The sequence below is a fragment of the Phasianus colchicus genome, chromosome 5, assembly GCF_987193195.1.
Source record: "Phasianus colchicus chromosome 5, bPhaCol1.hap1.1, whole genome shotgun sequence".
NCBI lineage: Eukaryota > Metazoa > Chordata > Aves > Galliformes > Phasianidae > Phasianus > Phasianus colchicus.
In genome coordinates this window covers 33,031,469-33,275,362 of record NC_143440.1, presented here as the reverse complement: position 1 = coordinate 33,275,362, position 243,894 = coordinate 33,031,469, and the positions used below count along the sequence as shown (strand labels likewise).

Sequence of the window (243,894 nt, the reverse complement as noted above, 5' to 3'; positions counted from 1 at the left end):
CTTCCAAGTATGTGTACTTTCACTAAGTAAATATGGGTACTTTCAAAAATGATGCCTCAGTTTAGTAACAGATGCTTCTTAAAATATTTAGAATTCTAAAGTGCAAAGAAGCCGTCAGTAGCATTCTGATTTGTGTATAAATATTTATTTATCACACGTTCTGGCCAATGTACTGCCCTTGATTTTTGTGCAAAACTTACAGTAACTTCAATGGAAAATCTGAGCTCACGACTAGAGAAAAATGTGGCAAATTCAGCAGCCCAGCTGCTTTTATATTCCAGAACAGCAAGCAGTGCCTCTAATGAAGGAGATGGGTAAATATGGGAATTTATGTCACTTTTAGCTTTCTGTTGCTGGGCAAGCAGCTCAAATTAGACCAGATTATGGGCTACCACAATTCTCTTCAGATACTTTTACCTGGATTCCTACCAATTGGAATAGAATAGTGATATAAACATAAGAAACCAATGGCCAGTACTTAATGTTCTAGAAATACTTGCTAGAAATCCTGTGAGACTGATATAACATTTCTATGAGGAAGTGTCCCTCTGAAATCTATAGTGCAGCTTAATCTCTTTAAATGTAGTTTCTAGCATTTCAAAAATGTCTTCTCATTTTTATCATTTACTTATGATTCTCTATGTGTGTCAGAAACCAGATATGAGTAACAGAAACGCCGCATCTAGTAGAAATTCCCTACTAGTAAAAAACAGGAAAAAAAAAATAGTAGACAACCCCTTAGGAAGATTTGGAGAATTGTAAAATATGAGATGAAAAAACTCTTAGTTATTACAGTATCATAAAAAGCATAAAAAATCAACAAAATTTCAGATGGTCCTTTCAAAATATGACATAGATTGCCTTTAACAGAGTTTCTACAGCAGTATCTAGAATTCTGTTACTAGCTACTACTAAAGATGTTCAGGATATGCTTTTCTCCACAGCTGTGTATAATATCAAGCCTTTTATTTTGCTTTTTCCTGATTACTGAACTCTATGCTATTAATCATAAAAAAGTTCACTGTAGCACAGGATGGCATTTTGACTAGAGAAAAGAGTAAACAGTCCTTTACAACACAGACTCAATATTTCTAACCAGTAAAGTTTTTAATCTTACTGAGTGCCTGTACTATATACATCCTCAGTAAACAACTCAGATCCTTTTTTGCTAGTACTCTAATCAAAGAAGTTTTAAGACACCTTAGATTTACAATAATAATAATGAAAAAGAAATATATACATATGCCTTGATGTGTTTTCAGAAGCAATGCTATCAGTTCAGCACTGCAAGTGGTATTCTGTCCAACCTACAAATCCTACAGCACCAACTCCTCCTTCTTTTGAAAAAAATTAATGAGAAATAAATCTGCTTGATGGAAGAACACAAGAAGTTTATCACTGAAATGAGATTCTAAAAGCAAATCGTTTCCTTTCTGCTAGTGCTAGCATGAAAAATGTTATGAAAAGTTGATCCTACTTGGAGAATCATTGGGAACGTAGACATTCAATCATATATCCTTTCTCACAGTATAGAAAAAACATATAGCAGAGAAAACTGAAGCATGTCTAATATGTAACGTAACAGTTAAGCAATAGAGAACAACTGTAAGATGCTGAGAGCTATCTCCAGTTGTCTTTGAATTTTCTGTAGGTTATCTTTCTAGAACTTTTCATCTTTGCCTTTATATTTTTTAGGTTTTTGGTAGACATTTTCAGTAACGCAGCAGGATTTTAAGAAAGGATAAAATGAGAATAAAACATAATACTTACTGAAAACAGCAAATCATTTTGGTGTAATAGTGAAAAATAAAATAACTCTTGCTAGAAAATACTGTATTATAAACAGCAATTTACATAACAAAAAAAATTAGCTTATTGTCAAATAGATTATTCCTCTGCAAATTGCACTGGCATCAGACACACTGTTAAATGCCTGAGGAAATTTTTACGATGCTATTTTCAGTACCCAAGGACTGCTAATATTGAGACATAGAGGATAAAGCATACTATTGAATTAGCTATGGCAAACAAAGCTGACAGGATACTACTTCATAGTTGATCTCAATGTCATGAAAAAAAATCCTAAATCAGTCTTAAAAACTGTCCTCAAACTGACAGACACCTGAGGTGTATAGAAGGCTTAGCAGATTTCTACTCAGTTTAATAGGATTTCATTGTCACAAACTGGATCCTATTCAGAAATGAAATAAAAACTGAGGATATCAGCTGAGTTTCTGTAGCTCAGCAAACAATGTTTTCAAACAAACACAAAGCATTAAAATATATATTGTTTAAGGAAAGAAAAAAAAGCACAGATAACACAAATTTGCACATGAAGAAAGTAGCGTTTCTCTTGAATTCAGTAGAAATTTAGGTAGTCCAATGCATTAGCAGTATACATGGGAAACAGCATGGCTATAGACTTTTTTTTTTTCCACATTGGTGACCAAATAATGTTCTGCATTCCTCACATTCTAGTGCCACATAAAGTGAAGCAGCAAGAGGCAAAGCTTGGTAGCCACTATTTCCATATGCTTTTAAGTACCCTAAATACCCAAACCAGTTGCAGTGAAGGACATGCTCCACTGTTTACATCACGGCTGGTCGTCTTCTCGCATGCTCATGCACTGCTTCTCATACCACTCCTTCAAGTATGTGGACCCAAACTCAACAGTTCCTCAGACTCATACATGGGCCCTTAGACTGCTTTCACATAACATTCTTGTCAAGACACACTTCCCCTCTACAAACTTCCAATGTAAAAGCTTCAATCACTTTCTACATGCCATATTCTTCATTACTCATGCATCTCATGTACATGTACAGCCCCAAAATTTATTTTCCTCATAGTCCACCATAGCTAGACAATCAGAGAATTGTGAAGCTTTTTGGGACATGTACACAAGGCACCATTCTGTACGCAATGGAGGCACATATGTGACAAACAACTCTGTGACTCTCTGTGAAGTCATATATGGGGTTTCACAGGTCCATAAAAATTAGGATCAGTTATACTGAAGGAATTCCAGTGAAGAGGAAGAATTTCAGCTGCACATATAAATTATATCAGGTACATACAAGAATCAAGTCATACATCAGCAGATCCTGGAAGAAGACAGGAACTCAGATAGTGAAGCATACAAATGTGGAACAGCATTTCAAAACTTGTGATGGTTTGTGGCAGAAAATGTTCACGTTAGAATAACAGTTTTTGAACAAGGAAATGATTGATTCTACTTGTAATTTTGTTGATATAAAGGTGATTAACACATTAATGGACTTTGAAGATTCAGTTTTTAAAAGGATGCTAAAAAAAATGCTGTGTAAAGCTGCTTGACAGACTTCTACATAGAGACACAATTAGTATGCTCGACCTGGAGAACATATGTATATGTACATAGGTATAGGAGAGCAAAGTCACTTCTGTAATTTCCATTTTCTTTGTAACTGCCTCTCAGCCATCAGACCATAAAAGCTGAGCTATTAAGTTCAGACTTGCATTTAAAAAAATCCACAAAACCTTGTGCTAGGAACATGAACCATGACCTCTCTAGTTATTTAGGACACCTAGACATTTGGGACATTATTACCAGGGGCCTTTAGAAAAACCAAATCTATAGCCTATTTGATATGAGTCATCCAACTGTACTTACCTAAGCATTACTCAAGTGAGGTAGTGTTGCCAGAAATAAGCCAAAAAAACTAAGCATTAAATCCAGCATCACAATTCACATCACAGTCACAAGCCTAAAGGTCTTATTAACTTCAATTAACTTTCTTTTGTATCTGTTTCCCATTTGCCTCATCACCTTTTCTTGTTGGCTATAGGAATAATAGTGAGAGATCAAAGACAAGTGAAAACTCAATTGCTTAGTGAGAGTAGCTAGAAAAATGGAAAAAAAAAAAAAGTTTATTTTTTTTTCTAGATGATTTTTTTTCCCTATACATAAAGATTTGACTTCCTAAAGCATTGCAAGGATAGCACGGCAAGAGTGTAAAACCATTAATGTTTTAAAATTAACCATAGCTGTCTTCCTAGACAGAAAATGGACCGTGATCAGGTAGTACTGCAGTTCCAGCGAATTTAGAATTGCATACTTTATTTGCCTTAGAAAAAAATCCTTTTAACCTTCTTCTGTTTATTTTTCCCTTCTTTTAAATCACATAGAACTTCCTCACAGCTGAATCCATGCAGTTTTATAAGCTCTCCTGAAAGAAGTTCACTAGTATCATATGGAGACCTTCATTTTTTCTCTTTACAATATGCTTTGGTTTTGCGCATGGTCTTAAAACAAACAAACAAAAAACCTAGAACTATGTTTCTATGGGGTTATTATTGCTATCTATCAGCTCATTGCAACAAAATTAATTATTGGCAATGTTTATGCCACCAAATATACTTCAGAGATCAATGGCTTGAACTTGCCTGGAAACATGATGGAAAATGACTAATATAATAATGAACAACATGAACTATTATTCCTAACACTTGGAAAAATTACTCTAGCTCAAATTCTCAAAAGTACTTGGAGAATTTTAGTGACAGAATTTCAACCTTAGATTTTTTCCCCGGACTTGTAGAAACCTTTTTACTAATGGGTTAATGCTATAATTCCCCTACAACTGTGAATTTATACCAGCACTAGACTTCTGATAAAAATAATAGAGCCAGATAAGCAAAATGGCCATTATTGCTCTTCTAAAAATTCCATGGAGCCCACATATTACCTTAGATTCCCAATTAATCAGACATTAATACTCTTTCTTCTACTTATCCCTCAAATTTAGCTTTCTGTATTCATCTTTCCCCCATTTCACTAAAATCAATATTTTTGAAAACACTTTATTTTTCTCCAAACATTATGCTTAAAAATATATTTTTCAAATGACTGTGACTTCTTAAAAAAAAACAAACACACTTTCTCTCTTTAAAAATATTTAATTTTATTTATGTAGCAAAAAATTCTGAAAGAAAACCTCTGTTCCAACATGCAAAGTGTTATATTCTAATAGCTAGTCTAATTTCTCTGCATACTGAATGGTATATAGCTTCAACACTATTTTGGTTGCACAAAAAGTATACAATAAAAGTGCAATATAAATAAAATAGTTTATTACAAATATTTTAAGAGCTCTACAATACACAAACATTTTATGAAGTATTCTCTTTCAATACAAAACAATTCACATGGTAAGAAAAAATCTCAGTATATAACCACGTTATTCTTAAGATACAGAACCAGTTGTTCTTAAGATACTGAACTAGCCTGTCATATAAAAATCATAGTATTTCATTCGCTCTGAAAGTGGAAGTGCACACACTCAAAAATATGGTAAGAACTCTCTTCATCCTTCACTTCTTTTATATCAAGTGCTACAATGGCTATTCCACAGCAAGACCTAGAGAAATAACGTCAAGACAAAAGAAAGTATACCTACAGAACTTACAGTTCTGTTAATTTAGATGTAGGATTAAAAACTTCAGGATTAAAATATTCAGAATCTGCACAACAAAGCAAAATGTACCAAAAGTTTAGGCTAGATGTTAGGAAGAAATTCTTTACATGGAAGGTGGTGAGGCACTGGAGCAGGTTGCCCAGAGAGCTGTGGATGCCCCATCCCAGGTGTTCAAGGTCAGGTTGGATAGGGATTGGGCAGCCTGAGCTGGTGGACGGCATCTCTGCCCATGGCAGGGTGATGGAACTGGATGATCTTTAAGTCCCTTCTAACCTAAGTCATTCTGTGATTTTATAATTACTCTTCAGAGAAAAAAAAAAAAAAAGAGAAACTTCATTTTTTCTCCTCGATGATTACAGCTCCACTGCACTTACATTTTTTGACAGACTCACATGAACAACAGGTAAAGCTCTCTACTTAACAGAAGTATAACCACAGATTTTATTCACAAAACCAAAATTACTTAATTTGAGTGAAAAATTATTTTTAGTCTCTTATACTTAATGTAACAAGAACATGATTTCCCAACAAAACTACTTGCCTGGTTTATAAGGTTTATAACACCTAGGAGAACATTTCTTTTGTTGGTGCAATATGCACAACAGAAGGAACAAATAACTGCACATGTATTATCCTTGATAATTTTTTGCTTTCTTTGCTTGCAGAAAAATAATTCACTATTGCATGAAAAAAATACAAAAAAGGGATTCTGCAAAAAGTGCAAATAATGAAGTATTAAAAGGGATTGATTAAAAACCCTGCTATTTTAGCATACCTATTCATTTTACCACTAATAAGGAAAGGACATAATTTCTCACACATAGATCTCCAAGAACAGTACAGATGTGGAATTAGGTTTTTTTCCCTCTATTAACTATTTTATAATTCTAGTCAACAGTTTCTCCTTGTTAAATATTATTTTCCACTTCTTCAGCTTGTTCTTTTTTTCTGCATCTTGTTCATCCAAAATTAACTTTTACTCTTTTTGAAAAAAAGCATGGACTAAAATACAGCAAATGTACACAACATTTTAATGCTTGCAATGTACAGAGAGCCAGAAGAAAGCAGCAGGACCATTTTTTCTGTATTCCAGAAATTGCCTTTTTATCTTTACTTTTTGATCATTCTCATTGAACAGTTACAGAGCACTGCGGATTGCCATGACACCATCAATACATTTGAAGAAAACAAATGTGAAGTAGCTTTCTTATTGCTTTGTTTTGTTTTTACCATCTTCTCATATTTACCAGATAATATAATCAAGTGGGCAGTTCTGAAAAGAGCAAATAACGTCATCAGGTCATCTTCACAACATAAAAAGATAATCCTGTTCAGTTAGTTGTTCAGTTTAACATAATCCTTTTAATAATCATGCAATCAAAAATATTAATGTATAACTTCAGGGAACAGTATCCAGTTTGAGTGAAAACAATGTTTCTGATTGTTGCTGACTGGAACCCAACTTTAACCTCTCTTTAAAGTGAGTAAGGTGATGTCTTTTCAAATGTGGAGACTGTCGGAAACTTCTACCACAAATTGAACATTCAAATGGCTTCTGTCCAGCATGCATGAAGTAATGTCTTTCAAGCTTAGAAAATGATTTAAATGTCTTAAAGCAGAGACTGCACTGGTATAGTTTTCTTCTTTCCACACTCTCAGAAAAATCATGCCAGTAACTGTAACAGCTTTGCTCCGTTTCCATCAATTTACTACACAAATAAGGCTCTGTGTTTCTACTGCCAGTGTCAAGAACAAAGGCCTCTGACTCAATTTCAACTTTGATTTCAGCTGCTTGATTTGACTGAGTCAGCTCAAATTCTTGAAAGCCAGGTGCCTGTGGAGGTGCTTGAGAATAATCTGAATAACTCACAGGCTGAGAAGACTCAAATTCAATGTGATCTTCCTGATGATTGAAGAATTTGTTCAGATTTTCAAATTCTACATGGCAAACAGGGCTTTTATAGTTATTTTCAGTATGGGTGAGCTGATGTCTTTTTAAGTGAGCTGACTGTCTAAATGTCTTCCCACAAACATTACAGCCAAAGGGCTTCTGTCCTGTGTGTATAAGGTAATGTCTTTGAAGCTTGGATGAAGATGGAAATATTTTTTCACATCTGTCACATTTACACACTTTGTGTCTGTTATGTATATTTTTAGGAGCTGAAAAAGCATAGTGAAGTATTTCGGAATTATCAAGGAAGCCATCATCTGATGAACCATAAAAAGTATCATCCCTATTGTGCACTCCATCATTGATGCTTAACATGCTTTCACCAGTAAGCGCACCTTCTAAATTAATTCCTACCTTGAGAGGTTCTAGGTGCTCTTGCCAATGTAATGGCATAGCAAACCTTCTTTTCATCCAATTGACAGCCTTGCACAGGTCAAGCTTGCTACAGCAGTCCCTGAAAGATTTAGTGGAAACATTTTTATCAGATTGCTGCTCTCTAACTGCAACCAGGTCAGGACTCCTAAAGTGACCTGATTTCATTTTTTCTCTGCCAGTCAAAGAAAAATCTGATAGCTTTCCTCCAGTGTGCTTCAGCTTCATCAGGATCTTGCTTTTCATGCTGACTGTGCGACTGCACGATGTTGTGCAACTTGAGCTTTTCTCATCTCTTAGATAACATTTATGCAAATTTAGGACTTCCTCTGTTTCAAAACACTGCTCACACACTGGACACTGAAATGGTACAACATAAATCAAATAAACATCATGTGGGTCATTCTCCTGCAATTTGAATGTGTCAGCGTTCTCAAAACGATCCATCTTTCCTTCCGACAGTTTCTGTAGTCTGAGATGTTTAGTTTTTCCTTTGTATATGATATTGGAGACAGCCTTATTTCTGGCATGGAGTTGTTTGTGCTTCATGAGTTTGCTCTGTATTTTAAATCCCTTCTGACAAAAGCAGCACTGAAAAGGCCTTTCTTCAGTATGCATGAGCTGATGGATTTTCAAATGTGTTGACTGTCTAAAAGATTTGCCACATGAAGAACACTTAAAAGGTTTCTGGCCAGTGTGAATAAGGAAGTGTCGTTCTAGCTTAGATCTCGATGGAAATGTCTTGTTACACAGTTCACACGGGTGAGTTTTCTTTCTCCTTCTGGTACCATGTAGACAATCTGCCTTCTGACACTGATGCAGCATCCACTTCTCTTCAGTTGTAAAAGACTTCCAGCACACAGAACATCGAAATATGCCACAAGTGACCCCATCCTGCTCAGAACTCACAGATTTTTCTTCTTGCCTGATACAATTCTGATAGTTTTCATTATGAAGCTGCTGATGCTTCAACAAAGTAATTACATTTTTGAAGTTTCTATGACAAAAATTACACTTAAAAGGCAGATTATGGGTCAACTGATGCCTCTCCAGATGGACCAACTGCCTAAATGTTTTATAGCACACATGACATTCAAATGGCTTTTGACCAGTATGTATCAGATAATGTCTTGCCAATTTTGATGGAGTTTCAAACTGCTTATAGCATATGTCACAAGTATATGGCTTTTTCTTGGGTATCCTGTTAGCTGTTACACAATGCTGAATTCTTAACATTGTTAAAAAGTTACACCTTGCCTACTTTTAATTTCATCAGGTGAGTATTTCAAGCGAAATCATCAATTGTGCACTAAAGCGGCAGGCTGTAGAAGCTGTTAAGTTTTCTTAACAGAGATACCACAGGTCCCTAAAGTAAGAGAAACAGAACAGTATTTTAGCCTATACTAATACAAGATTATTTGCCCTCTTCCCTTTTCTTCCCTCCCCCACCCCCCCCCCCCCCATGGTAGATCAAAAACATCCAGATAACAATATTTCTGATTTAATTTAGTTTAAAACGCTTCCCTGATTACAGAGTATTCACTTGTTATTTTACATAATATTGAAATCTTTTCTACTTTTCAGAAGAAGCAAGTTTAAGTAACCAATGCTGTAAAACAGATATTTAATCCTGCCTGTTACTTTTAAATTATGTGTAGTTTAGCTACATTATAATATTTAGGTTATTTACAAATAAAGAATATATTAAAAAAAAAAATCAACAAAACTTATTACAATAAATTTCTTCCCTACAACAGGAATTCTAAAGCCCTCATATGGAATTCATAATGATAAAAAGAGGTGAGAGCTAGGGATTCTTGGCCTTAAAATATCAAAATTAAGGGAATGCAATGTTTGTAGGAAGTGAAAATAAACAATACATTGAAACAAAGCACAGTTACAATTTACATTTGTATGTTTTCTCAACTGTATACAGAACAAACAGTAATCATTTTTGCTTTATCTTAGAATGGCACACACAAGAGCCAGCCACAAAGCATAGCAGAATGTAACTGTTAACTACCATCAGAACGAGGATGGAACACAGACTGTTTACTATACCACAACCAAGCTAGCACATCTGAGTTGTAATACTTAACCATTCATATGCTCTTATGTCAGTGTAAACATAAACATTATCTTAAATCATTGTAGTGAATGACTTAGAATAAACTGAAGTCATGAACCAGTCTGTTTTATTCTCCTGGAATTTTCAAGTCAGAGCACACTTCAGCAATATGCTGTGTCTCTGCTGAAGCACAATGACTTGAAAATAAGAAACTTCTCATGCTCTCAATTACTGGTATTTTTAATAAAATATTCATAGGAACATCTCAAGCAACTATTTAGCCCAAGCCCTCCATTTATATCAGAGACAACTTCCAAAGAGATTTAAAGCACTTCCACTTCTCACCAAGCTTTCCTTGTGCTCAGCTGAACCTTTCTTTACTACGAAGTTACTTCCTTTGTCCTTCATCCAATGAGCATGGAAAACAATTAGAAGTTGTTTCTTGATACTACTCTGTGTATTTTTTTTCTTTTTTTTTTTTTTGTAATAGAAAAGTCCTTTCCCCTCCCCCCCTCCAAAAAAAAAAAAAAAAGCAGCATTTCTTTTAGGTTCACTTTATAAAAACAAAACAAAACAAAAAGAACTGATAGGTGTTTTTAATCATTGCTGGACTAATTCTTCATTGATCACATCCTAAATTGTAGCATCTAAGACAGTAGAAGTATTCCAGACCACAACAGTAAGAATAATAGCATGAAAATACTCCCGCAGAATTATCTATATCCCCTTATATAAATGGGAAAGGGATGTAAGGAACAAACTTCAAAACAGCAGCTTAAGAAGGCATGTAATGACTTTATGGTATATAATACATTTTCACCAACTATAATTCATGGGATTTTGATACTATAACTCACAAGTTGTTTATTCTTTCTACATGCCACCAGAACTAATTTATTCAGTGTTTCTAAAAGCTCTGCCTCCTTCCAAGGAGACAATGTCCTTCATTTTTAAGAATTCAGAAATACATGAGAAGTTCATTTTAAGTAATTTCAAAGAATAAAAGCCTACTGCAATGTAAAGCAAATTACGATGAGATTTAAAACATATGCACAATAAAATACCTAAAAAACCAAGGTTTTTCTTATGTTCAACAGAAAGAAACCTGTTCATCTTGTAGGATCTTTCCATCTCTCACAGGCATTATACTTAATGAAATAATGTTTGGATGTGCACCTTAGATGCAGGTGTTATTGTACCAAGGAGTTATCTAATCTCGGTTGTTGAAGATAAGACTTAACACTATGGAGCAAATGAAAAAGTCAACTTTTCCTTTCCTATTTGCTTCCTATATAATTTTAACAGCTACTCAGTTTCAGCCTTTTGAAGATGCAAAACAGTGCTCTTAGGAGACTCCCTTTTCCTCCTAGTTGTCACATCAGATGAAGGTAAGGAGTTTAGAGTAAATGTATGACACCAAATGCTTTCTAGTTTGTGCTTCAGTGAATGCAGAGACAGGTAGGCTGAGAAAAGTAGTATGCTTCTCAGCTGTGCTGGAACTTCCTGTACAGCTATGGTTCAAGGCAGCCACCATTAGAATTGAAGGAAAGCCTCCTGAGAAAGAACTGTAAAGACTGACAAATTTTAGCTAACATGCTGTCATATAGATCTAATTTACACATGAGGAAAGGACTCAAACAGTACGGTGACATGCAAAGAAAAAAGTCCAAGCGAAAGACAGCTGTGGCATATTACACAAGGGATTTTGTATTTAGCTTATAAATGTATTAAAGATTCTATCTGATGAATGAGGAAAGTGTTCTGTAGTAAAAGTTGTCAAAAGCAGACTAGAGCTGGTCATTTGCCACTGAAAGACTTTAGGCTCAAATGAGGCAGTGCAGAAGGAGAGAAATGATAACTGCAGCTCTGTGTGGCCAAAATACATTTTTCAAATTGTATTTACTAAGTATAGATTTCTCCATATCTATTTCATTGTGAACTGTGCCTTCCATATCTAAAGAATAAACACACTGCTGCTAAAGCTGAAAGAACAAAAGACAAGTTTGGAATATTCTTTTCTGCAAGCCCTGGAAATACACAGGCTTGTCCTAATTAGAAAAAGTACTTTCCTATGTGATACAAATTTAGTTTACAGATTTTGTTTGTAGACTAGGCCCAGTTTAATATTAAATTGACACTACTTTTTATCTTGGCTGCAAGATCATGCAGAAAAATAACATAAAGATGCAAACCACTGAAGGTCCACAGAGTACTCCCTCCTATGTCTAAATATTACTTAAATACATATTATTATTTATTTTTCAGATGACAGCAAGCTGATAATCAGAGAAGGTCTAAAGGGAAAAAAAAAAATACAAAAACAAAAAAACTGGATTCACACTTCAATAAGAAGACAAACAAGATTTTCTGGAAAATGAACACCTTACTAGGCAACAGTTACATAGACGAGACCTGGGAGCAGTTAGAACAGATGCCGAGTATGACAACAGCATACTGTTATACTAGGATATATAAACAGAAACAGAGCTTGAATGGCACATAAATCTCCCATTTAGAATTCAACAACTGGAATACTCTATCCTGTTTTGAACAATGCCCTTCAAATTTAATCAAGTATATGAACTTACTGGAATGAGACTAGATAAGAGGATCAATAAAGATCAGAGCTAATATGCATACTATTTTGAAAAATATTAAAATAATTGGGAATGTTTATTTTAAGGGAGAGGAGACCTGATTAAAAAGAAAAGCAAGACAAACACGCTAAAAAAAAAGTCTGCTCTGAAAAGAAAAATTGTTCCTCAAGCCATATAAAGCTGTGACTAGAAACGGATTCAAATTACAGGAGAGGATTCAAGTACATTATTCTTACAGTAATACAATCTTTCTTGATAACTAATTTGTTGGAGGTAGAAAAGTCCCCCCACACACCAGTAAATTCTTCAAAAAGAGGCTTCACAAAGGCTTCTCAGATTCCCTCACTCTGCTTTGATGCATGGGAATAAACACAAAATGAGTGTTCTAACCTGTTTTCCTGTGATTAATTTAATTCAAAACATAAGAGTTGAAAATTCAGTGTTTCCAAATTTGCCACTAACAGATTATTATGCCTTGTTAGTTTATCCTCAGGCCTCAAGAAATATGAATGTATATACTTCTCCAGATAGCTGCAAAAAGAGTAATGCCAATAAACACATTAAGCAAGATAAAGTGCTTCTTGTATCATTAACTAACTGCAAAACAGACCATTGAAAATCTAGGTGCTTATCTATGAAACACAGTATCCAACAGAAGTACAACTCCACCTACTATAACAAACACATTACACCTCACTTCCTCACCTGTCTTTCTCTGGGGACAAGGTTGGCATGCTGCACCAAGGGAAAAGCTTACCAGAAACGTGATCTTTAACAGAGAAATCAGCATCAAGCTCCTCGAGGCTAGTGCATCTCATCTGCCTCTGTTTTCCATCTATTTTTTAAAGCATTAGCTGAAACAAAAGCACGTAGATGAGGAGTAGCAGTACTAGTTTAACCACAGGACAAAGTTTTGCTGAAGAGACTTGTGACCTGAAACTGACCTACCCCAAACGTTGTGACAATTTCGCCCCTTCCTTCAAACAAAACCCTCTTAAATACAGTTAAAGCAACTAACGAAGCGGCTCCAACACACAGCAAATCGGCACACAACCGCCGGCAGCTTTTCCACATCAGCAAGCGGGGTCCCTGCAGGGCCTCGGCGGCCCGACTCAGCGCTACCCGCGGCCGCCCGAGCGGGCACAGCCCGAGCCGGCACAGCCCGAGCCCAGCACCGGCAGTGCCCGGGGGCCGTGCCGCGCCGCATCGCGCCGCGCTGCCGCTACCGGGCGAGGGTAGATGGGGAAAAACCTTACAGAAACATCCACCACAAGTACATCACCTCCAGCCCACTCGTGGCTGCCGTCGCGTAAACGCTTCCGCCCGGATGGCGCTCGGACGCCGGGAAGCCCGGAAACGTGGGCAGGAGCTTTAAGTTCCCATGCGCGATGCGGTCTCGCCGTCTCCTGCCCGGCAGCTGCCTGCCGCGGGCATCGGGGAACCGGGGAGCGGCTGGTCTGAACGAAACGTGGGTACCTCGGTTCGCGAGATACCCTCATCCTGCGTCTGTAACCTTCGCTGATGTGACACCTCTGATGGGTTGGAACTAAATCTCCAAGGTCTGTTTCTGACTGAAACCATTCCGTGATTCTGTGGAATTACACTGTCACGCAACCAAGTGGACAAACGTGCCAAAGCTTGTAGCCTAGGAGGTTGGGAAGTAACACTGTCTAAAAAGATCTCTAATAGCTTGTGCACACACCAGTAATAATTTTTTTTTCAGAGCCTCTCTTCTGCAAGAGAGGGGCCATGGAAATGGAGTAGCTCAAGGGCAGAAGAAGTTGGCTGCAATGCAATGGCAAGGCCATCAGCTGCTGCCTGGCTGTGGCTGTCCTCAGGTCTTCCAGGCAAAGGCCAAAAATTGCCAGAAAAAGGCAAAAACTCTTTATTTCAGAAAGGAACATGCAGATGGTATAGCAGAGAATAAGAGATTTGCCATAAAAGTCAGTTAATAATTAATAAAATGCAAGGATGTGGATGAGGCTGATGGTGTGCTCAGACTGCTGATTATTATGCTGATGGCCACTGTTCTGCTCTACTTCCCTCTGCCTGTTTTCTCCATCCTTCTGTCTAAACTGTATGTAACCTCTTTGGGACAGAGCATTCCAAATTACAGACACATATTTACCTTCATAGCAAATAGGGTGGGGTCCCACATTTCCACTTGCATTGTTCCCACACATGTAGCACCAAATGGTGACTGCACAGCATCTCTTTGCAAAAGAGAGAATGGACATTTTTGTACAGTGCCTAGCATAAGTGGGTCCTGGGCTATGGCAGAGTTTTAAAATAATAGAATAATGTTAAAAGGGCATCCAGAATGGTTCTGATATGGTGTGACAAAAGGTTCCACATGGTAAGCATTTGTGTTTGGTGTTGTCTTGCTGTGATACAATACTGAGCAGGATTCAAGAAATAACTGGATATTTATCTTGAAAGCAGCAATATCCACCAGATAAATAAGTAAAAAAAATAAATAAATGAGGCAGATTGGAAATGATGTAAAGATTCGTGTTTCAGGACAAAATAAAATAAAAATAAAAATAAAAATAAAAAATAAAAATCCACTCAGACTAATGGCATTGTGAAGAGTCTTTCCATCTGGATCAGTGACTTCTCGTGTGATTTTCAGTTTCTTTAGGCAAACTGTAGGTAAAAGAATACAAGGTGTTGGAAATGTAATCTATAGAGACAGACCATTTATCTTGTGTGGTGTGGCAGTTCAGTCCTAGTAATATTTACTCTTCTCACGTTTAACAACCAGAGGACTTCCCCCTTCTCCGCGTGGTAAAGGCGTGGTCAACAAACATAGCAGACAAGCTTGCATCCATAGAGGGTCATGGCCCCTAGCACTGACTTTGTTGTGAATAGCAGCCAGGTAGTTCTTTTCACAGTCTCAGATTTGGGCTGTATACAAAACCTATATATATACATAAGTGTTTGTCAATGAAAATAATATGATTCTGATCCAGGGGCATACAGCTTACATAGCACAAGCCACTGCATTATACTGCCAGATGAGTAAATGATATTAAAGCATAGAATTTGATTATTATTCCCTCTTTGGGTAGAAGACATGCCAAATCACCTCTACCTCACTGTTGCTGAAAACAGATGTCTTGTTGCTAAAAAATATATACTAATAATACTAATCGGTTACTCATGGATTCTATATACAGTAATGAAAAAGAAGATGACAGCATTTACAGGCTTAAGCATGAGGTACTTTTGCAGGCCCAGTGTTTGATAAATAAATAAAGCAGCGACATACTAAAGTAGTTTGTGTGATTGTTATCTAATTTGGCATTCAAGAATTTAAGTAGATCTGACTCTGGTGATAGCTGTAGTGTCACATGGAAGATTTTTCTATTACTCTTCTATTTTTCCAAAGAAAATAAAAAATAAAAAAATAAAACTTTCCAAACTGGAAAAACTGGACAATACTATAGTTTTGCTATCTAGAACTGAATTTGAGATTTTGGAATGCTGAATTGTCCCTTCCCTTCTGAAAGAAAGCTATTTCTTAGTTGCAACAGCAAAAAAAAGTTATGTAATCCTTTTATCTTACTATAAATGCATATTTCTTGATTTCTTATAAAATGTACAATGTTTAGAAAAGGAATTAGCATCTCAAGTTTACGGTTAATAAAAAATGATTGATTGCTTCCTCTGTTGATGTACACTGTAGTATATTGATATGAAAATAATTTTCAATTCTCTTTAATTTTTAGATTTTACCTTAAAGTATTGTAAAGATGCCTCTGCAAACTGACAGTTGGTAATTCAATTATGTGAGTTGCAGGGACAGTCTGTGAGTTAACTGCAACACATTATCATTCATATTTTGTCTGCTTTTTAGAGGTGTTCCGTACTTTAAACACATGTGCTGTATATGCAATGTGTTACAGTTATTTCCCTGGTGTTATTTTCATTGAATTTTAGATTAAATAGGCACATAACACGGTATATAACTTGCTAATGTGTCAATTAATGCCACCTCAGGGCTGAAATAAATTGCAAAGACTTTTAAAACTGTGACTACACATTTTGTGCTAGTCTTAGCTTTCTTCCTTCCTCTCTTTTCCTATTTTCTGCTTTTTTTTTTTTTTCTTCCCCCCCCCAACCAAATAGTCCATCTTAGATTCCTCTAGTGCATAACAATGAATTGCCTTGAGGGGAAATAGTTGTTTAATGAATCTCAGAATTATGTATTCTACACGTGCAAGTATCATATTGTATTTGATTAAGCACTGTGTATGGCAAAAGCTCTAAAGATTCTTTGTACATTAAAAAAAGGCAAATTTTAATGACATTTTCAAGAAAAGTAAACTTTATTCATCCAGACTTGTAAACAGCTAGAGCATCATATCGAAATATCAGTTTTAAAAGAATATGATGAAATTAAAAAAAAACAAAAACAAAAACAGCAATTTAGTTCTGTGATATGTAAGTGTAATTCTATGATAAGATATAATTTTGTCTAAATACAGTCATTTCTAACAGCTTTTTTTGCCGTGTCTAAAAATAGATTTTACTTTATCTAGCAGTATATTTCAATTCAAATTTCATATCTACTATGTTATATTTAAAACCAGTATAAAACTGTTAATTTGGATAGTCATTTGTTGGGTAAAACCTCCCAGTTTGCTAGCTCACATCCCTCATCTCTAGGATTCCTTAAGCATCACTGCTTTGAAGTGAATTGTAGGCTCTATCAATTACATCTGTTTAAATGGACAAATTTAATTACTACAGAAGAGCAATTGATTTTCAAATTACCACTGATTGCATAGTGGATATCTCAGTGGGAAGACAGGTACATGCAGGCTCTCAAATGGAATCAATGTATTAATTAATCTACAGATTGACATACTCCATAGAAAGTTTCCTTTCTCTTCACTTCCTTCCTGTAAGTATGTTTGTTTCCATTTAAAAGCAATCTTTTGATGATCTAGAAGTGAAAAATTAAGATGTAAAGTTGCATATGCTCTGTATAATATTTAAATTTTTGATTCTGACTTAGCTTTATGACTTACTAAGAAAGCAATAAATATTATAAACACCTTCCTGGGGTCTGTTTGGTAACTTCAACACAAAGAATTTTTTCTGGTTTATGACTCAGAGACAAAGCACTTAGTAGCAAAAAATATCTAATTTTTGAGAGGAATGAATGATTAACTGAGAACATACCACCATAGCTACCTACTAATCAGTGACAGTCAGAGATGATGGTCAATTTAGAACAGATTTGCTGCTGTTCACTGCAGTCTTGCAGTCTCTATGTTGCTATCTGGGAAGACCATAGGGTTTCTCTCAGTTCTGCTCTATGTGTGCTGAGCTGTGTCTTCATTTATGTTTTTAGCATCTTTGCTTTAACATCACAATACAACTTCAGAAACTTTTTCAGCATGTACAGTAATCACAGTAAAGAACAACAGGTCTTTAGTATTTATGACATCTACAAGCATTTTGAAAATGACACTGCTTAAGAAAGTTAAAAAAAAAAAAAAAAAAAAAAGATGAGATGATTATGGTTGTGGCGATTTTTCAACAGGTTCATTGCAAGAACTGAGAGAGGAGAGATGTGAGAGAAAATGTGTACTGCCACATAACTTGCTTGACTGCTTCAGCATCATAGTTGGCACCATTTATAACACTGGGAACTTCATATTTTAATCTTAATGTTTATGAAATACATAGGGCAAACAGCATCAGTTAATCCTGGTTTATTTTACTCACATGCGTTGTTAACTACTTTCCTGTAGTATGACCAGCGTGTGACAAGAGTTAATGGGTGAGATTCAATTGTTTTTAAATTCAGTCACACCCTTTTAACTTGAAGTATGAGAGTTGTGTCAGCTCTTCCATTGTAAACTCTTGTTTGCCAGAGTTTATTTCACAACCAAAAAAAAAAAAGCACTTCTGCCATCGTCTTGCTACCCAAGATCTCCGTCTAAGGAATAGTTGAATTATGCATAGTTAGAACGATAGTTTAAGTGTATTTCCATACATTGCAACAAAGTTAATAAATGTTGAAACATAATAGACAAACCAAGGGTTTCTTAGTATTCCTTCCTTTATGACCACTTCTCTTTTCCTTCTACTTGTCTTTTACACTTAGCTGGCAGAACTTTTCAGGTATCATTGTCTCCAAGAAAATTAATTTACTTGCTGCAAAGAATAATCAGGTGAAAAGAAACATTACCTGTTATTAACTATTCCCAGGTATAGAATCATAGATTCCTTTAAAATATGAAGAGTTTATGTAATTCATATTGCATTAGTTTGCATGCTAACGATCATAAAATTATAATGATAACTATCAGGAAACCTTTTAGTGTATTTCAAGTTCATAATATCAGGCCCTTACTCTTCATTTTCTTATATGTTAGGAAGTTACCAAAACTAATGAAAAGGTTACATTAGGGGAACAAGTCATGGGCTGCTTAAGGAAATCAGCTTTTTAGCAGAAAATTCTGGTCCACTAAAATTGTGTTTTTGTAAGCTATCTCCTGTCAAAGTAAACCCCCACCATTACCTGAACAAATAAATAGCTTAGGCACTGATAGGAAATGTGGAAAATCTCAGTTCTCATCAGTGCTTTTAATCTGGTGAAACTTTAGTTTGAACCGTTGTGTATGTGTGTGTGTGTAGGTGTATTTGCCTCCATAGGATAAATTAGCCAGCCCACATTCACCTTAGGAAAATGAATAAAAACAAATGTTAGTCTGAATTCAGTTTATCAGTTTTGATCAGAAATACAAGTAGGAGTAAAGTGATGGATTTGCAGTGTATGTTTGAGCTTCGGGATAGATCCTTTAGAAATGAAAAAGTTAAACCTTCCCTCTATCTAAAATATAGTTGTCTCATGCTTCAGTTTCAGTTAAAGTGGCTTAAGCATACCATGTCTTTAGACAAGTTCACCTTCAAATACGGATAGTATGATGAAAACAGCAACCTGAGATTTTGAAAACCTCTGGCTTCAGTTACTGATGATGATACAGTGAGAAATACAGAGAATTTAGGAAATCACTTGGGATTAATATTCCAATAGAGAACGTGAAAGATTAGTTTGAAATTAAAGGCACTTTTCTTATCTCTAATATAATTGAAGCAAGGAAAACAGTTGGTGAACGTCACTCACTTTTTAGACATGTCACAGCTGTCCACATGCTTGCCACATCTCCCTGTTCAATTTTTAGAGTTTTTAATATGAATATCAATCTTCCTTTTCATAAATGTAACCTATAAATGCCAGGAATCCCTTAGGAGTTTTCTCAGACTTTATTTAATGCCCCACAAGAAGGGATGTAAAAGGGACCTTTCTTTTATAAAGTGATCTTATAATTCTGTTCAATATCCATCATTTTCAAGACCAAGTAATCATATTTAATGGATCCTAAATTACTTTCTGTCAGGCAAGGGTTCCCTTGATAATGTTAACCAGTTCAGAGGACTGGCACTTAGAGGGTTGAAACTATGAGTATGTTGGTTTTTTTTGTTGTTTGTTTGTTTTGTTTGTTTTAATTTTTTTTTCCATTTTTGTTTGTTTTTTTTTTTTTTTTAATTGCAAGCAGCTTACAGATACTTTGACTGGGGTGGCATTCACTAGCACTTCAACAGGTAAGGGTCAATGTTCCCATTTTGATCCGTATTTTCATGGGTTTTAGCCTGGCAATAAACATTCCAATTGTTTTCCATCAAAAAGAAGTCTCTAAAGTGACTTGCAAAAGACTTCTATCCTTTTCTGTTTGTCTTATATATTTTTCTCTCATTTTTCTCACATCAGTATGTGTATTAAGCTTGGATTTCTTGACGCAGAAAGAGGTTTTTGGGAAGCAGTAGAATCAGGATCCTCTGTCAGGGTAGGGGAGCAAGAGCCAAGGATGACCCAAGGTAGATGTGTAATCTCAATGGCACTGACTAAGGGGCAGTCCCACAGTACCCAAAGAAGAGCAGAGCAAGTCTGGTGATTGTTATGAGGGCCAGCTGTCAGTTCAGGGATTGACAGACAAATCTGCGGTGTTGAGACAGGTCCAAGTCCTAGCTGGACTTGTCCAAGTCAAATCAGTGGGTTGAATAAATGGTACATTGTCAGGCATGGAATCCTTGACAGGGAAACTGATCCAAGAGCAAGGACACTGGTTTGAATGCAGCTTCTGACAAGGAGAAGAAACCACCCCTCTTCTTCCAGCTATTTCTCACACTACTCTGCTCTCAGCAGCTTGAATCCAGCTAGTGCAGCTGCACTGTATTCTGTGCTAACTAAAGCATAGACAGCCAAATCTCTTGCAGCCAAATCCCATAAGTCTGCACTCAGTACTGATAAACGTCTACAGTTTCTTCCTACCTCAGCCTTTGCTACTTTTTTTCATATTAATCAGCTTTTTATGGTGAAACTCTTAAGAGTAAAGATGAGGAGAGCAGCATCTAGTCTTTCATTTTAAGTTAAGGTTTGTGTAGAGGAAAGTTGAGCTGTGTGAGAGCTGGCTGGGAAGCATTGTGCTCTAAGTAGTGTCTAGAATTTTATGCAGAGAGGTTTCACTAATTCAAAAGTTACAGCATTGATATTTTAATGATGACAATCTTTTTCCAATTATTCAGTGGACATTTAAGTTGAACAAATACTTAATAAAAGCCAGTTAAAACCCTCAGACAGCCAGTATCAAAATTCTTTCCATCTTACTTGTTTATCTTTCAAGAGGAGATAAGATGGAGATTTCAGGTTTTTGAAAATATGGACTACAAAGGCTTTGAATAATATGTATATGATCTGCTGTGGAGTGAAATGGGAAATTATTTGTTATAACTACTGTACAGTTAACACCAGCAGTAATGAGGAATGGATCTGCTCTGCAATGCTGGAATTCAGGAGCAAAAATAGGATACACTGAAAACCTAGTGCTACCAATATATTTTTTAAAGAGTGTCTTATGGGCTCTAAAGAGTTGGGTAATGCTTCTCAGTTTGTTGACACAAAAAATTCTATTTTTACTATGGATCAATCCTTTAAAAACTGATCTTGTTCCATTATTTACTCCCAAGACTGAGGTAAATACCTTTCAATCTGATGGAAATATTCATCTTCCACACAGAAATGGAGTAGTACAAAGGAAAATATGACTTTCAGACTTCCCCTGTATTTTCTTTTTGAAACGTGGAGAAAGCAAATCTTTCCCTGATCAAAATAAGCTTTAAAATAAAATTAGTTATTACTTCTGAAGCGTTGAAACGCTGGTGACATCCAGTGGCAAATAATATCTACGAATGAACATTCCTGCTATCCAGAGAAAGTGCTTCTGTTGTTTCTCCTGGAGAGGAAGAAATCAATTTAATGTGAAGAATTTTTCAGTACTTCTGCATTCAAAACTTCTCTGTATAAATTAAATAATAAACAAAACATCCAATAAAGAAAAAAGGAATTTGAGCCGCAAACAGCAAAGATTTCCTTGGAGACAAGAGAAACAAGGCAGTGAGCAAAAATTTGTGTAAGAAATAACTCAAAAATCTTCTCTTAAGTAAATGTGCTCAGTCACATTTTTTCCATGAAGATTTACAAGTCTTCTCCAAGTGATGATTTAGTGTATAGGCCTTGGATGGGAAAGGCACTCATATCTGTTTTGTCTGATTTGGAAAGATTAAAACTCAATAAATTAAATAGGGAAAAGATTATTTTTACTTCCATATATTAGACTAGTGCCCTCACTAGAAGGAAAATGACTTCCCAAATGAAAAGGAGAACAAGTGACAAAAATTGCTACAGAAAGGGGAATAAATTCTTACAGCTATGTTCTGCTGTACCTTCTTCTGCCCTGCATTTTCCAGTTTTTGGTACTTGAAGCTCAGTCCATTTCATACACATTTGCTAGAATAGAATCAATATGCAACTCTAATCTGAGCTATAACTAGCTGTTACACTGAGCCAAAAAAAAATTTGTACACTGAGCTGCTTAACTAAATAAATGATTTAGTTAAGTAAGTCAATGGTGCTGAAAAGTAAGTCTTCATTAATGGACATCACTGAAAGAGCAAAGAAAGCAGAATGAATCATCAGTCCATTGCCTTTAATAATAAGGTTAAAGAAAAAAGTACTGAATTATTAAGGACAGTGTGAATAGAAAAGAAAAAGAGCAAACATCATCAAGAGTATCAGTATGCAGAATGATGAGGAAATGGATACTTTGGCTGTTCTGAAGAGTTTTGTTTTTCTTTTCATTTTTTAACTCTGAGAACTGTCAATCACAGAATCACAGAATCGTAGGGATTGGAAGGGACCTCCAGAGATCATCGAGTCCAACCCCCCTGCCAAAGCAGGTTCCCTACACCAGGTCGCACAGGTAGGCGTCCAGGCGGGTCTTGAATATCTCCAGAGAAGGAGACTCCACAACCTCCCTGGGCAGCCTGTTCCAGTGATTCATTCATTTAGTCCTTGATTCTCCACCTAGCAAAATCACAGACATCTTCCCTCATTTTCAAATAAATCAATGATTCATGTGATTTACATATAAAAGTAGATTTGTGACTGAATCTGGAGGAGGCCCCTGAAGTAGTATTAAATTCAAGCCCCATTCCTGCTGAGGTTAATAGCAAGAATCAGACAGACTCTAATGAGGACAGAAAGAACCTCCAGGATTTTGATGTTAGGACAAGAGATTATTCCCTTTACAGAGAAATAAAGAGTGAATACACAGAATTTAATTACATAAAATAAGGTATATTTTAGTAGTATGCTTTTGAATCTACTTTCAAAATAATTGTACAAAGCCAATTTGCTCAGATACTTTTCCTCAGGAAAAGTTAGACCAATTTTATTCAACTATTCATATATATATTTTTTCTCTATACATAATCTTACACTGTACTTAAATAGGAAAATTTTCTTTTATGCTGGACTGGATTTTCTCACACAGTTGATCTGATTCAGCTCTCTGGGTATAGAATCCTTAAGTAATTATACATTTGGATTTAAATTTGCAGCTCTTCAAAAGAATATTGTAAAGAGCTAAGGTAAGTAATTGTTCATGACAACTGTACATAAAGATTTTCTCAGAATCAACCGGTCATCTACGTGCTTTTTACATGCCATTAAAACATGATGAGTAGGTATGCTAGGGATTCTATATTTTAATTTGATAAGTTGTTAACTTTTATTTTGTCTGAATTGGACATTCTAATAGTAAGGATAACCTCACTGTCTGTATTATAGTCTTTGATTATTATTATCACTAAATTCTAAGACATAAAAATCTTCATTTTCTGGCTCAGTGAAGAAAATTTTCCTAACTCTGTGTTCTAAGATATCTAAACACCTGCTTTGCGTGTTATAGGGAGCATCCAGTCCCCAGTAACAAGTCCTGTACAAAAACATCCAATGCACTTACATCCACAAATCAAGAATTTAGTTTCACCCAAATCAGATGAGGAAACTGAAAACTATATTAAACAGAATGATCAGAATCTCAATTACTTATGTTGGCAGCTCTGTATTTCCCCTCTAAAAACACTTTTGACAAAGGGTCATTACAAGCAATGTATTATTGGGAATATATGATATTCTAATTAAATAAATTGCAGTGAAAGATGGTAGAATTTATGCATTTGGAAGACATTTTACTTCATCTAGTAAAACATGATTTCAGTTGTAACATTATAGAACTTTTTCTGTTTTTCTTTTGGCAAATCCTTCTGTTATGGAAATAATCATTTGTCTGTGGCTCCTAACTGAAAGGCATCAAGACTTCTCCCTACGACTATGACAGTCACTAAATCAGTATTTTAGGAGAAGCTTTCCAGCTTTTCTACTAATTCTGAAAATGGACAATGTTTTAAACTTTCTCTAATAGTCTGTTGTGGACTGCAGGGAGCAACGATGAGTCAAAAGTTACTCAGGTTACTCAGAGGCTGTTGCTGATCAGCACTGAAGGTAGTAGTCAGCTATCTTCAAAATATTGTTGAAAGAAATCATCTTTATCCTTATAGTAAGTTGATGTTTTTGTAGAAAGCCAAGAAAAACGTTTAAAGGAAGTTGTATGTCCAGTGATAGAAGCCTTGCTGTGCTCAGTCTCTGATCTTTTGAAATCTTCAATTATCCTGTGGGCTGTGAGACCAAGTGAAAGTTATCTGAATAGTAGCCTGGTCTAGTGTGGTTGGTGACCTTGCCCACAGCAGTGGAGTTGAAATTAGATGATCTTTGAGGTCCTTTTCAACCTAGGCCATTCCATGGTTCTATGCTTCTATGAACAAACAGCAGGTTCGACTTTTAGAATTAATATACTTTAGGGGTAATCTCATTCATACACATCAGACACTATATTATATGAAAGGTAATTTTTATGGGGAGATGATAGAGGGGCTACAGCAACTTTTCTACCACCTCAGAGACAGCTCATCCAAAATTAAAACTGCGTGGTTATCAGACTCATCATTTCACCCAAAGGAAAGCTGATAGCTTCATCTAATAAGTTCTCTGATGAGCATTCTCCTCCTGGAACCTGACACATGGCTTTTGGCAGTTACAACTGAATCAAAACTTGGGCATGCAGGAGCCTCAATTAGCTCTTCTCACTAAGTATTTCATTATTTGTAAAAGCGTGAACTTCCCGGGGCCTGTGCTCAATGGTATTATTTCTTCTATAACGTTTGATTTAAAAAAAAATAAACAAAAAAACAGAACAACCATATTTGCTAAAACTTACCAGAATTACTTGATCTAGTTGGCTCTGCACTGTAGTGTTTTTCACTTACAGTCTGTGATAATAATGAACCGCGGTATCATATGGATTCAGCTTTTTTCATTTTAATTAGGTGTCCATCAAATGCAAGCAAAGCATAACAGATATTCATGACAAAAAGGCAATAATCTAAGACTTTGAAGTGTTTTAGCAATTCCAAATGCTCTCTAGAAAACAGGTATGCGTAATTGAGGCTTGATTTATCACCTCTGTAGTACTGTCAGGGAAAAAACATTCTAGAAAACAGCTAGCAAGGCGGTGAATGTGTGTGTGCATGTGCATGTTGAAGCTGTACATTGTAAAAAGCCCTCTGATTCCTCTAAGGGAAAGCTGATGTATAGCAAACCATATGCAGACAGACAAAAATTGGACAACAGACACTAGATTGTTATTGGACAAATTCCTATAGAGTTGTTAGTCTTGCAATGCATGACTTGATTTAAGAAAACATAGTGTAGAAATTAAGATTTTCAAGACCAGCAGTAGCTTGAGATGTGAATAAACTTCTAGTTAGGAAGACAAAACTCTCCACTGTGAGACTAGTGGCTGTGCTGCCTGTGACTCTTCCTGATGTTCTCACTGCAGACTTGAAATTAATGCTGTACTTTAAATATATGAGATTGCTTAAATCACATCAAACCCTCCTCAGGAGAATGTTAAACAAACAGAGAACCTGTTAACATAACATTTATCAGCACACACACTGGCAGAAACAGTCTCAGATTTTGAATAACTTCTCATTTTTCAGAAGACAAAGTGTATGGACAGATGACTTGATTGAGTGATAAGAGGTGAGATACTGTAAATGCCAGGTTAATAACAACACATACATGCTCCAGTAAAAATCCACAATGTGATCAGTTTGGCATTCATTATTCATAAATATTTTATAGTATTTACATTTAGTCACTATGTAAAACAACAGTAGCTAAGCCACGACTGTTCCAGACAAAGCTGAAAGAGTTTGGAGCTATTCCATCAACCAATATCACAGTAATTTCCATCTTTTCAATCTGTCTCAAATGGAATAAAACTGTCCAGTCACGCTGTGCAACAATATTTTCTCAAATGCATATCAACTCTTTTGGAGACCTCTTAATTTATATTCCACATATTAAAGTGTTTTTCCAGAGGGAGGATGTTGGAAGGAGCTAAAGGGGAAGGAAAAGAATCTTGTCCAAATATTTTGCAATTGACTCAATATACAGTTAAATGCTGCATCCCTGACAGTTTTTGTGGCTATATTTCAAGCCCTGATTCCAAAATGTATGCTGCTACAATCCCTGCGGAAGACCCCACTGGTTGGTAACTCTTACTCCACCTTTGATCAAGTCTCGTGCACTCACTCCAAGCTGTCAGACAGCCTTCATTTTCTTTAATAACCCATGCAGATCAGGCCTGGTGGGTCAGCTGCAATGCAGAAATAACATTTTTTATTTTTTATTTTTTGCACAGTATAGTATACTAATTTAAATCTCTCACCTGTCACAATTTTGCTCTTTGTAAGACAGCTTCATTTATGTCTCCACTTTAGCCACTGGGAGTACAGGCTGTACAATTTCTTAAAAAAATACTGTTAAGTAGCAACATATAGTCTGCCAAAACATGATTTGTGAAGCTCTCCCTTCAATCTTGTTAATAAGACATTCCAAGCCCTCCTAATGATTTATGTGTTGCTCACAACGTAAAGGAAGTAAAAAACCCAGGCAATCCATAAGTGTTCTAGAACTGTGTGAAGCTCTGAGGAAATAATAGATAGTAGCTATTTTGTTATGTCTTCTGGGGCTATATACCAAACCTACCTAGAGTTCAGAGTACAATTCTGTCTTTCTAATAGTTGAACTAGTTGACAGGAGTTGGACTTGATGATCCTTGTCGATCCCTACAAACTACAAATATTTTGTTCCATTCCTGAAATCAGACATCACTGATCTGCAAGGCTAACCTGTAATTGCCTTCAAATGCTTCCGGATCATTTAAATTGCAGTTCTACAGAGAAAGGAAGATGGAAGTGTGAAATAAAGAGTCTATGGGCCTGATTCATGAAAAAGCTACAGACCATTTACATAGGAAAGAAATGCAAGAAAATCCTTTACAGTGTGCCTATGTGATTTATTAAATTTCATTTTCCCGTGTAAGTGGTTAACTGCACTTGAAAGGTGTTGAATCCAGAGATAAGACAAAAAAGGCAAAAATAAATGAGGTAGAGCATTGTAGCTTGCTCAAGATTTGTGCTTAGCAGGCAAACAAAAAAGCAACTTTGGTAAATATACAAAAGATTTTTGAGGTTCAATAGACTACTTTTGAAACGGTCATTGAAGATGAGTGCATGTGTGCTTGGAGTTCACCTATATTGGAACAAGGAGTACAGCTACATTGGAGCATGAAAAATGATGATGTGCTATGGATCTTTGTTTGCTTGCTAGTTTTTAAAGTAGTAGTAGTTGTTGTTAGAGTAACATCAGTATATTAAAACCTTGAAGTAGCAAAATTGCAGTTCTGAGCTTCATAGTCAAAGGAAGATTCACAAAGGCTAAAGATGCAATCTTACTAAAAATATTCTCTCCGTCTGTTCTTGTGTCTAGCTGTTCTTTGTCTTATGCTAGATGGTTTCACCGAAGGTAGAGATTTCCCCTCTTGCTGCTCCTTTAGCAATGGCCTGTAGAAAGACAATGGGAGCTCTTGCTTATTTTGCTCTGCCTCTCCACTCCAACCAGAACTATATAAGCCTTAACTGCGGCCCTCCAAAATGCTTGGTGACTATGCCTTAAAGATCAGTTTTCAAGATCAGAGACCAACGTTGCTCAGGAGTTCTAAGTTCTAAGCAGAGCTTTCTCTAAATAAAAACATATAATAACAGATTCAATAATGGAACCAGGAACATGTTCTGAATACTCAAAGTTGGACCTGGCAGCTAGATGTGACTTGCTAACATTTAAATTAGGAATTTTCTTACACATGTTAAGCTCAAAATTGTTCATCATACAAGGTAAGACATTCTCACTAACACATGGTAGGCTCCAAGAACAGGTTTGAAAGGACAATATCGGACTTCTTCAAATTATATGCATACTAGAATTTCTTTTAAATATTCATTGGTGAAAGAAAGTTCAGTTGGCTAAGAAAAATGCAGATGATTGGCTAAAGAAAGCATAGAAAAGAAGGGAAAGTTTAAGGGGAAAATAAGAATTTTTTAATTTGATAAATAGATAAGTATGCAGTTTGAAGGATTTCTTTAATTTGAAGACAGGAAGTTTTTGTAGGAAAGCAGGAAGTCATTGGAGAAGGAGAAAGAAAGAATGGAAAAATCTCTCAGCATCTCTAAAAATATTGCTGAAATCTAAAATTCTATGAGCTGGCAAGGCACAATACAGAAAAAAAGTATAGAGAAGAACAAAGAACCTGTATCAGTACATATTAACATGGATTGTGCTAGAAACCAAATGAAGAGTCCAAGCTGAATGGACTCTGGATGGGTCTGAAGTTTATACAGCACATGAAGACAATAAAATCAGGATGTGTCCTGGGACATGCTGTAGAGATAGAAAATGTATAAAAAAACATGAGAAAATGAACTAAGCTATGTAGGATGATCTGGCATGGAAGTAGAATGAATTTCTACATATATCAAACAAATGGTTTGGTTGTATTTATGATTTACAGGATGAAAAAAGGAGCTTTTTTTTATCCTTGTTTTGCTTAGCAACAGCAAAAAGAAGTACTCAGCTGGGACTGTCAATTGCTCAGCTCATTAAAATATTAAGAGGGAACGCATTTTAGCAGAGCTCTGAGCCTGCAAAGCTGCCAAAATCATCTTCCTAATACCCACAAAAAGACTACTGAGAGCTCTTTGCCTTTTTCTTTTCCATTTCACCCCTTATTGCCACCAGCCTTGGAACAGGCTGCTTCCCATAGTTAGTTTTTACTAGCTACAGTTCCTATGTCTGAAGGTGTTCAGGGCACCCTGCCCCAGGGCCCATAAGTGGTACATTTTAGGAGAAGGTTTCCTGCTGTAGCTACAGTGGCTTTGTGTCACAAGGCTTGATCAGAATTAAGTGGCATGGTGTTAACAATCAAAAAGGTCAGTGCAGTGAAAAGGTAATAGAGAAGTGTAACAGCAAAGCAACTAACACAGATGAGGTGGCATTACAACAGAGAAGTGCTCACCCACCTCCAAGGATCTAGGCTCACAAAAGAAACTCCACAAGGGAGGGATCTCCAACCAGAGACCACTCCTCAAAGGCATTCAGCCCTTAAATGTGGTCTAAGAGAGGTGCAGTCAGGTTCCACCCCTTCCAGTTGCACACGAGAATTGCCTTCACCTGTGCTCCCAAGGCTGACTGGGTTCTTTCTGCAGGTGCTCAATCAGCAGTTCAGGCTGTGACTCTACAGTTACCATACATACAGCAAGGAGAAATACCAAGGTCACGACCTGAGATCCTTCTTTTGTTTTCAGCCCTTTTGATTTTCAGAATGAGGTGCAATGGCCTACACCTGATAAACAGCAGAAATGGATGGCAAAACAGGATTTGCAGTAATATAACCTGTTTCCGACTCTTTCTAGGTTATTTGTTTGTGTGCTGAGCACTGCAAAATTCTGTCAGCTCCTGAATCAAGGAGCTTAATGCAGGAGATAAGACAGGCAGGGCAAATCTAGTCAGTCTCTGCTGCCTGCACTTCTTGGGACTCTAATTCTTCAGCAGAAAGGGCAGTCTTGAAATAAATGTCTGCAATGGGCTTCTGTTGTACCCTGTTGATGCTATTTTGACTATGTGTTCAGGCCTGGAGATTCCATGGGCACATACTCTGGCTTCTCAGTGACCTACGACACTCTACTGTGGATTGCGTACCTGCCAGATCCCTCTAGAAATTTTCCCACTGCAAATCCCAATGGTCCTTAGTGCACCTGGGTGCACATACTCCAGACCTGGGCCTTCAGTGCACTGTTGGTGTAAGACATTTCTGGCAGTCTGCTTCTTTCAGATGCTTCACAAGTGCCAAGTCAGAATACGCTCATTCTGCAGAAAGAAAACAGTTGTTTATTTTATCTTATTTGAATGGTGGTGTGGATCTTAATTCAGCAAAGTCATAAAGTATGTTGGTAAATTGTGAGTGTGTGTAGGTGGGTGTGTTGGTGGGTGTAGGGAGCATATGGAAGAGAGCGCAGCATGGGAAGGCAACCAGCAGAATGTTTAAGAATAAATAAAACAAAGCAGATTTGTCTCTTAGTGCATTTTAGCTCTTTGGGCAATGCTTCAGCCCTTCTCCTAACTGTAAACTGCCCTAATGTTTTTTTTCATTGTACTCGGACCTGTAGATGTGCTACAGATATAATTCTTGTATTTCTGCCTCTAGGACACAGAAGCTAACAAAAAACATGAAGATGCAATCACACACACACACAAAAAGCTTGCAATTTGGAAAAAGAGGTAAAGACTGGTGTTCGCTTGTTCAATACATATTCCCCTTCATGTGGATCACGATGCTCAGCGCAGCATCAGGACAGCAAAATGCAGAAACTTCGGGGTAGACCACTGCTCTCATAGAGTTCATTTCCCCGCCGTGCACAAAGAGCGTTCACACAGCCAATGAGGCCGGTGGCGACGTCCCGCTTCGCGGCCTCACTTCCACCTCCGCCCTGGAGGCAGGGAAGCAGCCCTGCGCCTTGCTGCCGGCAGGGGGCAGCATTGCCCGACACATCTTGCGCGGCCGCCGAGAGGGGCTGGGCGGAAAGGGGACGGGTAGCTCGCCGCGTTGAGCGGCGCGTAGCTCGGCCGCCTGCAGGCAGCCGTCTTGGCTCGGGAGGCTGATCGGGGTAGGCTGCCGGCCGCGCAGCGCTCCTAGGGAAGAAGAGCGTTTCACCTAGCCTGGGAGCCATCTGACAGGCTGCGCTGGGCTCCAGTGTGCTGTCTGAGCAGCCTGGCGCTGTGTGCCGCACCTTGACAAGTATACAGAGAAGAAGTTGCAAGGAGTTGTGTTTTTCTTCTTTCACTTTTCTTTTCCCTTTCCCTTTTCTTCTCCTTTTTTCTCTCCTTTTCTCTGCTTTACTTTTCTCTCCTTTACTCTCCTTATCTTTTCTCTCATCTACCTTTCCCCCCCCCCCCCCTTTTTTTTTTTTTTCTTCTTCTTTTTTATCTTTTCCTGTATGTTGATCTTACAGTTTATTTACAAGGTCTGTTTTGTTAAATTTTGGAAATCTCTATTCAAGCTAGCGAGTAATGAAATGTTTCCATCCCAAGAAGCACTATGTCAAAGGTGCTTACATGACTGGGGAGTGTACACTCAACTTCAGATGAAAATGAGAATGGTGTTCCCAGCCACATGGGTGTGTTTGAAACATGTAAGCAGAATGCTCGGGCTCCTTAAAGGCAGTGGGTAATCTTTCACTGCTGGGTCTCCTTGCTGAGAGATGTGCAGAAACTATGTAGAAGTGTGATCCAGGAAGCTCCCTGATGGTTGCAGCGTGTATTTATAAATATATATATACACTGGTGCCCAGGGGGGCTCAGAGTGACACCGTGTGTCAGCTGTCCTATCCTTGTGCTTTTCATCCTGGCGTGGATGTTACAGTCCTTAGAAATGGCCACAAAGATACTGTATGGGGCTTTCCTCTTTCTGGATGTGCCCTAAACAGCACATCAATATACTGGGGAAAAAGAGGAGAAAAGAACACCAAAAGGAAGAAATGGGAATATAGAAAGGAAGAAACAAGGACAGAAAGGGGAGAAAAGAGACCTATCGTGGTAGAAGAGTTGTCTAAAGACCAAAGGGGAACATCCAGTGTCAGTAGAGAATAAGTAATTTTCTCACTTCCCCTGCACTTTGTACTTTCTACTACCCCCAAACCTCCCCCTTTCTGTAAAGCAATAATCTCAGTAATATCCAAAACAGAGTTTTCTGGTTTTTGAAGATCCAAATGAAAACAAGAAAATGTGCCCCAAACATCAAAGGGTATGCATATGCTACCTACTGCTGCATAATGCAGGGACACACAAGTCCAGATATGTAGAGGAGGGTAGCTCGTCTGCTTCTGTGCAGGCAACACCTGGCTGTGCTGTGCTTCACGCTTCTCCATCACTCAGTGTGGGCAAGAGCATCTCCCTTCCATTCTGAGGTCTTCTACAAAGACCAGAAAGCAAATAAGAACTCTCACAGTATTTTATTTTAAGAAGTCTGTGTTCCTCACAGCTGAGTCAGGACTTATCAGCCTTATCAACTGAGGGCTTAATGAGCACTCAATGTGTTCTCCTTTCTGGTAACATACAATGCCTGCAGCATACCTTATTGTACACCTAGCACTGCTTACCAGAAAACCTTCACAACAATCCAACCCATTTCTTATTTTACAGAGAGGAAAAGATCATAAATAAATAACTTACAATCATTGCAAAGTTCAGTGTCAGCACTGCATTTCAGCAAGTCACGCCTTAGCTCACACCAATTGGCTCTACTTACATTACAGAGATAAGGCCTTTTTTCTTTACTGGAAAAAAGACATCTCAAAGAATCAGAAAAAAAAAAAAATCTTTTTAATAGAATTTGGCTTCTTTTAAGAACCATAAATTACAACAAAATGAGCAACAGAAAAGTTTCCAAGATCCAAGGCTATCTGTAATTTCCCATAATAAGAGAATCTGAACAGAAAATCTGAGCTTCTCATAAAGAAAGAAACATTTTGACATAATTCCGTTATGCAAAAACCTCCTGCAACAAACCCCTCAAATAACATACACGCATCCCAAACAACAATAAAAGCAAACATGAAATATTTTTGTTTTCGTTCAAATAGTTGTAGGGTGGAGTTGGAAGCCTGCAGCCAGCTCTTTTTGTGTCTTGAAATCGCTTTGTGACACACATGAAAAAGTTTGGCCACCCCTGATATATATGCATATTAGAGTGTGCACTCAGGGTTTGAAATACAGTGAATGAAATTGCTCACAGCACATTAGGAATGCTCAGCAACATGCAATTTTAGGGCGCACTTTATGCTGTAAGACACACTGTGCTGTTAGCAATATTTTTTCTTTCACTAAGCACACATTATTTGAGTTTTCTAGTTGAGCATACACCTAAAAGAATCTTTACTTTTTTAAGAGAGGACCATAAATTATTATCAAAGACTAGGGTATGAAATCAGCTGTTATTTGAACACACTCTGTTTCTTCTGTAAGTCCTATATCATCCTTGCATCAATATTCTTAACAGCATGAATTCAGAGGATATAAAACCTGTAAGTCCAATTAAAGAGACATTACATACAATATGGACAGTGATAGTGTTTGTTTTTAAAACAAAATTCTGTCCCTTCACATATTTTTTGTGTGACCTTCTTTCATTTCCATAGTTTATTTTCTTTTCAAAGACTCAAAGCTGACTGCTTTTCATCCATTTCTTTTTGCAATAAAAAACAGTGGCACCTTCTTCCCCTCCACTGCACTCCCTCTCACTCCACCCCCTGCAGGGGGTTGATCCACCTGTCCTCTAAGAGGGAGAAGAGCCAGCTTTGGGGAGCACTTGTCAGATAAGAAATTGAGCAGTGATGTGGCTGTGTGTGAGTGTGTGCATGAGATAAATAAATAAATAAATAAATAAATAAATAAATAAATAAATCAAAATACAGAGCTGAAAAAATAATTCGCTGTATGTAGCATAGAAGAAAAATCATGATGAAGTCCTAAGTTAACTCACGTAATGCTTTCAGGAATCAGAAAAATGACACTGTCAAAACACAACATTAGTTTTCAGAAGCCTTCAGGCAAAATTTTATTTATTTAAAGTTAGCTCCTATTTTAATAACAAAAAAGTGGCAGTGTATTCTACATCAAAGAAAAAACTTTTCCTAATGTTTCCATTCCCCTTGTGAAGTACTTGAGCTGAAGAAGCGGAGCTGTCTCTCTCTAAATAATTATGTGAGTGGCAGGATCTCAACCTGAGAAAGCTTTGTCTGCACTGGGGATTGCAGCATAAAGAGAATCACATTTGCCTTGCCTAATCTGTGTGGCGATATGAGATATTCTGAATTTTGGTATTTAAATAGTTTTAAACGACATCCATAGCAGTGGAAAGCAAATCCTCAGTCAGAATCTCGGTGCCCTGTGTTGCTTTGGTGGAGGAGGCACACAAATGAGAAGTGCAGCCAGGGCTCTGGGTCTCAAATTGGACCATGTTCCTTGTGGTCACTCCAGGCACCTGGAGAAGTGTCCCCTAACAGTACCATGGCACACTGGGTGTGATTCCTCTTGCATACTCCTCCATTTGGGGCATCTTGGCATTCAGAAGCCAGACCAGAGTGCTCTCTTAGAGCAATCAGATGTTTACCTTGAGTATACCTTATTGAAAGAATTAGAGCTATATTTAAAAATACACTTCTGGGTCTCTTTCCTAGAAATTCTGTTTATTTCTCTTCATTTGTCAAACACTGCTTACACCTAGTAGCAGTGATTAGGCAGCCCAGAGTCCTCGTCTTCAAAGACATCGTATAAATAAAGAATAATCCCACTAGGTCTCTAGACCTTTTGCTTGCCTTTTAGCTTCTCTTCCCTGCTGGTTCTTAATAACACCACTCTTTTGACACTGACTCTTGTCTGCATTTCCTTTCTATTATTTTGTATCACTTAACACCTCCTGCTTTGAACCTGTACAAACCCAGCTCCAGTGCTATGTGAATTTAGTTCAGTTACAAAAAGCCTCTCTGCATTTGCATGTATCTGGGTCTTGCTGCAGTGCATGGATCAGCGTGGGAGAAGGGCTGAACTTTGCAAAGAGAGGGAGAGAGAACTCTTACAGCTGAGAAATGTATTTCTTTCTTCTGAACTCCTATTCTTCTATAAGCAACAAAATAAAGTCAAGGCAGCAACAATTAAAACATGAGACTCACAGAAGCTGAAGTCGTGCTTGCCTAAGCTTGCACCCCTAATGCGACATCATGACTTCTGTGTCAGAGGAACAATGTCTTCCTTGTAGAGTGGGGATTTGGCAGTAAAAGGATGTACTGGAGAAGTTACGATTATTTAGAATTGGCAACAGTTGTCCATAGCAGGAACCCAGCAGAGAGTTTTTTTCCCTCCTGTCTTGGCAAAATTTGAAGTGGAACAAATCTTGCAAGCAATGGAAAGCAACAAGGCTAACTACCTGGTGACTTTGAAGCCTGAATCTCTGTTACAACTGTGCTCCTTCCAAAGCAAACCTCCCTGCCCAGTGGAGGTAGGGAGCAGCAGAGTTCCCCTTCGAGCAGCAAACCCCAACATGTCCACCCAGAGGGGAAGCCTGCAGTGTGTGGCTCCCCCGCTTACAGCCCAACATGCCGACGCTGTGAGGAGAGGCCTGCGGTACATGGCTGCCCCACTGATGGCCCACACAGACATCGAGTCGTGGGCTTGTACAACATGTTGAGACCACCAGAGGAATCATGCTGTGAAATGCATCGTTAGTGTTACAGGGTGGATTATAGACTGCTCCTGTGATCTGAGAGTGCTGCAGGCGGTGTGCTAGGAGAAAAGCTTTCCAGATTGCGCTCATGCAAATCGGTATCTGTGATCACATTCATTATGGCTCCCACTACAACATTATTTTCACACTCTCGTGTGCTGTTCACTCAGTCTAAACTTTTTTGTTACTGCAGGTTGTATGACTACAACTTAGCATCTCTTTGCCAACACCTTTACAAGAGTGAGAAAACATTATTTCAAAGATACAAATATGGTAACAGAGGCACATGAAAAGTAATGGGAGTGCTTAAAGTTAACCAGAAGAGGGTGGCATGACCCTAACCTACATTTCCTGCCTCTAGAGTCTCCTAACAGGTTACTGAATCAGAGTGTCTGTCATTTAGTTCAGCTTAGTTTTTTGTTCTCAAAAAATATTTTCTTCTGAATGGGAGATCTATGTAATTTAGAGAAGAGCTGGAATTGCTGTAAGATGGGAGAAGTAGAAGTGAAATATGACCACATTATTGAGCACATACTGTTTTTACTGGACAGTAGGTCTTTTCAGATTGATTAAACTGTAAAACTATTTCAAAATGACTTAGGATTAAAAATACAATCACAAAACAGCAATATAATAGGAAATTCACAATAAGCAGATGTATCCAAGAGATGGTTTTCAAACATTTTGCATGAAAAAGGAAGTGAAAGGAATGATGAGACAGTGCTGCCAGGACATAACCTTTGAGAAGATCCTCAGGACAACCTAACTAACTGTTTGGAAGTAAAAGGAAAAAGCAGACAGTGCTTTAAAAAATGAGAAAGGCAAAACCTAGCCATGAATTAATCCAACAAAAGTCAAAGCCAAAAAATTGTGAGCAGTGAGTCATCAGTAAAAGGGCACTTGCGTGTAACATACGGGTTCAGTTCACAGGTACCCAATCTGTTTTTTAAAATTAAAATTTAAAATATGTCAAAAATATTCAGTGTTCAGCTGAAAGTTGAAAAAAAGACTTTCAAGATTTCAAGTCTGAATTTTGAATGTTTGGCTAATACATCAACACAGGCTGGCTTGCCAAAAATATTAAAATACAACTAAGGAGATCATAAATTAGTAAATTGTCAAGTATTCTTAATACGCGTTCCTAATGCCAGACATTTATAATAGTAAAAGAAGGTTACTTAAATAATAAGTGTCAACTACTACTCAGAGAGCTCAGGATAGTTTTACTTTAATGCACAGGATAAACTTTGCTTCAGCAAAGCCATTTGGAAAGAAGTAACAATGCTTTAACTTGGAAACATGAGAAGTGCCTATATTTTAGGATTTCAGTATTCACTTAGAGAACTATTATACCGTGCAGTACAAACCTTTTATTAAATCACTGCATTCATTTATATGAAATAAAAGTTTTATTCAATCACTGTATTTTGATAGACTAGACTACTGAATGTAGACAGGAGATAATGGATTGAGCATAACGTCCTTGAAGGTGAGTAGCTGCTTCAGCTCACCTCTTTAATACTCAGGAGATATCCTGCTTCCATTGCCCATTGGACTTTTGAGAGCCAAGGGGAAAGATGCACCAGTGCTTACTGGTGTAACAAATCAGCTTCTGAATCACCTAACTATAAAACTGGCAGAGAAAAAATTAAATGATCTCTGCTTAAAATATCTCAATGTCATTTTTAAATCTCTTTAGGAAGATCAGCCCTGGTGACTTTATAGCAGCTTAGCCATGTGCATTGTAAAGGCTCACTGGTACTGTAGCCATCACTGGGTTTTGAAATGAGTAAAACACAAAGTTATTAAATCAGTTTTGGTCTTGCAGTCTCATTTGACCACTTCATTTTAGTATTAAGTATTAAGCAATTAAAGAATTCGATACACAGATTTCTAAAAGAGGCAGGAGACAGAACTTCACTGGCATAGAGATCTGTAAGAAGGCGTGGATTTCTTTTTGGGGAAAGAAAAAAGTGATTGCCATACTCTTAACACTTGTTACATCAGAGAAAGAAGAAATTAAATTAATGGGTTACTTTTTAAAAACATCTTCCCAGCAATTATTTAGCTGTTTTGAGTTCTGAGTTCTCGAATGATCAGCAAACCTTTTTTGTGTCATAATACACACAGAACATATTTTCCTGCAAGCCCAAATGTTAGAATCTGTGTGCTTATATATAAACTTCGAAACTAGTGTCATAGAAGAATATATATAGTCAAAATTAAAATATGCTGATGTAAACACTCACCAAAGCTTGTCCTTCAAATGAATAAAGCAAACAAACAAAAAAAGTAAACAAAATCCAAAGCAAAACAAAAACCGAAACAATTGCATCTATAAATTTTAAGTATTTGTTGTTTTTCCCTCTTTTCATGAAAACTAGCATTTGTGTATTATTTATGTGCCCATGTGCCTGTCTCCCATCCGTCTATCTTCAGCTAGCACATTTGTTACAAAGAAGCTGAAGAAGACCTGTGAAACAACTTATTCACAGTAGGATCCAGTAATTATGATGCATCTGCAGCATAAGGCAGATAAAATGGCGTTAAGACATTTCTTTCTATTATAAAAGTCTTAGGTTCCTATATGGAACAGCATTTTATCCACTTACCTTGCATATCAGTGTTGAAGAAATTGCCTTCTTCACATTGTTCACACATAAAGCTCAGCAAACTCATCTTATAGTTTTAGTTACTCAGACACTTAGAAGATGTATGAAGTATTTCAAGGAGAAAGTCTTCAGATAGTTCGTTTTTATCTGTTCACAAAATAAACCCATTAAACCCACTGAAGATTTTCTAGTCTCAAAAACAAACAAACAAACCAAAATCAACAACCTTTCTGTTGAAGAAGAAAATATTATACTGTTTTATAAACCAATGCACTATGTTATCATTTCTCAATATCAGGAAAAAAGAAGGGTAGTTTGAATCATGAATCTTTAAGGAAAACTTGCAGGAAAAGTGAGTTTCTGTGACTCTGGGCTGTGGACATACTTCAGTGAAAGAAAATATTGATATTTCCAGGGAGAAGTAAGAAAATGATTGAGCCTTCTAAAAGAATAGAATTCAAATAAAACAGGCACATCCAGGTATTGGCAAAATATTTTTTTGACTGTGGGGAAGAGCAAAGATCAAATGTGTGTGTTTTAGTGTGGCCTAAAAATGATGCTGAATGCTAACAAACCAATATATTGTTAACAGATTCTTCCTTTTCCTGTTATTAAATTTAATTTAATGCATCCATATATACAAACACTGGTGTATAAAAAGCTTTCTGCCTTCTCTCTTCTAAAAATATTTGAATAAGTATGACAAATGTAATTCTTACAAAAGAGGATGGCAGTTCTACTGTATTTCTTGATGTAATAATGGTAAAGGAAAATGGCATTTAACAGTCTATTTTCAGGTAATAATCAGCATGATATGGTGGACATGCAAAGCAGTGCAAAATTTTCTTATCTTTAGACACTGGTTTTGTATCAGCTCCAAGTGACTATCTGGTAATGGGGAAGAAAGTGCGGCTGCAGTGCTACTCTATATAAACATCCTGCCATTCATCTGACTTTGGTGGAGTTATCTCAGATACATGCTGGCACAGAAAAAGGGTAAATGTCATACTGGTCATGTAGCTCCATTACTCACACGAGAAAAGAAGCAATGAAGACAGATGTAGAACACTGGCAAAAGTTTCTTTCTTGAAGGCTTAATTGTATAGCTTTTGCCTTAAAATAAGATTTCTCTACAGTTGTACTGCCTCAAGCTATATCCAAAAGGCTTCCCCTCCTATACCAATCCTACGTCATAAGTACAGTATCAATGCAAGGAAATCAATAGGAGCCTTACCTATGAGTCTGAGACTGTTTTAATGAAAGCAGAGTAAAACTCCTGTTGATTTTCCAGGGAAAAACAAAGCCCTGGGGAATACTGGTAGCTCTTCATTAAGAGCTTTCTCCCAGATATACAGCATGAAGGCACTATCACCTCAGATACAGGGATGGCAAGTCCTACAGTTTAACCATCACCTCCATCACACATTTTGGTAACACATTTGTCCTGAATATCCCTGTGAATAATACTTCCACAGTCCAGGAAAGGGTTAATAACCGGCCACAAATAACTTATTTGTGAGTTCACTTGAAGTCAGTAAATTCAACATAAAATTGAAAGGGAACAAAGTCTTTAAAACAGTGTTGGATCTAAGGTTCTGAAGTTATAATCAGTTCATTGTAACCAGGCCTCAATATATCAAACTAAAGAACTGATGTGATCAGAGCAACTGTCATTTCCCAAGATCCACCTGTTATTGCCAGAATGTATCTAAAAATAAGTTAAAAAAAAGCACAATATTTTGAAAAAGAAACCTTTATTGTTCATACAAAGCTGACTCTGTCACATATCATGAGGCATCATTAACAAGCTAAATATGACTTCGCTTAAATCAAACAACGTAGCTTAATGAAAGTATCTAACACAGTCGTGATCAATTCTTTGTTCTTTCTTGGATGAATGTGTGGTTTGATATCAGCTCATTTCTTTTAAGATGTTAGCTTAGCCAGCATGTTATATGAATAACTTCTTTGCCAGGTAAATCCACTACAGGCACTAAAATCAGAGCTGGGGTCTTCTTGCCCAAGCACTTTTCAAGGTTTTCTTGTAGCCCTAAAACAGAAAAAAAAAATTCATGAATCCTCTGTCTTAGTTACTATTGTGTGTCATCTCTTAAAAATAATTCCTGAATATATTTTTGAAAACTATCACAAAGTAAAAATTAACAAAAGTGAAATGCAACACTGAATTTTCAATTTATACAGGAAGAAGAATCACCATCTCCAACCTCCAAGTCAACTAATTTGCGATCAACTGTACATGATTCTATTTAAGGCCAGGATTCATCAAAATAGCTAAAAGCATGACCAGCTTTGAGTGCTCTGTCAGTGACATATACAGCAAGCTTCAAATGAAGTGCAGGCAGTAAAAATAACTGAAGGCCAGCTGAAATACAGTTCTTTGTAATTTCTGGTATTTGGATGATGAATGCGTGGTTGTCTGTAAGTGAGTTTCTGCTCTCAAGTCTCACCCTGTTGTGTCAATTTACCAATGTAAAATGGGCCATTTTAAAACATTGTAAACATGATTTCTGTTTGAAATCAATGGAAGCATTTTGTGTCGAAGACAAAAGAAAGTGTAGGATGACAGCATACATATCTGCAGCTACTAAAAATACAGTACCCAGCTACAAAGAGCTTATTCAAGACTGTTTTGTGACAGAAATCTGTAAATTCTATGTCCACTAGCGGAATGATGGTAGAGACAAACTAATCAGGAGAATAAAGGAAGAAAACTAAAGAATGGAAAATTAAAAGTCAGTACTAAGACATTTCTGGACATGCTGCAACCTCAATGGACATGGTAGGAATCCAGCCACACACAGTCTGTAAAGCAGACTACAGAAACCCTTCCAAATGGCTCTGCAAAAGATAGTTTCAGAATGACATGGTATGACCTGCATAGTTTTTGGTTTTGTTATTTCTGTCTGTAGCTTCTGTGATTACTGCAGTTCTTTACAACACTAAGCATTCTTGGCTAGAGAGAGTGTAAAGAGGGCAGAACTTGAAGACTGTCAAACTGTGGTAGTTGTTTCTTTTTTTTTGGCATGACTTCCTGTGTAACTGTGAATAGGCAGTTCAGTCAAAGTGTTACCTCATATAGGATAAAACAGGAATTTTGCCATTGTATTCATGGGTGCCAAAACTGTTCTCTCTTGTTACCTGGCAGCAGTATAATAAATTAATGTAATAAAAGCAACACTGCCTGTGAAATATTGCAAAGATGGTACCAGCCTTCTGAATTCTGCTGGCTTTCCTGTATGAACAACATTGACATTAAAGACAAAAACGGATGGGGTGAGTCAAAGATCAACAGTCAGCTCAAAGGCCAAAGGACTTCATGTTATGTGTAAAAAGTGACTCTGTCTATGCATCTCAGATATTCAGTGACTTGCTAATTAGCCATCAGCTACTATTCTCATTCTAAAAATTCAATTTCAATAAACTTTATAGCTATGCTAGCTCAGAAGGCATTAAATGGAAGTGGGTAAAGGAAATTAACTTCAAAAATCACCAATTCTGCCCTACTAAAGTAGCATTTCCTCTTTTTCTTCAATTAATATTGTGAAAATATAATTTCATTCTTTTACTTTTTACAGCCTTAAAAGTTGTGTAACAATGCTAAGAGCTACCGTAACAAAACCAGGTATTACTTTCAAAGGAAGAATTTGAAATTTAACTGTATCCTTTTGCTTTTTGAGGCAGCCAAAATAATTCTAAATATTTACATTTGAATATAACCTAATGATCTTGCTTAGCAATCAGAAAGACACAACTTCCTCACTTTTCTATTGCAGGTGCAAACTACTGCAGCAAAGGCTACACATATAATTTAAATGTAGCTGGAAATCCGGGACACGTGTCTCTAAATGTTTTATTATACTTCTAAATCAAATGGTATGATATGAAAATATTCTGCCGTAGACATACATCATTTTACATTTGAAAACTATAAGTAGAAGTCTGTTTCTGCAAATTTCCCCTGGAAAAAGGATATGAGGTCTTCCAAAAAAGTAAAATTGTATTGTAAGGACCCCGCAAAAGATAATGCACAGTAGGTAAATCTGTGTCAGACTGTGTAATGATGGCTGACACAGTACAAAAATGGACAGCTGTACATTTAACCTCCTATAAATACTATATGTAAATAAATCTTCCAATACTAATTGTATATTTTAATGATGTGACACAATGCTTTATTAAAACTTGCAAATTATGCTTTTAGATAAGTAAGAATCTCAGTCAACAGTGTGAGCGCTTTCTGATACTTCTGATGCATTCAAACTCTTTGTTCAAATGCACATTGGAGTTCAAAAATTTCCTTGCTTTATGTGCAAAGAAATGTTTCCTTAGGGAAATGTTTCCTTAGTTGCATGCTGAACTTGTAAAAGGTGATCTTAAAAGTGAAGACGTGTAAAGGGCAGAGGATTATAATGTGTTTACTGGAGCTCGAACAGGAGTTATGTGACATAATCATCTCAAATTTACTTAGTCTGCCCTCATGCAGAATGTTTATTAACATAAAAACAAAAGCAGCTGGTTAGTGAGCAGCAATCACGTGGTATATAATGTGCATGTTCTCATTTTCTGTTACAGAATTCAATATTATTACTACACGACATTTTCCTAAAGCAGGTGAGCTTCCTCCTGTAAGGTGAATTGCCCCCTATTTCAAACTGAACAGCAAAAGTCAATGGCACAACTTCCATACCAAGTTTCTTTTCATCGACTATGCACTCTTCTATTAACGTAGGCACATCTGAAGGATATGGGTATGACCATAAGCTAAAACATATGAAAATAATTAAAAATTCTTCCCTCCCTCAACAGATATTCTGGCATTATCTAATTCAGCCATTTAAGATAGTGATCATTACAATGATGATTTCAAACTGGCTTAGCATCCCTTCCATGTAACATGGCATATAACATCATAAGCTATTGTTTTGGAAGGTGCTTTTTCACACCAAGTATATAAAACAATGTTCTGGGAGTCCCTATAAGGTTAATTCCAGGAAGACCAGGAAGACTGTTTTCACATCTGTGCTGTCATTGGCTTCAGTAGGATTTGAACCAGTACGAGGTTAGACCACAGACTCCACTTAGGTGTTTACAGAACCAGATCCCTATTATTGCTGACATATGCTTGTTTCAACAGATATTTGCAGGTGAGGAACAATCTGATAGCTCAAATTGAAAAGGAAAATGGTAACAAAAAGGAAGATCACATTTAGCCCAGTACACAAAAAAATCACTTTCATATTAGAACTACTATCTTTCCTTCACATTTTAACCAAAAGATATTCTTACGTTGCTTAGAGCAGGTTTTTAAATCCCTGAGCTAATAAAGCTCAGTTGCTTCAGCTGCACAGGTCTGACATGAAGCACGTACTTTGAAAAGATGCGTCACAGGGGATCAGGTTCCTAACAGTTGACTAAGAGTTCCAGTCCCAAAAGATGTGTCCCTGGTGTGCAGAACACTTAACCCTTCGACCAGTACCAACATGACTATTCACAAATTATTGATGTCCCTAAATCCCTGGCAGATTGCAGACAGTTCTTGTCTCCCTTGAAGTCAAAGCATATGGTCACTAATGAGATGGATTAAAAAATACATGTACACATCCAAGGCTTTGCCACATGCATGTGAAGACACAAAAATGGAAGAAGGTGATTGAACTGGACTGAACACTGTTAAATCCATTATTAGCCTCTTGTTATGGATCATTTCCATTGATCTATATACAGTTTCACAGCACAGTTTAATTAAAGCTGTCTGGAACAAGCCTCTGCCTTAAATGATCAGGCAGAGCTATGAAAGGATGAAACACAAGGAACTGGAGACCACTGCTCCTCGCTCCCCTCCCCCCCCTCTCCTCCCCCCTTACTATTCTTAAGCATCCAGCTGATTGTCTTTCTGGGTTACAACAATAGCAAGGGAAGAAAATTTGTTTTTCAAAAAAATATTCTGTATGTACTGCTGTTTACGAGGTTTAGTGTCACAGAAATCAGTTCAGGATTTTTCTCGCAGTTTTACTTAAAAATAATATTGAATATAAAATGATGTACTTGAATGTAAGATTTTAAAACTAGTGCAATTGGCTTGCTTGATTTTCCTTGTCCAAACTAAAATCTAGTCTAGTAAATAAAATCATTGTTGCAATGTAATAGTGAATTGCTCTGCAAAATATGATTTTGTGCTATTTTTTTTTGTTGTTGTTGCAACTGTGAAGATTGCTCTGCCCACAGCAAAAATTGAGGTGACATGTTGTAAATAATTCTGATTACATTTTGACAACTAAGCTTGTGAACTTGATCTACCAGGAGCCTACCAGTTCCAAGGAAAACTGGCCAAAGATACGTTATTCTGTGCTTTTATAAACACCTTCCAAAATTACTGAATTTGAAGTCTGTGAGAAACATTCACATGAAGAAAAAGAGGAAAAGTATGCACTTACCATGTAACATAAGAAGCTCGTTCATCACATTTTGATTTTGAAAAGAGAGAAGTCTAGACACAACATAACAAATCTTCACAACACAAACTCAATATTGAATGTTATGTAGCAGAGAACACAAATTCTGTTAGTTTGCTTTGCATAGTTTCATAGACCGGCTCAGGTAATCACTGGTTTAAATCAGTTTCAAAACCTGACTGAAATTCAGACTGGTCATTTGTGTCATATATTATGGCATATATTATGACTTCCCCTGCAACTTGAAGCATCTGTTTAATTATTATTCAGAAATACATTCCAGGCCAGAGTGTTTAAAGTGCATCATCAGTATTGCATTAAGGAGCTTATAGTGTCTCTAGAACTGCTCCTAATCTAGTCTGCCAATACGTGTCACAGAACTCCCCTATTTACCAGCGCTTAACAAAACTCAGTAATACGCTGATCATCATTACAAGTATGGAAATCATCATTATCCTAACGTTATAAATATGTGAAGACAGACTGTAACTCATGCAAAACCAGAAGGACAAAGGAAAATAATATAATAGCCAGGACAAATAACCAGGACTGGTTTGCTTCCAAAGCAAGTTTCATTTTCACTCTCCTAAGTTTAATTACAGGGACAGGCTGTGAAACTTATTTAATAATATCTGTTTAAAAAAAATAAAAAGTAGCTGACATAATTTGAATATTTAAGAAAAACAAATGCATTGGTTTAGGCTTATTTCTAAAGTTTACATACTTTAAAAGTAAATAAATGAAATTACAGAGGCAGTTGCAGGACTGCATTTGGAACTCAGGAATCCAGATATACCTGTCAGGTCAGATGTTAAAACAGTCACTCAGGTTTGCATAGTCTGCATTTGCAAACATTTTCTTTCATAAAAATGCAACTTCAAGAATTTTTCCCACTTTTATGGACCCTTCTTGCTATGAGAAGCCTATTGGCTTCTTGCTTCTCTCATCAAATTAGTTTTAGTTGTAAAATTAAAATGCCTTTTCCACGTAATCACAGAACTGATGAAAATGGATTTGAAACACCAAATACAGCATTCAGCTTGTTCCTAATACCAAAGAATCCTTATAGATAGCAACCCTGTTTGTTAAGAATATGTTTGTTAGCACCCATACTGATAGGACGCAGTGCCTTTTTGGTCATAAAATACCATGTGTTGTAGGCAGAAGTACTTACAAAACAGGGTAGCACTCCAAACAGCACACAACTCACTGAATGCGACCTCATACAAAAATCTGCTATAAAGGGAAGACCACCTTTTTTTTTTAATAATTGACTGCTAGCACTGTTTGTGCAGTGTATTTCTTAATCCATTGAAATCTATCCCAAACCTTAAAAAAAAACCAAAAAAACAACCCAACCCAGTTCTAACATCTTTACATGGGCAATGGTGAAACCAGAATACAAATTGATGTACATTTAGATAGATGCCTGCATCAGGGCCCAAGTAGACTTCCTGAATCAGAGAAAGAGGAGGAAAATGAGCTACTTTCCTTCATGCCTCATCAAGAACTTTGCTCTCAGAATTTGTGTGGAAAAGTTGCGAGTATGCAGGCAGCAGTTTGGCTGACTCAAGACAGATAAGTGACTGATTTCTTTTGGCCCAAACTAGACAGCACTGGGGATACCTGTGCTCCACACTACCAAAATGTGCAAAATGAAGAGGGACAGACAGCTCCATACAACCTGCTCTATAGGAATCCAACCACTGCCTGTTCCATCTCAGTCTCACTGAACTCTCTGCTGTTCCTCTGTGCCTAGATGGGAATGTATGGGAAGGAAGAGTGCTCACTCATCTTCACAGAGTGTGTTATCATTTACAGAAATCTTAATTTTCTAGAGCAGAGTCATTAGGCTGAATAACTATGGAAGTTTTTTTAGACTGTAGCTAATGTGTTTTTTTTTAGAATCTGAAAGAAAATTAGTAGACAAAAAAGTTATCTTCAGTGCTTGTTTGATTATGGACCTGTCAACCTTGGCAATGTCTCTCTTTTATCAAGTTGCCACAATATCTTGTTTTGTTTTCAAGACAAACTTTGATTAAGGACCAATTTCAGAAAACTTATTCTGGGTGCTAATTAGTGCTTTCTGGACTCTGAAAGATTTAGCTTATGATCCTTTCTGCTTACTAAACCTTATAATTCAAGTTGAACCAACCCCTTTCTACTCTTCTGAAAGCTTCTGTTTAACTCAGCTAAGAACAAACCTCTGTTCTCTGCTTCCCTAATATGAAATTCTATTTTCTGTCCTTGCCTAAATGAGATTAAAAATAATACTTCACAACTATGAAGAGCTTTCAAACTAATGAACTTGAGACACATCCTCAGAGTTTCAATATGGAGTTGGAAGCCTTTGCTTCTAAATGACATCTTCAGTGTTGCCCAAGTCTTAGGAAAACCAGGTAAACATCTATTTCACTTCCTGTTTCCCATACACTGTTCTGGGTGTGGAGTCATTCTTTAAGAGAAGGGCCCTGGCACCCCACTTCCTACTCTCAGACAATCCTTTTGCCTTTCTGCTGATGTCATACTAAGCAAAAGACCAGCCACTAGCTCAACAATGTTAAAAAGGTAATTTGGGGATACCAGGTAGCAGACTAAAGCTGAGTTTATAACATGATATTGTTAAAACAAGGAACTACGTAATAAAATAAAGGAAATGAAAATGCCATCAAATTACTACACAGAAACAACCAGACAAAAAGCCCAGCCCAAACAAACCTGATATAGAACCTGCAGAGGTGGGTACTTGGCTACACTGTATATTTGAAATCAGACTAGACAAAATATAAAACTACATACTATAGAGAATAAACCCGTGAAGGATTACAGAAAATTACCTAAAATGATCCACCTATGTTTTCTAGCAGACAGCCTGTAAAGGAGAAGAACTGAAGGTAGAGGAGATAAGATGTTTAAATTGAGTTCACAAATACTACCTCTGTAAACTATCCTTGGACACAGTTTCTGCCAAACTTCCTTCCAAGTTTCTAAACTTCAGCTTAGTTTGAAGGCTGGCATGAGCTTCTCCTAAAGCTGTATGGTGTGACAGATGCACCACAAATGCCAAGGAGTTAAGCAAATCCAGAAAACATAATCATCAAATGCATATTTATACTGATATTTCTAACAATTGCAATTTCATATCAAGTGCAGCCCTTTTGTTAATTATATGCCACTTAACTGTCTATAGATATATAGAATTTACCTTCCAAAGTACACTGTACCAATCAAATTAGATATGTTATCATGCACATCAATGGCAAGCCAGAGAAAGAAATGTGACTCTTTTAAAGATAAACAAATGTTGCTGAGCTCTTCTGTGCATTAGTTCTGGCTATTTCTCAGTAAAAAGAATAAAGATTTAGCTTCCATAATAATTCTTTCAAGCTGCCAGCTACAGTTTAGAAAACAGCAGAGCGTGAAAACTCATTGCTTTGTGTTTTCCAGCATTCTGTTTTTAGCAATGTCCTATATGCAGGTTGAGAATCAGCCTATACAAGGTTATAAATGTGGGTTTTTGTTTAAAATGTCATTAACCTTCAGCACTAAATAAAGAAACACTTAAACATGCCTTTCCAGTACCCACAGTGAGGTCTAAATATAATTTCAAAAAGAACAGAGGACTGAACTTTCCGAGTGCAATCACTAGGGAAGAACTTCTGTTTTTTCTCTAGAACCATGACGGAGTGCAAAGATCACAAGCCTGTTTTTTTTCTGTGTGCTATCTTTCAACCCTGTAAGAACCCAATCTCTTTAAGGGGTGGATGGTTATTGAACTTGTATGCTAGCTGTATTCAGAATCTCTAGGGAGGATAGGCTATAATGACACCAAGTAGGGATGAGTTATGACTGGAGACAGATTATTACAAACATATAAAACAGTAAGGACTCATTTTTCAAGTGGCATCTCAGAATGCACTTCACAGTATGTGGAAGCATTTGTTTGCTCAGATAGTAATCTGAATGTGCCTACGTGAACAGATAAAACTGCAGGATTCACTAGAGGCTCATGTACACATTTTTTTCCAATGCAATATCGGAAAAATGTGCACTTTCTTAATTTTTTTTTTTTTTTTTCAGATTAATTGAAAACTTGGTGTGAAAATGATCAACTGCAACAGCACCTGTGCAGTAACTATGAAACTTGCTTTTTCACTTTTAGGTCACATTACAGCTACTGCCTTCTGCCCCATAGTTCAGGAGCATGAGATGGCACAGATTTGCAAGCTGTAGGACAGTTGGTGGCTGTGCCCTCCAGGTGAGGCTGGGAACACGGCGGGGCAGTGTGTGTAGGAAGCTCAACTATGCCTGCTGGGAATTCAAGAACTTTTAACTCCAGGGCCTGTCAATCTGGCACCTTTCACAAGTGTTAAATTCACTGAAGTATATTTTTTAAGAAGCTGTCATGGGACATACTGAAGCAAATATGTCCTTTGGTGGTTACACATGGACTCAGTTGTAACAGTGTTTGTTAAGGGGTTTGACATCCCTGAATGATATGCTTGGTACAGCTTCCACATTTGATCACTTATTCAAGTCCACTAGTCTCTAAAACTGGTGGGTTTAAGAAATATCTGACTGCACATGGTACATATAAGTTGCTCCACCACAAAGAGATGCTTATGTAATGGCTGGACATTACATACATCTACTGGTGGGCGAGATACACTCCATAAATAACAAAAAACATTTCTAAAACATTCTAAAATCTGTAGATTGGGTACAAAGGAGATAATATGGTACTCATTTTATGATAAATTATGCCATGATCATTTAAAATAAAATTGTTGGAATAAGCATTTTCAGTTTCTAGGCCAGATTCTCAGACCTTGTAAATTGTAACTATGCTAATATACACCTGCCAAGGAGCGTGCACAGTAGATCGCATATTTATATATAGTATCACGTGCAGACTACTGAGATTATTTCTAGATGTTTATTGTTGGAGAGAGTTCTAAAACTTTAAATCAATCTGCCACATTAACGTAAACAACTTGTTGTAACAAAACTAGATAGAAGTGCACAGAACATGTTAAATACATTATTAGGTCGATGAAGATCATTCTTATTGATCCAGGTCTGGCTTCACAGCACAGTTTAATCAAAGCTGCCTGGAAGAGGTAACAAAGAGTGGTCATGGCATTCACCGTCTTTCATCCCAAGGTCACTGATTTAATCTTAGAGTCTAGAAATAACTAAAAATTCATTACTGTTGCATCTGACAACTTATGTGATATTGACTGGAGCAAGCTAAAAAGAAGGGTATGCTAAAGCTAAAAAAGAAGGTATTTAGACCAGGAGCAAAATCTGGCAGCCAATCCAGCCAGGATATTCTGCTGCTGGAAGTTGCTGTTGGCCCATCCAGCAGTTTGCAGGCACCTGATAGTCACCCAGACACCCGCCCTGGATCTGGCAGATTTATATTAATTGGATTTTTATCCCATGTGGCAGAGACCCAAGATATCAGTACCTTCTTATTCCCCACAGTCAAGAAAGAAAATGAGAGAGATGAAAGTCTTTTGTTCCTCTTCATGGCCTCCAAAGATGACAAATAAATCTCACTTGCTAGTGCTTCCTGTGTAATATGAGCTCATAGTTTGTTTACAGATTTGGGAACAGGAGACTAGGAGAGTCATGCAGTTGTGTCAACTGGTAGCAAAATGAAAGAAAAAAGTCTGAAATTTGGCCATATAGCAATGTGAGCTGCAAGTAATTTTTGTTCTAACTCAAAGTTATTAACAGCATTATTTATAAAAGCCTTCCTTAAGACTTATGTGCCATTTTATCTGGCACTAAATAAACACTAAATAACAAACAAGGTCTACCACAAAGAGTTTAGTACTATCATAAAAAAAACAAAAAACAAAAAACAAAAAACAAAAAACAAAAACAAAAAAAACAGAGCTTAAAAAGGAAAGTGCAGCAGGTAGGAATCTGAGGCATAGAAAAATGTGCCAAAATTGCGCATTCTTTGTTAACGTAATTTTTGGAAAAATAAACAGTTGACCCCAAATTCTGACCCACCACACTCTTCTTCCTCTTGAGAGCACAGCACAGCCAGCACATTTAGTAGCAGCAATAAAACAAAGACCAGGAACTGTCAGGGTTGCTGCTGGATCGCTGAAAGATAAAATTGCACCCTAGTACAGCACTACTGCCTATACATGTTTCACCTGCTTTGGAGTTTGAACACTTTCACATTTCAGAAGCCTCTCTCATTATTTCGCCAACAGTATCCACTGGTGTTGTTCACAGAATATCTGGAAGTCACTAAGATCTTGTTGCCAGAGTAGTCTATCATGTTATAAGCTTGACTGTCTTATGAATGCTTGATAAATATTATTATAATTATACAAAATGCATTGCCTCTTTATAGCCACGTGGGTGATGGGTAAAGTACATAGTATAGTCTCTCAGTGAATGGAAAAGCTGTACAGGTCTAGCCTATAGCTGAAGGGTTCCTTGTTCCAGCAGGTGGGCCAGCATTATAGCTGACAATCTATCAGCAGTGCTGAATGGCTCTTCTGTCTGAACACTGGCTCCTACAAAAGCAATTTTAGGTTCTGGAGCTGTAAGCCACATCTCTACCAAAAGCAATGTCAGCTCAGTCAGATTAATTAAATTGGAAATTCTCAGAAGGAAAACGGATGCAATGTTTTAATCACTCATAAGAAACACGAAGTGTGAGTGATGGAAAGGTGACCTTTATCTTTCCCATGGAAAGGAGGCCAACCCATAAGGCACAGGGAAATATGCTCTTATTTTATCCTTGAGCCTGCTGCTGTTTTAAAAATGTGATCTGTGGTAGATGATTTGGTTTTAACAATGTTGCTGTATTGCTGTACTGCCAGAGGGAAATAAATTGTTCAAGAAAAGATGTCAGTTTTAAAGTAAAGCAAAGATGCCCACATAGCCCTCCCTTTGGTCAACACTGATACTTTATGCCACAGGCCTTAACTTGTCAGGGGACATCTTGCCTTCTGCACTACAGAATATGATAGTGAGAAAGACAGACTATAGAAAGTCATCAGAATCTGCTCACAGAGGGCTGATATTCTCCTAGAAAGAATATAATCACTGTAAAGGTCTTATTGGGATCTTCCACATTACATTAGGTAAACAAATTATGCAATTACCAGAAAGATCAAATAGAATGAGGCACATATTTTTTTTCCTATTGTAGAAGGTGTATGTGGGTAGATAAGGAAGACAATGGAACATGCTTGGCCAACTGAAATTTTGCCAGATCACCTTGTGGGGCAAAGCAAACTTACTTACAAGCTGCCACAAGAAGACATCATTAGGGTCATTAAAGTCATAAAGATCATGGTAAGACAAGGTAAAACATGAAGATGCTAAAGGCTTGTTATTATGATGATGAATAATAATCAATCAGATTTCACTTTTGACTTACCAAGAGCAATGAGGAAAACTAACTGGATCTTATCATATACAGTCAGAACTCTATATAACCACGCTCCTGCAATTGTTTCTGTTTGCATTTTCAGCAACCAATTGAGGCAAATGTTTCAAATGCTACCTGTATTAATGTAATCAGATCTAATGTTCTAATGTTCTAATCAAAAGTTCTAATGAAAAATAACATGAAGTATTTAAGCCATAACCTACTTGCTCAAAACATAAAACTTGGTTATTTATTCCTCCAGAATCCTAGCTTTTTCTCAGGGGAAATTTGGAAGTTTTAAGTTCATTGATCCTCAGCTTTGCCCCTCTTCTCTCCTCTGACCTTTTAGGTATTTTCTGGCTACTGTGGCATTTCTGATATGACTAGTTTGTAAATTATAAATCTTATTATACCTTCATTTTTTTTTTTCAAACCACTTGCTACAATCCTACTCACAGTTTCATTTTTGAGACCAAATGAAGATTTACAGTATGCAGAACTGGGTAAAAATTCTGTTGTAATCAGCACAATATATTTTATACTCCATCACAATCATTTTTTCTGGCTCCATGTCAATATAACTTTTTCTGCTTTTTACAATGGTTTACAACTTAAATAATTTAATACAACAGTTGTTATATTTTTTATTGCAAGCTTATAAAACTTGTACCATAAGTCTCTTTCATGCAATATATTAAAAAAAAAAAAAAAAAAAGACAGAAGAGAAAGGGAACTGCTGATTACTAAAACTGTAATTCAGTCTTGAAATTCTAAATGTGTAATAAGGTGCTTCTGATTCACTTGCATACAGTAGATCTTGTCAGAATTTCTCAGTTGAACTACTTCTTCATATTTAGTTCTCCTCACCTGTTGTTTTAATCTTGATATATGAAAAATAATGATTTCACATTTCGGACAGTGTACTGATGGTCCAGGGCATAGCAAAAATTATCCAGGGAGGGGAATGCCATTGCCAACTCTGCTCCTGAGTAGCTGGAAGTCCTGAGGCAAGTTCTTTTGGCCTCAATGATGCATATAGAGCTACTCTTTACTGAATTTTGCAACGGCTGCCAGTGGTGTAAAGACAGGCAGTTATCTCCTTAGACCTTAGATGGGACTTTTGTGTCTGTATGTTGAATTTAAGGTTCCTAAAGTCAATCCCCAAATTTTAGACTTTCATCTTTTAGACTAGAAATAGCACCGTAGGATCACAGAATTGTAAGGGTTGGAAAGGACCATGGCATCATCTAGTCCAACTCCACAACCTCTCTAAACAGCTTATCCCACTGCTCTGTTACCCTCAAAGTAAAGAAGTTTTTTTTCTCATGTTTATAAGGAACTTCCTGTGTCCCATTTTGTGCCCTCTGCCCCTTTCCATATTGCTGGGACCACAGGAAAAAGCCTGGCTCCATCCTCCTGACACCCTGTCTTTAGATATTCACAAGCATTGATAGATCTACTCTCTGTCTTCTCCAGTCCAGGTCTCTCAGCCTTTTCTCATAAAGGAAATGTTCCAGGTACCTAATCATCTTTGTGGTCCTCCATTAAATTCTCTGTTAAATTCTTGAACTAGGGATCCCAGAACTGGACACAGTATTCCAGATGTGGCCTCATGAGGCAGAGTAGAAGGGGAGGACAACCTCCCTTGACCTGCTTTTAATGCACCCCAGGATACCATTAGCCTTCTTGGCCACAAGGGCACACTTCTGGCTCATGGCCAACCTGTTGTCCACCAGGAAACCCAAGCTCTCCTCTGCAGAGCCTCTCTTCAGCAGGTCAGCTGCTAACCTTAAGTAATGCATGTGCTTATTCTTCCCAGGACTCTGCACTTCATTGAATTATAGAATGGACTGAGTTGGAAGGGGCCTCAAGGATCATCAAGTTCCTAACCCCCTGTCCCAGGTGGATTAATATCAATATGTTTACTTCTGATAGTATAAATTTGTCAGAAGTAAATCTTACTTGAAAATTACACATGTATTCCTATTTCCAGAGCAATCATTCATATTTTTGAAACTTAGGATAAAAACTATGAGATATAGTATAGATTCTTCCAGTGCAGTAAACCATTTCTTCACAAAATGGATTATTATTGGATGCCTTAATTCTTGTACCTTACAAAAGTCAAATATTTCAATTTCTAGGGCTAGGCTTAATAATCTCCAGAACGTATTTCTAATGGCTTGGCAAAAATAAACTAGATAATTCCTGTAAATCACTTAACTGCATGACCTTAATACTACTAATACAAAGGCTTTTTACTTTGCCTAAATGATTAAGATTTTATAGTAGAAATCAGCTTGAGACTTCTAAGAGATCAACATAACAAGCTGAGAAATAAACAACTATTTGTCCAAAAGATTGATAGAAGAGTAGACATATCAAAATTAGTTTCTGAATTGTGAACCTGCTATGATTTCCTCTCTACTTACAAGGATCACTCACTTTGAAGAATGAAATGAAAGATCGCAGGGGTCTTCTTTTTTTTCAAGACTCCAATTGTGCAATGCCAAAATGATTAATAAATGAGTAATAAAAACAATAAAAACAATGTTGGACACCTAGATTAAGCAGCAAGATTTTTTTTAAAATAAAATATACAGTAAAAACAAAACAAAAAAACAACTTGGAAGACAATTTATGTTTATGCACTTGAGAAACTCCAAGAGTATTATCTAGAGGACAGCAACTCTATTTATTTTGACATCTACCTTTTTTCTTCTCATTACATATCTTAGATATTATGTTTACCTTTGTAATTTTATAGAAAACTAGATGAAGACAGCTCTCTATATAATGGATTTCAAGAAATATGTTAATCTCCTCCACTCTAGAGGTGGTTGCATGCTTACTCTTTTAAACAACATTTAGTAACTGATCACAAATGCCCTGCATGTACTGTTAAAATTTCTACTTATTGCCCATTTACCAGTCAGAATCCTGTTTCCAACAGAATGATACAATCTGTGGATTTGCTTCTCTAATGCTTTACTCTCAATGTTTCAGGGTTCAATAAGGTTGGGTGTATTAGTAAGAAACTCCACAATAACAGTCAGAAAAGTCAAGATCATGAAACATCTGAAGAATGAGCTAGTTCCCGTATGGAAATGTCTAAATGTCATCCATTACTATTGTTGCTTTTCCATATAGCAGATACTGAAATCTGTACGCTGTACTGGTTCAGTAAATTTTTCTCTTAACAAGTTAATAAAACAGTGATCCCCACATAGTCTTTCCATCAAAATTTCATAGCAAAAAATGAGAATATTAAATGCACTAAGATAGGGAAGATCTGCTCCATTTGCTCTGTAATGATAATCTTTTACAAAAGAGGATTTTTATTATTAATTCTTCGCCTTCTAGGGATATTCTAATTTCCTGGAATGTAAAAATGCCTTAAGCACAGCAATTTGCTGAACTAGACTGAATTTCAGGATGTTTCAAATGAGCTGATAAACAATGGTATAATTAGCAATTATTAGATCAAGACTGTACAGAACAGATAGACAAGTGAACAGGCCAATTGACAAGCAAGTTGTGGATATTGTTTTTAAAACTGTAAGACGGTATTATGCTTTGATGTGCATCATAACTTTTCTTTTAAAGAATTAAATACCCTGCTGCTTATTCTTTCTTTAGAAATGCAGATTATTCTATCAACAAAATCCTTGGGGTCATAATCATTGAACACATCCTTCTGTGTATGAATAATGAGGAGTTTACAGGCTGAATATAACTTATGCACTAAAAGTGATTAGACTGATTTTTTTTTTCAATTAAATAGTTACAAACCTATTGCATAAGCATGCTAAAATGAAGACTTAGTGTATTTCTTAAGCACTCAGCTTTGCAGCTCCTGAATGAAATATATTATTTTACCTTAGAAAATAAAGAATGCAATCAGATACACTACAGAAAAAGAGAAGTACAAGAATAATGTATTTTATATTATCACTATATTTTCACCTGGATATCACTTTACATCTTTCACTATATATCTATCACCTGGATATTTGTTATTTATATATAATTTTGTCAAGCTGTCAGATAGTGGCTGGGAAGTGTGGCAGCTAGATGACAGAGACAAGGCTAAGGGGCTGCTTGAGATGCAGAATAAAGTCACTAGTTGAGATTTTCCTCTGAAAGAGTCAGACATGGAACAGTCAATAGGCTGTTATCTATAGAGACAGGTTCAGATTTCAACACTGTCCTGCCAGAATGGATAGCCATTGAAATGAATGCTTTAATTATTATTTTAATTCTGACTTGATCACATTCAGGAGGAATACTTCACAAGAATATATATTGATTCACTGATATTAATCACGAGTCTTATGATTTTTAAAATATGAAAGTTCAAACTAAAAAAATCCTTGGTGTGCGCCAAGAACATGTTCTTTTATAAATTTAGGATGGAGCTATTTGCATGTAATTTAACAGTTTAAAAGCTAGACATCTAAAACAAAACAGCTCTCTGTTCCAAAAGATTATTAATCCCACTGCAAAATGCATCATAGGATGAACGGTTCTTGAAGATGTCTCCCAGCACAAAGAATCTAGACCATGAGGTTAAACAAAACAGTCAACTTCTAGGCAGTCAGAAAAAAATAATCTTACCCTAGGTGTCCAGACAACTGTGAATTGCATCACACTCACATAATAGCAACAATAAATTTTAATGGACGTTTGGTTAATTGAGTTATTATTGCAGACAACTTCACTGCATAGTCCCTCACATTAAATGATCAGCTAATCCTTGCTATTCAAAACTATTCCTGAATGGCTTTCCAGCCTTAGCACACCAGCTTCAAATGGAAATATAATCAATGTTCATGAAGAACAATGTAACACTTTTAATTTCAGAATGATTTAGGCACACTTTATTCAGAGATATAGTGCTATGTATTTGTCTAGTAAACTTTAGGCATACTTTATGGAGAGATATAGTGCTATCTATTTATCTGGTAAGCTTTTCCTTATCACTTCCATTGCTCAGAAGAATTTAGTTTTAAAAATATGCAGAATACAGAAGTTTGCAATTCAGTATTTCTAGCCTAAGAGAAATTTTAAAGCAAATAGATCAGCTGCTTAAAAGCAGCTATAATTAGAAAAGAAACTATATATACTGGAAGCTTCTTACCCAGATCTACTACTTTGCAGTCTCCTTTTACAGTTTACCTTTGCAAAGTTTACTCTTGCAACTCCAAGAGCATTTCAAAACCCTTATATAAAGTGATTGTCTTTGCATTTATTGTTGCTGTAGGGCTAAATTTAGACTTCAGACCAAGCTTAATTTTAAGTGTTAAAAACAAAGAAGCTTTTCTTTGACATCCTAATTAAAATAAAGGAAGCTATTTAAATCTGCCCAAGGACATGCACACCAGTGGTTGTCTTAGTGGCAACACTTGCAACATGTACATAAGGAAGTCAAATGGATGAATCACATACTCAGCTGTGCATCAAGCACATCACATCCATACCAGTAAGTAAGCTATATGCACATGCTTACACTCCTGAAGAATCAAATTTACCTTAGACTAATACAATAAATACCAATACAAGAAATAAATTAAAAAAAAAAAACAAAAAACAAAAATAAACAAAAAACAACATCAACAAAAAACCCCAAACTAAACAAAGAAACAAAGCAATCACACACACACAAAAACCCCAAACCAACAACAACAAACAAACAAACAAACAAACGTCAAAGAACCTTCAAACCCAAATAGTTTAGAACAGAATTAAAGGAAATAATTCCGACTCCACTCTAAATTTGGAAAATTTGGAAAATTTTCAGGCACTACACTAACTCATCAACACTGTAAATTTTACCTACAGTTACATAACAATATTAACTGAACATATTCCCCTACTTTAATAAACTGAATCAATGCCAGCCAGTTGGCAGTTTTTGTTTTTATTTCTGATTTTACTGAAGACTGATTATTCATCAATTAATAAGAGGTCTTTCAATCCTGACAGTTTTCTTTCACCTTTGAATCAATCAAATGCCTTCTAGATTAAGTCAGCCAGGCAGAACAGAGCTAAGTTATGCTGTCTCAAAATAACTCAAGGAAAGGAATCACTACTTTTAAAGGAAATCCATGAAAACTTTGCAGGGTCCAATATGAACACCTTATTTGTTATAAGCATCATGAAAATAAATTATCAGTTGCTTATATACACATAAAATGATGTTTTTATCCAGGCAACGAAAAATGCCTCAATACTGAATATTATGTGACTTCTAAATAATTGGATATTATCATATGGTGGGAATTAAATGGTTTTATGAAGAACTATTTTGAGATTGAGTAGCTCTTCAATTTTTCTTGGAGTACTAGTCAAATTTGCATGCTATCTTCACCTAATGCCAATGAATCAGTGCCAAAACCCTACACAACTGTTAGCTTTAGTCTATCATATTATGAAAAAAGACACAGAGAAAATATTCTGAGATTGCGAAAGATACAGTTTGACATATGTTTATACTATACTACATCTGACATGTCTGTACTTGAAAAGATAATGGGAATATGACTTTGATATTAGTTCTGATAATAAGAAATAAGCGTATGCAACTAACTCTTGATAATTCTACATTGGTATGTTAATGCTATTATGAATTCTATTCTTACTTTTGTTCCAGAATTATGAATTCTACAGCCTATATGATTACAAAATTAGTCTTAAATATACCATGTTTGAAAAGTCTGGCCTAAAGCTATGGCATTCTTCATTCTTAGTCTTTGATCTTTATTACAATCAAGGAAACCATTTTAACTGGCAAGGCTTAATTCTTTCATGCTAAGGGTAGAGTACATTCCTTTATTTATATATCTGTTTATTTACTTAATTGGAACTGAAGTTCCAGTTATCCAGGTTAGTATCTACCACTTCAAAGATTGTTTTACACATATTTTGTAAGCCAAGATTTTTTGTTGCTCAACAGTATGTCAGCTCAGTGGAATGAAATATTTTCTAAAGCAAACACATTGTTAGAAAATAAACCAAAAGACTGAAACCAAATTGTCAAAAGAAAATGAAATATATGCCCTGCCTGATCTATGGCACCACAAATAAAAAAGCAATAGTAATTTCACCTTTGCAGGACGAGTAGATGTGTTTCATTTTTGTATCAATTATTTTTATGTTTACTGTTCTATTCCTAGTACTACCAAGGCATATTTTTAGAGGTGATATGATGGAAAGTGATTTGGTGCAGATATAATTCATTAATGCTTTTAATTTCTTCACTTTCAAACAGAAGGCAAGATCTAAGAAATTTAACACTACTTAAAATTTGACATTATATATTAGATTTTTCTATTCTTAATTTATCTTTTCAATTTTACACCATGTTCATGTTTCTAAACTTTCATAAGCATATCTTGTCTTAAATCCTGCACATAACTTCTCCCCTGCTGCACATAATATCTCCTGCGAGGAATAAGCATAGAACCATAGAGTGGTCTGGTTTGGAAGGAGCCTCAAAGATCATCAACTTTTAAACCCCTGCCACAGGCAAGGTTGCCAGACATTATATCAAGTACTGGATTAGATTGCCCAGGACTCCAGCCACCCTGATGTTAAACATCTCCAGGGATGGGGGATCCACAACCTCTCTAGGCAACAACCTGTTCCAGCACTTCACCACTCAGTAAAAAACTTCCCCCTGACATCAAACCAAAATCTCCCCTCCTTTAGTTTAAAACCATTGCCCCTTTTCCTATCACTATCTACCCATGTAAAAAGTTGATTTCCCTCAAATTTATAACCTCCCTTTCAATATTGGAAGGCCACAATGGGGTCTCCCACCCTTCTCTTTTCCAGGCTGAAGAAGCCCACTTTCTTCAGTCTATCTCGGACACAGTAATCCAGCTGGGGCCTCATGAAGGTAAAGCAGAGATGAACAATCACCTCCCTGTCCCTGCTGGCCAACCCTCTTCTGATGCAGCCCAGGATAAGATCAGCTCTCCAGGCTGCAAGTACACACTGCTGGCTGTTAGGTTTTTCATCAACCAGGGCCCTGAGTTCTTTTCAGCGGGGCTACTGCTTTCAAGGAGTTCTTCTCTCAGTTTGTATACATATTGGACACATCTTTTGAGTTGATAAACTTGAATAATAAGCCGTATTCTTTTTGAAACCACTGAAGTTAAATCAAGTACAACTCAGAATTCTCTAAAGATTATAAGCAGATGAAATAGAATGGAGGAATACAGACCTATAAAAAATAACTTGTTCAAGAAAGCATTTGTTCTCTCGATTGATTTTATGTGAACCGGTGTCAATATGTTGTGTAAGAGACTATTTTCTGACTGTATGACACTTCCCAATCTGGATTTTACTACTTACAGTGGTTCCATCGTTTACAACCATTATGGAGGAAAAAAAAAAAAAAAACAAAAACAGATTCCAACAAACAAAAAAATATTTCTTTCTCAAGCTCTTTTAAAAGCATTGATAATGGTTGTTTTTTTTTTCATTTTGCCACCAAGTCTCTTTCTTGTCTTCTATGTCTCAGTGAACTCTAATCTTTCACTGCCATAACATACTTAGGAGAAAAATAGGAGGAAATAGGAGGAAAATACTCACTGTATTCAGGAAGAAAATTAAAGAAAGAAAATCAGAGAAGAAACAGGAAGTAACCAGAGCAAAGATCACAAATTTAAATATCAGAAGCAAACCATGTTTTTCATCTAAAATTCTAATTGCTAATCTACAAACTATCACTAAATTTCCTACTTAACAAAATGAACTCTCACTAACCTTAAAAGCTATCTATAATTTTAATAGCAAAAAAGAATGTTCTAAGTCCAAAACATAGTAATTTCAATAAAAAAAATCTATCCTCCTCTTAACTATTACTCTGTGGTCACAATGTAAATGACTGTCTGTTTCACTGAATAACAGTGAACAGTTATCAAAAGATAAAATACTACTTATATAATGAGAATGGAAGAGTAGCAAACCCACCAAAAAAGAGAAATGTCAGAATAATGGTGACAAAAACCAAACTTATTTCTCTTCAGAACAATCAGTGCATCTTTTCTTCATAAAAGGAATTGAAAGAAAAAAGACCCAAGAGGGTAAAAAAGGTCTGACCTGAAGAAAATCCTGACTCCACTAAAGTCAAAGGGTTTTCTACCACTGAATTAAGTAAAACCACAATTTCATGAACTGTGTATGTTTAATTTAAATCTGTTTACATCATCTTCCTATTATGCCTTTTTGCACTTTGGAATCTTCACTCCTGTGCAGGATAGTAGGCTGGAGAAAATATTTGGCAAGAATTCAGTAGACAAAAGTTCAATTTCTGTTACAGGCTTACTAAGAAAACCTAAAATAGTCACTACCTTTGTCTCCTGTCTCCAGGCTCCTTTTTCTACAAAACACAGTTGGACAGCGCTAAACTCTTTTCTCAGTTACCCTGCAATTAAAAGATAGAATTGTGCTACATCTAGATATATCTCTTTATTTTACTAAAAACATTGTCTACTAAATTCCATGATAGACCAATGTAATATCCCTGAAGGCACAAGAAGAAAAATGTAATGAGAATATATAGGAAAGAAAAATCAGCTGATAATGGTTGATAATAGCGGCAGCTATTAAAAAGATTTCATCTTTAAACAAATAACAAGAAAATAGTTGAGAAACCGAAGTGAAAGTTCAAAATACAATTCATATGCTTAATAAGAAAAAGTCAGAACAGTGGAATTTCTACTTCCAGGTAATTCTTTGCTACAGTGAATTTCACATTACTTTGGAAATGTCACTAATGCTGCATTTAATGAAATTTCAACAAGCTCTGCATGGACAGAACACTGAGCAAGATGACAGCCTTTCTGTAATCACTAACAGTTTGAACTTACTCCAGGAGTTATAATTTTTTTGGTCCACAGCCTACAGAATGGCTGTAAACTATCTGGCCTTTCATTTCAGCTTCAATCTTGCAATACAATCTGTGTGAAATGTTCCCTATGGCTACAAGTTTGACTCACTTCAGTAGAAGGTCATGATTATGCTTTTAGGGACAACAAAAGGTTTCCGTAAATTTTAGATAAATTTTATTTCTTTACTATTCATTATTTGACTTTTTATGAGATTTATGAGATATAAAATCTGTGATCCATAAAGAAGGCAAGCAACAGCAATCGCAGTCAAACAGCTTTATTCACCCTAGTGAACTAGTCAACTCCAGTTCACAGCTACAGGATGAAGCTCAGGGGTTGATCAAGAAAGTTACCTCAAACACCAGATTAAGACACCCCCAGGAACTTTAAGATCGTGAAACAGATTAATGAAGCTGATGCAATTAGTTCCAAACATGCAGAAAAATTTAGCCTGTAGGAGGAGATGAAGATTCATATCTGGTCAAAGAACATTTTTCAAATGAGCTAATATGGAACTGTCACTTTGCAAACAGAACACTACTAGTCAAACAAGAAACTACGGCTGCAGGAACACCAGCAGCTGTTTGGCAAAATATTGCCTAATGATTACAGCATACCTGCAAGTCTGTTTTTTTTTCAGTAAAGGTGATCAGTGTGGGGGAAGTACTGTTCCATGAGGATTTTATTAAGAGTTCTGAAGTTGCAAAAAGATGTAAAGTTGTGAAGTTTTTCAAAAGAGTTCTAAATGATCAGAAGGTACTTGTTACAAATTGGTACAAATTGGTACAAATTACCAGACTTGCAGTTTACCTTGCAATTATATGAAAATTATGCAGTTTTTTCATTCTGGTGTAACTTAGCCTTTGCAAGAAAAATTATGCATCTCTTGTGAGAGTCCTCTGAGATTAACAGATTTCAGAATAATGGAGGAAAAGCAGTTTGTCAAATACAAGATCCAAGAGTGTAAGGCCAACATTTGTTTTCTGTTACTTGAAATAGTGGATCCAAATAGGATATTAGAAAATGAACTTGCAGAATCCAGAGCAGAGACTGTCAGTGCCAGTGTCTATTTTAAGAAGACAAAGACACTTCAAACGCTACACACTGCAAAGTAAGAAGAAGCCAAGATGAGTTTGCAGAGCTGCAATCAGATGCGTTTTGCTTGAAAACTGAATGACATAAAACATGTTCAAGACAGACTTCATAACACTGAAAACTTAAAATGGACTCCAAAAGCCACTGAGCTTGAATCCCAGCTTAGGAGAAAATATTTGAAATTTCTTAAAAATTCAGAATGAAAGTGTCAACAGCCTGCTTAGACAACTAATGAACACATGAAAAACAGAAAACGTGAAACGGTTCAGCAAGAAAAAGGTAAAAAGAAAAGAAAACTCTAAACTATCTATAAACCATAGCTAAAACAGTATGGGCTGAAATGTAAAGAATGCAGGCTGTATTGCTCTACTGATATGATTTTGTGTTTCTGTGGTCTTTTTATGTTGCCAGATTGTTATTGGAGCTATTTGAATGATACAGAAAAATTTCAACAGAAATCAGCAACAGAACCCATAAATAATATTAGAAAGAATACGGACAATGGCAAAGGACAGGCCTCTGAAATTCCAGAGAGAGAGGACTTTGATATGCAACTTTCATTTCTAAACTTACATTGCCTATTTTAACCCAATGAACATTGGGAGTGAGAGAAAACAACTGTCATCTAAGTGTTTTCTTAAACATTTAAATATTAAAATCTCATAGCACCCGAATGACATCCTCTTCTATGTAATCATTTAATCATGACAGACGGTCTGATGCAAGCAAACTCAGAAGTAAGAAGAGGAATTAAATTGAAAGGGGCCAGAATCATCCTTCATTCCTTTCTAGCAACAGTCAGCACCCACAATGACAGGAAAAATGGCCAAAAATTAGAGGTGGCTGAGATGGTATGATCAGGCTCCCATTTAATTATCTGCTTGCTCCTACAGCCCTTTTCACCCATCACATTCCCTCAACATCCTCTCTTAATTTTCTTCACTTTTGACTATGACCATCTACTTTCAGGAAACAAAGTTTTTCCTTTCCAAATACTGTAGGAATTAAATATATGAGTGGGGGAAGGAAAAGAATTCTGTGGTTTAAAATTTTTAAATGCTTTCTGTATTCTAAGATAATATTAGGATCAATTGACTGACAAGTGGAAAATTTTCTTGGCAGAGATGGGAGCCAGAGGAAATTAATGTTCACCTGTATATACAATGGTGCATACATATGTACTTTAACTGTAAAATGTTCCTACCCTTTCATGTCTAGTCTAATATTCCAAGCAGGGATAAATCAAACTGACTTGTAAAACGATAAGGAGAGGAAACAGAATTTTATATAAAATTTTTTGCATTTTAAAAAATATCTATTTTTACATTGATTTTTCCAGTATTATTAAAAATGAAAATTTTATTGGTAAAAATAACAGAAATGTTTTAGTGCATATTTTACCTTTATTAATAACCATATATTGGAATTGTATATTTTAGGTTTGTAAATGTTATTTTACTGTAATGTTCTAAAGAACCTACAGCATGTGACAAACTTTCATTAGAAAAACCAGACAAGTGAAAGTGAAGAATTCGCTGTAGAATGTCTTAAGTTTCTAAAAGAAAGAAAATGATAAATCAAGTCTAAATTAACTTTCTCCTGAGGATCTACACTCACTGTACTTTATCTCTGCATCTTGTTGGATACTTAAGCATCAGCTTTCATTTTATTTGCATGGAAAAGTTTGAAATATCTTTATTTACATTTTGCAAGAAAATTTCAAGTGTTTAAGAAAATAACAAGAAAAAAACAAAGAAAATATGAATATTTATAAAAACACATCATAAAGACATAAACAGCACAGAAAAATGAATAAGCTATTCTGCTTTTAAACACAGAAAGTATCTAAGGCATGGTAGATGATCTTTTTTTAATACTAATAATTGGTTGTTCAAAAAACATTCATTTTGCAATAAGTGTTTCTAAGGCTAAGTTGCATATATAATTTGTGTTTATGGAGACAATACAAAAATTTCAGTTTTCAATTAATTTTCTAATTTCCACTTATAACTTAAGGTATTTGTCACAATCCTCTGGCTACTAGATACTTAGTTTTTCAGTCATGTTAAAATTCGGCTGTAGGATTCTTATTGTTTCAACTGTCTTTATATGGGGCCACTTTTAGCAATATAATTTTAGACAAGCTTCAGTTCAGAAAAGTGCACACAGATTTAATTACTATATGGGTGGATGAGGTATGTACAATCATACTCATCTAGTGCCATGATTACTAGATCAATTTTCTTAAACACACTAATTTATAACTCTTTAAAATAACTGTTTCAAACTGGTCAATTTGCAATGTGTGTGCATATACACGTGAAGAATTTATAATGCTGTTCATGTTACTGCCATATAGTGCCCCTTCTTCCCAATTGACACAATGCCAGTATAATCCAATAAGTGATAATAAGGTATTTCCTGCAGCTTCCCCTTATTCTCTTAAGGTTTCAATTTCATTTGTTATTTTGAAGGGTTTTCTGAAAAATAACAATTCATGGCTATTTTGTATTCTAAAGAAGTGATTGATATTTACACTACAAACCACATTATTTACGGGTGTTGTGCAGTAAATAAAACATAATCATTTATAATCATACCATCTTTCCATTCTTAATTGATGACATGAGGTTTACTATAAGAATCATTTAAACAACAATATTAATTTTCAGTTGATTTTATTCAAAGAGTAAAAGGCTAAATTAGTACTGCTATAGTTCAATTTTGTATACCAGTAAGTGAATGTACAGAAGCTGTTCAATGTTCTATTTTTAAACTGCAAGGTGATGAGTCAGCAAGAATCCTGAAAATACAGTGTTAATTTCCTCTTTCTCACTCTACTATTTTGGCAAAATTTTAAATTAATCATATATGTGAAATCAATGTGAAAGAAGGCTATTTGCAGGGCAGAGCCCTAAATACACGAATATTAAGTTTTGTGAAAGACTGCTTTTGTAAGGACAGAAAAGAGAAAATCTTATGAAAAACTTTAATAAATCAAAGAAAATCTAAATTCAGTAATTGTTCTCAGTGCTTTATGTAGGAGACCATGATTTTTCTAAGCAATTTGGCTGCACAAATATCAGCTGAAGGTATGGAATCAAAGCCAGAGATAGAGGGGACAACAATGACCTGTTTTCAAAGTCTACTTAGTCAAAGAAACTGAACATTTCAAATGGCTTTGAGATGTTCTGCTTACAAAACAGCCCATCATTACAAAGTAATAACTAAGAAATTATTTTGTATGATGAGAGGTGACATTACTTTTGTATCCATTCAACAAATTAAAACCAAACTTAAGACCTCATCATGCAAGGCATGATTCATAATAATCACTAACTTGCATATTGCATCAGAAGTGCTTCAAAAAAATCCTCCATTTTGCTTAAGAATCATGATCTAAAGCAAAGCTGAACTACTTACCTCCTTCATAAAAGATAAACCACTCAGGCTGTTGACCATAATCCCTATTTGAAATGGATTCCAGATGTCTCCATGCAATGGAAAGAACTCAATAGTTCACATGAGACGTATAACTATTTCATTATATCAAGAGTCTAAAGAATGATATTTTCTATTAAAGTACTTATTTTCCTCCTTTTAATAAAAAAACATTCTTTCTAAAATATCAACAACAACCATCAGGATGTGTTGCTTGTATATTGGTGTGAGGACTGGGTGTGCTCTATCATGTTTCTATTGTTTCTGTGCCACTATTTTTCATCTGAAGTGGAAACAGAAAAAAATATTAATGGCTCCTAATTTGATAAAATAAACACCCAGTAGAATCCAGGCTTTGAATTGTTCTATGCATAGTTTTGCTCACTACTTCTTGCTATTTATCATATTTTCTGTACAGATCAACACATTTTTAAAGCAGAAGCTTTGTCTTAATAATGCCGCTTGCTATATTCCATATTCTCGCATCTCCTTTTTCTGGGTCTAGGAAGTTTAGACTGCTGCCTCTTGGTTCTTATATCTTGTTTTGTTGCAATTGGTACACTGTACCTGCCCCAAATTTCACTCTTCCACACTGCTGAAATTCTTTCCCAATGATGTTAATAATGTAATTGCCATTAATTCCAATACATTAGGATTTCATTTTGCCTAAAGGACAAAACATCAGTATCAAATGATGTTTGGTGTTCAGATTGATTCCAATTTAACAGTCCAGGTTTTCAGTACTTTCTGAAACTTGGGCTTGTTTTATGTGTCTTGGTGTGTGATACATGAGAACAGGGATCATTCTTCAGAATTACTAGAGACTGTAATCTCTCAGTATGATCACTCTGGTTCAAAAGGGCCAAGGTCTTGCTCTAGTTCCATAGCTACTCCTGGCTAGTGAATAATACTCTTCCACTAATGCCTGGACAGGTTTTATCTGTGTGCCAGAAAACAAAACCAAGTTTTCCTATGTTTTACTTTCCTATGGAAAGTATATGTAAGTCTTACCATCTAACAGAAGATGTCTGCTTTTTTCTCCTAAATGTCATAGTGGGAGGAACTGACTGGATATATTTTAATTAAGATTAAGATAACTAATTGAGGGTTTCAAGCCAACTCAATGCTAAAAATATACCATTTTTTTATACCAAATATTCTTTAATATGACATCAGTGTACCCTGGAACTGTTAAAGTCTCCTTAGTATAATTACTGACTTTGAATAGGGTTGTGCTGAAAATTCTGGAATGCTTTTCAGCCTGTCTGTAGTATATTCATTGAAAAGTGAAACATAACACAAGGAAAATTGTCAAAGAGCATTGTATGCAATCTGCTTAGAATAACTCCCACCTAACACCAAACACCAGAATATTCCTTCCAATTAATACCCGTCAAAGACATTTTTTAAGAAATATCATATGGTAAACTTTATGCAGAGCAAGTATTACAGCATTAATCTCCATAGCCAGGAAGTATTATACAACATGTTTCCTATCAAAAGGATATCTTAATGTGCTTAAAAATTTTGCAAAACTCATACACATTTTCAACCAAGTTAAGCCAAAAATGATAAGCAGTGCTTTTAATGAAAGCATTGTTAAACAGCTGAGGTTTGTGCATCTGAATTTTTAAAGGTATTAGATGAAAAGTTCAAGTGGTTTGCATACAATGATGGTTAATGACAATAACCAACAAAAAAAGATGTTTGAGTTTAGAAGAAAAGTAAACTTTAAAAGGCCTAATCTAAAGATAGAGATCCTGATTATTTATGTTACTGTTATAGTTTGAGTGACCAAAATACCTGATTAAATCACAGCAGGTAAGCTATGCTACATGTTATGAAAGAAAATAATTCCAATCACATTCTATGAAGTTAATGCAAAGAAAAAATAGAGTAATCAGCTAAATTAGAACATATTTATCTTCATGTATATAATTGTAGAAAATGCCCTAGGCTGACTTCAATTATTCATGCTCACTATAGAAATGACAAGATCCCTTGACAATTCTAAAATGATATAGTTATACCCAATAGAAGAGCAATCTCAAAACAGATTTGACCTCATAGCACCTTCTAAAACAAGGCATGCATTTCAATGAACAATTCTTCAGTGCTCTACTTACCTGGTCTTACTAGAATGCTTCCTGTAAACAGCACCTGACTTTCAAAGTTGCTTAGCATCTGCAACTTCAGCCAAGAGCTTCAGGAAAAACAAAGCTGTATAATTTTACCATTTTCTATGAAGATAGCAAGCCACTGAATGCTTCTGTGCCACAAACAAAATCCTGTTTGTATATTTCAAATATACATCCACAGCATCAGTGTATGGAAGTGATATTCTTGAGAGTAAAACAAGTGAGATGCTGTTTCAACCCAACACAATAGCTTGTATAACGAATCATCATATACTGAATAGAATAATACACCAGGAAAATAGATCTAATAATATATATTTTTTGGAGTTCTTTTTTTCAGATCTCTCAATTATCCAGTGCTCTGGAGACAACTTTACATTTTAGTTCTTCATAAGGGAAAATACTTTTAAAAAGAGATTTGCTTGTTTTGTTTTTAATTCCTTTGCTTTTACTTTTTAAATAAAGATATATAATAATGCTCAAATGACAGTTAAGGAAGTAAGATATAAAATAAAGATTTCAATCAGCTTCATTAATAAAATTTTCAGAAAAAAATTGCAAAGGCAATATTGTGGCAATTATTTTCAGGTGTGAATATCTTTCTTTTTTCCAACCTAAGAAAACAACATTTTTTAAGATTTCAGTGAGACATAATAGTCTCATCAGTCACATCATTTAGGTTGTGGGCCAAAACCACAAACAGAGTCTATTCATAGTTACACTACATATTGCCTCTTTTGAAGAATTTCTATGAAGCAGAAGAGTACAATACAGGATAGAAAAGATTATTTCTTCTTACATATTATTTTTATTATATTTATGGAATAATAATCCAATTTTAGGTATTCCGCCAGAAAGTAATGAAAGAAATATACATGAGATCATGTAACAATCTAATTTTCATTAGCATCTGCCAATATCTTAAGAACCTTACGAACCTAAATGTCTATATACTATGACAAATGTTTGCAAGAGCAATAAATCTACTCCTCATTGAGTCACTAGCTTGCAAAAATATTCTTAATCAAAATTCTCCAGTCATAAAGCATACAACTTTATACCAGACAATTCCATCATTGCCCTGAGAGACAGCACACAAGAAATTACACTATGCAATAGACAAAGTTTACTCAAACTTGTACTGCTTTAGTTTTTATGTTTTTCTGCACACTTTGAATTTACACTACTAATATGAAAATGTTGAAGAGATAACAGGGCAAAAATTAAAAATACTTTTAAATAAAGAAAAAGCCTCCAAAATCACCTGATAAAGATGAAGCTGTTCTTGCTTATTAGTAACTCACAGAGCTCAAAACAATGTGAAAATATAAGCTTTTGGTCTGTAAAAATGAAAATAATCTGAATTTAAGGACAAATATGGACGTTTCTGTCAAGGAATCTGATAATAAGAATCTCACTATTATGCTTTTTATTGCTACTTAATGATAAAAACTAGTAAAGTGTTTTGTATTTTTCAGAAAAAGAACACATATCTGGTAGGAATGAATTCATGGAATGCATTGCACTTGTATGCAGAGCTTGTCTTTAAGTTTATCTACATAAATGTATTGAGTCTCCTTAGTGCCATATTTTCTTTATCAAAAGGTATTATCATCTACTAATCTGTTTCAGTGAGGGGAAAAAAAATAGAAAAAGAGAGCAAAGAAAAAGAAAACAAGAAGAGAGACATTACTGATTCCTTTGCTGAATAACTCAAAAACACATCAACATAATGTGAAAACATGGTAGAGAGCACAGAATAAGCTATACATGTATCTTAGATTTCAGTAGCAGAAATTCAGAAAGAACTGCGAGATTGTACGCAGGTAGCTTTAAACCAACTGCATTGCTATAGCTCTGTATCAAAGTGTTTATTCCAACATTGAGTGAATCAGTTAAAGAACTTATTTCAATATACAGCTATGCAATACATAACCTTCAGATGTCACATGCTTTGAGTAAGAAGAAGGTCTAATTTTGGTACCTGCCCTAGGCACCAAGTAATTAGAAAATGAATTTCTTATTCTAAAAGAAAAAAGGCCACTGCTCTGAAATAGGAACTATGTACTTTAAACTGCGTCCAGGTATAATACACTTTCCTATGAAAATTCATTCAAGAAGCAGTATTATTTTAAAAAAATAATCTGCAGGTCTTTGATAACAAACAAAAAATTATTTCCCCATAATTTTATATGAGATGTTCCCAGTGAAGTGTAGTAGGTATAGTAACAACATAGCCTTGAAAACAGATACAAAAACTTTCAGCCTTTTAGCAGTAATTTAATATATTAGGTCCTTCAGCTGGATATTTTGGATAGCAATAACAAGATTACAAAGCCACCTCTGTAGCCCAAGACCAAATTTAACTGCTTTTACCCTTTTAAAATGTCATTTCAAACACACTCATGAATCACGTCAGTGTTTCCTAATTGCTTATATATATTATAGTCTGATTCATTTCCCCAAGGACTAATTTAACTGTTTTTTTTTTTTTTTTCTCTATTTTTTGAGTAGCAACATAGTTCTGCTGCTAGAAGTATTATACTTGTAATATTCTTTGTTCTCTTAACAGGAAACGCAAAGAATTTACAGTGAAATTTTCCTCTTCATTCAGTTTAGCAAATTCTCAGATTTTTCTTTTAGCCTACATTAATAAGATTTGGTAGAAAAACTGGCTCAGTCTTTAGTCTTCTTCAGACAGTAGCATGATATTTCAAAAAAATTTCTGTTTGGACAAGTTATCTGTTAGCCACAATAACTACCTCATTAAGCAATGACTGCAAACATGGTCAGATTCAAATCAAATTTATTTCTAACCACAAATTGTAGCCTATCATAAATGCTCTCCTAGTTAGTACAAAATGTAGAAAAAAATTGCCTTCAGTTCTGCACAATGCATTAACTATGTAACATACCAAAATGGTTCCAAAGACTAGTAATGAAAAAAATAGTTGATTGTGAACAGCTTGCTTTGATATAGCAATATCTGCATGGCTGACTGTGGAGAAGAACTTGGTAGTGGCTTATGAATATCTGAAGGATGTTAAACAGGAAGAAAAAAGAGTATCTGTGTTTCGCAGGTGGCAAATAAACTGAAATAGGAACTAACAGGTATGATTAAAACTATGGACATTGGGATCAAAGAAAAATAAGAATAAGATTAAAGAAAGCTTTAAAAAATGGATTAAGTAGCTGAATGTTGAAACGGTGTCCTCTTATAGATTCTCAGATATTTTAAGGGAAAGGGAAAAGGTCATCATTCAGATCTGAAAAGTAGGCAATAATTTAACCCACTGAAACTATGCTGTAGGGATCACTTGTAGATTGGCAACTGGATAATCTGATAGAATATTTTAATTTTTGACGCACGTTGTTCTGAAGCTACAAGATAAATCTTGGAAGTTACTAGAATGTGGTTTTGAGCATGTTATTACTCTTAATTCCTTCTATTAATTTCAATACTGAAATTCACTCACTGAGTTACACTGGTTTACCTTATGGCCAAAAAGCAACTAGAATTTTCTTCTGGACTGAGGCAATCTATAGTGTCACTTTCCCTACCTACAGAAAAAGGAATAAACAGAGAACTGTAACATCTGTACTGAACTCCTCCCCTCATAAGCAGTCATAATTATGTTATCATCTCAAAGAAAGGCAAAAGGCAGCATCACATCTGCAATTAGATCTACGTGTGATGAGAGATGCAATACTGAAAATGCTGTTTGCATGTTCTCCACTCTTATTCTTGGAATGTCTGAGACTCCATGCTCATTTGCTTTATTCTTATTGTACTAGTAGCTAAGGGACTATTAATGAATAAAGAAAAAACACAGTAAATATACAAGAATCATTGCATCAGCGATGCTGAGATTAAGACAGTAGATAAAAAACACTGTGTTCCTCTGAAGTCATTGCTGCTACTGGAGCTGCTTGCCCATATTTTCTGGAGAATGATCAGAGAGTTAAAGCTGCAGAAACTTCTTAAAATCATTGTATCTACTCAATTACTTCTGTTCTTGATTTCCATTTGTTTTGCCCAATATACATTCTATAAATAACCTTGAAAAAACAGATTATTTTTGACTATGTAACTAGGTATATAGTTGTAAATGTCTACATCTGTGATTTCTTGGACTCTTCATAATTACACAAGCAGATTGCATATATAAATGTGATATGTAAATCTGTATAATAGCACCTTGTATTATCATTGATATCTTCCTTTGAATAAGTTTCTTTATTTGTTAAAAAATGAAATTCCTCATTCTTGTAAACTGATAATCTCAGTAAAACAAGAAAGATTGTGGTACTGCCTTGACAAATTCCTCAGAACACATTTTCAAATCTCAGAAGTCTCATAAGTACTAATTCCTGCTGTTGTTTCCAATACCTTCACTAGAAATGACATCTCCTTGTCTTTTTAATCTAGATCTGGTGTTGCAATTGCTGTGATAACCAGGACATTAAAACTGCATATGTCAAGAAATATAGTTGGATTATAAATCTATTTTTTTACTATGTCTGTTAGTAATTACCCACTAGCTGCTTGGCTTCGCTACATGTTCCTTTGGGACAAACAAGAAAATAAATATTGAACAATTAATTCAGCTTTACTTTTTTGCAAGACTAGTGCATATAGTGCATATGTCATTAAAAAATGTACTGTTATCTTCACCTGATGCACTCCCACTTCTCCATGATTTACACAACAAAATTTATGTCTATCAATACTAGAAACCACATACTTTGGAAAACATCTAGAAAAAACGTGTGTTGAAAATGCAGTATCTTAATGGAATGTTAGTTTAGAAGCAGTATGTTTGACTTGATTCAGCGCAAGGATTCCTAAATGAGTGCCTAATCACAAGGGCTTCCATTTCATCAGAAGAAACAGACCCACTTCAAGCAAGATTTTTTCCAGTCTGGTTGTACTCTAGTCAACTGGTATTATAATTATTTTTTTAAATTAAGTGTAGTATAATTGAAGCTTGATAAACACGTGAGTACAAAGAGCCTTTTAGTTCTAAGCATTTACAAACTAGAGCCACATTTTAAACTGGTTACATATTCACATTTTATTGCTGATACCAGACTGTATGTCTATTTCTGTTTGCTTTTGCCTTTTTATATTCTCCCTTCATTTTTTCTGTAGTATTAAAAAGGGATTATGTAATATGATGTTCTGGTGAATGCAGAACCTTTTCTATTCCCTAATAAATATTCAAAAATATTTTGCATACATCTTGTGAACAAGGCTTGTGAAATCATAATGGGATGACTTATGAGCATTCAACTTCCCTATACTGAAGTATAATCTAGTCAAATGGATGGTATAGCAAATCATCCTGACACATTTATATTAATGCATATTTAAATGAGAATAAGAAAGAAATAGTCAAATTTATGTTAAAGACTTCTAAAGGCTTAACAGCATCTTACTAAATACGTATGTCAGCTTAATCTAATCCTCCTACTTCTATGCGTTCTGCAGTCTCAGCATGGTGTCCATAATGCTCTCGTATGTTATCAGGGATTGCCTCTGAGAAGTTCACCATCAATACTACACTTAGTTCAATAAAACTTTACATCTGGTCTTAGGATGACAGAAAGCTATCTGTCTCAAATTTGCATCACAAACCTTTAGCTTCTTTTGACATCAATAACACTTGCTATAGCAATTTCCAATAACCTGTTACAGTAGTGGATATCTATCTATATATATATACACATATATGTACATACATATATTCTTTGTTCTCATCTTACTGTGTCAGGTACAAACAGGCTTCTCTAATTTATTTGGGCTGTTCCTAATAAATGTTCAATTTCTTTGCATCAGAAAAAGCATTAGTCTCATCAGAAGCTTATTTGAGATTATCTGTGGCAGCATTCTTTCACTCCAGCGATTTTAAGTTTTACTCTAAGAAAAAAAAGGTAACTATTTCATTTTCATGCTTTTGCTAGAAGAGATAATACTGTGATTCAACCTCTTTCAAGAATTCTTCTAGATTATTTACCAATCTTATGACATGATGGAATTCCACCTGAACTTCAGCAAGACTGGAATAGTCATTTCCTCAGCTCTATCTATAATAATTTCTATCTATTCCATTACAGGTACATCTGTCTGATGTGCTTTGCATTAAAAATATTTGAAAAGCAGTGTCTAGCATCCCCTGATAGATTATTAATATTATCATTCCCCAGCAGACAATGGATCTGATTGTAGTTGAAAACTCCAAAAGGACAGGTCTACTTGTGGGACTAGCAATGTCTAACACATGTTGAAGATCAAACATGTCAGTAATGGATCGTCATGCAGATGGTTAGCAACCAGCACTACCTGAGATGAATTAATAATTGCAACTGAAAAACTGCTCTCTCAGTATCATTTGTGTTCTGGCAGCCGTATCAAAAGAAGAATATTTTTAAAACTCCATGCATTAGGTCTCATATTTTCATGATTTATTCAGTTTCTTAGTAGAACACTTCTCTTTTTGAAAATCCTACCATTCGATCAGTAGTGCAAGTAATCTGTGGCAGTCAACTGGGCACAGAAACTAACCTTTGGAGGTAGTAGATACTATTACAAAGAGACATCTATACACTCAATATCTTAGAAAAGCCTACAAAGGCAGGCATAAGCAAATTTAGGCTACCCTCAGAATTGACAAGATGCATAATAGTTCTATTTTTTATATCAGGACTGTATCCTCTTGCGACTTGCCTGTCTCATTTTGATTCATGCACCCACAAGCTCTCCAGAAGCAGAAGAAGTTTATTTGAACTTGCCTAGGTGTATTAAATGTAAGCATCTAAATCTATTGAGGTAATGAATTAAACTTCTGTGTAATAAAATCATCATTTTTCCTCTCATGGTGCAGAATTTAGGGAGAAGGCTGAAAAGATAATGGCTATTTGTAAATTAAATTTACAACTTGAGGGCCACTTTAAAGTTGAAAAAGAACATAGAAATATACTACCACAAACTGAAAGCAAGTATGGCCATTGGAGCTTAGCAATCTCTAAACAGTTGAAATACTGTAAGAATCAAAAGGAAGGTCTGATTCAGGTATGCAGCCTGTAACAACTCTGGAATTGAACCAGACTATTTTGCTTATGGACACTGTCTAGGATAGAGATAAATGAATCTTGGAGTCTTTATAAAGTGCTTGTATAACTGAGTGTTAATGTATATTTGAGTACATTATCAATTATGAGAAATATGATTACAAATATAGTATAAAAGACAGTCAATTATATATTTCATTAATAGGCTTAATCCTTTTGAAAGGCAAGAAGGTTTCACTGTAGCCTACATGCCTATCAAGGCTCCAAGAACATGTATAAACTGTTCTTAACATATCGCTGTGTCTTAATAATACATTAAAAATTACCCTTCTGGTTCAAAATCATGTCATTTATATATGTAGCAGTCTTATATTTGATTGAAACTATCAGTAAAAGACAACAACTTTTTATATGAGAAATTATTTTCAAATTGCATATTTCTTCTTCCCATCACACAAACTTTCTGGAAATTTTTCCTAAGTAGACAAAGTTTATTTCTGAAGTCTTTGTCAATAAGTTAGTGCTATTTGTACGTTTAACGTATTCTATATACTCTAAAGATTGCAAGAATGTATTTCTTATCCATGAAGATAATGATAAAATTGCTATAATGACAGGAATTATTATGACAGTATAGAGATCTGAACACAACTAGAATGAATATACGAATATCAAAACAACTTTCTATATCTGGGCCATTAGTAGCGTAACATGAATACAATTGAATCATATATTCATGCACACTGTTTTCATGCACACAATTTACACATCATATTGAGCAATATACTTAATAAAGCAGATTAAATTTATTTGGACGTAATTATTTTATGGCCTGAGAAATATAAGAAAGAGAGCAGGCAAAATGATAATGCTAATCCCATGCCAGAAACATATTTTATCAGGTTTCTTTTTAGCTCTTAAACAAGATGTAGTAAAAACAACAACATTCTGTCAGACTATATGTTCATTTCTTGCTTCCTGGATTAAATATGCTTATGCTATGCCACATTTTTATAGCTTTCAATTCCTGTACTTTAAACCTATTAAACAATGTCAAGTTGAATTTTCTTCAAAAACTGCTGCAGGTTAAGAAAAAAAAATAGGACAGTGGAATATTTGAGCACTAACATTTATGTCAGCTAATTAATATGGATCAGTTGTGGTTTGCAAAGATTTTAAAGTGCATGCATATTTGAGACAAATATAGATGAAGGATCTGATTTAGTTCCTTCTCAGATTGATAGAAAGCTCTTACTGATTTCAATACAAGTGTGATCTACCAGTATTGTATGCCTGACAGATAAAAGAAGCTTTTGTGCTCTTGCATAATATTAGTTTTTCCAAATTGAGTACAGCCAAAAATACAGATGTACCATATAAGAAATAAATCATAGTTGCAACATTGTATTTTTTGTTCTTTATTCTTTTTACTTGATAATGGAATGTGATTTTGATAAAACTAAAACTGGGAAAAACATTAAACTTCTCCACTCAAAAAAATCTGTCTAAAACTTGCTATGAAATTAGCCTGTTTCATAAACTGGCACTCTCTTATCTTGGGACGCAACGGCATTTTTTTTTTGTTTCAGAATAATAATATTTCATTATTTAGTCTCCAAAAAGTTCTTGTTAACACAATACATTTGGTTGTTTGAACATACTTCTACATCAAGACAAAAATGGACTACTGCTCAATAATGTTTAAGCAAAAGATTCATGACCCCTATGTTTGACCCTGAGGCTGGCAGATTTCTTGGCAATTTCTTCTTTATAGAATCACAGAAGAAATCAGATAGAAAGGAAATCATTTAGTTCAACCTACTGCTGAAAGTCAGGATCAGAAAAAGCAAACTAGAGCTTCCATTTGGACTTGAATGTCTCCAAGAATGGAACCTTTCTATTTAAGAAGTATGTGTCAGTAGAACAAACATATCTTAATTGGGCTTTTCCTTGAAAGGCACTTTTAACATGTTTTCTTGTAATCAAACCTTATGTAAAAGTAAAACAAATTGCATTATGCTTAGTGTTAAGACTTGTTTTCTACCCGAAGTCTTACCTGATTGTAGCATTCCAATATCAAAGACATCCTTCTTGAAGAAAGCTCTAAATGACAAAGGACTTGCACTGCAATCTTCTGAAAGTTTCTCAACAGCTTGTCCAAACATAGAAACTAAGTCATGAAGAGGTCCATCTAAATCAAGCTGAGAAGCAGGAGGTAAAATCAAGCTCAGACGTACAGAGACTGATGCACAAGATGCAGAATTGGACTTCACAAACTCGCAATCAATTTGGAAGCCCTCTGATAACATCTTCTTTGCAAAATGTTTTCTGTGGAGTGGGTCATCAACTACTGCAGTAACATGCCATTCAATGGCAGCATCTCTAGGTAAGTTAGTTACAACAACCACAGCAAGCATCTGACATTCTGCAGCTACTTCACTATATGCTTCTGGATCTTCAACCTAGAAGATAAACAAAATATTTTGCATGTTACATAACTGCTAGAAATTAATGTTGCTCCTATTCAGATGATATATTCAAAAAAAGTATCTGCAGTACAGCTATTTCAGGTGGCTGGGTTTTTTTTGTTTTTTTTTTTGTTTTGAGCAACTATGAATTCATCTGGCAGTTAATATCTGCTCATTTTTTCCTATTTAGATACTACTATGCCTTTATCATGTAAAGAAATTCTGTTCTTAACGTATTTAACAATTAAAAAATATATATATATTTGCATATGGCAATTTCTGTCCATTTCAATGAACAAAATTTCCATTCTTTAAGGAATAGAAATAGTAGTAAGTACCGAAGCTACAGCAATGGATTAATAAAATATACGTCTTTAGTTTAAAAGTTGAAATACTAAAGATACAGCTTAGATATAGCAAAGATTCCTTTGGTCTAAGTATTGTGTCCAGTTCTGGAGTACCCAACACAAGAAGGACATGGAGTTGTTGGAGCAGGTCCAGGCGAAGGCCCACAGAGATGATCAGAGGGGTGGAGCACCTATGCTGTGATGACAGACTGAGAGAGCTGGGGCTCTTCAGCCTGGAGAAGAGAAGGCTCTGAGACGACCTTATAGTGGCCTTCCAATATCTGAAGGGGGCCTACAGGAAAGCTGGGGTAGGACTGTTTATAAGGGCAGGTAGCAACAGGACAAGGGGAAGTGGTTTTAAGCTGAAAGAGGGTAGATTTAGACTAGATACTGAGAAGAAATTCTTTACTGTGAGGGTGGTGAAACAGTAGAACAGGTTGCCCAGTAAGGTTGTGAATGTCCCCACATTTCATTCATGGTTCATGGAACCATTCAAGGCCAGGTTGAACGGGGCTTTGAGCAACCTGGTCTAGAGGGAGGTGTCCCTGCCTATAGCAGGGGGATTGGAACTAGATGATCTTAAAGGTTCCCTTCCAACACAAACCATTCTATGATTCTGTGTTTCTAAATGAACCCTCTTAATGACAAGAGCATCTTCTTAATAGTGGAATTATTTTGAAAGCACCCTAAACTGTTTTTACATCAACAAACACATCTAATTAGCTTATTCGATAAGCTAACTCTGAGAAACTGACCTCTTTTTTCTCTAATGGTATTAATGAATTGGGAGAGGCTTTCTTCTTACTTCCTTGTAAGAATTTTAGGATAAATCACATTGGAACATGTTATTAAGGTATTGGATGTGAATATAATGTTTCAAAACACTTTAAGTGCTATGCCATGAGCCAAAGGAGGAAACTGTCAATTTGCAGTCATGTCAACACAAATCAACTGTACTTAAGTACACTATATAGCATTATCTGTAAAACCTAAAATGAGTTCATAAAAGTATTATCTTGTCCCCATATTCTTGCAAAGTATTCTATCCTTTTTTTGTTTGTTTGTTTGTTTGTTTTTACCAGAATACACAGAGCAGAGGCCTCAGAATGCAGCTGAGGATTCGCCTTGCAGTGGGCTGAAGCCCAGCTGGCAGTGAAGCTTCATAGCTACTTGCTTGCTCCTCCCCACCCCAATGGCATAAGTGAAAAAACTCGGGGACTGACATAAAAGCAGCTTGATAAGTGAAGTAAAGAGGAGGAAGAAAGGAAAAAATACAAAACACTTCATGCAAAGACAATCCCTCAACACCTGTCACAGGCAGACCTACGTTCAGCCAGTCTCTAAGCAATGGGTACCTTTCCAAAACCCACCTCCTCATTGTTTTTATTACTGTATAAGGTGTCATATGATATGGATATCCCTTTGAACTCTTCAGGTCAGCTATCTTGCCTGTGCCTTCCTCAGCTTCTTGTGCACCCCCAGCCTATTTGCTGTGTGGGTAGTGTGAGGAACAGAGAAGTCCCTGATGCTGCTCAGACACTGCTCAGATGTACCTAAAGCATGTCATGCACACTGCTTTGGCCACTCATCCAGTACACAGCACTGTAAGGGCTGCTATGAACAAATTCAGCTCTATCCTGGCCAGACACACATTTATGTGTGCTGTAACCTTATAGTTAAATTCATATACTCATACTCCTATTTTATGACAATGTCTACTTATGGAAAACAACTGAATTTTATGATATATGCTCTCCAAAAGAATAAATGTACCTTTATCTGCTTTTTGAACAAATACATTCTAATTTGAAGAATTATAGGTATTTATTCTGTTCAGAAGATATTTTTTGTCTTATTTTTTCCTCCATTTTTAAGACAGACAATATATATATTGTTTTTGAGATTAGGGATTTATATCATCTTTGTGTACACAGATAATAACTTTTGTGTACACAAATAATAACAAAGATAATATCTTTGTGTACACAGATAACTTTTTTATATTTGCTTACCCTGCAGTATATATTGTTTATACTGTCCATTGCCTGATTTCTGAAAGGAACAATAATAACAAGGCAAAACTGTCATTTTACCTGAAGTTGATAAGGCCATATAACTCTCAGTACCTTCAATTCACAAAATCAATTTTCATCCGCTCGCTCTCAACTTTAAGGGGAAGAAATAATGACATGTTACATGCACTCACAAGGTTATTGACAAGCATTTTCCACAGAATATCTTTGATGCTTGACCCTTGTGAGCTGTTTACATGAAAAATGCACTTACTTCTATATTAACGATAGTGGAGTCTAATTCTATACCAAACATCTAGCAATTGCTTTAGCATTTCTGTTTTTGATATGGGAACAAAAATAGGGATAATTTGTCTCAAATTGCAGTCACTCCAGTTATAAGAAAATCTCACTGAGTACTGTTTGCTTTCAGTACTTTCATTAGGCAAGCTGGGGCTGTTATTAAGGTACCAACACATAAATGTTATATTAGCACTTAACAGGAGGAGCACACAGTATTCTCCTCTGGGAGATGAATTCTAACCTTGTCAATAAAATTCTGCTCTGAGTGCTGTAAAACAGTTTGAAAAGATGAAACACCGGAGTTTTGCACTGAGGGAAGAAAAAAAAAAAAAAAAAAAAAAAGGCATGCTCATTCAGGCTTAAAGGCCACTTTGCTGGCCCAAGGTGCTGAGGCAGTTTAGAAAAAAAGTCTAGAGAAGCTCTCTCAGGTCACATCAAGCACTAAGACAAACTTTTCTACTTCCCTGTACTTGTCTTAGGTTGTTAAATCAATTACTCACTATTTCTGCTTGCCTTCAGCTGCCATTTAGAATATGAAGAAATACATGAAAATTAAGGCCAGGAGAAAGCACATTTCCAAATTTAACAAACGAGAATTATTCTGAGTGAAAGACTGTTCATGGTGCACCTGTGCAGTACCATAGCACTCATAACCTTTAACTTTAGAATTTGCACAAAGCACAAATGATAGAGCTACTAGGGACTAACAATCTTTCATCAGCTGCTAAAAATCAAACATAAATACTACTAACAATGACCTCTCCTGACTTATTTTCAAGAAATCACTGACATTTGTGTTGTACATGAATGCTGCATTTGAGTTATCTGTCAGAAATTTACAACTGTCTTAAACAGTTGAATATTGTTACGATAGCTTCCCTTGTACGTGGGGATGAATATTTATGGGTCTGCTAAGAAATTCTAATCATATAATGCTGGAAAAATATAAGTTTGTATTAAGAGTGCAAATAAGTTACTCTTTATAATTGATTCTACACTGTCCTCAGTGAGACAGCACTTTCTGGCAGATACCTACGGTAATAGTAAGAAAAACATGGATTTCAGGTTATTGCACAAGAATAATGCTGTAGAGCATTCTATAAACGAGCATGAGTTTCAGCCTAGTCCTTCTCTCACATCTTCACAGTCTTGAAAAGAGCAAGCACAAATTGAGGTAGAGGAGGAAGCACCTTGGCTTGGCCTATTATTCTTGAAAAAGAAGTGTCAAATAATTCTTGGAAACCTCTGTGAAAATCTTATTAATGAGGTGATAAAACAAGGCCAGACAAAGTTGAAAGCAGTGATTCCTTAAAGTATGTACAACCTGAACTTTACAAATCTCTACAAATTTCATTATGCTGTAAGCGTAGCTGCTATCTAAAGGCATTTGCTCTTAAATAATTATTTCCTGGCTAAGAATTAACAGTACTCAAGTGATTTTCAATTCATGTAAGATAGTATGCCTGTAAAAGATCCTCATATCCTGCTATGAGCATTTCCACAGGAAATTTAAACATTTAAACCAAAAACAAACACTGCAAAGTAAATTTGCACTAGGAATAGTTTGTTCGTTATCAGAAAAAATAAACAGATCTAAAGGTTCAATGGCAGACTGCTGAGGTACTATGGAGAAGGATGCTTCTTCTATAGCATATATATTTACATGCTCTGATTTAAAGAAGGTTGGAGCAGGAAGTCAGCATCCTTTCACCATGAAGGAGATAGCCTCTGAAAATAAATTAATCTGTAACAATGCCTTCTTCCAGGGGTGGATGCAAACTGGATCATCTCAGAGACCAGACTATGACAGGATTCTGACCCTATGTGAATTGGTAAATCCAAGGACTTTAAAAAAAGATGTGATATGACAGTGATTTAGAGTGTGATTGTCTTATTTACCTGCAATTTTATGATAACAAATTTGACTGATACAATATTACAGTAAACACTGAAAAGGGTCCCATGCTATGTTAAGTAACATCGTGGAAAGTCTTCATGGACTGGTTAATAAAGAATCACAGCAGGTGACAGCAGTCAGAAAACCAAGTAAAACATGATGAATTGTTAACAAAGGAATAGAGATCACAGTGGACTATGTTATGCCACTGTAGAAATTCACAGTTCATTCACATCTTGTGTAAGATACACACCTCTTGATCTTTCAGATGAAAAAGGTCATACTAGATGCAAAATGTGTTCAGAGGAATACAACAAGGATGATCAAAAAGCTCTGGAAAATTTGAATGAAAATGTTCTTCAGCTTCCTTAAGTAGACTCTGACCAGGGTTTACAAAGTCATGCATGACATAAAAAGAGTAGATCGAGATAAGAACTGATTGTGCATGCTTGTCTTTCTGTAGAAGAGCTATGGATCATCAAATGACATTAGCAAGAGCATGGTTACAAAAAGTACAATAATGGATGACACTTAAGATTCCTTGACAGAGTGCCATGGTTCCAAGAGCATTATATAATACAAGGGGAACCTGAACAAACATTTAGAAGATAGAGTCAGTAGGGATTATAAAAGAGACATACTAAAAATCCTACTAAAGAATAAAATAATTTATTAAATAGTCAATAATTTATATAGATATTAATGGTTTATATAACTATTACAATAAATCTAATTAATTTAAATATGAACTGAAATAGTTTGAAGCTGGAAGAACATTAGAGTGGATATGTGCTTTTCATATTTTTACTGTTCATGTCTCCTTAGGACTACTGTTAGAAGTCAGAATACCAAGCAGAACCTTCACCATTATTACTATTCTTATATTGTTACACAATAATTTATGCAGTAATGTGTTTGATAAAGAAAAATAACTGGGCTTTCTTGGCAAGACAGGCTGAATTTACATAACTAGTCCCTTCCAACATTTCTGTAATTGTTAATATTTATCTGAGTACTCCAGATTGATTTAACAGATTAATAGTGAACATACAGTCAAACAAGAGAATACAGGTAACAGCTTTGAAAGGAAAAGTGCTTCTTCAGTCAGTTGAGCAGAGGTATTGGCATCATAGTGGAAAATTCAGAGTTTAATCTGATTATTCTTGGCCTCTTTCTGAGGGAAGAAGAAATAAAAAGCCTAATCTTCTTTTTCCTGAAGCAGAAGCACAGAGAAAACTGGAATACTGCTTTTGAGGAGCTAAACATATTATAAATTCTTGTTTATACGGATATAGCATTAGCATAGACAAGCAAATCCTAACGCACAGTGCCAGACAGTGCCAAGCATGAGGCTTGTCTGCTTTAGGCAACTGACACAGCAATGAGCCCCATTACCTCCGGAGCAACCAAGACAGTCAGCTGTGTTCTAACTCCTCTAACGAGTTTGTACTATGGACACTTACCTCAAATCTGCAAAAGTATAAGGACAATTGGCTAGAAATATAAATGGTCTAAAGGCATCACAGAACACCTACTGAAGTCCACAGTACTACAGTTAATAAATGACATCACATTCAGTAAGCTATCTAATCACAAGAAATGAGAATGGGAACTCAGTTTTCACTATATACATACATAGAACCAAAGCTGAGAAGCTAGGTTGGTAGAGATATGTCTTAGCTAACACTTATGAAAATGTCTAATGCAGAAATATAAGCCTGTTCATAACACTAGATGGAAGGTTTACAGCAGAATGTGTCAATTCATTTCCGAATTTGTAATCAACCTATATCTCCACATTAAAGTAAAACAGCTAGCTGAAATGCTGTGTGCAGAACTCTTTCCTGAGATTTGCTCAGATATAAAGGTTATTGTGCTGGCTTACAGTATGACCACATTCAAATGTTTTGTATGCCTTAGTTCTAAGTAATAAGTCACTTTATTTTCATTGTATGTGCTCAAGACAGCTACAGAATACTCTTACACTAACAAATGCCTACTTCTTTAAAACAAAGCTCCAATGCTATGACCTTAGTTAAATGAAATACACTGGACTGGAATGAGTCTAAACTAAATTACCCAGAGTGTGGTTTTAAAAGTGCTAACCTTAAAAGAGCATTTCTGTCAAGTAGTGCATTTTTTCAAAATCAAGTCAGAACTATTCAAATTCCTAGGGAAAGAAGAATACTAAATATGGCACAAACCTATATTGGAACAATTTTATAAGCATTTAACTCTTTTATTTAGTTTAATAGAAAAAGGTACAAACTTCAGTTATTAACATTAATTATGCAAATTTGTTTATTTTGACTAGCCTTCATTTGTTCCAAATCAAAAATATTCTTTTTGTTGTATGAGTAAGGTCTATCTACAGACTACCTACTTCACAGCTGAATAGGGAATCTAGCTGTAAGACAGATGAATGTGTAATTGCTATCTCTACAAAGAACTGACTCAGAGAACAAAAAGAAAGATACTGTGATGTTACTTTTAGAAGCTGAGTTTATGAAAAACTTCTATGGTATGCATTATTACACCATTATAGTGGCATGATTAATGTGCCTGTAAATAATACATTTAAAATGTCTCTTACACAGCCTGCATAAAACAGAGTGCATCAAACTCCTGAGATCCAGTTTAGGCTTGCTAGAGAGTCTCTCACAATAGGTTTATGACTTTAAAAAGTAAAGATTCCACTAGGAAAACTGAATAAGAATAAAAATGCCAGTTCCTGAAGAAAGTAGGATAGAAACAATCCTTTTCAACATCCTAATTCATCTAATAAATAGGACACTGGTCTAACAGTCCTGAATTCAAAGAATGAAAACCACTGTGTTTTATAACAATACAGCTGTTAAGACTTTTTGCAAAGCTTACAAAAATAAAGTCTGACATTTATTATTCTTTCCTGAAATAAAACAGATGCTAAGAATATACAAATGTTAAACTAGAAGGCTAAAAATGAGGTCTTGTGAACCTGAATATTTGCCTTGGAATAAACAGTGATAATATAAAAAAGAAACATGTTCTTCAGATATCTTCGTTCTCTCTACTACTAACATGTTGGACAAAGTTGACAGTAGTTTGTATCATATATAAGCTACTTTGTACAGTGTCAGCAAGAACACCAAGAGTATACTTAGTTGTTGTTACCCAACAAGGAGAATCTGGAGAAAAGAAGGTTCTATGACAGCTGCTCCAAAAGTAATGCCTCCTATTTTATGAGTTTGGACAACTATGTCAGATGCAGATGGCAGTTGAGGCTAAACTTTCCCACCAGTATTCTATCACATTTTGTTGCCATGCAGCAGATGATAGCAGAGTGGCATTCTGACAAAATGGTGCCTGCCACGGAAGTGCATATGGAGCAATGGTGTGCCATTGAATTCCTCCTTATGGAACAAATAACACCCACTTGCTGAATTTTATGGAGACTTAACAGTGGATGTGAGCAGTGAGGTGAATTTCCACAGTGGCAACAACTTTGGCTGGTGCAGATTTTTAGGGGTGCAGCATGCAGGCTCTTGTTCGTTGCTAGCAAAAAATGCATACCTGATGGTGGCAATTATGTTGATTACCATGCTTTGTAGCTGAGAATTTGCTCTATCAATTACTGTTATTGTGCTGTTTGTATCTATTGTAGTTTCCATGTAGGAGGCATTACTTTCAAAGTGACCTACATTTGTTTCAGCATCTGATAATGCATTTTGCAGATTTGTGTGTATGTGTGTGTGCAGTCTTCACCTGTCTTTCAGAAACAGAAAGGGAAAGTAGACACAGGAAAACAAATATGGATTTAGAAATACAGCAGCAATACTATTTCTGAGGGTACTTCTAATCATTTTTTCTTATTCTAGTAGACTTCAAATTAATGTGTTCTCTCCATATAATATTTCCACAAGTTGGCATTTGAAAAAAAATTAAGAGTAAATAAAATTAATTAGAAATCTAGTAAAAAGTAAATAAAGTAAGAAAAATGCTTTCTTGAAAATAATTCTATGGTAGTGACGCAAATTTAATTATTAGATATGAATTGGTCAGCAATTAATATGCTGAGCTTTTGCCAAAGGCATTTTGTGGGTGAAAAAAAGATCTTACTTTAAACTGTTTTATCAATTACGTATAAAATCTCTATAAAATCTCGCTATTAGAATTTTTCAAGGCTAAAATCTTCTGGCATGGTAGTCGAACAAATATATCAGAAGAAACTACCACAAAAATTAACTAATATAATATAACACCAGTGAGCACTCTTAGGGAAAAAGATGCACAATAAATCTCATAAATTTGATTTTAGAAGTCAAGACAGGCTTTGAGGAACACGGATGTTATATTTAAGCCTACAGAGTCAAAACTTCCATGATGCATGGTCTCTGAATAGTACTACTGTAAGTATATCTAAGTTTTATTTAAAAAACAAGCAAATGTGGGAGCCTGTGAAAAAAGGGCTTGTAAAAAATCTGATCAATAACTATATACAATCTATAGTTTACATCACTCAAACAGAATAATTTAGACAGTTGGTATTCTTTTACCCTAACCACCAACAGAGGCTTCAATAAGGGAAATACATTTTCTTCACTTCTGTGTGATAGACAAAAGGCTCAGCTGAAATTAAAGACATAACCTTAAAAGTTCTCTTTTGACTATATTTAGTATACAAAAATATCATTTGCTTATTAATTTTGCTTCTTTTTTCTATTATTGGACATGTGTTTTAAATCCTTTCACTTAGGACACTAAGAAGGCACAGTGCAAGCTCTGTGACATGATCAAAATAAAAGCAATCAGTTTCACATTTCTAGTAAGACATAGTCAGCTTTGAACAAGTCTCTAGAAGAAATAAACAACTAAAAGCCTGAACAAAGACAGTATAAAAAGTCTGTAAGAACTTTTTATTAGAAGCTTAACATTTCTGCTTTCTGGGCTTACCAAGGTAAGCTCAGAAGTTTCCTTAAAAAGTAATTATTTTAGCTTTTCAAAGTAGTTTGAAGGAAAAAATAAAACATAAATTGGCATCAGACCCTCTCTTCTCTCAGCCTGGGCAAGAACATCTCATGTTGAAGGGCACTAGGACATAAGTGAAGTTAGTTTTAACCAAGAAAGTGGCTCCAGTCAAACTGCAGACGAGCAGAAGGCATCCGAGATCACAGTCAGTACAGCAGCTAGCCCTAGTGACAAGCACCACACTGAGATCTACACCAATCTCGTCAGAAATGATAAGGCAGAGACAAATGGGCCACTCTGTACTAAGTCAGAAAAAAGCAGAAAAGGATTACAGATCTCTCTTTGGAGTATGGATGTGGCCACCAGCTCAGAAGATGGAGGGTCCTCTGCATTTAAGTCAGTGCATAGTACTGACAGAGGGACGGAGCTATAAACAGCAGTCAAGAGAGCTGGCATCCAGACACTGCACCACTATCTAGGCTTGGTCTTGTACTGAAGATGCTCTGCCCAATTCCATGTCTCTTAGAGCCATGTACACATCTCTTAAAATACATCTAGGAATGGGTACTGCCCACTTCCCTGGGTGGCCCATTCCAATGCCTAGCCACCACCAAGATTAAGAAAATCTTCCTAATATCCAATTTAAACCTCTCCTGGCACAACATGAGGCTGTTTTCTCATGCCCCATCACTTGTTACCTGAGAAAAGAGACCAAACCCTCCTCCTTGCTGTAACCTCCTTTTAGGTAGCTGTATTTTAGTCTAAGTACACTCAAAATAGGAATACCTAGGTGAAACGTAATGGCCTGTGATATGCAGGTCAGACTAAATGATCTGAAGGTGCCTTCCAGCTGTAAAAGCTTCTAAAGCTAAGAAATCTGTTTTACCCACTATTTACAGTCTACAAGGCTGCTGTGCCTTCACTCTAAATACCCACAATGAGAAGGCAACCTTCTTACTCGTTATGGCCTTTAATATCCCTTGCTGATAGTTTTAAATTTTTAAACAGCCTTACCTGTTGTGCTGCCTTTTATGTGTTCTCACACTTACAGATATAATTTTGGAAGCAAAATATCTAAACATTAAGCATAATAAAAATGAAACAGGTTAAAGCATCTCAGCAGTAGGGTGCAGCTGCAGCAAAATCCCTCCAGTTCCCCTACATTTCCTCCACAGCAGGGACTTTCTGTCAAGCTGTGAGTTAGTTCTATACAATAATACTGGCTGCTGTTACTGCAATTGCACCTTCCTATATCTCACCATTGTACTAAAAATTCACTTTGATTTTTGCTGTACTCCTCGGTAATAATAATATTTAAAGAAATTCCTGCAGAGCTAAATGCAAATTCCAGCACTGCATGCAAGATACTCAAAAGGGTAGGCAAATGTAAAATTGGTAAGAAAATAATTACACATTAAAAAGCTGTTTTATTTGCTTTAAAAATATTAACAACTTCTCAATAATCTAAAGGATCCTGAGCCAAGAGATAACCAGTTAACGACTGGAGTTAAGATTCCTTGAAATACCTCTCAAACATACATCATTCAATATATCAGTTACAATGTGGAAAGAAAGATAACTACTTAAGGAACAAAGTCGTAAATTGATAGCAATATAAACTGAAAGCAAATGAAGTCTGCCACATGAAACATGATCACAGACTGTCACTCTGAGGGTTTTATTCTTCATGTCTAGTGTCAAAAATAAGCACTTAGGAAACAGATTCCACTTGAAAATTATTTGAGAATGTGTACCCAAATGGGATGGAAAATGGGAAAAAGTTAATGATCAAAATCTGCATTAAGGATAGCTGTTTTTATGATTCAGAATTTAAATTTCAGATCTTGATTTTCTTTGAAAGACTGCTTTTCTTCTGGACTTTGAACTTGATCTGTTGAGCTAATTTTCAAATGAAGTTTCATCTTTTACTTCACATTCTAACTACAGTCATATGTTCTCCTGTAGACATATAGCATTTTTAGCAATTTTGATTAAAACCTGTAATTAAATTTTGCATTATGCTTTGAATTGTGATGCTGTTAGAGCCAGAAGAAAAACAATTTGGAAATTCTGGTGACGCTACTAAACTCCTATGAACAGCCATGGTTTAACTCATTGAGACAGCCACCTTAAAAGTAATATGATATATGGATTTGGGTCAGCAGTCCTGGCTGTGCCCATGCCCAATGACTATGGAAATTAATTATATGCCAGCCAGACATAGCATATCCACTTGTGACAAGAATTTCAGGATAACTAATTTCAGGCACCTAAAAATTATAAGCCAAGTCTGAGATATACATAACTTCTCAACAGTTACTGGAATGGCTCAAATGGAGAGCACAGTTCTCCTGATGGTGAGGATACTTACTACTGAGATATTTAATGAGATATCAACTCTTACATTCAGGTGAACCCATGTACAGGAGCATGGAAATTTTTTAATAAATGGCTTTTGTTCAACAGATTTTAATATAAATGCTAATTAAAAGTTGAAAAATTACAAATCCATATTCATGGATATGTTTTGTACATGCAATTATATATGCATACATATGTATATGGGAAGGATGAGACAGTGAATATGAAAATGAAATGAAAATATAGATGTATATGCATACATCTTCCCCACATAATTATCTGTGCAGAACATGCATAGAGATACCATGCACTACGGAACACATATCTAGAATTCCATGCAAATATACATTTGACAAATAATGACAAAACTTTACCAAAGTTATTGAATTAACTAGAAATTATAGGAAATTAGTATTTTCATCAATTAATGTGTACATTTTTACTCTTTTAGACTTCTTCACTAATTCATTTATTAAAAATAATTATACTAATAACTTTATTAATAGCTTCCTTATAAGTAACTTCATAACTAAACAAAATAACAAAAAATTAATAAATAAAATAAATATAACATACATAACTAACTAAATAAATAAAACAAAGTTAAATGAATAAAATAAAATAATAAATAAATAATGTTATTAATCGTTTCTTTGTTGTGAACTGTGCAGAAGTAACTACTTTGTCAACAGCAGGAGGTGGTCAGGATGTTTCCATGAAGTTGGTTATAAATGAGATGCATAAAGACCTACATAATATTGCCACTGAGTACTGTCTAAAAATGTTAGATTTCAAGTATTACCAGTTGAGATCATTGTGTTACATCTAAAGGATCAACAAGGCTATACACATGTATCACATCAACAGATAATGGTTTTATTTTTCATCCCAGTAGATGCATAAATACAGAGAGAAAGTTGGCATGCATGTTACTGAGTATGGACCAATTAGCATTGCTTGTTTTTGATACAGAAACATTTAAATTTGATTTCAGAATAACGCTAGTTCACTTTTAGGCTGCTGACATACTTGTTTGGAAGTGGAGTACAAAAAAGGATAAATATTTTTTGTTTTATTTTGGCATTTATAAGTAGTCACACAGCAGCAAAACTGAATTGAATATTGGCAGAAAGATTCAAACTCTATAGCCATACCACCAACATCCACCTCCAGCATTGTAGGCCAACATGACAAAATAGGAGGCGTTACTTTCAGAGCACACCTCATATTATATAATAGTAAGGAATTATTTCCACTAGAAGATGGCAAAGATTTAGGGCAGACCAGTTGTTAGTGAAAATGTCACTGAAAGTTGGGATGGTGAGCTTGCTGTTAATTTGATCCAAATCAGCTGGATTACCTTGCCCAGACAAGGACAGAAAAAGACCCTGTTGAATCTCCTGAGGTTTCTTCCTCTGTTAGGGGAATTTAAAATGCCCTACCTGAAATTAGGAATACAGCTGAACAGGGAAGTGTCCTGAGTGAAAGTAGGGCCTTAATCACTTTTCAACCAGAATGGCATCCTACCCACTCTACTGAAGCACTGACAACAGGTACTAGCCTTGAGGCTGCAATCCTGTTAATGGCTTTCACAGCCATCACATATAAGACTTTGGACAAGAGGCCCTTGTCTGAGCATAATACTAGAGGTGTATATGCCCTCCTGCTTAGCACAAAAATGACAGGCTCAAAGCAGAATTAATATTTTCAGCAAAGGAGATGAAGAATCACTCAAAAAAAAACCCCAAAAACCTCATATAAAGGGACTGCTGCAGGGGAAAATCAGTCAATCTAGATGAACTAGGCTCTTTAGCACCCTCATAACTAGACGTGTTTCTTCACTGTGTCTAACTGAAAAACAAAGTCCATATGCATATATGTATTACCTATAAATGGCAAATAAGCTAGTGTAAATCACTTCATGGAAATCAGAGAGTTACTGTGACTTTTACCAGCTGAGAATTTGACTGTATCTCTCTCTATCTGTTTACTAAAACATTCACACAAGAAAACCTCCCTTTTCTTATCTTACATCGTTCATATTTTATGTTTATGTTTATGTTCTACAACAGGTCAGATTCATGTATGATGTTTAGAACATTGGCAATCATATGCTTATATATATGCATTCAATGTCTAATGAAAGCTTTAGTAAAATCGTGCACTGCTTCATTGTTCTTTGTGTTGCCTATATTCCTTTTTAAAATTCATCAACGTTTCACTAATATTACAAATAAAGTAATCTTTTTTTTTTCTTATATAAAAGAAAAGGGTAATACTTTCACCTCCCACAGTGGGCCAGTGTCAAAAGGCAGAATATTTTCAAGGACCTCCAAAGTTCCAATGTCTGCATTTGACCCGTGTTAAGTATTCTCATTACAGTTGCTTCAAATGAATACAAAAGCTTTGTTTAATCCTAACTCAGGGGAAATGAAATACACTAGGCATGAGATGAAAGATCCAGTACCAGAGTGCTGTTTGAATGCACTGTGTGTTCTTAACATGGGCCATAAAAGAAGGCCATTTTAATATATCAAACTGTAGAATGCTTGAAATAGCATAGTAGCAAAATAAATGCTATAAACTTGATGAAACAAAAAAAGGAAAACAGGAGCATATTTTGTTTCTACTGGATTTTTGATAGGCAATCCTTTCCAAAAACATTCAGTTTTCTTTTGCTAAAATGATCGATTACATTAATTCATCCAAGAAAGATTTTTATGCAGTGCAAATTTAGCAGGGTTTTAATCTACCATTTATACCTTCATAAAATTCATTTACTTCTTAAATTATTACTATTCTGTTCAAGAAGCAGGTAACAGAAGGAGACCATTTAAACTAGTATTACCTACACTACTGTCTATAGGGCACAGAATTTATAGAACTATTTGGAAATCTAACACTTGCGTTCAACAGAAATACTAACTCATACGTATGATAAAATATACAAAAACATGTACATGAATATTACAGACTTAAAAATGAGCTCAGGATGGTGAAAAAGTACATACCCGCTCACTGAAATCTGTTTGGTTTGTTTGTTTTTCATATTCCTTTTAAGTTACACGGTAATTTTATCTATAAGTAAAGAGAATCTTAAACCTCTGTCCAATCTATTGGAGTGCTAACAAACTCTGAATTCCATGATTTGAGCATAATCTATGTTCTACTTAGGATAGGGAATGCATTAACTTTACTTAAACTCATGCTCTGTATACTCCGAATGTTATGTGCACATCTGTACAATGCAACACGGTGCTGTTTCACAGATCCATGATGCCATTCTGTATAACTGCACTGAAGACGTCATTACCCCAGAAACATAGCCACACATAGCTAGACAGCTTCTGTATTGGAGTTAACTTGTTTTTAACTAACTTGAGACTCTGCAGTCTTCTATAGACAAAGCAGAAAGACACAGGGTAGTAGGAATGGTATTTACAGGAGTGTCAAGGGAGATACAGTACAGGGGATCCAGAGGCCCTTATATGACTGCTCTATTTTTTAAAAGTCCTAGTTCAGGTTAATTTACATCTTTTACATCAGAACACTTTATATATCTGGCAAAAAGGGTTTTAATTTAGACATTTATAGCTGGCATCAAGACGCCCAGTGCTGAAATAAGCAAAGAACCCATATAACATATATATCAGATAAAATACCACAAATCTTTCTTTCATCACTTCTGCATTGTGAGCTACCAAGACATATTGTCATCAATCTGACTGGCACTCCAGAAAGAAAGTCAGTTATAGCACTCTTTGCTGGATTTGAAACAACCATGGAACCACAACCTCTCATGCCAAATGCTTACTAAAAAAAAGGAGAAAGGTACACAGGAAAAATTTTTAAGTTTGTCTTATCTTTGATCAAGAATTTACTGGAGAAAGAGGATGAAAAAAATAGATGAGGACAGAAAATAAGGGGGAGCAGACTACTGAAATAATTCAGAATGGAAAATGGAATTAATCTACAATATTATCATCTGAAAAAAGAAAAACAATGTATAAAATGAATTGCTGAAGTAAAAGGTACATTTTATAGTCCTAGAGCTATTAATAAGTGCTGCAATTACATGAAATATTACATTCCTAGGTAATTCTTTCTTCAATTGTTAACAAAAAATATTGTTTTCACTGTTTAATCAAAATTTTCCAAATCTCCCTTCACCATTTCAGTTCACGTACAAATACAGGCGATCCAAAACTTCAAGGTGGCAACAAAACATTATGTACTCAATATGTTACCGTATTTCCCTATACATTTTTCTTTTTATAGAAATCAGAGATAACTTCAGATAGTTCTGGAAAATATTTCCCAGATTTTTGTGTATAAGATCAAATCAAAACGAGAGCTGAAACTCATTTTTGTCATTCAGTCATGATTATCAAGAACTGTATTTCAAAAGCAGGAAATGGCCTCTGAATTATTCTGTGACTAAGTTCATGTGCTCTTATCTCAGAGACAATACTAAATTACTAATACTTTGTCACGGAATGTACATTTGATCAGGAACAGCCAAAACAAATACCTATTACACCAATTACCAAAAATATTACTGGCCTAGCTATACTCATTCTCTCTGGGCTTTAGCAAGATGTAAGAATAATCAAACACAGCAGTTAAACAAGCTTGAATGCCTGAAATCTTAATATATTACAGCATGTTTCTTCCTCATATAGTTAAGAATGACAAAAGTAGATATTGTGAGGCATAAAAAATTTAGTCATGGTCTTATTTATCTCAGCTAACCTAGTGGAATCTGCGGCACAGACAGATGTGCAATGCACCACTTCAAATACACCAACAAAGTACTACAGGAATGATTCTCCAAAGAAAACCCATGGGGAGTGGAAAAAGTAGGTAGGGGCTGGAGTCAGGTTTGAACTAAATATAGTGAGAGCTCTATCCAAACAGCACAACTCACTCTATTAAATCCAGTGTGTACACAAAGTAAATTAATAAAATTTTGCAGGCACACTCACTGTTATATCATTATACAATAATTATTTGGAATATTTCCATCTATCAATAATGCCATCTGTCCCACCCAATACAAATGGACTACAACCCATCTGGCTTATTTTTTCTATTGATTACTCTGCTGAATGAGTTAGCAAAACTGCTTTTAAAATTATCATATTACATGACACTGTCATTAAAAGATGTGAAGTAAAAAAAAAAAACAACACAAGATGAGACTTAATTGGGAGTCTGTCAGCTCTTCTCCAGAAAGTTTTAGCAATGCTAAATGCTTTTTTTTTTCTTCGCTCTTTTTTTTTTTTTTTGAGGGGGGCTACTTAAAATGCAAACTACTGGATTAGGCAGAAACTGTTCCTCCACACTACCACACAATTGAATTGTTACTATTTCTGACTAACAAAGCTTCATGAAGGTATCAAGAAGGTGTCAAAATGTCCCAAAGTATGCTGGTGAGAGCTTACTATTTATTAGGACTCCTAAGGAGACTGTGGATGGAGAGTGCTGGAAGCTGTTGATGGCTGGCACTTCTATTTGTTAATTCCAATTATTTTTCCTAGGTTTTTGGCTTTGGTTATTTGTTTGTATAATTGTCTTTATTCTGTTTTTACAGTGCTGTTTTATCTTTTGATTTTAACTACTGCTTCCCTTAACTTTAATTTCTACAATGAACACTACTTAATAATAATGTAAATTTTCCTATCCATCTGAATTTCAGCTGGTATGGAATTGCTTTCTTCAGAGTGTCTGGTATGATGCTATGTTTTTGTTCCAGAAGAAATATTGATAACACACCAATGTTTATACTTGCTGCTGAGCAGTGTTGTACAGAGCCAAGGCTATTCTCTGTGAAGGGCCTGAGGAGCTGAGACAGAATTGGGACAGTTGACTTAAAGTGGCCAAAGGGATATTCTATACCATATGACATCACAGGGAAGGGGTTTTGAACGGGATGGGACTTCATCTGGATCTTTTTCACTGCTCAGGGGCTGACTGAGCATAGGCTGGGGGGGGGGGATGGTGAGCAATTATTTGTGCATCACGTGTTATATATATTCATATATATTTATATCTATATAGTCTATTATTCTCCTTTTCTCTGTTTTAGTAAGTAGTTTTATCTCAATCCATGAGTTCTACTTTGTGGGTTTTTTTCTCAATTCTCTCCCTTCTCCATTCCATTGAGAAGGGGGAAGAGGAAGAGAAGGTTTGTGTGGTGCTTAGCCATCTGCTGGGTTAAGCCACAAAGCCATCCACAGAACTTAAATTCTTTCCTAGGCTCCCTTAATCTAGTTTCAGTTTCGACAATGTCCTGTTAGTTTTAACAAGGAAACCTCTCTTGTGTATACTTAAAATGTTGAGCCAAAGATTTTTTGCCAACCCAGTGATTTAATATTTCTTTTGTGTAAGTCCTTACTGGGGTTGCTTTTTTATTCTTCCTTGTTGCTCATTTTTTCTTTTCTCCACAGTGGATTCCTACTACAACCTTCCATCCCTCCACAAGACTTCTTTTTCTCTGCCCCTGAATAGTTATTCCAACAACACTGCAACTCCAACTGATGTAAGAAGAAGACAGAAGGAGAGGCAGGGGCTGTATTCCAGCTCTGTGGATATCATCCTTGATGGCTGGGCTTAGAGAGGCAATATTTGAGGCAATACTGGAGCAGTCAGGCTATGGGGAACAGTGACTGGAGAAAAGACAGTGCGTTCCCTCCTGGAGTGAGGGAAAGCGGGATGGCAGCAATGGATAGGAGCTGTACAGATAGCAAGGAATTATGTGGTAGCACATAGTCAGAGACTGGTTGAAGAAAGCAAGTAAATAGTTACTAGAAAGTCCACTCTAGTTACTGTTGCTGTTGTCTCCCTCTTTCCGTCCTTAACACTGACTAGAGCCACTCATCTGGTTATCTGTGAAAAAATATGGTTATTATGAAACATTCCGAAGTTATTTTTCTCTTCATAGATGAAAGAAGTTCCTAGGTTATTGTAATGGTCAGTTTCATGCCCACATCCGGTTCTTAAAACATGAGTGTTATATAAACGTACACAGAGAACAATTCTCACACTTCTATGTTATTTTCTGTTAGGTCCTAAACAATGTATACAATTTCTATATTATATAAATATACATAATAACATAGAATAAATCTATTATGTAGATATATATTATATAATATATTCTATTATACATATATATATAATGATTCAACTGAAATTGTGGACCAATATTATTTATGTAGAGGATATTTACCAGACATCACTATGTCACAGAATAATAATCATTTTTGATACTCCAAAAAAAGCCCTTTGACAGTTGTGATGTCTATGCTCTAGTCACTGTGTTAAATGCAATTACTTCAATCATAATACATGATAATTTCGCTATTAAACACAGAATATTTAGCAAACAGAAATGCAAAGTCTAAAATCTCTACTGAAATATAATTGAAACTATTATAATGGTTTATAATGTCTAGTTTACAAGAAGTGAGTTATGATATTCATTGTCTTGTTTTCACTAATAAAATCTTTTTTCCATGGATGACAGAGGAGCAATTTCAATTGAGACATCATTTGTTCCTATTAAGCAATCTGTAGGTTGTTATTGACTCATGCCTTTGACCACTGCTTTGAATAAAGTTCAAGAATAATAAAATACTTTTATGTTTGGCTGACTTAATTTACTTGCAGAAAACAGACTATTATTTCATTTCTATGATTCTATGATTCATGTTACTGCATCTCCTAGAACTCTCTGTAGCACTATTGGCATAAAACAAACAAACAAAAACTAAGATAAATAAGGGATGTGCTATTGATATTTTTAAACATAGATGCCTTCAGAGTAAAGTTACTGTGTTCTGGCTTCCAGAAAGAGAGTATCTTAGAAGCTCCTTCAAGTAAAACATTAAGAGGTATGGAAAGTACATTTCCTGTTTTTATTGATTCTATGGAGGCAAGGAGAAGTGTAATATGATTTAACAGTAAGCTCTACTGTTTTCCCCTATTCTCAGAGTAGAATCAGCCAAAAAGAACATTTCTCCTAATAACATGTCAGCTAGTACTTCTCCTGTAAAACAAAACCTCATTGATGAATATCTATTTAAATTAAATTAACAATTGTATGATCAGTTATATTTTCAGGAAAGGACAGTTCCCTCTGGTTCTTTGTGATAAAAGTGTTTGAAACATCTTTTTCTGTGCTTTGCTGTTTACATAACCAATTCCTAATCATAAAAGTATGCATAGCATGAGGAAAAATGCAACCACATCTATTGATAAAATGATAGAGAAATTGGAATATCCAGCTGATAATCCATCCTGTTCCCACCAATATTTTAAATTTTTCTGATTTTTAGATCCTGTTGTGGTACATATTACTCACCTCCTAAATATTTTTGTACTATTTCTGATACTGTCATTAATGAATAAAACCTAATTAGCACAGAGCAAGATTGATAAGCACCCTACAGCAATGCTTTATACATAAATCCTCTAGGATGTTTTATTTTAAACATTCCCAAAGCCTGCTAGGCAGCTAACTCTTCACAGGAGTATGTGTAGGCAGCAATCAATTTTTTAAGCTATGACTTGAGCAATCAGACAGTGACACGAGTCAGATACTATTAATAACCCAAAAGCAAGCAATCTCATGAGGTGTTTCTCAAGTAGCTAAGAAGAAACTGTCTAGTTATGTCATTAAGAGTAAGACCCAAAAGACTATATAAAGAGTAGCTGGAATGTACAATAATTACAGAGTATTTAGAAAATTCTACCTGGAAAAAGGAAAATTTTCAAAGAACAGCAAAACATTACCAATCTGCCCACAAATCTGCCCACAGACACAAATCTGTGTCTGTATATATTACAAATAAGGAAGTATGTGGGCTTCATGGTCATGGTACATGCTACTAATTAGTCACAAAACAAAAAACAGTCTCAGCTTTTCAAAAGGACCAAGCTTTACAGGATCAACTCTGACAATAATGTCTCTACCCTTAATTAGCTTAATGATGCTATGACTCCATGCAACGTCTCTAATTGCAGCCTCAAAGACATCATGAAATGGTACATCTTATAAAAAATGACAGCTAAAGATAGTATACTGTTAAGATAATATTGAAAATGCACTGATGTCACACTTGCTGTTTCCATTTAAAGCTTGCAGCATTGATCTATAAAACCTGTAAAGTTGGCAGACTCAACATCACCTTAAGAACTATGCTAATATCTCCATGGCAAGTCTGAGAACTGGGTATAAACATAATTAGTAAAAACAAAGGCTGAGGTCTTCAATAAGACACAAACTTTGGAACGTCCTTTACAGAAAAAAACCTAAGACATGATTGAATTTCAGAAGACTAATGTGGCATTCTGTGTGATGATCTTATTTAGAGGAATGTATCTTTCTGAGTTCCTTAAGTGATTCCAAACCAAATCATAAAAAATTATTACCATTTTTCAGCAGCAGTCATAAAGGTGAGGTTATTTCTACACTCTGCAAGTCAGCTACTTCTGAGAATTTTAAGTAAATAAGGACTTTAATAACTGACCTATTTCAAATATACTGTAAAATTCAAGGCATTCACCAAAAATACTAGAACATAAAAAACACCTGATAGCATGCCCTAGAGTAGAAATTGAAAGGTGTAAAACAAACAGTACATTTTACAGTAAAAACAGAAATGAAAAATCAGATCTTAGCAGACCTGTAAGAGTGCTACGGAGAAGACTGGGAATCTTTCAAATTCAATACACTTAGTCTTGGAGGAAGGTACTTAGGAGGATATTTTATTACAAAATCTATGTTAACTGTGTCAGCTTTCAAGCAAGTCTACCTTTTCCCTCAGAAAAACAAGTGCATAGCACAGACAGACCGAGCATGAACTCAAATAGAAAGAAAAGGTTTGGGAAGCACTGTCCTTTCTTCCAGGGCAATATTAACTATTAACGTATGCTATGCTTCCAAGCCACATATCTCCCAAGAAACTATAACTAAAAAATTCTATTAAGTTCCATAGCAATTATGTAGTAACTACTCTTGTTCACTCATTTATAGAGTAGCTACATTTTGTTTACAAGATTTGTTGTCATTATCTTTCTAATGCTTGCAGAGTGTTCTGTGGCTATTTAAGCAAAATGGTACGTGCATAACAGAAATGATTATGATACCACTATCAATCACTGGGGAAATTATTGTACTGTTAGAGATGATCTAGAGTCAACCAGTAAAACTGGCACGCCCCATCTTGTTATAAAAGTTCAGCTGACTAATAAATAATAATAAGCAGCGAAATGCTAAACTCAGTTGTCATGACAATATTGCTTGTAAGAAAGAATGGGGGAAAAAATCTCAACAGAACAACCAAGAAAAAGTTAAAGTAAAGTGTCCTGTTCCTACTCTACAAAAATATATGGGCAGAAGTAATTCAAATAAGGTATTGTTCACATTTTTACTAGAGGAACTGACTGCTTTTTAAGAGTTTTTTTTCCATATTGCTTTGGGAATTAAGACAAAGTTAGTGATGAATATAACTTTCTATTAAGCAATTTTCTTTCTCAATTGTGCACAACCACTTATGAGCCAGAACATAACAGCTCAATCAAACCTTATTATATTAGCTTTACTTGAACCACTCTGAAATGTACTGAGAAAATTCTGATATTATTACAAGACATAGGGAAGAAAAAGACAACTTAGAATGAGGGAAGTGGATATCACAGCTACCTTTTTACAATCTCTTAATTTCTTCTTCCATATAGAATGAGCAACAGGAATGTGTTTGCTGTCAGCTACATAGCAGATCGCTGTGATCACATGGTGTAGCGTAGTCTTCTGGCTCATAGCCTGGAGGACTTTCTCAACATGACTGAGAGCAACTGTGGCCTCATTCCACACACCACCACTAACAAGCTGCATAGTACACGGTACTAGGCCAATCTGTCCAGCACAGTAGAGAATATCTCTGACCTAGAGGAATAAATAAATAAATAAAATTATAGGAGTACATAGGAAACAAAGGAAAAAATTTTCAATTTTCCAAGAAATTTCTCTCAGCACTATTGTTCTTTGCAATCCTTTATCAGTCACTAAAAATGTAGCAAACGTCATTGTAAGGGCCAGTTTTGATAGGGCTTTATATATTTCACATGAATACAGCACCATAATAAACTTTAAACTAACAATTAATATATGGATGTATGCATCATCTCAAAATAATATCTGATGTAACTGATTGTTACAGCTTGTGTTAAGGCCCAATATGATTAAATACATTCTTGCTTTCTTTTAAGTAAGCTTCCATTTCTTTTCAATGTTCCATTTGTTTCACTGTACATTTTCAGAGTGAGAATGCACACTGTTTTTCAGAGTATTACAAAAATCATCATAAACCTCTCGAAGGTAAAAGCAAATTGCAGATTGAAAATAAGATGCAAAAGAGTGCTACTTAATTAGAGATGAGTTTGTCTTTTGAAAATTGAATTAAATGGGCGGTCAGATACGCCACAAATATATGTTAAACCAAACTGCAATGCAGTTACCTCGGGCTGATTTTCCTATATTTTCCCAGCACCACTGAACACCTGTTTTCTTGAAAGCAGGCAGAAAAGGAAATTTTTATTCTTACAATTCAGACATCTCACAGATTTATTATAAAACCTTAATGTAAACATCAGAACTTTTCATCCTCTTATTCTGTACTTCTCTACAAGGTCTATACATTTCCTGATCAGAGAAGCAATGAATATTGTTCCAAATCAGAAGAAAACTAAGCATAGAAGTGGGAAGTAAGGTGGGCGTAATCAGTTTTGAAGACTGCACAGGAAGCAATTTGCTGTAGAGAAGGGAAATGGACTGAGCAAGAAATCTTCAGAAATTTTTTTCCAGAAGTTACTGTAAAAACTGTAAAAATTCTTTACAATTAAGAATAATTAAAAAAGAAATCTGTGTCCTAGAAGACATGGCAATCAAACCATGTGACAGACCCATATGCAACTCCAAATCTGTCCTCATAACTGTCTGTGCCTCACAAAAGACTCACACATGTAACTATTGGAAGAGTATCTTATACAATTTGGCATACAAGTTCTATGATTAGCAGCTGAAGAGGGGGAGGAGGCAGAGAGGAAACATATCAACTGACACTCATCAACAATTTAAATTGGTTAAAATATCTGAAATATTATTTTGATAATTCTATATATAATCCTGAATTTTGAAAAAATATGCAAGTAATGTTTTACTTTATAGGAACAAATGGTCTTTTTTTTTTTTTTCCTAGTGCTATTTTAAAATATGTGCCATTGAACAAGGGAGTCCAGCCAGCTATCAAGTGGCATACTGACAGGATGAGAAAAAAATTCAGGAAGATATGACTCAGAGAGGCACAGGTTTGTTTTAAAATTAAGCCATTTATTTCTACCTCTGCTAAGTGAAATCCATGTATTAGTCAAAAACTCTGATACAGGTAGTTAATAGTTTACAGAAAAAAAATCACACTGGCAATATTTCTTCCTCTTTCTGTTGGGCTCCTGGTTTTCCATGCATTACCCATTTTAATTATTAGGTAGACAGAAGAGCTGTTCACCCAGTTCACTTCCTCTTTCTTGAACAGACTGTTTGAGACATAATATGAATACTAATTAATGATAAAATATCTGTCAGTGTTTTGAAATACGGACTAAGATAGCACTTTCTTAAAGTATCTTGGATAGTTCTGATACAATTAGCTACATTGATCATAAGCAAGGTCAAAAAATATCTCTGAAGGATTTGAGCAAAATTGGCACTGCTTTTGGCTCAAGTTCAGTGGGAATTTTGCAGAGTTCATTAAAAAAAATAATTAAAAAAACCTCCTCTGTTCCTAACATACTTGTTTGTATCTTAAGCTGTAATTAATAGAAAAACAGAATTCTCAACGTGCTACTATGCTATGAAAGGGTGGATTCAAGGGGGAAGAAGGGGAAAAGGGTCAAAAGGGGCCACAGGTTTTGAGCAACTGTACTTCAGGGGGACATAATTGAGAGTAAGGAGAGGGGGAGGGATGTTCTCCTCATTCCCAGAGACTTGGTCATGAAAAGCAAATATAAATAAACAATCAGCAGGGGCAAAGCAGCAAACCAGTAAAAACACTGTTTTAGCAGATTTCAAGAGGTTGTCTCCAGAGTGTTTGAAGCATTATACAGAAAATTGTTAGCAGAGTAAAAAGTATTTAAAACAGGGAAGATATCTTTTTCACAGTGCTGAACAACAGGAGATGTCACAATGTATGGTGCCAGTCCTTGTGTTGTGAAAGTGTTCAGCAAAATGCTGCTAGAATGCTGCAACAGTTTATCGTTTTGGAGCATCTTCAAAGATAACATAAGATTTTTTCAGACTATAGATTCACAGTGTATCAACTCTAGAGGACTTCCATATTCAGTACATTCAGCACAGAAACAAAACTACAGTATAATGGCTGTGTAGTCAAACACTGATGATTTAATTTTCACTATATCCCATAGACATATTTCCAGTGCTAAAAATTCATTAAATATTAGGAAAAAATAGAAATAAAAATAACTTGTACTGCTGATATGCTCACTTATACAAATTCTTTTCCAATATATCTTCAGAGGACGCAGCAGTTTATAGACAGAGGCTCATGCAATTCCATTTTTTTACCCTTTTATTTTCATTTTACCACTGCAAGTTAAATGAAAGTTGAGCCTCCATAAGCTAGCACAATAATAAGGCAGCTCACTGTTTCAGTCTGCACAACTGTAAGTAATCAAGGGAATTCAACAATCAGAAATTCAGAGTAAGAAATTCATACATACAGGAATGCTAAGCACTTATTTAAGAATTACTGCTTTTCATTTTGTACTTATGCTGCAGGAAGTAGAACAGAGAGCTAGATCACAGCAAATACGAAGGAAAGTCAGTATGACAGCAAAGAATTATTCCACTTTTTTTAGCTGTCCTTCCTACATTCAGTTCTTATGAACTTAGAAATTCACATTTAAGAAGCAAAGTGTCCATGACGCTGCAAAATGGAAAAGTTGGGATGCTGCTTGGTGCTGCTTCAAGTTGTTCTAGCACTCGGAAAATTTTTTAACAATATTGTGAGACACAACACATCTGCATTATCAGGATGGCCCCTCCACAGAATATAACTCAGGAAAAGAAACAAGGGGAAAAACAGACTTGATTGGGCATAAGGACTAATCTAAAATATTAATTAATCAGAGAATGCTATAATTATTGCTATTTGCAAAGGAAAAAAAGTAACAGGATACCTCTAGATTTGCACATTCTTGTTTTGTTTGTTTTTGTTAACAAAGGCCAATAGCAATTCCAGAAACTTTATAAAACTTTTCCTAATGGTATTATTAAAACTTGCTAGTGATTGAGTAGCACAAATATTAAAAGTGCAGAGATTTTTTAATAGAGACATTTTGACCATTCACCTATAGGTTTTTATGCCAGTGTTAATATTTGCACTATATGAACCAATACACTTTTCTTTGAAAGGGTGAAGTCAATATGCAATTAACCAAACCTTTATTCTGAAAGCAGTATGGTGTCTGAGTGACTGCTGCCCTTTAACAGGTCAGGGTACACAAAAGATTCAGTGACCCTTTGACCTAACAGTGAAATAGCCTACCATTATGCTCAGTCAATGTAAATAAGCATAACTGACAATGTGCTAATAGGCTGCCTCTGGTCATCCATGTGTACCTCTGACCTTAATGAAGACCTAAATCAATTAATACTCCAGGCAATAAAGACCTCTGGCTGATTAAGTTAGCTAGAAATCATCTTTTCTAACAGGATTAGAGCTATAAGGTGGTGAACTTTTTATTTAATATATGATAATCCTTTCTTCCTAGGGCCCTTTTATTTTAGCTAATGATGGTAAAATTGCTTTTTGCAATGTGAAATCTTTTATTCAACTACCCAATGTGAATAAAGTTTTAAAGGTACCATTTAGACAATGGTAACTGAAAGGCTCTGAGTTCATACTATGAACACAAATTACATCTGATTAAAATGCTTCCAATACATCACAGTCTCCAATATAATGCGTGTTTTTTCTTAAACTATTTAGCCTACAAATGTGTAGGCTAAAAATTCAATAAATAAGTTGGTCATACATAGTTTAGCTTTATTCAGGTTTTTTTTTTTGAGAATATGAGCTTAATATCAGCAGCCAAAAGACAAAGAATATAATCCCAAATGAAAAATCAAAAAATTGTTTTTACTATCCTTAACTAAACAGAAATTGACTCACGTGAGAATCTACTTATAACTTAAGTAAGATGCTTGTATATTGCCCTAAAAAATGCAGAACTTTTCTTTAATAAAGTAACTGCTTCTCTCAGGTTCAAAAGAGCATAACTAATCAATGGTATCTGTTACTGCTTTCTTACTGAAATTTCTGTAACATTTCTGCAGCTTTCAGAGATTTGTAACTCAGTTTTCAAATGCTGTGATAGCAGCTAGCTAATTCTCAAGCTAAGTTAGAACTTTGTATGTTTCAAAATCTATTTGATTACCTAATCTGCATAATTACAGAATATTCATCTTCTTGTATTGTCCTTCACTATTACAAATTTATATTATCAAAATGTGGTACAATTTTTTCTCTTTGAACTTTTATTTGTGCTTTCTAAGCCACAACAAACATCCACTGAGTATTTCTGTAGCAAGAACTACACTACATACTACACTTGTCTATACAATTGTGTTTTTTAACTGTAATTTAGCAAAATTAACATACACTGTCCAAGTCATATCTGACACTCACCAAATTTGTGCATTTCTTAATTAGAAACTATAGAAAAGAGAAGCACCATGTCCCGTATTATGTACAAAAATAAATAGTTTAAAAGGACTACTAAATCAACAATCCATCTGAAAAAGCCACAATATTCATTGTTGTAAGTACTAAAACAACTTTTAAAAGTTCTTCTAAATATCTCTCATTTCTACTCTGTGCTTCCCAACCATAAATACCTGCTATCCTCTAAAATCCAAATAATTAAATAATTCAAATTAAGCCTTTAAACTGCACTGGATTTAAAGCAAATCATCAAAGCAGATACTCCTGAAGGTGTGTAGCCCCTTGAAGTTTAGCAAAATGCTAAATGCACAGGCATGAGGGAGACAATCAGGTCAGAAAGTATAAGAAAGATCAAAGACCAAAGTTTCAACTTCAAAATTATTTTTTTTTTTAACTGTTCTAGATCATTATAGAAAACTGTATTATTTGTATATGTTTTTGTGGCAATGTGTTGGTTATATTCAAATCTTGATCCACGTTGAATCAATTTATTCAACTGATGGGAATAAAACCCACATATTTTTGATTTTTAGAAGGAAAAGATTCTATGAGGATTCAAACTGAAATGTTCACATAAAAACATCTCAAAAGCTGTCATTCATTTTCCAGGGGAGTGTAAAACACAGAACAGAAACAAATCTAGCTTTTTAAGTCAGTAAATGTAGCCATGAACATTAGGAAAAGTCTCAATAAGGTGGATGAAAAGCTTTGCCATCTAATATATTCATGTGAGCATGACAGCAAGGCTGAAGTCTGCTCCCAAACATTCATTTTGGTCCACATAGAATCTCCAAAACATAGAGAGGAAATGAAGAAAATGGAGGTAAAGTGTATTACATTATGTACACTATTGTATTATATATACATTATATGTATTTATACATATTTTGGTCAATGTCCTGTATTGGCACATAGGTCATATATTGTTCCTTCATGGAAAATTACAATTGGACAGTTCAAAGACTTAATTGCCAAACTGTTCTTCATGTCCAAAAGGATGGTTTTTTTTTCCAAAATAGAAAACAAGCATTCTTTGTATTGGAAAATGAGCAAGCTAATTAGAGTATTATTCTTTAATGCATTTCCTTCTTGGGACAGTGGAATTCTAGTCTTCTCAACTATTAATCTGTCACCTTTTACAAAACCTACCATTTTCTCTCAAGCTTTTGAAAAAAAATCACAAGTTCTCACACAAGCACATTAGCAAAATCTGGCAACTGTGAAAAACTGCAGAACACTCAGCTTTATGAACATACCTTATCTAAAGGATGGAGTAAAACTTCCAAACTGATTATCATTTACTCATTTCTTATTCATGTCACTGTGGATGAAGATGCCAAGCCAAACAAATGAAAAAAAGAAAAACTTAGATTACTCTACTGCACAATAATTGGGCTGGGATGGGGAAGGAGAGACTTCATAAACTCAATTAATCAAGAAAAATAAAGGTATAATCACAAGGTCCAGAAAAACAACGTGGAAAAGATTAGTGTCTAAAGATGTAAAGTGATAAAAATGACAATGTGGACATGGAATATTGAGCAACGGATATAGAATTTTAGAAAATATATATTATGTCCAATATCATTGACTGCACTTACAATTACATATGCAAAGATAAGGAAATTTAATAGTTGTAATTCATTTGGATTCTTAAAATATCTGAGTCAGCATCTTTGCAAATTATTTTTAACTCTGCTAATTAAAAATGCTGTTAAATAGCTGATAGGCTGTAAGGAGAGAGTAATGAAAATGCCAGTGTGCTGAACTGGGGTGCCGTAGGGATTGGTATCAGGCCTGACTTTATTTAACATCTTCATTAAGTCAATGGAAGAAGGCATTAACAGCATGGTAATGAAACTCATGGAAGATACTAAATTAGAATGTACACCAATAAAAATAATAAAAATGGACACAGATTTGAAATACAGGCAGAAAATAACAATATGAGATTTAGGAGAAATGAAAACATATACCAGGACATATGGCAAAAATATTTTGAATCACAGATATTCGTATAATGGAAGAAAACTTGACTGCAACAGTGCTGAGCATTGCATAAGTCTTCCTAACTAGTAACAAGTTAATTATAATATTAAAGAAGATTGTTTCTGTCTCTGTTCTCGTGAAACAGGTTAGACTTATCAGATTTACCAAATATATGTTCCAGAACAAGAAACACTAATCCTTGGATAATGGAGTAAAATTTTCTAAAAAGTCAGAAAACTGACATTATATTCTTTAGGAAAGCTATGATTTTAAAAGGAATGTTGTAAAAGATGATGTCATATCAAAGTTTCAGATGACTGCTCAGTTTTTAAGTACTTTTTTTTATTCCTAACAGTTAATCAGTAACATCAATTTTCATCTTATAGGCTAGCATAGCTGAACTCAAAGTATGAAAAACATTTTAATCAGCTAGGGTAAGGATTGTTTTCAAATAGTAAATATCTAAACCTCGCATGAGTTTAGATAAACATCCATTTGATGTTCCAAGACAGTTTATTTGTGATTTTGCTACTTATGACTATTAACCTAAATTTACTCTGATGGGGACAGGTTTATAACATCAGCATTCTTTCTTTCTCAGTTCTGTGTATGAAACAACAACAACAAAATAATTGGAATGTTCTCTCTTTGATTTCTACATTTTTCTCTGCCTATACTTAGAGGGGAATGGCTATAGAGGAATAGATAGCATATATAAGAGTGGGACTATATGGTTCTTCTATCCACGCACAATATCTAAAGGAAGATAAAACAGAGAAAGTGATGCAATATCCTTATATACTTACTTGCGCTTATACTACAAGCCTTGTCTCTACTTTTTTTCCTTAAACAGTTACGTTAGTACAATACACTGAGGGGTCCCATCATATCTTGCTCACATTAATTGCTGCTGTTACTGGAAATGTCCACTTACAGTAAACTAAATCATCATGTAAACTACAACTGCAGTGATAAAGCAGTCCAATAAGTCACACTAGAAATTTCTGGATTGAAGTTTCCTTAGGTTTATTCATATTCCCACTTACCTAGCGGAAACTTCTACCACCCTATCCACCCTCATGGTTATAAGTGTTACTACTCAAGGCTGTAACATTTTTCTGGAATACAGCATCCAAGGAGAATAAAGGTTGTAGTCATAAAATACTATGAAGAATAAGTTAGTATTTTCCCTTTCCTACCTGATGGATAACTAGGCAGAGAAAATACTCCGCACTGAAAGATAAAAACTGTTCATTTCACTACAATAATTCCCTACAAAATGCACACTGTATGAAACACACCAACACCATGATATTCCATTCTTACAGAAAATATTGCTTTCCCAGCCACCACTTGGCTTAAAATTCTTACTGAAAACATGCCTTTCATGAATGTCATTGGATACTTAAGGTAATGGTCTGTGATAACTGGGAGAAAGGAAAGAAATAGTTTCAGAAAATTAACAATTGGTTTGAAAACAGTTAATTGTATTGACAGTATTACTAAGCTAGAAGTGATAATTCTTAGTTTAGCAATTTAGTGTGGCTTCACACTTCTCCTATTCTCTGTGTATATGCAGTCTAACAGGAATTTTACTTATGTCTGTGACTATGTAATAAGCAAAATTAAAACATTAATTTGTGTCAAAGACTATTCAGTGCACAAGTCCAACTTATAATAGATATCCCCACCACCTCCAAGTGGGAAAGAAAAGTGACTTATTTGTCACAGCTATACACATATGTACAGTATATACAATAGCAACACAAATATTATATAGCATATACAAAATATATATTACATTGCTATTTATAACAGTATTTTACCTATTTATTCGTATTGTGGTGATAATACTTTATTCACTTTGAAGTACAATGGTTAAACCTTACTTAAGCACAAGAAATGATGACTTCGAAATGGTGTTAATGGTGTTACCATTGGAAAATCTTTGAACTTGTTATTTGAATTTCATAAATAACCAATGGAGTAACTCTTCAAAAACAGAGTCTGTATCAAAGAAAACTATTTAAATATATAATTTTGCTTTTAAACTTAGGAAAATTATAGGCATTTCACAGAAAGTATGACCCAACATGTCAGGACAAATGTCTAATATTTTTTTCTTCCAGTCTAACAGAAAAAGCTTCTAATCATCAATGAAACAGTATTTTAAAATTATTCAAACTGCCAAAAACAATGATGGAAACTGTCCTGTATAAAACTTGTAGACTATTTATCCAACATACAAGATTGAAATTGAATGACTTAAGTGTTCATCTATCAGTATTAAGTATGTACGGGTGTTATTCTGAGGTGTGAAGATTTTTTTTTGTTCTTTAAAGATTGCGCTTCTTTTTTTTTTTTTTTTTTTTTTTTTGTCTAAATTCAGCCAGTAAGAATTATTTGCTAAAAAGTCCAGTTAAATACAGTTAACACGCACCTTTCAATATGTTATTTCAGAGTTTGCATTAAGAAAAATGAACTTTTTCTGTGATGCATTTTGAACTTCTAATAGCAAGTCTGAGTCTTTAGAAGAGCTATGTTAGAATTAGGAAGGATGCTAACAGGGAATGAAAATGGGTAGGAAAGAATTATAGATGTAATAAAAAAAATGTGGAGAAACAGAGTAATTCCAAATAGTGCTTTTAATTGTAATTTTAATCCACAGTATCACAGATGTTAGAGTAAAGAAATGAAATTCATTGTACAACATGACTTTGTAAAAATGATGTCATGCTTTGATTTCATGCAAAATTTAGTAAAGCAACCAGCGAGCTGCATATTTCAGGACTAGGCCATGGATGTAGATAAAGATAATTGTGAGATTCAAATGACATAAGCCCTTTAAAACATAATTAGAGAATAATAAATCTTTACAGCTCAACACCTTCCCAACACAGGAAACAGAGAGTTAACCAGCATACCTAACTAAAAAAAAAAAAAAATAAAGGAGGAACAAATCTGCTATAGGGAGCTGGCTTGATAGACCTTTGAAGGTCTTCAAAAATCTCACTAATATGTTATTCTCTCAAAAATATTCCCATAATTCTGCTGTCTCCCATCATTCCTTGCCTCGAGATTCATCTGTCAACTTTGATGCATCTTTTAACGTACCCCTCCAAGCCTAAAAACCATGACTACAGACCACAGAAGAGAACTCTTTGCTTTGAAACTAGCTGATCAATCAGAAGATCATTTACCTGCAAGCATTATTTGGTGAAGCTAAAGCGGCACATCAACCAGCAGCATCTGAAGGCTGAGGCAGCAAAACGTCAACAACAAATTGTCATTGGCATTCCATTTATGAGCCTTCAAACAGCATCAGATCTTTTCCATGAGAAACCAGATCAGGTCAGACTGGAGCTGAATATTTCTTAACAAGCTAACCATCAAAAGAACTTACGTTTTGAATAAAAAGGCTATCATTTGTTGATTTGAATATCAAAGGGATCCACTGCAAACTCCCAGTCTAGAAAAACCTCCCTAAGCTACACCAGACAGGTGTTTAATAATCTATTATTAAGGCACTATTTTAGGTTACTCAGAATCATAAAAAATAGCTGTAACTGTGAAGCTGCAAATGGGACTGCACAAAGAAATGAATGCTATTAACATACTATTAACAATTCAAAAGAATGAGTTGACATACCAATCAAACTTGTTAATTGACTGTCAATGGCCTGTCCCTGAATATACAACATGACTGCATTATATATTTCAAATGCTGACAGGAAGACAGTTTCATTTGCATTAACTTCATAAACTGATCAACAACCAAACTGCCACATACATTTATAATGGGAAGCTGAATCATTTCAATATTCATGCAGCTCTGTAATTGTAAATTAGGTACTGGCAAACAATACAATACTGTACATACTCTAAAATATCCTAAATTTCTCTGACCTAGTTTATTAAAAAAAAAAAAAAAAAAAAAAAAAAGAACCATGGAAAAAAGTTGTCTCTTACAGAGATGATTATTACTTTAATTTATGGTTCATGCCTTAGGGAAAATTTGCTTGCAGCCTAGTTTGCAGCCATAGTTTATAACTCTACTGGAGATGCATAACTGGTCTGCAATATATGAGGCGCACAAAGTGATGTAAAATTTTCCTTGCTTTCTTTCTGTGAAGTGTAAATGTCATTAAAATACAGAGTAAATCTGTAAAAAAGTGAATGAAAATCTGTACTAATTCCCTGCTATGACACAAAGCAGATGTCAGCACTAAAACCACTGCAACTTTCTAATTAGATATCGAAACATGTAATTTAAGGTGGAAAGTATTGTTCTTGCACATCCTTCCTTGTGTCCTAGAATTTATTGCCCTCAAAGGTTCTGTCTATGTAAAGCATGTTGACCAAAAATATCTCATAATTACAGGCGTTCGGTTTCATTGGGATTGACAGTGATAGCAGCTGAAATGGCTGTAACAGCACTGCCATTTTAGCCAAATGGTTAGTCTGACATACTCTGACGAAAGCCACAAATCACAGTAGTTGTAAGAGCAGAAGTGTTTCTTATACTCCTACGTGTATTTATCAACACAGTAGAAGTGATCATAGGCTGATAATAACAGGAAAAATGCAAAAAAAATGCGTAACAAAAAACAGAGATGAACACTTATTTAGGATCTCCCCCTGCAATATTTAGTATATTGCACTTATTCTTACTGAAAAAATATAGCTAACAGTTAAGCCTTCTAATATTGTCATTACCAACTTTGTGTATAAGTATCTATTTATATAGTTTGATTGTATAGCATAGATATGAAAAAAGAAATTTGTTTTTATTTGTTCACGAAGTGCTGTAGGCATATTTATCAGAGTTTATACAGAAATAATAGCATTGCTTTGAGAACAGGAGAAATGAAGCTAAGTAAAAATGTCATAAATGAGGATTAAGTCATGAGGCTTTAAAAAGGTTCCACTGAAATCTAAGTAGTAATTGATCAAAAATTCTGAAGTTGTCAGGTCAAGAACATTCCATCTCTATCTGTATGACCTGGAGGGAGCATAAGCAAGTTTTAAACACCTCAACTGTAAATGCATGTTGTCTTCTTTTGCTCTCTTTTATTACTACTACTTTCATCCTATCAATACAGCAGCCACTTCCCTGACTTTAAAGTTATTGCAAGAAGAACCGTGCACTATACACAAGCATAACCATACAGATATCACATAAATGTCAAATAAATCTGCAGTCATGACAATCTTCTCCTGCATTTCCTTTCACATAAAGCGTATCAGAGGACAATTTCTGTGAGCTACTATATTTTAGACTTTATTATTTGTAGTACAGATGTAAGACTGAGAAGCAAAAAATATTCACGTTTATTGTTCTAGCAATTGCAATTGAAAAGTAGAAAGATTAACAAATGGAAATATAAATCCATTTGAAAAGCTGGAATATAGAGGAGTCACTGTGGTGATAGCAGTCCCAAATCATCCTAACTGATAATCACAAAAGATTATTTATACTACAAACTAGATATTAGCTTTGATATCTTCCCTGAAGTATAAACTGAGTAACTGTCATACTGAACATCATCTTATGTGGGTACTGCTAAGTTCTTACACTGACAATACAGGCATCATTAAAGCTGCAACACTCTTTCAGATAATCAGTGTAATATACACAGTATGTCATTAAAAGCTTTTTATTAAACCGTCAAGGTAAAGAACAGCTCATCACTAGAAGGGTGTAGTATCTATAAAACCAGCCATCATAGAAGGAGCTGGTCATTTATGTGCTAATAGTAACATACAGCTACAGTGAATTCAGCAATTTGTGCTCCAAAATTTATGAATATTGATCATAAAATATATACACATACACAGCTAAAATATATACACACAAGCACATTACTGAAAGAGAAATTGTGAAGGATATTCACATTTCAAAAAGGCACTTTATTTATTATAAGAAGCTGCAGTTTGACTTAATTGCTTCAAGATTTACATTTTAAATGATCACTTGCTAATTTACTGAAATATACATACTCAATGAAATTTTCACTATCTTTGCTGAAATCTTCCTGACTTTCAATTGCCTCTGACCAGCACAGATTATCAAGGTATAATCAAGGGGATAAAAAATGCATCACTCCTGTTCTTAAGAATGAAACTATAACAGCAGTTCAGACCAGCAGAGTAAAACAAAACTGTACCTGAGTTTAAACCATCAATAAATTACTTGTTATTCTACTACTGTAGTTTCTGAATAATTAGATTAATGTCAGAACTATATGTATAATACCAGACTAATGTCTAAATTTCATGTATAGAATTCAAATTTATTGCTGCCTTTTCAGAACTTAGGAAAAAATAATCTTACAGATTTGTTATTGTTAAAAAGAAGAAAGCTTAAACTTCACACAGTGTGAGCCACAGACAACTTAACCAAGGCTCTTCAGGCAATTCCTTAAATACAGAATAAGATCTGACAGATTGCTTCACAGGAGGGAAAAGCCCAGAAAGAAAATGTTCAGTGAATATTTAGTAATCTATCCATCTAAGAAATATCCAAAGCCTTTCCATCCCACAAGGAGAAGACTGCTTCTGAAAGACTAAGCACCACATAAAGTTATCATATTATAGATCTCTTTTTAACCTTATGTGCTCTTCATCCAAGGGCTGTAATCGATGTAATAACTCCAGAAGATACATATATTCAACAACATTTGTAGAAGTTCAGTTTTGCATGATTAAAATTCATTTACCTATCAAAACAGTTAGAACAAAGTTGAACCATAAGGAAATAAAACCAGGTTTGTCTCATTTGTATGTTTGTCACAGAAAGAATTGCAGTATTTGCAAGTCACAGTAGTTGCACATCCCTAGCATGACAAAAAGTAAATCAGTTTCCTGTAATAGAGTTGTTGTTAGTGCTAGTATATTATTTACTATACTGATCTCAACCTTCACAACAATCTCATCCTGTTCAGTTGTCATTACTATAATTACCCCCTTTCCAAAGCAGGGTGTCTGAGTTGGTTGAACTGGGACATATACAAAAAAGTAAACACAAGCCTTTGCAGCTGGTGGCTGAACATTGCCAATCTTGTGTATTGGGTATTTGACCTTGATAGGGCAGTTCTCAGGTTGCTCCAGATGAGACAAATGTCTCACTAACATTTTCAGGTTTTAATGCCCAATTTTTCACAGCAAGAATGTCATTGCAACTTCTTCCTTCAAAACATTCATGACTTTTACTGTCATGATATTAGACTATTGCAGAAGGCTTCTTTGGTCCCTAACAATCTAGGAGGGTTTCTTCCTATTATAGAGGCATTCAGTTTTTCTTTCCTATCTGGCAAAACATGGATGAACCTTAAAGATGAAAATGATTTTCAGATACATAAAATGCATGTTAAATATCAACAGAATTGAAGTCTGCTGTCTTTCTTCCACAAAATCAAGTATGCAATGCAATTTACAGTATCTAACTGATCCAACTCAAAATCTGGCAGTTAGGAAGCCAAACTGCAGTATAACTTAAACGATACTATTATTATTGTTTAAGGCTAAACATATAGATCAAAAGTCTAACACATTCCTAACAGGAATATCACTGATAAAACAGCAAAGAAACAACAACAACAACAACAACAAAATAGCAGAAAACAACTGTTGTTCCAATCTAAGATTAGTATATGACAAAAACACAGTGCAACAATCCAATTTCCAGCTTGTATCATATATCTCATAACTCATGATGCTTAAGAAGTATATTGTGCTATGTCATTTCCATAGACATTTCAAAGTACGTATAAATTTTTAGTGTTGAACAACTTAGTTTCTGTATAATATCTTAAGAATTCATACTTTATTTTCAAATGCCAAAACCTACCATATCAAGAGTAGTAAGCCACACATGAAACCAACTATTACCATATACCAAAAACACTCCACTAATAAGGTTCCTAGGTTTGTTACTCAGCTACAAATGTTGCAGAATTTTAGCCTACGGTTTCTCAAGTCTTCCTTATAGACGCTGAATAGAAGATCCTTGAAAACTTATGGATGATAAGGCTGTTTAGGCTCTCAAAGACCACACTGAATTTTGGTTCTTGGAAAATGACAATTCATAATCCACCATGAGACATTAAAGAAGGTCTGCCTTTCTGCAGTATATGTTTTTGTGTACATATGCATAAATATATATATACATCTAAGAAATTAAACATAAGCATACTATCAACACTATCTTTATATACTATGTATACTTATGCTACAGTCTTTCCATTCAAAAAATGCAGAATATAGAGACAATGGGAAGACTCTGAAGAGCTTCAGTGATCTCCACTGAATGTAAGTACAACAAGATGATCATGCGTGATGGATCAAGATACAAAATTATTAAGTTACAGAGATCACAAAATATACACAAATCAGTAGGAAAAATATGCAAATCTGGAAATCACCTTAAAAATTCAATTTTGCTGAATAGTCAAACGACGTTTTTGAAGCTCACTGCAATATAGCGGCAAGAAGCACCGCTATGATTGGTGCAGAAAAAGTAATTCAGGATGAAATACGTTAGGAACAACTACTGATTTTTGTCTGCAGGAGACATATGATACGCTTCAACAAAACCATTTCATAGCACTGCAGTTTGGAAGTTTACTCCAAGCTCAGATTGAGGAATACACTCTTAGAAGAATCAGACCATACATTTGTGAGTTAGAATTCTCCCTGAATTTTGTCACTTCAAATTTAAAAGTTAGTCATTTCCACAACTCAGTTGGACTGCACAATCTTTATTCCAATCTTTTATATATCCATTATTAGAAGTCATTCTTCATTTACATCGTTACTTATACATTTTATGCAGGAGCTCTCCTTTGCATAGCAAGATGTTCACAGGCTATAGGGTTGGTTAATTTGCTTTTCACAACTGCTTATACAGCTAAACCTTTGTTTTCTTTTCTCATCGACTACACAATATCCAGCTTTGAAATTCTGGTGGTTTTACCTTCCATTACTCATTTACATAGCATTACCACCATTCTCCTGAGAAGGCAAGGACCATTCCTCATTTCATTCAGCTGATACTCCAAACTAACAATGAATACTGCTGGTTTCCACTGGCCTCCCTAATGTATCTTGTTCACTAAGTGGAAAGAGTACAAAATTGGCAGGACCCTTGGAGAATAAGAAAAAGACATGGGTAAAAGATCCTGCTCTCCTCTACTGAGTACTTCAGAAGTGACAGGAACAGAATAGACAAGTAACAAGATACTGAATTAATCATTTTTCACACATACAGATGGGCACTATTCCACAGTTCTGTGACTCCACAGGCAGGTAAAAGAACAATTCAAGCAATATGATAATAATATACAGATGAAGAACTGATTCAATGATTTGCCCAGGTTTACAAAGGAAATCTTGTATGTGACACATACTCAGAAGCTTTTTCAGTGAGCATCACATGGTCTTTCTTCCTTTCAGGTTCTACCTTGAGCACTTATGCTCTAGATCCTTTAGTCCAGTCTGTCCGAAATATCAATAAAACAATACATATAGGTGCATAACACTGGCCCAGTAATAGTAACATGATGTGTTTTGAAACATGGCAAATAATGTTATGGCTGCTTATGATTTGACAAGAAGATTGAAAATATGTACTTTGTAGATTTTTGTTTGTTTTTCACAACTGAAGTTAATATTGTGGTTAACAATGAGATCTCAAAACAACTATATAAACATATTTTTTTCTGTTCTTGCAGCTGAGATATATAGAATTAGCTCACTGTCTTGACCTCATTGTTTAAGTATTTTCAGAAATCAGCTATAGACATAACAATTCCAAAAGGACTGTTAAGGAACTGAAATGTTTACATACTCAGCCTTTGTGTTTGATATATATTTTCATCTGCCAAAGCAGAGTTGTTTTTTTTTTGTTTGTATTTCTGAGAGCATAATATGATGACCCCACTACCTGTCTGAGTAATATTTAACCGACTTAATACTTTCTGCTACATTTTTCAACCCATCAATTGGCCTTTATAGGCAAAAAAATTTTGAAACTTCTCCCTTCTTTCAAACAATACCATAGTTCAATGACAGTTGGAATTAAAATTTCCTTCAATGTAAGAATATAATAATTATTAAATGTTTAGAGACAATATTTTTCCCTGGTTAAAAATTAACAATGATTCTGAGAAAACCCAAGAAATTTCAAGGGCAAGTCTTGAAGAATTTTTCTTTTAAATGAACAACATTAAATTTAATGTATACGTATTAGTAAAGTATAAGGAAGAAACAAACAGTGGACAATACTTGGATACAATGTATTAAACAACAGTCTCCTGATCTTGATTTCTTGAAGTTACCACATCTCACTTTAAAACACAACTTTCTCTTTTTTTTCTGCAGTTCCTAATTTGTTTACTGTTTTCATGAATATTGATTTCATTCTTGAAATACATATATATATTTAATTCTAATTTATCCACGTGTATTATAAAGCATTTTACTCACTTCAAGGATTTGGAAGTGGGGAAGTTGTTCCTGAAAGGCGTATGACTAATAGCTCTGAAGACATATAACATTTATTTACACATATATACAGCATCAGTAAACTCAAAGTTATACTGGAGGGACAACAGAGCTGTCACTAGGACAGTTGAGTCATAACGTCCCAGAAGTCTGTGCTGCAGTCAGCTGAGCTGTCACAATTAAGCCAAGACCATTAGGCAGAGTGAGAGCATTCAGCTAGGACATAAAACACTGATTTTAAAACTTTTCATAGAATTTAGGTAGAAATAAATTGAAAGAACTGTAATAATAAAGCCTGGCAAGATCCAATTGCCACTTGATCAATTAAGTAAGATACTATTGCCCTGGTCAAATCCTAAAACCTCTCTTGTGCTAAAATGTAACCCCACAAGTAGTTTCAGTTTCAATCCTTATCAAGTTGACCCTCCTGGTAACTGAGTTTTAGAACCCATCAGCTAAATAATACATAATATTAACATCACTCATGGACATGCACCCAATATTAACATCAATTGTGTATTTCACGTGTGCCATAAGCACAAATTGGATCTGCGACTGCAAGGCTATTACACCTGAAATTCATTGAATCATAGAATGGTTTGGATTGGAAGGGACCTTTAAGATCATCTAGTTCCAACCCCTCTGCTATAAAAGCAGAAATACCTCCCTCTAGACCAGGTTGCTCAAAGCTCCAGGGAAGAGGCATTCACAACCTCACTGGGCAACCTGTTCTAGTGTTTCACCACCCTCACAGTAAAGAATTTCTTCTTAGTATCTATTCTAAATCGACCCTCTTCCAGTTTAAATCCATTTTCCCTTGTCCTGTTGCTACCTGCCCTTATAAACAGTCCTGCCCCAGCTTTCCTGTAGGCCCCCTTCAGATATTGGAAGGCCACTATAAGGTCTTCTCAGAGCCTTCTCTTCTCCAGGCTGAAGAGCCCCAGCTCTCTCAGTCTGTCATCACAGCATAGGTACTCCAGCCCTCTGATAATCTTTGTGGGCCTTCCCCTGGACCTGCTCCAACAACTCCATGTCCTTCTTGTGTTGGGGGCTCCAGAACTGGACACATTACTCCAGGCGGGGTCTCACAAGAGCAGAGTAGAGGGGCAGAATCACCTCCCTTGACCTGCTGGTCCCATTTCTCTTGATGCAGCCCAGGATACTGGGCCTTCTGGGCTGCAAGTGCACATTGTCAGTTCATGCAGAATCTCTCATGAACAAATACCCACAAATCCTTCTCCTCAGGGATGCTCTCAAGCCATTCTCTGTCCAACCTGTATCTGTGATTGAGATTGCCCTGACTCAGATGGAGCACCTTGCACTTGGCCTTGTTGAACTTCATGAGGTTGGCATGGGCCTAGCTCTCAAGCCTGTCCAAGTCCCTCTGGATAGCATCCCTTCCCTCTAGCATGTTGACTCAGCTTCATATGGTCTGCAAACTTGCTGATCCCACTGTCCACGTCACCTACAAGGATGCTAAATAACACCAACCCCAGCACTGATCCCTGAGGAAAGCCACTCGTCACCAGTCTCCACTTAGACACTGAGCCTTGACCGCAACTCCCTGAGCGTGACTATCCAGCCAATACCTTATCCATCCCTCATATCCATTTTTCTCCAACTTGGCAACCAGGATGTCATGCAGGACAGTGTCAAATGCTTTGCACAAGTCCAATTTCTGTCCAAAGTTCTAATAGTGTAAGTTTTTACAACAAATTTACCTCAGTTCTTAAGTTTTGCTTATACATACACATCATATGCCCACACTAAACACTTCCATGCACTTCCACATCTAACTAGCAACAGGACAGTGGCAACAGGATTGACAAACAGAAGTTCTCTAACTACATCTTCTGCAACAAGAAAGTCACAATACATAAATATGTTGTTTTATCTGACTTTAATAAATGTACTGACTACTGGACTGCAAGAAAGAATTATATTTAAATTGTATACACTCTCAACTCTCAGTCATGTGACTCAGCTTCACAAAATAATACTGTCCTCGGTGTAGTTGTTTTTCAACAAACTATGGAATAAAAATTACATATACATAATCATCTAGTAAAATTTTTCAAGGTAGTTTCACCTGGAGCTATAAGTAAAATAGAAATTTAAGCTTTTCTTTTTTTTTTTAAAAAAAAAAAAACCAAAAACATTTATTTTAACTTAAACATAGAAATTTTGAAATTTTAATCTCTTATAATCATGGTTGGAATTGATGACCTTGAAAGTGTTTTCCAAGCTAAATTATTCTATGATTCTAGATATACGTCATGAGGATTCTCTTTCAAAACATAGCAAAATGTAATTTTTTTTGCAAGACATACAGTTCTTGAGACTGTAGCTATTAATGGTTAACTATTACATGAGTTAAAATAAAGATTTGAATCAAATAAGTGAAACTTACTCACATATGCTTGAGCTCTTATAATAAAGGACCCCATCTTTACAATATTTCAAATAGTTCAGAACGATCCAAAACTGTTCAGTATGATGTTGAAAAACAGAAAGCAAAAGCAAAATTATTAATACTTTTTAATACATAATTCTCATACTTATATAAGCACTTGATATAGAAATGACTCAGAAGAAGGACCTTGCACTAAAGTCTAAATGACAATTGTTTTCAACTGTTCTTTTGAGGCCCACAGTTGCATCAAGCTATGTTCATAACAAAAATCTCAAATCAAATAGAATATGCGTGGCTATCAGGAAACCTACAACCTCAACAGAAAATATTTTAAGCCTTACTGTGAGAGAAATTGGACCCACAAAAATGCAAAGATAAATCTGAAAGAAAACAGTAACAGATATTTCTCATTTTGGAGCTACCGAAGTCCTAAGGGTGAAATGTTTTGTTTTTTTTTTTTGCTGAGAAAACAATATCTCTTTTATGAAAAACAACTAAGAATAATTCCAGGGCCTTAACTGTTATGGAAAGAAGAGACAGTTTCCTATTTGAAATTTCCCTATTGTTAAAAATGATCTGGATACAATCTTAATGTGTGACTCATAAGCTGGTATAAATTTTAGAAGTCTGCACAAGCTACTGTAAACTAGAGGGATTTGGAAGAAGAGACTGTAATTTGCAGCTGTTATTTGTATTTGTGGTGTTTTAAAGAACAGTAAAGAGAAAGGAGAAATTACTTCCTCTTTTCAATTCTGTTTGGTTTCATATGCTTAAAATAAGCAGGGATTCAGAATCTGGATCTCTTGCTGGAAGATGCATGCAGGGTTTCTAAACAAAGTAAAGAATTAATACTATTAACCAACTATTAGCTACTATTAAACTTTGTACCTGCTGTAGTGTCCATGGAAATAAATAGGAGGCATTACTTTTGAAGTAGGTTTTTTGTTTTCTTTCTTTCTTTTTTTTTTTTTTTTTTCCCAAAAAACCTCAACAGCCTTACTGTGCATGCACATTTCTGAAGTTTTGACTTTTACAGATGGCCATATTGTCAATATTGCTCAGTAGTCAGTAGCTCCCATGGAGAAATTGAGAGCTCAGAAAAACTGAAAATGTTATATGCTGAAGAGTAATCTAATAATATATAATAACAATATAAAAATACAGTTGGTTAACTACCAGTGTACTGACAACAAAGGATTTCTATTTTAAATAACTGTCATGCTGAATACTAGTTAAATAATGAAGGTAATTAATTATTTTTTTTGGTTGAAGAAATCAATTTTCTATAATTGGAAGGAAAAAACCAAACACAGTAATAAAAACTGTGTGTAAGGCCAGCAGACAAAATTTCTAAGCAACCATTTTTCAACATCACATAGAAACCAACTGAACTGTGAGTTGCCATAAATCTAAAACAAAGAACAGAAAATGTGGTGAGTTGCCAAAGCAGACTAGGAAGGGTTCAGACTCCCTCCACGATTTACATATATGGAGGTATCGCTTACATTTTTAGTAAATTCTAATAATTAACTTTCTGTACTTTGAACTGGTGGGAAGTCTTAGGAAGTACAGAAATAAAGAAGGGTACAGCTGTGAATGTAATAAACTGAACGAATAACTTGCATCGTGCTCATATTTAATCTGCTTTTAGAAGGGGAAACTCCAACAGTAATTTCATAAGTCTCACTCAAAAAGCCTCTCTCTTGCCTCTTTGTCTTGCTCCTTTTCAATTTACAGTCTTCCATGCCCTTTATTAAATACTTTTCAGAATAACATTTCAGAATGTAACATCTTAATAAATGAGATGTCTGCAAGTACACTTGACATCTCAATATCTTTCAATACTTATCTGAAAAACAATCAGTAACTATTTTATGGCCTATCAGTTTTATAAGAAAAAATTGAAAGGTCATTTTTTTCAATTTTTTTTTTTCCCAAATTTTTAAATAAAAAAAAAAAAAAGAAAAAAAGAGAGAGATTTAAATGCTAAATCTTTATTAAAAAAAAAGGAGTCAAATTAAATCTTGGCAATAATTGTTGCTTTCCTCCGAACTCTGAAACTGTTTAGCCGGAGAAAATAGCTGAGAGCAGAATCTTGCCACTGTATATAAATACCTGATGGGAGAGTGCAAAGAAGGAATAGCCAGGCTCTTCTCAGAGGTGTTCAGTCACAGAACAAGAGGCAATGGGCCCAACCCAAAACACATCTTCTGCTGAGTGAATGATGGAGCACTGGCACATACTCCGTAGCGTATTATCTGTAGTGTTTTCTCACTGCTTTTCTAACTCTCCCTCTCAATGCCAGTCTTTTCTGCTTACTCTTTCTTTTTCCTCTCATTTTCTCAGAACAATGTAATATGGAAGTATCTTTAAGCTGGCTAACAGAAATGCTTACAGTTCGAGTCCAGTGTAGTTTAGCTGGGTGAAGGCAGTATAGAAAGGATTCTATTTCTCGTCTACACACAGTATCTTTCTACTCATAGATTCTCTGTTAGCTTTACAATAATGTACTCAGAATACCAGGTTTATTCTGCATACATACAAACAATTGAATCCATGCAGTTCTATTTCTTCTTCCCTCAATTCTTTCCTCCTTTTTGCAGATCAACTTAAGAGAATAGGTAGAGGATGAAACATTTTGAGAAGAATCAGACTTTTTGTTCTACGTCTACTAAAATGGGAATGAGTTAAATTTCTAGAGAATTCACATACAGGAAGAGGAAGGCCAGTGAAAGATGTACTTTCAGGTGAGTATTGAGGGACTTTTCCTACCTAACTTATGATCTCTTGCCTTCCATATTCTCTGCATTCTCCTGAGCTGGGTGACAGGCACAGCCTACTGAGGATGTTAAAACCACAGACTGTTCTAATCTCTACTTTCAGAGTATGGCATTTCAATGTTTTCAGATTAACTCTTCAGTCACAAGTCAAAAACTACACAGGAAGCTCTAAAGAAGGACAAAGGAACACATAAGTGTACACTACATACATGCATTTTACATATGTCTAGAACTTAATCTGAAGAACCTTTTTAGTTAAGAACTCTACGAATAAAAAGAATGCAGATCAACTGGAAAGTTTTAGACTGAACTTGCTGCATGAAAAAAATCACGTTTTTTTTCCCCCACATGTGCTGATAAACTATGTTGGAAGCCACTGACAGTAGACAAAACCTCTTTAGAGCAAAGTAATATTCAAAGGATAATTAATATGTACGTATGAAGTACTGTCAAGACTAATTTATCTGAAGATTTCCAAATGCGAAAGATATGAAAGAAAAGCAAAGAAAAAGGTAATGGAAACATGTAATGGAAGAACCACTTGGGATATGTGTTCTTCTATCTGAAACCTTAATGAATCTAGAAAAATGTCCCTAGTTTTCCTTATATGGACTCTCTCCTTCCTTCTTCATTAGTAGTTTTAGTAGAGCATGGTAGAGAAAAGAATTGGATTTTAAGTATCTTCCTACAAAGTATATTAACTACTAGCTAGAAAACTTTGCTCTTCAGACACAGCAGACTTTATTTTTGCTTTTTATTCATTCCAGAGTGTCCACTACATAAATGACAGTGAAACTGAACAACTCTTATCACCTACTGCCTTTTTTAAAGGAAGTAGAAAAAGGAAATAGGTGAATTCTACTGAACATAATAAGTTGTTCAATTCTATACTAATATGGCAAGGATCCCAGAAGAGTGATAAGTGAACACTCATGATTGAAAATGACAAATATTGAGAAAACATTACATAAGAAGTTGTATCACATCTTTCTCTCATACTCACACAACTTGATCCTTCACTGGACATGTTCTTAACAAAATATTATTAATAGTACATAGTATAAATTAAGTATTTTACATAGATTCCGTTGTCAGAAAGGTGAATCCTATAGGCATGTTTTAAATTCATCACCAAAAACTAGAAAGAAAATATATTCAAAGGCCAAATGTAAAAATATTGTTTGAATATTCTTTATCAAGATTGTATTACAAATCATTAAACAATAATGGAAAGTTTCAAAGCTCTTATATTGTTCAGTCACTTCTGTTATGTTTTAGTGCTCTGCTCTCATATATCCAAATGTTGTATTTTCTATATTCTAAAATTAAGTTATATAGGAAAATACTATCAATCATTAAGTAATCACTGCAAACTCAAGGAATCATAATTCAAAGTTGTTCATTCATCAACATTACCCCTCGAAATTCAATTCAGTTTACGTGACCAAAATGAAGTGGACTAGTAAACACTACAAAACATTTTCTGAGAGACAACAGCAAAGAAAATCTGAACACTTGTTGCTTTCCACTCAAAAATTACCAAAGTATATCTCAAGAATAAAATATTAACCAACCTTTAAATAGAGAGGCAAAAACTATTTATTCTGTCAGTTGAAAACATAATCATCGTAGATCACCCAGCAAAGTAATAAAAATACACACTGGTTTTTACAGATTGTTTTGCTTCCCCTTGTACTGTACTAAATATTAAATAATGTACTACAGAGTATTCCAATTCTATAAAGTTCTTTTTTTCATTATTTATTTATTTATTTATTTAGTAATATATAAACTGGAACGTAGGATCCTTTTTTGTTACAGAAATGTTTTTCTTCATTGATTCCACACATTCGTTATGATCTCTGACAAGCATAGTGATATGAAAACTTAATCAAAGCTGTAAATTATGGCAAAGATAATTAAGAACTCAAAAAATCTACACAGCACTAGCAGGATTTTGCTTTTGGGGGGGTGGAGGGGGCTAACAATATCAAAATAGAGTTCTTATGCAGAGCTCTATAAACAGAAAAGCCCTCACTAAAAAACTTGATCAAATTACAATTATGCAGTAATATTAGTGTCACACGTATCTTGACCCAAGTGCCTGCAATTTTATTTATATTGAGTTGGACCCTAAGGTAATTATTTTCAAAAATCTGAATTCTACTGTATTAACCATCTGACTATCAACCTGAGGTAGTAAGAATTATTTGAATACCATGGACAGTAATACAGGTCCTTAGAAGTGACAATTTTCTTTTCATTTCCCCCTCTTTTTATTTTGATTTTATTATTAGACCCTCAACTCGCAAATGCTCAACTGTCACAAAAGATCAGTGTTACTGCACCAATGGCATTAATCTGTTGTTTGAAATGTATAACAAAAGACAAATAAAGGAAACATTGCAAAATGTCTTCCTCAAGTAGAACCAGATATTGAAATGATAAATAACATAACCTATGAGCACTAGTTATAATGTTCTTGGGCAGAAGAGATTTCTAAATATCAAAGACTGTTGCTTCGTTGTCAGATGTTCCATAAATAAACTGTGGTCAATTCATGACATTGGACCTTTTCTTCTTGCTATGCTACTGTAAATAAGTATGTTCCCCTTGCCTGTCTGAATTCTACATGCCTATTTCGAGAAATGCCGCAGCATATAAGTAACACTGTCATGTCCGTTTTGTCAACTACATGCTGATTATCCTTTTCTATCTGCAGTTTGGGAACATTATCAAGGTCAGAAGCAATCGCTCAGAAAACTGATTCTGAAGCACTTGTGTCTGATAATTTCTCTAAGGAATTTTCAGAAATAAACCTCATAATGCAGTTATCTGAAATATTTATCTTTCTTACGTACTGTGAAAACAGAAATTGTACCAGTAACTCATCAGGTGCCTAGTCAAGGTGTGCATTTATTGCATGTAATTGTGTCTTATTCAAAAATGATATGTCTTAATTTACCATTATCATATCTAACTTCTACATGCACTTGGGAAAATGTCCACCTCCTTCAACTCTCCCAACCTCCACTTTTCTTGTTTTTTTTTGTTGTTGTTGTTCTTCTTCTTCTTTTCTTTTTTTTTCTTTTTCTTTTTTTTCTTTCTTTTTTTTTTTTTTTTTTTTTGACAAATTGGTTATGAGGCATTTACAACTGATGCACATATCACAGAATTATTTCTGCCAAGCTTCCTCCATGACCTGCCCGTGGGACATGACATGCTCTGAGATGCATCGCTCTATCAAACTGAATCTTTCCAGGACAATGCAAATTATGACAAATTCCATCATCCTGCATTATGCGCTTCATGCTAATCTTCCTAATTCGAGAAAATCAGAAGGGCTTGCTGTTCTGCTGAAGGGCACGTTGTCTAAATGAATGATAGTGAAGGAACATTTGCAATCCCCTTCATCTTCTAATCCCAGCTGTGGCCACCCCTGCCCTAAAACCACTAAGCAACCTTTCCTCCTATGTGACACTTGCATCAGAATTAATTCCTAATCAGTCCTTTAACAGAATATAGAGAAAAACTGTGTGTTTTTTTGGTTCTGGAATTAAATGAATAAACTGTTGTAAAACTTTGGAAATGCATTTTTAACAAAATTTTACCTGTAGACTTTTTCAGCCTATTTCTTCTAGCCTAACAGTCCTTCACAGGAGGAGTTCAATCTTTATGAAAATCTAAATTACCTCCAACAGATTCTGAAACCACAATGTCAACAAGTTTCAGGCAATTTCTAGTCTTGAGCACTTCTGACTTTGGGAGATTATGCTGCTGGCTCAAAGAAAACAACCAACCTGCAATGCATTCTTCAGAAACTCCCTAGGATAGGAAACTACATTTCTGAGTCATTCTGCTCTAGCTCAGAAGGTGGCAGTATTACTACATGAAAGAAATGTGCTAACTACCTAGTATTACACATCCACATCGCTGAAATAAACATGTTTAATTCCCAAAGAAGCATATATTTTATCCTGTGGCATAATTTACTTATAACATTAAAACTCAAACATGGAGCAATTTGTAGCAATAACTATGATTATGCTGTTAGTGGCCCAAATGTCACTATCTAGATTAGGCTAAATGATACCTAGCACCAAAGAGCTTCTGTGATTTATATTTTATTATCACTGGTAGAACTTGCATGCTTAAAAGGCTCCCCTTTCAAATTATTCAGTTTTCTCAATGACTGAAGTAATCACAGAAATGATAATATTACAATGAATGATATAAGTTTAAAATCATAGCAATGCTTAAAACATACAAACATTTTGGACAGGCAAATGTTACATATTTAAAAATAAAATTTCACAATAAAAATACAATGTGTATTAAAATGCATCATAGTTTTTGCAGTCTGCAAGACTGAAATTAAAAGATTTTAGACTCAAGAAAAAAATATACTGCTTAATAAAATGAAATGTGCGCTTTAAGAATGTTTTCAGAAATATCAATAAATACATTTCTGATGCTGTCTCATTAAAAAAGAGAATATTGAGATAGATTAAATAGATTTTATTTTAATTTGCACACTGAATAATAGGAATTTTATACTTTTATTTATTTATAGTTTTTATAAGTTATTTATATATACATATATACGTATTTATGTATGTATTATAAATATATTATTATAATTATATTATAATAATTATATATTATAATTACACATTATAATATATAAATATTATATTATGATAAATATGTACACGCGTATTTATAATCCTTTCAATCTAAGGGAATTGTATCATGTCAATATTGTGGATAATATTTCTTCTTTACCATTACTTTAGATGAGAAAATAATTTTTATTTATGAAAAATAAAGTGTAACCCATACTTTCTAGTTCAGAAAGCTTTTCAGAATCAGTAAACAAATAATTACATAGGAACCAAATTACAGACGAGTTATATCTTGCATTTACTGTCTATGCCTTAATGGAATCTTGTATAATTGACTTGAGGCTTTACTGAGTCTTCATACATGCCTAATAAGTACACAGTACAGATCTGCATTACAGAATTACTAGGAAGAGACAAGAAGATCTTTAGCTTTATACTTCATTCCCAGTGAGACCCAAACCCTCAGAGGTAAACGACTATGTGAGCATCATTTCAGCAAAAGGCACCGGGCACACCCTGTGCATGCTGTGGCTTGTTGACATGAACCAGGGCAGGCAGACACCAATAATACATGAAGTGCGGTTCAGAGGCAATTAGGATCAGTTGTCAAGGCCAGGCCATTAATGAAAGAACATGTCAGAGGAGCCCGAGACTTCAATGGTTGAGGGCAAGAAGGCGATTTAGTGTGACAGATCGAGTCCTTCCAATGTCCTCAGTGGTACATGCTAATACCAGCCTTAACAACCTTTTGTGGCAGTGTATAATGCGACTAACATGGACTTTGATTCAGCAAAATGACTGCTGCCACTGTTAGTCTGTTTCATTCCAACAACAGTAAAAGCACTGCTACAAATAATTACCCACTTCCTTCTCCCCCCTCCTCCATTTAATGCAGCACTGCTTTATGCATGCCATACTGTTTCTCACTAGAAGGTCACAACATTTATCCTGCTGCTTTCTTTTTTTTTTTTTTCTTGGTGATGCCTTTTCTATTTGTTAATATAATCTGAAATTTTCCCATAAAATAATGAGGTTGAAAAAAAAGGAAATTAACTACAAATTCAATATTGCCTCATGTGACTAACAATAAATGAAAAAGAGCAAACCAAAGTGGTATAAAGGATTCACTTATGCAAGAGCTGTTATGTGTGATAATTATTAACATAATATACTGGATTAAAAGCATATAGCAATTTTAGTATTCAGTACCACTTCTAATACTAATTTTCTTCTAAGGGTCTCAGTGTTCAGGTCCCATGTGAATATGCAATACCATGCATTTAGGAGTGAAAAATTTGTGACTACACAAAATTGGAAGGAAAAAATTGAATAGTCATATTCACTAAAACTCCCCACACATTTCAAGGGTGAATTCATAGATTTGTCAAAGTAAACACTGTTCTATCAGTGATAAAAATTACAACTTGAGGCCTATCTTACTCCTCTTACATCAGATGATGTGGTTCTCCCCTATCACTTCTGTCATTTGGCAATTCCTGAACTGACCTTTCTAGAGACAACACTTATCTCAGAGTGACAGCAGAAACTATCTCTGCAGGATGAATTTCCTTCTTTCTCTTTATTTCTGTCCACTTTGCCTACTTTCTGTCTGACTCGTTTTAGCCTCTCTCATATTTTTCATCTTTTCTTCTGTATTAATTCTGCAGCTAACCTCTGAACCAAACTTAGCCAGCATTTCATTTTCAACCCAAAGCTTTGAACATTGAATATCTACTTTGTTAGATTTGGCATAGATTACTGAAGTATTTGTTTGTTCCACTGCAACATTCTTAGTCTCAATTTGATTCATTCTTATTTTCCTTTTCTTTCCCTTCTTTCCCCTTTCACTAAATTCAGCTCCTGAACCTACTAGCTAAGACAAAAATCCCACTGACTGCAATATAAATATGCTTTCATGAAAGTACATATTATTTTAACATTACTATAACATTTATGGCACTTAACTGACAAGATTTTTGGCATTTAACAATATTAGAAATTCTGGTAATTTTTTATGCTGTAATGTACAATGCACTGTGTTCAATGGGTGCAATACGAAAAACGCTGAGCAGAAACATAATTGAAAGAGCAGCGATCTGTTTTAATGACACCTCTTCATTACTTCAGTTTGCAATAATCATGACCAAAGGAAAGTTATATCTAACTCTTGGCACATATATTAGGAATTAACATTAACTTAAAAATTAAGCATGTGGCTAACCCAATCAAATCTTAAGATTTCAATTAGCTTTAATATTCTATCTATATATTGTCAATGATTATTCTACCTATATTCTACTGAGTTTGGTTTAGAAAAATAGAGCATTAACAAATAGCATAAAAAACCCACAAACATTACTCTACGCTGCAATATTTGATAAAGAGCAGAGGAATCGCTAAGCAACTTCAGAACACATATTTAAAGGATATTTTAATTTCTCTGTGCTTCCCTGTAATAATTTAATTCTTGCATCTGTAATCTACCATAAATTTTAAAAATTAAAGAAAATACTTGAAAACAGTTGCTTTAATATCATTAGTTTCTTCTGTAGAGAGATTAAAAAAAAATTTCCGCACAGTTAAACAAAACTTTTATTCACTAACTCAAGTTTTATTTGGTAGTTTGCTAATACTGTAATAAACACGGGATATTTGTATCATAATAAATAACTAGAGACATAGATGACAGCAAACACAATCCTCATCACAAAGATTTAATGTTATAAAGCTCTGAAATATTCCTGAAACTTTAGATATACTAGATAAGGGATATTTTTGTGCAACTGTAATAGAACCATTCACTAAAATGAAAAGCCTAGTAGGTTTTAAGAGTAAATAGGAATATTTTAAAAGTAAATTGAAGAACTGAACATAAATATATTATTAGTATATTAGAACCTGTAATATTTCACAATCAAGATGTGTTCCTAAACTGGAACTATTTTTACTATCCACTCATATGTACTATTTGCTACCATTTCTGTTCATTTTGAATGCCTGGCAAACACATTCCAATTACAACAGATGCCTTACCATACAAATCTTGTGACTTTAAGGAAGCGTTATTTCTTCTTAAAAACAACTCTTTCCTTCTCAAATTACTGAATAAAGGGAATAAAAAAAGGCAAATAAAAAGAATGAAAGAAAATAAATATATCATACCAGTAAAAAATCCCTTCATGTAAGCGCTAAGAATTGCAGCAAAAGAAACATAAAAAATAATTAGAAAATGAAATAACTTCTCTGCCTAATACTAACAAATCATCTTACACAGTAATCTTCATCTCTATAGACTACAAAATATTTCACAATTTTTTTTTTTTATAATATTAAAAGGAAAATTAAGTCTACACTGATATTCAGCTCTAGTCAGAAACAGAAGAAACAGGTCACACTGACATCATACCATAACTGGGAGAAAGACAATGTTAACTTGCCAAAAGTTAATTGTAATTTTCTCTTATAAGATAACAAGACACAACATGAAATCTACCAGAACTTTGAAGCCAAAACATTTATTTTTGAACCCTCACTGGATGTTGACCTCAAGTTACAAAAGCCTCTCAGTTTGCTTGCTGAGAGAAACGGTTCAGGGAAGCAATGCATGTAAAAATGTCACCTATAAGGTAAGTTTTCCTACATTAACGTGCAAGAACCAGTAGGAATAATTTGCCACAAACACAGAAAAAAATAAATACAACTATAATTTGGAGGTGTAACAAAAGACAAACAACCAGAAATTACCCTCAAATGACTATCAGCTATGGAGGAAGAACATCTAAACCTTTCAAAACACTCTATTAGCCTTGGAAACAATAAAAATGAGATGTCAAAAATTGCTCTCTGGTGCAGAAAAATCAAATCCTGGACTCTCTGAGCCTAAGATCAATGCATCCCTTGCCATAGACATGCAAGCAAGCTTGGCTTTTCCATTTTAAGCTGCTGTAAAATGCAACAGTCAGGTCAACTAATCTTGCTTTGAAAAAATTGTTCTATTTCATCACTAAAAGATGCTAAGAGAATGTTCTCTGCAACAGAATTCTCTTAAAGGATTTCAAGGATGCTTTTTGTTCGCAGAATTTGTGGTGAGAAACAGTACACTTGGACTTGGGGATAAAAATGTGTTCAACCCCTAAAACATTAACTGCAGTTTAAAGGAATGACATGCACTTGCACTTGAGAATAGATAATAATGCTGTCTCGAAAGAATGTTTTTTTTTTTCAGGTTTTTAGAGAAGTAGGAGGAAGCTTAGTCAAAACAAATTGAAGAATAAAAATGATTTGCAGTCTCTCAAAATCAATAAGAAAGGATGGGAAAACAACCAATAATCTATCTCCTTAAAGGGTTGAAGATCTTACCAAGAGCCATGGACACAAACTGCTCTAGCTCTAAAGATGACTGCTATCTTTGCTAGTACTGCCTGAGGGTGATAGATCCCATACTTGCATTGAAAGAGTGCAAGGAGGAAAAAGTTGGAACAAGAGCACAGTGCTTCAGATTGAATTCCTCATGTCAACTGACTATAGTTTCAGCAATAAAAAATAACAGCTAAAAGCAAAGAGGTTTCACGCTTAAAATAGATGTCAGATCTGGAGTATCAAAAGCTATTTGGAAAAAAGAGAAATATTTCACACATTTTTGAAGTTCAGTACTATTTCAGTGTATAATGATATGGAGGGCATTGATTTATCACAGTAAGTTCTGCTTTAACTGGCTTTCAGTCCTATAGAAAAAATAAGGCTATGTTTATGAAGAGACGTTAGTGTCTCAGTAGAATACTTCTGCAAAGAATAAAAACTGGAGAAATTACTAACTTGATGTCTCGTAACATCTGGATACCTTCCCAAGGAAGTACAAAACTGGACTACAGAGGAAGGTGTGTATCACAAAAAAATACATGGATAGCATTAGGAAATGAGTAAAGAGAGAAGTTTGGTCCATGAAAGTGTTTCAGTGGGCACACAAACACACACGATGAGTATCCCCACAAGTGGAATTTTTGCAAACCCAAAGTTGGGAGAAATACCAGCTACACAAAGAACCAAGATGTTATTTCTGTCTATTGTAGAGAATATATAGGGATGAGTTATCTAGGACACAGTATGGCTCACAAACAGTTAACCTAGTGAAAATTCAAAGAGAAAGCACTTCATGAGCACTTCAAACCTGTCACAATAATCACATAACTGAACCTCTAGAGAAAGAGACAATGTTTCTGTTACTGAGCTCAACCCTCAGGCTCTCATGCATCAAATTCACCACTGAAAACAAAGTGGGATGGGGGATGAAAAAATTTGAGGTGCCAAAATACCAAAATAATGTAGTGGACCCAAATAAATTTGCCAGTAGCAAATACATAATTCTGAAAAAGATGTTTGAACTCTGATTAGGATCCCTCTCAAAAAACATTAAAGAAGAACATGGAGAAGCAGGAAAATGTAGGAAAAAATGAGCTTATTCCTAGGAAGTAATTTAGGTGACTGGTCTGAAAGCACTGCAATCGCTTTTGAAGCTAAACACAGGATGAGGAGAACTGCATATGTATTAGTTTGCTATTTTTATATGAAAAATGGAAACTGCAGAGGAGATGTCAGAGAAAGAGGCAAAGGTGGAGAAAGAGAAGATACTGATTACTTAGGAGAAACACAGGCAAGCTAGTAGCTTCTGCTACAATGTTCCAATGTTCAAGGAACTTTACAGAGCACAGTAAGATCATTGAATGTTTTTAGCAGAATTTCACTTAAACAAACAAACAAACAAACAAAACAAAAACAACAGAAGTACAAATTCTACTTCTTATTCTCATCTTCTGAATCTTTATGCGAATTTCCCTTAAGAATCAGAACTAAGAGATTACATAGATTTTGTTTTGTTAGAAGTGCTTATGTTAGTACCAAAGGATAATTTTTGCCCTTGAAAAATTTTCTGTACCATTCAATGGGAGGCATGCTAGTGGCTCATTTTCACTTGGAAATTATTGTAACAGTACATGAAATTTATTATGATTCTAGAAGTGTTGAAAGAGAATCTAAAGATTCATTTAATTAAAGATTCATTTACTTAAAGATTCATTTATAGGTTCATTTACTTTAGAGAGTTTCCATTTCACCCTGATACACACATTAGATCTGTCGAGTGTATTTTGTATCACACAGTGCTTGCTTCTAATGATAAGCTCAGTGAGGTTAAAGGGCTGTTTAAATACTAGGATAGGTGCTTCTGAGAAAGTTTTTCTTGGAAGACATTTTAAGACTAGGATATTCTTCTGTCACAGACTGTAGGTATGCAGTGATGTTCTAAAAGTTCAGTTGATAGATAGTACATGACAGGTAAGGATTTAGGATCAGCAGCAACTTTTTTTTGTTAAGTTGATAATTCCCAACATTGTTTTCAGGTGGCTTCTTTTTCACAGAAGTGTTTTTTGTTGATTAAAAATCCTCTTTAGCTGACTAAGATATTTTCTGCTCAGACCATATGTCTTATTTAAGGGTATAACTGCACACTGCATCTCTTAAAAGGTTGTTGTAGATTTTTATTTTATGGAGTTTTTACAATGCAGTGTTGATGATGATGATAGCATGTAGAAAAGCAATAGCGTAGGAATGTTTCAGAGGTGGCTTGGCAAAAAGTTGATAATTATTGAATTAGTGGCAGAAATTCATACAGTAGTCTTAGGTTTACAGTTCAGACAACCAACTTTTCATCTGTCAGATATACCATGACATTAATAACACAATTATTTTCTAGGCAGTCCACAAAGACATTGGCCAAGTGCAGGGTTATTTTCATGTTCACTCCTTTATCCAGTCTGGTACAAATGGAATTAGTGAAACTAGCTGTTGTCACAATGAAATTGAGATGTTTATGCCAGTTTTTCAAATTTTGGTCATTTTCTGGTAAAGCTTCAATGGGCATTATAAAGTGGCATACTGGCATAGAGATGGCAAGATATGCAGAAAGCTATGAGGCTGTTGGTCAAGAGGCTGATTTTGCTATGGAATCAGTGGGGAAAGTTTTCCTTCTGCTAAGGAAAACTTTTTGTTGGCATAAAAAGTGGACTGAGGTTTCAGTGAGGGTTTCATGGAGTACTAGCAGATGGTTGTAGGCGTGCTAAGGTTCCCTTGTTTGTGAATCTGATACAGCTAGCAAACAATCCAAAGGATAGCAGATGAAGAGGAGTTGAGAGTCAGGCTTAACACTTTTACTGAATCTCAAAAGCATCTCTTGCAACCCTCTGTAAGATTTACACATTAGTGTCAACTTCATTTAAATAGTCCATGCAGTTTATGATCACTATAGTCATGTCTTTCATTATTTCTGGTTTAATTCAATTTGAACATTGAATCTTAAGAATTCTGAAGTATTCCACTGATTGACAGATTTTGACTGTGCTATTTACTGCTGATTATTGCAAAGCCAAATCTTTTTGCAGATGTTCAATTGCTTGAGTTTTCAAGTCAAATCAAGGGAACAAGTAGTTACCTGGAATGAGCTGCTCATAGTAATCAAGCCATTTAGGGCACATCTTCATTACTAAATTCTAGTGCTGCAAGTTTTTCATCTATATATTAAACTCCTATACATAAAATTTAAGTATATGAGCAGAAATCAAAGGTATTCCTGTCATACATAAATTCACACATAGCTCCTCCTAGAATTAGAAGAATAATTACACCACACTTTCATAAGAATGCTAAATATCAGGTCGCAAACCTTCAGGTGTATCATTAGCAGGAAGGTATTCATATCTGCCATTGATCAAATTCCAATCACAGATTTAAAACATTGAAAAACAGTTGGGTTTATCAGTAAACATAACCTTACTTGTGGTGAGTGTACAATACGTATTCAGAGCCATCAAAGGAAGGTAGAAGTACAAACCACAAAAATATTAAGTCCTCTTTCTTTGAGGTACAGAAAAACGCTGTCTGCAGTTTATGTGGAGAGGAAAAGAAAGAGGAAGTAAAAAAAATGCACAAGATTACTTTCTATTAAGCAACTGGAAGAATTCTCACAAACCATTTTTTTTTGGCTTCTCTTTTGATGTTACGTTCACATTCCTACATTAGAGACTTACCTGGTATTTACATCAGCACTGGAATTTAGTAATGAACATACAGTTTACTAAACTAGTTACTTGGAAGCAATGAAACACTCTGAGTGAAATTCTGGAAGGACAATATCTAAGTCTGAATGCCATTGTCTGGGACTGAAAAAATTTCAGTGTCTGTATCATTTCTCCAAGGAAAATAAACAGAAGCAAAACCAGAGAAAAACAACTAACCACCACAACCAAAAAAAAAAAAACCCACAAAAACAAACAAACAAAAAAAACCCCAAACAAACAAACAAACAAAAACAACAACAACAAAAAAAAAAACAGATTTGCTCCTTTTCATTACAGTTGAATTAAAAGATGAACTTGGTATCTTAATAATCATGCTCTGAACCTTTTCATGACGCATAAGTGAAACATAGGCCCTCTATTCCAAGGAGAGCTCCCTCTTATTAGGGATCCTGAGTATCCTCCAGAGAGTAAAGATGCCTATAGTATCTCAGATCTAAACTCTCTAACCACACTGAAATTTGACACTTTGTTTATGGTTCCTCACTTTCGGATTGTGATTATCAAACAGGAAAGTGAGAAGTACACTTCCAGTACACCCTGCAGACAAACATTTGGGTAGCGTGAGCTCTAGATTAAATGTTCAGCCTCCAGGGAACTCAAACTTAATTTCTGCATTTTCTAAGCAAGCACACTAAACCCTTCATCATACAAAACATGACAGTCATCCTTTTCACCTCCTCATATTTAGACTCTTCTGGGGACCACGGTTTATGTTTGCATATTCTTAAATCTGAAGAGATGAGACTGTAGAGACAAAACAGACAGATGTCTGTCTCCCTAGATGGCAGCAACAGCACCAATCAAAGTTTAGGCAGTTACAGATTTTTCAAGCAAACAGAGAATTACCTGGCAAATTTAAATTGATACAGAGTGAAGCAGAGTCTGGGAGAAGACACTATGAAGGACTGCCCTAAGTAAGGCAGTTGAATCTGACAGCAGTGCCTTAATACACTTTGTGTAAAATAGTGGCCACTGAAGCTATGACAGACAGGTATCAAGCCAGTGTATACTTAATTTGTTTTAATGCACTAAGTATCTCAGTTCCACATTTGATTTCTGACAGTCACCTTAATATGAGTGGGAGCTGAGATGCTCCACAGAATGCATGCTCAGAATACCTAAAAGCAGAGACAACGTAATAGACGCCTTTTAGAAATTTCTATTGCTTTCAGGATTTTAATAAATGTATTTTATTTACCATACTGATTACTTATATATATTCTTTATGCATTACTAGTTTATGCTACCAGTTTTCTTTGTGGTTTCCTGACCTCATCACTATTTGGATGCTGAATCTTAAGAAGGATGAAGAGTTCAATTTCATTAGCAAAACTTAAAATGTAAGGTTGAAAACGCAGGCTCTCTCATACAAATGTGGTAAAGGGAAAGGCAAAATACTTTATCCAACAAATCAAGTCCTCTATGTTTAATCCTTCCTTAACTGGGAAATTATTATTAATTCAAAGGAACTATGAGCACTTTTGAAGTGTTCATTCACTTGGGGGCTTTTAGTTTGTACATCTTTCCAAACACCTCTTTCACAAATGTGTATTCCTTTAAGAACCACATGTATTTCCATTTCTAGGAGTTCACAGCAAGTATTTAAAAACTGTGCCACGTACAATATGAAAATGACTATATCATAATCAAAGGGGAAAGGTTTGGAAAATGTAAATATATGCTTGGAGATGTTTGTTTTCTCCAATCAGTTACCACTTTCAAAATATGCTGTATTTTCCATGTAACCCATTTTTCATCTGCCCAATTACCAGCAATCTTTTTTTCCTGCTATCAAAAATGATCATTTGTTTCTTTATTGTAGTAGATAAAACATCCTTTCATTGTTTCAGCTCACAAGCTGCGCAGATACTACCCACTGTTCTTGCCTCCAGCACTTCACATTATTGGTGTATTATTTCATGCATGCCCTACTCTTTTATCAATTGCTTTTGAAGTAATGTTAATAGACTAGAAAATTGAGACATTTATGAAGTATAGGCAGTGTTTATGAAAAAATCCATAAAATATGACACAGGCAAGACAAGATAAAAGCAGCATTTTAATAGATTACGGCAAAGAGATCCTGTCAGAAGTTGACAACTGACTCCTCCGAGATCACTAATTTTTATGGGATTAATTCTTTAGTATTAAAAATGAAGTTAAATGTCCTAATTAATCTGTAAATAGCACACCCAGAATTAAACCTTGTGGCCCCTTCCTTGGCAGAGCAATACTTTTGAGTAATAATTTTGAGTAATTACCTCAAACTGATAAACTGAGTAAGATGATGTTATTAGCTAAATAGCCATTTGAATCAGACTTTATTGTATCAATGATGTATGAAATCAGCACTATTTGATAAAGATGTTTGTATAGTAACTTCTGATTTGCAGGAAACTACAGATCACTTGGATTCAACTACACCAGTTGTGTCCAGCCCATGGTCCATGAGCTATGTGCATCCCTGGACAGTTAGAAATGACAAGCCCATAAAAAAAAGCAAATAAGTGATTTACTGGCAGATGAATAAACAGGAAACAGAATCCAAATTAGTTGCAGGGACCCCGACACTGGAATTGAGAGAAACTAAGAGTTTATGCTACTAGGTTCAAACAGCGTAGAAAAGAACATTGAGAATAAGATGCCTGAAGGATGGTAGAAACTGGAATTTGGCAGCTGTCAGAGGGAAAGTATTGAGGTCACAAGGAAAATCTAGAAGTGTCATCAGACATAATTAAGTCATAGATAATTGTATATCATTATATTTATAAAATAGGTAATGTCAGCATTGAAAATTATTGTAGAATATGACAGTACAATAGATTCCACTGTTCCAGTTTATTTGCTCATTTCCAGATAGAAAAACAAGGAAGTTTTTCAAAACAAAGTTCAAATAGACTTTTAAATTACTTATGTGTTTAGTGTTTCAGTAGAGATAGGCTTTTTAAAATTTTTTTATGAAGGCAAGCCACTCATGACTGCTTATTCTGAAACAGAATATAGCCTAGATACTATATTGTATTTGTATTAGAAGGGTATAATTATAATACTTTGGAAGTCTGCCTAAAAGGAACATCTCCAAACATGAGGGCAAAAGGACCATACAATTCTCTCTCAGTATCAACTTAAGCTTTCCACAGATGTACTGAAAACATGATGAGGACAGAGATAAACTAAACGATTTCATTCTGCCTGATTGTTATAGTCCCCAGTAATATCAGGCATAAAAAAAAAAAACCTGAAAATATGCGAATGCCTTAATTCTTTTTAAAGTATGGCTAAAATTCACTACTACAGGTTTCTCACACAGGACTGAAAGACGGTAAACAAAATTTACAAAACCAGAATGACCATGCTTTGATCTCTCATTACCCTGTGAGATTAGGCTTACAGAAAGGCATAAGTTTTAGTACATCAGCTAATATAATTAGAAAATAACACATTATCACTGCAAGTCCTAGACATTTGTGATACAATGCAATAACTCTAATGTAGCTTACATTCCAGTAGCTGATAAAGACAGTGTTCTACACTATTAAAACAAGTGGACCAAGAAAAATAATCTGCTTTTTTTCTTACAAGTCAGCCATATTTTATCTTAAAACAGTTTACGTCTATTTAGAAACACTGAGGTCATCTTTTCTCAAAAGAGAAAAGAACCTTTATATAAATATTTTGAGTGGAATTTAAATCCTAGTATCATTCTGCCACTGTTCTGCTACAGATCAGAAGGATATTGTCATGATCAAATTTTTACTTTTTGTCCTCATAGTACAGTTGGGCTAGACTTGGTTTATAAGAAAAACACTGGTAAAGAAATACAGAGTTTTTGCAGTATAAAAGGTGACATACTTCATCAGCTCAGCTAGTGCTATCTGGGCAAGAGGATTTCTGCTTCATTGCAAAAAGTTTTCATTCAAATTTTCAGTGTTCTTATCAACGATACTTTGCTGCCTCATTTTTCATGCTTTCTATATGATGTGCATTATTCTATTTACTTCGTTATTAATTGGAAACAAAGTACAACCTCTGTGTACTTCTAAATGGCTGAATAATATCAAGAGCAATTTCACTACTTAGGCGCTTTACAATTGACTGACCCATGGAAAAAGACTGGATTTGCTCACTTTAAACAAATTTCAAATATGCTTGGCTGTTCCTAAAGTGCATTTGTAATCTAGGCAGATTATAAAAATGAGAATGTGACAGAATTATTCAATGTAAACATAATAAGCAACAAAAAGTATGCTGTTTTTGAGATTAAATATGAATATTTGCTCTTAATACAATTAAGAATAATTAAACCTGTCTTGTGAACAACAACCTGATGATGTAGGTTGTGTTTCTGTTTTGTCCATAAGTTTAAAAAATATAACTTTAAAATGCTTAAAAAATTTTTATTTCTTTTTTCTCCTGGAAAGACTCCAGCAGAGGGTCACAAAGATGATAAAGGGCCTGGAGCACCTCTCTTATGAGGAAAAGCTGAGCGACTCAGGGAGGTTGTGGGCATTCAAGACCTGCCTGGATGCCTACCTCTGCAACCTAGTCTAGGGGGCCTGCTTTGCAGGGGGGCTAGACTCGATGATCTCCAACCCGAACAATTCTGTGATTCAGTGATTTTTTTTTTTTAACAGTAGAAAACACTTTCCTTAAACTTTAATACCTTCTTTCTTCTTCTTGTACACTCATTTGGATGGGGAGGAGTCTTCCAAACTGTACCCACTTCAGTAATCTGACGTATAGTTCACATGAAATAATAAAGATTCCTTACCTTGATGGATTGACTGTAAGGTCCTATGCTAGCAGGTGCCCAGTGGGAAATACTCTGTACATGCATGACCAGTTTTTCTTCACTTAATACGTCATCTGCTGCAATGTCACTGCTATGTGCAAGGCAATCAATGCAAAACAGTACTCCATCAGGTAACAGGGTTTCCACACACACTCTGAAAGCAGAAGAAAATTATCTTTTTTCAAATAGTGTTTGCATGCACTATCAGCATTTATTTTCCATGTTGATTTCTTTTTATTTTGGATACTAAATAATGAAGTTTTATCAGGAACATAAGAACAAACACTACAGTATTGCAGTAACCTGCTAGTATTTACGCTGTTATCTCTTCTCCAAATGATAATCAGCTTCACACTTCCAGCAAGACAATCTGCACTACCAAGGAGAAACTAGAATCACAGCCTATGGCTCATTTACCTTTGTTTATTTTAATGGTGTATATCATTATTTTAAGAATACATGAATTCTTTTACCAAGAAAAGTTTGACCATACTACTTTGGAAATAACTTATGCTAAAGCAGCTTTTGGATAGGGAGCACCTTGTTATATCACCAACCATTTTTCACTGACTCACCTTGCATATGCTGGACTAAATGCTCAATTTTCTAAGCATCAGCAGCAGCTCATTGTTGCTTTGCACCATCCTCACATGTTATAATGCAATACCAAGCATATTTTTTTTTGTTTTAGTTGTTTGACAAATGCACTTTTATGATAGCACAGAAAACCTACTTAAGCATTCATTAAGAAAGTTCATTTTTGTTTGCTCTGAACTTAAAAATTTAAGAACTGTGTGCCTGAATGATAGACAAAGTCTATTGCAAATGGCTAGTGAAAAAAGTGTGTGTGGGTGGGAGGGAAGGGCGGAGAGAGGAATAAATAAAAAGGAAGAATAAAAGATGAAAAAAAACAACAATTATGTTTCAAAGCTAGAAAAATAATTATATTTATAGTCTATGCATTAAAATGTCATTTATCTCCCAGCAGGTATCCAACAAAGAATTACTTGTTCTCTTTACGTATCATGTAACATAACCTTACAAAATTTTAATTGTCTTGCTTTATTTCTTCCAAGAAAACTATCTTTCTTCCCTCCTTTCCCATGCAAATACACTGTTTTTTCCTCATAATCATCATCACAGGCATGGATGAATGGATTTTCTGCTTGGGATGGTAAATTTTCAAGACAATTTTACAAATTTAGTGTAGATCTAGACTCCTGAGTCTATGCTTCTAGCATATTGCTTGTGAGAACTCCCACAAACAGGCCCCTGTGCATAACACAACTATGTAGACATGCAAACTGCTGCTTAATTTTTCTTTTGGCTAAAATGCAACATAAATCTTTATGTTCTATAAAATAATCATAAAGTCATTTCCTGCTGCAACTTCCTAATCTTTCTACCTGCTATTTTATGACCTTTCCAAGAAGTAATGGAAAATTATATGCTGGCTGTGCAAATGTGAAGGCTTAAGACATGCAGCAGCATGAGAAATGAAGGACGCTAGATCAGGGAAAGTGCCATAAAGAGAACTTAAGATACATAGCAGTAGAGATACATTTTTGTGTAGTTTACAGCAGAGCCTAAATCCTTCCTCTTCTGGTACACAAAACCACCACTCCATTCCTCCACTGTTTGGTAACTCTGGACTACAATTAGGATCTCAAAAAAGCCTCTTCCTGCTGTCTTCCTCTTCCTGACCGCAGATAATTAGGAGAATGTAAACATACCATCTTAACAATATCTTCTAGCTATTTTCACATTATACTTAAAATTCACGTGACTAAACTACATTAATTCTCTGTAATAAAAATTATTTAATATTTTACATTAGAAAATGCTGAACAATTGATTCAAAAAATAACAAGATACAAGGTATCCTCGTAGTTGCCTTTTTTTGAGTTTTGAGAAGTGGGTTGGACTAGGTAACTTCCAGAAGATCCATCCAAGTGATTTTTCAAACTATAGTAGTTCTGCAAACTGAACACAGTATCTCAGAAGCTTAAAAACATGAACTACTGTTATAAGAAATATGCTCTTCTGACAAATGCAAGAAAGAATTTACAAAGGGAAAATTACATTTAACAATTTAAAAAAGCAGAGCAAAATTTTCATGGGCTAGGTGTTTGTAGTCCAATTTCCAGTGAGGTAAACAAACAACAAAAAAACTAACAATAAACAAACTAAAATCAAATAACATCAGGATTAAATTCCCAATATTAACAAATTGTTTCATTATGTCAGAGCTTGACTAGGACCCAATGTTAACAGTTCTGTATGATGGATATTAAATAGTTATGATTTCAGGCTCTATGAATGAAAATATTAGACAGCGCATTCTGAAGTAATGTCTTATTCATATTTGCATATTTACTAAATAAGCAAGTATAGCTATGCAACTCATCAGATGATGGAAACACACAACAAAAGATCATATTGGGTCAAGCCAAAGATACATTTAGTGCAATCCTGTGGAATCTTCATCAGATATCGCAATGGTAGGGCAAAGCACACCCTCAGCAAGTTTGCAAATTATACAAAACTAAGAGTGGCGATTGTTACATTAGAGGGTGATGCTATCATTCAGAAAAACCTGGAAAGGCTGGAGAAATGGGCTGACAGGAACCTTATGCAACAAGTGCAAAATCATGCAATTAGATAAAACCCCAGGCACCTGTGCATGCTGGGAATCATCCAGCTGGAAAGCAGCTTTGTAGAAATGGACCTGGTGGGTCCTAGTATACAATGAAAGCCAGCAACGTGCCCTTATCACCAAGGTTTGATGATATCCTGGGCTGTTAGGAGGAGAATTGCCAAGATCAAGAGAGACACACAAGCAAACAGAACTCCATCAATACAAAAGACTTGTCATTTCACCTGAGTTAAGGAGAACTGATGCTTGCAAAAAATGCACTACTTTTCTGTAAAGTCATATTGAGGGGCATTTATAAACCTTATGGAAAATACTAAGGCAAGAACTTCCAACTCCAGTGTTTTTGACTTGAGCACCCCTGACATGATTACTTCAAAAGGTAGCAAAAGTCTGTTTCCAAGTCTGTGAGACATAAATATTTGTAGAAAAGCTTCATAAATATGATAACAATAATACAGTACATTACAGTGTATCATAAATATACTAAAGCAGTAGTCTAATCCTACCTTGCCGGTGGACACAAATCAAATTCTGTCGCATAAACTGAATTTATAGCACTGAAATCTTTCATACTCTTCATATACAGATGAACCAAAATAATATCCTTCAGTTTTAATCCCTCTGAAGTTATAGTTGCTGCAAGATAAAAATAATGTAGCTGTTAAAACCAAAATATTTTAAACACAGGCATCCTGTATTTGTTCAACAAAACAAACTGGTAATAACTAGTTGTCTAAAGATGACTGAAGGCTTTGCAACATACTGCTTTTCCTTACATAATGCCCAAATTTTCATGAAATTTTCTCATGTTAATTTTCTAAGTAGACAGAAATAGAACGATAAATTCTATCCACACAGCAGTGAATCCTTTCCAAAAGAAAATGTATCACGCATTCATGTAAATAGATAAGTTACATTCCTAACTTTTTGTATCACTAAGTTTTATCCTTTTTTTTTCCTGTTAATTTTTTGTTTTGTTTCAGACTATGACAGCTAGTAATATACAAGATTTTGAATCAAAAATGAACAGAACTGTAAGGGACAACAAGAAATCCTTTAGTCCATAACTCTTCTCAAATAAAAAGATTAAACATTTACGTGCTATTCTGGAGGGATGTTTGTCTAAGCTGATTTTAAAAAAAAGTTCAATAGTAAGAAAAGAGTTATAAATGGCAAGACAGACAGTAGGAAACGGAAGTAGCCACAGGAGAAATGAAGGTATGATGTCAGCACACAAAGTTAAAGAAAAGATACTGCGAAGTGGAAATAATATGAATGTGTATACATAGAAGATTTCAGTCATAGCATTTAAGGAGAATGTTTTACTCTTACATACATCAATACCATACAAGATATGTGGATCAGCTCTGCAGTGTGGACCTTTCGTAACTCATAAGCAGGAGAAACAAAATGAAAAAGCAAGTCTTCTCTGAAAGACGTGAAGAAATACAGAGCATATAATAGCATTTACCTAACTTAAATGAAATACACAAAGCTCTTCTCAATGTAGTTCTGGGGATCTTGTCCTTTAGAATTACAGTTTGTATCTATACGTATCTATATATAGTCTTACAGAGGAGCAGCATAAGAGTATAAATAGTCTTCACCCTTGCCTTAGTGAGAAACAAATAATTTTGTGAAAAACATTTATTTGCCTTTAAACACAGTATAGAATCTGGCACACTTCCATGAATGTCGATGCAGTCACACGCCAGCACAGTAGTCATTCTGCCACTAGTGATGGCAGTCTGAAGAGGGAAAGGAAAATTCTCACTGACAGAAAAAGACAATCCCTGCTAAGTGATACAAGAGATTACAAAACAATTGACATTGAACTTGTCTGAAGTCAAGATAGATCTCCAGAAATGATCAGCTGAGAAATTAGTACACAATGATAATTCTGTCCAGAAATATAAATGTATATTATAACTGCCTGATAGTAATCGCTAGGTCAATATCAGCTGCTATTTCATCACTCAAGGAGAAGATAATGACATTTTCTAAATTTCCAGTCAGAATTTTAATCAAGTAGAGTTTGGGACTACTTGAGAGTTAAAGGTTCTTCAGCATTATGTGGAATGTCAGAGAAAAAAAATAAATGTAAAAAAGAAAGTCTAAATTGTGTAAGCTGAGAAACAAACTATAATTTGTGGACATGAAATGGCATTATAGCAAGTCAAAGGCAAAGAGATTTCGATAAATTTATAATTTTTAACTTTTTAGAAATAAGTACAATTCCCTTTTTCTCTGTGTGAATGAGAGGAATGATAGGAAATAATATCTCCCGAGCTTGCAAACATAATAAAATTGACTTCCCAAGGTACTGCTGTTAGTAAAAAGATAAAAACCAGCTACCAATTCATCACCTGGGTTCTTAACAACAAACATCTGCTCCCAAAGAGAAGACAATCACATAGCACATTTTCAGGATACACCTGGAAAGTCCTTCTGTTGAATTTTAAGCCATTCACTCTTACAAAATATTTATAAAATACAGCCACAATCATTCTTTCTTATACAGAATTGCTTCTGACACACACTAAAAAAGGACAGCTTCTTTTTTTTTTTTTTTTTTTTTTTTTTTTGAGTTATCTGGGTCTTTAGGCAGAGAGCTACAGAAGGCAACATCAAAATTGTCTACAGCAAGTAGTATTCTAGACTAATTTTTAATGCAATAAAAAACCATGTTGCTCCAGTGAAGCCTAGGAAGATATGCCATGGTAAATCTGGTCCAAAGCTGCTTTTTATGTAAAGCACTTCAATCTTTGTCATCTGAAGATATGCTTAAAAAAACAGTTTAAGAAAATAAAAGTAAACGGCAACGTACTGAATTCCCTCTTGTACTTGGCTTTATGGAAGAAATCCAACCACTTTATGAAACAATTGCATGTTTCATAATGCCCAACAATAAATTTATATTTCTGAATCCTTTGAGAAGCACTTATCCTCTTTAGAGATCATTAAATCAGTTAATCCTGGAAAGTGAAGGTTAAAAGGACTGTGCCTATTCCATTTTTAAACCATAAAGGACAGAAATGCTATATAGATCAGAAGTATGACTACAGACAAAGCCTGGTGGATATCAGCCTATCAGCTAAGTTCTCAAACACATATTGCTTCTTTTTCCATGTCAGAAACTTTATTTATCTAGTCTTCCACAAGCTCTTACAAAAATAATATAACCCCAAAGGAAATCTGAGAACTGACATTTTCATCCAAAGATGAGAATATTGCTATTTTTCCTGATTATAATAACAGCTAATGAAAGAAATGTGCTAAAAGCAACAGGCTACTGAACTACTCAAAGACACAATCAGTTCTCTTCTATGACAGATGCTGTAGCAAAAATATGTAGTATCTGTATTAGCAGATATCCATTCAAATATACTAAGAACAAAATAAAATATTATGCAATCCTTTTGCTTTAATTAACATATTTTGCCCAGAAGATTTATACTAAATACTGTTGCCTTTTATTAAAAATTTAATCACATCTACCCTTCTGACTCCCAAGCAATTAAAACCTAGCTTAAAGGCCGTTGACAAACAACTTCCTTATTTCCAAACAATTTCTATGGTTTCTTAATCGTTCTCTATTCAATCAATAAATCAGGCACATATATCTAAGATTTTACACAATAACATTTCACAAGAATTTGTGAGCAAGAATTCAAGCCCACCAATTTACTCACTAAGACTTATTTCCATTTTTATGAATGAAAAGAAGACTGTACAAATGTGTTTTATCTAATGATTATAATGAAAAAAAAAATTGAACATTTTGTATTATAGATCAATATCTTGGATAGTAAGGATAAGATATCAGGATAGTAAGGAACTTGGATTTCACAATTCCCAAGAAAGCAATTTTTCCTGTGCATTAAGAATATAAGCAAGATTTATGGCTGCTGACCTAATCCTAGATGCCGGAATGTTCAACATTTTTCTAGAAAACTTAATTTAAAATTATAGTAGCTATAAAAGTGCTTTAGCAAGTAGACAGCATCAACAGCATGCGTACTCTCACACATAGTATATATTCAAGAAAGCTATAAAGCCAGTAAGTACTATGGAAACAGCATCACAGTGATATGAGCACTGTGCTGGCTTTCTAGGCCCTTCAATGGCAGCCAAATTACGATGTGTTCAGTATTAAAGCCAATAATGATTTCAATCAAACACTAGATGAGGTGGCAAACTGACAACCACAACACCTGAAGTTACAAAGTCACATTGCAATACAGAGTCCTTATTTAATACCATATTTGAAAATGTATTATTAGTAGCTGATAATGGATTATCTGAAAAAATCACCTTGGAGAGATGAAAATGCTTCCCTTGCTGCCTCTTGAGCATTTTTGTCTTTTGATGGATGAAAGTGTGCAGTGATGCATGAAAACCACTGGTAACCAGTCACAGATTTCCCTGAACTTCCAAATGTCTTACCTATGGGAAATTAATAACAGCACTATGATTACAGAGATGAAAACAGTCACATTAACCAAGAATACATTTTAAATTGCTTAAGTAAGAAGAACCATGGGGGAAAAAAATATATATAAATTGTTAAAAAATCTTCATAACTTATTTACAGAAATGTAGGTATAAATCAAATATTACAAGTGTGCTGGTATCCAAGCTACCATTCAGTACTTGTCACACAAAGCAGTACTTCTTCAACACTGCCTCCAGAGAATGTGCTTATAAGTAGTATTTAGCTGAGAATTTCATTTTTTCTCTCCTCCTTTACTTCTTTTCCCCTGACTTTTTACAATTTTTCTACTTGTTCTGATAAAGACACGTTACAAGCAATGATATTGAAAAGTTACAATTTTCAAAATTATTCAGCCAACATAGAAACAGATTTTCAAAGTTACCTGTCAAATTTTAACAGAATTTAACCTGGTTCTAATAAGCAGCAAATGCTTTATCTGTTTAGGTGCTTTTGTTATTATTGTTTTGTTTGTTTTAAAAATCCCCAGAATTTATCCACATTAAAAGTGCCTATGCACTACTCCGTATCAAACACTGTTACACTATGAAACTTACTTTTCAGAGTTACTAATCTTTAGGTTTTGAGTAAAAGTGATGCTGTGGTATTTCAGTGAGTTAGCATTCTAAAAACACTAGTTTATTTTGTGTTAGTCATCTCCCATTTGAGGCAATGCTAGTATTAGGCATATGATTTGTTCTGCAGCTCACCTAAGGGACAGTAACTTGTTTGGGTGCTAAGCTTGATCATGCACGTAAGATGGTGACTATTTTCACTAATGGGACAGACGCAAGTCTGTCCATGTAAGCAAGTCAAGTCACGGCATTTTATTACCCATTTTAGACTTCCCTTTTATACTTTCAATTTAAAATGGAGTTAGGATACAGGTGCTGGCATGATCTTCTAAACAACTAATTCCCTCCACTGTAATGACAGTAATATTACAGTAATTTAGTTTAGGCAAATTATAAACATTAATGTGTGAAAGAAAGAAAGAAAAAATTGGGTTATGTTTCTTCTGCAAAATAACTTGAGTTTTATTACCACAGATTTATTGATTCCTACCAGAAAACCTAATTGTAATAGGAGACTCTTTTTTTAAAAAAAAAAAAAGATGTGGCTATTAATGGGCACAAATTGTCTTATAGTCTTAACAGCTAGACCCCCCCCCAGCAGCGCATAAAATATTCACTATTACTTTCCCAATGAAAGTTGCACAAAACTCACTGAAATCCAAAGAATTATGTTTCAAAGCCTTCCACATGATTGGACTGATATTCTGTTGTTCATCCAGTTCCGAAGAAAGTAAAATATCACTATTGTTGCAGATTACTTCACAAGAGCAGCTATTGGCCATAAATGTATCTGAAGATTTCTCCTGCTTGAGAAAAAAAATTATAAAATAAACCAGTAAACAGCATACCAAGCAATGTGAAATCATCATATTTCATCATTCAAGCTTTCAGTTTTAATTACAAAAACCACTTCAGCTTGACAAGCACCTAAGCTTAGAAGAATTAAAGGAAGAGCAAACAGTAACAGTTTTTCCCACTGTTTAGACTGCAGAATTATCAGCATACAATATGTTCCCACTGATACATCATATGGGATCAAATTCCAGGTTTAGTAAGCAATAACAACAGATATAAGAAACAATGAAACTTGTGATAAGAGACAGGATGATATTATAATGAAAAAACACTATTCCACAATTTTGCAGGACAGCTATGTTTGCCAGAAAATAAGGGAAAAAAGGGACAAAAGCGTTATAGTACCAACTTGATCATTAACACTGTCAGTAAACACTTGAGACAGTGCAAAAGACTATAAGAAAAGTTTTAAAACCTTGTTAAATCTTTAGTAAATGCAGCCACTGTAAGTCTTGTTCCATTCAACTCATGAAAAGACTATACACTTCATCAAACTCAACAAGCTTTAGAATGCTCAGAATTTTGAGATAAATAAAGCAGCATTATGAAAATTATACATCGAGTAATGTTTTGATAAGGAAGAAAAATAATGTATGGTGTCTTTTCTTTTTCCTAAATTCTATCCACGCAGTGGACAGTCTATCTAGTGGTAGTCTACGTAGACTTCAGCAAAGCCTCTGACGCTGTCTCCCATAGTATACTCCTAGAGAAGCTGGCAGTCCATGACTTAGACAAGCACACTCTTTTCTGGTTAAAGAACTGGCTGGACAGCTGGGTTCAGAGAGTGGTGTTGAATGGAGTTAAACCCAACTGTTGAATGGCCACGAGTGGCATTCCCCAGGGGTCAGAATCAGTGCTTGTCTTGTTCAGTATCCTTACTGATGACCTAGACTATGAGACTGAGAACTTCCTCAATAAGTTTGCAGATGACACCAAGTTGGGAGGAAACATCAATCTGCCAGGGGATAGAAAGGGATCCAGACAGGCAGGATAGCTGGGCTGAGGCCAACGGGATGAAGTTCAACAAGACCAAGTGCCGAGTCCTGTACTTTGGCCACAACAAACCCAGGCAATGCAAAAGGCTTGTTTCCAGTCTTGGTGATTCTGTGCTTCTAAATGCTTTCCTGGGCCTAGGATAAGAAAACTACACAGTGTACCTTTTAATGCAAAAAGCATACACTGACCAGGCCTTCCAAAACACTGTGTTCACTATGCTTCCAACAAGTTGTGTGATTACAGCATACATGTGTATCCATTTTTATTTTTAGATCAACAGTCAGAACCCACTACTCTCTTCCATCTTAATTACCAATGCAGCCTAATCTGCAGGACATGCTGACTTTGGCATCACTAGCTTGGCAAACACTACTTGTCTTGATCTAAAAAGAAAATGAATTATGACTGAATTTGTCCATGAACCTTAAGCAAATGACACTGCATGCTGCAGCTCCAGATACTACTCAATGATCTTATCTTTTATATAGTATCTGAGCAATGTATTTTTTTTGCAAACTTCTGAAATAAATTCACAAAATCATGATAAAGCGTAACAGAGCAAGTCAAAAAGGTGACAAAATATGAAGCCTTACGTGAGGATTACAAACTGCTGAATACTGTTTTAGCCCACAAATTAATTGTACTGAATATGGAATGTCTATGCAAACCTCTATGAAAACGAACATTAATATTATACAGCAAAGCACACAAGTGCATAAGTTATATGAAGTAAAGTCACCCAAAGCACGACCCTCTGCATTCTCTGTTTTTAAAGAATTAGATCCAAACAAGCTATCAAGTAATGGGCTATATTAAAGGTTACTAATCAATTCTGAATATAAAAATTTTCAGAAAAAAAATTATATTTTTTATATTTATATTTTATATTTATATATATTCAACTATTTTTTTTATTATTTCTTTTGGAAAACAAAACATATCTTTATGTAGAACTTTAAAAGCTCTCTTGATATTAAGCAAAAATAATAAAAACAAAAAGGCACAAACTCATAATATTTATCAGAAGTCTGTGATGAGAGCTCAATATTTACATTGATGTTTCACCAGTTAAGTGAAAAAGTTAAATGAAAGTAGGGTTTTGGAAATTTTTAGGAAAGGCTATATTACAAAAAAGTCTTATACTCTGAGAGGAAACTCAGTTCTGCTGCCTCTAACAGAGCTCAAGGTGAATTTTATGAATGCTGCAAACTCTAAAACTATGCTCTAAGAAAGGCTGATGATCTTTCATTGGACCTCATTCTATTCATTCATCGTAGAAAAGCATGAAAGTCAAGGGAATAATCTACCATATGTAAATCAATGGTACATAAGAGGTTAAAAGAAGTCAACTAAAAGTAACATCGTAGCACAAAGATGAAAACTACAACGTATCGCAAAGGCTATGTGCATACAAACATTACAATACCCAAGTTTCTAACAGCATCTATACCACTTCCCATTTGTTGAATTACAACATCCACTATTGCCAACAATTAAAATATTTTGCTATCACCTTGGGAGCACCTGACAGCCAACTAGATATTCAGTTGTGACTTACAGAATAAAAATGAAGGAACATAGACCTGTAATTGAATAAAATCTCAAGTTTGATTATGCTGCAACAATCAAGATGAAGGAAATAATGAAACTTCCACAAGAAATACACACATGCTGCTAAGTTGCATCAAGTGCTAAAAGTGCTACCACATCCTTTTGCAAATGGTGAGTTTTTTGAGTTAGCTACTTATGCTGGCAAAATTGTAAAGACCATCATGAAACAAACAACTAGAACTAGAGCATGGACATTCAAAGAATATTAATGCAATATACTCACTTGGTAACAGCCTTTGAGTATGCACAGACAATTACATGAATGATCCTATGACAGTGTTGCGCTGCTTTTTGTTTGCTCATTATTTGCTTCTGTTGCTTTTTTATTAAAACACCTGGGTTTTAACTTCAATAACATTATATTGAATTTAAATGGTTAACAAACCATTATTAGGATAAAAATATGCTGATAAGAAAGGGGGAAGTTCCAGCTTGCCAATATGTCAGCCACTATGTTTCTTGATTTTGTTAAGCTTTAATAAATACCTCCTGAGAAATCTAGAGAGGTGGGTATCTTGTACAAGTATTGTTACATATCTGTAACTTCTCTGTTACCTAATCAGGTGGATTGAATTTATGACACGATGCAACAGAATGTGAAAAGAGCACCTATTCAATTTTCAAGCCATCTGTGAAAACTGTTCTTTCAACTATGTTTCTAAACATCTTTTCTGTAAATATTCTTCATGGACCTGTAATAAGACTCACAAACTTTATTACAACTGGTTTGGTGTAACCTACAGTACTCCTGTGTAGCACTGTAATAATAACAAATAACTAAAATGTGTGACACTAAATTTTTAGATAATCCACTGTCAGATCCTTTCTTTCTAAACTTTTCTATATTTTATAAGTGATCATATCAATATTGCTTCACAGATATAAATAAAATCATATATGTTTACACACATACACAAGCAGCCAGTCAGCTACAAAATTTTTGTAAATTGGGAAATTACCACATCCTAGAAATTCTTAGAGGTTTCTTACATACATCAAAGACTGTAAAAGTAATTATAGGCTACCACTGATTTCAATGGCTACAATATATCACAATGATTCATCCAAGGATGACTCCCACAATGCTCCAAAAACATAGCTAGTCCATCATATTCAACAGCAGTACAGGTGTAGGCTTCAGCAGAAGTATTAGGTGTGGAACCTGGCACAAGAAGAACAGGCTCAAGTCAAGCATAAGAAGAGCTGCCAGACTATGTTGAGTAGTTATATTCAAATCTCATACAAATGTTGGTCTTTCACTGCTGTTAATAGAGAACATAATCTAAGGACATAAACACCAAAGTTACAGACTGCCACAAACAGACTTTCTTTGACTAACATTGTCATTATTAAAAAAAAAATAATAAAAAAAAAAATAAAAAGCTTGCTATAATGACATTTTAATTAAATCTTACAGAACTTATTTTACCACATAACATTTTCATTTTACTTCACAGAAGCAATATATTTTCCCATTTGTGTAGACTGTTTCTCCCTCACCCGCTGTACATTGTGATACCAAACTAATTCTGGATCAGAGCCTGCATACATGCATATGGTTAACTATATTCACATAACTCTTGTCATTGATGTAAGCACACCCAGAATGAAGTTAAGCAAATGCACGAGTGTTCCAAGATCCAAATTCTCTGGTTGAAAAAGCCTTGGAACTAGGACTCTGACTGATACAGCTGAAATTCCTTGTAGTGGTCTTTTATGAAAACAACAGATTGCCTTCTTATAAAGCTTACATTTGCCACCATAGAAACTGGTATAAAAACCCATCACAACAAAATTCCAAAACTGAAGGTTTCCCACTAAGCAGCAATGAGAACATAGCATGGTAGAAAGCTCATGAGACATAAGACGTATGAGGACTGTGATAATCTGTTCTTTGCAGCTTAACTTGATAACATAACTTCTTGAAATAAATATAATGAGGGAGACCATGTACACCTCCTTGCAGTATTTTAAGTATAGTAGATAGACACATAGGAAAGAACGTCCTTTACTCTGAAAGATTTTAAAATAATAAAGAGACCTCTCCAAAAAAATCTTTTTTCAGAGAATTGGACTTAGTCTGCAACCAAATGAAGCATGAAAGAAAATCTTTGATTTATTATTCTACTGTTTGAAATAAATCAATGTACTGAAAATATGTCTGCAATTATTTGTTATAAAGTTTGTGAAGTTGTTACAAACCATAGTTTCCCATATTTTTATGATGCAAAAGGGAAATTAAAGGTTACCTAGGAGAAATATCACTAAGTGATGGCAAAGTATTAAAAAAATGCAACCAACAATACAGCAAAATTCTGTCCTGTGCTCCTTAACACCAATTACAAAGTCTAATACCTAAAGTTTTAGGTGGAAATGGATTAAAATAATTCAGATAGAAGAAATTGGACAGGAACAGGCCACAAAGTTAAATCAAATCTAAGCTACAGGATTATGCTCCTTCAGTACAAAAGGCATGTACATATCTACCAAACACCATTCCTGACTTTTACAAATATTTTAAAAATAATCTCTAAATTTGCCTGTGAAATTGATTTGCTCATGTTTAAAGAGGCACAACTGCTCGCATTTCAGCAACATGTTCCACCCAGTTACAGAAAAATGAATGAGTATCATTTCGTGTAGGTAAATACAATGCAATACTATGCATCAAGGAAATTCAGCATCAAACGTGTCGCCTTTATCTGTTGCAGGTAATCAGATTCCATTTCTTCTGCTAAGTGTAGATAGAATCTATGTGATTCTTTCTAATCCCGGACTAACTCTAACCTAAGGGACTGCAGTTTGACAGCTGGTATTGTTTTATGTATATGTATTCCTACTCACTGGGACTCAGGGAACAGAGCACTCATTATTAAATGTGACAAAGAGCAAATCTTAAAGCATGACGGTAGTTAATATATTCACTACTATTACCAGAAATATGCTCAGAAAGAATTATCACATAAGAAGCTCCAGAAGCTTTAATTTCTGTTTCTGATAATTCAAAACTCAAAATAGTTCAACATAGTAACAGAACAGTATAAAATGGGGCCAATACAAAGGTTTTGAAAGTTCAATTTGCTGTCAATTAAAAAAAACTTGCAATTTTAAGCAGTTATATTTTGCCCTAATTGAAAAATATTACAATTATATTTATATTGCATAAAAAATCTGATACATTTGATTTAGAGGTACTGGAAAATGCTTCAGGAATTGCTTCCCCTCAGCAAAGAACATCTTACAATTTAGATATGCAAAGTCACAGAGTTATTGGAAAAGTGAAATAGCAATGAAGCTAGGTATCTGCTTTATGTATATCACAGTGGTGACCTTTTTTTTTTTTTTCCACAATGAAGTAAATGAAGCAATCATGAATTTTAAGCATGAGTGTTTTATTGGCATTATTTATTCTTAATGTTTTTGTAGAATACCTTTGAAAAAACTTTTCTTAAGCTGTTTGTTTTGCCAAACTTCTAACAATGTTCTAATAAAAAATCTAATTATCTCTTTATCTGTTTTGTTGTCACTGTTAATGAAAGAAAAAAAAAAGGAGGTAAAAAGAAAAAAGTTTCAAATATTATACAAGAATGCATCTTGAGGTTTCACAGTAGCATATTAAATCAGAACAGTAAGCAAGATGTTATTTTCCCCCAGGCACAGGGGCTCATTCTGCTGCCAGAAACAATCTAAAACAAATTTCTACCCAAGCTCTGTAGTTAAACAAGAAGGGATTTATCTGAAGAAAATACATTCCAGAGAAGGAAAGACAGCAGAGGCTAAAGTACACTAGCATAACAAGTGCATAACAATAATAAGGTAAATTCAAAGAATGTAAAATTAACATCTGTGGCATAAAACTAAGATAAATTGAATACAAAATAAAAGTTAAAAATACATATTTCAGCTGAAACGATAACAAAACGGATGTTGTGATGCTTACTAGAATACTAGAATTCTCATTGTTGAGAATTTTTGCTCAAATTTCAGTAATTTTCTGAAAGTCTGAAACTAAAACTGTTTTTTTTTTTTCTCTGCAATGATTTGTTACTGCAGGACTGCCTTTCAACCGCTGAACTACTAACTGATACTTAACATGTTTTGTAGGGCTTGTAAAGCATGAAGGAGTGAGAGAAAGTACAGTACTACAGGCATATTAATCTTAAAAGCCTCTCTATTATTACACAGTTGAACTGTGCCTAGTAACATGTTGTGCTCTGAAGGACTGACTGGCTCTCCATATTCATATCTTCTTGAAAACTTAGCTTATTTTAACATGACACAAAATTAATCTATTGCCAAAAGACTCTAATGCTCTTCCTCATGACACAGACATGGCACAAAACAGACTATTTTTCATTTATTTCTACAAGACATTAGTTTATATACCAAAATCCAGAGTATACCTCTGTAAACCTTACTTCTCTAGGAGTGTGACAGCTTTGTCCACAAGGAATGTGAAATAAGACTTATTACAATACTGCCTGAAACTGTGAGGCTTTAACCAAATTTAAAACATAAATCTAAAATAAGAAGGGGAAAAGAGCTTCCATTCAAATAAAAGTAAAAATCTTGATTCTTATATAAAATATTATGCATTTTAATATAACTTTTTCCTGATTTATGTAAAGCTTTGTGTTCTTCATTTTCCCTAGCCTGACACTTTTTTGTGATATATGATGCATTTTAGCATTAAGTTTGCCATAAGCAAGAAAAGTCAGGACCCCCAAAGAAATATTAATGTCATCAGTAGACCCCACCACGTGTCTCTGGATTTTCAATTATTCAGCCTATTTGGGTTTGTTTCATGTAGTTATCTGACATTCAGATTCTCCTCACATATACTTACATTTTATATCTGAAAGAAATCTCAAATTAGAAACAAGAAGGATAAAATTCAATTTACTTTTTATGGGAACAGTGAGGTTACCATGGAAGAAAAAAAGCACAGATTTTATCTGCATGGAATGATAACATTAGAGAAGGTATTATGCATAGGAAAAAAAAAAAAAAGAAACATCTCTCAAGAGAGATGAGATGTAAATGAAAACTGTAATAATTGTAATAACATTTGGTAACAATCCCTTCAACCAGAAGAGATTGGCAAAGCATAGAAAGAAATGGGAAGAACTACAAAAAGATGACTGCAGTAGTGGCAGGAAGATCATTTTCAACAAAGTTGAAGCTCTTAAAAATGTTAAGGAGTAAGAAAAACATATTTTACCTGCAAAATAATGAAGAGAAAAATAGAAAAGTGTATATATATATGAATAGGTATATATAACAAAAACTAGGAAAAGTACTTTCTCATCTGACTTTCTTAGCTCACATTTAAGTTTGCAATACCTAAATCACAGGAGTTCCTATTCTTGTTCTCCATATTGCACTGAATCAGTAACTACTGAGGGAATCCCTGTTACTTACTGACAATTCTTTCAAGCTCATTGATCAGGGTATCTTCTCTACAATTTTTTAAAGTCAATCTTTAGATGTAACTTCCATATAGAAAAGATTAAACAATCAGCATGTTTAAAACTTGAGCACTAGGGATTCAGGTTTTAGAACCATCTACTCTGCAAAAGAAACAGCACAAAGAGATCCAAGCAAATCAACGCTGTTCATACAGTTCCTACTACAGATGCATTCTACTCTGTGGCTGGCTGTATGATGCGGGTTATGTATCTACTTGACTGCACCATGCTGGTTGAATATCTTAAGGTTTTAAAATGAAAAAAATGCTACACAAATATACTACCTTCATTCATTCATTCAACAAGCAAGTATTTATATTGAGTTTTTCATATATCATGTTCTGAAATTCAACTAAATATATACATCTTTATTCCAAAGAACACAAATAAAAAGATGTAGCTTACCTTCAAACTGTGACAATGCAACACGAAAAACCATGCATATAGCTTTAAAGGGAGACGACATTTGGAATTTACTTGCCTTATTCTCCAGGTGCATTTTCAGAAAATGAAGGTAGGCCACAGGTGCAAATGCATCAGCTGAATGCATAATCACTTTTGCCGAATCTCTGAAATGCAAAGTTATCAAAATCATATATATTTTAATGTACAATTTAACATATTGACAGTGCTTACTCACTGTGTAAAAGACTGCAAGAGAACCAATTGAGAATCTTTTTTTTTTTTTTAAACAATGCAGAAAATTTTTGCCATATAAAATTGGTCTGTTGAACATCACTCTATATACTTCACTAATTTACAAAAGGAATAATTTATACTTCCAGATAAGAATAAAGATATTTAGCTAGATATAGCCTATGCAATCATAATTGACATTATATTTTGCATTCCAGAGACTAATAAGTAATGCAATCTTTTCATTTTATCAATGTGAGATTTTTATAAGTCTATTTTTCATCATTAATGCTCCAGGGACTAGTTCTTGATGTATTAACACCATGCAATATTTCATGCTGAGAAACTGACTGATTTGACCATCTTGCATCTTATACTGAAGACTACTAGACACAACTTTTTAATGCCAAATGTGTTGGTAGCAATGATAAACTTACTGTGTGCTGATTCAAATTAGTTAATTGTAGCTTTTATTTTTACAGACACAATCTGTCATGTTTTGATTCAAAAGAGGCTTTATCTGTTCTATCCATCTGCATGGTTTTACTACTTAAGCAAAAGGTAGCTCTAGGAAATAAACATCAGAAAGTGAGAATCTCAAATGCCTTACAAAAAAACCTGAAAATTCCTATAAGAAATGCTGAAGACATACAGATAATTTTCTTGAAATTACAGTGCTGTTAAAACTTCACAGTATTCAATAAGTTTGGCCTGGGGATTCCAAACAAGATTTCTAGTAATGATATATGCGTACTGGAAACAGCTGAAGTTGCCCAGATTCCAATGACTTAATGAAAGTGTAAAATTAACAGAAATATCTGCTTTTTAAAATGTGGCTTAGGATTTAAAATCAAAACTCCTTAATGCAATCACCATCACTATATCGTACAATACACCTTTAGCATAAAAAATTCGACTTCACTTTTAATAAGCTTTTAATTTCATGATTATCAAGTCTATAGCTTCATTCTTGAGAGTTATTACCAAGACTTTTAAGATTGAAATATCATATTCTTTTAGGACTTCTTAAAGATAATCCCTTAAGATTAAAGTAATTCTTTTCAAATGGTCATGGTGCCTACTAATTCAAATAGGAATTTTGTAAATGGGTAGAATATAACTTCGGAAATTTTTAGTAGGAGGAGCACATTCATGGAAATCATAAAAACATACTTTGACATAGCAATGATATCTTGTACCTCCAGTGTCTGAGGATAATATCTCAATAAACACTGCTTGCTGTTGAAGGAAACAACAGCAATGGGGAAAGTCTGGTACTATTGAGTGATGCAGTAGTTACTTGAAATTTCAGAAAAGCTTATATCCAAAGTGAAAAAATAATATTTTAGGATTGTTCACTGTACAATTTTGTACAATTTAAATGCCTAGTAACTTTTAAAAAATACTTTAAAAATACTAAATAAGTATACTTCTAAAAAATACTTTTACAAGTAAAAGAAGCTGTATCCCCACATGTACCAATTCAACAGTGCAGCATGCATGCTAACCATTGATCCTTGTGCTAGCAGTTCTAAAACTGTGGAAGTTTTTAGATCTTATCTGTTGCTCAAGAAATAACGTAAACTGTAACATTTCCTCTAAGAATGAAATGAATTCCTGAAACAGACAGCTAACATGTGGATGGAATCACAGCAGGTATTTGGTTTAAAATGCTAACATTTCTCAATTGACGGCTCCATATAGGTAGATTATGTGGTTCTGAAAATAGTATTACAACATATATAAAATAAAATATTCTTCTCCATTTAAATCATTTTCTGTCAGCCTCTCAGAACATACACCTTTGTTTTAACTGATAAAATGTACTGTATTGTTCAATACTAAACAACTAGGTGGAAACTATAAGAGTTTTGTTATCAATAAGAAGTTACCAATTCAAAACACAGGAAGTCCTTAACTTGGACATTATGTATAGCTTACGAGATAGTAAAAGAAGTAAGTAAATAATTAAACAACATCAATACCAGAGAGCTTAAAATAAAAAAAACAGTCACTTGAGAGTTTCTGAAAATTGTAAGAGAAGTTCCACCTCTGGACTGAGTCATAATTTTCCTTAGGAACATAATTACATTGTGACAGAAGAAGAGGAATTTAGTTAAGGAACATTTTCAGAAGACTTTAGAAAACAACAAATAATAATTTGAAAAACTGTCCTAATTGTCTGATCCCCCAAATCACCTTGAGTACCTGGGAAATTAATTTAAAACAGAGAATAATATTTTCACAAAACACATACAAGTTAGGGCAAGTCTTCTTTGTCATTTTTTTTCTCAAGTTTACAAATTTAGTTTTGATTCTAAACCAAATCACAAGGCTAATGATAAAGCAATCAATGCAAAATTATATTTCCAAAACATTTTCAACATATCAATTTAATTTAGAAAGAAAACAAATTGAAGCATTCGGTATTCCATACATACCAATGGGCCTTTATCATTACATTAGATGGCCCTCACATAGACAAGAACTATATGATTTCCAGAGGTGTCAATCAGTTGCACTATAAATAAGAGTGAAATGCCAGACAGGAAGTGCTTGGTATCTCTTAAATATTGAGCATAAGAAAGATGACAACAAGCATTCTGATAAAACCAGATAAAAACCATCTGACTCCTGGTTGAGTATTTCTATTGTAAGATCTTTGTTTCTCTACTAAATACTGTTTATTTTCAAATGTTTCACTCAATTTGGCATGCTTGGTTTGTGAGGCATGTATTTAAATGAAGATTGAATGGTTTTGCAAGACTGAATTTAATATTCAAAAGCAAAATTAACCACATATTCTCACATTAAAACAACTCCCACTTCTCCATAACTGACATAAAGGTTATTTTCTTCCTGATAGAGCAGATTTCCTTTTTCAAAGATGACAATGTGAAAACAGTGAAAACACAGTCATAAGTTTCATGTGACAAAAGCAGTAACCAGTGAAAATGCTACCCAAAAGTAACATTGTAAATTATGGGCATATTAGATAAGGTTTTGATGTGGGAGGATGCAGGGGTGCCTTCTGTGAGAACTGAACTGTTCCCAGTTCCAGCTGGCTCCAAAAGGGACCCTATTACTGGCCAAAGCTGAACCCATTAGCTACACAAGTAGCACCTCTGAATAACTCATTTAAGAAAGGATAAAAAATGCTGAACAGCAGCTATGAGAAAGGAGTGAGAAAAGACACATGAGAAAAACAGCCCTGTAGCCACCAAGATCAGCACAGGAGGAGGTCAGGAAGTGCTCCGGGTGCAGAACAGAAGTATCCTGTAAGCCCACAGTGGAGCAGGTTGCTCCCCTGAAGCTCGAGAGACAGCAGACAGAGCAAATCTCCACGTACAGACCATAGAGATGAGTCTGTGGAGGAGCAGTTGGATGTGGCCTGAGAAAGGCCATAGCTTGCGAAGAGCCAAAGCAGGAGCAGGTTCCTGGCTGGAGCTGCAACCTATTAATTTTAATTGAGCAGCTCACTGGAGCAGTTTATTACCCTTTCCCAAATCAAGATGGTTTTGCCCATGATGCTCTCGACTAAGCCATCCTTCTGCCCTTATCTTGACCCATAAGCTTTTGCACCTTAATTTTTTTCCCAGCAAAGTGAGAGGGTAGCTTGGTGAGTATTTGCCAGCCAGCAAATACACTGTAACTGTTATATAGGAAAGAATCACCTCCAATGTCTTCCACAGAAACTTACACTAGTAAAATGTTTCTAAGGGATTTAGGAACCTTGAAAAAATTTGTACAGGTTTTAATCTCTAGCTTGTAATTCTTACAATGCCATTTAAGCTTAAAAATAATATCAGGATGTATATCACAACCATGGTTATTTAAACATCTGGAAACTACCAGCTTAATAACATGATTACACAGTTTGTTTTGATTCACCCAGTGAATATGAAAAACAAAAATAAAAACTAAGTGTAAAAATAACTAATAAATAACAAATGATTATAAACAACATTTAACGAAAAAGAAACTACAAATATTATTGTAAAAGCTCATAAGGTAATAGATTTTTACATGAATAACCCTTAAAAGGTACACTTTTATGACAAAGTAGGAGAGAGCTAAGCAGTCCTGATTAAGCCTGAGAAACAAAATGTCAGTGTAGCTATTCAGTTTCGACTATAGAAATGTATATTTAGAACTAGTTTGAGCAACTAATCTATTTCAGGTGTGCAAAGAGATCTTTCCAAAGGAACACTGGGGAATTGTATATCCAATTCTAATGCAATACCCAGATTTAATCTGAAACCAAATATAGTTAATAATGTAAACAATAAACTAAAGAAATTTAAGCCAAAAACTTACACAAGTGTATTTCATTTATCAGTTATAATCTAGCTACTCTTCTTCTAAAATATACATTTTGTCGCAAGTGTTGCAATACAAATAATGAACAGGCCAACGACTGGTAATGGGTAGTATTTCTCAAACAAAATGACAGTTTCTCAGAATTCTGTCTCTGACACCCACTGGAATTGATAAGACTTTATCACTTCAGTAGAAATCATATCAAACGTTAAATGTAAAAATGAATATCTCCAGACTCAAATTATCCAGTTTTTTAGTTAACTACGTAGGACATATCATGCAGTCAAACAATATTTCAGCTCAGCAGACTTCCACTATAGCAGCTTCTAAACCTTTTCACATTTTATCTATTCCTCTTCCTCTCCCTGCAATGAAACAGTCAAACAGTTTCTAGTTCTCTGCTCTATACAGATACCAGTGGTATGGAAAAATGAAACAAATAAATCTTCACTGTGGAAGCTTTACCATATATGCACAATAATCCTGACCTTCCATAAGACGACCATCATCAATACATGATTACTAATCTGTTTACTTGTCTAAGAAAAGGAACATCAGTTGAAACATCTCACTCAAAGCAAGCAGACTTAGCTATTTAACAGACTAACATGAAACTTACAACAAGACTCAAACATTATTCATATCCCACTACACAGATTTTAGCAATTTATGTCAAAAGAAAAAGCTACTCAGTAAATACTAGATGGATTCATCCTATGTTTGTATTTAAAATATCCTCTAATAATGGAAGAAAAATGTTTTCGTTATCATTCTAAGCTGCTAAACTTACACACACTCACTTGCGCACACACACACAGAGTTAATGGAACCCACAGGCTACTGATGTGGCAGTTTATCAAATGTAGCTGTAATGAAAGATAAATATTACAGGCAATTCACACTTCATGAAAGGATAAAAGTGTCAGTGTGCAGGTACCAGTTTTACTGCAGGCCATAATCAGCAAGTAAACGAAAGTGCAAATGTCTAAGAAGTTTATAGCTTTCTATGAAGGCCTCGTCTTGTCAGGTATTGATTTAGGTTTTCAGAGGACTTGGCTAGTGTTAAACAAAGTGAGTGTTTGTGAACTTAGAGGATGTGTTTTTCACTCTGCCAACAAAAGCTGCCTCAAGCTAAATGTGAAAATGCTCTCATCGCTTTAATATAAGGAAATGGAAGAAACTGTTCCTTACACAACTATTTTCTTCTTAAATAGAGGGCAGTCCAGAGTGAATGTTTCATATTCTCCACCTTCTCCGCAAATGTGGACACCATATTTCTCAGAAACCTAACACAAAAGGAAAATTTAAACATACAGGTATTACAGTAAAGCACTCAGATTTTGCTGATAAATTCAGTGTGTACCTTCTAAAAGACCACTCATTAAAATAATAAAAAATCCTCAAATATCACACAAAAGATTCTTGATTTCTCTGTATCATGTATCACAATGACCTTTGAAATACCATTGTGTTATATTTTAAGTAGAATTGGTACTGCAGTATTCAGGTAGACAAATCAAATCTAATCTAATTATTCTTCCGCAAGAGACTAGAAAGTTTGTTCAGACACACGAATCTGGTTCTCTCCCTTTGGCATAGATAGTTCACTTCTGTGAGGAGCTTGTACAGTAAATCAATACAAGATGTAGCACTTTACATAGCAGTGTACAACAAATAAAATTTCTGGCAACTGAGTTAACAATCACTTCCATACTTTTGTAAATAACTATCTTGTTCTCAAAAATTCTCATAAATTGAACTTTCCAAGTCAAAAGCAAAAGCAAAAACTGAAGAGGTAATAATGTGTCGCTTCCATTCCAAATCATACTAAGTGCGGTCTCTAAGTTGATATATATATATAAATATTCCTGAAGCTCTGGGAATCACACTAAAACAGAAAATTACATAATTCAGTAAATTTCAAATAAGAGATATGATTAACATCAGTGACTGTGGAGCATGAACCAAAGTTCATTTCTCTGAGTAAGAAGAATGCAATTGCTAAACAGTTCATTGCAATTCTACGTTGACAGTGTCAGTAGGTAGTAATCAAGCAACTGCATCATGCCCAGAGCAGAGACACCCCCCCCCCCCCATCCCTATTACCCTGCAGGAAAAATTCTGATCCTGGTTATATCGCATTTATTTAAATTCAGTTAGGTAAACAAAAGGCCTATGTCCTCTTCAAATTTTTTCTATTATTGAAGAAAAGGATAACAATCTGAGAAAATAATACATTGATAATACTCTACGTGACCTTGTGGTTTAAGGGTTCTTGTAGTAGAAAATCTAAGTCTCCTTTGTAAGAAATGTTAAATCTTTTTTTTTTAATGTATTACTACTGGAGACATTTTTCATTTTCCCTTAAATATTTTCTTAAAAAGAAAATGAACAGAAGAAAACCTTTAATCAAATGCTCTTTATAAATTACACTTCTGACACAAGAAAGAATGTATTCTGTCAACAATAGCAAAAAGATTTCTACAGGACAAATACATCAAGAATAATTAATGTTGATGCAATGAGAATGGACAATCTACAAACACTTAGTCAAAACCTTTTATTCTTCTTGGAGCTTCCATAAAATAAATAAATTAATTAAGCCCTCTAAACAAAATCATAATATAAAATGAAGAAGAGAAACCTGGACAAGATATTTCTAACAGTAACTTTTTCCATTGTGAAAAGAAGTCACTTTTAAAATTGGTAGTTTTGCTTGTGGATATTAGTACCCGTAATAATTAGAGGTAATACCAAATACTCAAAAAGTGAAAGACAGTTTATTATGTTTGCGGTGGAAAATCCATTTTTTCAGTGTTACTGGCTTTAAATCATGCTCGTCAGCATTTACACTGGGTGCTAAAGAGTTTTGCAGTTCCCACTAATGTCAACAGGAATTGAGGACATTCAACAGCTCTTACACAACGGACATTTAATGTGTATTTCACAAGTGAGTGGTATTTTAAAGATGTTATCAATGACAACAGAAACTTGTCTTCTAATCATTTAGAACACTAACATTTTTTCAAGACTAATATATTTTATTTTGCAAGCTGTAAGTTATATTCATAATGATACAACATAGACTCTCATCTAAATTTTGTGATTGCTACGACTGATCTCAAATGAGCCAGAAAATTAAAAATTACACTACTAAATATACAAGTCCAATTCAAAATCTATAAGAAATATATGAAGAAATTAACTTCCAGGCTATTCATCTTAACTCAAATACACAATCAGACAAAGGGTGTATAAAAGAAGAATTCAAACTTTACCAAAGAATAGCCTCTTCTAACTTTGGGTACAACAGACAAGGAGAAAAGCTGACTTTATGACTGAAGTTGAGTAATATAAAATAGAATATATGAATTCCAGTGCTTCCTGTCCAAGCGTAGACTTTTTTCCCAAGTCAGAAATTCTATGTAACTATAGAAATGCTCTTTACATCCACAATTACTCATCAACTTATAAGGCAAGCACTAAAAAAAAATATTTCTATTAATAGGGACAGAAGTACAGACAAATATTACCATGATATACATTTAGCATTCTATTAATAAATTCCAAGGAGAGGGTGAACAGCCTCAGAGATTTGGCAGGTTGCCAAAAATATTTCAACGTAAAAAGCTAGGGCTCCTGGTATGCAAGAAGTAGTCATACAAAAACAATTTAGTAATTATATAGCAACCATTCCTCAGTAATTAAGGTCTTATAATTTAGAGAAAAAAATCAGGAACTTTCCTTGTCATTGTCTTGAACCAATACTTATGATAAAAACATATGTAGCAGATCATTGTTGTACTTACAAACTCAACCTCCTATATGTAATAAGAAAAATATTGCAAATCTAATTTAAAGTTCTTCCCACTTAATACTTCACTTTGTTTTCCCACTCAATATAATCAGAAGACTGAAAATTTAGGCAGCAATTTATTTCTCCCCAAAGTAATTCCATGAATGAAATCAGAGCTATATTTCTCTTTTAATTAACATTGACACTGATCAGAACAATAAAATTTGTTTCTCCTCCTTCCGGTAAATTATAAGCACCTCGCTCTCTCATTCTGTCTACCAGGATTTCTGATGCTGAAGATTTCATTGGTTTGCATAGTAATTTCTCAAAGTTTACAGTTACTGATTTGTTTTTATCACTTCTTAAATCCAACTAAGCATCCAAAAAAGGCAATTTACTTGTACTTTGACTTTCATAGCATGCGCATGCAGAGGAAACTGCTACATGCACAGGGATCCGTTCTGCAGTCTCCCTGACAATGACCCAATAAGCAGTTACAAATACTCAGCCCATGGGCTCTACACTTTTCTTCCCAAAGCCCTCCATCATTCCACTGGGAGTTGGCAGTGAGCAAAATTACATACTAAAAAGCAAAGGAAAAATAGTAATGATTACTTCCCTTCCCCCCCAGCCCCCCAAACAGGTTATGCACCATGCAGTTTCTCACCATTTTTTGACTGCTGGCCAGCCAGTACCCAAGCAGCAGCTGCCCCCTCAACTCCCCACAGCTTTATTATTCATCATTATGCCATACGGTATGGCACATTCCTTTGGCCAGTTTGAGTCACATGTCCTGGTTCTGTCCTCTCCCAGCTCCTTCTAGTCCCTTGCTGGCAAGACAGATGAGGCTCAGATTGGGTATTAGGAAAAGGTACTTCACCAGAGGGTGCTCAGGAACCGAAAAAGGCATCCCAGGGCAGTGGGTAAGACACCAAGCTGCCAGAGTTAAAGAAGTATTTGGACAACACTCTCAGAAATGGGGTCTGGATTTTGGGTGGTCCTGTGTGGAGCCAGGAGTTGGACTTGATGATCCTCATGGGCCCTTCCAACTTGGAAAATTCTTTAACCCTATGGGTCTTTGGCTCTTTACAGCACCTGCTCAGCAATTACTAAAAGATCATTGTGTAATCAAACTTGTCTTTCTCCTGAAGTCAAAACATGGCCTCATACCAGACGCTATGAATAAAATCAACTCTGTCTCAGTTTAAACCTGGACAGGGTTGTTGTTAATTTCCTTGAGGACAACAAAAGAGTAAGCTCATTTTGTCACAGACAACATACAAAACCACAGTTTCAGAACAATTATTCTTAGATTGTACATAGTTCAGTGTTAGATTCTTCTCCTTCAAACTCAAAGACAATGTACAAAATCTGGTCTTCTTATTCTTACTTATACACCTTTTCTTTAAGTAAATGTACTAGCTCCATTTATAAGCATTTACATACTGTGCTGACTACATACCCCCATGGACAGAATTTAGTATATGCTCAGGTATAAATTTGAGTAAGAATTTATTCATACAGGCCCTTCTGTATGCAATCCGACTACATAAAATATGATATAAACTGTTCAGATGGTGACAGTTACAGAGAAATTTTATATCACATAGGAACTTGTCACATCTATTATTTGTTAATTTTTCTGACTTTCTAAAATACTGCACTCAAATTACAACTTTGCCTATGAGTATTTTTTCAGTAATACAGTAATACCTCCAAAAGATAAGGCTCCATTTGATCCAATGTTTTTCCAAGATGTTTATCTGGATCTAAACCTGAAAAAAAAGAAAAAGAAAAAAAAAAAAAAGAGTTAAAATATGTTTTACGGAGTAATTATATGACTTTTTTTTTTTTTTTAATGTAGCTTGTCTACCACAGAAATTGTCCCACTGTATCTAAAAAAAAGTTATATCTAAAGAAAACCTACTTTGTCAGAATTCTTTCATCCCCATTGGGCAAAATGTTTTCATTTCATTCATCATGCTCATGATGAACAAGGCTAATTATTTTTGTACTGCATGCCAACTAGATAAGCTGTTGTTTTCCTTCCCTTTCAATAACCAGCAAAGAAAACACATGGGTTCACAGTAATAGATAATCTTCACAGAAATTACCTTCTCACCTTAGAATTTCAGTTGGAAACTAGAAAGTTTCCTTTCTACAAATATGTTAAATTAAAATACAAGTTATTGTAGTCTCTGCAAGAGATACGTTAAATTATAGGAAAAGACAAACTTTTCCTTAAAAAAAAAACCAGAAAAAAAAACAAAACAAAACCTTCTCATACATGTCTCACAAAAAAAAGGCAAGAATTAGAAAGGATGGAGATATAAAGAGAGTTCAGATTTACAGAATATCTGAAATGCTTTACCTTCTGATGCATCACAAAATATTCTGTAAGATGTCTATGTATTGATCTATTTTTCCTAAACAAAAAAAGTAAGCTTTATTAGTATTTGATAGTACCAATACCTTGCCTCTCTGCATTCCTTTCTTGGCTTTTTGCCTTTATGAGTTTTGTCAGCTTAGGGCTGCTACATGGTCACTTCTCAAGAATAAAACAAATAATTGGCAGTAATCAGCACTGGGATAAAAAAAAAAAAAAACACCCAGGAAAAATTATTTCAAGAGCTGACATACTCATCAATGAGTAACCAAATTAATATTCTAGTTAGATTTGAGAGTAAGTGGTCAAAAGGTCTTAACATTCAAAGAAAGTAAAACAGAATGATGACTTCTAAAACTGAAGATACACTGGAAAGTTTTCAATGATCACATTTCCTAGTACTCATCACAATACTCATCTATGTCTTCCTAGTGTACTACTTTATATAATAATGGTATCATCAAAGAGCTGCCAGCAGAATGTCTCAATTTAGAAGTAATTTCTAAAGCATGTTCCTCGCAAAGCACTTTAGCTCACTGATAATAGAAGTTGTTATATAAATGTATGGTTTACTATTATCTAAAGTCTTTGCTGAGTTTTTTGCTGCCTTTTAATTTTTACAGTGATGCTCTTGATATATTTAAATTTCAGTGAAAATAAATTAACAAGGTAGAGTGAATGAGATTTCAAAACATAAAATTTTTTAAATATTTCATTAAAGTGCATTAAAAATTCCCTTACTATTTGAGGAGACACTTTGCAAACTGCTTAATAATTAAAAGGAAGGAGGACAGTTTTTCCACCTCTGTTCTCGTCTTAGTAGTGATTTACCGCTCTTTATTAACAGAATGAAAATGTTCATTGCTACACAGAAGATAATGATCGTTTATGCTTGTGAAAATCAATTCAAGATAACTTCATTTCAATATACTTACTTTGCTCTGAAAACCTTTTTTTTTTTTTTTTAATACATTTCAAAATCCCATCATTGTCCATACTATATAATCAGGCCAATAAAGCATATTTCTAGCAGGTTATATTTGTTAATCTGCCATATAAAAGATAATGGAGCAAAAAGGCAAATAAAAGAAATGTTCATTAAAAACTACCTTTATTCTCAAAATGTAAACTACTTCTACGGATACATATGTACATGCATTATCAGATGAGGCTATAAGCACTGATTAACCCCAAATTGGGCATTGGTTTGTCCCTAAGATTTGGGATGAATATTTTTAAATGATTTATAAGATCAACAGCATACAGTCTTCAGTTTGAAAAATATCTTATATCATCTTCTTTTAATAGGTATGAGTTTGCTTGTCCACTGTTTTTAAACTTCTTACAATGATTTAGCTGGAGAACATTTTCTCCAGAGCAAATTTACTCATCAACTTAAATGATCATGAAGCACATGCAGATATCATGACCACTTAATTAAATGTAGAACATATGCATTTATGCTATACACTGTGGTGAAAGCAGATCTGGCCTACAGTAAACAATTGCAATGACTCTGTTGATGTCTTGCAATGAACACCAGCTTAACATCATGTCCTTGAATTTAATGGAACAGGTGTGAGTAGCATACTATTTACATAAATATACAATATAAATATTTATATAATATAAATATACATACTCATTGCACAATACCAGATTAACATTCTCTTCTTCATTCACTACTTTTCCAAGATAGTCAGTCCCTCTCCTTAATAAAACTATTCATTTAAAGTTAAACTAAATTCTCATTACAAACAAGTCAGAAAGGAAAGTTGTTAAATCCAGACATACTAATATATTATTTCTCTCATAATCTCTCTTTGATTTTCAGAATACACCTCTACTGCTTTGCTCCCATTTAATAAATAATAACAAGTAAAAAGAAACTATTATATAAATATCGTAGAAAATGCAAATTAATTAGCTGTATACAGACAGTTTGTAAACACTACAATAATTATTATCCCTACTTTCATGAAAATCTATAGAAATGCAATGTAACCTTTCTCTTTCTTAATAGTATTCTACTTTCTGGTGGCTTGTCTTTCTTTTGAAAAGTATCTTTTCTTTCATTTTTTACTAAGTTTGCATTGCGAGAAAATGATCTGGTAAAGACATCAAGAACCAATATAACTGGTAGCTCACAGATCCAAATTCAAATTGCAAATAATAGTGTACATATACAGATGAAGCCATACTCTTACTGCTAAAGTAAAATATCATACTTACAAACCATATTTAACAAGCAGTTAATAAACATTAGTCACTCTGAAGGTAATGCCTCCCATTTATTTTCATGGAAACTACAATAGATACTAAGAACACAAGAATACTATTTGATAGAGCAATTTCTCAGCTACAAAACACTATTTTTCAACATAATCACCACCAACTGCATTTTTGCCAGCGATGAACAAAAGCCTGCATGCCACACCCCTAAAAATCTGTGGAAGTGATCCACTGCTGTGGTCACCACTGCAGAAATGCACCATTTGCTGCCTCGCTGTGCTCACATTCACTGTTTGATCTCCATAAACATTCAGCAAGTGTTGATGAATGTAAATGGGTGCCGTATGTTCAACACATAGGAATTCAATGACACACCTTTGCTCCAGACACACTTCATCAGACGTCATTTTATCAGGCTGTCCCTTTGTTGCCATATTTAATGTGGCAAAAAAATATAGCAAAACAGTGGTGGGAAGATTCCGCTTCTACTGTCATAGTAGCAACATCTGCCTCTGACACTGAAGGTCATCATAATAAAATAGGAGGTAATACTTTTGGACCAGCCTTTGTAAATTCTTCTATTTTGTATGGTTTTGTTTTTTTGTTTTTTTTTTTAATGAAGAGAAGATTGATTAACATACTCAAAACAACTTAGTCTATAAAGGAAAGCAGTGTATATTAAATTCTTAGTATATTCAATTTAACCACATCCTCCAGACGTCTCCATAAAAGTAGCTAGGAAGAAAGCTGGATGGATGGATAAACCAACAACAAGGTTCGGATCTGGATGACTGTTGTAAAATGAATAAATTAGTTAGGAATAGAACTGTAATTTGCAGCACTGACATCTATTTTACTTAACTTGCATGTATCAATGGGAAGCAATTACAATTCAATTAAAATATTCACTTTTATTACTTTACTGACTGACCTTGAAGTTAATGCCTGCTTTATTTAATTGCATCATCTATGAATAAATGTTAACCCTAGAATGTTATGCCCCATTATTTTCAAAGCATTTTTAACTCCCCAACTGAATTACATCAGTCAATTTATAATGTCCTGTCAAGAAAGCAAGTGGGGCTTTATTTCTTTGAGATAGATCAGTACATGACAACATAAACATCTTGCAAGATTTGCTATTTTTAGCAGTACTCAGTAAAACAAGTTTTGCTTTCACCTCAACTTTTGTTTTAATATAAAATCAGTTCATGAGAGTACAAATTGTATAATCACTTCAAATTAATGTGAACTCCATCTGCAATTACTAACAAATCCACTGACAGGAACAGAATTCTTGCACCTATCAACATTTACAGAACTCTTGTGCACAGTCACAAGACAAATGTTGTAGAGAACTGCAGCAACATAAACACCAGTGCAGAAATTCAGGGCTTTGGTAGTAAAAAACTAGTTGGAACAGAGACTGTAGGACTATTGTTAAAAGTAAAATCCTATACCTAATGTCTTTTTTTTTTTTTCCCTTAAATAATCATCATTGATTTTTCTGAAACAGCACTAAGTACTTCTATTTTATTGGGATAATTTACTTGTTAAGGGAATAATATAGATAGAGAATCTGGAGACATAACTGCTCCTCAAGGTTAGTGGTAAAATTAACCTCAAAGGCTGGTTGTAGAACATGTTCCCAGTGCAGTTTATTTAGGAACACTTTATTTTAATGCTTTATTCCTCAGAAGTTCATCAAATATTTTCTAAACTAGGTTAGTCTGATGTCATCAAATTTTAAAATTCAAAAGGTAAAAGCTCCTAAAACTCTTCATACCAGCAATATTAATTTTATCTGTAATCTCTTGTGAGTTCTTAATAAAGTTATTTGTATTCTATTTACATTCAGGATTCAAAGCAACTTAGCTCTACTATTTCAGAAATAGAAATGTCAGTAATTCTTTCAAGAAATTTTGTAATAGTGGAATATTTTCACATGTACTTTTAAAAGTCTAAAATGTTCATAGCTGAAGAAGACATTTTGGAAGAAGAAAGGATAAACTGTTGTTTTCAACTCCTTCTTCTCTGATCTTTCAAAACAAGACGTTATATAGCAAGTAGTTCAGCTTGCTGAAAACACTGCCCCAACCAACTTCCCTAAAGGAATCTCCATGAACTTCAGAGACATTACAAACTGGTTTCGTACTTCTACTAATGTATGGTTTTCCTCATAGAAATCTGTTTTCAGAGTTTTTAAACTTTGGCATACTGAAATGTTTTGAGTAGAATTAGTTTAAAAGAGCTCAACCACCATAGTTGGGATTTTTTTTTAAAAAAATTTTCTTTCCCTGATAAAAGATTCTGAAATTTCTGTGCTTTGAACATTTGTAGTGCTATTAAGCTTAGAAGAAAGGGATTAAAAATTGATTCTGTGGCATGAACAAGTGCTTAAATTTGTTTCACTGTCATTAAAGTCATCCCACGCAGACAATTTATAAAACGTTTAAGATGCACAGCTCCCAGATAAATCAACAGGGACTTCTGGAAGAGCAAACCAGTAGACTGCCTGCAGAAGGGCAAAAGCTAGAACATAAATGAAGAAGCAATTTAGACAAGAACACATAGAAACCTGGAAAGGGAAGTATCATTGGCTCTACACACATATGCATTTAAGGGTTTGAGCTTAAGCTCTGTTTCAGCACCAAAATCTGTGTTGTGATTGCGCGTTGTACAAAACACTTAGTACATATTAATTCCATAAAAAAAGGTAGGCATTTGGACTTCCATTCTGACTGAAATATTAAAGGTGGTTTTTTTTTTGTCTTGGTTCCCCCTCCCCCCCCCCAGTATAAACAGTGTGCACTTATTCTCATAAGAAATGTATTGAAGGCGAATATTCCTCTTAAAACATCAAGGAAAACTACAATTGTTGAGGACAAATTGCTCTAACTGCATGACATAAAAATAATTTCAACTGCATTAACAGAACTGAATTTTTCTATAAATGGCACTTAAGTTTTAGTGTCAATTCTTCTCTCTGCAAGAATTAGAAACAGTTAAATTATTTAAGTAAATTAAAAATAGGTAAAACTCTATTCTCAATTTCTACTGAGGACCACACCATGAGGAACCTTAATATTCCTTCCAAACATAACCTTCCTCTTCCTCCTCCTCCTCTCATTTCAAGTTGAGTATTAGAACTTTTGCTGCAGTAGAAGTTTTAGAACCTGGTATAGTTAGAAGCAGTACATAATGTTACCAAGAATAAAAATGGAACCTGTCACATGCAGATTCTACAAGCTAATTATTGTTTTAATCCACACAGCGTGTCCACAGAAGAAGGATGTCAAAACTGCATCTCATGACTGTGGTCTACTACACTGTCTCACACAAACAGTGGATATTACTGGAACTTCAAGTGCCCACATACTAATTATTCTAACTGGTTTTATTTTAGCTATTACTGAATGACCTAATTCTAGCTTTCTGGGACTTCCACAGAAGGGAGATATATTTCAAATACAAAAATATCATGCATCACACAGGCATCTTGAACAACAAAAAAGTGGCAGTGCAGACAGATATGCACAGAAAACTTTTTTTTTTTTTAATTGCTTAGGTTTGTGTGGAATATTCTTCTCTCATTGTTAGAGCCTCCAAAACACACTCGAAAGGAAAGCAAGCTAATGTACTTATAGATCTACAGAAGGCATGTGAAGAGGTCTTGCTGACAATACTGTTCTTGCATGCAAGCGAGAGCAATTGGTATTCCATCTGGAAAAGCACGCTGTTCTGAGACAGAAAATTCTTGCCACTGGCAAAGTTTATGGTATTAATTTGTAATGGTGGATTTAAGGAAACATACTAAACTAATATTCATTTACTTGCATAATTATGTGTTTTCTACATAAACCGACAGGCTTTACCTTGCCAATACTGGCACTGAGTTAATAGAAAACAGGACAAGGTGGGTGTACATGTATGCCAGCTCTGATGAATGTCAAGCTCAAGTTACTGATTTGCTTCTTGAATTAACATCTGTACAACGTACTACCTAATGCATTACCCTTCAGAGTATTAAATCTGCTATTTTTAATATTTTCATCGCAGTTTAGCTTTGATTATTAATCTGAGAGGCGAAAAGTTAAACTGTATCTTAGCTTCTTTGCCACTTGATATATTAAACAGCCTTCATACCTTAAATTCACTTTAATAAGGCATGCAATTATTAAAGCATTACAGAATGGCCCCAGAGCACACAAGCTCCATTAAATTTGCTTACATCCAATTATGTCCGCCTGAGGCAGGTGAGAAATTGACTCTGATAAGATCTTTCTTTTACCTGTAGCCAAAAAAAAAAAAAAAAAAAAAGGAAAAAAAAATCTCACAGTCGTTTTCTATCTAATTGCTATCTACAAGTATTTATGGTATTTGCTCCTCAAAAGAATAGTCAACAAAGGACTCATTGAGCACTAACAAGTCTGTTTTAAGTTTTTTTTCTTTTAAAAGGCTGCAGAATACAAAGGAAAAGCTAATCTCGCTTCAGGGATGAGGCAATAATGTCTGTTTGTGAAGCAGTTTTATCTCTTGTTTAAATCATCTGTTTTCTTTAATATATTTTAGATAAATTATAAACAGTACATACTTGTTCCATTTTGGGGCCATTGTTTGTTTGCTTATTTTTCCTAATTAGTTCCCTTTAATTATATAAAATAGCCTAAACTCCATGAAATATAATTTTGATCAGAAAAAGCACACTGTATATTCTTGCTGTCATTCATTTTTAATTCTTCAGCTTAAGGAATGTAAGTATTTTATTTTACAAAAAATAGAACAACCATCCAACCTAAAAAATTTTACATAGCTTGAAATTTTTATTCCCTTAAATTTTTTTTTTTTTTTTTAGATTTAAAAAAGTGTAATACAGTAGAAAACACAGCATTTAACTCTGATGGTCTCCCACAAATTCAGGAAAATTCCATTAAACTGCATCATTTGTTATTTTTCTGTGAAGTAGGGAACATGGCATTTCTAATCCCATTTACAGACCCTATGTGAGCCCATCACAGTGATAACATAAAAAGTTGTTAAAAAACATTATCACCTAAAGAGAAGTGAATAAAGAACAATAAAAAAGAAATCATCTTTAAAAATGTATAGTTTACATACATAGTATGTAAAGTATAAATGGATTATAATTCAATTCCTGATTGATATTTCAGTAGAAATAACTTTGCTATAAATGAGTCCTTTAAAGAAGATGGACAGACCTTAAGAATCAAGGTGATAATTGTCCAAAAGAACAAGCCATCAGATTTCTAAGGCAAGCTTATGCAACTCTGTTTTTTAAACATACTGTATTGGCCACCAAAGCCATTGATGCTACTGAATTGTAATAGTAGCCATTCTTTGGTCCAGTGGACTATAGACCTTCAGTCAACTCAGAAAAGAAACGGTCCTTTGGTCATGTTACGCATAAAACTTCACCTATTATTTTTAAATGCAATACTGAATAGAAACTTGAAATGAATATAGTCTACCATATAATCATATTCCATATTTCTCAGCCATATTTTTATGTGGCACATAAAACATGTCATTCAATAAGACTTGCTATAAAACTTCACTTGAACTCTAAACAATAAACAAACAAATAATCTTTTGATTTGCTCTATTACATAAACCTCATATGACATATTTGACAATGCAAAGATATTAATACTCTGGTGCACTAAGAAACTATAGTGTAAAAGCCACTTTTTTAGAAGAAAATGACAAACTTGCAGTTTGCTATATGTTTTGTAAACTCAGAGACTGTTGTTACACTAGATGTTTTAGCCTCATATGACATATTGTTTTATGTTAATTTGTTGTATTTCTATTAAAACTTTTATGGTTGTTTTATAATATCGTGTAGTCACCAGTTTGCATAATCTATAAGTGTCAGTACTGTGAACCACTGAATTATGCTTGCATCTTTACTGCAATTCAAAACTAAATTGTAACACAAAACTTGCAAAGGAATTTAATAACCATGCTCTGAAGAATTACTTTCCAGCTTATTCTTCTCAGAGAAAAGAATGAATTGTATACAAGTAGTTATTCAGACAGCATGACTGTTCTTCAACTATACTGGTTTTGGCTTTTCTTGTTTTTTTTTTGTTTTTTTTTTTTGTTTTTAAATATTTATTTATTATTTATTTATTTATTTATTTATTTATGCTCATACCAATATTTATTATCCAGAACAGTAGAACAACTTCTCTGTTTCTTTTTCTCTTATGTTGTGGATTTGTTCATTGAAGTTTTGTTAGACAACACTGTTTAGAGTCTGAATACATACCAAAAGCTGCCACTTTTATAATTATGGCTTCAATGTTAGATGATATCATTTCTTTAAGCAATATTTCCTCCCTCCGACGCCAAAGGTAAGCTAAAGGTTGAAGATTAAGTCTTCTGCATCTTAAGAGAAAGAATAACAACAAAAAATGAAAACCAAGCATTATATTTTTGTACAGAATAAGTAATTTAAAATTAAAGAAAATGATAAAGCTAACATTAAAAAAAAAAAAAAAAAGAATCTTGTTCTGACTGCAGTTTACCTACATAAGATGCAACTCATTGATATCAATAAATTTGAATGGGAACATAAGGAAAACTGAAAGGAAATGCATTTCTAAACCTTTATGGATGAAAATCCTTTAACATCTTAGGAAATGATAACTTTTTTATGAACACAGCTAAGGCAAGAGTTACTATGAGATAACTGTTGCACATGTTAGCAAATAAAGTTTGTTGCTCTCAACAAATCTGTGATTTGAATCAACAGCCAATGAAGAAAATCACTAATGGGAATGTTTACAGTTTGAGTACAAAGTAATAACTCGATAATGTAAATTTAATTATTAGTTTTTATATATATCATACTGATATAGTATTTGATTATCATAGTAGAGAATCACTAATTTGCTAATGGTTAAACCTTCTGTTAGTTGTCAAGTACCATCAGTTGGTGATAAAGTGTATAATGCCTATGTTCTGGAAAATTTAAAAACATTAAAATATGGGGACTACCTCAATGTGCGAACAACAGAAGGAGATGACAGTGTCTTCTACTGGGATACAAGCACTACGGACCAATAAAAAATATTGAAAAAAATTAGCTCAACCCTTCTGACAACTGATGATGACTGAAGAGGAGCGCAATCTCAGCTGCTAACCCTAAATGAGGGCAAGGAGGGGCAGACCCAGAATCCACCCCTTCTGGTCACTCAAGCGCAGCTGAGCTCCCTGGGTTTGCCATGCCTCTTCACCCGGTGCTCAATCATTGGTTCAGGCCATGACTTGCTAATTCCACTGCACTCAAATAACGCAAAAGTTTTATTTATTTGTCACTTAACACTGCTTGATAAAATAGATATCCCATCACTACTACCATCAAGAATTTGTAGTTAAATGGATTTCTAATGTTGACATCTACATTCATAGTTAGCACCCATGTATATCTGATTGGTTTTGTGATTGTTTTCAGATATTTCAATAGAGAAATCAATTGTGAAATTACTAGAAATATTTAGCAACTCTGAATGTCAAGGAGTTCATTTAGGTGCCCAAATGTAAAAAACATTTGTGAAGAGTAAACCTTCAAATCAATATTAATAAGAACTCTTTGAAATATAGTAATACTGCATCAATCTTTCAGCTGTAATAAAAGATCTGAAACCCATAATCAACAGAAGCCATCTCTTCTAGAATATCTAGTAACACGACCAGGTCATTAAACTGCCTATTGTTCCTTTACATCAGTACGCACATTGAATGTTATGGAAAAGAAGAAGAAAGGAGCTATTTCTGACAGCAATTTACCTCTGTAAAGTGTAAAGAAAACATCTGTGCTAGGTAACTTGCTGTTGTGAGCAGAGATGGCATTAAATCAAATTCAGAATTATTACGGTTCATAAAGTATTCCACATATTTGCTTGTATCATCAACAAATAACTAATGGACTCAGGAAATTATAATTTGTATTTAGGCTTTTTTTTTTTTTTTGGCATTTCTGAAGCATAGAATAAAATTTTTTTCCATACCCAGATCAGCCTGAATAACACACAACTGGCAACAATTCCCATTACATAATTCTTTTTTTGTTTTCCATTTAGACTTTCTGAAGTATCACAATTTATTCAAGCTTAAAGAATGTGCATAGTAGAAATGATTACTGAAAATTCCTGATTAACAATTATGGACTTCAGATTTCAAGCAAGTAATGGAAGATTGGTGAATAAGGACTGTCTTCCATTTAATTCCTGATAACAAGTTACAAAACGCCCTCACTTTAAAATTTTCTTGAAAAATACATATACATGACCACTGCAATTGATGTATATATATATATTATACACACACACACACACACACACACACACACACTCACACGTCTCTGTAATTGATTTCAACTGAAGCTCACTCAAAGACCTGAACCTATTTCAACTTGGAGAGTAATCCCAAATTCTGGCATACTTTCTACTGGATTTTTACTAATAACATGTATCACATACAATGCTAATAAATATGAAACATAGTTTCAGGGAAAAAAAAAGAAAAAAAAATATATTTATATTAGCAAATTGAATGAATTAGGTATCACAGAACATGAGAAATAAATTCATCTGTTCCAGAATTTGTTGGAAAACAAATGAACAAAACATTTTCCAGTATGTGTATCTTAATAAAGATATAATGTGTTCTTACACATCTTCAACTCGAACTCTCTGGTAGTCAGAAAGAATAGCTCCCACAGACACACCCTCCACTGCTTCTTTGTCCTGGAAGAATACAAGGAATAGTAATGATAAACATTGTATACTGGCCTAAAAAATAGAGTTTGAGTACTTCTATCAGAAGAATCAACCAAGAATAAATGATTTTCCCTGTGCCAAATACATGGAACAAAACAGGCTGCAATGCAGATCTTACATAGAAGAGAGCAACATAGCATGATGGTTATGACTCCAACAGAGTAAGCAAGTATCATTCTACAAGGAATAATCACTGTAACTAAAAAATACCAGATTTAACAGCCTATCCTAATACTTTCCTGACATCCTGAAAATGACTCACAGCTCTTCACTGTAACTGAAATGTCAGCTATCCTACCTACAAATAAATCAGTAATATACAATCATAAACTATAATCAAAATGTTAGCATTTGTTGTAAGAAACAGCACAGAGGACAAGAATAAAACATGGCAGAACATTTGCGTGGAACTTAACATCACCTACAAATTGTAATAAATAAATAAATCAAAGCTTTCCCAATACATTGTCTCTGTAGCCCTGTTTTATTTCAATTACTTAAGCTAACAGTTCTTTATTTTTTTCTTGTGAACACATTGAAAACATAACATTTGAAAATGTACATATGTAAAATATTTCATGAGCTTTCACCTTTTTAAACTCCTTGGGTCCCAGTCAACATGTTGGACTCACTTCCTTTCTTTGACGTTACTCTAGACACAGTTGCTTTGTTCTTTCAACCAATGTTAATTATATCTATACAAGGTGAATTATGTTCTGGAGCTAATCACTTACACATCAACCCTTTGAAGCTTGCAGCAAGACTACCACAAAATTTTGAACTATATATCTGTGTACAAATTTCAAAATCAAATCAGTCTATCAAATCCTGCCATAGTACTGAACTAAAATTCTCCTTCAGAGTTTTAATAATTCTGCTTTACATTTGTCTGGGACACCTCTTCTTCATACTCTTTATATTAATTTTCAGAGGTGTCCAGAGCTAGAATGAGAGGTAGTGGGCACAAACTGGAAAACAGGAGGTTCCATCTGAAAATCAGGAAGTACTTCTGTGCTTCATGGATGACAGACGACTGGCACAGATTGCCCAGAGAGGCTGTGGAGTCTTTCGGAGATCTTCAAAAGCTACCCAGGCACGGGCCCAGGCAACCTGCTCTTGATGGAACTGTTTACTCAGAGATCACTTCCAAACTCATCCATTCCATAATTCAGTGATGATAAGTTGATTCTATTACTGAGCAAAAGTAAAATGCACCACTCCTAAAATGTCAATGGATCTACTACTCATCAACTCCACATGGAAAGAAAGATATAGGATGTCTTTGCACTCAGATTTAATTAGGAAACAATTTTCAGATGGAGGAGTATGTATGCTCTTTCTCCTATATGAAGCCTCTTTAGAGCCTTCAAATTAACCAGCTACAATTCTCTACGGAGTTGTTTTAAAATAAAGGCGACATACACAAAAGCCAATAACCTTTCTTCAGAGTCAAGCAGAGTAAAAAAATAATATATCAAATAAACATCTCAATACTCAACATGAAGTTTACTTCCACACACACACACACACACACACACAAAAAAAAAAAAAAAAAAAAAAGAAGAAGAAATCAAGATATTTTCTTTCTTTTTCAAACATATTTGAGTAATAGCACCCTCAGGAAAATTGATGTAAATTACTAATTAGGTTAATTTAAATTCACAGTTAACTTTTAAGTCAATTAAATATTAAGGCCAGTGAATAAAGTCATTCTGAATAAGGGTGTCCAAAAGAATATTTAATGCTGTTAAATAATCCCTTTTGGAATTATTGGATTAATTTGTTTGATAATCTATGGGAGAAAAGCTCTTTTTCTAATGTAGGTTTTCTGTATGACAGGAAAGAAGAATCACCATAGCAATGAAAAAGACTGCTAATGTTCAGAATTATTCAACATGGAAATGCTTTTTCAAGAGTTCAATTCGCTGTTCTTTTTTTCCCTCAAAATTAGAATACAAACACTAGGCTCTTGAACTTAATTTATAGTTAGCCCTATTTTGTGTTCTTTAGAGAACTAAATGAATAATGAAAAAATGTCTGAAGTACTTATTATTATACTACACAAGCTATATTTTCTGAATAAAGTGTAAAACTCAAAAAATGGAATCACAATGTCTTTCAAACCTACTTCTTCATATCTGACAAATGCTACATTTTTATTTTGTTGTAGAACATATCGGGCTCAGTGTAAACAAACATTGGCAGAGTCTGGGAAGAATTCGCTTATTCTACTTACTGAGATTACTAGATTATTTTTCGTTTGTTTGTTTGTTTGTTTCCATGAAATTAACAGCAGTTTGCACTCTACTAAACAGAGCTGACTGTAATCCAACCTTTTTCAGAGTCCTTTAAACTACAAACAAACTTTGCCAAGTAATAAAAATCTTCATGGTCACACAATACACAATATTAACTCTAATTAATTAACTAAATCATGAAAGTAATGCCTTCTAAGAATTTCCACAGAAACTACAACAGATACGTCACTTCCATGGAACTAAACTCTGAGATCTTATAATCTCACAGAAAGTGAACAGACCACATTTCAAAATTATTTATATTTAAGGACTCAGAATAAAAGTATAAATTAAACAACTGTTTTATGCACATACTTGTAAAGGGTTTTGCTTTGAGTAGTAGCATCAGCAATAATTTTTAAAAGCAGAAGAACTTGGAGCTGACCAATTAAGCAGATTCACAATGCTGCCAATGCTTATTGGTCCTATTTTATTTCTATGCATACCTGTTGCCTGTAATAGCATTATGTTGTAAAGGAAACCACTTCATAATACAATTTAAAGTTACTCTGAACTCTTACTCTTATTGTAATTTTGAATAGAAATGGTTTGCCAACAACCTTTTATATTATACTGTCATCAATTTTTTTAGGCAATAGAATTGTAACTGTTATTTTGCTGTTGTTGATTTGCTAACAGGTTCAGCTGAAATATTTGGGGCTTTCCTAAATGTTTCTTTCAGAAAGAAATTATTCACAAATGAAATGTTCAGTCATAGTGTCTGTGTGGAGAATAGTAATTAGAAACTATTTTTAGGGTATATTTTCCACACAGTTGAGGAAAGTTCTTATTAAAATTCTCATTGAATATAGCATCATACTGTTTTTGTGTTTGGTTGTTTTTTTTGTTTTGTTTTGTTTTTTTTGCATCTATTTATCCACTAAAACAAACAAACAAGGAAACCATGAGTTCAGATATTCTGAAAAAAAGAGTCACTACTTATCATTTAAGTAACAACTTTTACTGCTCAAGTTACAAGTGGCAAACTATCCCACAAACCAATGTTTTTGTATCTCATAGATACACTGCATGTGTAGTCTCAACTAGATTAACTTCCAAGTCTATGTATGATAAATAAATATATCATATATAATTTTCCATATGCTTTTATAATACATATGCTTTTCTTTCCTCACCAAAAACCAAAATGTTTACTATTATAACCATAACATTTATTATAGTGCAGTGATACCTCTTTAGTTATACAATTACGCCTAGCTACAATTAATTTAATGAGTGGAGGTATATGTGTATGAATGCGTATACACACATACACAAAAAAGTATATATTCATATATATACATGTATACAACACATATTGAAATTAGTAATGAACAGAATATTGTCATAGTCTGTTTGCTTGCAACCTATACTATTTCTTATTTAAATATTCATACACTATTTATTCTGTTCTTATACTAGTTTATTTCTTTTAATAATGCATAAGTTTTTCATGATCTTTTGAAAAGGCAGTACTTCATGCCATATTTCAGTTCTGGTTAGCATCTAAGTGTAAGGACTTCTAACAGGGAGCTATTCACCACCATCATTTTAATTTAGTTTTTCTGCAAATACATAGTTCCATCACTATGCAGACAGCACAGTGCCACAAGGGGAAACAATTTACTATTGGTAAACTTAATGTAGTTAATAAGTGCTTTGCAACAGAAGAGCTAGTTAGTACAAATATATATATCTCACAAAAGGGTATAAATTCAATTATCTTATTCTGTACATTTCAACAAATCAAGACTAGAGCAGAACAAATTCAAGAAAAAATTGCTGAAGTGTAATAATCTTCATAAATTCCTCAACTGGACCAAGTTTACAGCAAAACCTTACTGTAGTTGGTATTTAGCTCAACACTTCAAGCTGAAAGAAACCTAGTTCTTCACTAGATTCACTGTGTGGCTGTCATGGTTTTATGATTTTTGGTTATCAGTATTCCACATCATAACATCATCACTGGGAGTTTAACTGTTAATGCTCAAGTTCTGGGTACCCAGAAAAGGGTGCCCAGAAAAGAAGAACTACATTCCCCAGGGGACTTTGCAGTCACACAGAGGAGATAAAACTCCTGGCAAGGTCACCTGATGCGCTCTTCTTCATCCGCTCTTCTCCTGCCACCCTGCTGCTCAACCAGACTGCGCATCTCACAGCGTTATGGTGAGGCCTATCCACCTTTTGGACACTCTCTCTCTCTCATTATATTTGATTTATTAGCTTCAATTCTAATTATATTGCATTATGGTGTGTTATCTTGCATTCCGATAATATACTTAATAAATTAGTTTGTTTCTCCTCAGATCGTTGCCACTGCTTTTAATTATTTTGGGGTCCCCTGTTCCCTTTTTCCGGAGGCGCGGATTTTGCAAAATCCCTCCACCCCGCTAGTCATGGAACCGGGCCGAACAAGCCTGTAAACCATTGACATTGGCATTAGAAGAGTTATTGGACAATTTGAAAACAGATAGAATTTACTCCAGAAATAAATTCCAGATTTAATTGTGACATAGCTCAGCTAATACGCTTTTTAATACGTAATCTAATCATGTTTGATACCATTAAAACATGTTTACAAAACTCAGCTTGTACAGAGCAGTTTGAAATCTGTAGGGAGTATCGGGGATTAGCACTTAACTCAAAAGCCAAGGAAGCAACTTTGGGGAAGAAATATGTTAGTCCCTGTGCCATAGAAAGGGTTACAGACAACATGAAAATGTTTGATGAAAATTAATATTAACTTATTTTAATATCTCATTAGTGCAATAAACCAGTTGAAAGTAAAAATAAATTTTTGCTTCTCTGGAATTTCTGAGTAGTACAGAAAGCATTTATGTTCAGCACAATATGTTACAAAGTATTACATCACTACATAATGTGATAAAGACAGGCACTAAATGCAAACAGAAATACAAATGCATGCTAACAGCTATTTATATTCTATTACTTAATACTGTAATTTCTCCCACAAAACTTCTAGCAATACTCATTTTAAAGGCAGATATGAAAACGAAGTTTAAAAAATTAGAATAGATTTTTATTAGTTGCAGTATAGCTTGCTTTTATATACAAAAGATTACTAGCTTTACCTATAAGTGGAATTACATTACAAGTACAACAATTGTTATTATCATTCCTATTCATAACATTCATGAATAATAATCTTCAAAATCAATTGTGTTAGAACAACAAATAGATCTTTGCAACTGTAACTGTATTAAAGTCCACAATTTCTATTTAAAGTTTCTTAGTTTTGAAGATTTTATAAATAACATGATTCAAAATTACTGCATTTTTCATATTATAAAATACTTTCACCTACATTTTTTTTAGAAGTTAGAATGAAAAATTAAACAGTTCTGTGAAAGCTCCGAAGCATAGCTGCTATGGACGTGCTTACTGTTAGGCTGCTGTTAACATGGCTACGTAGTATCCACGTATAAAATTGAAAAACTACTTCACAGCTGATGTAGAATATAAAGAGGAAATCACAATGTGCTGGCTTAGATTATATTTCTGATCTTTTTTTCCTTATTTCAGTAACTGAAATTCAATTAAGGATAGTGATAGTAATAAGTAACTATGTCTACATAAGCATTGTAGTACACAATATCAATAGAGGTATTCCACTACTGAGTAAAATATTCATTGCAGTGGTATTAATACCGAGGTTTTCTTTAATTTCACATTTTAATGTCTTTACCTGACCTTCTCAGACTTCAGCAAAATGAAAATTAGTGCTAATGTTTTCAATTTAATTAGTACATTACAAGCACTGTAATTATTAGTGGGAAATGTTATATTAATGAATGTAAAACTTAGCAGTAAATTACCTCAGAGTTATTATCAATTTCCCAAGTTACTGCTCCTTAAGATAACCCTCTCCCTATGGTCCTTCCAGTAATTTTTCTTTGCCTGATAAACATGATGATTAAACAGCACGCAGTGCAAACCTTTGATACTTTTTAAATTAAATCCATGCCCAGCCTAAGGGCTGTGTCTGATTTCAACTAAATGTGTCAGTTAATCAGATAAAAAATTATCAGCAACTAAAAGAAACAGCAGCCTTAGGCTTCATCAGTGCCAGGAAAAGCTGAACAAAATAAGACATACAGACAATATCACATTATGAGTAAAGGTTACAGCTGAGCATATAATGGCATAGAACTTTTCACCATATTAATGATGTCCATCTTAAAACATTGCACACAGCAGTCAAAAGAGTACCAAAGAAAGAAAGAAAGTGCTAGATCTGTGCATATATATGCCTGTTTACATGGATTGCAAGAAAGCTTGAAGACTCTCACTGATAAAAATGGGAGAATATTGCTAAAAATTTACTAATTAAAGGAGATCTATGTAAGATAGTAGGTATATGAAGAATGATTAAACTACTTAATTAAGAAAAAAACCAAACTGCTTCTTACCTTCACCGAAATAGTTTATTTTACAGCCAAGATATACAATAGATTATCTCAAAATAAAATTGCCTTTTCAATTAATATCCTCTTTGAAGCTTGCATTAGTAACAGAAATTGTTATAAGTGTTTAAATTAAAACGTAAGGTCATTTCTGTCTAGATTACAGCTATCTGTCATTTGGAAAATTTTAAATTAAAGCACAACATATTTGCAGGTATGTGACACATAAGTACACATTAGCAACAAGACTTTTAGACTTCTGCAATTATTTGAATAGAAAATTCTTAAAAACAAGATTTTACTTATAATTTGTAAAGCATTCTAAGATCACTGATTATACACATTTCAGAGTATGCGATTTTGTAAGCATTAATATGTATTTCAGAGGCAGCAGCAATTTACTAAAGACAGTAAAGAAACACCCCTGTAATCATAAAATAGAAGTGATTGTGAGAAGCCTACTGGCTCCTAAGCTTCAAAACAGGCTTCTATATCTACAAAGGGGATAAATTAAAAGCCTATTAATTAATCTGTTCCCTTGCATAATTAAATTATTTTTAAAATTGAAGGTCAAAATTTCATAAGCATTTTTAAGATAGTTCCTTAAGATAGTGGAAAGCTGCAATGGTAGCATTCAGAACTTTTGAGGAGAATGGGATACCATACTTAGGAAATAGCAAATTCAGTATTTTCATTGAGCGGAATTTAAGTAGCAACATATTATAACAGGAGCAGAGGTAGTAGATGTATGTGATGGTAGGTAGTAGATGCAGGAGAAAGTGATTATCCTCTTCGTTCAGGAAGAATATTGTGCTCACTTTCTGAGTCCCTCAAAACAAGAGAGAAACAAACTCGGGCAAGCAGCAGGCCACCCAAATGTGGAGGGACCTGGACTGCTTGCTCTGTGTGGAGAGGCTGAGGGAATTAGGTTTGCAGTTTAGAAGTAGAAAAGCATCAGGTAGCATCTAATAGCAGCCTTGCAGAACTGATGAGAGATGAGAGTATTACCAAAACAGAGGTAGGCTCTTCACAATGTTGTAGTGAGAGAATGATGGACAAGAAGTGCAAGCTGGCACCAGAGGCTAAGATGGAATATTATGCAAAAAGTATTATAGCAGTAGTAAAAAAGTAGTAAAAAAGTAGTTAAAAACCCACAGATGATGTGCGGTCTCAATCTTTGGATGGCAAGCCCTGAGCAGCCATGTTGGACCTCACACCTGACCTAGCACAAGTCAGTAGTTTGGATTAGATTATCTCCTGAGGTTCCCAACCACTTGAATTTTTAAACAATGCTCATTTTTTCTTTTCCTGTGCTGTTGACAATGCTGCACTAATGAGAAAAGGAGTTAGAGAATTACAGTAACAGTGTTCCCTTTCTGAAAATTCCATGCTTTTCGAATTGCTACTCTATGAAAAATAAAAAAAAAAATCATACTTACTTTATTCTGATGAGACACTTCCTTAGTGTTTTCCATGAACAAGTTTTTAACAGATTTTAATAGCACAAAAAGAGACAAATCTACAGATATCATAAGACTGGACAAGACAGAAAGAGAGACTGAGAGAGGAGTAGCTTTGAGACAAGCACAAAAGGAAATGAAAAAGGAAATCTTCAAAAGAAACAAAAAGAAACACAAATAGAACAAGTATCTTCAAAGCACAAAGACCTTAAAAGTAATTACTTCTCCTTCATAAAATGAATCAACTCTCGGAGCCAAAACTTCAGTCCCACTTCACAATGAAAAAATTACGTTTACTGCTAGCCAAAATACTGCATATCTCTCCCCTACACTTTCCATATTGCACTCACAAAGAGATGCATGCATAGTACTTTCAGCTTTACTATTTCTCATCAGTTTATGAGCTGGTTCAGCCCATAACTCCCAGTGTTCTACATGATGTTATAATGTCAAATATAGATAACAAAAATCACAAAACCATGACACCATTTCAGTGTATGAAAAACGCTGTGAAGTCTTGGATATTGACCATACTGCATTTGTCCAATATATAATGATATCATTAACAAAAGAAAAAAGAAAAAAAACAGCTCTTGAAACTGCCCTGTCAAAACGTTTCAGTCATGACTTCAGAAGACTTCATGAACATTAAGAGGTCTGCTTGCTGAAGCCAACAAAGTAATCAACCAGGGTGAAGATGGACAGTTCTGTAATCCAAAATAATACCTACTCATAAGTACACTAGTATAGTTCATAGGAAAAAGAACCAAAACCCTACACTTGTTTGATGAAAGAAAACTTGTTTGCAAAATTATAAGGAAGCAGTAGATTGAAAAGTCACCTCCTTTAAGCCTTTTGGTTTTATAAAAATTAACTTTTTATTTTCAAACAGAAGCAAGCTGAAATGTAAATAGTTATTTAAGTTATATGTTTAATGTCTTCTCTGATTGGTTGATCCTAATTTTACAAGATGTGGGATAGAATCGTCTTGCATTACTTTCTTAAGAAAGCTTATTAAAAGATGCAGAACCATCTCAAGAGTTGTAAAAAAAAAAATGTCACCACCTACTTGACTTAAACACAAGTGCAAAAATGCTGGACTCTGTTTTACTGCGGAAAAAAAAAAAGCCTTTCAACTTCAAATTGAAAAACCACTGTATAGTAACATTCTCTAGATTGCTATAAATCTCATGAACGTACAGATCATTACAAGTCATCTTGAACTTTTCTATCATGTGTTCAGAGACATGACACAACATATATCTCATGGTTTTATCCCCTAGGAAGAAGTAATCCAAAAACAGGGGTGGAAATGAATTTAATGCAGATCCATATTAAATTCCTGTGTGAACACCTCCATTAAGAACTTTGTTAGTCTTCAGTGAGCTGAGCTTGACTCATGTACAAAGCAAATTAATTTTGAATAATAGTATCTATACAGAGAGATAATAGTGCATAACTGTGTAACTAATCCACCTTAAAAGCTAATTAGGATCATTTTTATGAACGCCCTACGTAGAGCACAGACACACACAATAATACATTTAAGCGTAACCGTTGGCATAACTTCAAGAGTTTTACAGATGCAATTACTGAAATATTGCATGCATATACACACTAAACCTATTAACTGAGTATGTATTCATCAGCTCTCAGTCACAGCTTTCAGTATCTAATGGCAATCTCCTAATAACCACATTTAATTACTGTATGGTCCTCTTGCTACCTGGAAGCTCCAAAGAATCAGTGAGCGCAGGGGTATGTTTGTATACACATGAGCATATGCACATAATTGTAAATGCTAAAGGAAACAGAATAAGGAGACAGAAATAACATTCTGCAAGTCTAATATCAACATAAATCTACTGAAATACTTCAGTTTGAAAGTGCTAAAATTAAGTTACGAATAGTAAATACATAAAATCAGGGCAGTCTTCCACTATAGTCAACTCAGCACACCACAACAGCAGGTTTTGCTGACATACTGTTTTTCATTTAGCTGCATATCCAAAGTGAGTAACTATTCTTAGGATTTGCAACTCATTTATTTATGACTTTTTTTTTAAATGTTATATCATATACTAAACATTTTCATAGATTGCAAGTACACATATGAAGAGTTTTTTGGAAAGCTATCATAATATTACACTTTTTTTTTTTTTCCTAAAGCATTTAATTTAGAACAATGTTTAGATTCATTTTTTCTAATTAAAATGTAATGCCAAAAACAATGCATGAAACTGGCCTACCTGTTAAAGGAAAGTTTAATTAATAGCTTTCTTACAGAACTTGAAAATTTTTTGTTTTCTTTTGATTTAGGTTAGAGATAAGGAAAAAGCCCTTTACAGTGAGGGTGGTGAGGCACTGGAATAGGTTGTCCAGAGATGTGCTGGGTGACCTGCTCCTGAAGACTTTAAAGGCTAGGTTAGATCAGGACCTGGGCAACCTGGTATAGCTGTGTGTCTCTGTTCATTGCAGGGGAGCTGAAGTAGACGACCTTTCAAGGTCCCTTTCAACTCCAATTCTATAAACAAGTCAACTGAGTGCACAAGAAGTCTACATGCCACCAACAGAAGCTACAAATTCTCTTTCAGGAAGACAACAGTCTGCGCACACATGCGCGAACCAAAACAAAAAAATTCCACATTTTGTGCAGAGATTTGTTTTCACATAAACATATGCTTCACCTTTGTGACTTTCATCTCCTAAATGTTCAAATAATTACAGAGCAAACTTGCTTGCAGACACTTCTTTCAGTTTTCCTTCTTATTTTCAGTTTTCTTTCTTATTTATAACATTACCTCAACAAAGACAGATTACTTAACTTGATAAACAAATTTAGCATGGTCAACTCCAGATTGAATAAAAGACATTACATTATAACAATAGGTTGTCAGTGAACATTTACAGAACTGTTAAAGTAATCATACATGTGTGTCTGTTCCCATGCTGGAACATATTAGTGACCATAAGTGCAATTATTTTGCAATCAAAAGCAATTATCTCAACAGTTATTATCAGAAAAGGCTGACAATTTTTTAAACACTTCTTACACATTTAACTAGAATCAATATCTGATGACTTTAAGTTCAAAAATTACAAGAGCTAAAACTGCATGTGTCTTCCTGAAAGACTAATAATAAAAGATTGGTCTCATGAAGGCTAGTACTTGCCTACATATTATGTTCCAGATCAGTGGATGGCCAAAGACAAACCTTTTTCTAAACTGAGGTAAAAGGAACATAAATCTGGATCTTCTCTTGACTAAAAACATACATTTTAGATACTGCTAATCAGTCCCTCTGCATCGTACTCTTACATCAGACAGGCCAGACTTTCTTACATTTATATTTTTAGTAGTATCTTTAGCAACTGTATAAACAGGCATTCTGTCAATGGTTTACGGGCTGGTTCGGCCCAGTTCCATGACTAGCGGGACAGAAGGATCCGCAGATCCGTGCCTCTGGAAAAGGGAAATGGGGGACCCCAAAATAATTGGTCTGAGGTGAAACAAGCTAATTTACTAAATATAGTATCAGCAAAATATAATGAGAGAGTGTGTGTGAAAGGTGGATAGGCCTCACCACAATGCTGAGGTGAGAAGTGCAGTCCAGTTCAGCCAATGAAGAAAAGCAGATGGAGAAGAGCAGATGGAGAAGTGCAGGCGAAGAAGAGCAAGTGAAGAAGAGAGCATCAAGTGACCTTGCCAGGAGTTACATCTCCTCACTGACCACAAAGTCCCCTGGGAAATGTAGTACTTCTCCTCCAGACAGGCACCCGGAACTTGAGCATCCACAGTAAAACCCTCAGTGCATTACATGATGTTATGATGTGGAATACTGATAACCAAAAATCATAAAACCATGACATGTTCAAAAACCATGTTCTTAAATATGCACACAAGTTTCTTTCCCCCCTTTCTTCAGATTAGCATTCCACTACACAACTTCCATGTGGACCAATTTCTAGATGGTAATCGCAATCTGCCTCTCCACAATGAAGAGCAAACAAAAATCCAGTACAGCATCTACAAAACAGACTCAACGGCTTGTTCTAGTTAGATGGGGTATGCAGTATGGTTATTCCCCACAACCAGGTAGTGGATAATTGGTTCAACTCACTAACTCAACAATATTGACACACGCACACACACACATATATATATTTATATATATATTTATACATATATAAAACAAGTGATGTACAAAGCAATTGCTCAACACTTACCAACCCATGCCCAGCCTTTCTCCGAGCAGTAGCTGTTCCCCTGGTCAACTTCCCGCTGCTTTTCAAGCTTTTTTTTTCTCTTTTTTTTTTCCTCATGATTTCATATGGTATGAAATATTTTGTCCATTTCAGGTCACCTCTTCTGGTTCTGTCCCCTCACAGTTTCTTTTGCCTCCTTAGTCCCCCTCACTAGCAGGTCAGTAATAGAAGCTAAGAAACTGAAAGTTCCTTCACTCTGTACAGCACTGCTGAGCAACAACTGAAGCCAAAATAAAGCACCATACAAGACAGTATGAAGAAAAAATCAACTCTGACCCAGCTGAAACGAAGACACACATTTTATAAGAGTAAGTGAATTTCCATTTAGGATTGATTGAGATAAAAAAATATTCCGTGCAATATTTGGACAAGTCATGCAGGCATTGTCAAAAGTGTTCATTACTACTTGCCTGAGATGCTGATTACAATCAGAGCACATTAGTTCAAAACTGTAACACCTCTCGGCAAAGTGTTAAAGTCTCAATTTTTAATATAAAGCATGTATTATACTGAAGGAGATTACAGTGGTAGCAATAAGTTACTGGAATACAAAATTACCTGCCAATGATAAGAAGAAAGGTGCCTGGAAATGTAACATTTACCTTTTCTCATTTAGTATTACTCTAATGGGAAACTGTAGGCCAATACAGACAAACAGCTGTTAGCTTATATTTCAAAGGGTGGAGTTAAACAACCTCTCATGTTAACATGTTCCAGTATTTAACCACGCTCCCAGTTAACAAATCTGTTTCTATATACCTAATTGGAATTTCTCAAGTTCCATCTTGTACCTGCCACCCCTTCTTTCACAGCACACATCCAAAGACAGGACTGCCTCTGTCTTCTCTAAGTTCTCTCACTAGCTATGTGCAGACAGTCATGAAGTCTCCCCTCATTCTTCTATTTGTAAGGTTGAACTATCTTCTTGCATGCTATGAGCATCAGTGCTCTGATGATTGATGATGAATTTTTATGGCCCTTCACTGAACTCACTCCAATATGCCTACTATCTTACTTTTACCAGAGAGACCCAAATTGCACAAGAGTCCAGGTACAAGTGCCAAGCAGAGGGGAAGTATCACTTTCTTAACTTGCTACCTTCTATCTGACTAATAATGCCTAAAATGATAGCAATGCTTCAAAGTCCTAAAAGAAACATTCCAAAACAATATTAAAAAGCACTCTCTGACAAGCCTTTAGACAGTTTGCATGAAGATTCAAATTTTCCTCTTCAATGGAATGTCTAGCAGCAAGAAGCAAGGGTTCTTCCTGTTTCCTGATTACAGGAGAAACAAGTACTTTTCTATATAATCTCAGTTCCAAATATATATGTTCAATACAGCCACCTAGCCACAAACCCTTTTAAATTGTCTATGCCTACCTTTGTTTAGAAATGATAACCTACATGGAGCATTCTCAATAACATTCTCAATAACAGCATTCTTACATCTACAATAAATAAACATTTGCATTAGCTAACTTAAAGTTTATGTAGAGAATTAAAAAATAAACACTTAAAACAGGAAAGGAAAGAGAGTGCAGCATCAACAAATAACACATTTTTTCTCCTTAAAGAAAGCATATTAGATGCGTTACAAAAATGTTGCACTCAGTACAGCACTATACAGCAGACACTGATCAGCTACGGTACAGGTATGTAGATTCAGAAAATAATGCCTTTTGTTTATTTCCATGAAAACAACAAGAGATACAAATAGCACAACAATACTATTTGAAAGAGCAAATCCTCAGCTACAAAGCCTTATTTTTCAACATAGCCACCATCTGCTGCGCATTTTTTCCAGTGATGAACAAGAGCCTGCATGCTGCACTCATAAAATCTGCAGCAGCAGAGACAATTCATTGTCTCACATTGCTCCTCACCTTCGCTCTATATGCATTTCCATGTCAGACACCATTTTCTCAGATTGCCCCTTTGCCGCCATCTGTCGCACAGCAGAAAAATATAACAGGATATTTGGTGGGAATATCTACCTCTGCTGCCATAGCGACACCATCCTCTACTGAAACTGTGGGCCAATGTATAAAATAGGAGGCATTACTTCTGGAGTAGGCCTTGTAGAATGCTTTGTTCCTACTCATAGCTGGTTGCATTAATCTCAGCACAATGTCCTTGAAAATCAGTGACAAAAATCCTGAAAACTGATAGGCTTCCCTTTCAATCACTTTCCCAGGATGGCATATATTAGGAACCATCCAAACCAAGGCTGGTAATAAACTGTTATTTGGTTTGTCTGTGTTCATACCTTCAATACAGTTTTTAACTTTTTCTAAAAAGCCTGAACTGTTAATGCCTCCCAGAGTCTGACTAAGTTGGCACGATAATATTAAATGACAGAATAGAATTAAGTTTGCATTAATTTTACCTTTTTACTTTCTGGTATTTACAATCCTTAATATTCCACAGTTGGCAATGTTTCTGCAACAGGGCAGCCATTCACTGACTCCATGTCTCGTCTCTTCCTATAATACACTTTATGCAATCCATAAAATCGGCCACTCATTTTAATTACAAGATGCAGGGCTATTTCCCACTGACAGATCCTCATTTCCTTTCCAGAACATTGCCTTTTAATTTCTAAATCACTTGTGTGTCACTGTAACTAACAAGTAGTCTGGGAATACAGCACTGCTTGGATGTTCTAGATCAAATCAATCTGCTTACAGCAACAAATTGTTCCAACATTCCACTAGTCTAAAAAATCCTATATACATAGCAGAGAAGTGCTAGTTTACAGCAGAGTACAAGAGAGAGAGCTCAGACAAATGAAAAATGCAATCAATTTATTATAAGTAGAAGCATATTTTTCAAGAAATGCAAATGGACTGTACCACAGAGTAATTCAAGTCAGCCTGCTGCTTTTATGTTGGAGCCTTGAAATGGCGATTTGTTCCTGGTCTCTGTGGCACTGATCACATACAGAAGGACAAGAGCATCTGGATGCAAGATTCCAGACAGCAACATGATGGCTACCACATCTTGGTTCTGTGTATAACCAGCAGCAACACACTGAGAAGGGTCTGTTAGCTATTAGCTAGTTGTGATTTGCAAAAAAAAATAATAATAAGGAAAAAAAAAAGAAAAAAAAAAAAAAAAAAAAGGATTATACCGGATTACACTTAAGCATCTGTTCCTTTTCCTGAATTTTACTTTTTTAAAGAGAATCAAAATTGTCATTGATGGACTTCACTCAGTACAAGAAGATTTTTAAAGTATCAAAAGAGGTCCATGTTTTTGCTTAAATCTAACAAAAAAGCTTCAATCATGGAAGATAAATACTATGCTATATCGTAGAAGACTATCAAAGGAGACAATGAAATATCACATAGCATATTCTCAGAATGTAGTAAGATATCTTTATTACTTTTATGAGTCAAGTAAAACTGATGCATTTCATACAACTTTAAATGCTAAATCTCCAGCAAATCTCAAATATATGAAAAAAATGAACCATTCATTAAAACAAAATTTTAATGTAAAAATTACCTCCTATTTCTGTCCAATTGTTCAAAACTAGCTTTCCATTATTGGAAAATCTTGCTAAAAAAAACCATAGGCTATGGCCAACACCAAAATAAAATGCTATTTGACACTACAAGAAAGCCATGTTTTCTGTACAATGTTCTGTATTGCCTAGACACTTCTAACTGCATAAGATGCTGTGTGTAGTTCACAGTGGTGGTTTTTTTTTAATTTTTTGTTTTGAATTAAAAAAAAAAAACAAAAAGAACACTCCACAACCTGACAAGCCCCAGTTGCTAAGCAGCAGTTTTACATCTTCTTAAGGTAATTAAAAATATTATACTATTATACTAATGACAGACTATCATCGCTCTCACCGGTGGCAAAACTAATAACTTCATTGTAATTTGGTATGCCACCGGAAACAGTATTATTATTTTTTTCCAGCAAACAAAACAAAAATCAGTTCTATTTCCCCTCAAAGAGTATTTTGGATTTTGCATCCACACAATATGCAATGAATACACAATCAAGTTCTTCAGGTTTTTCAGACTGAATTTAGAGGAAGAAGAAAAGGGTTTTTTTTTTCCTAACAGTTTTAAAATATCTTCTCATATTTTCTGTCCTAAGAAAAGGCCAAGTGTAAAAACTTTAATATGAAGGATGAATGTGCTAATTAGTGTGCTAGGTCAACTAGGCAGCACATGTATCTGCCCAATGTCCCACCACATTCCTCCTTACAGACCCACTATATTCAGCACTGCTGGACTCTGCACAATGGGCCCACACTTAACATAAGATTTAAAGTTGTTGGGAGGAAAAATTAAATAAGTTTAAAAGCTCTAGCTCTGATCAAAAATTCACAATCTAATTTTTATGATTGCAGTATTACAATATAGCTCATTCTGTAATAATAGAGTATATACTTCTTCTGAGGACTATATACTAAAAATTTCTGTTCTCTAATGCCAAAGAATCACATAACAAGAAACGTGAATATGTGTCAAGAAGTGCATCTTAAAATATTTGGAAATATATATTTGTCTACAAGGGTGCCTATAAATTCAAATTTAAAGGATTATTTGATTTCAAATTTGCTTAACTTGGAATGCTTAGTTGTTGTTTTTTTGTTGTTGACTGTTTGTTTGATTAAATTCTATAAACGTGCCATGCATTTATAACCCTTCTAAATTTTACACTATGAACTTTACCAGTATCTTGAAAAGATCAGTGGTGCTTAGGAGGTTGCCCCATCTCCTTGATTTCTGAGGTTTTTTTTAGCAGCAGGATACTAAGAACACTCCTTAGTCTTTTTTACAGTCTGAACAAAGCATGTGAGTCAAGATAAAAATCACTACATCATGAATTTTAATATCATTCTGAGAAAAATAGTATCATGTGACTACAAAAGACCATCCCTTCAGGGAAAAATATTGTGTTAAAGTGGATTATTCTTTTAGTACTGTAATGGAAAAGCATTCGACCTAGTCACCAAAAGAAAAATCAAAATATGCATTTAAAGGAAATATTGTGAAACAGATAAGACAGAAACCCCTCAGAACTGCAAAGAAATGCATACATTTGCACACAGATATACATATATACATATGTGCACACACAAAACATACATAATTTTTTTTAAATGTAATTCTCTCTGTATATGTTTGTCATCTTTAAAAATTTTTATATTACATATATGAGCTTGTGTAGCTCCAGATATATTTTGCAAATATAAAGATGCATTCACATGAACTATTCTTTTGACACAATTACAAAGAATATATACAACTCAGTTCTATGCAAAAAAGTTGGGAATATTCTTTTTAATTTTCTGCACATTTTGTGCCAGACCATATTCTAAACAGCTTTTACAAAGTGATAATGTTCCTCTGACAGTGTTTTGTGTACTTCACATAAAATTAAATTTCAGACAAACCTTGAGAAAAAGAAAGCAGAAAGCTAAGCAATACAGCATGTTGCTCTTTTTGACCCACAAAAGATTATCAGTTATTTTAGAAGCTATGACAGTTTTCTCAAGTCCTTAAGGAGTCTGACACCATTGGTATAGCTTTTAACACTGCATTTATGGTTATATTACAATACAATAAAACAGCAGGAATAGTGTTTGTATTACTTGGGAATTGTATTCCTTACAATGAACAATATTACTGTAAAATAAAAATTATACTTCTTCAAAAGTGCAGAATAATCACTACACTCCACGCAGCATGTGAACGATGGGATAAATTTCAGATGATGTCATCAATTGCAATGACTACAAGATTCATCTCTCTAATGGAAGGCTGCATTCATTAACAATAAACACTAATCAAATGTAATAACCAGTGGTATGTAAATACTTGAAAAGTCTTTGTAAAATCAGTCATATGCTAATTATTTATTGTTTTAATACAGATGACTTCATCATTAGACCTAATCTTTTCTGTTGTCAGATATGAATAAAAATCAATACAACCACTCTCCTCTTTCCTTTCCCTGCAGAGCACTACCATAAATCACACTACAAATGGCACAGTAGTTAATTTATCTGAATATATTAGTAATTTTACCATTATTCTTTGATAATATTTGAATTCACAGCTACATTTTCTTATTTTCTACACTCATTTGCAACTGCATCTAATCAAATTTGATTCTGCACCTTTAAAAGTTACAGTGGGAGAGTTCATTATCAATTCTTGATATTTTGAAGCTTTAATTCTAGAAATGTAATGTTGAATAATATTAATTCTCTCAGCCAAACCTGAAAGCTGCTACAGTGAAACGTGCAAACTCTATCCACCATCTTCTAACCAAAAACTTTCATATTTTCAATATCAGAAGAAAAAGAAGCATAGTATGCTTCATAATAGTTTATGATGGTTTGGAAGAACACTGTAACCACCACTGCCTTGTCCCCTCAATATAATGAGATACATTGCATAATAAAACCTTCGATGACTTTGTACTCAATGCCATGGTCGATCAACCATGTTCCTGCTTTCTTCCTTTGACCTATGTTTTCAATACCTTGTTTCAGTCTTATTTTGTTTCCAATAGATACATTTTACAATACTGAATATACAATGTATTTTTAAGTTTCTTGCGATTATACATGTGCTTACTCAACAAAATCACTGAACAAAACCTACTTTCTTTACTGCTTTTCTTAGAGAAGTTTTCAGAGATTCCAGGTCAGAAAGAAGACATTCTGCAATCTAGACAACTGGAATAATATATGCTCTGATCAGCCTGCAGACACCAATTAAAGATGTGGCTCACTCCAGCGTTAAGGCAAGGCTGAAGCTTTTCACTGACTCAAAATGACCTGATTTACTTTTTCCTAGAAGGCTCTTTTGAACCAGGATAAAAAGTAAGACATTCTCTCACCTACACATAGATTATGCCAAAGTAAATGCAAGGCACTGCAAACCAGACGTATTTCTGGACTTTAAACGCAAGAATGACTGGCTGAGCTGTTCAAGTTTAGTAACACAGAGAGATAAATTTCAGTTTTTTGAGGTTTGTTCATCTCACAGGAATTTTCAGCATCTAATTTTCTTCTGGAAATCTCTTGCCCACAGAGTGGAGATTCTGTATTTCAGTAAGTCAAGGGCAAGTAAGGCCCTGAGTGGAATATCCTCAAAAATGAATGGCCAAAACCTGCAAACCTCATTCAGATTTTGCATTAAAAATTGACATTGGAGATCATTTATTACTGCACAAGTATTCTATGCAAATCTATCCCATCCTTCTCATTTTACAAAGGCATGATGCTTCTCAAGTGAAATATGATATTACTTATATTAGAAACAATACACCTTTGAATCAGGTCCTAAAATACAGATTCACAAGTCTAGCTTACCCTAAATCCAGACAAAGCTGTAAGAGGCAATTCTCCAATAAAAAGCAATATATGCAAACAACACTGCCTCAAACCAGCAGGATCACACATTAAGGGATTATTAGTTTACTTCTCTAAAGTCAAGAGAATTTGGATAACAAAAAGAAAGGAACGTTTGAGGATCTGCCTTGCAAAAGAGTCTGAAAAGAAGGATATTTAGGAGACCTCCTCCTCCTCCCCTCCCCCCCAAAAAAAAAACCAAAAAACAAACAGAAGGGAAAGTACTAAAGAAATGTAGAAAGAACAAAAAAGATCAGTAAAGAAAAAGCAAAAGCAACATAAATATGTAGCAAAGTCAAGCTTTCAGAGGAGCTTTTGCAATATGACGAAAAAATATATAGAAAATTCACCCTCCTCTAAAGCACAGCACGAAAATTTTATTTTAAAAATGCCTGAACTGCAAAAAGACTCTTAATTTTATGATAAAATCTGCACAATCCTTATATATTATATCAACTTGCAAAAATCTGAAATTTATTTTCAATCTTGTGAAATTCTGACATCTCAAACTACCAGCAGGGCTGTAGCTTCAGGTTGCTCTCAAAGTGGCAGAGTTATATCACCTTAAAATTTACAATTAAATTTGTAACTGATTGCAGTTGAGAAGAAAATTACTTTATTTTTTCCAATTCAGTGAAAATAAGGTTTTCCATCCCAATGGATGAGATGCCTTTAGTCACCATAGGAGTGCCAGAAATGGTACATGAACATGAATGAGAAGCACGTTGGTAGATTAGCAATGTTTTAGAGAATATGAAAAGCATACAGCTTTCTGGGGCAAACATGAAAGCTAAATGCTGGGAAACGTAACAACTGAGCGAGAAATACAGGAATTAGAGAGTAAAAATGGTGAGAAGTATGGATTAAAAAGGATCAGGAAAAGCTAGAGGCCAGAAAACACTGCTAAGAAAAATCAGGAAGTCCATCAGAGGGATAACTGTCTCATTTAACGGAGGCAAAATGTTTATATCAGGCTTTCAAATGAAATTGTTACTGTTTTACTGGGAGATGTCAGTTTTTAAATGGAGAAGGTTTTATGTTCTTAATGTCTTAAACCAGTGTCTTTATTAACATAAAGTTGTACCGTGATTGCAAGCTTGGTAGAAAGAGGTCAAGGATTGCAAACCTACATTCATCTGAAGCAATAAAATACCAGAGGACTTCCATGTGTGGTCTCAGTCAAGAGTTGTTAATAAGATACAGTTAATAAAATAGCATGAATGTAAAAGTTTAAATGCATGTACTGACAGGAATGTAACCTCTTGTCAAACACACCTACTGAAGCATATCAACAAGTGACCAAAGAGAAAGAACAGTTCTATGTTTTGCTGAAATGAGAAACTAGGCATTAAGAGATGACCCTTACCCAATAAAGACAAAAATACTGTCTGGTGTGAAAATTAAACATGGATGGATCCTGTGTAGGTACAATTCAATTGAAAGATTGCAAATGCTACTGTCTTCCACTCTAAAGGAAGCAAGAGAACCACTTTAAACCCAATTATTAACTTTGAGAAAAAAATTCCTTCCATTAAAAAATAAAAAGTCTCTTACACGATTTCAGCACAAACCATTTAAAGGATAGTTTGCTCCTCATTTCTTCATCTAAGTATTTTACACACAGGTTGTACTTGTGCTGACCTCTTAGTATATCATAAATACATACTTGCATGTTGCTAAGTGGAGAGGAAAAAATTCTGGTAGATTTCAGAAGTCGTGGAAAGAAACCAGGAATTAGGTGTTAAACAGTACAAACTAGCATGCCAAAGCACTGTCTGAAAACAAGCCTGAAATCAGGAAGGATTCTCCTGGTTCTGAATTTCCTATAGATTCAAATATTTACTTATTTATTCATTTTAAAAACACAATACTCTGCTTTGGTCAAAATACAGAAAGTCTGGTGCTTTCCAAAATTATTTCCATGCAAATAGTAATAACATATAAAAACTATGAATGCATACAATTCAGTGTAATAGCATGGAAGACCTCATGATTTTGCAAATTTGGTTTCACGCTCAAGTCTGAAGTAGGCAAAATACTGTGATAGAAAAGGGAAATAATGGAGTAGGCAACTCTAGTTGCATACATTATGTAGTATTGACTAATATTTCAACATTGCAGAAGACCATGAAAAAATATTTGAAAATACTTAAGTATATTACTTTGCATTTGCATTGCAGCAAAACAGAAGAGTAGATTCTATTCTGTAATGCACTATAACATGGCAAAATCTTTAGTTTTTCAGGAGTACTCTGGCAGACAAAATTCCTACAGCTTGGCAAAATAATTATGCCGAAATTGAATAGTCCACTGGAGTGATACTAATATAACCATACTGGAAGCAGCTGATAATAACACAGCACTAACAATACCTACCAACTGATGGAGCAGCAACTGTAAGGTAAAACAACAAACAAATCAACTAAATAAAACTTACCACTGAAACCCTCGATTGCCTCATCAATACAAAAATTTTGTCCATGATACTTGTTTCCTACCTACAAAATAGCAGCAGATTGTCAACTAAGCTTGGTAATCCCTTATTTCACACTGGGAAAGTTTCTACTGCAAATGAGAGTGTAGGTTCCAAACTCTCTCACACGCCTGGTCCAAATGTATGCACATGCACATGTTTTAGATCTTTTTATCTTCACTTAAAAACACTTTAAAAACATTTATATTGCATAATCAAAAATAATAATAATAATAATAAGTATCAGCTATCCATGCAATCTTTTGTTTATTCTCCTTTTAGCTAGTTTTGTGATATAATCTTTATCATTTGTTTAAAATCCAGTTTTCCTGTTTCACTTAATAACAAGATAATGCAAAGGAGAGAAAAGAACTATATACGGATTTGCCATTTTCAAATTCGCAGCTGCCAGTATCTGTAAATAATACAATAAATTTAACATATATTCACATTGACATTCTCAAGCAATCACTTTCAAAAAGGTGTCAATATTCAGTATATCAGATTAAATTACTCTGGTTGCTCTGGACACACAGCATAGGTCATCAAGTCCTCAAAACAATTTTAATAAGCATGAGAAGAGAGAATTTTTTTCCTTAACTGATAAAGATTTCAAATAATTATCTTCTTCCTCTCTTAGTGATGTTACACATGACAGCATCACTGAAATTTAAATAAATCCTTTCAAATATTTATTATTTAAATGATTTTTTTTTTTTCTTTCACTTTTTAATAGGGGACGGAATTATGTTCAGCTCAGAAGACAAGCTATTCGGGAAAAGCCACTGAAAACTGGAAAATTAGATTTTATAAACGTAATTGCTGAAGTCACGCTACTCCATAAAAGTTAGTTAACTTCTCATTTTCAGTGCCAGAGAACTTGATGTCAAAATATTAAAACCACCTCACAACTAATAGCACAGATTTAGTATTAAAAAGAAGATCCAAGTCTCAGGGTAAATCTTCCTTTGAAAGCATTTATTGATCTTTCCTTCAGAGCACTGCTCACCATTTCTGTACAGCAATACTTTTGAGAATAGTGATGTAAGCAATGAATAAGTCACAGTGACAAGTGGGTAATAAATAATGACTGACAGACTTTCCTTGAGAACATTCAACTGGTCTCCAAAGGATAATGAGTAGCAAAGGTGGGTAAAAGGTGGCAAAAAAGGGTTACTGTAACGCATGTACATACACACGTGCACACACACAGAGACAAAAAAAGGAATCAGTAGATGTCTAAAGTGAAGAAGTTAAAGCATGTGAAATAAAAAAAATGATAACTACTTGCCTCTGTAGTACAAACTACCAGAATGAAAGATGATTACATGAACATGAAAGACTAATAAATTAAGCAAAGTAATTACAAAAACCAATAGTTATCTAGCTCCTAGTTCTGAAAAAAGCATACAGGTTAAACTCAATTTCTATAAAATACTATGCATTTATACACAATAATCATTTATGTGTGCTGGTATGTTGGCCAGGGAACACAGAAGCTGAAGAAACCCAAGACGACAAAGCCATGCCAGATACCATAAAGTACCTACCTTGATGACATAACTCTGTAACAACTATGCCATCCCAAAGTACAATAATATCACTGTTTTATCTCCTAAAAGTAATGACAAAAAAAAAACCAACACAGCTTGCAGTACTACAGGTAACTTTCAAACTACTTATCAAGTCAGTGAGTAAGCAGTGCAAGAAAAGGAAAAGAAAAATAAAAACAGCACTACTCCTCATTAACTACTGACACTCCACAATTCTATCTGAGAATATTTTCTATACTTTATATCGTATAAATACAGACAGGCTATCAGGTAACAAGGTAAAACCTAAACACTAACTTCTGTCACTGAAAATAGCACACACTCAAAAATTCTCCCTTGTGAGATCAAGTTCCATAAAAAGAAAATGTCTTAAAAATAGAAGATAAAAACTCTCATAAAAAGAACATCTTCAAAAAAGTCTTAAAATTCCAATTCAAAATTAACCATTAGAAGTCCATCAAGTTTGTAAAGATTTTTATAAATGTTTCCAGTGTGAAAAGGCAGAATTTCTTTTTATGATACATAATGTTATAATTTAGATTGCAATATTTGCTTTTTTACCTTAAAGTTACTGTTATAACACAGGCAACTGTTAACCAGTAAAAATGATGCCCTCTGTGGATACTTATAATTTTCTATAAAGAAAACACTACCAACACTCAGTCTCCATATCTTTTGGTATTTCAGAGCCAAAGAAATACTGAAAATTGAAATCAAGATGATATTGAGTCATAGCCTTACATACTCTGTATCAGCTCACATTTTATGAAAGGATCTCTGAAAAATGGTTTAGTGATCATGCTTATACAAATTATTTGAAAACAAGTACGTTCAACTAAAGGGGTAACTTGAGCTCATACTGTTCACTCAATATTTCACACGTAATCAGACTAGATGAAATGAAGTTTGAGGGGAGGTAATCATTGTAAGGCGGGATAAAATTATCGTTGACATTTTTAAAAATTTTATTTTAAAAATTTTATATTTTAAAAAATAAAGGTATGCAGAATAAATAGGACATTTTCTATCAAAATTTGTAGTGGCTGCTTTGTTCACTTCTTTGCCCAGTCTTGGTAAATTATGCCCATTCTCAATAGACAGAAAAACTCTACTTAATTGTCTCCAATAATGCAATCTAAATTTATCGCTATTTTAATTAAGTTGAAATTTAATTTGCTAGTTTCATTGCAAGAAAATATAATTTAATATTTTTATTTTCCATATAGACAACAACTTGTCTGTCTCAAAGGACACAGTTTAAAATTAAATCCTTATCTCACTGCCAACCAGAAAACACTTTTAAAAAAGTCACCTATATTTCCTTTACAGTAAGAATGACATGAAGTTCTATTTAAAAAATTAAATCATATCCAAAGTAGGCATTAAATGATTAAAAATGAAATTTATAGCACTTTTTTCTAATACCCAATTTCTGCCCTGTCTTCAAGAATCAAATTTTTAATATCACTACAGAGGTTCTATAAAAAAACCAACAGTACAGCCATAATGTAGGAAAAAAAAAAAAAAAAGAGAGAGAGAGCAAAAAACCCACACTATTTTATAAAAGAAAGAAAGAAAGAAAAAGAAACAGAAAAAGAAAAGGAAAAAATAAAATTTAAAGAGATCAACAAGTTTCTGTCAGTATTAAGAAAGTAGCTCATTAACAAAAATGAAACAAATAAAGAAATCAATACGTAGGATTAGCAATAATTGTGCAATCAGTGCAAGAACTAAGCTTGATTCATGATTCTACTTATATTTAGAATGAAGTAAAGTAATTTTGCTCAATTTAACAATACATTTTTTCCAGGAGAATAATACCTGCTTTACTGAAACAAACGATCAACAACAGTGAAACCAATCCACTCAAAAGTCTGTAACCTTTTTATGTTAATAGGCAATAGATTAGAGGTACTTTCTGGATTAGCCAGTGCACATTATGCCATAATGGCAACATTCCAGTATATGAAATCACACATGCTGGCAAAAAGAAAAGATCTCATATGATGAGTAGAGATTACCCATTAAACTAGGCAGACAAAAAATAAAAAAAAAAAAATACTCAAAGCTTGGACACTGCATTTTTAAAGCACGATGCCTCTTATCAGGGATGGCCGTTTTAATTTCATCTTCATTTTTAGCAAATCTCAAATACTGTAGAAAGTGGCTTGTGATATATTATATACTCCAAAAGAATTCTTATCACTTCTTACAAAAATGTTCTTAAAATGTATCAAGCTGGTGTTTTTATCTACTGTTCCAAACGAACTAAGGGATGTGGGCAGCCATGTGTTTTACACAAATCATTAGAGATACAGGAATGTTTTGAATAGCCATCAATAGTTACATCATTAACTATAATTTACTACAATGACTTATGATTTTCAATTCATAGAAGTGCATTAAGTGTGTTCTACACATACATTAACACTCCCTATCCTAAAATAAATCCATTTAACTTTTCACAGAATGACTTTTATGATGTTGTTTTAGAATAAACTAATTGAAGTTAAAACATTTATTTTTAAAAAGGTCATATGTTTTTATTGTAGTTTAGAGTATTCAAATAGCAGAATGAGAGCAAAAATGTACATGTATGAGAATGCTGGGAACATGCGTTTTCAATACTAACTGTCCAACAAGTTCTGTGGAAAACACAGAATAAAAGGTATTTGTATATTAAGCTACAATGAGGTAAAAGAGAAATCTACATTGTAAATCAGTTTTGGATACAAATCAATACTAATGAACAACAATTATTTCAGTCAGTGTGTGAATTAAAACAACATCATTAATAAAGCTTAGCTGTTCTGCTGGTAAGCACATCAGAGACCATGCAAGATCTAGTTTAAGGGAAACAGTAAGTACAAAGAAATTAAGTTTCAAATTATATCGTTATGAAGCTCCACATAAAAACAAACACACACTTCAGGAAAGCCTTCAAAAGTCAAAATCCTATCCAGCTTTAATGAATGCCCTGAATGCCTGAAAAAATTTCAGTTTTTCACTAGATAAGGATGAGAACTTCTAAACGTGCAAGAGGATTCAGAATAGTCTCCTTTGTTCTCTGTTTTGTATGTTAAAAAGTCAGTGAACATCAAAATGTTTCCTTTAGAAAAAGGGGCTTTGTTTGAGTTAAAAATAAATCTAAACATCCCATTCTTTACCTGAATGCTCAGCTGTAAGGAGTAAGCACACAAGGAGGAACTATAGAGGGCACTGTTGCTCCAGTTTTCACAAGTTACAACAGAGAAAAGGCCCAAAAGAAAACTGCCAGGAAATAAATAAAGAAAGAAAAGGAATCCAGAGTTAGAGCATGCAAATGAACTACACCTAACGGGTAATAAGGCAAAAAGTCTGAAGCTGTGTTTCTGAAGGAAAACGGACTGAAGAAAAGTTTATATAATGAAGCATCAGACTACTAGGAATACTGTCGCACACGCATTTGACATTTTCCTTTGTAGCACTTTCCATGGAGTAGATAACTAATCACAGCTCTGCCTTATCCTTTGCAAACAGCAACCTGGTCCGGGAATCCTAATCGCAATCCACATGAAAAGGAGTAATGACTGTTCTGCAGTTCTACAGACAGAATTTATCAACACAAAGACAACACAAAGAGGATCTCCATACTGCACAGCTATCTGTAAAAGGCCAATTCTGCTTTATTTCTTTTGTAATGACAGATACAAAACAATCATTTCTATTTTGAAAATAGTCGTGTTGGTGCAATACAAACCAAATGAAATTCTAGCCTTTCCAGAAGAATTGTCTCTAAACACACTGATCAGAAAGTGTCCAGCTGAAAGCAATGAAAGCATGCAACTGCTGTGTGTATGACATTTATATCAAACAGAGGGGCCATTAAATAAGTTAGCTTAAATAAATTAGCAACTGCATAAGAAAGCAAAATGAATTTTACACAAAGAATGAGCAGAGATAAAAATATTTATGAGGACAAATTTGATAAATGTTTTACTGTTCAATTATATGAAAGCTCTCCTTTCCTTGATTGCATTTTATTAGAAATAACTCCAATTATATTTCATTAAAAACTAATAAATTTTAAAGCATGTATTACTACTGCCTAATGAGAAATATAAACAATACAAAGCAGCTAGTTGCTCCAGCACAGAATAGCACTATATTTGTTCTTTATTTTATTTCTAAAATTTTTATCCTTAGCAAGCAGGGTGAAGTTGCCATGTACCAAAGTATTGGAATAAGATATGAATAGTACCATTCACTTAAATGAAACTGTGGAGGAGAAAGGTGTTGCTCATTTTTCAACAACTTGCTGGCAAAAAACACAAGCAGTACATTTTATAGTACTATGGCAAAAGACATAGGACTTTTAAGAACACTGACTTGAATTCCAATTTAAAGAGAAAAGGCTAAAAGAAAGGTATTTTTGAATTAAGTTGGACAATGTGTAATAAACCAAGGAATAACTGTTAACAGAGAAGATGCTCAAGTAAACAGACAAAACATCTAACAGAAAACTGTCTATACTATGTGTGTGAATGAACAAAATAAACAGATCTGAAACCACACACAATGCCTTTGGATACTTACTTGCTACCCTATGCATAAAAACTGTGATAGTAACTGTGAAGGAATTGTGTTTCTAAGCACAAAAAGACAGAGGTACTATACGAAAAGTATCTGCCACAGAAAATGGAAACTTTTTTTTTTTTTAATATACATATAAAATTGCAAAAAAGTAAATTTGCCAACAAGATCCCAGTTTCTTCACAGATATAAAGGCTTTAGATTCCTCATAGGTGATTTAAGTGATAATTTCAAGGAAATTGTTAATGAAAGATAAATCATTAAAAAAAAACAAAACAAAAAACCCCCACCAAACTGAAGCATACCTCAGAAACAGGCTTCATCTAGATTTTTCCATGTTCTGATTCCAAACATACAGTTTAAAGTTTCCATAAATGAAATATCAATTGAGAAAGCTCACTAAACTTCAAACTGGTGTATATGTTGTCTTTAGGCTAATTCTGTTTTAAACTGAAATTATTTTGGAATTGCTGAACACATTACCATTCTAGCAATCTATTTAGCTCCTGGTTTATATTAGCATTGCTTCTAACCAACATTCCAATTTTATTTTAAAAGCTTCATCTTATTCTATTGCTTTCAAGTATTAGTGAAGTCTCACTATTTTCATGCTCCTTTTTAAGTGTTGAGTGCATTCATCGAAGCTAGCTTTCCTTAGCCACAAGGTATTAACAAAAGAAGTTAATATTAACCCAGTAAACAAACTACAACATTAGTCTAAAGCTGCTGAAGTTCTTAATTTAAGATATGTTAGTTCTATGTAAATCTTAACTGCAATTTAACTCAGAAATGTTGTAGCTCATTCCTACAGACATGCAATTGAATCCTAATGGAGCTGTAACTGTTGAGTCTATGCATGTCACTTAAACAAAACTCAAACCATGAAAAAAGTTTTGATAACATTTACAAAATTGACTTAAACATTTTAACGTATTTTTCCATTTAACTACAATACTGAATGCCAAAATGTTAATAGATAACTCTCTAAATATTCAAGATATTTAACAAGATATGTGAGATTCCTTTCTCCCCATGCAATACAGAACATTAAAACCAATTTTACTATCGTAATTTATTCAAAGCTTGATTATGAGCAATAGCTGCTAGAAGAAATACTGCATTGTTGATTCATATACAAGCATTTCACTTAACTACATTGGATAATAGCAGTGCTCCTAGAGGAGCATAAAAGCTAAGTGATTAGAAGTCATTACTGTTAATTAGCGTTCACTTTACATTGATAGGGATGAACCTTTTCTGTGCTGAACAAATGGAAAGCTTTTATCTGAACGTATGCCAAACCTGGTCAAGGTAGACACTGGAATGAAGTGTCAGTGACCAGTAAATGGAATTCAAAACAACAATAATAAAAAAGCAAAACAAAATTCAAGGATGGATCATCATCCAATTAGTGAGATTCAGTTTTTAAACAGGAAAAGGTTTGAAGGGAATGAATAAAACTGGAAACTCATGCTTCACATTCTGCAATCTCACTGATAAAAGGAGGAAATGTGTGTTTATCAAACTTGCTGTGAGTGCACGGTTCATTTGGCGTCTTGTAAACAATGCCTGGCTGCCTATTTCTAAATGCACGTGAGAATCCTGCAACCCAGAGCATCATATTCAGCAAGCAAGGTCATACAAGAGATGCCCCGGAAATGGGAAATTAGGAAAACCTGGCAATCGGGGGCTTAAAGCTGACCAGAACAAGCCCTCAGGCTTGTTTACCATCTTTCACCACCAGCCTGACTGTCTCTGCTTATTCAATATTAACACAACAGGAATGAGAGTGAGTGAAAAAAAAAAATCCACGCACCTAACAGGGAGAAATAGAATGACTTTTTTTGTTTGTTTACATCAAGCTCAACATTTCTCACGGTAAGAAATTACCTCAAAAAAGATCCCGTTCTTGAAGGAAAATTGAACCCTCCTGAAAAGTTTAGATGAGACAGTGAATGACAGGCATCCTGTTGACTATAAAATTTGTGTCTTCCCATTTCATTTTAAAATTCAAACTAAAAAAAAACAACAAAACAACAACAACAAAAAACACCTGTCCTCCAAATGGAACAAGATGCATAATTATTTTTACAGAAGCACTGCCAACAATGTGATTACTTCTTACCCTCTTCCTTTAACTCATCCTCTTATTCACAGCTACTGACAATGGTCAATCCTTTGATGAAAAAAGCCACTCCAGAATTAAAAGTAAAAAAAAAAAAACAAAATCAAGCCAATTAAAATAATAATAAATAAATCCATTGAATATGAAGAGTGCAAAGGGATAATTCACATTCTCACAGATAAATTCACTCCAAAGGGACAGTGGAGGAACAGTCATTCTAGAGGAATTTAATGCATGCTACATGAAAAAAATGGTATCAAATATTTTGCCTTAAAAAAATAATCCTACTTTATAAGATAGCGTTGGTTGGTATTTCTTGTTAGGGTTGGAAGCCATTTTATAAAATTTCTAAAAGTTCATATACCACATTAATCTCTGTGGGCAAAAAGAAATGTTCTAAAAAATGAGACATCCAAACATTTACTTAACCAACATTACAAGTAGAGGGCACAAAATAACCTAAATTTCATTGCTTATTTACTGTATTTTAGGATGTTTTTTCCAGTACTAATTTTATAATTTCTTTCATTCTATGTGGATTGTGCTTCAGTCACTGAATTATATGTGAAGTTAAATATAAAATGCACAGTACTCACAATTTGCAACAATTTTAAAATATGGTGCTTACTTCAGAAATTTTACATAGACAAATATTTCTTCCTATAATTTAAATCTCTCTCAAAATTTCTGAGAAATATAACTTGAAGAAATTAGCCTATACATAACACAAATAATTCAAATTGCAAAAGGAAAAACATCAGATCTTCCTCAAATGAAAACAAACAAAAAATGACAAAAAAACCCAAAAACCCCAAGGAACTAGAACAGAACTGTTCCAAGCTTTCTGAATCCCATCAGAAAGTGGAAGAAGTTACCTAATTTGTCCTAATTTTTATAAACTATAAAATTAATTTGAAGAACAGCACCCTTAAGTCCCCATATTAAAGATTCTTGAAGTCAATCAGCATTCCTTAACTGCTAATATCTAGATAATTACGACTCCTAAGAAAGTTTATAAACCTTATTCACATATGTAGAGAGTATGCAATTAGTCTTTATCATGGAAATATTACCACTGCAGACATAGGGAGATTATTAAAATGGACACCTATATACTGAATGATTATTTCTAAATATGTTACTGTCTGTTTTATAACATATTTTTAGTAGTGAGATAATACCTGTTGTGAAATAGATTCACAACAATCTTTTAATTCAATAGATTTATCCATGCTTTTTTATTTCTGGGAGCAGCCACCCAAAAGTTTGGCTGTGCAACAGCCACAAAGTCAGGCATCAGTACTGAAACTGAGAACTCATTTACCCATTGACTACAGTAGCTAAGTTCTGAAGATCAGAACGGAAAGGAAGACCATTACCTTACCATGGAAGAATATTTGCAGTAATGAGCAACAGCAAGATTTATTTTCCATGAGGGAACTAATGCCTAAACAAAGGACAAAGAATAATCTTGTATTCCATTCATTCATCTCAAGCCCTAACTCTGTTTGTTCCAGACCTTCAAGTCCTAGGGAGTTTGACTGAATAATGAGAGAACTTAACTTACCTCTCTTTCATCTAAGCCTGCACGAACAATGTATATTATCTCAGAAAAATTATAATCTGAATGAACATAAAAAATTCCACAGTTATTGTAATTTTACCTGCCAAATGGACAGGAAGGTTTCCTTTCTTCAGTAAATATAAGAGCAGGTCTATTTCAAAAATCATGATCTGCCCTTAAAAAATAAATATTAAATATGGGAGTCACACAGTATTAAAAATCTCTTTGTTGCTGCAATTAAAAAGCACGTTACTTTTAGTGACTGACTGTCTGAACCAGAAGACCACTGCTCAAGGATGCGGCATTATTTCTTTCCTTCTCCTTTCACAATACTGATAAAATTAAATAGTGCTGCAAGATTATTTTGATTAAAATGTTTCATACATCCAATATACTCAGCATCAATTCTTATTTTTCAGGTAATGACCAATGGATGATACCATAATTCATAATCCCTCTGTCCTGAGATCCAAAGTATTAATTTCTTTCAATTATAATGTTAAGGGCTGTTCATAATCTTGTAGGTTCTGACCCCACAAAGTGCAAAGCAAAAACCGACACAAATAACATTTTAAAACAGAAAATACACTGAAAATCAACTTACATAGTTTATAATAGATGTACACAAATATATGACCCAAATATACAACAAAGAAGCTATGAACAGAAACAATTTTTCAAAATACTAATTTCAAAACACTTAATTATTGAAAAACATTATAGAAGATGAAGAATAGCTTGAAGAAAACAACCGCTCAGCAAGCAAGTTCTAGATTTCTACAAAATTATCCCAGCAGTAGAAACTTACAAAATAAAAGCAAAACTTTCACAGAATGGAGTAGATAAGGCAAGAAACTTGGAAGAGGACAACAATTTACTGAATCCCAGAAGTGAAACAAGTTATCCCGCATTGGTTTTTAGAGTCTGGATGCTGCAAAAACTGCTGTCCTGGATATAGGTCTAAGCTATCAATCCATGGGATACAAAACACAGCCCAACATTCAATAGAAAACAATCCAACACTCAATACATCTCACACTACTTCACCACTATATGGTTGCTTCAAACATCAGTGCATTGTTTGGGCAACATCGTAATTACATTGAAAAGGGACAAAGTAGGGACATTTTTCTACACACTTCAAAAAGTAGAGACATGATAAAACCCTGAAGATTATTCAGATAACTAAGAAATCTGAGTGCTTATACATTTTCCTGGAGAAAGCCCCAACATGCAAAGCAATAAACATGGGCAAACTGGGAATAAGTGCTCCTTATACAGTGTAATGGATAATAAATTAAATTATTCATTAGATTTCAGAATTTACACGTCTTACAAAGCAAAAATACTGCTATCAGGTGAGGACTGCCTGGTTAGATACATTTTGACATCACACAAATACTCTAATATGTTTCAAAATATGTAATGAAGAAAGATGATCTAAAATAGGACATTAGGCAAGTGGAATGTAAATATAAATTTACTTCATAAATATGAAATCAATCATCTGAGTTTGTGACAATAAAATTAACTGGTTTATAGTCATCAACAGTCAATATCACTTTTGAATCCATGATTGTTACCCTGGGTACCTAGCACTGCAAAGGAATATTTAATTTCTTTAAAGTCATGTTAACATGATGTTTTTATAAACATCAAATGCATTTAATTTCATCATGTTATTTTTTCAAATATGGTTTAAATTATTATTATTTACTAAACAAGTACCTTCAATACAAGCATTCTTTACCATGTGAAAGCAAAGCACATTAAGCAATCTTCAACTGAATACAACTTTCCTGTACAGTTATGCACAAACCATTTGACAGAAAAACTGAGCTATGCTACTTTCGCCAGTGTTTCAAGGTTATGTCCACTTAAGGATGCATTTTTACAAGCCTCTTTCAGAATTCCCCCCTGCCTTCAACAAAGAGCAAACTGAGATATATTAACATATCTGGAAAAAAAATCCTAAAGAGAAATCACCAGTAATTAAAATTTACATAGTAAAGGTACAAAACTGCAGTTATAAATAAATGTAAAAAAATAAAAACAGAAAACTTTCAAAGTTACTTTCAACCCAGAATAAAGTTTAATATCTTTTCTTTAAAATTAAAAATACAAAGAGTTACATCTCCTGCAGATTACAACCCCCTGATAATTATGCAGTTATTCATCAGAATAGACAAGATTTCTACTGGAACTCTGCACTGGAGTTTCATAGATAGATTTGGCTATAAGAGCCTGTTTAGCCAAAGACTAACATAAAAGCAATATATTGTTAATATTTGTGCCTTTAAAATATCATGCAGTAGAATTAATATTTCTGTATAGGAAAGAGATAGATATTTGGTTCCAGACAACTTGATAACATCTCTTTCAGCTATAGTTATAATTACCATGTATTAACTTCCAAAGCAGAAGTTGTCATGATCTAACATTAGCATTAATTTATGTCAAGCATCCATTTCTCCAAAGACAGCAAGGATCGAAAAGGAAGTATGATCTTAATTGCCATTAATCTGACCATTTTTAATTAAATTGATCAGTAATTTATTATCTTACACAGCGGCAGAAAGCCGCTATCATGCAGCTTTAAGAGACAGTATGTACTAGCCCCTATAATTTCTAATACTATCAAGGTTCAAAAATTGTATAAAAGTGCTGTGCCATATTTCTTTCAATTCTTATACTACATTCTATTTAAAACCTCCATGAAGCACTCAAAGCGCAATACAGCCTACATGCACTACTCTCCTCTGGAGTAGTCTCATATGCAACACAGGTACATGATCTCAATTTGCTGAAGATGTTTAGTAAAACCTAACATCCAATTTCAGCATTGGCTCAGGAAGCACTCTGCACTCAAGCCACATTCTTAGTCTATTCTGCAAGTTAATTTTTTTATATTGAAGAAAGAATAAACCTAAAGCTTTCAGGTTTAAATCTCAATTCAATGGAAAAAAATGAAGGAGGAAATGCTCAGTACCTGAACTGAAGACAAGAAATATCTTCAGTTGAAGTTTCAGAAAGCAGTCTACCAGCTTTATCCATAAATGTAAATATATATTTATTTTTATTTATAAATTTATTTAAACATTTTATTTGTTAAATTATTTATTATATATAATCTTTATTTATTTTTAGAAACAATAAACAAGTTTTCCCATACATTGTATTGTTTTAGTGCCATGCACTGCAGTCACAACTATCATGTTATAAATTAGCATATAGTTGCAGGGCTACCAGAAGCAAAATCAGTTGAGCCATAACTGTAAAACATTCCTTAATACTTTGTGGATTATCTGCAACATACAAACAAACAGATCCTAGTTTATATAGCATATGCACAACCAAATGGAAATGTCTAGATGCTTTTTTCCATACACTGATAAATGCACAACCTCCCTCAATTCTCTCATTCAAGTAATCAAAAATACATTTCAAATATGAAGCTATATAAACATTTGGGTTTAGCCTGAAACGTGGATTAATAAGTCTGACTTATATTGGAAGAAAACGAAATAAAGTGAATAAAGTTACACTATATATTTACAGTGCAAGGAAGAACAAAAGAATGGACATTAAACTTTTAAATATGTGAGTGTCAAAAACTTTTCTCAAAGCTTTCCTTAGTGCATCATTTACCTAAATTCATAGATGAGTCAAACTTTTTAAACAATCAAAGCATATGGAAGCAATACAATTGTCCTCAAGTATTTCATTCTTTTCATTCAGCGTACCTTAACAAGTTTCAAGAGGTGGTAAAGGTCTTCAACCTCATCGTCCTGACACGTTGAATATACTTTTCCAGTATTTATGCTGGTACCCTTTATGAAACAATGATAGAGTGGCAAATCCATTGCATCAGCATATAGATCAATGGCATGGTGTCCTACTGTCTGATACATATAGCTGTCCAATTCATCAGTTTGCCCTGTCACAGTTAAGAAATAATCTCATTAGCTACGTAACTTCAATAGTTAAAGATAATTCATAATACTTCAAAGCAATGAAAAAATATAAATTTTAATATTGTTTCATGCACAAACAGATATTTAGTGACATTAACTCTATAAACGTGGGGGAAAAAAAATGGTTTTCTCCACCCAACAGACAGGTCAAGAATATGCTGCCTATTTGGAAACTGTGGAGTCTGCTTCTCCTTTAGCATTCTTCCCTGCTTCATCCAAATATCCAAGACTGGTCCAATTCTTCTCTTATTCATAGGGTAATTCAAATAGGAGTACACCTCAGAGGCACAAACTCAGGTGCATTTCAGCATATTCAGTGCAAGAAATTTGGAATGCATTACAACACTGTAAATAAGCAATGACTTGTCATGATTTTCAAAACTTTCAGCGTTTCCATTATTTTCATGGCCATCGAGAGACAAGAGCAGATTACTTGAGCCAACGTGGAATAAAAGTAGATTGCTACAATGTTTTGACATTAACATTCAAAAAGAGAAAACATCTTTCAGTACCAAGTCCTTTCTACCTTCAGTCATTTTAATAATCACTTAGAATATGACCAAATCTTTGCTGCTATTTCTTTAATCAGGACAAAAAAAGGTAACTGCAATTTCTTACAAGCAGTTTGTAGCTAACAAATGAAGAAAAGAAGCAGCTAAAATGCAGCATCATAGATTACAAATACATCTCAAACTGTTTTTACATAAAATCATTCAAATAATTACTCAAATAAGTTGAAAATTTCACTGAAATTTCAATCTCATTTGTTTAAAGCTATCTGAGTTCACTATTTTAATGCTAATCTATCACCCTGGAACTTCTCTTAATTTACACATAAACACTTAAAGCAGCTCTGCTGTACATCTAGCACATCTTGAGAAGAGTCTGTAATATTGATCAAGGTAACTAATTGGTGATGTAATAATTAAATCATGTCACATTTAATGCCATACAACAGTCACAGAGATATGTATTTGCTCAAAATGGGCAAGTCCAAACACATAATCACAACTAACCAATCTAAACCAAAATAGATGATTTAAAAGAGAAGTCAGTATTTTCCAACATAAATAAAACATGACAAGGTCTTTAAACTGATATTCAGTTCAGAATACATAGTTTTTCTTATTAATTGAGACTCTCCAGGCAGCAGTGGTGCAGATAAAATAAAATGAATGGCATAGAATCTGCCATTGCCTGAAGCACCTCAATTAACTTTCCACAAAATATCCAGCTACACACTTAAAGACACCATTTTATGATTTTAATGACAATATTCTACATTTCTGATGGGGATAAATTAGTTTAAAGACAACTTATTTCAATAAGATTATGGATGATTGTGTGCCAGCTATGAAGAAAATAAATTGTTCCTGTACTCCCAAGCATTTGCTAGGTCTGTCCATGATTTATCTGTAATGTCAGCTCCCATTTTCTCTCACTTTCTCTGGATAGTTTCCTAAAATGTAGTTACCAGGTTAATTGTTGATAGACGTAATACTTTAACATATTTAATATACTCTCCTGCCAGCTGGATAACAACACATATCATTTTATGCTCTTGACAAACACAGAAGTAGCAGACACTCCCCTGCTCAGCTCACCCCTGACTCAGACTACCTGAGATTCTCCCATTATCTTCTGTAGAAATAAGTCTAGGCCTAGCCTGTGAGGAACTGATCAGAAAACTGGTCCAAGCTAAAAGGAAGGAAGAAGCGTATCAAGTAAACTGCAGTTCAGATCAGTTCTACAATTCAGTTCACAAATGCTGGGCTAGAATAATGGAGAAAGATACATTAAGTTAAAAACAAACAAGCAACTTCAAAACTGCTTACTTTGGCAAAATGGTTTATACTACTTTAATGCATTTCTAGAAATACAGTATTCATTTTGTTTGATCATTTCCTCTTCCACCTTTTACTGTTTGTGCTACTTAACTCATACAACCTCTTCCCATACCACCAGAAATATTTGTGCTTTTTTTTCTAAATTGTTTAAGTCTGTCTTTTACCAACCTTCACCTGGTGTTTTTAGGTTTTTTTTTTCTTCTCTTCAACGAAAAATAGATTAAACTGAATAGGTATCCATGTCATTTTCTTCCTTCTACCTGAGATTTCTAGATTGCCCTTCAATATGTAAATATGGAAGGCAAAGCTGTCAGTCTACTATTTCTAATTAACAGAAATAAGCAAAAAATTCCTACGTGGTATTTCTACATACCTGTGGTTTCAGCAGGTCTTAAGTTGGCTAGAGCAACAATCTGATGCCCAGCAGCAACACACTGCATCATATTATAACAGCTGTCCTTCCCACCACTGTAAAACAGAAAATAGTGGCAAATAAGTGAAAACACTGCAAATAACTCTAGCTCTCTCTGGGACTACTTTAGCCCTCCTGCCTCGCTCTCAACATTATCAGAGCAGGTTACAAAGTTTTTGAATAACAGGAGGTTGCAAAATGTTTGCAGGAACTGAAGGATGATTTCACCATAGCAAAGCTGAAACAATGTTTCCTATTTATACACAGTATATATTTATACACAGTAGCCACAAAACAGGTATCCAGTTCAAATCTTTATCTCATTTCTCATCAGAGAGCTTATATGAAGAACAGCCACTTCAACTGGAATCCCTTCAGAACATGAACTACCTTTTACTCCAGAGACCAATTATTCTGCACCCATTATTAAGTAACATGGAAACAAACAAACAAAACTCCCAGTATCCAGAGATACAACAAAACTCCAGAGAACAACCAGATTTAGCTGTCCTTTTAGATGAAAACTATGATGTTTGGAATAATATTCATACTTAATGGGATATGTTGTCCAAAGTTTCAGTACTTCAAATGTACTTCCCATTGTCAGAAGCTCCAATTGTTGTAAACAGTAGGTTCAGTTTGCTCTGCATGAAACATTCCATTTTTTACTACAGATAGTTGCAGATAAGAACAATTACAGCTGGTTAAATAAAAGCTGGAATAACAAGTGGAAAAACATTCCCCACTGAGGCCAAGAGACGGTACTGCAAACACACGGAACATGATTAGTTTTGACTTAAAACCTAATGAAACTTTTTTCACTACCAGTGAGAAAAGAACCCTGCTCTCTCACTGTAACTGAATCTTTCTCACATGGATTTTAATCCCTGTCAAAAGAAACACCACAATCTAACAACAAAACTAAAACTGGTGCAGATACAAACACTTCAACATCCCATGCTCAGATTCATACCCTTCAAACTATGACTGAGAACACCAGCCCAGGACAGGAGTCACAATACCTCTGTGAAACTGCTTCCTGCCTCATGGTCTCCGGGACCAGGACAGAAGAGCAGACAGTAGTTTGAAGAATTCCTTGCTTCAACTGGCCACCACCATTTCTCTGCTGTTAGAAGAAAATCCTCCAGCACCTCTAGCAGGAAGCTCCCACTTTTATCTCTCTTATGCAAGAGCTTGAAAGTGTATTACAGTAATACAATCATACAGCTGCTGCCCTCAATTTAGGCTTCTATCCATGGTAAAAATCTGCATACTGACCCTAACTTTCTGTGTAACTCAAACCTCAAGAAGTTGTTGTATAAACAATATGGAATCCTTTTGTACTTTACAGACTATCATAAAGCAGGTGCTTATGTTTCAGTGTTATAAATATGATAAACAGATTTCTAATTTTAGGGTCCATCTGTACCTGACATTATTCTCATCCATTCCTACAACATTCTTCTAATCTATATATGGATAAAAGAGCATTAAAAGATGTGTTCATTAATTCTGAATACTGCGCTTGATAGCTTGAAAATGTAGTTAGCATTCACTTCACAAAGTGAAATTTCAGGCTTAACAGTCTCATAATAAGACAAAGGCTCTTTTATTTCTGAATGATTCCATTCTAAAAAGTAAAAGCCTACTACTGGCACTGATTTCTACTCCAAAATACAACTTAAGCCAAGTAATGACAGTTGATATTTGCTTTTGCCATTCACAGAGTTTCAATATTAACATTTCTAATTAAAATTAAGAAGGACGCCAGAATAAATCTATTAATCTTTTAATACAATTCATTTTAATATTTTATTAAAATGAATTGTATTAAATGTTATCATTTTAAGATGAGGCTACATTCAGATTTCCCACATTTAATGAAGATCTGTAGAGCGCGTTGCTGTATCACATGGTATTACACTGCTATTTATTTTCTGTATTGCAGTTATCGTGGCCCTAAAAAATAACTGTGCCAAAGAAACAGAAGGAAATGTTGCCTACATAAAATGCCTTCTAATCTAGCAGTAAAACACAAGACAGCTAGGTCCATTGAGGCCAGACAGCCTATACTGGAAGAGGAAGGTGGACTCAACACAGTTCCAACCCAGCTGAACTTGTGACCAAAAAAAAAAAAAAAAGAACAAACAAAAAAACCTCCAAGAGAGATTAAAGCACATACTTTTTGAAGAACACTGAATGATGCTGGCCGCACCCAGGCTTAGGTATGACAGTGCTCCAGATCCATTAAGGGGTAGGACTATAAACTAATAAAATACCAGAAGAAAAAATAAGGTAATCATAAAGGCACAGATCCATAAAAGACTGCTAGGAAAAAAAAAAAATTCTTACTATCAACAAATGTAACAATTTACACTGAGAAAATTCCACAAGAATTAAAGAATTGAAAAAAAAAATATATCATATTTCAGTTAGAAGACTGGCTTTAAAATGTCTATGATTTAGCACAAAACACAATACAGGGCTTAGCCCACAAACATCACCTTAATGCAAGACTATCAACTTTAAGTGTGGCCAACATTTTAGAAGAAAAAGAAACAGGCTAAAGTAGTTTTATACATAAACCTGACCTTTTCAAAAGTAAGAAGCACTTTTCAAATACTTTTTCTCCCTCTGATCTTCGAGGCTAGCTCTGTTACAAAGATTTCAGACACTTTGATGTCTCTTTAAAATTCTTCTTAAAACTATTACTGAAACTAAATCCATCCTTGTAAATTGCCCATAAAAATAGCAATTGTGTTACAAACCTGTTTTAGGATTTTATTTCATCCTGCCATTTAACACATTCCTCTCTTTAGAGAATATCAAAATAAATAAACCGGGGAGACAGAAACTTATCTCTAAAACACAAAAAAGCACTGAAGTTGATTCTCACTGTCATTATTTAAGCAGATCTTGAGAAGCACAGATACCATTTGGTGTTCCATTTTTTCCTCTTTGGGTAGCATTTCAATGATTTGTAATTGTTGTGGCCAAATAACAATTTCAGAGGGGTCTGACATCAGACATTGCCTGAGAGAATTTAACACATTAAATATTAGGACTTTGGTAAAGTTAATGCACCCAAAAATAAAAACACACTGTTTATATCCTATGTAAGCAGTTCCCATGTACAGGTTCCTCAGCTTGCTGTCTTCTAATTCTTATTTTTCAAGAAAATAATTAGACTGCTAGAAAAGCAAAGTAACATTCATTTCTTTTTGAAACTATATATATATTAAAAAAAAAAAAAAAAAGAAAAGTATTATTTACGGTACAACAACCGTGGAAACAGACAAAAAGCAGCAGGACTACACGAGAAGCAAATAAAACACCTCATAGATGGGGCTGAGCCAAACTATATCTTTAATGGGGAGCTCCCGTCTTTTTTTAAACGAGCAAAATGAAATGCTTCTCAGAAGACACACTAGGAAGTCTACCGTGAGAGATCATAAAGTATTTGGACGGGAAACAAAAAATAACCTTGAAAATTGAACTAAAAGTGAGCAGAACTGCCCTAACTGAACGGTCTTGGCAAAGGCCCCACTCACAAAACAGGAGCTGACCGAGATAAGGGGCGGGCAGCAATCAGCGGAAGGGTCTTGCGCTATATTTTTATTTTCTTTTCTTTTACAGACCGGTAATGCTCGCAGTTCCCGACAGCACGGCATTAGCAGCGCGGCAGCCTTGGCCAGCACGTGGTTGGGAGGGGGGAGGAATGGCTCCGCTCACCCTGCCCTGCCGGACCCTCCCATCCGCCGGGCAGGAGCGCGGGGCGGCTCGGGGGAACGCTCGGGCGGTGCTGGTGGCACCGAGCCCCGCAGTCTCTCCCCCGCTGCGCCCTGCTCTGCCGCCAGCACCTCGCTGGCCGTTACCTGATCAGAGCCACTACTCGCATGCTGCACACTGCCCCGGGGCGGTAACACTGAACAGGAGACGTGCGATGAGCGCGCAGCCCAAGATCCCCGCCACCCCGAGCCGCGCACGCCTCCGCTACCGCCCGGCAGCGTCCCCGCGGCAGGCCCTCCTCCCAGGGCAGCCCGGCCGACTGCCTGAGCGAGAGGGAGGTGTTCCGGGCAGCCGCCAGGCCCTGCCCGGGAGGACGACTTCTCCCGCGTCCGGGAGAGAGCGCTGGGGACGCGGCTGCCGGGGCCGGCCCGGCGGGGAGCTCGACAGGGGGAGGCGCCGGGGAAGGCAGCGCGCGGGGCGCCTACGTGCGGGCGGGCCGCCTACCGATGCTAGGCCCGGGCGGGGCGCTTTTCCGTGCGCGGCGGACGCAACTGCCAGGTCAACACAGCTCTTCTGCTTCGTTACGGTGCGGTGGGAGGAAATTCTGCGGGACTTCAGAGCTCGTCGCCCCGACTCACGGCGGGGCCGGGTAGAGCTGCGTGCTCCCTCAGTCCCTCTTGGGGAGACCCTTTCCTGTCACCGCGGTGCCGTGAGGATCTGTGCGGCAGGAGGAGCGCTGCCTGTTGCAGGCGCACGTGGGAAATGTCCACCTGCAGCGCTGAGCTCAGCTTCCGCCGGCCACAAACCTCGTGTAATCCTCCTTGCGGGTCAGTTTTGCTAACAACCAGACCCTTATGCACACAGTATACACCACTGTAGGTCTCCAATATGGCATTAAGGTCTAGCCTCTGACTACAGATTCAGTTTTCTCTCTCCCAAGCCAAAGACAAAGCCTGGTGAAATAGCAACTACCCTAAGTCTTACACCATCACACAACAGCATTGCTAGGGGTACCACGGCTAGGTATTGTGTAGTGCTGTAGCCCTCCACACCCCAGGCTTGTGCACTCAGAACGGGGCTGGAGATCCCTCTGTAGCTGTTTGTCGCTTGTCCTGTAGGAGGTTGCTACAAAAAATCATCAGGCACATGTAGTGCCTTGGAGTCAGACCCTGGTTTGCTGGGTCCAGTAATCCCCTATGAGCCAGCAGTTATGACTGCATACAGACCGTGCGTTACCCCAGCCAGGAGCTCTAACACCTGGTTCCATGTGAATTGAATTCCTTAACCAGCACAGCTAACATAAAAGGCTTTGTTCCTCAGAGCTCTTGACAAGGGTATGCTTTATACATGAGATCTTCCCAGCCCTATGTAATGTGATATTATGCACTTTATAACAACCTGTACCATTAGGGCCCAGTGCAAGGCTCTGAGAAACAATTTGCCTGCTCAAACTTTGTTTTATTTGAAGTTTCCAGGAAGAAAAGAGATGAATGAAAATAGAGAAGAAAATTCCTTTTTAAAAGAGCACTTCATTTTTAGTGAAATTATAGTGATAAATGCACAAAAAAAAAAAAAAAAGATCTGTAATACCCGGTGAGACAAATACAGTAATTAAGAATTTTTTAACAGTCACAAACCAGTTTGCAATAGCTGTTTCTGGGAAGTTTATTTTATTTTGTTTTTTTTCTTCCTGTATGATTTGACTGTACTTGATTTGTACAATAAGTTCCTGTAACATGTAAAATAAGAGTGGTTAATTTCAGGCAGATATAAAGGCAATAAAATAAATACACTTCTGAAAAAGTTAAGATGCAAAAAAATTCTATAAGTTGTTGTGCAGGTGTGGTAACAACAACATAGATTTTTCCATACTGGAATAATTATGAAAAATTGTGTTTTATAAAATTTTTCCTAAGCTCATGATTTGAGCATGACAAGCCATCAGTTGCAAGACAAAATATTGGACTTACTTGGGAATTAGAAGGCAGTTTGATTTTCTTGTAGTTTTGTGATGGTGTCAATGCATACTACTTAGAAAGCCATTTTTGCCTTTTATAACTCATCAAATGATCAGAACCAAGGTTACTTAAACCTGAAATTCTGATGAAAGGACAGGGGCCAAGTTAATGGCTTTTTTTTTTTTGTGCTCAGAAAGGTAATGGAGGCCTGTTCTGAATTAAAGCTGCAAAAATCCAGGGGACTCTGAGATTATAGGCAAGATTAAAAAATTGAATCAAGCAACATTGTGCAATAGATGTTCTGGTAGAAGGCTACTGCACCTTTGAGGAAATGTAAAAGGCGGCAGAGTAAAGGTATTTGATTTACTGGGAAAAAGCATGGGTGGATATTTTATCATACCTTACCTCCTGTCTTTTCTGTTAAAATATTTTTCTTTTTGTTATAAAAAAAAAAGAATAATTCAGCTAGTTTTGTGAACTTCTAAAAGATGCTTATTTACTATACTTAAGAACAATACATGAGATGTAAAAAATACATACATTTTTCTACTTTAGAACATGCAGATGCAATAAAATCAATACTTTTAATCTCATAACTTTATAACAAATTCAAAGACTTGTAAAGATAAAAGATATTGACTCTTCTCAATGTCATTGTTAGAAGCTATGGAAAGATCCAAATAATTCAGAATAATTCTGAAGTCTCCTATTTTCTCATAAGTCCATTATTGTCTGACACAATGCTGTTTCTTCTTCAGCAGATGGTTCTGTTGCACTCAGTTTTACAGCTTTCAAAAAAACAAATTTCCACTTAAAAGTCAGACTTGTTTGAAGTAAAAGTTACATATGACGCTACAGGACCAAAGCCTGCTTCATTTGTTCTCAAAACTGGAATTTTTGCTTCCATTTTGTGAAGATATCACTAATTATTTGCACAGATAAAAGCATATTCAGCATGTGAGAAATGTCAATAGCAAATTAATAAAGTGAGACTGTGAAACAAATTACATTTTACCCAGGAGGGCTCTAGTTTCAAATAATTTGAAACATATTCAGTAGGTAAATCTTTTCAGTCTCATCCACCTGATGAAATAGCTCTGGTGCTTTTAAAATGTTTTGACATATGGCAGTGGACAAAAGACTTGGCATTATCTGTCACACTGGTTGCCCAAGACATTCTACTATACTGTTGCAGAAGCTGAAGCAAGAAAATTCACTAAAGCTTCTTTTCTTCTTGGAGAAGTATTGGCTAGTTTGTACAGAAAACCAGTGATGGCTCCATGATTCTCTCTCACCATTTTCTGCCTAGAAAGTTGAAAATAATAATAATGAATTAATATTAGTGGAGGAACCTGACAAAGGATTAAAAATTGCAATGCAGTATCCCTAACGACCTGGAATAGTTAATTAAGTTCTCTTATAAATGAGATCCAAAAATAACTTACTTTCAGCAAGTTATTCTGAGAAACAGCCACTTTAGCATACCTGAGCTGTAGAGCCTATTAGAAAAGGGCCAATTACCCAGTGACTGGCAGTTAAAGGTGAACTGCTGTAGTTCTTAATTAAAAGGCTTCATATTATAATCACTAGTGAGTAACAGAATTCTATATATAAGGAAGACATAACATTAGAAGAATATTTCCATTTTAAAACAAAGATTTTGAAAAACCTCTTCCTTTGATTGCCAAGCTAAGCCCCTGTGAGAGCTCTGGGGTAGCCATCTGTACTATTTATCTTTTGTTGAGGTGCTCCCCTATGACCCACCTGCAGCCAGAAGGGTTTCCCTCCCATATTAGGTGGCAGCATTATCACTGCTGCTAATGCCTGAAGTTGTTACCACAGAAATATTATTTTAGATTTTAAAAGAGAATACATCTCTCTTTCTGGCTAAGGAACTGTCTGTGGAACTTTCTTCAGCTTCTTGCTTGTTACAATTGAAAAGATTAGCACAGTAGAAGGGCGATACAAAAATGCAACAACAAAGCAACCAGTGCAGATAGGATGGTATTTCACAGGAATATAAATGTGCTTACCCATCTCCAAATATCTAGGCTTGCAGAAGGGACCCATAAGTGAGGGATCTCTAACCAGAAATCCTTCCAGAGTGGCAGTCAGCCATTAAATGGGGGTCTAAGAGAGGTGGAGCCAGATTCCACTCCTTCCAGTCACACAGGTTAATTGCCTTCACCTGTGTTCTCAGGGCCCACCAAGTCCTTTCCTCAGTTGCTCAATTAGTGGTTCAGGCTGTGACTTAGCAATTCCAATACACTACCAAAGACAACTTTCCTGAATTTCCACTTACTTCTCCGTAAACAGGATATTATCAACTCTTCTATGAGATGCAGTGAAGTTATTTTGGGTGTAAAAAACTTCTAGAGTGGAAGAATGTGCTGTACTAACGTACTATTAAGTGTGTATCTCCCCATCTGGGGACTCAGGGTCATTCTGTCTTCGTTTCAATTTCAGCAAATGTAAATTACTTTGCTGAATTGCTGCATTCTATGTAATCATGCTACGAAGGTATTATGCCTGAGATTATGCAGCCTACTGAGATTAGTTTGAACACTATATCATACTGTTCACCTCTTTTTAGGCAGAGACTTCAGGTCTCTCTCCAGCCATTCACTCAGATTTGGTCTTCACCACCTGCACATGAACACTGGCTTTTATCAGACCTACAGACTTCTTGCTGTTAAGTGCTTCATCTATATCAACACTACTAAAAATATATACAACTAATCCTATAGTTCCTAATTTTGATAAGGATTGTCATTTTATAGGATAATTTGACCTATTTTTCTGAACTATGTAGTTCAGCAACTTTCCTTCATCATTTAGCATTCAAGGAGATTGGCAGACCTGTATTTATTACCCACTGTAACAGAGAGGGAATTTAGCCTAAGACAGTATTATTCACATTCTTTACTAATAAGTAAAGGTACATATATGATGACACTTTTTTCAAGCTTTTGATAAACTCCTACCTTTTTATTTATCAATCTACCAAACTACAGTGAGTCAAAACAAAAATTAACCTTTTGATGTCATGCTTCATGAAAATGACCATTCTGTTTCCATTTCCAGAAGAAACTAGCACAAGTTAAAATTTGTCTTCATCAGAAGCTGAGTAGTTTTTCCCCTTGAGTAGATCTGTTTTCAGTGTTCAAAATTTTTATTTTATTAGTTAAACTACTAACAGTAATTACCACCAAGGGAAACTGTCAAGTGAGACTGGCAAAATCCTCCATTTGCCTTTATTTTTTCTGTTCTTTGTAATCCGTGGGATTTTACTGTTTTTTTTTTCTCCTTGAAATGAAGTTCTTTAGTACTTTCAATGGGGAAAAAATATCTGATTACCTCTGCCTTTATGAAAAGCCAGTAGAAGTTTCTATTCTGATTTATTTTAATTTGTATTGCAATGGGAAAGTATTTACAGGTTAAATAATCCTCATTTTCCCACTTGTGGAGAAAAGAAAAAGGATTTTTTAGAAATAATCATTTCAATTTTAAAATTTGCATAACATTTTAAAATACAAAACAAATGTGAGAGCTCTTCCAATGTTACATTGTTACAAATGTGGATCAAAGATGAATTTATATTGTGAAGAATTACACGTACAATTTTCAAAACAAAGTTTCTCCTATATAAGATGATGTATTTCCAGTGAAGTTTCATTAATTGCCAGTGAAGAGTCTGAAAATAGAAATTTTGGAGCATTTCTATGTACTAAAATCTATTATCATTAACTGTTCTAGAGGATGAAAAGATTGTTTAGACTCAGCAATCCTTATCACAAGTCTGTCATCCAACAACTTTGACTCTGTAACTACAGGCGTTAACTTATTGAGAATTAGCCATATATTTAATAGCTACAAAATACCTTGGAAAAATGTGGTCAGGGTAATAACCCTTGAGAACAGGGAGAAATTAGCTGTCAAGTTAATGAAATTAAGCTGCAGTATCTTCTCCATCATCACAATTTAAATCACTGGGATCTTGTAGGCAGAAATGACTGGTCTATTTTTAAAAAGATGCAAGAGTTTAAAGAAAGGAATCAGGAAATTGAACTTGTGTAATGAAATCTAAAACTGAACAGCAGCATCTTATTGTGGTGATAGATAATTTGGGATGATTACTCATTTATTAAATGGTGCTGCAATTCATCACTGATTAAGAACATTTGAGTAGGTTAAAACTGCTGAAGTTTCAGGAGAATAAGCAAACAGCAGATTTTTTTTGGCTCATTTGTTTTACTGCAAAAATTTTCCTATGTCATAAAATATTTATAACACAGCTTTAAGTAATAAAAAGGACTATTTTCTTTGTACTCCACTGTTCCATTGTGTTCAATTGTGCCAGAACAAATAATGTTAACTTAAAAAATCAAAACAGTTTTTAACTGTGTTGCATTCAAACTGTTTTCATCTTACAGTAAGCTTTTTCTTGGGACAATTTGTCTAACAGGTATGGAGCACTAGTATGTCCTAATTAGGAAAATAGCAAGCTTAACTTTGAAAGTTAAAACATTTTATCACTGTAATGAAAGCAACTAATCAGTTGTAACTTCCAGCATCCAACAGAACTTTATTACATTGTAGCATAAATGACTGACATAACATGCCTCTGATTTTGAGACCTCAAGGAAGGGTGGATTTGACAGTGCCCTTTGAAATAACATTGAAGCGTCAGCTCCCATGCCAACATCATGCTCTAATCAGTACAGTCTTTTTTGTTGCAGGGTCTTCCACCTTGTAATTGACCCTGACATATGCTATTCACTCTACCCCTTGGCTTTGGACATATAATTCCTGTCATGGTCAATTATAAGGTGATAGAGCCTGCAACCACTGGGACTATTGCTTAAAATCATCCTACACAGTAAGCCCTGAAGTGACCAAATTCAAATCTAACTGGAGGGAAAGGGGGGATTCAGTCTTTGATAAAACCAATATTCTTTTCATTTCTGCATAGAAAAATGTCAATTTCCATCATGCTATATATTACTGAGACAAATGGTGACAGTGCTATTTCTGAAACAGGTTAAGGAAAAGTACAAAAGCCTTTACCAAACAACATACTCTGAAATGAGGAAATTGTCTGTGTGAGCATACAGTATGCATAAAAATTAGATTACACTACATTTGAAAAGCAGATGAGAATTTAAGAGTGACAAGTGGGCAAATGCTAAGTATAAGGGCATGTTACTTCCTTTCCAACACTTCTTTGTATGCTTTTATGTTGTTTAAGCTTTGAACTGAAATACTTCCTGATTACCTTATTGATAAGAAGAGATTTTGAACAAAAAAGAACTCTCCTAATTGTCTGATTGTTTCTGTAATGCCTAAGAAATTTGGCAAAAACAAAAATCAGGACACTTGGTCTCTGATCTTTGAGTAAGTGGTATGACTTTCACAAACATACAGTTTTACAGTGCGTTGTACTCGTACAGAATCTTTACAACTTCAGAAGTAAGAGCTGAGATGAGCAGAAGTTTTAAAATCCATCTGCCAAGATTTGCTGGAAAAGCTAGATTGTCAACTGTGGGGTCATTTCACACATTTTCTGGCTTTAGTCACCTATGTAGTTAAGCCAGAGGGACAGCTATCCCTGTTTTTTCTTGTGTGGACATTAATTTTTATTTGCAAGCTGCCGTTGTCTATTTTCTGCTTCTTTGTTGTTTTGTTTGTTTGTTTGATGAAAAATGAAGGGAAATTCAATTATTTATAGTGTTTTCAGTCACAAATTATAACCTACAGGAATCTTTCCTGATTTGTTTCACTACTGACAATTTATTTAACACCTGTACCTAAACTACTCAATTCAGAAATAATCCTTATAAGACCTTTGTGCATGTGCTGATTTTTACAGGTAATAGAGTATATAGTATTTTGAAAAATGTGTTTTGATGATATCTTTATTTCCTATCTTAGCCTGACTAGACAAAGCTCTAATTAACATTCATATAATTATCTAAGTCTTTTAAAATCCCATCTGTACAGTTTCTCTTAATGATGTATACAGAGCATAGCAGTCCCAATAAATACCAAGCACATACAGTGCAAGTGCTTTTAATTTAAACCATACTGCTGATTAGTGATGGGGTATTCTGAAACTGTTATGCACATTCTGCATTTCAATTGTCATGGGAACAGAACAGCTCTTCATGCTGAAGTGCACAGTCCTACATATAGCTGGGAGCTGCTATTCTAGCATCTGCTGTGGTTGTGTCTACTATCCAGACAAGTCAACTTTGGAAACTACTGATTTAGCTAATTTTGAAAACAGGTGGGTGACTTTACTAGAATGTGTAACTCAGCTCAAATGTTTGCAGGACAGAAATTTACAGTTCTGAATCTATTACTGCCTATTACTGTATGCAAATACCAAATTTCCTCAATGTCATTATAAGAAAAGGGATTACTCCTAACATATATGTGTTTACCCTGCATATCACATGACATCCTAAACATTATTTCATATAAGAGATAATTCAGCTTTCAACAGGCTGCAGTCTATGAAGTGTGGAGAATGACTGCTGACTGTTTTATGGTTTAGAGCATGGCTGAATACACTAACAGGGCTCCATGAAGTACTCATTTCAATATACATAACATATTTTTAAAAATACTTAAAGTTTATATAGGTCTTTTAAATACCTAAGAGAACTCCTACTTACAAAGCAGAGACAGTAATACCTCAAAATACTGGGACACTAGACATACCACCAGTGATATGAATGTTAAAATTTGATCCTCTGGTAAATACTTGTGTGATTATTTGTGCTATTTCAACTGTTTTTTATTTCAAATTCTCTATCTGTAGAGTAGGCGTAGTTATAGTTTGCAGAGTATTTTGAGATTTATAGTTACAAAATATCAGTGTAATAATTATAGACAAAGCAATCTATTCTGAAATCTTTTAACTCAGTTCTAAATGTCAATCCATAACATTTACACTGTGGCGCTGTCTGATGGATAACTTTTGTAAGATTAGCTTGTTTTAATGTTTGTTTGTTTAATGTTTTTAATGTTTGTTTGCAGGTTCTTCTGGGTAAGTATACAGGGGCATCACAAGAAGTATTTAAATCTCACCACAACAACTGATTTCTCTATGCTCTACCAGTAACATATCTGCAGAACTGCCAGATGGGGAGAGAAACTGCAATGAGAAAATAATGATCAGGTTGTGGTTCAGTAAGAAAAGGGATCAGACATTAGATAAATGATTTTGAAAAGTGTATTTTTACTAACTTTAAATATTTAACCAAGTTCTTAAATAAAAACTTTGCTCTGATCTGTCTTCATGAATGACAAAAGAGAAAGCCGAAAATATAGAGCTAAAGCTGACAGAAATCTTAACCAAATACAATTAATATGGATGATAGATGCTGTGGCAATATGGGAGTCAAAAGGTTACTGTAAGTTTTGCCTTAAAGATTTCTAGAAGGTTCTGTATGGTCTCACCTTCTTCAGTTATGGAAGAGTGGTAAAAAAAAGAGCTCTGAAAAATTTGATTCTCCCAGGCTCCTCTGTATACAACAGCTTTAAAAACAAACATTTAAAGACAGCAAACTAGCAAAACCTCACTGCATTTTTTAACCCATTTTCAGGCAGCATTAGATCAACAACAGAAATAATTGCTGTCAGTTTGTACTTTTTGACCAATAATTCTCTGTATATCCTGCAAGAAACTTGAGTGATGCAAATGACCTTATTTTTACAGCATGCTTTTATTAAATAGTTTATTATTTTGGCAGACTAATAAAGATTTTGGTATTTGCTTTTATTTGTAATAATATTACCACCACATAAAAAAGGATTTTATGTTCTTTTTGAGGAACAAGGAGGATAAAAGTGTTGATGGATAGTGCAACTAAGGCATCAGCAATGAGCTGGAAATGAGACACATAAATATGAAAGCAGAGCTAAGAAAATAGAACTGCACCCTTGGCCTTTCTTAAAAGAACACGCGCATGCCATGGTTCATTCATACAGTTACAGAAACTCCTTTTGTTTTCAGTGAGTTAGAGAAAATATGCAAAGACTAAAATATTATTAAGATTCTCACTTGTTTGATGTATTTCTGTAGTTACTGTCATCATGAAATATTTCTAAAAGTTTAAAGAAATGACTGCTGAGAATGATGATTTTTTAAAAGATGTTTATTTTATCTAAAGTACATTTTTTGTCCCTCATATGAGCTAAATAACGATTTAATTTCTCATTTTTCCCTTTTCTAACCTCAAATAGACCTAACTTTCTTCAAATGTTATAGAGCGGAGACATAAAAACCAAGATTAGATAATCACATGCAAAATTTCAAAATGAGATTATCACCCCTCTAATTTAAAAAAGAAAAAGAAAAAGAAAAAAAAACTAGATAGGATACAACACAATTAAATGTGTTTATCATGAGTGGTGGGGGGTTCATTTCTTATTAAAACACCTGTGACTACAGTATTAATTATGCTGTAATCTGAGCTCCTGAGCAACTCCAGAAATACGGTCGTGGATGCTAAGGGTACTTCTCATCAGTGTGAAAGGTTGTTCAGCATTTATTATAATCTGAACCTTAATTTCTCAGCACAAGTAACATATTTAAGAAAGCAAATAATTATATGTGCCTTAGAAATAATGATATTCACTTGGTTAAGGATGCTTAAAATCTTAATTGTATAATCATCCTTCAGAAAGGCAAATGATCAAAAAAAAATATGAACAGAGGAAGTACTACATGAAAAGAGGTGAACAGGCAAACAAAACTTCACCTGTTTGAGAATTTGTGTGTTATATTTGCCTTTCTAACAGGCAGTCAGCAAGTGGGAATCGTGAAGTATGAGTTTCAGAGAAGAGTAAGTCTAACAATTAATTATATGTCAAAGCATAAGAATCAGAAAACTGCTTATGCCCATTGCCAGTCATTCACTCCCTGTCAGTAGTAGTTCACATCTTTCCTGGGATGGCATCCAACCACAGTGGCATCTAAAATATAGCAGGCTATATTGTTACAGTTGGAGGTGAAATTGAAAGTTGCACCAAACAGAAGTGACAAATTCACATTGCTCAGTGTTGCCTAGCAATAAGAGATGAGTTTATTATGAAACTGACTCTATCCATCTCTAAGGGTCTTTGTATTCATACCAAAATGATGCTATTCTTACAGACAAATGGGGCAAAAATAGAATGGGCAGAATGAGGAAGCAATCCTGATAGTTGTAAGTTTCAAGATTCTCCTCTGGCTATTGGGAAGTCCTCAGGAAGGAAGACACAAGAGCTGCTCCATGTTTCACTTGTGGGATTGGCCAGATAGATTTTCCCTCTTAACCCTTGTTTGGAATGCCATTAGTAGTGCCATTTAGTTAGTAATGTGATTGTAGCACAGAAACTTCAGTATGAAATCTCTTTACTGAATGGCCTCAAGTCGCTCATTTGTTTTCATTGTGCTCTGAGCCTTCTATTCAGCTTTTTTTGTTTGTTTTCTTTTTCTTCCTTTTCTTTCTTTCTTTTTTTTTTTCTTTTTTTTTTTTTGGGGGGGGGGGGTGGGTGGGTGAGGGAGGGACGGGACACTAAAGTACAAGATTTCAGGGAACTTCTCTCTTCTCAGACACCTTGCTGTTTCCCTTTTGAACCATTATTTACATGTGAGAACAATTATTTTCATCCTGGACATACTATGGCTCTCAAGGTATTAAGTATTCAACTACTCAAATAAACAGAATTTTCAAGAAATATTTACGCATCCTTGAAGCAGTTATTGGCCACCCACCCACATTTTTAGGCACCTAATCAATTATAAAAATCCGCACAATTGAACAGAACTCTGATAACTGATCTGTTGCTGTGCTTTTATGCCATCTGCATTTTTGACAGCTGAATACTTCTGACAGGATTGTCCACTGTACCCAAGTTCACATCAGTTATTTTTCCTCACTTTTTTTTTTTTTTAACTTTACGTATCTTTATATATTATAAGAATATAGGATATATAACACATTTTGCTTTACAGACTGGGTTTTACAGTGTTTGTTTGTTTGTTTTTGAAGTTATAAAAATATAAAAGTGAATCTAAATTGCAATGTAAGGAGGCAATGTCAGATATATTGATGTACCAAAAAAGCTGTTATTTTAGAAACCTTCAGAAACAAATGCAACAAATAAACAAACAAAAACAAACAAACAAAAAAAAGTAAGGATTGAAGTTTAAAAAATATATAGGATAAAGTCTAGATAAAAGCCATGTTTAACTTCTATTTTTTGTTAATATTTATGAAATGGTTAATTAAAAATAGAAATGTAAAAAGTATCTCCTTAGCATATATTTTCACCCAACCTAACTAACTGAACCAGGAAAAAATTAAGAGTTTTGGTTTTATAATTTGTGTGCAAAATGGAGCTACTGACTCAAATTCTAATTTTCTCAGTAAGCTGTGCAGGTACAAAAACGAGGTGCTTACATTTTGTAAATGTTTTTGTAGAACCTTTTAGTAACTTTGGTCCTTTCTTTATTTCAGATTCAACGTGTTACAAACAAACATATTCCACCTGTTACAACAATCTGGCATATTACTTTCTTGATACGTGATGATACAATACCTCTCAGGTTTGCCGAGTAGCAAAGAGAAATGTAAGCAAATGAAAAGGTTTTCCACTTTCACAGTTTTTTTTCTGCTTAGGGTTCTGTTTGTCTGAGAACTGTATGAATAGAAGCCATATTTTATAGTATTTCTTTAACCTCTGCCATCTGGTGTAGGTTAGTTTTTCCACTGCCAACTTATCCTCAGATACCAAAATGTTTAATTTCTAAGTAAACATTTGGACTTTATAAACCCAGTTTAAAAAATATATAGAACATTATTTTTTAAAACTATATATTGCAATTGCCACTAGTGATGACATTAATAAATACATACAGACAAGTATGTGGGTTTAAAGGCTTCTGGCCACAACTGTATTTTCTGTAACAGAGCTCCAGAGCTGTCAGGTCAGCCAACATCTTTAATCACTACGTCATGGTCAGTTATCATGAAGGAACTTGAATATCCCCTTCTCCACAAAGTCTGATCTGTGTCAAGGGATTTCTACCACCACAGCCAAAATCTTCTCAGTCAAGCATGGTTTCAGGCAGATAATACTCACTCATGCTGAAACCAAAGTTTTAGCAGTTTTTTAATTTTGTTTTTTAAATTAACTAAACTTGCTTAATTGCAGCAATGGAGGAGTGCTTCTATAGAAGAATTTTGGCAAATACTAACCAGTTAAAAGAAAGAATGAGATGATCATATTTCTAGCAAAATCCTTATCCTGAGGAAAACAAAACAACACAATGCCCCAAAAAGCAAACGAACAAAAAAACCCTGTGTATCAGAACTCTAGCACCAAGAGGAGAAAGGCCTTTCTAAATTTACCAAAATATCAAATTTTGTCCTAGCCAGCAAATTTACAAATCTCAGTTAGAAAGCATTACTGTTGATGGTCCTAAGTATATCAAGCATATCCTTAATTGTAATGAAAAATTGAAGGAAACTTGCTGCTGCTGGAAATGGACAGGCATACATAGTTCATCTTAATCAGTATTCTTCAGAGGCAGACAGTGACCAGTCAAAATGCACAGATTTTATACAAATACACAGATAATAAAAGAGAACATTTAAAGCTGTGTGTAGGCTGGATCAGAAGGGTAAAGGAAAAGGAAATAATTGTTTGGTTTACTCTGATTTAGAAAAAGAATTGAAAAAATGCTAGGAAATACTACTTTCTTCCATGTCCTCCTGGTTTAAAACATTTTTTGTGTTTATGTTTAAATTTTAAAATATCAGTGGCAGCTTAATTTGTCACCTTCTTAAGGCTTTCTGGAGTACTCAGAAATATTTTTTTGGCACATGCTGATCCCTTTAATGAAAATTTCACAAAGGATGAATATCTTACTGTTTGTTCAGGTTCAGATTCAATGTGTGTTAATAAAAGCAAAGAAAACTAAATAATGTAATTAACAAGTGGTTTTTCAAGGGCTGAGATATAAGGCAAAAGTTACACTCTCTTAATTTAATTGATTTAAAATTTGACTAGTTTAATCAGTGCAATCTGGTAATGAAGTTTCATGGTATTTGTCGAATTTAAATACATAGCTGATACTGATAATTCTCTTGGGGCATATGTCCAACAGTATGGCTAAAGAGGTTGCGTAGCACCATTCATCTAATCTGGGATATGATGTTCTGTATTACTTGTAAGAACACTAATTGCTCTTATTTTAATAAGCTCAATAACAAACAAGAATATCTGGGGACATCCTGTCTCCACAATGGGAGCAGTGACTTGTGGTGTCTGGATGGACAGCTGGTGAAATTGCCCTAGTGTGAGTCATCAGAACTAGTAATCAATGCCACATCATAGCTTGTTTAATCATCGCTGAAACTAGTTCAGTTTTACATAGTCATTTTCTGATACTACCTTACTTTGAGAAAATTCACATTTTTCACTGTGCTCCTTAGAAGTTCTCATGCTGCTTAGTACTGATTCCTAAGCTGACATGCTCCAGGAGGTCTTCTACCTTAGTGTTTCTTAAAACCTGTAGGAAGCCTGGAGAACCTGTGCTCAGATCTTGGCAGTATCTGGCCCTTCCGTCTCTTCTCAGTACCTCCTACCAGCCAGCTCACTTTCTGACCTCTTGATTCTGACCCACTCATTTTCTCAATGAACTCCAAGCTAGATGATCTGTGTCCAGCTAGGTATAGTAACTATTGGAGTATTATCTTTAGTTTTCAGAACACAGATATGCACTACCAGTCCATCTTTTTATATATCATCTTCTACCAGTTTTTCCTCCAAAACTTTTGTTAGCATTACTGAATTTTGCAAAGGAAGACCACAAAGTTCCTACTTTTTCTTCTGAAAATAAGCATCTGTGTGAGAAGAAAAAAATACATTTAGAGCTCCAACAAGGAGAACACTACAGTTATTAGTTGCACATTTGGCCATTCATTAAACATGCAATGCAAAGCCAGACACACTACTGTTATGTTGCTTATGAGTAGGGAAAGAATCTGGGAAGTAGATTTTATGAACTTTCACCTTGTACCATTCCTGTCTTAAGCCTGGGGGCTAAATTAGTCTTAACTGAAGGGAAGAAACCTCAGGCTCAACTCCAGCACCCAGACCTAACTTCTGCCAAGGGGCATGTTCAGGGCTCTGACAATCTTTCCTGCATTTCCTACTTAACAACAACCTTATCCCATTTCCACTGACAACTTCTATTCCATCTTGTCTGCAGCCAATTTGCCTGCCAGCATTGGGCTGAGGGCTTCACATGGCAGCAGCATGCCAAGCTAAGTGATTAAATGTTTTTCATTGGGATGCCATTGTGAGGCATCAAGTGGTTTCAAATGCATGGTTGTGCCCCTTGTATTCACAAAAAATTTCTGTATTTTAATTCTATATAGAATTGAATTTACCTGCAGGTGCAAAGTGATATTAAAGTGTTATTTGAGTAACTAGACACATATCAGAAATAAATTAGGTCAATGTTTTACACTGATACATTTTGGTTGTTTGTTTTTTTTTTTTTTTTTTTTTTTGTTTGTTTGTTTGTTTTGGTTTGGTTTGGTTTGTTTGTTCTTTGTATATTTGATAAGCATGTAGGGACACATGATCACATACCATGAATATATTGCCTGCTCTTATCAGGTGATTTGTACATGGACAAGTCATAATCATAAATAACATATCAGTGGAAGAGACAGTGAATAATAACACATCATATCTAGGGCTTGTTGGGAGCTTCATTCAAGGGCCACCATGTATTTTGCGTAGTTTTGCTTTGTGTATAATAAACAGTCAAATACATTTTCAACACTGTATTTTTCTATAATACACATTTTTAAGCAGGTTTCTTGGCATGCATTTTGTTTGTACTGTGCTTGAGGTTGTTTATGGCATTAGTGATTTGTGTGTTTGTGCATGTTTGCATTCTGTCTGTTTATGAAGTATTTCACTGGTACCCTTACACAGCATGTGGTCGGCCAAAGACTATATTTGATAGCATGTGTAGTTAGCATGCATTTTGCAGAAAGGCATTTAAAGTAAGGTAGGTCAAACACTGCTTACATGCAATTATATAAAGACAGATTTGCAGGTTAGACTTGTCTTCATAGAATTTAGATACAGAAAATACCTGCATTATTTCAAGGATGGAAGTGAGAATTTGTGCCAATTTTTCCAGCAATCACGTCCATTTGGTGTTTTTGAATTTCATAAGAATAGGCCAATTCTATTAATACTGGAAACACTCATATATTTTTATTTCCCTAGATGTCAAAAATAATTAGCAGATGACTAGTTATTTTATAACAATCTCGTGTGTGTAAATCATCTTTGAATTGAAGTACAGGAGTAAAACTAAACTTCTAACCAGGATGATTTAAATCACTTTAGCCAATTATTGACAGCTAAGAATAAGTAATACTTATGGATCCACAGACAGGGTTGTGAAATTAATCTGTGAATTACACAGAGTTTGGGGTGTCGATACTTTTCCTGATATTTTGAAAGTAGGTTTTTCAGTATTTGCCTAACGAGATGTTACAGGAGTACTATTTGCAAAAAACATAGGTGTTTAGCAGATTTAGACACCCACAGGCATCAGTTCAATAAAGATTTTTTGAGTACTACAGGGTAAATTGTTGATATCTTTAGAGGCCCAACTGCTGCTTTAAGAACATCATTTTTTTCATAAATTTTATCATAGAGTTCAAGAAACTTGTATTCTGCAGAAATTATTGAGGATATGCATAAAACTTAGGGGAAGTAGAGCTGACAAATAATAAATGATTTTGAAAATTCAACCAATTTTATTTTATTCAATTCAATTCAACCAATGTTATTTTATTACTATTTTTACTAAAGTACTTCACAGGTAATAAACTCTACGTATCAGCTCTGGGGATATTTTCTTGTAAGTATGCCTCCTCCCTTTCTAACAGAATATTATTGACTCTTTCCTAATATTTTTTTTAGCTTGCTCAAAAGGGCATTTGTGAGATCTTAAAATAAATATCATCAAGATTATCTGTCTTTGAAACTGAGAATTAATGAATATTAGTAGAAGTTGTGCAATTTTATGTCTAGTTTCTGAATATAAAATACTGTAGCACTGTATAATTTATAACACCATGTTGTGCTGTACAACCATAGTTGCTTCTTATGTATAACACTGTAACATATAGTGAGACCTTTGCTTAAGAATAATTATTTAAGTGACTTTAAGTGAATTAGAAAGAAGATAGCTAAAGGTGGAATTCAGACCCTCCAGCTACTCTTTCTGTTTGTTGCATGCCATACCTATGTTATTCCTGAGAAGCCTAAATTCAGTTCATAGAAAATAACATTTCTATGCCTCAAGACATAGGAGCCATTCATACAGAAATGAGAAGCAAAATGTGTACAAAAATAAACTTTACATCTTATGACAGAAGCAGCAGGTTCATAGTGTCAAGAAGAAAAAAATGATGAAAGAGAGCCAAAGCTGACAAACTGAATTGTGTCTAATCTGAATGTTGAACTTTGTCTCACTAACAAGGCAGTGGGTTGTTGATTTTTTTATCATGAAATAATAAATTACTGTTAAAAAAGGGGAAATTATAAAGATTTCTTCTTATCATAATGCCTTAAAATAAATATGTATGCCCTATGTAAATTCATAGAACTTGTCACCTATGTAGGTATCTTAAACATTTTAAACTGGGAAAGAGGATTTTAGTAAAAACTAAATGATAATTCTATGTTAGAGTCATCTGCATTACATTACAATTCCACATTAGTCGAATTGTATAGAGATTCGTATCCAAGCAGAAACAAAGTAAAAATCCAAATAACCAAAATTCTCTATTTTTGCATATTAATATGGAATATTTTTAATAATATAGTACTGTAATACTAATATTCTGTATGATATGGAGACCTATATATAGTGGATTAAAAATGAACACACATAATATATTTTTCCATCTCCTATCTATACATAGATTTGACATACCAGTCATTGTTTGTATATAAATCAGAAGTGATTCTGATAAAGTCAATGTTTAGAATGTTGTAAGAGGTTATCATCAAGTGCTTTATGTATAGTAAACACATATTAACATTTAAGAGATGAGCCAAGACAATACTTAACTACTCACTTTGGGTTGTGTCCAAATACTGGCTCATATGCTAACTACTGAGAAGTACAGTATTTTGTTAATGTTATTCAGCAGACATATATTTATTTTGTAAAAAAAATCTATGTATTTTGAGTGTTACTGAAAACAGACTTTAACTTCTATGTTATTTACAAGTTTTCAACATTTTAGCCTTGGTATTTTCTGTTTTATTCTTTCAATGTGTTGAGAGTACTGGAGAAAGGACAGGTTACCTTTCAGGAAAGCTCAGCAGATATTTTGGGACTTACAGCATGTAAGAAGTTAGGTACTGTTCAAGTGAGCGTGATATTCACAACTCCCTAGAAAGCATTTTTAAACTCTGAGAATTATTTTTGATTTTGCAAACAATATTAAAATTATTGTCTAAATTTTTTTCACCTAATATATGAAAACACCCCAAGGGACTGAAAATGTGTTCAGCTTCATTATATGTATTGGCTTCAGGCATTATTACCCACTAAAAGTCACATCAGCTCCTGGCTATTTGCTATTAAGTAATCAAGTAACTAGTTAATAATCCACTTTAAAAATAAAATTTTGTCCTTAAGACAAAAGGAGAAGGACACTTTTCATGACATTTCCAGTGAACTGGAACTTCTTTCTTGAAACGATGTTCCAAAAATTTGCTTTCTCTCTTGGAACTGGGTCAGTTTTTCTAGCCTTGATAGAGTTGGCATGCTTTCTCCAAATTGAAATATGCCAGCCATAGTATTTTTTTAGTAATTCACTTATCTTGCAGAAAATCTTTGATAAGGCCACATATGACATTTGTGTTACAGACTTCCATGAACCTGCAAGGTTACCTGACTGTGAGTAACCCCTTCTGCCATTTGATGTTACTAAGACTTCAGAAAGCTTGACCGTGAGACAGCCTTCTTTTTCCCCCAAAGGCTCAATGTTCTTTCTGTGCTACATTTCTCAGAAGAACTCTTTGTTTGAAGAAGCTGGGCAGGGTAAAGCTGGCAGACTGGAACACTGCCCTGATGTGTTGTGACAGACATGTAATCTGCCATTTGACCACTGGTTCACACATCAGTGTTAATGTGAATGTGACACCTCTCAGCATACTGTTAATCATGCATTACTCTTCTGTCTAAAATCTTGAGATGTGGAGTAGACTTTTATTCTCTTTAGAAGATTACTCAAAAAATCTAGTGAAATGAAAATTTACAGCCATAAATGCAAACTGACTGACAGCTGCAAATCATAGTCACAGCAACATTGATATATACATATTTATAGATCCATAGATTTTAAAACTGAAAGGGATCATTAGAACATTCTGCTTAATCTGACACATTCCTTTTCCAAACATGCAAGGAGTTAAAGACATAGTCCCATGTCAAGTGTGAAGAAACCTAGATGATGTCCTTCCACTGTCTGGACATGAGATTGATTCAGCTTTCTTTTCCTCACAAACATTTTTTTGTCTCTTGGGTTTTGTTTCCTTTTCTCCTGGTGCTTCATCACCAAAGTGCCCAGGAGTTCATCTGCTTTCATTCAACTGAAACGCATGTACCAGATGGTGCAAATAGCCCAGTATATTTCAATCCTGTATCCATGTCAAAAAAAAAAAAAAAAAAAAAAAAAAAAAGCCAGGCAGACTGCTGCAACTCTTGGTTGCTGCACCTAATGGTATCAAAGGCTGGCTAAGAAGAGTGACACTGCTTGACAATGAGTAAGATTTTTCAGGTCTGGAAGAGAACTTGCTTTGAAAGCTAAAATCCTGCTTCTACTCTGTAGGAGTTGCTTTTCATGATTAATTAATTGTGTTTACACTAACCTATAACGGATGTAAAGAAATACAAAAACAGAGTTGCAGTAATGTGTCTAGATAGGATACTTTATAGTAATCATGCAGTGACCTGTATTTTAAGTATATTATCTACTTCATTGTTAGCATTATAATATAAATCGGCCTACAATGGAAAGATCTCTATTCTTTCTAGCATACATGAGCACCACTGCAATCTGCTTTTGCTGTGTGAGTAGTCAAGACCACTGATCTCCTTAGGGCAGTGAAGAGTGAAGAGTTATGTTTGTATTGAAAAAAAAGAAACTGGATACAGTTGAAAGCTGTTTGTGACAAGGGTTGACATTATTTCTGTGGGGGCTGACTTCTAGGTGCTATAACAATAACACAAAGCACAGCAAGAGTTGTTCTTTCCTATTTTTTCTTCTGGAATGTTACTAATCTTACAAATAACAGAAGAATTCTGTATCACCTGTGATACCTTTCTCTCTGTCAAATCTTTAAGACTCAGGAATTGTATTCTGCTACTTGTGCATAATTTGATCTTCCTCTTGTTTACAAGCTAAGGTATGAGAAATTAAAAGTCTGTTAGAACTTTCTGCTAATTTTAGTGGACATACAGTATTTTTATATCATTTTAACCTCCTCATCAAGCTTTTTTTTTTAGATGTATTTTTTATTAAAAATTAATTATTGTATGAAAATTAATAATTGTTTTGAATAAAAGTTTTTACCACTGAAGTGGCAGAGGCTTGATTTTTCCTTCTGGGACATAGCATTTCAAAGCTGAGTGGAACACCACAGCTGTGGTCACATAACTGAAAGAATTGCCTTCAGTTATAATAGAATTATCTGCACAGTCCTTCTGTATGAGTGCAAGTATAGATGTATATGAATGTTCTTGAAAAATCTATTAATGTGTATTTACATAAATTCAGAAGCTCTGTTTTGCCTGCAGTCATGCAGTGTGGTTGATTCTCATGTACTTCATGGTTATGGAAATATAATATTAGGCAAAGTTTATTCCAGAAATTATTGTTTACCTAGCTAAAGGCAACTAATAGATTAAGTAACAATCATCAATCAGACATTTTAAGCAATTTATATGTACTGAAAAATTGTAAAAAGTAAGGCAGGATAGAAATGTTATTTAATATAGATACAAGTGCAACTAAGGCTGCTGGGATAAAGACAGTAGGAAAAACTTCAAACTGATATAAAAAAAAAATCTGAAGAGAGAAGTATATGCAATAAACAACTGTATAATCTCTACAGGGAAGCATTAACAGTCCAATCACTTGAGATTTTTAAAAGGCCAAAGAAACAGCAAAATATATGGTGGAAAAAGCTTGAATTGGCAGGTAGATGGATTAGCTGACCTATTAGTTCTTTTCTATTGCAAACTTCTATGATTTTATGTGGGGAAAATTCCTTTTCAACCCACGCTGGCAATCTGTTTACGCTCTGAAGTATGATGATTGACATCCCTTTTAACTTTTAACCTAAAGAATGTCTCTGCAAGTGTTATTCCTACATATAAATGTCTAATGCTTTTAATAAAAAAAAAAATAAAAAAGAAGTCTTTCAATTAGGGGACTGTATCCATGTGCAAATGCAGAATGGAGATCACAACAGAGTCTGAGGTGTTATAGCGGCATGGGCAGCACTCCCACTCAGGAAGAATGGAGCGTTGAGAAGGAAAAGGGAGCATTTGGGGCTTAAAGACTACAGAGAGATTGGAAGCAAAGGAGAAAAGTGGTTAAAAAACAGGAAGAAAGAAGGGTATAATTTTTATTTTTATTTTTTTAAAGGAGAAATAAGATAAAAAAATGGATTGAAAGGTGAAGGAAAGGCATTAGAACACAGAAGCAAGACGGGAGAGGAGAACAAATTTTTGGAGTTGAAGAACAAGAAGTAATACTGATGTGCTGCCTGTTATTATGGTACTAGAGTTCTTTCTGCT

At 34.6% G+C, this 243,894-nt stretch overlaps 2 protein-coding genes and 1 long non-coding RNA gene across 8 annotated transcripts; all 3 read right to left on the bottom strand.

The window, feature by feature from the left end:
* Positions 1–4,929: 4,929 nt before the first annotated feature.
* ZNF770 (zinc finger protein 770) lies at positions 4,930–13,770 on the bottom strand. Of its 4 annotated transcripts, none has more exons than XM_031593743.2 (3): positions 13,390–13,745; positions 13,203–13,299; positions 4,930–9,146 (listed from the first exon to the last, which is right to left on the bottom strand). In XM_031593743.2, exon 3 carries the CDS (start codon positions 9,014–9,016, stop codon positions 6,857–6,859), a length of 2,160 nt encoding a protein of 719 aa, XP_031449603.2. In that variant the 5' UTR covers positions 9,017–9,146; positions 13,203–13,299; positions 13,390–13,745; the 3' UTR covers positions 4,930–6,856. The 4 variants fall into 4 exon arrangements, with proteins under 4 accessions (XP_031449603.2, XP_031449604.2, XP_089997396.1 ...); XM_031593744.2 differs by having other exon boundaries at positions 13,394–13,745; XM_090141270.1 differs by lacking the exon at positions 13,203–13,299 and having other exon boundaries at positions 13,728–13,770.
* An 11,466-nt stretch (positions 13,771–25,236) lies between these two features.
* On the bottom strand, positions 25,237–29,412 carry LOC149917841 (uncharacterized). The gene is made up of 3 exons (XR_016467283.1): positions 29,348–29,412; positions 27,728–27,835; positions 25,237–26,586 (listed from the first exon to the last, which is right to left on the bottom strand). It is a non-coding gene; the product is annotated as an uncharacterized LOC149917841 (long non-coding RNA).
* A 10,561-nt stretch (positions 29,413–39,973) lies between these two features.
* Positions 39,974–222,768, bottom strand: DPH6 (diphthamine biosynthesis 6). 3 transcript variants are annotated; one of them, XM_090141267.1, is made up of 15 exons: positions 222,529–222,768; positions 218,257–218,351; positions 215,806–215,999; positions 179,834–179,907; positions 177,426–177,544; positions 168,229–168,290; positions 163,911–164,005; positions 158,245–158,332; positions 149,486–149,636; positions 148,081–148,212; positions 144,273–144,402; positions 141,090–141,264; positions 100,782–101,024; positions 77,795–78,200; positions 39,974–40,266 (listed from the first exon to the last, which is right to left on the bottom strand). In XM_090141267.1, exons 2-15 carry the CDS (start codon positions 218,324–218,326, stop codon positions 40,151–40,153), a joined length of 2,055 nt encoding a protein of 684 aa, XP_089997393.1. In that variant the 5' UTR covers positions 218,327–218,351; positions 222,529–222,768; the 3' UTR covers positions 39,974–40,150. The 3 variants fall into 3 exon arrangements, with proteins under 3 accessions (XP_089997393.1, XP_031449601.2, XP_089997394.1); XM_031593741.2 differs by lacking the exon at positions 222,529–222,768 and adding an exon at positions 222,171–222,460; XM_090141268.1 differs by lacking the exons at positions 100,782–101,024; positions 222,529–222,768 and adding an exon at positions 222,171–222,461.
* Positions 222,769–243,894: the final 21,126 nt, after the last annotated feature.

What these genes read in the sequence shown, in the direction of transcription:
- ZNF770 (XM_090141270.1), bottom strand. Translation starts at nt 9,016, where the DNA reads ATGTTAAGAATTCAGCATTGTGTAACAGCTAACAGGATACCCAAGAAA.
- DPH6 (XM_031593741.2), bottom strand. Translation starts at nt 222,193, where the DNA reads ATGCGAGTAGTGGCTCTGATCAG. An exon ending in AGAGTTCGAGTTGAAGATGT is followed by an intron (nt 177,545 to 179,833) that starts GTAAGAACACAT and finishes CTTTCTCTTAAG; the next exon opens with ATGCAGAAGACTTAATCTTC. An exon ending in TTTAAGAAGAAAATAGTTGT is followed by an intron (nt 158,333 to 163,910) that starts GTAAGGAACAGT and finishes TTTGCATTTCAG; the next exon opens with AGATTCGGCAAAAGTGATTA.